The sequence below is a fragment of the Dromaius novaehollandiae genome, chromosome 12, assembly GCF_036370855.1.
Source record: "Dromaius novaehollandiae isolate bDroNov1 chromosome 12, bDroNov1.hap1, whole genome shotgun sequence".
Classification (NCBI taxonomy): domain Eukaryota; kingdom Metazoa; phylum Chordata; class Aves; order Casuariiformes; family Dromaiidae; genus Dromaius; species Dromaius novaehollandiae.
Window position 1 is genome coordinate 13,680,185 of NC_088109.1, and position 282,022 is coordinate 13,962,206.

The window sequence follows — 282,022 nt, forward strand, 5'->3', positions numbered from 1 at the left end:
GGGGGGGAGCCCCCTCCTTCCCTCCTCCCGCTCCCCCTCCGCGGCGCAGTGGCGCGGCCGAGCCGCGGCGCCCTCTGGAGGCGCGCGCGGGCGCCGCCACCGCCCCCTCCCTCCGCCCCCCCCCTCCCGCGGCGGGGCGGCGTGCGCGTGCGCGGGGCGCGGGGGCGCGCGCGGCGGGCGGGCGTTCCGTCGGGGCCCCGCGCCGCCGTCCCATTCATGCGGGGCAGCGGCGGCGGCGGCGCGAGCGAGGCGGGCGCGGAGCCCCGGGCGGCGGCGGCGAGGGGGGGAGGGCGGGGAGGAAGAGGAGGAGGAGGAGGAAGACGAAGAGGAGAAGCAGGAGGAGGCGAGGAGGAGGAGGAGGAGGGGGGCCGGGCGGCTCGGTGTGGAATGCAATTATGGCTGGCACGGCTGCGGCGAGCGGCGATCCAAGGCGTGAGTAACCCGATTGCAACTTTGCTCCGCGGGCGCGGTGCGCGCGGCTGCTTTTTGTGCGTGCTCGGGGCGGGGGCGGCACTGCGCTTTCCCCTCACCCTCTTTTTTTAAAGAAAAAAAAAAATACCAGGCGGAGCGGGGCTTGCCCGGGCAGGGCACCGCCGGGCTGGGCTGGGCTGGGCCGGGCCGGGCCGGGCCGGGCTGGCGGAGCCGCGGCGCTGCGGGAGCGCGGGGCGGGCCGCGGCTGCGGGGCCGGGGCGAGCCCGCATTGCGCTCCGAGCGGCCGGGGCGGGGGGCTCCGCGGCTCCCCGCGCTTGGGGAGGAGGAGGAGAAGCCCCCGGGCTCGGCCCTCTGTCCTCCCCGCCTTCGCCCTGTGCGTTTCGCGGGGCGCCGTCGAGGGGCTCCTGCCGCTGGGGCAGCGCCGGCCCGGAGCGCCGCGGGCTGCGGCCGCCGGTGGGTTTTGGGCAGGCGAAGGGGAGCGGGCGGAGCGGCCCCCGCGGGCTGGCGGGTGCCTCCCCGTGGGGCGCAGCCGTAGGGCCGCCCGCCGCGGGTCTCCGCGGGGTTTGCATCCCCCGGCCGCCGCCGCATCGCCCGGAGCCCGCCGGTACGTGTCCCCGCTGCCCGGCGGAGACGTGAGCGGGCGCCGCCGGTCGCGGGGCTCGCATCCTCGCCGCTTTGCATCCTCGCATCCTCGCCGCTTTGCATCCTCGCATCCTCGCCGCTTTGCATCCTCGCATCCTCGCCGCTTTGCATCCTCGCATCCTCGCCGCTTTGCATCCTCGCATCCTCGCCGCTTTGCAGCCGCTTGGCACCCTCGCGTCCTCGCCGGGGCGCGGTGCAGGACGCCCCGGTTCGGGCTCGCTCCGAACCCGCAGAGGCTCCGCGCCCGCCGCAGCCGCCCGGGGAGCGGCGGTGCGGGATGCCGCGGACGGAGTCACGTTCAGCCGGGCGCCGTGTCTCCGGGGCTGTCGTTCCCGCGGTAAAGCCTTCATGCTGCGATCGCATTGTAGTTTGGCGGAGAGAAGAGGTGCTGGGCTGCGCGGCGGCACCTCGCGTACCGAGGCGCCGGAGGATGCGGAACCTGTGCCCAGGGCTGCATGCCGCTGTGCGTCCGGTTCTCCAAATATTAACGTTAAAGGTAGCGAGGAAAGCCATCTGTCCGCACGTTTTGTGTCCCTCACCCCTCTCCCTTTCATACATCCGCCCTGCTGGTGCCTGCAAACACACACGGGCGGCTGCGATGTGCAAGCGAGGAGGGATTTGCAAGATCTCTGTGGCATGCTGAAATAAATCCCGAAATCCCTTCTTTTACCTTGTCCTCCTTGCGGGGAAATTCTTCCTTCTGCCCCTGGTGAAGTGCTTGCGTGTGTGGGAGCCCGGGAAGGGGGCTGGTGTGTAAACAGGACTTAACATGAAGGTCACTGGTTAAAGAGGAGATGGATGGGAAAGAAAAGACAGGCATTAACCTCACTTGTTAGCTCCCCCCTTCCCCGTGCTTTGGGGAGGACAAAACAAAAGCAGAACCTGCTAACGCGCAGATGAATATTCATGATCCTTCTCCTATGCTCTGGGACGCAGAGGGGAGAAAAGTTGCGGAGACGAGCTGCATTTTCGAAGCTGCTTTTTCCTCAGGCTTGAGATAAAATCCCTTCTGGCAGAGCGAGGTCTGTATCGGAGTGAATTATTAGCCTTTTTTCATGATTTTTTTTTTCTTTTGCGAGAGGCTGCAAAAAAAAAAAAAAAGAGGAAAGGGGAGACAAGGCTATTGACTACATCAAAGGTTATCCATTTGAAAACACCATTTTCCTCTGAACAGTGGCTAATTGCTTCCTGAACAATCTCAGGGTCTTTTGTATATACTCAGTGGGTAAAATGAGTGACTTGATGTATCTCTCTCAGGACACCGGAGACGAATGTGTAGAAACATAGAGAAGCCGGGGAAATTCAGTGGGGCAGAAGACTCCGGGATGATGTGCAGATAATGTCTTAAGTGGTTACGGAGAGGGAAGGCTTTTGCTTCTGCCTGTTTGCCTAGTCCCAGTCTTCTGATATTAGTAAATTATAGTGCTGGCAGCAGCGAGACAATGCCGGGCTGTGTGGGTGGCGAGGAAGTTTAAATTCGGAATATGCAATCGTATGGCAGGGCGAAATACCGGTGAGAAGGGATGGGGGTCCAGCGCTTCCCGGGCCCGATCCGTGAGCGCCGTGGAAAGTCCCGGTGCCAACCCTCTGGGAGAAGCTGTCCGCTCGGATTAAGCGCGGGCGGATGTGCGTGGGGATGGATGTTTTTCCCTGATAGAGCTGTGGAGAAGCGGCAGCTGGGGGCTGGTCAGGTTTTGCGCTGTTTGGTGGCCGGGCTTTCTGTGCTGCACTTGGTCCTCTGAAGATGAGTTTTGATGGCTTTTTTCTTTCGTTAGCGCAGCGATATCGGCACTGGAGAGAGATCCCTCGTAGCTGGAGCTCTTTGGGGGTGAGGATGGAGGAAGGCCTGAAGTTTACCCTTTTGGCCTTTTTTCACAGATCCGAAAGATTCGGAGTCGGGCGTGGGAGGCAACCTGCGTGCACGCTTGGGCTGCGCCCGTAGCCGCGGGAAGCAGCCCCGTGCTGCTGTCCGTGAAACAAAGCACTTCTCCTGTTGGAGGCAGAGGGCCCTGAAGGAGGTCAACAAGCTCCCCCTAACCGTAGCAGAGACGGGACGGAGGGACGCGCGGGTGGTTCAGCGAGAGCACCGTGCTGCTGGAGTGGAAGAGGGCAATGAAAGGCGCGCTGCTGCGTGCTGGCGGGGCTGCCTCCCTCCTCCATCCCGAGACGCGCCCGCCGCAGCCCCGGCAGCCGCGGGGCCGGCCCCTGCTCTGCTCCCGGGGGTGAGCGCCAGGCCAGGCGATGCCTTTCCGTGGCGTTACTGTGCGTTGCACGTCCGTTGAACAAAGGAGAGAATCTGGCCCCGGGATGGGTCTCGACGAAGGAAACCTGTAGGTGTTTGTTCTCCAGGCTCGGAGCAGGTCAGGGCCGTTGTTGCTGTCGGATGTGCTCCCGGCTCTAGTGCTGACCGCCGGCGGGAGCCTGGCTCAGCCCTGAGCTGCGAGTTTCCGAGCCGAGGAGCCTGGTGCTGCAGTGCTCGTGCTGTCAGGCTCCCTGCAAAGCCGGGGGAGTCTTGCCTACGGGAGCAGACCTCTGCTGCAGCCCACGGTGCTTTCGTTTTGACCACCTTCGCGTCTCCAGCTGGGGTGTTTGGTGCTGCAGTCGCTTGCGTTGGCATGTGAGCGGGTCAGTCGTGCCTTTTGGCAGGCTGAAGGAAGATGGACCTAGAGAAGGCAAGGCAGCAAGGGTGCTGCCATCGCTCTGTGCGGCAGCGGGAAGGTGGCCATGGGTCACCCCGATGCCCACGCTGCCCTCACTGCCTGCCAGGGCTCCTTGCAAGCTCAGGTTTTGCACTGCCTTGGGGCCTGGGCTGGTAGGATATACGTGTGCAGAGCTCTGTGATCCATTAGCGTTTGCTCCAAATTGGGTTGTTAGGCATTTCTGTGCTTTATAGAAGAAACTAGTGTTCAAAGTGCTCCTGACTTTCTTTTTTGAGTGGTGAGCTGCCTTGTGGTGTGTCATGTGTTCATGGAGGAAGGCCCTGGGGCCAAGGGCTGGGCTGGGAAACCCAAGCGGTTGGGAGTTCAGTCCAGTGTGGCCCCGGGCTCCTGCCTTGTCCTAGTTTTGGGCAGGGGCCCTCTTTCCCTGCCAGATGCTGCGTGCCTGTGCCTCCGTGGGAAATCAGGAGGAGCAGGCGTTTGCCTCCTTCCGGTGCTGGGGAGCCTGGTTGCTGCTTCTAGGGCTGTAGCTGTAAAAAGTTCTGGGCAGTACTATAAAAAAAATTCCCACTACCGATATGATCCCTAGGGAAAATGTTGGTGTGTTTTGATGCCGTCTGTGGCACGCAGCCTCAGCCCATGCCTTGTCTTAGTTCTGGCACAGCGGGACAGCGCGTGTAAACACCACAACGTGTTTCTCCAGCTCTGTTTGGAAGTTGTGTTTGAGCAAATGTCATGTGTATCATGGAGGAGAAAGCCCGAGCCAATAAATAAATGGAGATGGCTTCTGTGCCAGGTACAGGCAGACATGGCTCATCCTCCCTGCTCTCGGCGTGTTGTGTAGCCAAAATGCGTCTTCGACCTGCCGGTCTGAGCACGTCCAGGAACCCCGGTGGTGTCTTTGTGTTGCTCTTCGGAACATCCCTCTCCTACGGCTGCCTCCAGCCTTTGTTCCGGGTGGAAGTCACCATTTAAAACCTGAATTAAAAACACACAGAAGTTTTTTCCCTTTGGCCAAGGCTTGGTGCACCTCCTTGTTGCCTGCATGCTGAGATGTTTGAGTCTGTAGAACCAACTCCACGTCCAGACTGCCAGGCTCGCCATCGAATGCAAATGCTTCTGTTCCTTTCTCCTCTTAAATCTCCTCGAGTGACAGGTGTGACATGAGGCAGACGAATTCAGATGACCCCCCGCTCCTGAGGGCGAGTGCGCTCCGGAGCGGCCAGGCCTTTGCAGCGAAGGGGGCCGAGTGTCCCCTGCCCCGTGGGTTGGTGCATGGTGGTCTCCGGGGTAGGTTTTGGTCCTGGTGCTGAGACGCGACACGCTGTGAGTGGGTGTAAGTCCTTGCAGCGTCCTGCTCTTCTCCGCTTGTTGGGCTGAGCACTGCGAGGGCTTTAGCTGGAGAAGGTGCCCGGGTGAGAGCGCTGCAGCAGTGCGGGTGGCGGGCAGCGTCTCCGGGGAGCCTGCTGCGCGGGGACGCGCTCATCCGCCTCCGTGGGGCCGAGCAGCCACCCCGTCTCCTCCCTGGCCTCTCCCTCGCCGAGGCTGCCCGGCTGCCGGCCGCTCGTGGACAAGCCACGGGGCGCTGGGAGCCTGCGCTTCCCACCCCTCTCCGCGCCGTCTTGTGTATCCTGCGATCTGCTGGCCAACTTGGCACGGAGACCGAGCCGCAGGAGTAATCCAATTTGGGCAGTTTAACTGCACTTTGCTATCCATGCTGCTGGCCAGGGCTCGGGAGCTTTAATCTGGCTAATGACCCCGGCGCTGGGGGCCCGATGCGCGGCGACGTTTGCTCGATCGGGTTTCCCTTTCCTCGGGCTGCTGAGGACGGGGCAGGCGCTGGGGCTGCTTCCAGGTCCTGCCCGTGGTGCCGGGGTGCTGCCATGTGCAGCCGCGCGTGGCGACCGGCGCGAGGGCGGCGGGGATGGACTCTGCAATTCTGCTTTCCTGTCGGGAATGCTCTCCTTCCCCCTTCCGTTTTCTGTGTCCTCCCCCCGACTTTCTCTCGTAGAGATAAACCTTTCTACCGAAGCTGTTTTGCAGTATACTATTATTTTCAGAAATGCTCAGCCAAGAAAAATAAAATCTCTCTTCCTTTGGTTGCCTACTGTTTAATGTACAAAATACAGGGGTGGTAATTGCATTAAAATGTATATAATTATACTGGAGGGAAAAAAAAAACCCTTGTTAATTGCACGGGTGTTTTGAACTGATAAATGTTGAGTGATTCATGTTTTCTTAAGAGTTCGCTGAAGCAGAGCCGCAGTCCAGCGTGCGAGGGGTTAGGGGAGAGGCTGGTTTTCATACCGTTCGCAGGAAGTCAGCTCGGATCCTCGCTGCCTGAGCCGACTCCGGGCTCTCTCTATCCCTTGCGCTTTTTCCCCCGCTTGTATCCGGGGCCTGATCCTCCGCGATGTGGGGCCTCTGGCCCGAATCCAGGCAAATCTTGAAGCGTTTGTGTAATCGTAGAAGCTCTGAGAGTCCCTCTGCCTTATGTGCTTAGTTAAGCAACTGCTTGTGTGTCAAAATATTCAGGCTCTTGCAGAACCGAATCCCTCGCGAGCGGAGAGGCGGATAGCGGCCGGTGCCTGCGTTTCGGGAGGAAGCTTCCCGTGCGGCGCAGCCCCGTGCCCGGGTGCCTGCCGGCCGCTTTCGTCCCGTGTGCGGGTGCTGCTGGTGGCCGGCCCTGCTGGCCGGGGTGGGAGGAGGGATTATCTCCTGTTTCAAGTGACTCCCTGAAATGCGAAAGCCACACTTCCTTCTGCAAATACCGACCCCGCTAGAGCTGCAGATAACATCTGAGGTAATTATAATGGCAATAAGTTGTTTGCTTTGTGCATTCAGCAGTGCTTTATATACAGGCCGTTGTTCCAGTCTTCCTGTGCAGACTGTTAGGTTTCGACAGGGGAAAAGGAAAACCCAAAAATATTTTAGAAGGAGTTTAAAAATAGTCTTGGAGCTTGGCTGATGCGCAGGGGACAGTTTGCAGAATGATTTTTGCCATTAGTCAGAATCCGGTTTGCAGCCCTCTGAAGGCTTTGGGTGGCGTTTGGAGCTGCCTCCGCACTTTGGCCTTGCTGCAGACTTGCTGCCTGACCCGGGGAAGCAGCAGGGCCCAGGAGCTGGCCCGGGTTTTTGGCTTTTGTCTCTGGGTGGATTGGGCTGCCTGTACCCGAGCGCTGATGGAGCCAGGGCAGGAGCTTCAGAGATTTTGGATTTTGCACAGATTCACTCTGGCTAATCGACCCTCCCTTTTGTAAAACCAGGGCAGCAGTGCTTAACTAGACCCCAGACAGGCTGCGAGGCTGAACTGCTTGGATGGCCTTGCAAGAGCGGTGGCAAGGGCAGGAGGGAAGGCCAGAGATTACTGCCGCTGCAGGAAGGCGAGCGTAATTCCCTCGGCACGTGCGGCGCTCCGGCGAGGAGAGGTCTGGAGTTTGTAGCTGGGAAGCTTGGAGCCGCCAAGGCTTCCATAAAACGTTTAAAATTCATTCTCCCTTGCAGCAGTGTCACACTCCCTCCACCCTCATCTCCTCCTCAGTCATTTTTATTCCTAGAAGTGCTGGCACGCAAGCAGGATCGCGGCTGCTACGCGTCAGCCCGCGGCCGCTTATCTCGGGGTGCTGCTCCTCGGTGACTGCGCGGTTTCCATCGCGGTGCCGCGGCGGAGGGTGCGCGGGGGGGCTTTACCCTCTTCAGCGGGACAATAAACTGTCTGATGAGCTCTTCAGAAGTCAAGAACCTGTTTTTCAGGCTGATGTCATCGGGAAGAAATGGGGGAGGAGAGACGCAGGAAGGCAGGCGGGCGAGAGATCAGCGCCGCTTCAGAGGCAGAGCCTGCGCCGAGCCGCCGGTGTATGTCGGCGAGCCCGGGAAGCCTCCGGCGGGCCTGGCTTAAATCGGCACGAGCTATTATTTCTTATTATTTCTGTGGCGGCGGTGCCCCTGGGCTGGCTGGCGCACGCGGGACAAGTCCTGCCCTGTGCGGTGGGAGGCGGCAGGGACGGCGGGGTGCACGCGGGACTCGGTGAGCTTGCACGGGGCCGTGCAGATGCTGCCAGGCTGGCGTTCGGGCTCGGTGGCACGGGGCGCCCCTCGCCCCTCGCTTGTGCTGCGGTGCAGAGCCGAGCTGCTCCCTGGCCGTCTGCAGGGTGACGTCACTTGCTGAAGCCACCTTCCAGCCACTTTCATTAGCAGAAAGTGAGTTTTTGGCAGGGGATGGGCAGGCAGCAGAAAGTGCACGCGTCCCCTCTGGCCGGGACGGCTCTCTAAGCGCAGGGAGGCAGCCGGGTCCTGGACGTGTTGCATCCGTGCTTCAGAGTTTGCTTCGCCCGGGCGTGCTGGGGCGAAACCCCCGGTCCCGGGCAGCCACGCTGTCGGGGTGAGGGCCTCCTGGAGCGCGGTGTCCGGCGGGGGCCGTGCCGGCGCTGCCCCCGGGCTCGCACCTCCCTGCAGCGCTGCCAGCAGGAGTGCGGAGTGCAGACGCAGCCTTTGGCTCTCCGTGCGTGCGTGCGCCTCGCTGTTTTTATTGCATGCTCGCGGCCCGTCCTGTGTTCGAATGAAGCCTCTGTTAGTCTCTCGGAGCAGAGTTTCCCCTCTTTGTTTTGTTGCTGTTGGATCGCTTTCAGGCGCTTCTCCCTCCCCGTTTCTTTTGCTCGCTGCCGAGCGAGACGCCGCTAGTGCTCGGGCTGTCTCGCTGCTCCCGGCTCAGCCCCACCTTGGGCAAACAAAGCTCGGGGCTGTGCGGAGCCAGGACCTTTGAAATGGAAGTGGATCCCAGGTCTGACCTGGCTCACCAGGGCCCTTCCCCGTCGGTTTGCCCGGCTGTGGGAGTGTCGGCGTTCCGGGAGCAGTGAGCTGGGCTGGGACAGAGCCTGCCGCAAAGAGATCGCCTTAAAGGGGGGGAACACGGGGTCTCGGGGACAGGGAAATCGGATTCAGCGTGGGGATTAGCCAGGGGCTGGGGAGACTGCTTTTGGAGGAGAGGAGAGGTTTGCGGATCCCTAGTTATTGCAATCGGGCTGAGGTCGGCTCCCGGCCGCCCGGCCTGTGCCCTCCCGGCCCTGCGCACCAGCGGCAGCGCTCGGCTCGCCACGTGACCGCCCGAGCGCTGGTGTCAGCGCGGGGCTGGGCGAAGGAATGGGAATTTCAGCAGCAGTCGGGATTCATGCTGGATTAAGACAGCCCCGGAGCTGCGTCCCTCTGCTGGGAGCAGAGCAGATCCGGCAAGCAGAAAACCTCCTGCTCGAGCCCTTTGTCGGGAAGCTGCTCAGATCCGCTCTGGGGCTTGGGGAAGGCGGCCCTCTCCTGCCGGCTCTGCGGAGGCTGGGAGTGCTGCGTGCCGGGTAGGGTACAAGGTGGGGAGCTGCGCGCACGTGTCTGAGAGAGAGAAAAGTCCTCCCCGGAGGACCAAGCTGCAAGAGGCGTATCGATCTGAGGAGGGGAGAGCTGCTGGCTTGCGCTTGTGGCCGCCCTGGCCTGGTAGCGGCCGCAAAGCAGCGGGTTAGGGAGCGAGGAGCGCGTCAGCGTGTGCCTGGCAGCATGATCCCCCGGGAGCTGAGCCCGTCCGGCGGGGCCACGGCTGGGCCGACGGCGCCCGTGGTAGCAGCCTTAGGGACTGCGCTGCTCCCGCAGCTGGAAGCAGAGCAGAGGGACGAGGTCAGGTCTGGTGGGTGAAGCTATGTGCAGGGCAAAGCCTCCCCCCAGCTAGGCATAAGGGGCAGAGCAATACAAAATAATAATAACAAAAAATCCTGCCTGGGGGGAAATGGCATGCAATATTGGAGCCATGAGGCAGGAGCTGCAGAAGCAAAAGGCTGGGTGCGATTGCGGCTTTGTGCCCGTTCCTCGGGCGCTGCTTTTGCCTCCCGACCTTTCCAAGAGCAGGCTGTCGAGGGAGCCAAACGGTTAATGAGCCAAGCTCAAAATAGCTGGGTCCTCTGGGAAGCAGGCTCTGCTCCTCGGAGAGGTTTGCTGTGGCAGGGAGCAGGCCTGCAGCGTGGTGGTGGGACAGGGAGCCGGGGAAGGGGTGTGGGGCGCAGGGGGCTGCATCCGACTCCAGCTGTAGGTGCAGTTTTGGGGGGGGCAGTGTGCATCCAGCATGTCCGCAAAGCGTTTGGGAGCGAGGTCAGCCAAGGGAAGGAAGCTAGTGGCAAGAGGACCTCTCTCATTGAGCTTCTCTGCTGGCTGTTGGGAGATCTGGCTTGCAGGTCCCCTTCTGGCTCTCTGCAGGTCAAGCTGGACTGAGGTGACTTGCCGGCAGGGCTGGCTTTCAGGATGTTTGCATGGGGCAACAGCCTGGTAGGATGCGAGAAGCAGGGCCTGGAGTGCAGCAGCCAGAGTGAAAGACGACCTTCATTGCTCTGGATTTCATTGCTCTGAAGCTGAGGACAAAGTATTGTTAAGTGATCCAGGCCTCTTCAGGGTGGCAAGACTCATGCCAGTGTAGTGTGTGAAGCCTTCAGCTGGCCTGGGTGTTAATACTGGGAAGCCCCAATTCCACCTTGAGTTATGTTCCCGGCACGGTGAGTTGTGTGGCTGCAGTGTTGCAGGTGGGTCTGGAGGGGCTTTTGTGCATCCTGGGCTGAAACTGCCCCTGGGGACCTGGGAGATGCTATGAGCTGGGTATCAGTGCTGGCCTGGGGGAAACAGGGGCTTGGGTGAGGTGCTTTGCTCCACATGTGTTGATTCTTTCCATAAAATCCTGCACCCTCTCGTATTATTCTTTGCTTTGCTCAGTTCGGGGCTGTGCTTTACCTCCCCAAATCCTTCTGATCCTGAAGCAGGAGCCAACATTGTTCTGCTGCATATCTTAATTTAGGTCATTTTCAGCCTTTCTGTTCTGCTGGCTCCTTTCCCCTCGAGCCGAGCGCTTAGCCTGCACGTGGCCCGGCTGCCTTGCTCGCTCCCCGCAGCCGGCTGGCTGATCTGCATGCCGTGCCGCGGCGAGCGTTGTGCCGGGGTTTGGCTGGTTTGGGCTTTGCAAGCAGCAGGCTGCGGAAACGGTACCTCCCTGTGTGGATTGTGCTGGCAGGCTCGGATCGGCCCTCTGTCGAGATGAGATGATGTGTGCACAGCCCTGGCTACTGGGCGAACGTCATGGCCTCGCGAAGCGGGAGGGGAAGCAGCCGGCTGTGCCATGCATGGCTGATCGGCCGTGGGCTGTGTGTTGACCGCCATCCCGAGCATCAGGCGGTCCAGGTCTTTGTACTGGTCCCTTGGCTACAGGTACTCAAGGGAAGAACGGGGTGCAGTTTCCTAATGGGAAATACATATCCAGCTCGTGGGCTATATAAAGCAAGCCTCTTGCTTATGGGGCCCAGATCTGCCTGTTCTTTGATAGCTAGATGTGATCTGAAAATAACAGAAGGGGCAGCTGTTGAGATGTGAACATAGTTGGGGAATATGTGCACGTTCCCCGTTTATGCCCAGTTTCCATGGCAGGGATCAGCACTGCTGGCAGGACCTGCTGAGACTGTCCTTGCTCTTTCCTCTGCCTTGTGAAGTTGTGGGGAAGGCTGTGTTTCCATCTCAGAAATGCTTGCGGCCCTGCTCAGGACTAGTTTTCTGCAGGGCGGTGTACAGTCTTAGTTGTGAGAGCAGGTGGTAGCCTCTAGATCTGTTCTTCTTGGTGTGATGTAACTTCTTCTGGAGGTCTGGAGAAGGGGAACCGTGTGCTTGAGAAATGCCATTTTTTTTCCTTGCTGCTGGTTCTGTTATGCCCCTCTTGGCTGAAGTCTCAAACCTCTTCACAGGGTCCTCTTGAGCAGCAGAGGACTGCTTCTCCCTGTTGTGTTTCTTGGACAGGAGAGGTTGAATTACTTGCCCAAGCCTGCATAGGAAATCCTTGCAGAGCTGGAGCAGAAGCCGCTGTGCCCATGTGCGACGGCTTGGCAGGACTGCTACCTTGGCCCATGCCCCTGGGATAGCAGGAGGCCCAGGAGGAAATGAAAGCACTGAAGACCCCAGAGATATTCCTGATGTATGTGATTGTAATTGAGATTGGAGTGGGGCTGCTTCAGAGCTTGCCATTGATTTCATCAGGGTTTGGTTTGAGCCAGGGATGAGATTTGTAATGATTTCACTCTCTTGCTAGCTGGAGAGCAGGGGGGAGATCCTTGAGAAATTGTTTTAAATTAATGTGTGGTGAAGGAAGGAGTTAAAGTTTAGCCCTGTTGCAGATGATGGCATATGTAGTACAGCTCCTAGCTCCGTAACACCACTAGCCTTTTCTTATTGTTGCAAGGCTTTTCCCAGGCATGCAAACCTAAAAATACACCACATGTATTGTGAGACTGACTCTCCTGTGGCCTGTGGGCTTTTCTCTTCTCCATATACTCACCCCCCCCCCCCCCCCGCCTTTTGCTAATTATTGGCAGGGAGGCAGCTCATGTGTTTGAAGATGAAGCTGGTTCCTTCTCAGTCCGTTTCCTATCGCTGAAAGCAGCAAGTGACTCAGAGCGATTATAGATAAAGACCCATTAGATCCCATTTCTCCTGTCCTTCAGGGGGTCACTTATGAGGGTTTTCATTCCCATCAGTCCTGTCTTCCAGGCTCTCTTTCAAAGTGCTCCTCTTCAGCGAGACTGTAAAACTGTTGGAGCCGTTTATGGCCATATCTTGGCTCCTCGAGAGCGCTTTCTCTCTGAGCAGAAGGATACTTTTCCCAGTGCCAGCACTGTAGGTCTGTGTGGGGCTCTGGTAGTCATCCAGGGCTCGCAGAAGTGCCTGTCGTCACTGGTGGTGTGGATGCTGTGGTGTGAGCCCACGTAGTGAGGGGGTCTCTTAATGACGTTCATCCCACCCTCCTACGGTGGCGACAGCAGGAGGGCGAGCGCGGAGGGCGCTGAGCACACGCAGGAGGTGGATCTGTTGGGTGCCAGATGTATACTGTTGCGATCATCAGTGTGCTTCAAACCGTGGCTTTGGTTGTTTCGGTGGAGGCTGCTGCTTTGTAGCATCCCTGCTGTTGCTGGCTCTGGACTCGCTCCCTGAATGAGTGGAGAGCTGGTCCTTAATGCTCTGTGCGGTCTTTGCCTTTTAAGGTTAGCTTTTTCCATCCCAGTTCTCCTGCTTTGTGCTATCAAAAGTGATGACTGTTTCCCCAAAGCTTGATCTCCCGTCCCAAACCCAGGTTTCTGGCTGCACGACGGGACTGGGAAGCCCACAACCTCAGGGGAAGAATGGTGCAACCCGTTTCCATCTCTCTATTAGCAAGCAAGTGGGATGCAGGCATTTGCAGGGCAAGGCGATGGCTTTTTGATGAAAGGCTCTTTTGAAGTTGGTGTGTGTGAGCGTTGGCTGTGGCGAGGCGGGCAGAAGTTCCAGCCCAGTCCAGGTCCCGGAGCAGCTGCGACCAGCGTCTAAAACAGCGCGGGCCTCTTGGCCACTTTTTAGGTGAAAGTGCTAGCAAATTTCCTTTCCAGCATGGGATGAAAGGGACTGGGGTGGATTTGGCGGTTGTGCAATTGCTTTGTCAGCTTTGCTTCTGACAGCAGGTTTCCTGATATAGATGGTATAATATATGCATATGTATTATACATATGTATATATGTGTGTGTGTATATATGTATGTGTAGTGTGTGTGTGTATCTATGTATACATGTGTGAGAGAGAAAAACCTTGTGTGTACATGCAAAATAAGCAGAAGCCTGCGGTGCCGTGCTGCTGGCAGCGCTGCCCGCGAGCACCGGCTGCTCCGGGTTGCACGGCCGCGGTCTGAGCTGGCCCTGCACAGGGCTGCTCCCCGCCGCAGGATGTTCTGCGCTGTTTAGTTTGCCCAGGCAGCATAATGGGATGTATTTTTAGGTCTGTTTGCATTACTCTTCGAGTTGGCATCCGTGCACAGCCCAGGCTGGGATGTATTATTTTAATGCAGCCCGTTTCAGGCCTGGGCTCGGCTCCAGCGTGTCTGCTTGGAGGTTTCCACGAGTTTTGGTGGCCGTGTTTCCAGCACAGGGTCTCGCTTCCTGCAGGCAAACTCACGCATTCGGGAGCTGGGAAATCAATCCCCGGATGAGGCAGCGAGACATTAGTCCCAACGGGCTGTGCCATGCCGGCGTGTGGCCTGTGGTGAGCCGATGCTGCCCTGGGACCAGGCTCCTGGGTTGTCCTGGTGTCTCTGCCTTGGGGTGAGATGCTGTTTGGGTGCAGCCCTCCTGTGATCAAAGCGCGGACCTCACCGTGTGCCGGCCCTGCTTTTGTCACGATGGGACCTTTCTGTGGGGCTGGGAGCAGCGTGGTGGAAGGGAAATGCCCTTTGGCTGGTGCGACTCTCCTCCCCGGGCAAATATCGTAGGGGGGAAACAGGGCCGTGCAGGCATCTGTGCTCTGATGCAGGGCTGCTTTCGATGGCTGTGGGGGCTGACCCCTGCTTTAATTTGACCCAAGTCTCAGGAACCCAAGTCATTTCATACGGAGCAATGCAAACAAACAAGCTTTTCCTACTATTTTTGTTTTCTTTTTGTTTTTTTTAACACTGATTGCTTTAAGCAGATCTTATTGGGCAAAGCTGCTGCTGGTGTCAGGGTACTGGCACAAGATGTTGCTAATACATATTTAGGACCAGAAGTCTCTGTGGAGCTCTGCAGACTATCATCTGCCTGCTCTCAGCTCGCCCCAGTTCTGCCTTGCTTTGCTCTTGTTCCAGCCCCTGCGTAACAGTTCCCTAAATTAATTTGGGAATCTCCTGTTGTGCTTTCTAGCCCTGTTCTGCCACAGGAGCCTGACCTCTGGCTCTCGTACCAGCTCCCAGAAATAGAAGTGAAGAATAATTAGAAATGCACTGAGAAAATGACTTCCCTGTCCTGCTCCGCTGTCCCAGCAGGGCGATGCTCCGGTTTGCTGTTCCCACGCTGTAACTGTGCTCCTGCTTCTGCATCCGCTGCCTTTCCCTGGTCCTTTTCCTCTCTCTGTGGCATGTTGCTGGTGTATAAGTCAAGTTTCATTTAGATGGTAATCTCCTTGCGACAGAGCTTGCCGTATTGTTCCTCTCCCCACGCCAGTGCTGATAGCGCCGTGGTCGTGCTGGGGTTTGCATTTGGTTTGGGTCACATGTGCCTCGTCTCGCTCTCGGCTGCCCTGTCTCTCTGCCGCTCCGGGATCGTGAGCTTTGCTGAGGGAGCAGGACCTCACCGTCCCGTTGTGCTTCACCTGCCTGAGCTCGGTGCAGAAAATCACTGGTTAGGGGAGGGGGTTGCAGCGGAGCTGGGAGCGGTGCTGGCGCCCTGCAGACCCCGGTGCGATCCCTGGGATGCCATCAGCTGCCTGGTTGAATCGAGGCAACCAGGGCAGTTTTCGGCATCGCACCCAGCACCTGGCAGACCTGGGACAGGCACCGGGGCAGGAGCACCGTCTGCACTGCGGGGAGGGCATTTCTGGCTCATGGCACCCATGGGAACTCGCTCCAGTTTGTAAAGGCTGGTGTCCACAGGGACTGGCACCTCGGCAAGGACAAGGATTGCCCCGTGCTCTGACCCAGCGCCTGGTGGGAGACGTGCCTGTTTCCAGGGGGTGAGAAACTTTCCTCTAATAACCTGCAGTCCCTGCGGAAACGGCGCTGCCTGCTCTTGCCGGGCACCTGGCTTTCTGATGTGATCGTCGGGCTTATGCCGACAGCTTGGCCCCATCCTGGGCCTCGGTGTGATGCAGGGCTCATAAATTCAGATCTGGGATGTGCATAACTATGGTCTTACAGATAAGCCCTTAGAAACTGCTGGATGACCAAGGCTGCCTGTCTCTGCGCCGTCCTGGTTGAGCTCCACCCCAGAAGCAGTCGCACCTCGGTGCTGGCGTGGGTGTGTGCTGTTTACTCAGAGGCTTATTTGCAGTTACAAAACGTTGCAGGAACATGGTATTCGGACAGTGTGGATGATTTCCAGGGCTGGTGGCTCCTTGCTTCAGTTGACTTCACACCCTGGGAGCTTTGCAGCCCCTGGCATAGTGTCTGTGGTGTTAATGTGCCATTCAGTATACGCTGCTGCCCAAACCTCCCCCGAGGATATTGCCTTGGAGGCTGATATGTCAGGGAGGGGAGGTGGAAGGGACCAGGAACGCTGCTGAACTGAGTATTTGGGCAATGGAGAGCTCCTGGGGCTGGGCAGGACTGCACAGAAGATTGGGATGTGGTGTACAGGCCTTGCCCAAACTGCCCTGGGGGCACAGAGGAGCAAGTGGGGCTCTTGCTGCAAGGATAGTGGTGGCCATGCTTGATCTGGAGTGAGTGAGTGGGATTTCATGGGTGTCAGGAGCAGGAGAGGGTGTGAAAAAACATCTCCCTCTCCTTTGAGCTCTCCTAGACTAGCTTCATGGTTGGGAAAGGTGAAGCAGAATAGAGGGATGCCATATGGGATGTCTTGGGGTACCTGACCCTGGTCGGGCCCTGCAGTGGAGAGCGTCTGCGTGGCCAGCAGCCAGCCTGGTGAATAAGAGCGGGGTGTTTGCGGGCTCGGAGGGGGCTGAAAGAGGGCTGGGCTGCTCCGAGGTTAGATGCACTTGGCATGTGGGCATGGCAGTCATCCCTCAGTTAGCCGGTCCTTGCTACCAGAGTATCCTTCCCGTGTGCAGAGAGAGGTGCTCTTGGGGCTGGGTGAAAGGGCTACGGAGAGACTGATTACATCTCCGGGTGGTTTCCTGCAGAGCTCTGGGCTGCGGCTGGCTTGGATACACAGCCTTTTCCCGGAAAGGGAAAGGCTGCTCTCACTCCATCTCCAAAGCTAGTGTGACCTATTCCCATTCCTTGAATTCTTTTCTGTGGGACCAGGCTGCCTCCCTGCTCCTTGAGCAGAGCTCTTCAAGGTTTGCTTGGTGGCCTCAGGGTCTGGCTGGCAAGTCCAATAGTGCTGCTAAAAGCTGGCTGCCCTGCTCTGCTCAGCTCTCTCCTACGCTGGCCATCAGTGGTGCCCTCAAGTGAAGTGCATCCCTGCCTTTTTCGCATGCAGAGCTGATGGCGTGATGCTGGCTGCTTTTTGGTGATAAATTGCCCAGTCACCAGGTCCCAGCAGAGCCAAGCAGTCACCAGGGGCCATGTTTCCTACCTGTGCCACTCCCTGATGGGAATCAGTCTCATTGCGTTGGGCTGGGAGCAGATTATCCCTGCATGGATTGAATCAGACTGGCGATAAGGAGAGGGAGGCTCTTCCCTGCTCGCTTTTGGAGTATCTTATCTGCTGAGCCTGGGGTAGGAATAGGAAACAAAAGGCTGAGCTCATTTCCTGGCTGCGGACCTTTGGAGTGATGCTCTCCACCCCTGGGCTGATGGGCCAAGACAGCGTTGGTAGGAAGGGCTGTTTGCAGGAAGGGAAGATTGCATGGTCGTGCTCCCCAAATCAAATGTCAGCCCAAGAAATGTTGTGTCTGAAGGTGCTGGTGCGTGAAGATGTCTGTGGTGCCGGTGGGCACCCTGTGGACCCGTTTCCTCCCTGATGCCTGCGGCACATGGATGTGTGCCAGGGCTCTCAGTGCTCCCAGCACCTTTCAGAGGTGCTTTGAGATCCTCTTCTGTGTAGCGCCTGGAGCTGTTTCCTATACCCTGTCTGGGTGATAGAGATGCAAAGGATGGAGCAACATGCTGGTGTCCGTAGTGGGCTGGAGGGCACAGCCTGCTTGGGCTCAATTCCCAGTTCCCCTCTGCAGACTCAGTCACACACTGTTTGAGTAGTAAGTTGGTGCCATTTATGTCTTCGTTCATGAGAAATCAAGCTTTTTCTTGCTTTTTCTCTGTTTCTTGCTCCCCTCCCCCTGCCCCCTAGCCTTTAATAAAAGCAATGTCATCTTAGTGGCCAGCCATTCAGTGCGCTGAACTCCAGTTAAGCTAACGGTGAAATGGGATGTGGGCTGTGTGCTGGGGGAGGCCTGGAAGCGCTCCGGCTTCAGGACATGGCTGCTGCTGCACTCAAGGGGCCAGGCACGGAGAGCCGAGGAGGTCCGCCGGCTTGGCGAGAGGGCTGGGGACCGCTCGGTCTGGGGAAATGCCTCTGCAGGTGGGAGAAGGCGTTTTGCAGTAACTGGGAACGAACCGGGTTTTTGCATCCGCTTCTGGTGGCGTGATGAAACGGGGCAGGGGCAGCCGGCTTGCGTCGCAGCTCACGGCTGGTTAGCAGCTGGTCCCTGGCTAACGCTTCAGTGCTGCCAGTGGTCCTAAAAGCAGGCCTGGCGTGCGGGGCTGGGGCCAGCTACGCTCTGCCGAGACATTTGTATGCGATCGGCGTGCCGGAGCGAGTCGCGAGGCCACTGCCTGCCGGAGACGTGTCAGCGCGGTCCAGCTAGCAGCTGCAGGGATGCTCGTGGCGGCTGCTGCTCCTCTCGAGGGGGCTTCATGGAGCGGAGGGCAGGGTATGGCCCCCTCTGGGGAGGGAGGTTGTGCTGGAGGCCAGGATGGCGAAACAAAGCAAATGGCAACTTGCCGTTTGATGGTCTCGGGGATATGCTGTGTGTAGGAGTGTGTGTGCATGCGCGTGTGACCAGGCGGAGTCGTCGTTAGCATCTCACAGGTTCTGCTGGTCCCTGTACCAGGGACATGTGTTTCTTTTCCTCTGGGGTGGGGGATGGTGGGGGCATTTTGTTATGTTGCCTAGAAGAAAAGCATGAAACAGTGCAGTCTCTGCTAGGTGGGGGGGAACAAGCTTAATACCATGGCAGGAGCTGCAGGAAAGCCTTCTAACCCCTCTGTTTTTGTCTTTCTTTCTGTAGGGCTGACCAGATCGGCGGTGCCCATGATGTCCTGAATGCAGAGCCAGCGGAAGCAGAGGAGACTGTGTCCTGTTAGCTCTACCTAATTCTCTCATCCCTTTAGTTTGGGTTTGTTTCTATTTATTTTGTGGCTGGGTTTGGGCACGGCCTTGGCCGGATGTGACACTGCTGCGATGTGGCTCCTTTGGCTCAAGCACCACTTGTCCGTCAACATTTGGACCCTGCTGCTCTTGGGGAGCACCTGGCTACCGCTGGCGGAAGGCAGCCCCAAGTCTCCCTTTAGGACTTTCCCAGTTACAGACTGGAGCTTGACACACTTGGTGGTCCATAACAAAACTGGGGAGGTTTATGTGGGGGCTGTCAATCGGATCTACAAGCTCTCCAATAACCTGACGCTCCTGCGGACCCATGTGACAGGGCCTGTGGAGGACAACGAGAAGTGTTACCCTCCGCCCAGTGTTCAGTCCTGCCCGCATGGTCTCGTCACCACCAACAATGTTAACAAACTGCTGCTGGTGGACTACTCTGGGAACCGGCTGATCGCCTGCGGCAGTGCCTCCCAGGGTATATGCCAGTTCCTGCGGCTGGACGACCTCTTCAAGTTGGGTGAGCCCCACCACCGCAAGGAGCACTACCTCTCCAGCGTCAACGAGTCGGGCACCATGTCAGGGGTCATCATCGAGGTACTGAATGGGCAGAACAAGCTCTTCATTGGGACGCCCATTGACGGGAAGTCTGAGTACTTCCCGACGCTCTCCAGCCGCAAGCTGATGGCTAATGAGGAGAATGCAGAGATGTTTGGCTTTGTCTATCAGGATGAGTTTGTCTCCTCCCAGCTCAAGATCCCCTCGGACACGCTCTCCAAGTTTCCCACCTTTGACATCTACTATATCTACAGCTTCAGCAGCGAGCAGTTTGTTTACTACCTGACCTTGCAGCTGGACACCCAGCTCACCTCGCCTGACTCCACCGGGGAGCAGTTTTTCACCTCCAAGATCGTCCGCCTCTGTGTGGATGACCCCAAGTTCTACTCATATGTGGAGTTCCCCATCGGCTGCGTGCAGGATGGCATCGAATACCGCCTGATCCAGGACGCTTACCTGACCAAGCCTGGCAAGACTTTGGCCAGGTACCTGGGCATCTCAGAGCGGGAGGATATCCTCTTCACCATCTTCTCCCAGGGCCAGAAAAACAGGGTTAAGCCTCCCAAGGAGTCTGTGCTCTGCCTTTTCACGTTGAAGAAGATCAAGGATAAGATCAAGGAGCGTATCCAGTCGTGCTACAGAGGGGAAGGGAAGCTCTCGCTGCCCTGGCTCTTGAATAAGGAATTGGGCTGTATCAATTCGGTGAGTTCATGCTTGTCTCTACCCCAGCCAGGCTGTCTTCAGCCCCTGACTATACTCTGTACCCAGACCCTTCCAAGTTACCTGGCCTGGCTTATGTTTTCGCAGTGGGAGGCCCCTTGCTTCCTCTGAGGACTGACAATGTTAGGGCTGAGTGCTCAGCTTGCTCAGTAGCATTCCTTGTGGAGATCGTGGTTTTGGTGTGGGAAAGCTGTCTGGGTTTGGGTTGATTCAGTGTCTGCTGATAGCTGCTGGCCCGAAGCGAGAAGCTGTGTACTGATACAGGTGCCTATTTCTGGTTCCTCAGCCCTGTAGATTAAAGCAGTGTAGGTGACCTGTTTTGAAGGGCAGGATGCTCAGTTCTCAGAGGGACAGAAGGTGTCCTCTGTGTCTGTGCTGGAGACTCCCTTGCAGACAGCATGTGTGGATTTGGGAGTGTCTTGTCTCATGGGGCTTGGTGGAGTCTTTTTAGAGCTGCTGCTGTGGCTGAGCAGAAGGTGTTGGGGATGGCATGATGTGGGGGACAGAACCGGGAGCTAGAGGCTGAGAGAGGGAGGCAGCAAAGGTGGCGGTCTCAGGAGAGGTTGGTCAGGTAGTCAGTTTGGAGGGACCATATTTTCTTCACGGTGTAGATAGGAATAGCTGAATGCTGGATAGGAAGAGACAGGGTACATGACTGTCTGGCACATTTTGTTTCCTGCTTCTGCTGTACCAGGATCTGGTTGTGCTTCTTGTTCTAGGCCATGGGGAGCAAACTGCCTCCCAGTTTTGCTGCCTTCTTCCCTTTTCTGTTCTTGCTAATAGTTGGTGACTGTTCTTGGCTGCCTCCTTTCCCTTCCACAATGGAGGCCTGTCCAGGAGGAAGGCCTGTTGACTCCCTGTCTCCTTCCCCTTGGATGGGCTGCTCTTGCTGCCTGAGGTCCGGAAGATCTCCCGCACACTGCCAGCTTTGCCCTGGCATGTGTTTGGGGGATCTGCTAGCAGAGAGAGGAAGCTGGGCACTGCTGGGTCCTGCAGGGCTCCCTTGCTCCTTGCCCAGGTGCTTCTTGAGCAGAATCAGCTGGATGCTTGTCCAAGGCTAGTGGGCCTCTGTGGCTCGTGGGCCTCCTTGGGGAGCATGTTCCCTTCTGCTGGGCCTGGCATTGCTGCCATGAAAGGGAATAGATTATGAATGGTCACAGGGAGGTATTCCAGCTGCTCAGGATGATGGGAAGGTGTTATATCCAGCTTCTCTGCACTGGGCTGGGTAGTCTCCAGCCAGGGTCAGATACCTGGCATGTGTAAAATAGCCCAGCTCCCATTAAGGTCTGGGAAGTTGCACCATCTCACACCCGCTGCAAGCTGGCCTGCTGGGCCTAATGCATCCCAACATAAGCAGGATGTGCTGCCATTGACCTCACTTGCTCACCTAGATTGAGCTGAGCCCCTCTCCTGTGGAGAGGCTGTGCGCGGATGCTCTGGGGCCAGTGCTCCCAGGAAGTTGGATGGCTAGTCCAAGGCAAGGAGGCTAGTTAACACTAATGGGGCAGAGCTGCTTTCTGATGGGATCCCAGAGCTGGAACAGGTAGGGCTAGCTGAATATTGGGATGAGGGGGCTTGCAGCCAGGTCTGAGTTGGGCAGGCCATGCTGGCTGGACAGGCGGGTCTGCATGGGGCTGGGAGAGCTTCCCTGCTGCATCCTCCCCAGCCTAGCATGGCCTGCTGCTGTTGTGGGCTTTCCTGGAGCAGGGCATGGTGCTAAAGCTGCTCTGGGACTTGGCTTTTCTGTTGTGGACTTTTGCATCACAGATCTGTGTGGAGAAGGGCTTTGCTGTGAGATGCGGTTGGTGTTTGCATGTTGGCAGTGTCTGATGGAGGTCCCAGTAACTCTTATCCGTGGTACCGTCCATGTCCTCCCAGCCTTGCTTTGTGGCACTTGACTACCATTAAGTACCCAGCCCTGCCTGAGTGCCCACACAGGTTGATCCGTGCAGCCCTGAGAAGTAAAAGAGGGTGCTGTGCTCCTTCCCATGTCCTCTTCTGGGTTTTGTGTGCCCGGTGTGGCTGCTACCTGCTGTGAGCGCGTGTCCTGCCTTCCCTGCCTTCCTCCTCCCTGCAGCTTCGAAGGAGACAGCTAACAGCTGCCTGACAAAGTAAAGGGTTTGCTGTCAAGAGCACTGGGCTCACAAATCTGATTTTGGCTTTGAACTAATTAGATTTTGGTGGAAAATGATGAAATCATTACACTGCTGCCTGTTGGGTTGCACAGCTGCTGACTCAGGGAGAGGAGCTGCCTCCTCCCGCACTCCGGATGCTCTCCTGGCTCGTCTGCCGCTGCTCCCCTTGGCAGTACTGTGTTTGGGGAGGGGGCTCTGCCCCTGCTGCAGCCGCCTGAGCGGGGAATGAGCTCGGGACCTGGCTGGTTTCCCATCTAATGTGGGGCAGGCTGCATCCCTGGTGGGCTGTATTCTCTGCTGCAGTGAGAGGCTGCTAGTAGGTACTGGCGGGTGCTCGGTGACGTCTTGGTGAATCTCAGGAAAGTTCTTGTTTTGCAGGCAAACGTCATGGGATGGGGGGAGAAAGAGCGGCTGCTTTGGCATCTGTGCTGGATGCTGTGTCACATGTACAGAGAGGTCTTCTCTCTGCTGCTGTGTGGTACAGGAGGTGAAATCCTGCGGGTTTGCACGTCCTATGCTTACGCTTCCATTCCAAATAACTATTTCCTTGGCAGCCCAAGCAGGGAGGCATCTCACTGAGCAGCCAAGCTGACTTTTTTCCCTTGGGTTCATCTCTCCCTGGCTGGCCCTTCCTCAGGATGCTTTGCTTGCACACGTTTCCCCTGTCATGCCTGGTGCAGAAAGGGGAGGAGGAGGAAGGACTATGCAAGTGAAGGTTCATCTGTGTGTGTGCCCAAAGCTGAGGAAGCCAGGCTGGCTGGAGACAGAGCTGCAGAATCGGTTCTGGTCAGTTAGCTTCTCCTCTCCTCTCCTCTGGCCCTTTTCTCTTCCTTACTAGCTTACTTCTCTGGCCCTCTTCTGCTGTTTCTAAGCGTGGTGGCTTAGCCATGGGTGAATTCCTGGCCTTGGGGCATTTGGGATCCAGCTGAAATGCTTCCCTTTCTGGGGGAATCCCCCTCCCTCATCACCTCTTGCCATGGGTCTTGAGTGCTAGAAATAATACCCATTCCTTGCCATGGTAGGAGAGTAGGACTGGACATTGAAAGTTGCTACCCTGGAGCTGTGATCACCTCATGCTTCGAAAAGATTGGAGCAGGGCTGTGTGTGGCCTGGACCCGAGGTGCAGGACTCGAGCTGTGCCCCACGGGTCGGTGACCCAGTAGGTAGAGCTTGTGTCCTTGACGCAGTGCTGGGAAGCTCCTGCCCCTTCCCCATTGCTTCGTTGCTGGAGGGGCTCTGGTAGCACACAGTTTGAGACCGACGGTCTGGCCCTATTGTGCTCTTTAAGCATGCTTTAATAAGAGAAAGGACAAACTCCTGTTTCCTGGCCAAAATCCAGCTCTGCAGCTCTCAGTCCCTGGTGCAGCTTCGCCCAACATTGTATTTCTTCCGCCTTTCCTGTCTAGAAGAGTTATGTCTTGCTGTGCACCACTACACAGCTCCCTTGTTCGTCCTAGAGGTGGCTGCCTTTTCGCAATGGCTGCGTTGCCCCGTGCACACAGCGTAGGAGCTACTCAGCAAGCACCTCCTGAGGATCTCACAGTGTCGAACATCTGTCATGATCATGCTCCGTACTGGAAGCACCGGTTCAGCCGAGTATCGCCTTTGTGGGGAGAGTCTAATTTCCACATACAAGTAACCCTGAGTGCCCTCTATTTCCTGCAGATCCTGGAGCTCGCACGGTCGCAACTGCTGCAGTCAAGGCTGCAGGTTGAATTAGAGACCTCCGGAGGTGGTGTCGTAAGTCTTTAGCTGGCTCGCTCTGGGAGCGCCTGGCTGGTGTCTAGGTCTTAGAGAAGTCCTGGCAGGGACAGCTTGTGTGAGAGAGAGGTTTAGGTAGAGCCCTCCCCCATCTGCCCTGGCAGAGGGGCATAGGGGAGGGAGCAGTCTAATTGTCATGGCCTTGGGGGTTTACCTGGGTAGTGTGGCTGTTCCTGTTGCGGGGTGTATGTGTGTGGGGGTGTCTTCTGTGAATGTCGGTGCCACTGCAGTCCCTGTCTGTGGGGTCCATGTGCTCCTGTTTTGGGGGTGGTTTCATGCTAGTAGAAGGTGACCAGGTGGCCAGTTCCTCACGAGTAATTGAATATTCAAAGGTGCTCTTTGAATCCCACAGAAGTGGATCTTGGAGGGTTAACGTGTTGCAGGGTGAGAGAAGGTGGCGAAGGGCGTATGTCTGTCTCGCCACGGCTCCTGTGGGCAGGGAGCTGCTGATGCTGGCTGGGGTTGCAGTGGATGGGTTCACACGGAGGTGGTGGCTGCTGCCGTTGAGTTGTGCCAGCTAGATTGGACTGGGGAGATGCCACTGTCTGCCAGGTACGAGGCCTGCCTTGGGAGCCAGGTGGCATTTGCTGTCCCAGTGCTGTCCTGTGTGCCAAGCACAGTAGGGAGAGGCACGGCTGGATCTTGAATCAAGCCCTCAGCCCCTTGCTGTGCTGAGAGCAAGCCAAATTGGATCCTGCAGAGTGTGCAACCTCTTCCTGTCAGGAATCTCTGCGCCCTCAGTAAAATGCAGCCACCTCTGGGATGGGTCACGGCAGCTGACAGATCTCAGTGATGAACGCTGGCCAGGAAGTGAAGGGCATGTTGTTTTCTAAGGAGGCAGAATGTAAGTTGCTGAAGTCAGTAGTTTGGGATTTACACCTGATCCATATGGAAAATGTCCCAGGAGCTCTCTTGCTCCTGATTAGGATTTATGGTTTAAAGTCTCTTTTGGAAAGTCCACACCTTATTGCTTTAGCTCATGAGTGATTGGGGAGGGATTTCCTGGTGCTGAAAAGTTGGCCTGAGTGGATGAAGGTGAGTTTTGAGAAGAGCAGTTCCTCCTTGGCTGTGGTCTGCGCTGACAGTATGCAGGGATTGCCTTCATCATGTGTTCTCTGGACAAAGGCTTCAAGGTGGCAAGGGTTGAAACATGTTGGAGAGTGAGGGAGGCCTTTTGGTTTTGCTGCTAGGACCCATCTTCCCCTGTTCTTATCCTCTGACCTCCTAAGCAGGGCACCGACCCGGCCGCAGCTGCTGTGGCAGCGAGGTGAACTTTGGGATGCTAATCCCCCAGTGCTGCAGGGCAGCTTGGATTTTCTGGAGCCCGTGTCGGAGCCAGGAGGAGAGGCCGCCAGACTTGGCAGAGCGCTCAAGAGATGTTAGCAGTTCCTCCCCGGCGCTGGTGAGCTGAACAAACTTGGCGGGGGGACCTCATTCCAATCTCTTGTTTCTCTCTCCTCTTCTGGGAACCAGCAATCCTTCAGCTGGAAAGAAGGCAAGCACGCTCTGGAAGGAGGCGCTTTCTGAGCAGGCTCCTGGCATCTCAGCCTGGGTACCCAAGAGCTTTCCCTGCTTCTTTCAGGCTAGGGAGAAAGTAGCAATACCTGCTCTAAAGGGCTGAGAGGGGATCAGCTTGCTGCCTGGGCTAGAAATCCCCTCAAAATAGGGGCAGAGCCCTCCCAGCCCTGTTCGATTGCTCAGTGGGACTGGCAGGGAGTGCCTGCTGAAATTGTCTGTTAACCCCTTTGGTGCTGAGACTCCTTATGCAGGTCTGTTCAGACCTATGCAGAGGTCTGGGTCTGCATGCAAGGTGGGTCCCGTGCACGCAAGGGCAGCGAAGGGGTCTTACAGGACCATCTAGGACGTTCCCTCTACCCCAGCTGCACTTTCTAAACTGTTCCTGATGCCACGTGGAGGTTTTGCTGTTCTTGGGATTTCACTGGGAAGGTGTTTGGTCTCGTATAGCCCAGGTCCTTGCTTTATCTGTGTAATGTAGGGACCGGTGGACTGTGTGGCCTTGGCAAGACATGCTCAGGTCTCCTCAGCATGCCCTTGTTTTGGAGATGGGGAAGCGAGGGTCTGATTTAGCAGTGCTAGGAAAGTGCAATGGTTTGGTGGGTTGGAGCCAGAGCAGCTTTTTCTGGGGTCAAGTGGAAACTTTGCAGCAGGGGTGGGATTGGGGATTCTCAGCATACTCGGTTTGCCAGAGCAACCATCCAGAGGCTGGCAAAGAGAGCTGGAGCGAGCGCAGGTTCAGCCCCTGGGGACGCCCCTTCGCCGTGGCAGCCCCTCTGGACACTGGGCTCTGGCTTTCGGCGTTGGTTTTGCAGCAAAGTGGCCCCAGCAGGGAAGTGAAAGTTTCCCCTGAGAGACAGCGGGAAGGCAGGTGGTGAATGGCAGGCGCGAGAGGAGGGGGAATATATAATAGTATTAACTGGCAAATTACTGACCAATTAATAACACTAAATGGCATGAATCTCGCCTCTCCTGTCTGCTCCCTCATTGCTTCTGTAAGTGGGCTTGAAGGGAGGCAATGAGACAAGGCATGTCAAGGAGACAGCCTGCGTCTGGCCGCACTGCTTCTGCTCTGTGCGTCGGAGGCCTGCTTTCCTTGCTCCTTCAGCCCGATTTCCAGATGAAATTTGAGTTTTCTGACCCTCCTCAGGGTATCTCATGGCCAGGGACAGCTGGGACTGGGATTGGCAGCTCCTTGCAGTGTCAAATTAATGCATTGAAAAAGCTCTTTGCAATGGCGTGAGACTGTCATCCCTGCAGACCTGCACCCAAACTGGAGGACACAGCTCTGAGGGTGGTTTCTGTAGTATGTCCCCATGTTGGGGTGAATTGGGAGGCTTAGCCTCTGGCTGCTTAGCTGAGGGACCAGTCAGTGCCTGGGCACTGCTAACCCCAGGGTGTCCCTCACCTGGCCTCCCCGAGGGCCTACAGCGTGAGGTGACAGCAGAGGTGACAACTTTGTCTGTCCCTCCACCTCGCCTTTTGCCACAGCCTCGTTTGTAAAGCAGTGACTGGGTCTGCCGGGGGCTCGGTACCGTAACCCTCGTGCTGCCTCGCTCGGCCCAGCCTTGCCGTGGTGCCTGCCTGCACTTCCCTAACGAGGCAGCTTTCTGTTAATGAGCTAATTGTCGGCGTAATTATTTATCGAGGTAGTGTCGGCATCTCGGTGGCGGGCGGGTGCTCCTCGCGTCCCTGGAGTGCAGCTGTATTTGTCGTTTCCCAGAGAGTTTGTTGAGACAAAGCAGAGAGGAGTAAACACCATAAACATTCATCCTCGTGCATATTCAGCAGCTGAGGAGGTTGGGGAAGCTGCAAATTGGAGCGCGGCGAGAACAGGAATTGCATTGCCTGTGATGGGCTGCCGGGGCTTAAATACCTTCACCGGCTACGCTCCGGCCCCCTCGGGGCTCCGGCTTGCCGTGAACCCCTTGGCCGCTGCTCTTCTCCTGGGGGCAGTGGTGCGGGGGGGCCCTGCCGAGGAGGGTGATGTGCAGAGCCATGTCGACCTCGCCTTCAGGTTTGTCATCGCCTGGGCATGTGAGCCTGGGCCAGCAGGACTCCTTGAGCTTCACCGGGGCTACTGAGTTGTTTTCTTGGAGCTGTGACTGGTGCATTTTCCTTCTCTTTTTTTCTTCTTTTTCTCTTTCTCTATTCGGATCTCATCTGAGGAAGTGGTTTTCAAGCGTCTGTGCTGGAAGGTGCGACCTCCTCTCCAACACAACATGGTAGCTCACCAGCTTTTTAGCACTCTCTGGTTTAGCTGATTTAGCCTGACTGTGGAAGCATGATGGGACATATGCCAGTAAGCAGGGACTTTTCTCTCTCACCTCACCTTAAGGGCTAAGCCTTTCCCAGGAAAATGCTTGAAGAAGCCCGGGAACGGGGAAGGGGCTGTGTTATCAGCTGGTACGTTTCTTCGCTCTTGCTTTACGTTGGGGATCATGAATTAGCCTTCGGTCACGTGCCGCTTCCTGAGCAGAGCCCTCTTAGTGATCGAGCTGGGAGCTCTTGTGCCAGGGAGCCGGGGCGTTTTTGGCCCTCTGGGGGGGGCGGGGGGTTAGTCTGTAAGTGTTCGGCTACCCTAAGAGTGGTGCATTCTGAGGAGGCAGAAGGGAGTAATTACAGGCTGCTAAAGTTAACTCAATTCGTTGCTGGAAAGATGAATTTTATTGGATCTGCTGTTCTGAAGCTTCCAACCTCGCAATGCAGAGGAAGATCCTTAGCAAACTTGCTGGTGGATGTGTTGGAGAGGACTTTTGCAACCAGTGTATATTGGTTTGAGAGATGCCAATTTCCCTTCCCCCCCTCTTTCTGCAAAACAGTATAGATCCTTCCAGTTGGAGATGTGCGTAGTGCCCCCTTCTCCCTGCTCTTAGTGACAGTATATCTTGCATGCCTGGCTTTACCCAAAGGCCGCCCAGTTTAGGCAAGGAGCTGAAAAAGGGCAGACAAGGAAAGTAGTTACTCTTTGGCCATATTCTAAACTGGGCATGCCCCCCAAAAAAGGACATTAGAATAACTGATCAAGCAAAAGAGCAGTTCTCCGCTGCTGAGAGGACAGCATATGGCTAAGTCTTGATTGCAGCTGTGGGTGGGACCGCTGGCCGTTGGGTTGGTCTGATGGCACAACGAGGAGGCAGCGGCAGCAGAGGCCCAGCCTGTAGCTGCAGCAAGTGGTGTCAGACTGAAACAGTGGTGGTTGTGAATGTGTTGTGCTTGGACACAAAAAAGGCTTGTTTTCTTTTCTTTTTTCTATTTTCCTCCCCGTGTGTTGGGAAATGCAGCCGCACATGCCGGCCTCTCCGGCAGAGCCTGCCAGTGTCCCCTTCGCGTTGTGGGGTTCCCGTGCTCGCGCAGAGCGCTGCTGCTCGGTTTTGCAGCGCCGCAGAGGGAAGTCGGTGTGAGCAGATCCACCCTCCTGGAGGCTCTGCTCTTTCTGCATCGTCTCTCACGTCGTCTGCTTTCGTTTTGATACCTGTTGGGTTTAATTGATGATGTCCACAGCCCTTTAGGAGGGTAAACGTCTCCTTTTTTGCCCCCCTCCAAGCAAGTCTCTGCTGTGCTTCCGCCCTTCTTCCCTGTGGGCTCCTGACGGCACCAAAATAGAGCAAGTGGCTTCTTAGCCTTTTCCGAACTCACCACTCCCAGAATTTAGCACTTGGGTGTGTGATGGAGTCCCGCTGGCTCAGCAAGCGGTGTTGCTAGTTGCGCACGTGGGTAAAGCATGCTGCTCTAAACCTCTGTGGGGGAGGCTTGCCATTGCGCGATTTTCCGCTTTAACCGTGTGATAGCGACTGGTACGCACCTGGGGAGCCCTGCCAGCACCGCGCCCGTCGCGAGGTGTCTCAGCCTGCGTTGGTGTGGCAGCCGAGTGGCCAAGTCCTCCTTTAACAGCTAGCTGCAGCTGCAGAGCTGCCTCCTGGGGCTGAGGTGGTCCCGGCTGTGCTGACCTGCAGTTTCTGGCGAGTGGTTTCCCTTGCCTGGGCCTGGGCCTGGGGGTAAAGTCATGGGGTTGCTGCTTTCTGCAGTTGGAGCCATTTAGTGCATGTGTGTATGTTGAGCTTAGGAGTTCGACATTTTCCCATATGTTACATGCACATGCTGTATGGATTTAAAACCCCTTGGGGACTGGCACACATTTAGAGGCAGTTGCTTGCCAAAAACCTCTTCCCTTTAAATTCAGAATTACGTAAGGAATCTCTTGAAGCGGAAAATCCCATGGCCCGAGCAGACGGCCTCTCCCGGCGCCCGTGCCTCGCGGTGCCTCCATGCAGTGCTAACTTCACTCACTGAGGCCGTCGGGGATTTTGCTGGAGCCGCTCCCCACCTGGGGCAGGCTGTGGGCTGCTCGGGGTGGATTTTGCTGGCTCGAATGGTGTCCAGCAGTGTGTGGCTGTTGTCTGGCGTGGGACCTCCGGAGAGGCTGAGCTGTCCCATCTGAATTGGCCTGAACCTCAGGCTGGCTTGGAGTTCGTGTCCAAAGGTGCCAGTTCTGCTCAGCAGGTTGGAGTAGCGCAGCAAGGGCATTGGGCCTGGCCTCGGATGGAGAGACTTGGACGGGGAGAGAGCTGTGGAGCAAGGTCATGAGCCGCGATCTTGCGTTTGGTCCATCTGAGCTCTCAGCTGCCCTGGTCCCATCTCTCCTGCCTCCGTTCCTGCTTTCGTAGGTACCTGTGGGCCCTCTCCCTTGCTTTGCCTTGTCCTCTGGAAGTCCGAGCTACAAACCTCACACTGGTCACCCTCTGCCCGGCCCGGGAGTGACGCCTCTGAGTGCCCCAGCTCTCCAGCGGGGATGGTGCAGCCCTTCCTCGGCAGCGCTCGGGGGAAAGGAGCGCTTGGGAAAATTGCCCTACATTTGTCTCTGCCAATTCTGGGCACTGCCTGAACCGCAATGGCTTTTGGCTGCTGTTCCAGCGCTTTTGTAAAAAGCTTCTCCTGGATCCGCAAACGCGAGAGAGTGTTTAACCAACACGGCCGCGAGCTGAGGCCGGCAGGGGAGCCGCAGTCCGGCGGTGACTGCCAAGCCTGCCCGGGCGCTGGGACCGGGCGAGCCCAGGGGTCGGTGCCCTCCTTGGGGTGCAGTGGGAAAGGGGGAAGGCAGTGTGGGAAAAAAAAATGCAGGGACTCCCCCAAAACTTCCTGTGGGAGGAGGAAGAACTGGGTTGGTAGGCAGCGTGTTTGCGGAGGCTTTGCTGTGTGAAGTGAACCTCTCTGAGGAGCCCTGCCTCGGTCCTGGCCGTCTCGCTTTGAAGCTAGCGCCAGGGTGAGGAGGGAGAGAGGTGCGTACGCTCACGGGGAATTTGCACTAGCCTAGCATATTTCCGAGACTACAGCAACGCTGCTGTCAGATGTGGTCTGTACTGGGTGAGACCTGGGATGGAGAAGGATGCTGCGCTGGCTCCCTGCACCCAGGGCTGAGGACGGGGAACGGCCGCGGCTCCACTTTTGGGTGGAGAACAGATTATTTTGCTGGTGCTTCATGGCTGAGGGGATCCTGTCTGACTGGTGCCTGGGGGATTTGTGCCCAATCCTGCAAACACTACTTTGCAAATATTTGCAGCTGTATGTGCGTCGTTGAGGTGTGGGGAGTCGTTGCCCCTTTCCTTGTTCAGTAGTCTGCTCACCGTGAAGTGACCCAGATGAGTAAAACCTTGCGGAGGAACTTGCTGGGAGGGTAAGCGATGAAGACCCGGGAGTAGCTTCATGCACGGAGAGAGCTGAAGGGCTGGCTGTGCTCACCAGCTGCCCTATCTTGCCAACGGCACCAGGGGATTAATGTGCAGGGTGTTGACTTGGTGGCTGCTCTTCCCTTCTGCGGAAAGCTGACGTTTCCTCAGCTTCTGCTTGGCGCGAGGCCTGCCAGCTGTTTAAAACTGCTTTCTTCCCCTGTGTAGGGAATTGCCAAGGGTGAAGTTGGGGTGGGTTTGCCCTGCTCTTCTCCGCTGCTCTGTTAAAGCAGCGTGCTCCATGCAGCGCTGAATGCAACGGCAGAAAACGTGTCAGAGAGCAAGGCAGTGCGATACGGGGAATGCCTGATGCTGTCCACAGCTTCCCAAGAGCAATCCTCCCTCCTTCCTCTAGCACCTTCCCCGCTCAGTGCCCTCGCTGAGCTCTCTGCAGGGAGCAGTGTCCTCCCTGCCAAAACACGGCTGCCTCTGGGCTGGAGGCAAGGAGCTGTGCTGAATTTCCTGTGTGCACGTCCCTGTGAAGTGGTGCAGGGGGTGCCTGGGATGGGGGTAGAAGCTGGCAGGGAGAGTTCCAGCCTGGCGCGAAGCTGCACGCGAAGAGGCCTGGATGCGGTTAACACGGGGCAGCTGGTGCGCTGCGGTGGGCTGGCAGGGCATCTGGCCACATGTGATGCCTCTCGTCCCAGGGCTGAGAGGGGAAGGGGGCAGCTGAGCGCTGGCTGGGCTGAGGTTGTTTCTGAAGGTGTCTTGCTGCCAAAGTGAGATGTCAAATCTTCACCTGGGGCCATCTGGACAGCCTTGGTGGGGTGTATAATTAGATTCAGCAGTGATTTTGAGCCTAGGCTTTTTTTGCCTTGCAGGCTTGGTCTGTTTTATAAAACCCAACAACAATCCCATGGAGGGAGACCCGTGCTTGACTTACTGCAGCGGCCGCCTGGCAGGCGGTGGCTCTGAGCGCGGCTCTCCAGCTCTGCCTGGAGCACACTTCTGCTGGGATGTGCCTGCGGCCCAGATGCTTCCCCTGAATGCCCCTGCACCTTGCTGTGCTCAGCTCCCTGTGGATAGAGGCAAACGAACCTGGCAGGCTGCGAGGCGTTCAACCACGGCTCCCCGCAGCTCTGCTAGTGCTCAGATTGACCTGGGGGCCTGCTACCTTCATCCCTCTCTGTCCCCTTGCCTCCCCTGTATTGCTGCTGCTTCATAGACCTTCAGATCTTCTTCACAGACCTTTTCTGCTTTCCTTAGTATCCATATAATGCCTTGCATGTAGGGATGACCCCTCTGGATGCAGCTGGGATGCAAGTCTTGGCTGGCACACATGGCACTGGGCAGTGGGAGAGCTCTTGCAACCTCTCCTGAGGAGCACTGGGGGCAACGCTTTTGCCTTGTGGCATCTGCCCTCAGATTTAGAAAGATTAACCCTTAAGACCACACTTTCTGCTCTCCACTGCCAATGCTCCTTGGATGTGACCCAGGTGCTTTGCATCAGTGCATAGAGAATTTGGGGTAATGTGGGCTGGATGCAAGAGGCTGGGCAGAGCTGCTCCCACTGGGGGAGTGGGAGTGGGCAGGCTCACGGCTCCTCTGGAAAACTACTGGCAATCTCCTTTTTGGCCTCAGGCTGAGAGCTGCCAGGGTAATCGAATCCACAGGATGCAAAGAGTATTGAAGAACTGGAGATACGGCGTCCGGGCAGCGGCTGTTCTCTAAACCAGCCAGATCAGCAATTAGCTCCAACCCATCAGGAAGTCTGGAGAGCAGTTTGCTGAGCTGCTGGGACAGCAGGGGTGGGTGGGGGGGATGGGGGACATGTCAGGGCCTGGGAGGGGTCGGGGGGACAGTGGGAGCTGGGGATGCTTCTGGGGGCATAGAGCCTTGTTGGAGCTCTGCACGTGGAGAGCAGCTGAGGGGATGGTGGTGGGAGACAGCTGACAGCCATCGGGGAGGTCAGGCCACTGTTACCTTGCCTCCTCTGCCTTGCTTTTTGTAGCTTTTCCTGCAGCCATATCCAAAGGGAACAGGCCAAGCCTGGTGGATGAGGTGGTCTCTCTGCAGGCCCTTACTGCCTCCAACATCCCCATCTCTGCCTTCTGGGCACCTGGCTGGCCATAGCTGCAGTTAATAGGCAGCTGGCTTTTCCTCGTGCCAGGCTGCTGTTTGCAAAGCCTCTGTCACCCTGTGGGAAGGGAAGCCCGTGTAGGCTGCAGCTGGTTGTGTTGTTTTGGCTGACGCCTCACGCTGTGCGGCAAGGTGATGGAGACCTCCCCAGGGCTGTCCTGAACCGGAGGCTGCAGCGAGTCCGTGGGGGCTCCCGTCGCTTCCTTCCTTCATCATCGATCTAAATCAGCATCCTGGTCACCCCCTCGGTGCCTCCGTGCTTTATGTAGTGTGTCAGCGTATTGACAAAAAGCTCATCTCTCCTCTGTTCTCTTCCGACAGCCGCTGCAGATCGACGACAATTTCTGTGGCCAGGATTTTAACCAGCCGCTGGGTGGGACGGTCACCATCGAGGGGACTCCGCTCTTTGTGGATAAGGAGGATGGCATGACCTCGGTGGCTGCCTACGATTACAGAGGACAAACCGTCGTTTTTGCAGGCACACGGAGTGGGAGGATCAAAAAGGTAGGACTCCTGGCGATACTGATGGGTGAGATGCTGCCGTGGTGACAGAGGGATGTGCGGTTGGCTAGCTGGCCCCTCAGGGGCACAGATAGGACTGTGCCTGCTTCATGGTGTTACGTGGTGTGTTGTGGGTAGTGAGCAAAAGTGCTGGTGAGGGACAATTTCCCATTGCTCCTCCCTGCTACCCAGACTTACTAAACCTCTGTCTTGTGAAAGGGTTATACGGTAGGGAAATCAAGTCCTAACTAGTGCTGGATCAGCGTCCATCTCGTTGTCTCTCAGGGTGTTGGGTTCATGCCGCAGGTGTCATGGGACAGGCTCTGTCTGTCCAGGCCCAGAGTGTTTTGCCATTGACCTGGGAAGGGTCAGCAAAGGTGGGTGCTCATGACTTTGTGCTGTTGGTGTTTCTGGAAACATCTAGCCCAGTGGCAGTGCTGGCTTGTCTGAAATGGGCAAGATGGAACTTCTCTTGGTTCTTCTTGGGCTCAGTTTCCTCCTCTCTTGGCCTCAGGTCCTGAATATGGTTGAAATGGAGGAAGTAGGGTCTAAATTTAGATGTTTGGTTCTAGCTGCAGGAGAGTGGTGCTCTTGGCTCAAGTCAGGGTGAACTGTGCTCTGCTGCAGCTGGGATTTTTCTGACCTGGTTAGGTTTTGTCCTGGGCCTCCTTTCTCCATTTGAGCTGGCTGTGAAGTGCCCTGGCTTTGGAGGGATGGATGTGTTTCTTGAGAGGCAGCGGGATGGGGAAGGCTGTCTCTCCTCTGCTCTGCCCATACCGGTAGCATCCTTGTGTTCCCGTTGCTGTGTCAGGTTATGGCTGCCTAGGCAGCCCCTGGTTGAGGAGAGCCCAAGGGCAGACAACGCTCTGCCACCGATAGGAGCCAAACTAGTCTGAGCCATTCCCTTGGCAGGAGAGATCCCTGGGGGGGTGTGGGGTGATGCAGCCTAGCTGCCCTGAGCCATCTCACGGCGTGGGGGAGATTCCTCTTTCCTTGCCCCACTGCTGCACAAAAGGCTTCTTTGTTGGTGGCAATTAGCAAATAGCTCTGTGTGTGTTTCCCTCGCTGTATCTCCACAGGGCATGGATTTCCTGTTATCATAACATCATTCCTATAATTACAGCTGTACATGCCCTGTATAAACACAGCTTGCATTAACTGCATCCTCAACCAGGCAAAGGCATATCGAAGGTCCTGGCATAATCCCTGCAAGAGGCAGGAAGAACAGGGCTTGGCTGTAGAGCTGGGCCCAATGCTCCTTCTGCCAGAGGAAAAGGTGGCTTGCAGGGCTCTCCAGCACCCCATCCTGGGCAGAATGCCCTGAATTTTAAAACTCCTTTGCATCTTTCTGAAAACTTTTTTTTTCCTTCCTGGTCCTAGCTTTTTAAAATACCCATGCTCTTGGGCGTTCAGGTGTTAGGTTGGGAAAGCCCTAAGCTGTCCTGTAGGCCTTCACTCTCTGAGCAAGTGAGTACGGACGTAATCCATGGTTATTCCCTCAGCCCATTTGCTCCATGAGAGATGCCAGCATCACCCCCTCTTTTTACTTGGGATCCCCAAATGACAGCGGTGTCTGGCAACAATCAAGAGCAGGGTGCCAAGCTCTTGGCTCCTGAGCCCCTGCTGTGATGGGGAGCCCCTGCGTGTCCAGCTCGCCCTGCCCGTGCTTGTCCTGGGCCACTGGCCTGCGAGCAGCCCTTTCCATCCGACACTCCCCTTGGTCCCCAGCAGAAAAGGCGGAGGAAAGGAAGCGCCTCTCTGCCGAGGTGCTGGTTTCTGGTTCACTGGGTGAGGAATGCAGCGGCTGGCCCCGAGCCAGCCCAGCACCGGCCAAGGAGAGTTTTTAACTCATTACGTCGGTGTCAGGCTGTGAGGGGCCGATGTGGGGAGGAGGGGGCAGCCGGGCTGCGGGGAGGTCAGGCCAACATCCCCGAGGGTCCTGGTTCTTCCGGCAGCGTGGACACGTGCACTGAGCTCAGCAGCATGGCCCCGTCATCACCAGTCCCCCTCCCCGTGTGCTGACAGCCAGAAACCAGCATCCGACACGGCATCCGGCTTGGTGTCTCTGGCTGGGAAGGGGAGGTTGTTTCAAGTGTCTTTGGTGAGGTTTGCAGCATCGGCCCACGGCGTTCGAGGGGAAGGGAGCAGCCCCCCTTGCTGTGGGGCCAGGAGCAGGGACCAAGTGCATGTTCTCCAGCAGAGCAGCTCCTATTTCAGTCTGAACTGTACATGGCCGTATCGCCTCCCTGCCCTGAGGCAAGAGCTTGTGAAACACCTTCGAAGGTGAAAAAAGATCCTGTCTGAGCAGGGGTACTGTCGTTTTAGTTCGTAGATGGAAAACTGCAGCGATGGGGCCCAAAGTTGCTATATTTGGGTCTTAAGCACAGGAGTCCTGTCTGGCTGCCCCGTGCTTGATGCAAGGCAACGTTGCTCTTGGAAGATCATCTTTGCAACGGGGTTTCCGAACCCGAGGCTTGCTCTCCACCTGGAATTCTCTGCTTCCCTTTCTCTCCTTTACTTCCCGCAGTCTCCAGGGCTCCTGGTAGCCGGTGGGAGCGCTGCTGGGGGCTGGCTCCAGCGCGTGGAAGGCGGGGAGCTGACGGAGGCAACTTGTCCTCCCTTCCTGATCGATAAGGGATGTGAAGGAACCGGTGTTGCGTTTCTGGCGGCTCTCCTGCTATTGAGCTCCAAACTGGAGATTTTAAATAGCCTGTGCCAGCATAAGGGATGAGGATGGGAAGGAAGGAGCGTGTGTGGGAGGAGGGTTCACAAAGCCATGGGGACAGTGTTACACCTCCAGTTCCTTATTTATCTAGAGCTGCTGGCAGTTCCTTTTTGTGTGGCAGATTTGCTCTTTCTCTGCTTCCATTTTTGCCTCCTTTTTTCACTTTTTCCTCTGGTCTTTGCAGCTTTGGAGTCATTTCCAAGGGGGTTGTGTAGGGTGAGTGCCTGTCCTGGGGCTGCACACTTGCCCTGGGTAAAAGATACAAAGCCAGGTCGAGGGTGAGGCCTGGACATTGAGTCCACATGTGGCTTGAGTGGCTTCCTCTCCCACAGACCTCTTCCTAGCTCTCTTTTTGCCGATTTCTCCCCATCACCAGTGTGTCTTAGTGCTGTAGGGTCTCTCAGTGCCCCCAAAGAACTGGACCTGGCTCTTCAGGCCTGCAGGGCATGAGGAAACGGAGCAGGAGCTTGATGGGGACCAAAGAAATGGGTCTCAGTCCTGTCCCAGCCTAGGGACTCCAGGCAAGCTTTGTGGGCTTGCCCCTTGCGGATGCCAAGATCTTGCTCTGTGTGCCAGCTTGGTGCATGTATCACGCCTTGCATAGGTCTTGTTACTTCAGACAGAGAGAAACCTTGACTCTGATACTCGTGAGGATGGATTCTAGTTGAACTTTGAATCTGAGAGGAGGAAGGCCAAGGGAGAGATGGGCTTTCAGTCCTGCAAGGACCTGGGGCACTGTATATCTGTTTAGCAGAGGATGCCAAATCCGTTTTTAAGGAGACCCATTTCCCATGCCTCTGAGGATGCCCCACTGTAGCAGCCTGGATCCGCTGGGTTGTGTATCGGAGCGGGCCCTCAAGGGCATCATCTCTGGGTGCCATCTCTGGGCCCAATCTGAGGGGGAGGATCTAGAGCATTTCCATTTACTGTCCTGCAAGGATTTTTGCAGCCTGTGATGCTGAGTGAGGCAAGGAGTCTGTGCAGGATAGAGGTACCTGGAGCTGCTTCTTGCGGGGCATGGGATAAAGCAGTCCTGGAGCAGCATGGACACGCTCTGCCTGGTATCCCAGACCATCAGGGCACAGTCTTCCTGTGCCCACGCTTGTCATGGCTGTCTTAGCTGCGCCAGGAGCAGAGCCTGCGTCAAGATGCTGCTCCTGGCCAAAGCATTTGAGGTGACCAAGGGTCCTGTAGGGACCCAGCACAGAGATGGGAGTGCAGTGGCCCGGTGTGTAGTGACCAGCAGTGCTGCTGTGTCCATACCACCCTGACATGTACCTTTGCTGGCTTTGGCATCGAGGGACAGTGTCCTCTCCTCCTGCTTCCTGTGCTGCCATTACCTCTCCCCCCAGGCAGGGAAGGGGTGAGTCACCCACTTCTGGGGCCTTTCTGAGGGCTTTCGGTTTCCACCTGTGGGGTGTTTCGGGGAACAGTGATGTCAGGTGGCCTGGAGGCGGTGCGTGGGACGGAGGTGGCTGGAAACCTTTGTCACTGGCAGAAGTGAGCTGCCAGAGCAGCATGGGCTCTCTGCGCCCCTCGTTTCGGGGAAATGGGAGCTGGGGCAGTACCTGCCGACAGACAGCCGTGGCTGAGCGGTGCTGCTGGTGTCTGGAGCACTTGAACAGGGCACGGTGGCTTGGGAGGGCTTCAGCAAGCTTTGGGATGGGTTTGGGGCCAAAGTCTACTTCCACATGGCTTCAGCTGGCTCGGAAAGCCCCTGGGGAGAGCAGAGCTTCCCGATGATGGTGTGGAAACACTCTGCTGGCTCTGAGTGCTGGGCTGGTGGCTGCTGTGTCGCTCGGGCTGGGGGGGCTGGAGCCCGTCCGCTGTTGTAACCTTGGCCGGGGCTGCCCAGCTGGGCTCAGAGGGCAGATGAAGCGCTGCCTCAGCAGTTACCTGATCCTCCCAGGGAGCCCCTTGCAACCAGAGCCTGCCCTGGCTGTCTCCACCACGGGAAGGGAAGGTTCTCCCCCTGCACCCCCCCCCCCCCCGCCCCCCCAGCATAGGGACAGAGCAGGGTCTGCCCCGGGAGAGCCTTGGGGATGGGTGAGCTTCAGCTGGCAGAGCAGCACTAGAAGGGGCTGCTCATGTGCCTCCGGGATGGAGGGCACTAGCTTGTCCCCAGCTGGGGACGGGATGCCTGGCTTAGGTTCAGCAGGAAGGAGAGCACGACCCAGGACAAAGTTACAGAAGGGGTAGAGGCATGGGGAGAACGGATGCAAAACCAGCGTTTAGCCCTGACTGCTGCCTGTGCAAGTCCAGTTTGGCACCCCATGCTGGTAGGGAAATGCCCCTCTTAGCCTTTTATGGGGCTGGAGATATTTCAGAGATATCTAAATGGGTAGAAGCCCAACCCAAGGTCTTTATCTGAGATGTACAGCCACGAGTCAGCCCTTGGGCTGGCTTCAGGGAGGGTTTGTAGGAGGTAGTTGAAGAGTCCTCTTCCTGCAGCTTTACCCTGGTGGGTTTTGGGCCCTGGTGCTGGGGAACAGCACAGCACAACAGTGACAGCTTAGAGAGTGTTACTGTGTCTGGGCAGTGGTTGGGGCGAAGGTGAGCACCAAGGACACAGAGCTGTATGGTGCCCTGCTTCCTCACTGTGGAGCTCCCAGCTCTTCCCGTCATCATGGAAAGCTGGGTGGGCAGTGAGACTCCCACGGCAGGACTGGAGGGCGCTGGCAGGGCTGGCCATGAGGCTTCCCAGCTGCCTGCCCATCTCTTGGCAGTGATTATAATCCCTTCGCTTACGAGCCATCAGCACTTCCCACTGTCCCCTTGGCAAGTGCCTGCGTTTGGCTTGGCACCGCCGGGTGGTTTAGCTCCTCTCAAGTTTCTCTGCCCTCCTGCCGGGCACCAGTGCCTTTGCAGGCAGGTGGGAGAGGGGGCCGTGCTGGGGCCCGGCAGGCTGCCTGCCTCGTCCCTCTGTGCAGCCAGCAGGCAGCCTTGGGGGTGAGCCCCATGTTCCCACCCCCAGGGCCTCTCTTCCAGGATCGGGTTAGACCCCACAATAATGGAGCGTGCTGCGAGCAGTGGTGTCTCCGTGCAAGTCCAGGAGCTGCTGCAGGGGACAGATGGGTGCTCTGTCCTCCCTATCCCCGGGAGCCCTGTAATGGATCCTGGTGTGACAAGGGGGCACTGATTTCACCATCTGGGCTGGGGTAAGGTCAGGGCAGAGTCACTGCTCTGTCTGGATTTTCCTTGGATGGCAGCTCCCCTGCCCAGCATTTGTCCAGGCTGTTGCATACAGACAGAGCCTTCCTTTGTCCCCCGAAAAAGCCGCGCGAGCCTGGCTTCCTCGCCACGACTCCCCACCCATGCTGCAAACAGTTGCTGCTGTGAGGCTGGGGCGCGGGGCAGCACCTGCTGCTGTCGCAGCTGGAGCCTGTCGCCTGCCCTCGGCCTCCCCGACCTGCCCTCCCGTCCGTCTCCCTGCACCCCGGGGCCCCTCTTCCTGGCGCTGTGCATGCCAGAAGGTTGGCTGAGTTGCACTTGTTCCTGTCCCATCCTCCCGTGGAGGAGCCTGTCTCCTCTGCCGCAGGAGCTGGCTTCAAGGACAGCTTGCTGAACAGGTATTACGGTGTGAAGCATCAGTGATGGGAGAAGTCTTCTCCCATAGAGTGCTGAGGGTGGAGCTGAGTTTGGAGAGTCTAGGGAAGGGAGACTAATTTGGGAGAAAATGTCATTGCAAGCCCCAGCCAGCTGGGAAAACAGGGGACCCAGCGTAAGGGTAAAGGTGCATCTGCAGAATGGGAGTAGGCCGCAGCAGCATGGCAGCAGAAGGGAGCTGTGGGCTGGGACAGGGAGGAGGCATTGGGTGGGATGGAGATCTAGGACCACCGAGATGCTGAGTGGGTTATAGCACTGAAAGTCATGGCAGTCTGCTTTGTGCTTGTTCTCTGCCCGGTTACCAAGCATGCGGTTATCTTTGGATGGCCCGAAGTTATGCAGAGAGGCCAGGCTTGGAGGGCCCTCTGCCCCTCGTGCTGGCTGCCCTCTGCCAGCAGTCACGGGATTGTGTTGTCTAGGGAATTTCTGCTGCTGCCAGGGTGAGTAATGTGGGGATGACTTCTACCACGCTGCCAGTTTTGGATGTGAGCCACTTCCTATCGGTTCTCTAGCCCGTGCTATCTGGTGGTGTGTCCGGGACCTGTACTTGCACCCTGTGGTCTGAGGGTTGTTAGGAGTGGGGAAGTGACATGAGGATATGAGCTGTAAGCGCGTTGCTGTGGGGACTTCCAGAGCAAATCTGCAAGGGAAGCAAGGCTGGATTGCTAATGGCTGGCTCATACCTGGAAATCACCAGTCCTCACTTGACATGTCATCTTTTTATTGGGCAGTTATAGTTTCCCCTGGGTTGTCTTTCCCATTAAGGTCCGATGAACAAAAAGCTGCTTGTATAATTGCAAATCAGAGTGCTCAGTCACGTGCTTGAAAGGCACATTCAAAACTGCACCTGTAGTTGCATCTTAATGTGCATGTGCCAAGGACTTGGTTTCATGTATGCTCGAAGTGTTGCAGGGAGAAAGGGGAGAAGGAAGCCATGGGAAAGCGTGTGCTGATCAGTGTAACACCCCCATCCTGGTAATTGGCCCCTTGCTGTAGCATGCATCTCGGAGCCTTGGGGACCAGGCTTCCTGGGAGCTGTAGTCTGGAGTCCATGCCGGCCTCGTTAGCCTGCCATCTGCTCCTCGTTGTGCAAATTAGTCACTGCCTTAGGGCCTTTGCTAAGCTCTGGTGTGGCCCGTGTGGGTTGACCCAATTTTGGGTGCTGCCTGGTTATTTCTGAGGGGCAAGATGAGCTTCTTCCCTCAAAGCAGCCAGCTGGCCCTAATCTCTGTGCTTCTTGGGCTGCTGCGATCCCCTGCAATATGGATGAGGGAAAGGAGTCTGCTTTGTGGGGCTGATTTCAGCTGCCTTTGTGCCTCCGGCTAGGTGTCTGTTCCTGCTGAGAGAGGATTAAGCAAGAGGATTAGTCAGGGCTTTGGGGTGGTAATTTGGACCCTTCGTGGTGGGACTTCAAGTGACCTCTCTGAGGCCAGTGGTGCAGAGGTGCGTTGGAAAGGGTCTCTTTGCAGGCTTGTGCCTGCCCCTTTGCAAACAGCTACTTCACATGATGCCCTGCGTGGGGGAGAGGGGGATTAGCCTTGGCAATAAATGAAGGAAAGGGAGTGATTTTTAGGCAGGAGGGAGAGGCTTGTGTGGAGAAGGGAGGGTGCGAGCTCATGGACTGGGGGGCGTTGCATGGTTCAGCTCTTGGTGCATTGGGGTGACTGCATGCTGGGGAGACGGGATGAGGAGAGCCTGCCTTGACCCTCTCCATCCCTGTCTACTCCCCTGAGATCCGTCTGCGCCTTTGTGACTCGTGATCTTGCTGCTTGCTTTAATAATGACATTGAAAAATAGGAGGGCACCTCTGAGCCTTCCCCGTCCCACATGACATTAACTTTGCTCTTGCTGCTTCTGGGCTGCCCATGGGCTGGAAGAGCAACACTGGGGCCGCTGAAGCCTTGCAGCCGCAGCCGCCCTGAGCAGCGCCAGGGTCCTGCTCGGGGACTCATTCCTCGCTGGGGAGTGACTCAGAACCAGATGTGCTTTTTTATTGTTTTTGAAATGAGAGCCGGGATATAGTGGGAGAAATTGCGTGTGTCTGCTGCCGGCTTGTTCAATGGGGACAGTGTCGGTCTGTTTGCATGGTTGTGAAGAGATTTTTTTTAAGCCAGGCTGAGCTTCTGAGAGCGTGGCTTGGGAGAGGTATATCCTGTGGGTATGGCGGGCCTTTCCCAGCCCTTGCGGGGTGGGAAACTCTTGCAACCATTTCCTATGAGATTGTGGCACCACTTACAGTGAGCGCTGCTCTCACTTCTCTGGTGGTGGGCTGGCGTTTTGCTCCTACTGTCAGGTTGCCCCGGGTGCTCTGTTGTGCTATTGCAAAAAACAGAGCCATTTCATCTCTGTTAATGCGATCTTGCCTGGATACAAAGTCTGGTCCCACAGGGGGTTAAATCCAGGTGTTGGAGGATCGCTGAGGCAGGCCCAGTGGTGGGACTGCGTGGCCAGCGCATCCTGGCTGAGATGGTGTCAGATCGAAAGTCTCTTACAGCCAGCTGAGCTCTGATTTTTGGAGGATGTTTCTTTGTCTAGGTCTGGCTGTCCGGTCGCCACTGTAATCCCTTTAGCTCTCTTACTCGTCCTGAAACCAGATGGCCTTGGGTGCTAACGCATTAGGGAGCGTCTGTGTCGGGAATCTGTTCCCCCCTGGAGCTCCTGCTCTCTGCAGCTTGTTTATTCTCTCCCACGGAAGGCTCAGCTGAGCTGGCCCTGTGTCTGATTTCTTTGGCTTCTCCACTTTAATAATAATAAAAATAAAACAAATAAACTCTTCATGCTAAGTGGGTCATCCCTCTCCCTACACAAACATGACACGGTGCTCCTCTCCTGTCCTGGGGAGGATCGGAGCACTCCCTCGCAGCCCCTGGTCCTGTGGAGGGAAGACCTGGCAGGAGGGGAGCTGTGTGGGTGCCGTGCTTCGGGATCCAGAAGTGCAGCCTGGAGAAGTGCTCCCACTGCATGGGGTTATCTGCGCTTTAAGAATTTGGAGAAGGGCGCTCGGGTGCACTCGCAACCCTTGTCTCGTCTGGGCAGCATGACCCCAAAATAGATGCTGTGAAGTTTGGGAAGAGGCTGGGGTGAGCTGAGCTCCAGGGCAGGGTGGAGGGAGGGGGTGGTTAGGGATCAGTCTGGAGGGAGGAAACTGCTGGTCGGGGGCTTTGCAGGGACTTCTCCGTTGCCTGCTAGACTCCTGTGTCTCTTTTCCCTTGCTGCCTGGGGCAGGAGTGGTGCTTTCCCCACTGCCTAGTTTGCTTCCAAGAAATTATTATTTTTTTTCTCGCAGTGTTTTAAAAGCAAAATATTTTCCCATCATGAATGGCCCCCCTTTCTTCTTCTTCCCCCTTCCCCCAGCCGTGCAGTGAGTCAATAATTATCCCCTCCGGGTTGGTGGGGAGCACGGGGCATCTGCTAGTCATGCGCTGGGTATCTTGGCTGCTGGTTCCTTTGCTGGCTGCAGGATTAATGCCGAGGGCTTCTGGGCGGGAGATGGAGCTGTGCCCTTCTGCTCACCCTGTCCTCAGCGGGGCTGCATCCCCCCCAGGGAGGCTGCCTGCCTGCTTTGAGGAGCGTCTGGTGACCTTAATTTGTCTTGTCTGAGCTCAGTGGTCATATAGGTCCCTGTGAGATCGCGTAGCTGCCCAGGGAGGGCAAGGTTTTCCCCCAAAGACTATATTCTGGTGTGGGCATGTCCAGGCTGATGCCTGGGAGCGGAGTGGTGGCGAGCTGAAACTGGATTGCTGGTTTCAAACTGATGGATCCCTTGCTTGCTCCTGGGGCAGGCGAAGCAGAGGAGAGGCTCCTGGAGGTGAGGACAGATCTGCTGGTACCTGTGTGGGGATCATATTCCTGTCTTCAGGGAGGCTTTGCAGCTCTTTGACTGCAGGGGGCTGGTATCCACCACCCTGGTGGTCCCCAGGGCAGTGTGGTGGGGCTAGCGTCAGACATATGAATACAGACCTTGCCAAAACCAGCTCTCCTGGGCCACAAATCTGTGCGTCACCCTCATCGGTACAAGGCAGTGTTCGGTAGGCACGACCCAGTGGGGGTTGCGGTCCCCGTGGGCCGGGAAGTACAAGCCAGAAGGCTCCCTGCCCGCTCTGGGCACCGTTCCCCGTCCCCACCAGCCACGCGGGTCCTTCCCCATCACCCTCCGCTTAGCACTAAGGCAGCTTAAGGGACTCCCGGCTGAAAATGGGCTCATTGTCTCTCAGCGCGTGAAATCCGGCTCGCGGAGCGTGTGCGGAAAGGCTTAACTCCCCTTGTGACCCTGCTTTCCGCTGTCCTGTGGGGAGCCTGCCCCTTGCAAAGGAGGTTTTCAGCAGGGGCAGCTTTTGGGCCAGGGGTCCGTTAAGCCTGCAGGGCGAGCCCGTGACCGTTTAGGGCTCCCTGAGCGTCTCCTGTTTTTTCCACTGCATCCAACCTCCCAGGAAGCCTTGCCTGCCTGTACTGCTGCCTCTCCCCAGCCCAGGGCACGTTTGCGGGGTTCCTGCTGTGCTTTGTCCTGGTTGAAGGCACTGGTCCTGCTGAAAGCATAGCGCGAGGGTTAAACGCTTGATGCCGTGCCTGGGGCAGGTGCTGCTGGAGCATCCCTGCAGCAGCCCAGCTGGGTACTGCGCCGTGCATGGGTCATGGCTCGCCGTAGCCCTGGCCGCGTAGTCTGCTTGCGCCACAGGGATAGCCCTCCTGCAAGAGGGTGGCCTTAGCATCCCCCCTTTGCGTCCCTGTGCCCATCCTGGGGGCACAGGCGTGTTTGACCTGGGGATGCTGCTTGCCTTGCCCTGCTGGCCGTGTCCTATGGGGCTCACGTGGCAGGAGCCTCCCCGCGCGGCCCTTGCTCCTTCTGCGTCGCAGGCGGCCCCGAGGTGGAGCCCGGGAAGCCAGCTGTCCCCGTTGCACAAGGGCCTTTTGTTCCTTCTGCCTCGTCCCTCTGCCCTTTCCTGCTCCGTCCCCTCCCCGGGATCCCCCCTCTCCCCCTCCCCACAGCGCGAGCCGCTCCTCCGGGCTTCTGCAAAGTCCCTCCAGCCCCGGGAGGGAGAGCTGGGCCGCGGAGCGTGCGTCTGCCTTTCTCTCCAATCAATAGCAATAATTTTATTGGCATGACAAGGTAGCCGAAGGTTGCCAAAGTGAATCCATCAAATACCTCTCGGCGGCACCCCACCCCCTCGAGAGCTCTCGCTGGAGTCTTTAAGTGCTGGCTGTTTTAATCAAGGTGGAGGCTGGCGGGGCTGCTGTGTTAAGCTGGTGGGAGGAGGGGGGCAGCGAGCAGAGCCTCCCTGCCCTGGTCCGTGGCGAGGGGCGTGCGGGCCGCTCACTCGCGCGTTGCCCGGTTCTTGCTGAGGAGGAAGAGGCCCCGTTTGCCGCACATCAGCGTCTGGCTTTGTTGAGCCGCCCGGCTCCGAACAGGATGTTTCATTGTTGGAGGAAACAATTAGAAATTCATCTTGAACCGTTGGCCTCTGGGATCGCCGACGGGCAGCAGGGCCGGGGCTGGGAGCAGCTGCCGGCTCCCGTCCTCAAGTGACTCCGCGGGCGAGACCCCGCGAGGGTTTGGGCTCCTGCCCCGTCTGGAGTGGGGTCGTCCCCACTCGTGCCGTCCTTTATGCTTTCGGCTTCGCAAGGGACACGCTGGCCGCTCGCGCAGCCCCAGCCCTGCTCCCCCCTCCCCGATGCCCCAGGCTTTCGACTCGCAGGCCGTAGCTTTTCTTCCCATCTGCTCTGTGCTCCGCGCAAAGCCGGCAGGTGAGGGAACGGGAGGAAGAGGGCTCCGGGCCTGGCTCCCTGCCCGACGGGGACGCAGCAGCAAGCCCTGCTGAAACCTCCTCTGCAGAAAGTGCTGATGGTGCAGGTCTGCCCGGCTCCTGTGCCGGGGCGGCCGGAGGCAGCGCGCCGCGTCGCCTCCATCCATCAGCCCGCTCCGGCTGCCGCGGGAGCCCGGGACGTGTAAGGTAACATCACCACCGGGCTCTGCCCAGACGCCCTCCGTGGGTGTCAGGGGAAGGTGACTTTTGTCAGGAGCAGGGATGAGCCGAGCCCTTGAGAAGCTGCTGTGGGCTCCTCTGACCGGGGCTGCGTCTCTGTTCAGGGACCAGGGACGCGCAGAGGCAGCCAGAGGGGACCCGGGCTGGCGCTGGCAGCCGGCGAGCCGGGTGCCGTGCTGGGAGGCTTGGGTGGTGTTTGGCCCCGAGCTCTGCTGAGCCAATGCACCCTTGTCTCCTGAACGCACCCTTCCTCCACGTCATGGATATGGCGGAGGGAGCTGAGCAGCACGTCACGAAAATAGCACGAGGGGACTAACGGGAGCGAGGGATGTGGGAGGGTAGGACGGTGTGTGCCCTGCATGAGTGATGAGGTGACATGAGATGGCGCTAGGAAGTGCCTAACCTAGCTCCTGTCCTGCCAAGGGGTACGTGTGGCCTGTGGGGTAGTAGAAAATAAGTCTTTTTTGCTAGATGAGCAAGGTGCTGAGCGAATAGGTGGGCCTGTCCTTCCTGGGGCTGGAGGGAGATGGCAAAGACCCCTCGTCTTGAACCGAGCTGCTGCGTATGAACCTGGCTCTTGAAACCCTGCAGAAAGGGGGTCTGAGGGCAAACACCTCTCGGGCGCCCCGCGAGCAGAGCACCCTGCGGAGGCCGTGCGGCAGGAGCAGAGCACTGCATGGCGCCGCGCTCGGGAGCGTCAACGGCACTGGCAGGAGTGCAGCAGCGCTGCCTTCGCAGGCTGCCCCTGCAGGTCACCCCGCGGCCTGGAGCCCCTCCAGCCTGGCAGGGGCCGTCACCCTGTTTTCGTGGAAATAAGACTGGGAAAGAAAAGGAGCCTGCGGGTGCGTGCCCCCATACGCCGTCGCTGTGGTTGCTGCCGTTGTTGTGGGGCTGTTTGCAGCGGCCAGAGGCAGGGCTATAAATCAGAGGTAGCCGCGGTTCACCAGCGCCAGGGGAAGAAAGGAGCCAGGCAGAGGAGCTCTGTGTGCCCGCGGGTCCTAGCGTCCCACTCTGAGTCTGCTCTTTTGCAGGCCTCTTTTAGGCCCTGCTTTGGGGTCACCGGCGGGGATGCCAGGGGACCCCCCCCAAACCTCTTGCAGAGATTCACTGGGCTGAGCACTGGGATCTGTTTGGAAGAGGGAGCTGTGGTTTCGTGGGGTGCAGAGGACAGGCTGGTGGGAGGTGTGACCTACAGCAAGGCAGGAGCCAGGGGAAGGACAGTGGTGGCAGTTGATTGAGGGGAGAAAATGGCAGGAAGATCCAAATGTCTTAAAATGAGGGTTTAAAAAACGCTTGGGGGATCCCCCAAAGACTTTTGGGGGCACTACGAGGCAGAGAGGGCCTGGTGGACTGAGCTGAGGATGCTTTTCCCATCTCCTGGCAGGCTGGGACTGTACAGCTATGGGCAGGGATCTTTCTCTTAGACATGGGACTTACCGTCGCTGGGACAGAGGAGTTTGAGGCTCTGAAATGCTGTCCCTTCCACCTTGCCCTTAGCTGAAACCTGGCAAATGGAGGCCAGGGCAGGGTGGGGAAGAGGTACGACTTGGAGGCCAGGGTCCGGGGCAAGCTCTTGAGCTCTCTGCTAGGAGCGAGCGCGGCGGTTTCCCTTCCAGCCAGAGCGATTGGCTTGGCTGGCAAAGTGTGAAGCTGCTCAGCATTTATCTTCTGCATTGTTCTCCCCCTGTCCTGGCACCCCGATATTGTGGCTGTGGTCTCCTGCCTCTGACCCCCATTCTGCTGTGAGGAGCAGGAGCACATCTCCTGCCAGAGACCTCTGAGGTGGCCCCATGGGGATGGATGGGGCAGGAGGAAAAGCCACCCCATTGAGATGGAAATGAGTGGGGAGGCCCCAGTTCTGTCAAGTCCCTCCTGTTAGAGCCATTGTGTCTATTCACAGGCTTGAACACTGACTAATTTTGGCTTTTCAGGTGGGAGAATAGCCCCTGGCTCCCACCAAAGGGACAGGAGAAAAGGGAGGACGCAGGGGAGCCCCACGGCTCATCAGGAAGGCAGCTATTTCTGAGGCAGGGGTTACGGCTATGCCTGGGGTGGGAAGGGTCAGTGCTGGTATCCAGCCTTGCCTTTGTGCAGCCCCATTAGCCCAGATTAATGGTGCCTGAGGAATTTGCCCTGATCCCATGGCCTGCTGGAGGGAGGAAATCTGCGCTCCGCTGGAGCGGGGAAGCCGCCTGCTCTGCCCCGGCTCAGCCTCCAGAGGCAACGCTGCTGTCGGCCCTGTCTGGTTTTATTTAACTTGGGCTGCCCAAGTGGGATCTGGGGGCCTGAGGATGGAAAAAGCGATTTGAGAGCCAGGGGACCTGCAGGAGGTGGTGGGGTGCGAAGCGCTGTGGGTCTGCACTGCCGTATCTGCGTCTGCGGGTGAGCCGCTGCGCCGTCCCGCTGGGCTGCAGAGCGATCCGGGCCGGGAAGGTTGGGGAGCTCGCCGGAGGGTGGCCAGCCGGCCATGGCGGTGGGGAAGGAAGGAGGCCTGGCTTGGCACCGCGATGCCCTGGCCGCGGCGGGGAAAGCCTGGCTTCCTGCAATCTGCGGCCAACCCAGACCTTTGCCAGCAGGTCGGCCAGGGCTGAGCTGATTTTGACGTTAGCTGGGTCTGCGTGTGTCCCAGCGCTGCCTCAGGTAGAGATAGCGGTGGCTGGGTAAGTCAGCTGTCCCTAATCCCCCCTGGCCTGACCGCTATGATCCTTGTGGCAGCTGGCCTGGGCGGCCTCCGGGAAAATTCGTCATAAATCAAGAGTAAGACAGCAGGAACGAGGGATGCCGGTCTCAGCTGCCCCTTGGCCGTCTCGGTGGCTGCTGGAGCCCATCATCTGTCCCCACGGCTTGGATATGTGTGGAGGTCGTTTGTCTCCATTGCACGGATCCAGACGGGGGGCTGGTGCTAGGCTCGTGTGCTCGGCCCCAGAGAGCTCAGGATGAACCGATGTTTGGCCTCCTTTATCTCCTTCCCTCGTTTAATTACAAGCTGTGCTTTTCTGTAACAGAGCGGGGAAAGGATGGTAATGACTGGGACTGGTAGGGACAGGGAAGGCATCAGGATAGGTGCCCTGTGAGATCACCAGCGTGGGATGAGCTGTGAAATTGGAGGAGCTGGGGTGCGTGGCTGAACGCTTACAATGGCACAGGTCAGTGATGAGCCCCTGGGATTGCGGATCGAGACACGGCACCTCTGTTTTGCCTGGGGGCTGCAGGGTGGAGGGACAGGAGCTCGACCCTGGCCCGCTGGGTACCGGCAAAGCACGTGACGTGCTGTGTTTGCAGTCCAGCAGGACCACGTTGCTCAGCCTCGATCTTGCCTGGGTCAGATTTAACCTGCACAATGCAAGGCAAACAAACATGCAGATCAGGGCTGTGCTGGTAATCCTGGTGTGCCTCGCATGTGAGCAAATACCCGAGAGCTCTGCTCATCAAAGGGCAGCAGAGCCAGAGACGTGGCACCAGGGTTTAGACATGCCGCCCGGATAAGGAAAGAAGTCTTCCAACCTTAGGAGACATGGGTGTTAATCCTGGCTTAGGCCACAATAAGGATAATACTTAGCATTTTATATGATGGCGCTTCACGATGAAATGAGTTTGATGGGTTCTCGCTCTAATCCCTTGATTGGACGCAGTTGCATGGCTGAGTGTAAATTGGAGCAGGCTGATCAGGAGAGACCTGGCATTGTGCTGGCAGGGGAGAACATCTCGGATAGGAGCAGGTTGGATGTAAAAGCCCCGGAGGCCACAGGATGGACCACAGGTACCACGTCCACCTTCCAGTCCCTTTTTACCCAGAATGGAAACATTTCCCCTCTCTCATATGTTTCCCCACACCCCAAAGCTCAAAATACTTCGTGCTTCTGTGCACCAGCTCCACATCTTTCCTCTCCTGTCCTGCCCTTTCATGGGTGCTTGAGGTTCACATATCTCATCTCTGGCTGACTGGAGGAGCTGAGTTTAAGTGCCATGCACTGGATTTACCTTCCTGCCTCCTGCAGCGTCACTGTTCACCTCTTAGGTGGGGAGAAAGACAAAGATGCAGGCACAATCCCAAGTGCGTTCAAGCTGTGAAAATCCCCCGTAAAACCCCACTTAGCATTGTAATGGGGTCAAGACAGGAATGGAAGAAGGGAGAGGGCCTTTGGTTGCGTGTAGGAGAGCCAGGGTTGCAGTGAGGCATGCGGCAGCAGGTGTGAAGGGCAGTGGGAGTACCATCGTTTGGGGTTTGGCGTGGTCTTTGGGGCCCCCGGGCCCTTTTCTTGGGTGGCCCGTGTTGAAACAGAGCTACTCTTGGCACCTCTCCTGCTCTTTGTGCGCCCATGGACCAGCCACTGTCACAAAACATCCCCCTGGCAGCGAGCGCAATTGTCTGCAGGGGAAGCAATAGTGGGAAAGTTTTACTTAATGGATGCTTAGTTCTTTTAATGCAATTTAGCAGCTGGATATGAGGAAGAGAGCCAGCATCATGTGACAAGCTGGGTCTCTGCAGATTGAGAGTTTGAGAAGGAGAATAGATGATGGGGAGCAGTCCTGTGATCCCATGGAGCAGGGCTGGATAATCTGGTAGCGCTTTAATTTTGTCACACGTTGTGCTCTTGAGGGCAGTGTCTGTCAATTGCTCTGTGCAGGGCCAGGCCTGATGAGATGGAGCTGAAGCACCGCATAAGGTCCCAAAGAGCTAGCGGAGTAGAAATGTAATAGGGCGAGGTAGCGCCAAGAGAGCTGGTGCTGGCGGAAGTGTCTTCCTCCTGGAATAATCTGTGTAAAAATGAAGGAAACGATGCCAGGCTGAAAGAGCCCGTGTGTTTTTTATTAGCTCCAACCACAATGATGTATTTTGGATTACTCTCCTAACATTGATAAAATTACCAGACCTTGAACAAAAAGAAAAGTCTCCCTGACCTTGAAGCTGTTCGTTCACTCTTCTTCATTTCATTCCCCTCGGCTGAGGATATGGGTCACTTTTGGGTGCTATTTATAGTCCACTTCAGTCAGCGGCTTTCTTTACGGAGCGAAAGGTTGTCACCTTTGTTTCTGATACTGCAGAGAGGAGCTGCTCAAGGGAAAAAGAATAAATGAGAATTTTTTTTGAGAGAGTTCCTGTTCACAGCAAAGCTTTGTAATCTGGAAAGATCAAAAAGCCCTGGACTGCCAAGCAGAATTCCTCATGTGAACGTAATTATGGGTTTCGGCTGCCCGGAAGGATTATTGCCTGGTGCTCCGCGGTGCTGGTCCGGTGGACGAGTAGGGCAGTTTATCTGATCCAAACCGGCAATCCTTGTACTTTCTGGGCAGCTTGGCTTGCTTCCTCCCATTCTGGCATGATTGGCTCCTGTGAAAATAGCACACGGTTGCTAATTCCTCCCTCCCCCCTAAAGGAAGACGTGGCCGCGCTGCCCAGCTTTGCTGGGGCCACCGGCACAGAGAAGTGGCTGCTGAAGTGGCGTCACCTGGCTCCCGGTGCATCGCCCTCCTCCAGCCTCATCTGTAATTGACAGACTCGTTGAAATAACAAATGTTGCTGTAATTTAATTTTCAGACAAACAATAGTCCGGGGACAATGCTAAATTCATGAAACTGGCTTAATGTGATGAAATTTAATGAGGCAATTTGTGTGCGATCGTGGGCGCTGGCGATGCGCAGGCTTGTGGCTGTACGAGGCTCCCCCAGCCCTGCCGGCTTCCCTGCGGCGCCGCGTGCATCTCTGGACTTTCCCCTTTGCCGACGGCGAGCGTGCCAGCTTTGCGCGGCATGGCTCAGTTTGGGGGCACCGGGACGGTCGCTCCATCCCATGTTGCCTGTCTGAACTCCTCGGTTTGGCCAGGAGGGGAAGGGTTAATGAGACTTTGCTGGGGACCGTCTGGGGCTGACCGGGAGGGGGTTTGCTCTGGGCAGGTTCTGCCTTTCCTGGTCATTGCTTCCCCTTATACTCTTTGCGGCATGACGTTTCCTCCCCCCTCCCCTGCCAGCAGATGTGCTGCCTGCTGCGGAGCTTGTAGTCCAGGGCAGGGCCAGGGCATTGCCCTCCCCGGCCCTGGAGCACTGGGCTGGCCACGAAAGGAGGGTTTTGCAATTAATGGCAACCAGCAAATGGCTTGTGGAGACTTTGCTGCTTGTCTCCAGCTCCTTCATCCCTTCTGCTCCTTTGCTTTGGGGAAGACCCCTTGTCCCAGCTGGGGAGGTGTTTGGTACTGCTCAGCATGGAGGGCGGCAGGCAGAGTGTGGGGGCAAGGGGGAAGCTGTTTCGCTGTGCTGGGCTGGAGGCAGGTGTCCCAGAGACCCACTGCAGCGGGGCTGAGAGCTGCCTCCTCCTCGGGGAAGAGGAGATCCGCACTGAGCCACTCTCCCTTCTGTCCCAGCCCCTGCTTGGGGGTGCCAGACCAAAGCCCCAGACCCTCCCCGTGTCCAGCTCTGCTACGGCTCCCATGCACGTGGCACTGGCTCTTTCCAGCAGCAGTTGCTTCTGGGGACATCCTGGGTTGTGCTGTTATCTATGGGGCTATTAACTTTCCACATTTCCTTTGTACCAAGGAGTAATTCTTGCCCCAGGTCAAGGAGGAGAGCTGAGAGGGCATCGAGGCAGGCTGGAGGGCTCAGTGGTCTGCGGGCAGTTCAGGGTAGGACAGATCCAGCGTGGTGGGGTTGCTGGTCATGCATTGCCACATTGGTGCTTTGTGCTGAGTTCCGGCTCCCAGGACTGCGGCGGAGCAGGGGACACAGCGCCGTGATGGGGTACAGTGTGGCTGGCTGATGGGAAGGTGCCCTGGGCTCTGGCGAGAGATGTTCTGCAGGATTGATGGTCAAGGAGCTGTGCGTGCTGTTGGAGGGGAGGAGATGATCTTTAATGCTGTCTCCTCCTTGGGGTGGGTGATAGCGCAAGTTCTGAGGCTTGAGGATGAAGATGGGGGCTCACAGCAGCACGAGGAGAGCAGAGTTTTGTCTTTGGGAGGGTTATGGTTCACGAAGCAATTGAGAAGAGGCGGTTTGAAGGGCAGAGCGCCCCACTTCTTCTTCTAGAGGTGGCTTGGATTTGTGCTACCTAGCTGAAGTCCTTCGGGCACCTTGGGACCAGTAATGAGTAGACTTCTGCCAAGTCCCAAGAGAGATTTTCCTGCTGTTTCTTTCCCCTTGGTGATTGACAGAGCCCCGTAGATCTTAATTACATTCCTGCATCCACAGAGCAAACCTTGTGCTGCTGGTAGCTGGAGGCTTAATGCTTGCAGAGCTGCTCGCTCGGTTGGGTAGCTACTGAGGCAAGACGCTTTGGAGGCTTTGTCTGCGCTCACATTTTTGGGGACAACTCGGTGTCCTCTACGGCTGTGACGGCAGGGGTGCAGCAAGGCCGAGCAGAGCCCGGCAGCTGCAACGCCCAGAGCGCTGGGGCCGTGCGGGCAGGAGCTGGGGAAGGGGTGATATTAGACGTGTGCATGATTTCTTGGATGGAGCTCGGAGAGGAGGGAGAAGGAGACACGTGGACGCCGTCTCCTTCAGCGTGAGAAGCCGGCCTGGGGGAGCACTGGCCCTTTTCTCACCTGCAGAAATCCTCTCTGGCTCTCTCGCTTCCTCCCAGAAACGACCCCTGCCAGAAACCAGGCTCCGCCAAACTTGCATCTGTGGCGGCGCCTTTCCTGAGCAGGATTTAAACTTAAATTCCACAGAAAGGCACTGCAAAATCCTTCCGAGGGCGGTTCGGGGGGGTTTCAGCCAAGCTCGCAGCCTGTAAAGCGCTTTGCGGTGGAAAGTGTGATGCAGCAGTTGTCCTGGTGGGTGGCACAGGCACCTCGGCGGTGGGGCGAGCGCCCGGCTCTGCCTCAGCTCAGCTCGCTTTTGGTTCCACTGACGCCCATCAAAAAGCACCTGGCAGCTGTTACAGGAGTCACCACTGCAAAATTTCATGGAGGAAAAATGCGATGCAGTCCTGGTGGTTTTTATATATGAATATATATGTGTGTGCCTATATATATATATATATATATATATATATATATATATATATATATCTTTTTTTTTCTTTACAAGCTTCTAAAAATAGGTCCGTGTCTCAGTCAGGGTGACTGTATCTGTAATTAGCTATGGAAAATGGCTGTCTTAGCAAGGCTTGCGCACGCGTGTTGCCGCTCAGGAAAGCTCGGCAGGGCGAGGAGGTCCAGGTTTTTGCCTTGCTACCCATGGAAGCAGGGTCGGGATGGAGGGGCAGCGCTTGGCATGGGGAGCGTGTGGGTGCCGTGCGCCCCCAGGGCTGGCCTCCCTGTGGGTGGGCTGTGGGGCAGAGCGGTGTGATGGGGGACAGCAACGGGGGGGACAGGGGCGGTTCATGTGGGGAAGGGCAGAGGCGTAACGGAGCTGCCGAGGGGCAGGCTCGGAGCGGGGAGTCATTTGGCCGCGTGATGCTCTGTCCGGGTGCCTTGCTGCATCCCGGTCGTGGTGCTTGCCCGGAAGGGGTGCTTGGTGTCAGGGTGCTCTCAGTTGGATGTGCTGGGGTTTCACACGGCTGTGTGACCCCAGCTGGCCTTGTTTCAAAGTGGTTTCCAGGCAGCGGCAATGCAGGATGTAGAAGTTGCTTCTGTGGCTTCCAGATCTTTCAGAGATGAAGCAAACGACCTGGTGGGTCAGTGGTGCTCAGTCAAGCCCTGGAAATACCTGAACAAGCTTCAGTGCTGCCAGTGTGATGGGCCTGGTTGCAGCACCCAGCCGGGGGTGAGCTGAGAGACTCCCGGGAGGCCCAGCTGCGTGCACTTCCCCGTAGGCTGTAGATGCCCAAGCTGCTGGGGCTGGGGAGCACGCGGGCAGGGAAGGAGGTACGGCACCCTGTGTCGTTCCCGTGGCTGGCGGGGGCTGCTGGTGCTCACGCGCACGCTGGGATGCACCCCGTGTTTGCTGCACGTGGAAGAGCAGCCGGGCACGTCCAGCCCAGGGATGCTCCGTACCCGCGGGGTGCTCACCTCTCCCTGGGGTGAGTGCACGTGTGGCAGGTTGGCCTGAGCTGGATCGGCGCTTCAGCTGGGTGCATCCAGCAGGGTTACGCTCCGCTGCTGCATGAACGCTACCGCCAAAACGCTGCCTTCGTCCTCTCTGCGTGGGGAGAGAAAGCCAGGTCCGGTCAGCTCGGCTTGCAGAGCCGAGTCAGACGCGCCGCAGTTACCCGTGCCGAAGGGAGCGGGGGGTGCTAATCGCTGCCGGCAGGCAGGCGGCAGCGCTGCCAGCGTCCCGGCTGCGCCTGGAGCCGGCACATCGCCCGGCGAGCCAGCGGCAGTCTCTGGAAAAGCCTCCGCGACCCGCGCCAGCCGAGGCGCCGCGGGGGGCAATTTCCACCCAGCTCGAGGGATGGGAACTTCCCAAATTGAATTCTCTGCTTATTTCCCCAGGGTTTCTCTGTGTTACTCTCCCTCTCTTACTGGTATGTTTATGAGTCTCAAGGGATATGTTTTTACGCTCAACATTTAAAATTAAAGATGTGTTTCTCTTTTAGCAGGTGAGATAAACACTCTGTGTCTTAGCTCAGGGTTTCCTTCCTGCCGCTCCTTCCCCCTCTTAAATCTGTATATGAGAAACTCAAGGACTGTCAGCTCGTGGTTAACGCAAATAACCTGGGAAATGAGATGCCTGGGCTTTCTTCCCAGCTGAGAAGAGAGTTTGGTTCGATGCTAAGAGCAGACGCTTGGGAAGCAGGATGCCTGGGCTCTTTGTTGTGTGATTTTTGGCGTCTTTGTCCAGTGGTGGCTTATTTCAAAAGAGGTCAAAAATTACTACCTTTTGCATGGGGATAGAGGAGCAAGGAATGGAGAGGTTGTGGCAAATGCCAAGGAAAATCTGCTTGCCTAAACTTCAAAAGAAAAGTTTAGTTCATCTTGGTGACTCGGAGTGCACACGTGGTCCAGCAGCGTGGCTCGTCGGATGCAGGATTCATTAAATTGCAGTATCTCAATCGTGTATCTGAGCACCGATGCTCAGCATTACTGACTGGGCTTTAGCGGGGTCCTTTTCAGGGACAAAAATACGGCTGTGTGGCTGCTTGTTTGTTTAGCAGAGGTTCTTTCTGGGCTGGCACCTACCAGCCCATGGTCCCCAGGGAGGGCTGCAGCCATGCTCACCCTGCACGATGTGCTCCTCAAGCATGGCCTCCTGCGCCTTGTCCGCTCCCCAGCCCTGGATCCTGGATGTGGAGACCACCACGGTCCTGGCATCTCACGTGAGAGGTGTTAACTGTGGAGGGGACTTGCTCTAGGCTCCCTCGTGACCCGGAGTCCAGAGTCAACATCTGTTGCCTCCACGTCCAGTGGCCTCCCTCTCCTGTGTCCCTTCTCTTATCCAGCCTTGTCCTTTTGAACCTCAGTCTGGGGTACCTTTTTGCCTGACATCTGCTATCACAGGCTGTACGGGCTGAAACAAGGCCCATACTTCTTTTTTGGAGATGGAAGTCATTAAAAAGCATCCGAGCAGCTCCAGTCCTCCCCGGTATTGTATCCATCCAGGTGGCTTTTGGTGCCTCTCTCTAGCTCTCTCCAGGGGAACGGAGCAGCTCTACTTGCCTCTACTCATTTTCTTTTCCGGTTGTCCTGTGTGCTGACATGTGTGAGCAATGTCTTACTGCATTGCTGCAAAAGGCTTGAGTATAAATTGAGCCCAGATCACTGAGAACATTGTTTTTCAGATTAGAGTTGGTCCTGCATTTTTTTTTTGATTCAGCCCTACATTTGCAGCTGGAGATAGGTACCATGTACCTGCAGAGCCAGTAGTATTTTTGTGAGCTGAACAACTGGTACAAATCTAGTGAAGTCTAAATTGAGTTCTGTGCCCCTGCCAGCGCTGCTGCTCTATGCAGTAGTGCTGAGAATTGGTGACTCTCTTTGGACAAAGCGCCTGAGTCAAAAATGTTTCTGACCCCCAACCTCCCTAACTCTTGTTTGTGCCTGTGAACGGAGGAGAGAGAAATAGAGTAAGAGTATTTTTTAACAGTTTGTGAATTTTTGATGTCTTTCATCGAGAAAATGATACTTTTACAGAAAAAATGAATTGCAGGAGAAGTTTATGGTAATAAATGTCAAGAGTGTTTCATGGATGGTTTGGGTGAAACATTTTTAAAGGGTCCCAGCAAAAATCAAGACCTTTGCCTATTTTGAACCTGGCCAAACAGAAACAAATTCCTGTGTGTGTGTAATCTTTAAAGATTTTTCCTCTCGGTGTAAGCTAGTTAAACAAAAGCATGTGTTTTCTTGGCATGGTTCCACCGAGGCAGCTATGCCGGCCTGCATGGCAGGGGCTGCAGTGCTGGGGAGGTGACAGAGAGACAAGTCCAGGCAGGTCCTTGCTTTTGGCATGGGCTGAGCTTGATCCCACTATCTTTGGGAGGGTGACTGTGGTCACCTTGCTTCTCCTGCCTGGGCCTCAGGTGTCTCCTCCATGCAATCTGCAGATGGTGATGCCTGCAGCCAAAAGGAAGAGCAAGCCTTAAATGTTTGCAGAGTGCTTTGATATCCTCGGGCAGAAGGTGATAAAGAAAGGGAACAGAATTAAGGCTTAGAAGTTACGTTATCACCTTGGCTCTGTCTTCTGCAGCTCTTGTTTCATGGCCTGTTCGTAACCCTGCCGTGCCTCTTGCTTGCAAGAGGGTTGGAAGTAAGCAGGGGAGGTTGGTATGAAAAACACGAGATTTCATGGGGGAGAGGGACTGTGTTATGTTTTCCTGGGGAAGATTTCTATCCCCATGTGTGGCCTGAAACTTCCCGGGGAAGCTGTGGCCGTGTGGATGTCCCGGAGCTCTGTGCACTCAAGGAAGCCGATTCCTTTTGTTTTCCGCCTTCCCGGTGCAGCGGTGCCTTCAGCCCCCGCTGGAGTGCTTGGTGCTGGTGCTGGTGTGTTTTTCATAAAGGCTCTTAATCACATACAGGATGTTTCTGTTTATTCAAGAAATGAAATCACACAAACAACCCACCCCCAATTTGGCGTTCGCGGAGTATCAGCTGCTTGACCCTGGTTCTAGGCAGAGCTGGAGAAATCCTCCCCGCTCCTCCTCCTCCAGCTTTGGGCGCGGGAGCCGGGGGAGGCCTGGTCGACAAGAGCGTGCGTTTCATGTTTTGGACATGCCCTGGAAAGGAGCCCGGCCCTGGGGATGGTTCCTCGGTCAGGATTAGATTAGGGCTTGGAGCTGGGGTTGAATCATTGCTGGGGTTTGTGTTTGGCCGAGGCGGCGTCTCGCAAGAGCTCAGGGAAGAGCGGCCCTCGGCATCGCCGCGAGGCTTGGAAACCTCAGTAACGTTGTCGTAGCCTTGAGCCGTGGCCGGACGGGATCCAAACCCCATTTCTTTGGGGACTTGGCTCTAGGGAGCCTTGAGTGTGACGGGTGGTGCTGGCTCAGGCCCTCTCCTCACAACAGCGCGATTGTTTTTGAGCTGAGCTGGCTCCGCGCGGGGCTTGGAGGTGATTTGGAGACACCGTTTCATTCCTGGGCACTGAGGTTGTGTGTTTTTGTGTTCAGGATCACAAACGAGTTAACCCCAGGGCTCCCAGCCTAGATGGGCGGCTTGTAGTCCTGCTGCTGGAGCTGGTACCCTGTCACTGTCTTTTGCCTCGGGCTTCATCCTTTGGGGTGTTAAGTGGAACGGGAGCAGGAATGTGTCAGAATGGCTTGAAATAAAAACCTGACTTTCCTTGTGCCTGTTGGGTGCCGGTCCCATTGCCGCGGTTACCATGGCAAACCAGCGGGCCCGTAACCCAGCGAGAGCGAAGCCCGCATCGTGCTCCTGGGTTTGGAGGAGCAAAATCCTCGGAGACGATTAGCATAATTTAACAAGCCATTAACGAGAGCGGGGAAAACACTGGAGGAGCTGGCGAGGGGTCGGGGAGGGGGTGCAGGGAAGCAGGGCTGGGTTTTGGCAGGGAGCGGGTCGCACTGGCAATCTGCTTTCCTTGCCTTAGATGTGTTATGAAGTTTTTGAGGTTGCTTGAAAAGTGTCTGGGGATCGGTGGCGAGCCAAGCGGGCCCTGGGCCAGCTCTCAGCTAAACATGTTGTTGTGTAAAATTGTAGTCAATTAATTTAAGACCTGCCAATTTCAACTGCAAAGCGCTAGGAGGTTCTGTCAAGTTTTCAATGGGATAAAAAGTGGAAGGGGGGGGATTAGTTTTCAGTGCTTGGAAGGGCAAATAGTGATCCTCCACCCAATCCCACGAAATACCTCTGTCTCTCTGCTCCTTTTGGTTTTGGTGAACTTGCTTCCACCGACATTGGAAGTTTTTTTCAATGTCTGTAGAAGTGATGACGTTGTTGTAGCTCGGATGGCCTAAAGACAGCAGTGAGAGCAGTCGCGCGAGATGCTTATTTTCATTCCAGGACGGTGCCTGTAGACTGAGGAGGCCTTTGCCATTGCCGTGGTCCCCTTTGCCATTGCCGTGGTCCCCTTTGCCATTGCTGTGGTCCCCTTTGCCATTGCTGTGGTCCCCTTTGCCATTGCCGTGGTCCCCTTTGCCATTGCTGTGTCCCTCTCCCTAGCCTGGCGGGGTGTGTTCCCTCTCCGGCACCCCGAGGCCATCTGCCCCGTAAGGACCGGTCCTGCAAGGCTGGCCTGGCCCTGTGCTGCAGTCCCGGGGAGACACCCCAACTTCCCAGCTCCCTATCCTGAAGGTCAGAATAATCCTTCGTGCCGGGGCGCGTCACTGCAGCGCTCTCGTCCCCCCCGACGGGCGTGTTGCCCCCCGGGCGCAGGAGCCCTCCTCTCGGCATCTGCAGAGCTAAACCCGGGGTCTGCGTGCCGGCGGTTCCCGGTGCTGACGAGGATCTGGGCTCACGTTTTTTCTGGTCTCGCCCCCATCATGACACCCTGGCTGTGGCTCACCCTGGATTTCCCTCCACCGGGGCATTGCTGTAGGATGTGGAAGGGAGCAAGGAGTAGGCAAGAAAGTCTGTAAGTGCCAGGTTGTATTGAAGCTAGCAGAAACTCCAGCTGTTGTTTTAATGTGTTTGCAGAAGGCTTTATTATAAACTTGTTTCCAGTTTTTTTTGGTTTTTTTGTTTTTCCTTTTGCAAGTGTGTGTGTTTGTGTGTGCGTCTGTCAACTGGCTTTTCTTTATTGTTGTTTTTGTGTTTTCCAGCTTAGCGAGGCTTCTGAAAAGCTGCAGCTCTGTTTGTGAGTAACAGTCATGAGACTCGCAGAGCGAGCGGGGTTTGGCTGGCTCCCGCGGGCCGCCCGCCGCTCCGGCCGGGCCGAGCTCCCGGCCCCGCTGCGGAAGAAAGGCAGTTTGTCCTGCGCGGGACTGGCGCGTCTCTGGCCCTTGGCTCTGCTCTCCCCTTTGGCTTCTCCCGCGTTGTTTTTCCATCTCTGCAAACGCTTCAGTGAGATTTACATGGGCGGGTGTACGTGCGCCTGCTGTCCGCAGTCCCATCCTTGGGCTTTTGCTGTAGATTTTGCAATAGCGCTCAGCACGCCTAGGACCTCCTCTCTCTGCAGTGGCTTTGCCTTAAAACTGGCTATTGAAGGGTGCAAAATCTCCTCTCTGGTTGCAGCGAAAGGTGTAGCTTTGCCCTTTGGCACAGATGCATATTTCAGCCCAGAGGTGGCTGCAACTCCGTGTTTTGCGTGGTGCTTTCTGCACCAGGGCTTTGCTCTAGCCTCCCTGCTGCAGAGGTGTGAGACGGAGCTCCTTACTGTCCCCCCACGACTGGGAACTTGCTGCCGTCTCCTCTGCTGCGAGAAGAAGCGCGTTTGAAGATAAGTATCTCTAGAGCTGAGCTCTGCGGCTTGTCACTACGCGCCGGGCCTTGCATAGTCACCACCTTTTACGTACTTCCCCAGAATATATTAAGGGTAATTTCCTCCTCCTTCACTGGGAGCTTGTTAATATTTCACTGGGACACAGGAGCAGCTTGCAAAGCCCTCACTTCAAAGGAGGGCAGCTTTCAGCAGCTTTTCGTTTAGCTTTTGGTTTCACCAGCTTTTGCTATAACTTGTTCTGTGGTTTAAAACTATGTAAAAAAAATACCCAGCAGCTGAGAAAGCCGAGGCGAAGTCCGTCCCCCCGCCTGAGCTGGCGTGCCGCGTCAGCCGCGGGCTCGGGCAGGTGGGCAGCGCGGGCCGGCCGAGCCGGGCCTCGGCAGATGCTCGGGAAAGTGCCAAGCCGGCATCTTTGGCTCTGCGGGCCAGGAGATGAATCAGCTGTTTGCTCTGCAAGGGCGCAGCTTTCCCCAGCTGGACCCGGGGCTTTTTAACCCCGTGAGGTACTGCAAAAGCTGAGATGTCATGCACGTGCTAGTGGCTGCTGCAAGTGTGGAGGGGGCTGATAGGAAGGGCTGGAGCGTGACTCTGGGAAGGAAACGTCCACTCTCCCTGCACTGGCACTTAGAAAAAAGCAAGTATAGTAGAGGCAGTAGGACTACCTGGATTCCTTGCAAGCCAGCTTGGTTTGAAATGGCCGGGCCAGGTCAAGCGCAGCCCTGCTCTGAGCAGAGGCTCAATCCTATTGCTGCCACCGCTACACGTAGGAAGGGCTTGCAGCTAGTTTGAGATGGGTTTTTCCTTCTAAACGACAAGAGCGGCGCACTTTTCGGGAATGACTTTTGGAGGTTTTGGGGGAATTATATTTGTGTGATCATGGACTCCACAAATCAGAGCTTCTGAAAGGACCAGGATTGGCCCTCCAGGAGCAATAACAGAAGAATTACTGCATTGCATGGGCGTCTTTATGTGTTTTTTAAACCGTGCCTCCTAATTATAAATAATGGCTGTGATATGAGATATGATTATGATGAATGGTGATTCTGTATTCTGTGTGCATTAGTGGCTTTAACCTTGCTGAGGTAATTATGTCTCATTTCAAATTCTGAAACTATTTATTTGAGGTAGGGGACTGGGAATTTAATTTCTACCGCTTTGTCTTTTAGTATTATTATTATTTGAAAAGGATACCTTTGCAAAATTGTTTTTTAATAATTCCCTCCAGTGGCAGCACAAGTTCATTAATATTTTAGGGGACTGTGTGGAGTTATTTTAAAGATGTTTTTAAGGGTAGATGGGGCTTGGGGTATATAAAACAAGGGCTGAGATGTAGGAGAGGGAGTCCTTTGGAAGGAGGGTATGCGGCTCCGGCTCGCTCCTTTTTGAGGACGACACGCGGCAGCGTGACCATCCTGCTGCAATGTCCCTCGTGCTCCATCGCGGTGCCAAACAGCTTCTGCTCGAAGAGCCTGCAAGAGCTACGAGCTAACTCAGATGTTCGCTGCCTTCCTTTTGTGCACGGCTTTCCCTGCCCCAGGCTCACCCTCCTGCTGCTTGGCACCTGCCGACCTGCTGCCCCCCAAGCACTCGCGCGCCGTGTTTTCCTGTGGGTGCAAATCCCACTCACTCGCCCGTCTCTGCTGCCTGCCCTTGGCCCAGCGGTGAGCTCGGAGGGAGCTGTGGTTGCTCATCCCGGGAGCTGTGTCCACCCTGGCTGGCATGAAAGGCTGGGAATGTCTGGGAAAGGCTGGGAATGGTAGGGAGCTGGCGGCCGGGCAGCGGGTCCGGTGCACTGCCCTGGTGTGCGGGGATGAGACGGGGATGGCACAGCAGCAGCCGGTTGCAGAGGTTTTCAGGCACTGAGCCGGTCTGTTAAACTTATCAGCTCCTAGAGGAGCAGGGGCTGCTTTCTTCGGCCGCCTTTCCTCCCGTCGGACACCCGTTCGGGCTCGCCGCGGCCGGTGCCCCGGGCTCGAGCGAGGTCTCCGGGGAGCGAGGCAGGAGCGGGCAGAGCTGCGCCGCCATCCCGCCCGTCCCTCGCCATCTTTGACAGCATATTTAATTAAAAATCAAATCAACCCAAAGATTGTGCACGTGACACTTAATCAGTTTGAAGTCTCTGTGAGAATAAAGTAATTATGCTACTCGTTTGGTTACAGTAATTAAAACTTTAATTAACATCATTTCCCACCCCTTGGCCTCCCTCTCCAGTGCCGATACCGAGGCGCGCGGCGGGTGCACCCCTCGGCCTTGGGAGGGTTTCTGATCTTGGGATGAAGCACGCTGTTTCGCTGGGGGTCATGTTGGTCCCGTCTCCTTGTCTCTGCTCCGCGCGCGGGGACGAGTGATTGACAGGGGAGAAGCCATCAGAGAGCCTGCTCGGGACACCGGGGCGCGAGCGTTGAAAGTGCGCGAGCGAGAGGGGGAGAGAGGGAGAGTTCCCACCAGCGCTTCGGGCCAGCAAGGGCTGATCGTGCTTCGTGTTCACGCGTCTCTCGCCAGTGCCGAGCTGTCAGGTGCCAATCTGCGTTCCTGGTGCCTCGTTGGAAGCAGCTCCTTGGACATCGTGCCGGGAAGCAGCAGTGACTGGCAGCCTCCACTTGAGATCCCCTGGCAGCCTTTGCCGTTTTGGGGAGATGGAGATGGTGGCAGGTGTTTCTCAAAGCTGTTCTGAGAATTTGTTTTCGAACGTGGCACGTGCTCTGGTCGGTCTTAGCGAGAGCCACGCTTGCACAGAGCAGTCCTCGAGGCCACGTGCTGGGCGCCGGCTGCGCGCGCAGCCATGGCGCGTGCCGGAGAGCTGCAAGGAAGCTGGCTGAGCTCTTCATCTTCCATCTTCATCTTCCATCTCGCCATTGCCTTAACGCTAAATAGCAGGGGTTACTGCCTAAATAGCATAACTACTTGTGGGCAGTCCGTCTGCGCTGGGTGCTAACGATGGCCTCGCTGTCACGCTGGTGAGCCTGGGGTCAGCTCCAGCCCGCCGGCACTCGAGTCCACTCCCCCCAGAGTGGCGTGTGCCCCCCGTTAGCTGGTGCGTTCTGCGTTGTCCGATGTTGTCCCACTTCCCCGTTAGGCTGAATGCGGGAGAGCTGCCTGGAGAGGCGGAGTGGGGAGTTTTGCATTAGTGCCAAAGGAAATCTGTACGAGTGCTGCGCAGAGAATATCTGTGCTATGTAAAACCTGAGCTCTTAAATATCTCGAGCAATATCCTTAGGGAAAGCAATCTCTATATTTAAATCTTCTCAATCTCTCCTTCGAAATTGCTCCTATCCACAGACTGAAGAGGCTAATTTTCATCCTGTTTCTGAATGGAGAGCCCACTGCAGAGAAGTGTTTTTCATCACTTCCAAGTTGCGTGCGATGGGGAGCTGCAGCCTCGTGGCCCCACATCTTTTTCTTGGCTTTATGGGGCTGCGGAGGAGGGTATGATCTGGCGAGGGATGCTGCTCTCCAGAGCATGCTTTGGGCTAGAGATGCTGCCGGAGCGTCAGAGGTTTAGGGTGTGAGAACAAAGCCTTAAAACGCAAACGAAACATCAGAGCAGGGAATTTAACAAGCAGTTTAAGAGCTCAAGGTGGAGAGACGAGAGGGGCCTGAGTGCCTGTTGGTGGGGTTCATTTTGAAGCAAAATATTTGTGTGCACGCTTGCCTTTGCTCTCAGCCTGAAGCCAGATTTAGCTGGATCTTATCATCAGGAACACCTAGCATGGTGCAGCGAAAGATTGTTCCTCTGCTCTTGGAGGTGCTCATGTTGGAGGGCAGGGACCTTTCGGGAGGAAGGGCAGACCCTGGAATTGCGATCTTGGCATGTCAAGAGCTGAAATGTTGATTTAAAGGAGAAAAAAAAAAGTGTGGCTGTAACTTTCCAACTCTCTCCTCATATAATGGATTACTTTCCCATGGAAGTGAGGCGTACATTACGCAATCTATAATTTTGTCTTTGAAGTCGTAAGAGATTCTGTATGTCCAGTTCTGCTGCCCCTGCTACATATTAATATTTAATGTTGTCAACATGCCATGTGTTATTTAGACACTAATCATTTATTGCTTATCGGCTTCTCCTGTGCAGTTGGATGTGATTTGTCCGTTGAGATAAAACGCCGGGACAGCACAGATCTGCAGCAACAAGAGGCCTGATCTGTAGGACGGGATCAAAGCCTGTGTTAAATAGGTGAAGCTGAATCTGCCTTGCACAGTCAGGGTCATCCTTCTCCATGGGCAGACATGAATGGGCAGTGGATTTAGTTCACATTACATACATTTGCTGAAATATATTACTGCAGCAAATGGCTTTTGGATTGTACGCTGTGGAAATAATGGTTGTTGCACTTACGTGGCAGGAGCTGAATGAATTGGGAGCTGCTGAGCCAGGGTTGTGGAAGGTTTTAGAGTTCATGGGGTTATGCTGCCTGAGCGTAGGGCTCCGGAGAGAAATCTGACGGATGAATAAATCTAGACTGCAGCCCATGGTGCCTTGTGCAGCATTCCTCCTTGCAGCTTACATATCCGCTCCGTTCAACATGATGGGGAAGCAGCCTCAGGAATGGGGATCTTTGGGGTGATCTGTTAATATCACCAGACATGCTGGATATTTACCATATAGTTATGTCTTCTAGATGCAGAGTCATACTTATGCTGCATAAAATAAAAAGAAAAGCTCAGAGGAAGTGAAACTTGGAGCCAGCGCAATGGGGATATACCTTTTCCCCCGTGCAAATCCTTCACACGGGCTTTGTGCGGCCCCCTCTGCCGCAGCAAAGCCATGCTTTTCACCTGGGGTGGGGAGGCTCAGGCTGCAAGGAGTTAAGCAGGAGGCTCTTTTTTGGGGGGAGGGCAGCCCAGGAGGGGTGGCACATCTGGCACATCTGGCCAGTGCTGCCCAGCTGCTTGCAATCAGAGAAGCGCCTAGATTTGAGTGCCACGTCCTTGGTGTGGGCTGCTCTGGGATCCTGGTCATGGTCCTCTCCTCAGCAAGGTCGGGATGGGGTAAGCCAGGAGCTGGGGTTAGAGAGGGATCTCCGGTCCCTCTCCCAGCCCTGGCCGTCGCGAGCGCATCGGGAACCGCAGGCCTGGGCTGTTTCGGAGATGGCCCCTCTGAAAAGCAGGCTGAGCGTTCAGTCTCGACGTGGCACTCGGAGGGGCTCGGAGGCTGCAGGAGGGCTCAGCCCCGTCCTTGCCAGGCGAGCAGGGCCCCGACCCGCCGGCGATGCCCCGGCTGCTCAGAGCCGAGCCATGGAGCAAGCGCTGCCGGGGTCTGTCCCTCCCTCCGCAGCCCCTGAGGAAGCTGCGGGGGCTTTGCCAGCCGCTCGTGGAGGGTGGCCGGCCCCTTCCTTGTCCCCAGGCAGCTTCTCTCTCGCTGCGTTGTTGTTGTAGGGACCAGGAAGGAAATAGCTATTTTCCTGGAGTTGAAGGGGGAGGAAAGATCAGCTGATCGCCAGTGGCGGTCCAGCTCCGGGAGCCTGTCCTCCCCCGTCCCGCCGCTGCTGGGCACTGAATCCTTGACGTGAGAGCTTTCCTCCCAGAGAAAGCCTTCTCCCCGGGACCTTTAGGAATTAACTCTGAGCCGTCAGGAGCTGCGTGTTGGTCACGCGCAGTCCAGCTCCTGCGGGATCTGGGAGGGCGTCACGTCGTCATAGCCTCAGTAAGTGCCCTGGAGAACAGGACAGCTAAACTTTGAATTCCTACAACAATTGATAAACAGAAGGAAAAAATCTTTGTTTTTGTGATGTGCTCTGTCCTGCGCGCCGCTGTCACCCAGGGCACCTTCGTATGTAGAAAGGAACAAAAGAAAGTAGCAAAAAAGTGCCAAGCTGTTTTGCCCTGTACCTCACCTGCACTTACCCTCCTTTTTGCAAGGCCAGACTTCCTTCTCCGGGTATCGCCTGGGCTCTCGTACCCGTGCAGGTCCCTCCTGCCTCACTGCGGCTCGGGAACCGGTGCGACATGTTCACCCCGTGCGCGCTCCCCTCCCGGGAAAGCGCCGTGTGCAGTGGAGCGTCTAGCGCCGAGGGGGTTTCCGTGGGGCGTGCGTTGGGACGGTTACTTCTCTGACGATGCTGGAGCGGGCACGGCCGGGTGCGAGCGCGGCACCGCTGGAGCGGTGGGTTTGTGCTGACCCTTGTCCCCTCCGCGGGGATTTGGCGCCCCAGCCGCTGCTGCGCCCCGGGGACGTCCTTGCCCTTGCGCGGCTGAGCGTCACCCTTGCTGGAGAGACCCGTCACGCTGGAGCAAGGCTGTTGACTCGGTCTTTATCCGGGAGCTCCAGTCGGTTTTCTTTAGCTGTGAAGTGCCTTGGAGGTAAAGCCCTTGAATTGCATCCAAGGTGCCACGGGAAGCTGGCGAAGATGCGCAGGGCCGGGTGCTGCGCGGTGTGCAGGCTTCCTGCCCAGGTGCATCGCATTGCTGTCACTCGGCCGAGGGGTCACAGAGGCCAAAAAACATCCGAGGTGGAGGGTCGCGTGCCTGCTGCCCGCTGGGGCTGCGGTGTTGGTGCCGGGGAGGCATCCCCCTTCCTCTGCCCGCCCTTCCCTTTGCTGCACGGCGGCTCCCGTCGGGTCCCAGCAGCCTCGGGGCGAAGGCTGCGCATCGATTCGCTTGTCAGGGCCCCCCCTCCTCTGACCGAATCAGCCCTGAGCGATGCTGATTGGGAAATAATTACAATAATAATAGAGATATTTTGCTCCTGAGTAACTAGACGATGCAAACCGGGCGCTGAGCCAGGAGAGTTTTGAAGGGCAAAGTCGAGAAATCAATGGCTTGAGACCGCGGGAGCAGCTGTCAGGCTGGGGAGGGTGGGCGACAGAGGTGGGGTTGCTGATGGGGAGACGGCGCGTGGGTTGCTCTGCCACCGCCCCGACAGTTCCCCTGAGCGAGGGCCACGAGCTGGGCAAGGAGGTGTCCGGAGAGGGGCTCAGTCGACACCTCCATCCTGGGACCTTCCTCTTGGAGAGCCGGGGGCAGGACTGCTCTGACCGACGATGAGTCCCACCAGCCTTTTGTTTCTCCCAAGGGTAGTTAAGGTCTGTGTTGGGCTGTGCTTCTCTGTCCCGCTGCTCATGAAGCAGTTTTTGGCAGGCCTGGTTGGTCCCTGGCCCTTGCTCCCCTCGGAGGCTGCTGTGCCAGGGTCTGGTCAAGGTGACAGCTCTCTTGGTTGCCCTGATGTTTGAGGACTTCCCCCAAGTGGGTAAATGGTGTTATAATCCCTCTCTCCCCACTGAGGCACAGGCAAGTGAGGTGACCAGTTTGCCCCCTCGGACGTTAGGAGGAAGCCCAGCAGAAGCAGATACTCCTTTATCTCAGTAGCATCACCCCAGGAAAAAGGGATATTTTCAATCACCATCTCAAAGTGCCAAAACTTGGGGATGCCCTGGCAGCTGGCACCCGTCGTACACTGTAACAAGCGGAGATGAGCATCCCCTGGTGCGGGGGAGGGCTGCCCCGATCCCGCTGGGAGATTGTCGCTTGGGTCCTCTGGGTGCCTGCTCACAAGGAAAAGGCAGGAAAAAAGGGCACGTCAGCCCCAACCCGTGCCCTCCCTGGTGTTGCAGTGGGCTGAGGCACTGACCGAGGCTCGAGGGCCGGGCGGCCGTTGCGGGGCTGCAGGCGTCGGGGTGCTGCGCGCGTTGCAGCCATGGCACGCGGGGCCGTCGGTGCCGGGGCAGCTCCTCGCCCGCCGGGCGCATAAAGCACCGCAGGCCCCGTAACAACATATGCTTCAAAACCGGTTAGATTAACCAGCGTCATCGGTGTCAGTGTTGGCGAGTTGTTAGAGTTTGTTGCTGTTATGAGCATTGATTTAGATTGAGTATCTCCCTGTTTTTTGCTTTATTATACTGATATAATTAAAGTTCCAATATTCTCCGGCTCATGGCAGTGTAGGGCCTGGGACGAAAACCTTGCTTATATTAATCTTTATTAAATGAATGAATTTCCCTGAATGAAAGTAGACAGCTTATCTCACCCCCTTTTCCTCGCTATATTATTGATGAGGAAAGAGCATCTCGGCCCTGCGCGAGGGGTGGATGCCAAGGTCTGGTCCGGGCCATTGCCTGGGGATCTTGCTTCCTCTGCGAGCAGCCCGGAGGGGCAAATCAGCACCTCCCCGCTCCGCCGCACAGCCTTCTCGTCCAGGAGCGTGTGTTAAATACCCCAAAATACCCGCTTTCAGCCTCAGAGCTGTTGGCTTCCCCAGGAATAGGTGATTTTGCAGAGCAATCTTGCAGTCATTTTTTTCCCGGGCTGTGTCTGGTCGAGGTGTAGCAGTGCTTGTATTTAGGGCAGATGATGTTTGAGACCTTGACCGAAGTGCTGTTGTGAATAAGTGCGAGAGGGGAGGGAAAAAAAAGAAGAAAAAGAAACAACAAGCGCCGGCACACGTGTTGGCGCGAGCCCTGGCAGCCGGCCGGCCGCGGGGCCGGTGGCGGCGTCGGCTGTGCGTCGGGGCGGATGCATTCCTGCGCGGGGCAGCTGTCGGGAGCCGGCGCCGTGGGGGGGGGGAGCGAGGTAGCCTGGCTCCCGCGGCGCGGCCGGCTCCCTGCCCGCTCCGCATAGCTGGGATGTTTGCGCCGGGATGCAGGGGCTGGCGGCGAGCCTGGCTCGGGCTCATCCGGGGAGCGGGGCTGCGGGAAGAGCTTTCCTGCCCTGTCACCGCCCGGAGCGCGGTAGCACCCTTGGGTGATCCTGCCATCGCCACCCGGGAGGGAGCCCTTGGGAGACGTGTCCCTGAAAGCTTCTCCCCTGGCGATGGGGGGCTCCGCCGTCCCCGCAGCCCCCCGAGGACAGCTGACGCGGCCCCACAGCTGCTCGCCGGCCCCGCGCCGCTCGACAGCCGGACGGCACTGCTGGCTTTGGCCCCCGGCCGCGGCCCCACTCTGCTTCCCTCCTGCCTGGGCTGGCGCTTGGCAAGCGGAGTGGGGAAGGGGCATCTCCGTCTGCCTTCTGCAGCCGGCCCAGCATCGGCCCGGCAAGAGGAAGAGGAGGCTGGGCGAGGAGGGATGCTGCGGCTGGAGGAGGGGGAGAGGGGCTGGCTCCCGCTGCTGCCCCCCCAGGGAGCAGCTGGTGCGGGGACATGGTTTTAAAGCTCTCGGCCCCCTTTAGAAACCGGAGATGGCTGCAAGGATGGCAGCTGCTGCTCTTCTGGGGACGCCGGCCGGGCCCTGGGGCCCCTTCCCCGGCCGTGGAGGGGGGGGAGCCCAGGGCCGGCTGGCCCTGCCGGCTGGCTGCACGGTGGCTCCTTTCCTGCTGTCCGTGCTCCTCCATGGCGCTGCCAGGCCACCAGCACTTTGGCCCCAGGGTGCCCGGGTCTGTCCCTGGGTTGAGCAGGTCCCATAGTGGCTCCGGGAGGTGTTTCGCCTGGCACAGGGGACCTGCAGCGTGCAGGGCGCTGGATCCACTGGGTCCTATTCATGCCCCCCAGCTCCAGGCATGAGCGCTGGGAAAAGCTTCAGTCCTGGTGCTGGGCTCTGCCCTGTGCGTGCGTTCGTATGTGCTCTGGTGCGGAGGAGGTGCGCCGAAAGCAGGGACACGTGGGCCCCCACCTCCCATTTGAGAGTGATGGAGCTGGAACTGGTGATTGCAAAGGACGTTCGTGAGCCCTGTCTCATCGCTGTGACCAGCCTTCATCCCTGGTGGACATCTCCCGGGGCTTGATCAGAGCAGCAGCTCTGGGCTGTCCATTGGGGGCTTGCAAGGGGCTTGCGACTCGCTGTCTCCTCCAGCAAGTGTCGGTGCCGAGCGTGGCCAAATGGGAGCTTTGGGGAGGGAAGGGGGGAGGCTTTGAAATGCACTCCCATAAATAAGCCTTTATTTCGTGTTGCTTGTCAGCGCGATGTGAGCCCCGTGGAACTGGAAAGGGTCCCCGTGAAAAGGCTGCAAAGTGTGTTTCAGACAGATAAGTCCCTGCCTTTGAAGTGTGGCAGGCGAGCGAAAGCGCCCTCCTCTTGTAGCTACTGCCAGCCACTGAGAATTAATCACAGCCGTGTACAGATAAGAGTACAAAGCCTCGCTGAGCACTTCTCGTGCCAAGAGGAGGGGTCCGCGGGGTACTGCTGGGGACCAAGGATGAGGGCTGTAAAGCCTGGATGGCGGGGGAGATAGCCTGGGGTGGAAGAGCCCTGCAGAGGGATGGCTGGGTAAGGAGACACGTCCTCCCGTGGGGGGCTTGCAAGAGGTCCCTGTGTAGGAACGTGGGCGAGACCAGATCATCCCTTGATGATAGTCTCTGTGTGCCCCGAACATTGCTGGCAGCAAGTGCTTCCTTGCATGGAGCCCGGACCCCAGCGAGGCTCCTGCCAGTGCACGCTAAATCTGAAAACTGCTTTGGCATGTTTGCAGCCACTTTTCCTCTCTGGCTGTGGTTCCCCCCTCACCACCTGGCGTGCCCTTGCCTGGGCTGAGCTGTAAAGCCCTGTCCTCCGCCACACTCCTCCTCCAGACCCGCTGCCAGCGCTGGGTGGCCGCCAGCTGACGGCAACTAGGGCTTGGCTGGTTGCGGCTGCTGCTGTTCATTCATCTCAACGTGCGCCTTTCCAAAGCGCAGGCCTGGACAGGTTCTCGTCTCCGATTTGTGCCCATTGCTGATGCCTGTAAGTATGTCGATAGGTTTTTCCCCTTATCAGTTTGACAAATGACAGTCGGTTTAAAGCCAGCAAAGCTGATTATGAGCATCTCTTGAAATGGGGAGTGCCTTCTCACCTGGGCCAGCCTGGAAGGCATCTTGCCGAGGGGGGCAAATACACTGCAATGGAGGGAACTGTCTCTCTGTAATATGTTTCCTCTGCCCTCTGATGCTTTCACTTCCCCTTGGCTCTCAAGCTAATCTCAGGTCTCTTGGAGTCATGCAGGATGGGAGCAAGTCATGTGGGCTGGGAGGAAGAAAAGTGTCTAGAAATAGATGAGAAAGTTAAATCAGCTAAGTGAAGTAAATTTTGTCTTTGAAACACATCTGATGAGTCTTTCTCCCTCCCACAATTGAATTGTTGTCTGTGAGTACAAGCCTGTAACCTAATTCTCGTCCTGTCTCCTCCAACCTTGACTGGTTTGCTTCATTCGTGATTGGTGTCTTGTCTTGTGTCAAGTTGTGAGCTCTTCAGGGCAGAGGCTGTTCACTAGTGCTTACATGGGGATGCCCACGTCCTAGCACAACTTTTTGGATGCTCCGGCAACATGCCTTGTAAAGGCTGAGATTTGCAGGGGAGCATCTGACTCAAGGCAGAAGGTAGCTAAACTGGTCCGTTGTTGACCTGCTGTGGCCCTACACCACCGCCTGATTCTGAGCAGGGTGATGTGATTTTTGTTGTTCTCCAAAATAGCAGTAGCTGTGTGGGATGGAAAACTCTCTTTTCCGGCTAGGAAAGGAGCATCCCCAGGAACTGCAGTGACTGTTACTGTCAGGCAACTCTCAAAACACTTTTGTGCCTTGTCCTGAAGCCTTAAGAAACCTCTACAAAGCTCATAGACTCTTTTTGATAATCCTATGCCTAAATCTTTTTGCAGCAGTGCTTGGAGATGTGTCATTGGGCTGAGTGGGCTGCAGGGTAGAAACATCAGCAGTTACAACTGCATGTCTCAGGGGTGTCTCCAGTGTGGGGAATGGTCTTTTTTGCTGTAGGGTCACAACTGGGCTCCTCCTGCCATGGTTCTTCAGACCTTTGACTCCCTGGATGCCCCAGCTACTCTGTGCCTGTGTTGCACCTTTCAGTGCACCGTGACATGGCCCTCACGTTATTGCAGGGAAGCTTTGAACTGGGAAAGTGCTTGGCCTCAAATGGCTGGGGCCAAACCTCAAGCCTGTGTCTGGTTGAGAGCAGCTCATAGCTCCCCTCCCCATCTCCCCTAATTCACTGCTTTCCCTGGGACATGTGCCACCGGCTGTATGGGGTTGGTTGTGCTGTCACCTGGACGTGCAGCTAATGCAAGAGGCTGGGAAGCTGTGGCTTTGTGTTGAAGGACTGGCTGCTAGGAGGTCTTTCTTCCCCAGCTTTCTCAGCATTTGTATGCTGCTCTGTCCTGGAGCCTGAAAAGTATAAATGGGCTGTAATCAGAGAGCCAACATAGGATGCAGGAACTGCTGTAGTAGGACACCAGGGCATATCAGTCCCCTGGGCCCTCTCGTCCCATATCCCACCTCCTTTCCCTGCTTCTCCTGTGATTGCTATGAGTGTAATCCCATGCTGGAGTGGTCTGGGAGGAGGTGTTTCCTCCCATGTGTAGCGTGTGCACCATGCAAGGAGAGATCTTGTTACCCAGAGAAACTCCAGCTGCAAATGCTATCAGGATCGTAGGATATCCATTTCTCTCTCCCCTCCAGCACTGCTTACAGTCCTCATCTTTGCCAGGAGTAAAGTGGCTGGCTTAGCACTGCCCTTGTGGATTTGTCTCTCCCCCAAAGGTCATCTTACTTGCAGGAGCCACCTGCACGCTCACACTGGGCCGCAGTTGTTGCTTGGTTGTACTTTTCCCTGGCTGGATCCTGCTGCCTTTTCCTGCCTCAGCGGTAAAAGTTCCTGGTTCCTATGGGGCTCACGCAAGGGGAAGGGCCGCAAGCTGATGCGAGGAGGGGGTGTGTGTGAGGCGAGGGGAAGCAGGGCTGTGAGAATACACCGTGATCCGTGTATTAGGTTTCAGGGATGTCCCTGTCTCTTAAACTCTGGCCCCTCTGCCTGGAGGTAGCCTTGCCAGGCCCAGCTTCCCGCACAGAGCCAGCTCAGCTCACACCTGCCTCGCTCCCACCCAGGGGAGAGCAGGGGACACACTTGTGACGGGGTAGGGCATGGCGTGGAGAGCTGGGGGCATTTCTGTCGACTGTTGGCATGACCCCTTCCTGGGCTGGAAAAGCTGGGGGAAGGTGGAGGAATTTGTCTCTGCCCGGCCGTGGTGCGCTGTGTGCGGTGTATGCTGGGATGCCCAGAGGGAGCGTGCGCAGGGAGGGCAAAGCGTCTGTCGTCTCCAGGCCATGTCACCCATGGTCCTTTCCCTGATCATTTGCAGGGGTTTTCCACGGCTGACCTGGGAGGGGGGACCTCTTGCCAAGCTGAGATGCCTTTGCACCTCGTGGCATTGCGCTCCCTCCACCAGGCTGCTCAGCTTCTTGGGGATTGTTTTTTCAAACCCTCTCATTTCAAAGTGAAATTTTGCTCTGTGCTCCCCCAAATTAAGCTTGCACAGATGGTGGGATGGGTTCTCGTTGCTTCTGCCACTGTGGGGTCAGCAGACACCTGTAGTTCTTGCAGAACAGCCTTCAGCTTTGTTTTAAGATGATTCCCTCAAGCAGCTAATGTGCAGTTTCTTGCTCCTAGTCTCCTCCATTTGCATGATGAGACTGCAACCCAACTTCTGTGGCAAGAAGGGGTGCTCATCTCATTTCTTTAGGGTACCGCTGCACCACATTGGCAAGTGGACTGGAAAAATCCCAGCCTCCATTAAGTGCCTAGCCTGCCAGGGTTGTTGCAGAGAAAGGGGAGAGCTGGGATGGCAGAGGAGGAGGAGCTCTGCTCACGGCCTTGGTTGGAAGAAGGCAGGGGTTGCACTGATAAGGAGTTGACCCAGACCAAACCGCGTGGGAGCGATTTGTTCCCGTCCAGTTTTGTCTCCCGAGCATGTGAATCACTCCCGCCGATGACTGCGTGACCGTGACGGTTGTGATACCAGTTCCCCCTAGCACAGATCGTTGCTGAGCAAAGGTGACTGCTGGCTTCTTCCTAGGGATGGAGGGCATTTCCTCTGCACCTTTTCTCATCCAGGAGCAAACCAACCCATGCAATTTGGAAAGAGGTATTGCACTGGATGGGGAGCCTTTGTGCATGGCTAAAAGGGTCTTGCTGGGCTCTAGGTCAGCTCAGCTTGGTGCCTGGCTTTGTTGCCCCAAATGCCTTGTGCAAGAGGGCATGCAGCTCCTGGTGCAGCTCCTGTAACACATAGGTGAATATTTGTGTAATTAGAAAGGGGTGCGTGTCCTCTGGCCTCATTCCTCCTGCTCCCCAGCAGGATGACCCTTTCCTTCTCCTCTGCCCCTCATGTTTGCTGCAGCAGGTAGGAGAAGTTATCCCTTTCCTGGGAATTTATCACACTGCTGCAGCTGTTGCCCATAGTGAGGAGTGGGGCTGGAAGGGGATAGTGTACATTGCTCCTGCTTCCTCCATCTCGGCATAGCCTGGAGGAGCACGGAGGCCCGGCCTCTCCCTTGGGGCTGCTTCCAGCCCCCTCGCAGGAAGCAGCGTATTAAAGCTGCTGCCAGCAGCCTCCTTGCAGCTGGCTCGACCGAACTCGCACGAGGCAGGCAGAACGAGGGCAGGAATTCTGAGCGAGAAATTAGTGCGAGTAATTATTAGTATTGGGTAATTATATCAGCGTCAGGATGAGGAGAAAGGTTAATAGATTTTTTTCTTTCTTTTTTTTTTTTTTGGTAGATGTCTTTTCCCCTGGGTGGGAAGGGATTGGGGTGGGCAGGAAGAAACACGTTTCTGAGGGGGGCTGCTCTGATTAAACCACATCCTCTCCCCCTTCCCCTGCCCCCTTAATACCCCCATCCCCAGCAGGTGGGAAATGTATGTGTGGGGAGAGGGTGGAGGGAAGCGCATCCCTCCGAGCTGTCAGCGAGAGAGTGGTGGCATGTTCTGCATAGGATGTGCGGGCTTGGAGGAAACCACCATGTAATGGTCCCCAACAGCCCGTCCCATTCGTGCCACCTGGGACGGGCAGGCTCTCATCGGGCTAATCTTGTTGGGAAGCCCCTAATTGCAGGAGTTTGCACCTCTGCCCGTGGGGATGCAGGTCCCTGCAGTAGTCTGGCGTGAGGAGCTGGACCTGATGGTCTCGTGGGTCCAGGGAGGAATGGCATGGGCAGGTTTGCCTATCACGAATGAACTTCTTGGCCTCCCAAGCTCCCTCCTTGTCCTGCCCATTGGCCAACCAAGAAGCAACTTAATTTTCAGGTCTTCCAAATTTTGTTTCCCTGGACCCTGACTGCTGCTTATCTGCTGTCTCTAGAGCGTCTTTCTGGGGAGAAGAGGCACCAGGTGCTGGAGAGGAGGGTTCACGTGTGTGCACACCTGGGGGTAGCCCTTTGCCCCCTCTGAGCATACCTTGACGTTTTGCGGCTTGGCTGCAGCCCTGTTTGACTACAGTGATTATTTTTAGGTTCTTCCTGGAGCCTCAAATTAACTGGAAGTGCTTCATGTCTGTTGTTTTTTTAATACATCTCTTTCTCTTTCCCAGCACTGCGCAGTGCAATAATGTAATGGGGAAATTACCCCGCTAGTTAAAAATTACTGCCAAGTGCGACATCCACCCATAGATCTATTTTAAAACCAGGGTAAAACTATATTGATCCTTCTGTGCCGCAGCTATGGCCCATAAAAGGGTTGGAAAGGTGCGTTTGTCACGTTGCCATAGCGAAGGAGGGAGCCGGTACCCGCTTCGGCGGGAGGGAGGATGCTCCCGGGCTGGGATTCTGCACAGCCGAACCGGACTCCTGTCCCAGGTGGGGGAAGCGTGTGTGTGACCGCCGTGGAGGCTGGTGTGCTCCTGGGTGCAGGGAGCACATTGCAATAGCGTCCCCCGTCCCCAGGCTGTGCTGTGGACTCTAAAGAGTTATACCTGGCCCTGCAACCCCCGTCCCCGCGTCCCGCTGGGAGGGGGCGGCCCCTTTGCTTGCTGCTGCCAAGGGCTCGCCGCTCTCTGGTTGCTCAGGGGTCTCTTTCTTAATTAAATACATTTGTTTTGTAAAACGGCCTAAAAATAATCCGGGGCTGGTGCATGCAGGAGGCTGGCAGTGAATCAAAGGCGCCGCTCTAATTAAACGGGCCCCGGTTTGTTTGTGAGCCGCATACATTTCCATGCTAATCAGCTGCACACCGGGATCCTGCTTTCCCAGCCCCGTAGCCTCCTGATTGGGAACTATGCAAATGCTGGCGTCTGTTTATTGCAGGAGGGGAACCGGGGTGGTGGGAAGGTGGCTCGGGAGGGCAGAAAGGGTTTGGCAAGGCTGTGAGGTGCTGGGCCCTGGAAAGGGGTGGATGGATGACTTCTCCAGCCAAACCTGACCCACTTCTTGGGCACTGTCTTGAGGTCGCCCCGTGCCAGAGGCTGCCCAAGTCCAGGGGCTTCATGCGTGATTGCATTAGTGGGAAATGTCTCGCTAGCGATCAGGTTATGGCAAGTAGTGCTGCTGGGTTTGGCTCCTCCTTGGAGGGTGACTCCAGCCCTGTGGTGCCTCCTAATGTGGTTATTGCCGGTAGCGCGAAAACAGTGTACTTAGGAAGAGCTTGTACATAATTGTGAGCCATAAGGGGATTAGAGTGTTTGCCACGTTCCTGCTCAGGAAACAAAGGCGCTTTCTGAACCTCTGTTGACCCTCAGCTTCCTTGAAACGCTCTTGACTTCCCCGGTTACGAGCCCAAGTGTTTCCTTTGGATGGGGAGATGCGAACGCTGCCTGCGTGCGCCGCGGGGTCCTGCCCGGACAGGGCTCTGTACCGGTGTGCTGCATGAGCCGCTTTCATTACAGCTGTGGCCAGACTGGATTTGCTGTTTTACTGCAAGCTGTGGGCTCCTCCGTGCCGCATCACTGGTTCGAGGGACTTTGGCGATGAGCAGTGGAAAATGTGGCGTGGCTGTGGGGAAACCAGGGCAGCACAGAGAGGGGCCGGGGTCGGTGCAGTGCCCATGACCAAGTGTGAACGTGGGACCGGAGGGGACAAATGCATGCGGGGGAGCATGGGCAGTGGAGAAGAAAACATTGCAACTGAGATTTTATGCAAAGCATCGGGGTGTGTAGAAAGTCACTGCTGCTTTGGCGTGTTGCAGCAGCTGTGACATTGCCCTGCCAATGAGCGGCGGTGGGACCCCATCCCCGATGGGGCGTGGGGCGAGCTGCGAGTCCATGCTAACCCCCTCTCCTCTCCGCGCAGATCCTTGTGGACTTGCCGGCTGACAGGAAGCACCAGGCGCTGCAGTATGAAAACGTCGTGGCCCACGAGGGCAGCTCCATCCTGCGAGACCTGGTGCTCAGCCCCGACCGCCAGCACATCTACGCCATGACGGAGAAGCAGGTGAGGGATGGGGCCGGGTGCTGGACCTGAGCCACCCCAAGCGTGGGGACATGGTTGGGCTTCGAGCAGGGCTGCTGAATGAGTGAGGTGACGTGGGAGTGATGTTAGGCTCTCTTGACTTGGTTGCCCAGATTGTGGTCCCAGCTGTGCCTGTCCTGTCCTGTGCGCTGTAGAAATTTTTTAGGCAGCTCCCTGGAGGGCATCTGGCCTTTTCCTTCAGAGGTCAGCGGCTGCCTGGGAGCGAGGGGAGGCAGCCAGCCTGGCTGAGCAGCCCAGATAAGAGCGCTCATAGCCTGGGCACTTTGTACCATGGCTTGATGCGAGGACTTGGCACTGCACGAGCCTGTGTGTCTGTATGCATCACATCTGGGAGTGCACGTGAGCATTTATGTTCACATGCTTTCCCCATGTGTGCTTCCTGCCCCCAGGCTGTTCCTCACACTGCAGGGGCAGGCAGAGTGGCCGGCCTGCCTCTCCTCCTGCGAACTGGACTGGCAGGAGATGAATCTGTCAGTTCTCAGCCCCAGGCCTGCAGCTCAGCACAACTCTCCAGCCCCTCTTTTCTAAGCAGGGGGACAACAAAGCGACTATCGGGGCTGGGACTTGCTCGCTCACTTGGCAGGGCTTGGCTTGTCCACAGCAGGGTCTCTGACTCCAGGCTGAGAGCACCGTGCTCCTGAGCTTTGCTGCAGCACGTGCGAGGAAGGCACGAGGCAGGGGTGCACAGAGGTGGGTGCTGTCCCTGAAGCCACCCTTCACCCCATGTTCTGTCACTTGCCCCCTGCCAACTGCCTCTTTCCAGCTGAGCTGCCCGAGTTTGCTGCTACCCAGATGCACTGCCTGGGTCTCCCCAGCGCTGCCTTCGCCCTGTTGTCGGTCCCTGCAGGGGCTGCTCTTTCCCTCTGATCCGTCGGTGTCTCTCCCGGGGCCTCATCAGTCCTGCTAGAAGGTCACTTGCCTGCTCTTCCCGAACGGCTGTGAAGGGCAGGCGAGGTGCTGACGCGGCTCCCCAGGCTGCTGCTCCGTGCGGCTGTTCCAGCTGGCCATGGTGAGCCGCGTGGCACCGCAAAACCTCTGCCCTGGCCCCCCTCGCCCCTCTCTGCATTTCCCCAGGAGCCGCCTGCAGCTTTGGGGCAGGTTGTTCCAGTTCCCCAGGCAAAAATCATGCCTGGAGGCACCAACTCGGAGAAGTGGCCCTGCTGCTGCTCTCCTTGCCGTGGTCCTGTGCCCCAGGCGTTAATTGTTAGCAGCAGCTGCTCGAAATCCCCATTCCCCTGGGAGTACGGGCTGTCTGACCCTTCTTCCAGTTAGCTGCTGCGGAGAGCTGGTTTCCTGCTGCGAGGGAGCACTGGAGGAGCCGGGCTGGCTGTAAACCACCTCCCCGCTCCGGCTGTGCCCTCCCGTTGGCAGGCGAGCAGGCCTCTCGCAGATTAGCAGGATCCCCTCGCTCTGAACAGCTTTTTCTCTTCCGGGGCGGATGCTTCTCCGCCTCGGGAGAGGAGGGGACGTGGCACTTCTCCAGGCAGGCTGCAGTCGGCACGCCTGGCATTTTAAGTGGGGCTTGTGACGAGCGGATCGGAGAGCAGCCTGAGCAGCTTGGCACAGGACAAGGAATGAGATGGCTTAACCCACCGGGAGCAGCTCAGAGGCAAGTGGAGAGGCTAAGCGGCAGGGGTGCCCCCAAATCCCTGCGCGCACGCCTCGGCCCCTGCCTCCACCATCGCTAATGCTGCACCAACCAGAGGTACAAATCTCATCCAGATCAGGCCCAGGCATGCAATTGCCATCCTGGCAGCTCAGCCGGGGCTCACAGTAAGAAGTTTTAGTTGGTTTTATGAGACGATGCATGATCCCGGGCCTGCCAGAGAGCCTGCTGGTACGAGTTAATCCATCAAAGGGTTGTGAACACGTTGGAATGGGTGAAGCGGGTTCACGCTGTGTCTGTGCTTTGTGTCAGCAGGCAGTGGCATTTGTTGGATCTGGTATTAGGAGCCGTCAAGCTGGATTGACTGTGTGGTCAAACCCTGGCCTCAGTCTGGTCTCCTCCTCACATCCCTCCTGGTTGCAGAGGAGGAGGAAGCCAGAGACCGGCCGTGGCAGGTCCCCACTTGTTCTCCAGGGAGCAGTGGACCAGACAGCGTGTTGCCATGCTCCCATTACCAATCCTCTGGTTTGTTATAACACCAGTTCCCCCGTCTTTCTTTTTGGGCAGCTTTGCTGCAGGTGAATTCTTCTTGTCCAGCAAACTTTGGGAATGTCCCTGTAGCGCTCTCTCAATCACAGTCACATCAGATGCTTGGCCCTGCCCCTGACATTTGCAGCCCAGCATCACGCGCTTTGGCAGCGTACTTCACCTGCCCAGCCTGCCATGGGAACTGCACCCAGATGCAGTGGGGTGGCCAGGGCCTCACGGGCTCCAGAGCTGGCCATGTTTCGAGGCAGCTGTGCTTAAACCCTTCTTCTCTGCCTGGGGCAGTGTGGCTGGGCTGTGCGCAAGTGTGCCTCTGTCTCGCAGCATCGCCGTTTGTCTGTCTCCCTGGGTGAGGTGTGCGTGGGTGGGACTGTGGTTGAATTTGGAGTGCAAGAGATCTCTTGGCTCCTGGCCCAGGGGTTTGGAAGGGAGAAGGATGCTGGAAGAGGGCCTTCGATTTGTCTAGACCTCCCCGAGGGGAGAGCAGAACCTTTTCTCTCCTCCTCCCAGTTCCAGTTTCTGGTTTGCTGGAGGAAACCTTAGGCTTTCCAGGTGAGGCAGAAACTCGGTTTGGAACTGAGGCTCCGAAGTTCGTTAGCATGGCAATGCCATGCCACCCAGCTCGGAGAGAGGTCTCTCAGCGTTGCCTCCACTGCTGCCTCCAGCTGCTTTCGTCCTCTTTGGTAGCTAACAGCGTGGGCGCATTGCAACTGAACCCTCCCTGAAACGTCCCTTCCCAAGCCTGCTGCTCCGCCGAGACTGGCCAGGACCTCCTAGGCTTGAGCATCTTGCTGGCGATGGGTAGGCTGGGTTGGGCGCAGGTCTCTGGCTGTTAAGATGAGGGAGGTTCCCCAGGAAGAGGCTGAGAGGGACATATAGATGGGAAGGAGCTGGGTGAAGTCTGGGAGGCTGTGGCCGGCTAATCTGCCCTCTGTGAAGCTGTCCTGGGCTGTTTCCCCTGGCCAGGCTGGCTGAGCCTCCTCTCCGTGGGGGAGATGTTGAGCACAAAAATTTGTTCAGTGAATGCCAGAGAGGGGATTATGCCAAGCTGGATTGTTTTTTTCCACCAAAAGCTGCTTTGGGAGCTGACACCCAGCAGTTGCCTGCGCGGGGTCTGCCAGGGAGGATCTGCTCCAGTCCCCTGCCTCCTCCCCTTGCCACCGTTTGCTCGTGGGCCTGCGGCAATGTGAGGGCAATGTGAGGGACAAACGCATGGGAACACTACAGGCGTCCTCGTTAGTATGCAAGCTGGAGGGTACTGATAGGCCAGCCTTATCTGAGCCCTGTAGACATTGCGCTGAGCCCATCCCCTGCTGAGCTGGCAGGAGGGAGGGTGTGCGCCCCGGGCTGAGAGCAGGCCCCTTTTCTGTGGCTGCAGTGATCGTTTTAGCTTTCGGAAGAGAAGTTTGCAAACGTTAACGAGTGAATCCTGCCTTCTGCGTGCCCATCGTGTGGGGGCAACGGGGAAACTGAGGCAGGGAGCGAGGGCCTTGACTGCGTAGTCAACGTGCTGGGCAGGGCGAGCGTCGCGGCCGTGCTCGGGGCTGCACGCACTAGCGGGGGGGCAGCGTCTGGCGCTCCTGGTAGCCCCTCTCTCCCTTGCCCTCCCTCTCGGCCCGTGATGCAGAACGCTTCCCCAGATCCCCCTCCCTGTCCCCCTCTTCTCCTCCCCTCTCCTTAATAAAAGCAGCTCTCTCCTGTACTACGCCTTGGTGTTATCAGAGTGCCGGTGGAAAGTAATTAAACGAACAGTTGTAACGGAGCTTGAAGGGCTGGAGGAACGAGGGGATTTTAATCAAATCTGGAGGAGCAATTAATAAAGAACTTGTAACCCTTTCGGAGCTGGCCCCTGAGCTGCAGGGGCACGCGGCAGGCGGTGGGGGCCTCTGCGGGGGCTGCAGCGGTGCAGCCTCTTCACCAAGCTCCTCAAATCCTCAAAGACCAGTGGCCAAAAGAGCTCGGTTGGGGCAAAACGTGGCCTGGGGTTGAGGCACCGCGGGGCTGTCGCGTGCGGAGACCCACGAGGTCCCTGCCGGTGGCAGAGCTGGTGGCGCTGGTTCGGGGTCCTGCAGGGCTTGGGGGGGGGGAGGAGGTGCCTGTGCCTCGCGGAGGAGCCGGGGCGGGATGCAGGGGCAGGTGACGAGCTGGCGCGTCCCCCCACTCACTCCCTGCTTCCCGCAGGTAACGCGAGTGCCGGTGGAGAGCTGCGAGCAGTACGAGAGCTGCGAGCTGTGCCTGGGCTCCCGGGACCCCCACTGCGGCTGGTGCGTCCTCCACAACGTGTAAGTACCGCTGGGGACGGGCTCGCCGCCGCCGCTCTGCTCGGTGAGATCCGTCCTGGGGTTGGCCCCGTGGGCGAGCGCAGGGGGACGGAGCCGCTGAGGAGCTTCTGCCTGCTTCTTCTCCCCCTGCGCTGCCAAAATCGCGATTTCTGCGGGGCCGGAAACCGCGGCGGCGCTGGGGGTTGCGCGTGCGGCCTGCCGCCGGCACCTGCGGTTGAGCCAGTGCCACCGCCGGCGTCGAGGGGGAGGCTAAACTGCGGCAGCCCGGCCCCCCCACACCGAGCCGAGCCGGGCTGGGACCGAAGTCACCGCGTCGCTTCAGAGGGAAGCCGCGGGCAGTCTGTCCTCCCGCCCGTGCCTCCCGCGGCGCGCGGGCTCCGCTAATGGCCTCCGGCGCGCTGCGGAGCTGCGAGCAGAGGGCTCCTAATCCCGCGTGAGAGCTCCCGTGCTCGGCGTCCTTGTGCGAAGAAGGAAAGCTGAAGGCAGAAGACCTAGGAGCGCCCAGCGGCGGGGGGATCTCGGTGGGGGGCAGGAACAGCGAGCCCTTGCGGGAGCGCGTCCCCCCCAGGCTGCTTTAGTGTGCGGAGGCTTCAGCCGCGGCCTGGCCGCTGTCTCCTGCTCCCTTTGGGACCCGGGGACGGGCTGCCAGCCGTTTCTGCTCCTTCCTGGAAGGGAAACTGCTGCTGTTTCAGCCCGGACCGCGAGGTGCGTGTGTTGTTTGCTCTCCCTCTCTGTTTTGCCCACCATTCAATTGAAGCACTTGCTGTAATGAAACACTGTTAATCCAGAAAGCACGAGGAGCAGCGGAGAGGGAGCCGTTTGCTCCTTCAGGGCAAGAAGCGTGTGTAAGGTGCTGCTAGCCGGGCTGAGGAGATGGTGGAGCATCGCGGGCTGCTCTCCAGAGGCGTGTGCGTTTGGGAGGGACGGATGCTGCAAGGAAAGACAAGGAGAACTTCGGCGTAGCTGTGCGGGGGGCTTGGGGCGGTGATTTGGGGGCCCAGCATGGGTTAAGGGCAGTGGTGGAGAGGCTGGCCAGGTGCCCAGGGCTGGTCTCCTGGACGTGCTCCAACAAGGGACGATGATGCTTGGGGGCAAGTGGGCACAGGTGGAGATGGCCAGAGCTGTGCTGCTGCTATGCGGGGGTTCGGGGTCCTGCCGTGCGGCGACACCCTGCCCGGGGAGGCTGCCACGTGCTGCTGCCCTCTCTCGCCCTGTGAAACCCAGCCCAGGACGCGAGGGGGTCGTCCTCCTCACCGTAGGGCTTCTCCTTCCCTTCCAGATGCTCACGCAAGGACCGCTGCGAACGGGCGGACGAGCCCCAGCGCTTCGCCTCCGACCTGCGGCAGTGCGTCCAGCTCACCGTCCAGCCGAAGAACATATCGGTCACCATGTCCGAGGTCCCGGTAAGCCGCTGCTCCTGCCTGCTTGTCTGGCCCAGGTATCTCCTGACCCGGTGGAGGCAGGTGACTGGGAAGGTGGCAATTAAAAATAAGTGAGGAATATACAACGGAAGAGAGGGGAAGAGAGGTCTGATACAAAGAAAATGTATCGAAGTGCAGGGGACTGATGAGAGCTGGCCTGTTGCTGGAGGGAGATAATAGACTGCTTAATTACTATTCAGAAAAGATGTAACTGAGCAATAAATATTTCTGCATAATATAAATAATGACATAAGGATTGCCATACTTAGGCCAGAGATCCATCTAGCTCAATATCCTGTCTCTGGCAGTGGCCACCAGTAGATATTTTGGGATGAGTCTTAGATGCATAACTTTTTGCTTTGTCTGTGCAAACAGAAAGGTTGATGTACTTGCATGGAGTATTTTCCAGGCCATTAGCAATGTAAAGAGAATATGAAACTGCGTATACCAGCAATAAACTTTTGAAAACTGCCAGGTCTACATATCTGGCACTTAGTAGTCCTAAAAGACTTGGCCAAGGAGCCCTTTGGCCTGCCTGTAGATGTGACTTTGTAATAAATAAGAGAATATTGAGGAAAGTTCAGTAAGCAGAAAAGGTGCTCATTTTTTGCCGATATGCAGAAAGGGCAAATGAGACAACCCAGTGGTTAGAGATTGCTTAGTCTGACATTAATTCTTGGAAAACTAATGGAAAAAAACTGATACAGGATACAACTGATGGAGAATTAAGCGTATGAGTATAATTAATGCCATTCAATGTGGTTTTATGTCCAAAAACTCCAGATTTTGTTCTTTGATGAAATTATGACTTGAGTTACAAGAGGGACTGCAGGGATGTGATGTCTTTAGACTTTTACAAGGCATTTGACTTGGTACAACACAACATTCTGATTAAAAATTAGCATTATACAATATTGATAAAGCATGTGTTAAGTGGATTAAGACCTGGCTCTGTGACAGATCTCAAAAAGTAGTTGTCAGAGGGGAATTGTCACTGAATGGAAATGTTTTGAAAGTGCTTCTGTGGGGATTGGAGTGCGGTGCAACCACCCTTCACATTTTCATTGGTAATGTGGAAATAAATGTGATAAATCGCTGCTGCTGAGATCTGTGGAGGATGCTGAGACTGGCGGGATGGCACATAGCTGTGAGGATGAGATTACCATGTGGAGCATTTGGGTTTGAATGGGACTAGTTTACCAGAGAGTGGGTCTTAATATTGCCAAGTGTGGAGTTAAACATCTAGGAAAAAGACAGGCCTTCGACAGATGCCCTAGGAAGCAGTGGCTCTGGAAAAGCTCCCAGGCCGTAGCTGGAGCGCGAGCCCCCCATGTGAAGCTGTGTCCATCCGAAAGGGCTCTTAGTGCTCTTTGGGTGGAGCTGCGAGTTGGGAGGCGTTTTTATCTCCATCTGTGATTATTTGCATGACTGATAGCAGGATACGGCACAGAGGTCTGGTGTGATTGACACTGGGACACTGCACTCAGGCTTGGAGTCCACCTTTTAAAGGAGGGGGCTGCAAACCTCCTGTAAACATCATGTAAATGAGTTGAAGGCTGGAGAAAATGCCTTCCAGTGAGAGACTTCCAGAGCTCAATCTGCTTAGCTTATCAAAAAGAAGATTAAGAGGTGACTTGATTACAGAGTATAAGTGCCTTTACAAGGAGCAAATATCAGGGACTAAAGGGCTTTTTAATCTCTCAAGGAAAGGCATAACAAGTACTAATGGCTGGAAGCTGAGACAAATTCAAATTAGAAATAAGGCATGCATTTTGTAAAGTGAGAACTGTTGACCCCTGGAATGAATTTGCAAAGGAAGAGGTGGATTCCTTCCCTCTTGATGTCTGCAGAAGTGGATATCTTTCTCTAAAATATTTCCTCACCAAACACTGTGCTTGGTCTCTGTAGAGAGGTGAGACGTACTGGTTTGTGGTGCAGGAGAGGGCAGAGGATGTAAGGCAGTGATTCATTCAGTCTTTAACCCATTTAAATCTGTACTCTCCCCTTGAGCTGGGAGTTCATGGATGTGGATGGTGCTTGCTTTTAGCCTGCAGCAGGTCCCCCCTGCTAAGTGTGGGTGATGGAGGCAGGATCTTTTCCCTGTGCTGGGCTGGCTCCTGTCGGACGCTAAGGAGTCTCCGCTGTTTGCTGGTTCCCTCTGTGATGCTTTTTCCTCTCTCCCCAGCTGGTTCTGGAGGCCTGGAATGTCCCGGACCTCTCGGCCGGAGTTAACTGCTCCTTTGAGGACTTCACTGAGTCTGAGAGTCGCATCGAAGATGGGAAGATCTACTGCAGCTCTCCCTCTGCCAAGGACGTCATCCCTATCACCAGGGGCCGTGGTGAGCTTGCGTCGCTAGTGTCCCCGGAGCGAAACGAAGCCAAGACGAGCCTTGCCCCGGTTGTTGCCCTGGTTATTGCCCCAGTTGTTGCCCCAGTAGCCAGATGCAGAGGAGGGCTGGGAGAGGGATCTGGCAGTCTTCCCATGACAGCAGCAATCCCCAGCTTCAGAGCAGAAATGAAGACGGTTCTTGGGACATGGGAGAAGAAGGACATTGCTGCTTGTTGGGGACTGATGCTTGTCTTTGATCTGCCCTCACCCTCTCCCATGCCGTGGGCGCAGTTACTTGCTGATGGTCTGTATGCTGGTTCTGTAAAGCGTGAGGCACCTGGCCTTGTTCCCCACCTATGGACCATTCTCAGGCAGATGTATGTTTTTCCCAGGGGCTCTAGGACACACTGCTTTCCCCAAAACTGTTCAGCTCCCTTCAATACCACTAGCATAAGCTGAGGCACCTGCCTCCCTGACAGCACACTGCAGTAAGCAGAAGGGGCATAGTGCTGTGCCTGGGCTCTGCTGACCTGTTTGGTGGCTGGGTGGGTGTGGGTGGGCACCCTCGCTCTTTTTTCTTCCTGGATCTGGGGCGTTTTGTTGGTAACTGGGGTGAGTGGAGTTTGTTGCCCAGCTGCCTCCAGCCCATAACAGGCTGTGGGCTAAGTTCTGGGCTAAGCATTGTGCCCTTTCTGATGCCTTTTTCTGCCTTGCTGTCTCCCAGGGGACAAGCGGGTGGTGAAACTCTATCTGAAATCCAAGGAGACGGGGAAGAAGTTTGCCTCTGTGGACTTTGTTTTCTACAACTGCAGTGTCCATCAGTCGTAAGTGCCCTGGGCTTCATGGGCGTGCTCTGGGAAGATTAGTTGGGCTATGTGAGACTTGGAGAGAGAGATCTCAGTTTTGAAGCTGTCGATATTGCAAGAGGAAAGCAGAGTTCAGATAGCGGTGTTTGCAGTGAGAAACCTCCTCCTTTTACCCTTGTAAACTGAGACAGTGACCAGAGAGGCCACGGCTACATTTGGGCATGCGGGAACATGTAGCATCAAGGCAGAGCCTCACTTGAAACGGACTTTGTTTGGAAAAGCTTTGGAAGAAACAGAGAATTTACTGCATTGCAGACTGTAGCAGTCCGTGTAACTGAAAATGCCAAGCATCTTATTCCTGGAAACAGTTAAGAGGAGTGACTTGGCTATGCAAAAGTAAGGAGAGCCTGTGTTTTCCTATGAAGGTACTCGCTTCCCAAGCTTGCTGGAGAGCAAGCTGGAAAATTATAGCAACACTGAATGGAACATACTGCATGTTATGGGGCATTTACCCAAGAGTTTCCTAAGTTATGAGTTTGCTTTCTTGTCAGGCTGTCTTGAAATCTACCTTAAATTTGGGTTTCTAGGCAGCTTGAGATACGCATGTGGTAAAACAGAGGTGGTGTGGATTATTGATGTGCTGTCTTATGCACAGTGTCTAAAGCCACTAGTAGCCAGCTCCGGATTAGGGGCTGTGGGCAGTGGGCTTGAGCAGCAGAGAGACGGGTGCAATGTGGAAACATAAGAGGAGATGCTGGGGTGTGTTTGGGCAAAGATGCTGGAGCTCAGGAATGCGAGCGATTCTGTTACCCTGCCAGAAGCCTCCCACGGATGGTGACGCTCCGGCTGATCAGTAATTTTAGATAAGCAAATGTAGAGTGATCTCTTTTGGGCAGCTTCTTGCAAAGCATCTAGCCTGGCTCAGGGGCTTTGCCGGGGCTCTGCTACAGATGGCTTCTTCAAAGCGTATTCAGCAAACAAGCTGTGTTTTCTGCTTTGATCAGGGAAAAGCAGGTGAGATGCCGGCGCCCTGGAGTACTGGCTCGGGCACCTGCAGCAAACGCTCTGCCTGCAGCATCGAAGGGGATGTGTCCAAGGAGAGCCCGAAGGGCTGTCATTTGTGTGCCTGGCAAGGAGCAGTCTGCCTGCTAAAGGCTTGGGGATATGAAGGCTAGAGAGCAGGCAGGCCTCCAGTGGGGGGAGGAAGGAATGGCCCCTGCGGACTGTTTGCACTGGGAGGACATCCCTCCCAGCCCTGGTATTTCTGCTCTGCCTGCGCCTCGTGCAGGGGGCAGATCTTTGCTCCGGGGAGCTCTGTGAGGGCGAGGAGAGAGGAAAAGAGTTTGCAAGCTTGACTTTCTCACTCACCTTGACTCACGAGATGAGCTTTGTCGCCCTTCACGTTGTGTGGTTTCAATAACATTAGCTCAGCTTTGGCTCGGGAAGGCTGCATGTCATTATTTTGCAAATCAAAAAGCCAGCGTGACTTTTTTTTTCCTAAATGAAAGAAACGACTTTTAAGTACAAATAGTGTCAGGTATGGTCCAATCAGGGCCCCATCGTTTGGGTCCAGCAGGAAGAGCTGGTGAGGGAACTGGCATTTTATTTTATGTGCTTCACATATGAGAAACCCCCCCGCCAACAAACCTGCAACAAAGAGCCCTGACTGATTTATTACCGCGTTGATGTTTAATTTTGGATGCATTATTTAAAAAGGCTAATTATGGATGCATTAATATTTATGGGCTCCGGTTGGAGCTGATAGAAAAGTCCATGTTCTAGGCTGTTGAACATTATTATTATTTTCTTTACGTCAAGGATTTTAATGTTTGGAGGCGGTTTTAACTTTGTGACCTGCAGTCAAGTCATAGCCAAAGAACATGACAATATCTGGGATGATGCAATACTTCTAAATACCATTTGCAGACAGGCACCTTTAATGGATCTCTTTGGAGTTAATAGCCTTTCAGATCCAGGTTTCATATTTTGCGGAAGAAAATCTATAAGTCAGCCTGATAAATTCCGTATTAGGAACGATATGCTTTTCCATGAGGCTAATGTTTTTCCTGTGGAGTTCTCTGATCACCATGCATTATGCTTTCTTTTTATATTTGGGCAGCTTTGTTTAGGTTGGGAGCCAGGGGCCTGTGTGTTAAATCATTTCTCAGCTGAAGACGAAATGTTTAGGAGAGATTTTCAAATCATTATGGAAAGATATAAGAATCGTAAGCCAGCTCTTCCGCTGGTGCAAGCTGGAGTAACTCCAGGGAAGCCAAGACAGCTCTACCGTTTACATAGTGCAGAAGCTGACCCCTCTTATTTTCAGCAAAGATCTGGAAAGGCATCTGCAAAATGCACCACTAAAACCCTTTTGCAGATTGTGGGTCTGATCCTGCCATTATTTGAGTATCACTAGTCTCTTGTTTCTTACTACCTTGCAAAACTGTTCTTCCCATGCATTTTCAAGGACTTCTGGAAACAGCATGGCTCCATAGAGGGGGTTTGTAGAAAGGAAGATGTGTCTTATCCCTTTTTTTTAAAGAGCAGGAGGGGTATAAAGAAAGTTGCATTGCCCATATATTTGGCTTCTGAAGGTAGCATGGGGGAGCAGGCCAGGGGGATGTCTTACAGGTAAATCCCTTAAATCCCTTTTCCTTTCTCTTCTGTTATTGCAGTGCTCTGCATTGCCGCCCAGTGTGATGGGACACGGCCTCTCGCCCATCACAGAGCAGTGTGGCGGGTCCCGCGTGACCGTGGCTGATATGTCTCCATATGTGATCCCTAGGTGACACAGGAAGGGTGCAATTCCTCTGTAAATGACATAGCAACATGGAGAGGGTGTGCTGGGGTTCGGTGGCATGGAGAAGCATGTGTCTGAATACCAGTGCTGCAGAGCAGCCTCGAGGCTGCTGGGGAGCTGCTGGTCAGCAGAGCTGCCGCGGGTGCTGCTCGAGCAGCTCTGGGTGGCCAAGTGGAATGATGAAGCAGCACCTTGCTTTTAGCTTTACTGGATTAAAAGGGTGAGCAGAGAGGCAGAGCTTGCCGTGATTGAAAAATGAGCGAGGTTTGTTTATGATGAAAACAAATCGCTTTCTGTTAGCAGTAAAGAGGATGTGCCTTGCACCTGATTCCTGCAGCAGCCTGTAAGAAGGCAGAGATACAGACAAGGAGACAGGTGGGGAATTTGTGTAATAGCACCTTTTTTGGAAGCAATGTATCTCTTTGCTCTAGTTAGCAGACAGGAATTGCAGAAGACTTTTGAGGCCTGCTAGTAAACACAAGATGGTTTGAGGATGGTTTGAGGATTAAAACTCTGTTTTATAAATGCCCCAGTGAGTTAAGCTGTTTAGACCTTGTCAGTATTGGCCATGCTGCTTTCAGAAGGAGAAGCTGTAACAGAGTCTCAGAGTGACTGTCATCTTTGCTCTGCTTTTTGGAGAGGAGTCACTGTGACACTAAATACTGGAGTCCTTTTGCATGTCTCAGTACAGATTAGCTAGTTCTGGCCAAACTGGTGTTGACTGTTGACAAGGCTGTCCCACAGCTTATTTTTCAAGGTCAGGCCTGTGGTGTCTAGGAGACTGGCTGGGAAGAAGCTGCTCTGTTCTTTGAGAAAGCTGCAGCAAGATAAAGTGGGTGGCTGCTCGCTAAACCGAGGGTAGCACGAGGGGTCGAGGGAGACCATCGTAAATGCTTGGTCTCTATGCTGGTGATGTGTGCAGGTCAGTGGGTATTGACCAGGAAGGGATCAGGTGCTCCAGAATTTCTTAGCAGGGGACTTTTTGTTAAGGGCTGGCAGGTCATTGTGAAGTGGCGTGTGCCGGAGCTGCCCTGAGACCACTGTTAACAGCTCATTAACTAAGGAGCTTTTGGTGCAACACCATTGCCTCTCGGAGATGTTAGTGCTGTGTGTACCCACGTGGCGTGCAGAAGGAAGACCAGCCACTCGTGTGGCAGCAGTTTTCCTTTTGCTGCTCCGAAGCACTTGGAAAGCTTTCTGGGGGTTGCATCCATGTACTGTATCCTTGTCAGCCTCAGGGCTCTTGCGGGGCTCAAGTGGACATTTGTAGGCTGCAGTCTCTTTCTCATGTCTTTCTCCTGAAGGTTTGCGTATCAGGGAGAGGGTGTTTCTGGAGAGCCATCCGACGTTCATAGAACAGGGGAGTGGAAATCTGGAGTTCGATGCAGAAAAATGGGTCCCTTGCACAGAAGGACATGAGTGCTGAGTGGCCAAGGATAACTGAGCCCCTGGGGCTGGGAGTGGAGCTGGAAGTGTGGGCTGGTCATCAGATCCTGGGTGTAGGCTCTCGTTTCTGTGGCGGAGGATGGGATAGGAAATCTCATGGCGGAGACCTGTGTGGATTCCCTTGGGGATTTCCTATGGGGCATTGATCAAGCACACACTCTTAAAGACCGCTCTGAAGCTTTGATAACCTAATGAATCAATCTGTGTCCAGAAGCTGTGCATGCAGATGTTGAGGTCTTCTTTGTAAGCATTAAACTCCCTCTTCAAAGCATTCTCTGGGAAATAAGTACCCTTTAAAGATAAAGACATAATGCCAGGCTCCCTGAGTGACTCTGGTAGAGCCTGCGATTGCTGGCGAGATGGATGAGTGCGAAATCTGCCTTGCAAGCAAGTGAGGAACTCCTCAGAGAGATGGAGAGCCTGGGAGCGCAGGCTGGGGGAGTGCTTCGGGAAGGGGGATTCCTTGGGACTGGAACATTGCAGCTCTGCAGGGGGGGGATACCAGCTGCGAAAGCCGGAGGATCTTGGAGGGAGCACACGCTGAGGTGTGGGAGTAGATCAGAGCCTCCTTGTCCAGCTTGCTGTCTCCAGCAGGGACTGACACCAGCTGTTTCCAAGGACAACCAAGGCATATTTGTTCCTAGTATTTCCATGTTTGCTGTCTGGGTTTCCCCTCTGGAAACTCTGCTTCGTAACTCATTGTGGTCTGTCTTTTCGGTTTTGTGCCAAGATGGAGAGATTCCTGGCAGGGGGCTGGAGGGGGACGGGGAGGAGACCTTGTGCTTCTGCCTCACCACAGTGACAGCTGTGACACCCAGGTCCTGTCAGCGATGGGATGTTCAGTTTCTTGAGGCCAGAGCGATGGGGAAAAACGCCGAGTGGCTCTCACCCTGCTGACTGAAGAGATGTGAGCTCAGCTGTGTTTGAACAGAGCAGCCCCATCTCACAGGTCAGGCTTTTGGTATAAGTCTCCGTTAGGCAAATGGGATTTTAATGCATTGCCCAGGGGCTGGGGGAGCAGCGTGGCTGTGCGAGGAAAACAGGGGCCGGGCTCCTCGCTGGTGCGTGAATCACTGCAGAGCCTGCTGGCTGTGGTGCTCCCAGCGTCCGGAGAGCCTGTCCCGGGGCCTTCTTGGAGGTGGTGGGACGGTACCAGCCCTCGCTCCGCGCTGTTTCTCGCTGAAGACCTGCAGTGTTGCCGGCTATCTGTGTCCTGGCTTCCCCATGCCTCTGCTTGCTGCCTGCGGTGGGATCAGTAGCTGAGCGCACACAGCCCGGCTGCCTCTCTGCAGGACCAATGTTACTAATTTCCTGACTCTTACAGATGTGCTCGATTCTTTCTTTTTCAAGGCATGGACAGATGGCTGCAAGCAGTTGAGTAAGTGCATTTGAGTAGCCACCTCTGAGCTGTGAGGCAGTAACAGATCTGTGCATATTCCTAGGCTAGGGCAGGCAGAAAATCAAGTCAGACAGCCACAGAGATCACTCAGGATAAGCAGTTTTATGTCACATTTGTTATCTACTAGGAGGGCTGATACAGTCTGGTTTTGTGTTTCAGTCAGCGGAGGTAACTTCAGATGTGCCAGTGAATATTTGTTCCTGGACATCTTAAAAATCAGGGCCTGATTCTGCATCCTCTAATCAGAGCATGACGTTTGGGTACCCTGAACCACCCTGCGGTGGCTCTGGCGTGCCCCACACATGCTCCTGGGAGAAAGGCCCTTGGTGAAGCTCAGCACAGCAGGGACAGAAAAGCCCTGGGCTGGCAGGAGAGGAAGCGCAGAAACTTGGTGGCTTGAGGTGGCAGAGGGCGGGATGGAGGGAGGGGAGAGCTGGTCTCCCACTGTGGTGGCTCTCAGATTCGGGGTCCACCTCATGCCTCTCTCAGGAGGAGCAGGGTTGCCACCAGCATGTGGCCGTGATCTGCCTGTAGATGTGTGGGGGGGGGCACTGGCTGCCCATTCCTGCCACCCTTCAGGATTTTTGCCTCCTTTTACTCCCGCTTTTCTGGGGCAAATAGATGGATATGAATCCTAAATTGCTGCTGTTCAGCCCCTTGCCCCTTCCAGCTGCTCCAGATGCAGGCTATGACAGAGCAGAATATTCACTAAGGATGTATCTTCCTCGCCAAGAGAGGGTCTGAGGAGCAGTTTGGGAGCTCGTAGGCGGTCTGTGGTGTGTGCGCAGATGCTGTTTCCATCAGCATTGTGTTTATAAATTTCCTTCTCAATGAACCTCTCTTGTTCTGCACTTGGTGCCGTTGAACTTGCCCTATTCCCTCCTCCCTGTGGTTTGCTCTGTGTCCCTCTTCCAGAACGGCACTGCTCCAGGCTAAGAGTCCCAGCGTGTGTGTGTGTGTGTGTGTGTGTGTGTGTGTGTGTGTGTGTGTTTGTGCGTGCGCGCGCAATGCTCACACCCCCATGTCCCAGCCCCATAGTGCTCATGTTGAATACCTAGATTATTCTCCCGCCTTGTTTGTTCTTCGAAGGCAGCTTGCGGGGAGGATGGAGGTGGTGGGGGCTCACCTTTAGTCACCCGCTCCATCTTTTTCCCCTCTCTCCCTCCCTCTCTTGTTTGCTTGCTCAGGCTTATCTCGCCCTTGCGGATGCCTGTTTTGTTTTCTGCCTTCTCTTCTCTGTGCTCGCTCGGAGCGCTGAAGAGCTCTCAGCTCTTTCAAGCCGGAGATAAGAGAAGCGAGCGGACTTGTTTTCCAGACCGTGTGAATGCCGATATAATGGCGAGGCATGCATGGCATGCCTGAGGCTAAGAGCAAGGGAAGGTGAATGAGGAATGAGCTTGGATCTGGAGCCCTACCAGCTTCCCATGCTTTGGATCAGACCCGGAGATAGTAGCAATGTTGCTGGGGTTATGGGAGTTGCCTCTGCTCGCCTGCCTAAGGGTCCTTTGAGGAAATGGTCCTCTGAAGCCACCCTAGCGGGTCTGGGCTCATCCTGTAGTGACACTTCCAGCCTGGTAACAATACCAGAGATGTTCTTGATGTGCTGCTAAATACCTCTCTGTTGTCCTGTCTCCCTCTTCGTACTGCTGGTTTTGTGTATCTGTGTTAGGTGTTCATCTAGCAGGACCTCAACCATGAGCAAGTTTGGGATTGGTTTTGAAACTGGAGGGAAGCAGCATCAGGAGGTCTTGACCCAGCCTTGTAGTGACTTTGGGGGGCAACCGTAGAAGGTGTGGGGAGGCTCTGGCTTTTCCCCTGTGCTAGTCAGTGGTTGCCGTACCCCTTCCAGCTGGGTGGGGAGCTGCTGCCGTGGCCTTCTGCAGGGCTGCCTGCTCTTTCTGGGTGAGGTTCTGGCAAGCCTGGGCTTGATTCGGTATGGGCAACTCTGCGCAGAGCAATGAAATCCTTGTCTGAGGCTCTCATCACTCCTCTTGCGCACACATAGCTGGTGGACCTGACACTTCCCTTTGCCCAGCCTGAACTCCTTGCTGGCTTCATCTCTGGTTGCGTGGCACCTGGAAGGGCTTGTGATGGAGAAGGCAGTAGAGATGTCTGGGGAGCAAGTTGTGGGTCTGCACCGCACCTCCAGCATTGGTTTTTTGCCTGGCTGGGCTCCTTGCAGTCCCAGTATGTTTCAGGGAGGGGGACTTCAGCACATGAAGGAGAGACTCCCTCTAATCATCAGGAGTGATGAAAGCCGCTTAGGCAAGAAGTGATGAGGGAAAAGTGCCTGACCGTGGGAAGGAGAGAGACAGCACAGATGGCATCATGCTGCCGAGCAACCTGCTCCTGCGTTGGGAACAGACAGCAGTGACAAATGGACACGCTGGGGATGCAACCCCAACCACTCCATAGAGCCTGACCTTGAGCAGACGTGCCTGGCTCCGAAGCATGCTGGAGAGCTATGCCTCCTCTCTTTCAGCAGGGGTCCGATTAGACCTATTTGCAGGAACTTGTTCAACCCGATGCCTCTTGCTGGAAGATGTGTCTCCTGATCAAATCAGCTTTCAGTTCCCTTAAACAAGGCAGTTGGTTTGCCTGCTGCTTGAAGCTATAAAGCAAAACTTGCGGACCACAAAGTGAGGTGGCTGCAGAAAGAGCCCTAAGAGAGCTGCAAAGCTCCTGTGCTCCTGGGGGAGGGTGTCAGCTTAGAGCCTAATCAGCATCATTTACATTTCAGAGCCGTTTGCTCCTCCGCTGCTGAGGAGGGCACATGGGGAGGGGGCACAGATGCAATCGCATGTCTGCGTTTGGTGTGGTGCAGGATAGCGCTGCTTTGTTGCAGTCTGGTGCCTTTAGGGAAAGAGTTGCTGGCTGGGAGCAAGGGGAAGAGCTCCTGCCTTTTTCTCCAGGACTTTTGGGTTTTGAAAGTCCTGCAGGGAGCTTGTGGGGGGAGTGATGTCAAACCACCCGTGCCCAAGCCAGCAGAACCAAGGCACGTTAGACCTGGGGTTTAACCATGTTATTGGCACCTGGCTACTAACTTGTTGGGTACTTCACAGAGTCTTTAGCCAGCTGGGTTGTGCTCACCGAGACACACTTTAAATGCAGAAAAGATGCTGTGGCGTGAGACTTGTGTGGCAGTGAGTGTACTTACAATTATATTTGACAACCTTACGGCAGATGGAAGGCTTAGGCAGAAATGAGAGTGTGAAAACCATCTCTAAGGACTATGGCTTCAAAAATGACTCTGTTAAGTTAGAAGCAGCGTGAAGGGGAATTAGGATGTGGAGATCTGTAGACTTAGTATGGTGGATACTTGAAGGATAGCCTAAGAGGCATTAGGAATATGCCTGTCCCTGGGCAAGTGAAGAGGAGGCCAAGAGACCAGTGAGCAAGTACAGAAGCTAATTGGCAATGGAGACCCTCAGGACTGCTGGAGGTTCACCCGGTGTGAGTGGAGCACTTCTTTTATGGAGCTGAGCGTTGGCTTGCAATCAAACCCTTATCTGGGGCCCTTCATCTCCGTTTAGGACAGCCCTAAAAGCCAACGAACTGCAGTGCCAAGGTGCGTGGGCTGGTGAGTGGCCTGGGGAAAGGCAAGGCTGAAGTCAGGTTCTTTATCTGGACTGCTTTGAAATGCTTCAAGTGATGCCAGAGGAGAGACTTAAGAGTCTTTTTTCTTAAACCTGAAAGACCTTGTGGCTAGAAAATAACTCCTGAGGTGCAGCCCTTGCTGAGGGTTGATCTCGTGTGAGGATTTCTGGTTATGCCGTGATGAGTGACTTGCATCGCAGCGACAGTGCTCCTCTGGGGGTTCACCCTGCTGAGGCTTGTACATGTTCCTCTTTCGAATGACCTTTCTGTGGTTATTGTACTTCCGCTAGGATTAACCCATGCTTTCACTGCCCCATTGCCTCAATATCCTGCATTTGTCTGCCTCCCCGTTGCTGCTTGAGCCCTTGTCATGAGGATAGAGGGTAGGAGCAATGCTGCTGCTTTGTTTGTGTCCCTGCTTCCCCCCACTCTCCACACCTCCCTCCATCAAAGCAACCAGAGATAGGAGGCTACGGCTGTGCTTTTAAGTTGAATCTCTGCAGCTGAAATAAAATTGCATATATTTGCATAAGGAGCATCTCAATTAACATATTTGTGGGTAAAGCTAAAAGGGCTGTTCATTTGGAAGTGAAAATGTGAGCGAAACATGGAAATGACTTCCAGCCCCCTTTGCAAGCAGCTTAATTAAATATTTCCTTAGTGTGTGCACATGGATTTAAGAAGCTATTGCTGTATATGTAATGGTGTGTGAAACTCCAGGGCAGGGAGCTGTGGCCCTGCAAAGCCCCAGGTGCGTGTTTGCACGCAGGCTGTCTGCACCTTGAGCTGCCTGCCACGGCGGCTTGCTCCTGCGCCTTCCCCACACCTCTGAAGTGACAAGTCTGCTGCTCGGAGAGGGATTCAGCGTGCTAGGTCCCTCCATCCGATAAAATTGCTTTCCAGGAAGGTTGTCTTTCTGCCGCCTTGTATTGTGAAACTGTTTTCCCTGTCATTTCCCACGAAGGTAAAGGCAAAAGGGTAGCGTGGTGATTTAGGAGAGGGTTCTGGCTGAGCAGGGCTTCCTGCTTCCCACAGGTGCTGTGTTTAGGGGAAGATCCTGTCTTTAAATATAATTGCTCTGGGCCCAATTCTGTTCCTGGTTAGATCAGTGAGAGCAGGAAGGAGCCTTTTATGGAGATGAGCAGTGCTGGTGCTTTTTTTTGCTCTTGTTTTTAAGCTAAGGTAATTATTTCTCTTGCCTTGCAGCTCCTGCCTCAGTAGCTCTTCCTATCTCTTAAGCAGGAGGACAGGTTTGGTTGCATGAGACATACTGTGTTTTGCGGACTTGCCCCTTGAAGCCTGGCTGCATTAATTCTGGCTATTGCTGCCTTGGGATAGTGTCAGAGGAGGACTCGGCCCTGCTTGGTAGCAGCTCTGCTTGGTGTCACGGTTCAGTCACTCCCTTCCACAAAGGATAAGGGCCTCCGAAGCTGCGTGCCCGGCTCGAGAGAGCCCTGGCCGGGCGCTTGGGCTCTGCGGTGATGGGGCTGGATGATCTACCCTTGCTGACAGGGATACCTCCTGGGGCTTGGGCTAAGGTGGGCTTTGAGAGCATTTGATGCGTTCATGTGGCCCTGCCTAGGGGAGGGAGGATGTTCCTTGGCAGGTTCAACCACATGCTGCTATATTATGGTACCACCTGGTAGAGGCAGGGCTTAATGCCTGGCAAACTACGTTAGCCGGTGATGGTCGGTCCTAGGTTGTGTGACCGTGTAATGGGACTGATGTGCGCAGAGTTATCCCACTTCCATGAGCCATTCGTCGTGGAGCAGAGGAAATACCGTGGGGACAACTTTTGCCCAGGCCGCCTGCTATGCACCATGAGTAACAGTTAATATTACCATATAACTTGTCTTCTGCAATCTGAACTTCGGTCTGCCTCATCTTTCCCCTCTGTCCGGCTTAGGCCGCTGTTGTGGCCAGGAAGGAGGGCTGCGAGCCCTGGGCTGCTGGGGAAAGGCTCCCGGACGCTGGGGTGCTGCTCACTGGGATAGCTCGCTGGGATGACTGCACGAGGGGGGAGCACTGGGCTGAGCTGGTGCCATGCCTCCTCTCCCCGCACGGGTCCCTTTGGAGGGGCTGCTGCCCCACTCGTTCCCTTCCCGAGCTGCCCCACTGCCTGGCGCTTCTGGCAGAGGGATTGCAAAGCAGAGGAGTGCGACTCGCTGGATCAAAGCGCGCCTGAGCTCAGGCCCCGAGGAGCTGCAGAGCGGAGAGAGGGATATGTACACATGAGCGTGTAACACAAAGAGCCCAGAGAGGAGGCTTAAGAGAGAGACAGAAATGTTTCAGGCTGGAGAGAAAGGGGGTGGGAAGCAAACACACACACAGCCGGCGAAGGGCTGCAGACGAGGGGGGCAGAGGGAGAGGGTCACACACAATGTATTGTGAGCGACTGAAAGGCACTACAGTCCTGAAATGTTAATCTGACCCAACCTTTAGCCAATTATAATTTCCCTCTCAATGAGCGTGCATTAATCTGGCTCTTTCCCCCCCTTTTCTCTGCAGTGGAGAGCCCTTGTTCTGCCTTCTCTTGCTAAAATTGCCTTTCATGAAACCAAAATAAAGCTCCCAAAGTCTGGAGCTGAGCCTCCTCACGGGCGGGAAGGGAAGGGGTCAGCTTGCCAAACAGAGAGTGGGGTCACGCGGCCCGTGCACGAGCTCCGTGCTGGCCAGGGGAGGAAGAGCGTGGCCAGCTGGGCTGGCACAGAGGGAAGGAGGAGGTGGAAACACTGTGGGCTCCATAACGGCTGTGGGCAACCTGGGGAGTAAAGGCTGGTGGTCCAGGATGGCCAGAGGTGGGGGCAGAGCAGGTGGCTTCCGTCCAGACAGCTGTCACTTGGTCACTTGCGTGGCCTTCGCCCTGCTGCTGTGTGTGACTGACCCATAAAGCAGTCTGTGAGAGACTTTGGGGGGTCATTCCTGCCTTGTTGGTACCCTAACACTGCCCGCTTTGCCCTCTCTGCAGCTGCTTGTCCTGCGTGAATGGCTCCTTCCCCTGCCACTGGTGCAAGTACCGTCACATCTGCACCCACAACGCTGCCGACTGCTCCTTCCTGGAAGGGCGCGTCAACATGTCCGAGGTAAGGCGGCTTGAGCCGGGTCTGCTCTCCAAGCTTGCCTGGGAAGCGATGAAGGAGTTGTGGGGAGAGCTGCTGGGACGGCATGCTGGTGGGGAGAGGCTGTATTCATTGACAAGCCCCATTGCAGGGAGACAGCTTGGGAATTTGGGCTGAAGTCAGAAAGCACTTTAGGCTGAATGAAGTGAAAAACAAAGGCAAAGACATTTAATCATTTTTCTTTGATGTTTTTGAAGGGAGCAAGCTTGAACTGTCATTGCAGAACAACTAGTTTTCAGAGAGGGAAAAGTTTAAAACTGTAGAACAGCTCATTTGGCTGCACCTCACACATTCTGTATTTCTACCACTCTGCTAAGAAACCTAAAGAACTTTTGTTGGGGTTTACCTTATGCAGGGTCCATGCCACGGACCTGGGAAATCTCTCTCTCAGTGGGCCCTGGCAGGAGGTCTTTCCTCCCAGCTTGCCTCGGCATTGCTGGCTGCGCATCCAAGCAAATGCTGTGCAGGCTCTTAAGAGTGAGAGCTGCAGGGCAGTAGATCCATCACAAACCAGGTCACCAGTGCTTCCCTTGCCAGCCTGCATCCCTCCCCACCTTCCTCTTGCATCATCCCATTGAGGAGGCTTCAAAGCCCCTGCTAAAGCAGAGGGGACCTTAACCCTTACTGTGCTCTCCAAGGGCTTCTTTATGTTGCTGCGTGCAGTGGGAGATGGCTAGGAGTTAGCCCAGCTCTTGATCTCTGTGGTTTGCTGGGGATAGGGTTGAATGCAATGTAGGGAGGCAGTACTGCTCCGTACAGTATACTATTTGGGCTAGTTCTGGAGGGGAATGGCAAATAGCCTGTGCTGATTTGGGTCCTGAAAGGAGAGTTTTGGGGAGGAGATTTTCACTCCCTTTCCCACCAAACTCCTGGAAGGTGTCCAGCAGCACAAGCCCCTCCTGAGCATGGTGGTTGGTGCTCACACTCTTTTCTGGAGGGAGATAGTCCTGTTGAAGTGTTGAGGGGTACAGACCTGTGGCGTGAACTTTGGGGAACCCTAATAACACTGCTGCTCAGATAAAACCCTGTTAATTTCAGTGGAACCAGGATTTTGATCTGCTAGATGCTTTCTTGAAGGAATAGGCAAAAGCTGAAACACCTACTGTAAAGCTGATTTGAGTCCAGCAAATTAGGCCCTCACTGTAGCCTAATAACATACCCTCAACCCTACCTCACCTGGGCTGCTGAGGCAAAAGGGAAGGTCTTTCCTGATCCCTCTGGATCAGCTGATGAGCTGGAGTTGGTGTTAGATGAGGTGCTTTCCTCTGATGGACACACCGACTTTAGAGCAAGGCAAGTTCCCCTGTTTGGGGACTGAGATGACAAGACATCCTGAGGCATCTTTGGGGCAGTGCTGGCAATTTCCCTTTGCTTCCTTCTTCACTTGCTCCAGCAATTAGCAATATTTGGGAAACAACGAGGCTTCATGAACACAAGGCTGATCATTTATCACAGACCTGAGCTTAGCCTGATTTCCAGTCACCTGTAAAAGGACCAAGTGGAAAGGGTCCCACTGCTTGATGTTTTCCACCAGGAACAAAGCCATTGTACTGTCTTCATGGGAATGGTTCAAATGCATGTCCTGGACAAAACGTTTGTCCAAGTTATCTCAGAAAAACTTCTCCCAACTGGCTTGTTGGTCTCTGAGCTCTGACAGAGCTCATATCACATCAGCCTCCCAAGCCAGGACTGGGGCCCAGGAACAAAGGAGAACAAGAAGGGCTTGTCTCCACTTCACAGGTCATGTGTGAAGGCAAGCAGCCGAGAAGTCCCTCAAGATCTTTGCCGTCTTGGCTGGCTCTGAGAGAAAGCCTGCCTCTGCATCTCCTGGCTTAGGAGGAGCAGTAACTGCATCTCTGAGTAAATCTCCATCTCTTATAATTTGTGTCTTCTGAGGTCTCCCTTCATCCTAGGTGGGGACCTGTGGGCTTCTGTTTGCCTACGGGTTGTTGTCCTCCCTGTGTCCCCACGCTTCCTTGCTGGGCTTGGCACATGCATGGACTTAGATGGATCCCTCTGTGGCCGAGGTGCCCTCAGCTGTATTTTTCACTTCCCTCTTGCTGTGTCTTTTCCCCTCCTGACTCCTGTCTCTGTAGCTGCTCTGGGCTCCTTACTGAAACAGGTCAAACTCCCAGCAGGGAACAATTATTTTTTTTTCCCTTTCTCCCTCCTGCCTCTTTCATCATTCCAGGAGCTAGGGCCCTCCAGGAGGGGACTGGAGAGAGGGGCTATTACTCAGCCAGAGCCCAGCCACTAGCGGCACACTCACTCTCGTGCCAGGGAAGGGATGGATGGAGGAGCATCTTTACACACGGTGAGGCTGAGCCCTGCAGATTTTCCGTGTTTCCTGTGGAAAGCCAGAGCATCTGTTCCTGCTGCTTGTCTGAGGGGAGCTGGCCATGTCTATAGGGAACGTTTGGGCATTACAGTCTCAGCCCATCTGAAGCTTGGGTCTTCCCCAGTTCTGTGTCTCCATGGACTTCAGGAACGAAGGATGTGGATGGTGCCTGCACAGGGCTGGGCTGGCATCTTGTTGCGATTGTTGCTCTGGCCATGGAGCTGAGCAAAGCCTTCCCTCAGCCAAGTGCACCTGGAGAGCTGGAAAAGCCCAACTGTTGCTCTCATGTGTGGGTATGTGGGGTTGGCACTTGCCATTTCTGCACAGCGACAAGTGAGCGTTGAAAATGCAACTCTGCTTGTCAGGCAGCCCCTTCTCTCCCTGCGCAGCCAGCGTGCATGTAGCTGTGTGGGTTGTGGCGTGTCCCTGCTGCAGCTGAAGTCAGCGCTTTCTGCACTGATCCTCTTGGACTTGTGGATATGAGAGAGCAGTGATGGCTTTCCCCTGCCTCTTCCATCATAAACAGAGTTAAATTCCACATTTTGGCACCTTCTCTCACCTTCGTTGGGGTATTACCAAGCACAGGGGGTGGTGTCGTGTTCGTCGGCACTCGAGTGTGCCCCAGACAGCCTGTGTGACGTGCAGGCCAGGACGAACCCAGCTCGACTGCCCAGCACAAGGGGGGATTATGTAATGTGAGCACATTAGAAAAAGCTGTTTTCTCCCAGCTTGTGCCCTGAAGAAATCTGGCGAGGAGTCAGCCTGTCCCAGGCAACATGGAGCCCTATTCTTGAGGTGGCGTTTCCAGCCAGCTCTGACGTCGCTTCTGCAAACAGGACGCTCAGCGTTGGCGATTCCCAGACCACCAGCTGTCTGACAGCTCTTGTGCATGGCCGTTCCTGTAGTGCTCTCCTGCCGAGGGCACGGCGGGCAGACTTCTGGAGCTCTTCTTCCTTCCCCGCAGGGCGAACCCAAAAGCCTGTGCTTATACCCTCTGGTGTGTCGTCTTTGAGATGCGTGCACCTTTCCCAGAGGACAGAGCTTGTGAACTTGTGTCACTTCCGAGCAGGGGCAAGCTGTCCCCCGGCAGACCTTTTGGTCGCACTGGGACTTGGAGTGGTGCCTGGCCTGAGGTTTGGAAAGCCTGGCTCAGCTTGTTTTCACTTTGGTGTGGCCTCAGCAGTTCCTGGCAGGAGTGGCAAGACGCCCTCAGACCAGCCGCTTCTGTGGCCTGTGTCTTCAGGCTGGGATTATAAATCCTGTCCCTTTCCCCATCGAGCCTGGTCCCAAGGAGACTTCCAAACCAGAGCAATGCAGCCAAACCTCCCAAGGAGCCCAGTGAGTGGGTGGGAGTTACTCGGTGCCAGACCATGGCACCACTGGACAAATTAATGGTAGACGTTCGGCCTGATCCTCTCTGTGGGAGGATGTCTAACTCTGGGAGTTATTTTAAGCAGGATTTGGTCTGTCTGCATTTTGGTTGGTTTGAGTGTGGTAGGCATTGGTCAGAAAAGGCATGGAAATCTCTTAATACTAATGCTTAACTCTATATCTGCTGGTTCCCACTGGCACCTGCAGTACAGGCAGAGTCATTCAGTTCTCTCTGGAGGTAGAAAAGTAGGTGTTTTGCAGGAAAATGCAAACGGCAACCCAGAGCGCTCTGTCCTGGGCATGCCTGGGACATTACCATGGAAATGCATGGATAACTGGGCTCTGCAGAAGTGTCTTTCTGTGCCAGGTCTGTTCTAGGGAATGGAAGAGGCAGAACTGGGTGTGGAGTGCCTGGGAATGGCGGCGGCAGCAGGAAGGATGTCCCTGCCCTCCGGCTGCTGTGGCTTTAAACCCCTGCGCTCTGGAGTCTTTGGTTACTTCAGATTCCCAGAGATCTTTGTCCTCTGTGGCTTTCTCTTCGGGTGAAATGCAGGGAAGGGATGTTGAAGGGAGCACGGCTGTTATTCATGCCGCTGTTCCCATGTTCCTGCTCACAGTTCCTAGGGGTGGCTGAGGATGTGCTCAGTAATTGAAACTGAGTTCTCCTTTACCAAAAAGCTGCTCTCCTGAGATAATCCCTGGTGTCTGCTGACACAGAGGGTGAAAGGCTGGCCTCCTGCAGGCACCAGGCATGTTTCCTCAATCTAAGAAAACTCAGCTTGTGTTTGTTGTTCATTCCCCCAACCGGTGGGAACGGGTGAGACCAGGGGGACTTCATGGAGGACCCCAAAGGCCTCCAAGAAGATTGCTATTTGACTTGGCTGGGAAGAGGCCTGATCCTCAGGGTGCTTAGGCAGCTGGAGCAGAAGGGATGTTGGTGAATGGCTCTTCATAGTGCCCAGCGAAGTCAGTCCACAGTGCCCAGGGCCGTGTACAGCGATACCGTGAGGTTGCTGACTTGGCCCGTGCTGCTGCGAGCACCCTTGGGGGCAACCTGGGCTGGAGCCAAGACCCCTTGTCCCCGTCCCTAGCTGTGTGGACCAACTGTACCCTGCTGGCCTCCTGGCCTGTCCTGGTGACCAGGGGCCCGCCCTATATGTGAGGGAGAAAAGCCTGTTCAGAGGGACTCATGGAGGGGGGGGAGTGGGAGAGGAGGCGAAGAGGGCGGATAGATGGGGCCGAGCAGAGAAGCGTGTTCAAGGATGTGGCCACGGGGATGGAGGCACTCGCACGTGGAGGGGAGGGGAGGGGATGCGGCAAACATGAGCAAAGAGAGCTGGTGAGAGACCAGTGGAGAGAGGAGCCAGCATGGGAGCTGAGACAGGGGGAAAGCAATGGTCAGAGAGAGAGTGGGAGAGATGGAGGGGAATCAGGCAGGGCAGCAGGGCATGTGGAGTGTGTCCTGCCCTGTGGCTCCTTGCTGCCCGTGACCCTGGCCCAGCCCAGCCCCAGCCTGCCTTCATCCCCATCTCTGCAGATGATGCAGCCTTGCAACGGGAGCTGGGAGCTGCTAGAGAAAAGAAAACCACTGCAATTACATCATGGCTCTAAATCTTCTACTCTCAAAGCAAATTTAGGCACCCTTGTGAACATCTTTATCCAGCTAAAAATCCAGTTTTAACAGGAGAAAATCTGAGATTTCCAAGGTTTGGAAGGGTGGGGGAGTTCTTGCTCATCCCATCGCTTCATAGCTCCGCACTCCTGGGAGCTGGGTCTGGGAAGAGGGTCAGCGTTTGCTGAGGGATTGGGGAGCTTTGTGGGCTGTGCAGAGCGTTTCCAAGGGAGGTTAGTGACAGGCGGTGCTTGGGTGAGTCTTGCCTGCTCTTTGAATTGATTTTAGGGGGATGAGTTGTCTAAATGCCCCCCCGGGCAGCCCTGCGTTTTGAGGGAGAGGGAGGCCGAGTGGCGGCTGCCCTGGCCTGCGGCGGGGAGCGTGGGGACCGAGGGAGCCCTGCGCCAGAGCCCGCGAGCACCAGGTGCTTCCTGTTTTGGAGCAGGCTGAAATTTTTGCTGGATGAGACACTTCTGCCAGCAGATGCAGAACATGTGACGTAGCAGGAGGACTCGGCTCCGGCTCAAACAGCTACTCAGCAAAACGGGCCCGCGTGTGGGAGAGGCAAGCACCTGCGCGCCGCGCGTGGGACCGGCTCTCCCCCGCGTCCCGGCCGGCACGGGGAGCTGGGCACCGCGGCGGCGCCTGCAATTGGTGGTGACGGTGCCGGACATCCTGGCTGCGGAGCGGTCCTTGTGAGCAGCCGGGGCAGGATGGGGTGACCCATGTCCCCGGCCGGGCCGAAAGTGACAATTACGGAAGGATGAGGAAATGGAGGTGTTTGATGTCCTGTTGGAGAGCGAGCAGAGCGCTGATCCTTGCCGAGCCTGTGCGTGCCCTGCGGGGCCGGCGCGTGCCACCCGCGGCGCGTCCCTGCAACGCAGAGAGGGATCAAGCAGGCAAGGACGCCTCCGCCAGCAGTTCTGCTGCGGTCCTGAGCCGGGGGCCGAGGGCGACCCGCTGCCTCGCTGCAGCAGGGACGGCTAATTATAAACCGCAGCTTGCGTGCAGGGCCTTCCCGCCGCGAGCGCCGGGCGGTTTCTAAAAGCGGGTTGGCGTCCTCGGCCCCGTTCTGCAGAGGGGAAGGGCGATGCAGCGCGGGAGGTGGCTCCTCCGCGGGGACGGGGGCAGGCGGTGGCAGAGGCGGTGCTGCGAGCCCTCGGTCTGGCCCCTTGCTGTCACTGCCTGCGAGTGGCTGAGCCGCCACCGCTCCTTTCTGCTTTTGTTTTGTTTGGTATGTTTTGGGGACAGATAGTTTTTTTTTTTCCCTTAAAAAATGCCCTTTTGGGGAATGCAGGCTGAGAAGAGCAGGAAATATAAAAAGTAAAACCAGTTGGGGTTTTATGTCAGTATTTGCTAAATGAAACTTAATTTTTTTTTCATTTCTCTTTGTTGTTTTATAGTTAGATTAATCCCACAGGCTGGGGTAACGACCCTCTCAGTTAAATGCTACCCAGGTAAACCAAGTGTTTTGTAAGTGCAGTGAAGCACTTTGGCCAGCCTGGGATGAGGTCTGGGGAGCAGGGAGGACTAGGGCTGTTTTTTTCAGAAAAAAACTGCAAACCGAATGATTGAAGCTAATCTTTAGAAAAGGTATGTGGGAAGGTAAAGGAGGTACCTGGGCAAGGCTGGGCTGTGCATGGCTGGGGGAAGCGCTGCCCGTGGCTCCCGCTGCCCTGGCCCTAGGGAGCAGCGCGAGAGCAGCGGAGTGGCTGCGGAGAGGGGATGGCCCTTCGCTGGCACTGCTGCTGGTCCCTGAGTGGTGGCAGTTTCTGTTCTCAGCCCAGCTCGTTTCAAAAACATGTTATTCCCCCGTGCCGTTATTTACAGCCGACACTTCTAAGAGTAGCTGCCTTAGGTGCGAGCCCTCAGCCGGGCCCTGCAAGGCTGGTGTGGGATTGCATCAGGCTGTTCCTGCCAAGGTGGCATCCTTGGGGGCCCCGGAGCTGTTTTTCTGCCTGAGCTTATTTATTTTTGCTCCCTCCTGCTCCCCTGTGTGCTCGTGTGCGCCCCTTGTGTGCTTTGCCCGTGAGGCTCAGGGGCTCCCCGAGGAGCAGCGCAGAACCAGTGGCTATTAAAAGCTCCGAGCTTTGCTCTCCTGACGACTCCTTCCCTGAGGGGCGTGGGGGCCTGGCGAGGGGCATCTGAGCTCTGCTGTGGGCCCCCGGGGGCCTTGCCTCCCTCCTGGGGCCAGGCTCGTCAGCATCGCCTTGCAGGCGCGGCCGTGCCCTCGCTGCCCTGGGGCTCTCTGTGGGGTCTGCTGGTGGCTCCTCGGCAGGCAGATCCGGCTGGCGCGTGGCTGGGCTCCCCTTGGCGAGAAGCAGCTTCCTGCGGATCCCAAAGCAGGAGGCACCACTGCTGCTTTTGCAGGGGCTGAGCTGGCTTTTCTAGGTCAGCTGTGCTGGGAGAGCCAGAGCCAGCTCTGTCGCTTGTTCAGCAGGACGGCGCGGGCCATCTTCGGGAGTCGCAGGGCTGCCTTCAGCCATCGCTGCAGGCAGGCAGGCTGGTGTGGGCGCACGCTGCTTCTAGCTCGCCACGTGGCCACAGCGTCTTTCACGTTTCGGATGTGATTGTCACTGAGGGCTCCATGGATGGAGGATTACGGAGAGCTCCTGGACTGGAGCGGCTCAGCAGAGCTTTGAGTGCCTGCAGCAAGAAGGCTGTCTTTGACCCAGCAGCAGGCTGGTGGGGAAAGCAGGTAGGAGCAGAGGGCACTTCAGGAGGCTGTCGTTCTGCAAAGTTTGCTGCAGAACAGCATCTGGCCACAGAAGGGCGTTCCAGAATGTCACCTTTTAAAAAGGGGGGAAAAGGCTTTTCTATCTGTTTGTGAATTAGGGGAAATGGAGGCTGAGAAGGAAACAGGAGGTCTGAGACGGTACTGATAGTGCATATCCCAGTAGATGTTAACTCTGAAACCTACTGACAGCAGTGACAGCATTAAAACTCCTCTCATTACCAGTCATTTCACACAAACCTGCTGCTGTTGCAGTTCCAACTTGCAGGTCCATAGCTGAAGCCCATCCCCACCTCCTACAGCCTGGAGCTCTCTGGATTGACCTGAGCTGAGCAGAACACCAAATGGCACTGTAGGCAAATTCTGCTTTAGTCTCTTCTTCTGTGCTCAGGACTTTGATCAGAGCAGCCATGAGACTCTGGGTTGGTTGCGCACAAGGATTTGCTCAAGTGTATGCTCAGGATTGCCTGTTATGGTCTTTTTCCAGGGGTCCTGGTGCTGGGGGGAGGTTTCAGTGTCTTCCTGTGTCATCGGTTGCCCGTTGTTCTCCTTGCAGGACTGCCCCCAGATCCTGCCCTCCACCCAGATCTACATCCCCGTGGGAGTGGTGAAACCCATCACCCTGACGGCCAAGAACCTGCCCCAGCCGCAGTCTGGCCAGCGCAACTACGAGTGCATCTTCCACATCCCCGGCAGCACCACCCGCGTCACAGCCCTGCGCTTCAACAGCACCAGCATCCAGTGCCAGAACACCTCGGTGAGTGTGTGGCTCTCATGCGGCGGGGAGCGGGGCCGTGGGACGGCGCACGGGCCTCCCGTCTCCCAGCTGGGGTCTCCGGCACGAGCTCGCACGGCATTCCCCTGCTTGGCGCGTGCTTCGTTTCCAGGCTGCTCGTTCCTGCCGTGCCCTGGGAGTGCTGAGCTCCCTGGCTTGCTGCAGGGCTGGGTTTCATTTCTCTCTGGCACGACTGGCAGGCAGGTACCGGAGGTTTTGGGTGCTTGCGGGGCCTGGGGAGAGCTCCCAGCCCCTTTTTGCCCCCGTCAGCCTGTACTCGGTGCTTGCTCATCCGCTCCCAGGTGCAGGGGGTTGCTGTGCGGGGTTGTTCCGGATAGGATCAACACCCCCGCCGCTGAGCCAGCACCACCCCTGGGGACCCCTCCAGGTTTTAGGAACACTTCCAAAGAAATTCGCTTTTGAAAGCCGAGGAAAGTTGCCTGGGCCGGAGCCAGCTGGCCCGGACGTTGCAGAGTCTTGCCTCCCCCGCCCCTCTGCCTCCCTGCCTGCTCTTGGTTTCCCCTAACACCAAATGATCCCGCTTTACAAGCCAGCACCTTCTCAGTCGTTCCTCTTTGTGCATACCCCACCCCGTGCTCGCGCACGTCCCCTCGTGCCTCCCGGCACAGCCAGTGCTTTCCCTCCGGTTGTGCAGCGCCGCGTCCGTCCCGGGCTCCAGCCGATGGCTACATCATCCCCCCCGCCCGAGCCTGCCCTGCATCCCAGCCCTGGCGGCGCGGTGCTCCCTTCCTGTCTGTCCTGGCTCCCTGCGGCTCTGCCGCTAGGCCCTCTCCCGCAGGCCGCTCTGCCCTCTGCGGTCGCCTTGTCCCTAAGCGAGGAGGCATTTGGTGGCCCCCTCTGCGAGCTGCGCGCGCGCGCCCCGTGCTGCGCAGTGAATCCCGTGCAGGGAGCACCGAGCTCGCGAGCAAACGGATCTAAGGTATTAATAGCCGTCCCCTCTAGGGAAACGGCGTTGCTCAGCTCCTCGGTTGCCCCGCTGGGCTCTGCACCGACCTTTCCTCATCTGTGTGGAGACAGCCCCTCCCTTCTCCCTCTGATTTAATCCTTTTAAAATTTGTTTTCCATCACTCACACTGTGAAAGCTCATTTGCAGCCTCACACCAGCGCCAGTGCCTGCACCCCTGTCCTTCAGTGGCACGAGTGACATTTAGAAGCCATTGAAGATTGGCCCTGGCTCCCTCCCTCCTGCTGTGTGCTCAGGCCCCCCTGGGGTCCAGAGGGTTTGGGCATGAAGAGCATCCCGAGTCCTCTGCCTCGTGCCCTCTGCGCTAATGCCGGGAGGGATGCTCTGCTACCAGGGCTCTTCCTCTGCAACACACGCAGTTTATTAGGAGCAAAAATGCTTCCTGTCCAGAACGTCCAGGCTCCGGAGTGGAAATTTTGTAGGTGGATCAGCACTTGGCCTGGACGTTAATGCACCCAGCAGCACAAAGAGCAAGCTCCGGCTCAGAGGGTTGTAGTAGAAAGATGCTGCACTGGAGAGGTGTCCGCAAGGATCTGCTGGAAGAAGCTGTCCTTGGGGGTGGTGTGAGCAAAGGTTTGTCATCTTGATGCCGATTTCGGGACAGGGAGTCCGGGGAAAAAGTGCGTTTGAGTGCTGCAGCGAGGTCTGTCCGCCAAGTTAACTTGGCTGATTGTCCCCAGTTTTAATTTCCAGTTTTAACTGCTTCCCTCACCAGCGCTTTGCCATGTGGACCTGCCTCCGGATCCCATTTTGCCTGTCTTGGGTTTCGTAGCCTGACTTGTAGGAGCTGGCATAGCCCAGTGCTCGTGATTCAGGAGCGGCGTGATGGATTTCTGCTTGTGTTTGCAACAGACAAATCACCTGTCTCATCACCTAGGCATCCCCAGGACAGGGGTCCCGTCGCTGGGGTCTCGTCGTTGCTTGTAGCCGAGCTCGGCTCCTCCGTCTCTATTGCAGCCATGCAGGAAGTTTCTTGGAGGTCAGCCGAGTGACCGCTTTCCCAGCAGGAGGGCAATTCTGCCAAATACCTGCTCAGCCATCCGCGGGCTGTTACTGCAATGCACCCACGTGCCTGCATGGTCTCCTCGCAGCCCCACGGGCTCGGGGAGGAGGCCAGGGGATTGTGCTACCTGGCAGCACGGGGGCTTTGGAGGAAGCATTTTCCATTGCAAAAGGTTTAAGAAATGGGGCCATGTCCCAGTGAGCGGGTGAGCGTGTCTGGGCTCAGTCCGGGGGCAGAGGTGCATTAGCAGCCTGCAAACCAAAACCGTGCCTGGGCAGGAGCTGTGATAAGTCTGAGGGGGGAGCGGATGTAGGTTCTGGCAGCCTGTAGGAAAAAAACGCCTTTTTCCTGTGCTTGCCAATTTGCAGGCCTGACTTGCATCCTATGAGTCGCTCCGTTAAGGTCAATGGGATTAGTCAGCCAAGCCCAGCTCGGCACCGGCAGGAGTGCCGGGAGATGAGGCCTCCTGGCTCCCGCAAAGCAGCGATGCCTTTCTGCTCCGAGCGTTACCCATGGGGCAGGCTCCTGGCGGGTGTTTTGGACGAGCTGAGGAGCAGAACTGGGTTGTGTCCTCACGAGGACGTGTGGTCCCCCCAGTGTCCCCAGGAGGCCATTTCGGGCTGATGCTGGGGGGTGTCGCTGAGGCAGGAGGAAGCCAGCTGTGGTTTTCCTCCTAATAAAAAGCCTGAAGGGAGAAGCAGGCTGCTGCTGAGCGACAAAAGTTCATCCCTTGCAGTGATTTATCAGTCCCTGGCTCTTCTGCTTTGGGGAGACGTTTTGTCTCTGCCTTTGCTTGCCCTGAGCCGTGGGGCCACCCCACGTCCTTGCCCCTTGGCTGGCTCAGCCCACCCCTCCTGCCAGGTCTCCCCTCTGCCCTGCAATGCTGAGTTGAGCAGGCAGCTCTGTCTTCTCCGTGTCTGCCTCTTCCCCTTGGAGATGCAGTCAGTTAGGCCTGGAGCTGGGAAAGGATCAGAGGCTTTAAGTAACTGAGGAGAGGGGGTAGGTGGTTGGGTTGGGGATCCTGGATAATTTGGGGCTCATTTTGCCCCAATAAGTTTCAATTTGCAAGCCAGAAGGAGAAAAGCAGAAAGCGCCTTTTTTGTTTTCCACACCAATACTGTGGCTTCCAGCACTGCTGTCATGAGCTGCACGGCCTCTGTAGCTCTCACCCAAAAGGACTGGTCGGCTCGTGAGGCACTGGGCAATGTTGCTCTCCGCTGTATGGTCCCCATGCAGGATTCAGGCAGCAGCACTGTCCGTTTGACCTGAAAATTGCCAGACGCATCCTGAAAGCAAAGCAGGATGGCTGGAAAACCAGTCAGTGACATTGCAGGTCGTGTGGATTTGGGAATGGGAGGCAGCAGCTCTGCAGTGCTGAGGTTTCAGCCAGAAGTCTTTGTTTTCAGGCACAGGGTAGCTTCACAGAAGGAAGAAAAAAGTTTTGGCTTGAAAGAAACTGTCTTTACTTTCAGGGTCTGCTTGCCTGCTTTAATGTTTGAGGGCATTTAGCCAGGCTGCTTTATAGTGTGGGTGATTCAAATTCACACTTCTGCGAAACTTGTCTCCTCCCTGTCTTTTTTGCAGTCCATCTGGCTTGTTGATAGCACTTCATGCTTTGCGCGCCGTCAGCCCGGAGTGACCCGCAGGGAGTGGGGTGTCAGGGAGCAGGCACGGAGCGGGTGGCCCCGGCTGCTTCCTCGCGACGGGTGGATTGGGCTGCAAAGCTCTATGGGTGTCTTCAGTTTTGATTCGTTTTGCATGTTAGGAATTCATGTCTCCTCTGGTGTGGAAGACGCTGTCGTGAGTGGAGAAATAGTGAAATGATGATATCCTCGGAGCCTGGAAGTGAGAAATTGATGTCCTTGATTCAGGAAGGCATTTAAGCATTTTGTTTCCATGAGTTCAGTGGGATCTAAACAAGAGGTTAATTACTCTGCTGAATTAGGGAGGCTTTCCAGAGTTAAGGGTGAATGGAAGGGATAATAAGTCAAGTCCCCTTAAAACTCTTTGTCTTTTGTTTAGTTTTAGTGCTTGTCAAACTCCAATGACTTTTTAGCACTTTGAAGAAGGGATGTCTTTGTTAAATATTCGACAGTCCATTCATTAAGGTTTGAGTGTTGACTATAAACATCATATGAGACACCCGATAGATCTTCAGTAAACTCAAGGGAGACCAGGCTTGGTGTTCCCCATACATCCCAGGTGAAAAAGCAAGCAGTGAAAACCCTTTTCTGCCTCCCCACTTAAATCTCTTTCTGCTCCTCAAGAGGAAAGCAAACAAAACCTTAAAGACTTTCTGTGTAAGTTGTAAAGAAGCAAGACCAAAAAAAAAAAAAAAAAAAAAGAGAATACATTCTTTACAAGTAAATTTTAATTTTTGCTAATTACTTTGAATCTTTTGGAGGCAGACATTTTCAGGTTTACTTCCTTGCAATGGAGGACAGATAAATGGTCACATATCTCTAGATCTATGCAGGTAACACCACTGAATTTCACTTCCCAAGCAACCCTTGACTTTGCCTGCTCTTTCCATCTGCCATCCCTATAAGGGACTTCTCCTTCTACCTGCTGCAAAAAATGAACAGTTTCCCTGGTGGAAAGTACCATAATTTGGAATCTGCAGCACTGCTTATAACAGAGAAAGAGGCATTCAAACGATTGACTTGATCAAATTTAATCCTAGTACCGGCAGAATGGCTACAAGTGATTTCACCGTCAAGGATTTTGTTTTTTCTCTTGAGGATGTTCCTCTTAAGGCTGCAATAGCCCAAGAACTGTTCTTTCTCTTTAAATATAAAAATAGGAAGAATCCGGATCTCCTTTCCATGAGTACTTGAGTTTGTTGTCTCAGCACTTTAATTTAAGCCTCACGCCTCAATTATTTCCCTTTCTTTTTAACAAAAGCCACATGTGGTGGTGAGCAGCTGTGTCAATGCCGTGTCTCCCTCTCAGGTCCTTCCTCGCCAGCCCCCAGCACGCGCCGCCCGAGGCTTGCCCATCCCTCCAGATGTCACCCCCTCCGTCCCCTGTCCTTGCCCCCATGATGAAATGACATGGGCCTGGGACACTTTCTTCCCTGTGCCCCGGGTCACCCAACGGAGGAACGCATAACCAGCTGCAGAGCCATCTGGTTTGTGTGGGGCTGGTGTGGTGGGCATTTCTGCAGGTGTTTAGGAAGAAAGCCAGAGTTTAAGGGTGGTTTTTTTTGTGTGTGTGAGTTGATTGGGTTGCGTTGTTCCTGTGCTCGTCTATCAAACCCGTCATCGCAGGTCTTCAGGGGACTTGTTCAAGTGTTACCCACACGAGGTGGGGTGCGCCAGTCCTGGAGGTGACAGTGGAGCTGGGTGCGGAGAGGATGAAGGAGCTGCCCGAGGGTGGCAGAGCTGTGGGCAGCCACCAGGAGTCCCGATGCCACCCTCTGCTTTTGCAGGAGACCCTTGCGGTACCCAGGTGCAGTGAAGGCTGGGATGCCCAGTTCCAGGCGTGGTATTGGATTTTAGGAAGGGAGGCAAATCCTGGCAGATTTTTGCATTTTTTTAAATCACAGTGGAGCCTAGGCATTAGTTACCCAGTCCTAGGGTCTTGGGTTCTTTCTTACACCCTGTCGAATTGTGGGCAGGATGAATCCAGGTGAAGAAACTTGAATATGATGATGGAGGAAAGGAGAAGACCTACATAAAAAGAGCAAAAGGAGATATAGAAGCAGAGCCCAGGCATGGCTGTCAAGTTGTGCTGTTGTGTATACGACAGGATTTTACTAGGCTTAGGGTATATTTATAGAGGAACATAAATCATACACACATGCCCTGTTCTGAGTGCTGCACACCTCCAGTATATGTATCTCTAATTAACCAGCCACGGAGAGGGAAACAGGATTGGAGTCTACAACCCCAGAACTGCTCGCCAACAAAGCCGTGCTCTCTGTCCTAGCAGTGCCTACATTTATCTTTCCTGCAGCAGTGTTTAAAGTGAAAAGGGAGTATCAGGAGAGTTTGATAGGATCCAATTAAATTCCAGCAGATAAAATAATGATGAATTGCAGTTGAGCCCTGGCGAGACGCGATGTACATTACTGCCGTCCCCATAGTGCGGGAAAGGAGTTGAGGTCATCAACTACAGAAAAATAGGACACAGCTGCAGCCGAACTGTTCCTCCAGAAATGCAGTCCAGGAGGATGGTGCATGTGAGACGGAGGGGAGGACCTTGAGGGGGAGTTTGTAAGGAAAATTTGGACCTATGGGTTTGTTCACACAGCTTGCAGTGGGCAGGGGAACAACCCCTCTGTTGCCTTTCTCCTGGTGCTGCGTCCCTCCATTCCTTCAAGTCTGCTTCGCACAGGTTGTGCCTCCAGCACGGCAGCTGGCCCACGGCAAGGGATCTGGTGTCCTTGGGCTGATGGTGCCTTGCAGCTGGGCTGAGGAGGTCCTGCGCCTTTGGCTAGGCAGCATGGGGCCAGCAGTGCCTGCTGGAGCACCCCAAAGTGCATCTCAGCAAGATGTGCCCCCAGATTTCAAGTGCGTGCTTGCTTGGTGCTGGGCCGGTGGGCGTCTCTGGTGTGGGACACACTGCAGGGACGGGGTGGGCGTGAGAAGCAGAGCTGGGAGAAGCGTGTGAGGTTGTCAGCCGTTATTTAGGAAGATCTCCAAGATAACTTTTGGGCGAAGAGTCTTGAGAAAGGCTTGGCGAGGAGGCCTCTTGGCTGACTCATTTCCCTGGAGAAAGGAGCTGTGCCGGGAATAGCCGTGTCCAGGTTGGTGGGGCTGGCGTGTCCCCCACTGGCCCTTCCAGGCTCTGCCGTGTGGGCAGGCTTGTCCAGAGAGGTACCAAAAGGCTGCTCGTGGTTAGATAAGGAGCCAAGGAGCTTGTGCCTCTGCTGCTGCCTCACTCGATAGCATGTATTCTCCTGTTCCCTTTTGCTGGCAGTGCCATGGTGGGTGATGAGCATGTTTTTCCATTGCAGCAACTGTTCATTCGCTCTCTAGGCCATGCCTATCACTGTTTGCTCCCAGAGCAAGCTTCTCATTCCTGTACCGCATCCTTGAGATGGCTGCTGTGGTGCCTCCTGCTTCGGTACAACTGGGGGTTCCCGGGTCCGTTCGCAGAGCAGAGCGCAGTGTCGCAGCAAGGCTGCTGGGGTGGGTATGTTCCCGCCGTGTTTCGCACCAGCCCTGGCCTCCCCTCCCACAGCTCGTCACAAATTGCTGGCAGCCACAGCGATTGATTAACTGGGATGTTAATAACAGTTAAGTGTTTAATGGATGTTTAGCAATATGTCAGTGAGGAAGAGGGAGGAGCCAGCGCGAGGGGACCTGCTGGCTGCCCCTGGGCTCTTGTTTGGATCTCTTGGGCTGCAGAGACCTGTGAATAACCCTCTTTGTGATCTGCATCAGCCAGCCCAGGTGGGTCAGGCTGTGGGGAGCCAGTGGCAAAAGGGTTTAGCAGTCTAGGCTGGGGGCCAGGAGATGGGAACTAAGCCCTCATGAGGGCACTGACTAAGTGGGTAGCTGCCCCTCACTTCCCTCATCTGGAAAAGGTTGGTAAAAGGCACTTACCTGCTAATCAGGGTGCCGAAAGGGGAAGCAAAAGCTTGAGGCTGAGTTTCTTGAAATGCAAAGGTTTCCTGGGTAGACATGCGAGTGCTGGAGCTGTCAGGTAACCAGTTATTACATTTAAATGCAAACCTTATTTTGGATTCCTGAACCTGCCCAGAACCCATCTATGCCAGCTCCCCCACAATGCCCATGACCCATAGTCCCTTGGGTGGAGAGGGGCATCGTCCTTCCCACGCTTGGCGCTGAGTTACGGCGGCAGCAGCAGCTACAGTTAGATGGCGGCGGTGGCGAGGGTGCCTCGTCCATGGCCCAGGCTTGGCTGGCAGTGCGTCTCCTCTTTCAGCCTGCCCTGATTTCGAAACTGGAAACCACCCGGAGATCTGCTGTCTCATCAGGTGGTGACCCAGTTCTCCACCGCTTTTCTTGGCGTGGTGAGTTACACCGCACCAAGCCACATCTGGTCGTAACCACGTCTCTTAGGCATCCGGTCTGTGCAGGGGTAAATAACAGGTACGGTGCCAGGGGGAATCAGCCGCCGTTCTCCCTAAAGTCCAGCCTGTCCCTCTCGTTTATGGCTGGTCCTTCGCTACTGTGGCGTGAGTTCACACTGCTCAGACGGTCACCAAATGGCCTCGTCTCTCCCAGCTAGTCTGCTGCACTAATTAAACCTGAAACGTAGGCCAGCCACAAAGAGGACAAGCCCAAGAAGGGACAAGTAGGGGGATTTTCCAGTGCGTAAGAGGGTTAAAATATTTGAGGGTATGAAGAGACTCAGGGGAGTGAGAGCAGGGGGAGGTTTTGGCTGTGCCTGTGTGACGTTAGCACATGGCCGTGGTCCTGGCTGTGCGGCACTGGCTGCCTTCCCCGCTGCGGCTCCCACATGGCTGCCATCCCTTGCTCCCTGCTCCATCCCTGGGCTTTGGGAGGCTGGTTGCGCCTCTGCTTTTCTGCGTGTGAGCTTCCCGGAGAAGCTGGGGCTGGTCTGGAGAGGCGGAAAAGCCTGGCTTGGCTTCGCGGGGATGAGTCACGGAGGGATGAGGCCAGTGCCAAGCTGGCCAGGGGAAAGCCAAGAAACCCGTTCTTCTTGGAGGGGCAGCTCCCCGAGGTGGCCGAAGGAGAGGAGAGCTGGTGCTCAAACATCTCTGGACGTCAGGCTTTAATTGATCACAGTCTGGCGGAGCCCCCCTTCCCCTGCAGCGGTAGCCGCTGGGCTCGGCAGCCGAAGTGACTGGGGAAGAGAGCAGCTGGGGGGTTTCATCCCAGATTGCTGGGATAACCCGGGGGCCATGTGGCCTGGGGTAGGCTGTGGTCCCCGTACACCCGTGACTGGTGAGATGTGATGCTGCATCTCAGCTGGACTCTGCTCTCCCCTCAGCCCGGTGGCAGGGAGCTCTGTGGCTCTGCAAACTAGGAGATGCTTTGGGAATTAGAGACTGATCCGGTGGATGTCGACTTCTAAGATGTCAGAAACCTGAGTCCCTGTGGCCACAGCTCTGCCCATGCAGAGCAGAGCGGCAGCTCCAGCTCCCAGCATCCTGCAGGGGCTTGTCACGGCCTCCAAGCTGTGGACCTGCTGCCCATCTCTGTAGGGCAGGTAGAATGTTGCTGGCGGACATGCACATGCTGAGGACACAGTTTGCGTTGTTGTCTGTGTTCCTGTGTGATCGCACACTGTGAATGTCTGCCGGGAGAACAGCACGTAGTCCTGCCTGCCGCTCACCTCCACGCAGCCTTGCACTTCAGGCTGCTTAAGCAGTGACCCTCCGTCTGCTCAGGCTGCTGCAAATTCAGCGTGCTTAGCGTGGGGGCCTGGAGTGGGAGGCCTGTCCTGTGAGCCAGAAACAGGCTCTGGCGCCTGTTCCCTCCTTTACGAACCTGTTGCTGCCTTAGGCCTGGCATATGACGAGTTAATACGCTCTCTGCCTCTCGTCCTACTCTTTTTTTCCCCACCCTCCAACCCACCTCCCAGAAGAACTAATTTCCAAAAGCAGCCGGGGCAGAGAGATGCAAATAAGTGTTTTGGACAGCTGCAGGCTGGATGCCTTCCCAAGATGCCAGGGCCCCAAATGAGACATGTCAGAGTACAAATTGAAAATGCCAATTTCACTTACGCTGCCACGTGGCTCGTCACAGCTAAATTCTGCTCCGGTGCCGACGCATCCCTCCACAGCACGTGCTCTCTTGTGCTGCCAAGGGTCTCCACTTGCTACTGCAGGTCTGGCTAGTCCCTAATTGCAGTCCTGTTGGGGATATCTTTAGCCTCCAGCTGCTTGAAAGGGTGGATGTAGGATAGAAGAAAGTGAACAGTCCAGTTCTGGTTGAGCCTTCACAGGACCAATGATGGGGCTGTTTGCTTTGGCCTTGGTGGTAGATCATGCACTATGGAGATGTGGCTGAAAGTCCTCCGAGCCCCACTGCACAGTGCCATGCCTGGAGAGCGCCAGGAGCCTGCACAGGTCTGTGTAGCCGAGCTGTTTCTGGAGAGGAGAGGTCTTGGCAAAGCTGTTCGGTTCTCGAGAAAGGGATGGGTTTGTAGTTGGATGTTTCATGCTTTTAGCAACAGCAGCCTTCCTCCGCAGCGAGGACTATGTTTTGGCGTCTTCCTCCCTGCGTTTCGGTGGAGTGGCCCCTGGGCATAGGACCGTTAGCCAAGAGCTGCAGGGGTGTAACTCAGGACCAGATGTGGTCGTTTGCACCTCGTGGGGTCAGAGGGATGGAGGTGCCGGTGCGCTGGTGCAGCCATGTCTCGTCTCAGATACATGCGCAGTTTTGGTACCCTTCCTGATGCTGGATTGCAGCTTGTGATGCCGCCCAGATGGGAGAGACTCAGCACTGGAGAGACCAGCTGTGCGGTGAGATGAGAAGGACGTAAGTGTGTCTCGCTTTCCACAGCTGCCTGGGCACGCTGGCTTCTCCTGTGGGCCGTGTCTCTGCTGCCTCTGGAGCTGGTGGAGCAGACTGGATGCACCAGTGTTTTCTCTGGTGCTGGCAGGGGCTGAAGCAGGGGACGAATTTGCTTTGTGGGACGGCAGCTGGGGGCAGTTCCTGAGGAGGCACTGAGGTCACCTCCTCTGGGTTGGTCACCAGCGTTGCGAGTTTCACAGCCTGCTAGATGGTTCGGAGGTGGGATATTTCTGCAGACGGTGGGACCCATGTTGGAGCGAGGCAGGGAAAACCCTCTTCTTTTAGTAGCGAGGGACAGGTAGGACTTTTGCTGGGCAGCACACGGACACCAAATACCTTCAGTCTTACGCTGAGTGGGATTGAAAGGCCACTGCTGTGGGCCTGCCCCAGCAGAGTGGCCGAGGGCCAGTTGCCCCCATCTTCCTCCTCTTCCTCTGCTGGATCACCCAGTGCCTGCTGCCCTTTGGTTAGCCCGGGCCCTGCCGCTCTCCCTGGCAGTGCTCCCAGGCTCTTGGCCCCTGCTGCTCCGACAGGCAAGTGAGGGAAGAAAAATATCCCTTGCCATCTTTCTTTTGGCAGGTTGTTCTGTGTGTCTTAATCCCTTTGACTGTTGCTGAGTGCTCCTGCACCAGGCTTGCTGTCTGACCTGGGGCGGCTCACCAACCACCATCCCCGGGCTCTCTGCCTCAGTTTCCCCATTTCCTGGCAGCGCTGAGATCCTTCATAACTGGAAGCCCGGGGATGCCACTTCCACTCTTGGGGTGCTGGGAGCCGTTTGCCGGCATCAGAGTAAGCGATTTTGCTCTAATTGCTGCTGGCCCAGGGTCAGCCTCGCTCCGGGGGCAAATGAGGCTGTTGACAAACGAGGGTGAGGCCTGGAGGGCCGAGGCCGGGGGTGGGCGAGGGGAGGTGGCGAGGTGCGGGCACGGCTGTGGGTTTGCCGAACGCGCCGTTGCCTCCCGCGGCTGGAGCTGGGAGAGCGGAGAGGCAGGATCTCAGCCTGGGCGAGCCGCTGCCCGAGCGTCCGCGGCTCCCTAACAAACTCCAGCAACCCATGAATCATTCATTTAATCTCTCCTGACACGCCTGTCATTTTCTCCAGAGAGGAGCGGAGAATCTCTTGCCGAAGGAGGTCATTAGCTGTCAGGGACGGTTCCGACTGCCTTCCTGTCTCCATATCGATTAAACCTCTCCGCCTGCGTGTGGAGGCTGTGTGGGGAATATTGATGGGGCTGCCAGGACTTTGGCTCAGGTTTCAAGCCGGGGAGAGAGGATTTGGGTGGGGAGGAGGTGTTAGAACAGGAGCAGCTGTTTGCTGGAGCTTGCCGCCGTGGCTCTTGGACCTGGCGCCCGCTGAGGACCGGCACAAGGTGGGTTAGGTCATTGATGCGTTTAAACAGGCGAGCAGATGAGACGGGGTCTTCCCCTGGCCCTTGGCTGGGCCTCTGCTGTTTTGTGCAGCTGAAGGGTAATTTATCTCGGTGCTTTTCCCCCCATCTCGCCCTCGTATGCCGCTGCCTCCCGGCTGCAGAGAGCTGGTCTGCAAGCCTTTGCTTGTGCAGGGAGGCTGTGCAAGCCGTGGTCCGTGCAGGCTGGGAGAGGGATGCCCTGGCACTGCTGGGACTACCTGGGCTTGATCTTGGCCTAGAAGGGGATTTGCCCGCAACATCAGCAAGACAGTCTGGGATTGCTGCTGGGAAGCCATGCTTACCAGAGCTCGAGGGAGGAAGGAGCAAAGGGCCTGCTGGAGGTGGGTCCATCAGCGTAGCGGCGGGTGTTGGAGTCCAGCAGAGGAGCTCGTGCGGGGTTTGGGAATGTGCCAGATCCCCTGAATCCGAGAGACTTGGATCCCTCTCCGTCATGTCTCTGCTCACCAGTAGCTTAAGAGCAATAGGAACTGGGTCGGTGGTGCCCGGAGCGAGGAGGGAGCTGGTGCAGCCGAAGGCCCTTGAGGTGGCATGCAGCCCGTGGTGGGTAGTGTGAGGGCTGGGGGGCCCCGTAGAGGCAGCACGTTGTAGGGAGCGTTGCTCTCCTGAGACCTCCCCAGGGGCTGATGTCGTGCCACGCTCGCTCTAGCCTGGCTGTGGCCCATCCCCGGCCATGTGGCTGCGACTTGATGTAATTCGTGTAATTCGGGGCTGCTCTTGAAGCTGGGGACTTTCTTTGCACAGTCACAGTGGAGGTGGCAAAGGGTTCAGTCCCTTTATGGGGCTCCAGTTTCAGGCTGGGGGGAGGTAGATGTGTGCTTCAGAGGGGTTATCTGTTTCCTTCTCTGCAAGCGGCAGCACTTTCAGACCTTTGGGTTAATGGATTTTTGGTCTATTTGGAAATCCTCTTCTTTGTTCTTCTTTGTTTTGTTTTCTCATCAGTCCAGCGTGCTGGTTTGCATGTGCTGTATCCAGCACTTTGGCCAGTGGCTGTGTTAGGCCTGTCTGTTCCTGGTCAGGCAAGTCTGAACCAAGCCTCTGCCCATCTCCTCTTGGCTGAGGGGGGAGACATCCGTGTTATGGTCTCACACATCTCTCTGTGCCTCTTGTTGGGGTGTATCATTTTGCTGTTTAACGAGCTCTGCTTCCTTCTGTCCCCTTCTGCAGTATTTCTACGAAGGGAACGACATCAGCGACCTACCGGTCAACTTGTCCGTGGTCTGGAACGGGAATTTTGTCATTGACAACCCCCAGAACATCCAGGGTAAGTGTGGGATGCGGCGGTGGGTGGGAAAACAGCCCTGTGTCCACCACCCCAGCCTCAGGTTTTATCAGTGCCAATTTTTGGCCGATTTTCTAAAGAAGAGGCTTTTGCACAAGAAGCCCAAAGGCAACCTGCTCTGCAGCTGTATGGGATTCAGAGTGTTGGTGTCCCCTGGCCATTCGAGGGTGTCCCCGCTGTGGGCTGGTGGCTTTTGGCTAGGGGCCGTGAGAGCTGGTGCCGAAGCCGTGGGACCTGGGGGCCGTGCTGACCTGCCGCGCTCTTCCTGCCCTTGCAGCTCACCTGTACAAGTGCTCGGCCTTGCGGGAGAGCTGTGGCCTGTGCCTCAAGGCCGATCCGCGCTTTGAGTGCGGCTGGTGCGTGTCGGAGAAGCGCTGCTCACTGCGGCAGCACTGCCTGGCCTACGAGAGCAGCTGGATGCATGCCAGCAACGGCAACAGCCGCTGCACGGACCCCAAGATCACCAAGGTACGCGGGGATGGGGGAGGACGGGCCTTGCGAGGGGACTGGGCTGGGACTGGCGATGGGGCTCTCGGCTGGCACCTCAGAGTGGCTGAATCCTCTCAGTGTTTCTCTCTGAACATTTTGGCTCTCAGGGCCTGTCTGTTCCCCGTCACCTCTTTAGTTTCTAGGGCTAAATCCCCTCTCTGTGTCCATGGCTTGCATTGACTTTCTGACCTATCTCTGGGATTCCCACCATTCCTCATGCACGAGGATGGAGGATCCTGGGAAAGCAATGGATCCAGGTTGCTCCTCCTCTTGTCGCCATGCCTGCTGGGGCTGGTAGTTCATCATCTCTGCGTCTCTGACAGCTTTCATGACCTTCATTTAATAAGATTGTGTATATTAATGTTAACATGTCTGTTGGGCCTGGCTCCAAGTGCATTAGGAGGGATTGGTGGGTAATTCTATTTGATATGTTCTATTTACCCACGGCTTCCAGGCCAGGCAGGCCTTGGCCGTGTTAATTACCGGAGTCTTAGCACAGTATCTAATCTATTTGGGTTTCAGTGTCTTATCTGATGAAAGCTGGAAATGAGTCATGCCTTTCCCCAAAGCCGCGTGCCTCTTGCAGGTTACAAGCACTGCAGTGAATCAGGTGGCAGCCATGCGGGGAAAGGGAATGCCCCCATGGGCCCGTCCCTGCCTGCCAAGAGTCTTGCCTGCACGACTCACTGCCTGCAAAGAGTTTCCTTCCAGTTGTGTGCTGAGGCGACTTTAGTACTGCTTGCATGATGAAGTATATTCCCTGGGAGAGCGGGGTTGAGCCCCAGAGCTTGCATCTCCATGAGAAGGTCTTACATCTTGTGAACAGTGAGTCCAATGGCTGATTTGGTCCTCCCCTTACTACGTGCATGAGGGAAGCAGTTTTTACAGACAGAAGAATGGAGGCAGAGTATGTGGAAATGACGGGGGCAACCTCATGATGGCTCGCTGTTGTGTGCATGGAGCCACTGCAGGGCATTGCCATCCCAGATGGTTTCCTTCAATGTTTGGGTTGAATTTCTGTAGACCAGCCCCCTTGGGATAGTGGGAGCAGGGGCTGTGGTGGCTGGGTCACGTTTGGGATGGCCCAGCCCTGCTGTGGGGTTGTAGTGGAGCAGAAGAGGGGCTGCAAGAGGTGAGGAGCATTGGGGGAGTGTAGCAGAGGTTTCCTGGTGCTCGCCTCGCTGTAGGCACTGCCCCTGTGCTCTCAGGCCCTTGTTGCTAGGCTTTGCTTTTCCAAAATGACTGATCAGGTAGTCGTCTTGAATTCGGAGAGCCAAGGAGTTGACCCTCCCAGGCAGCAGAAGTGAAGGCAACAGCGAGGCGAATGTGTCCAAAAGCAGTCAGTGCTATGGGGGCCATTCACCCTATATGGGAGCAGCCTGTCCGAGGGAAGGTGTGCATGAATCCTCAGGACTCAGTGTGCAGAGAAGGTCCTCTCCCACCTAACGGTGAGGGGAAGAGGATTTGCATGTTTGCCCTTCCCTCCTGTGGGATCAAGGTTTCGTGAGCATCCTGAGGTCTTGCCAGGGTCGGGAGCCCAGTCTGTCAGTGAGGGCTGTGGCTCTTGGGACAGCCTGGTCTCAGGAAGGGCCATTCTTTGGGATGCTCCACAAGAAAAAGCTGTTAATAGTTTCAGTGGGGACCTGGAGGAGGTTGAGCCACCACTGGCACAGAGCTCAACTTGCACCACTGGTAGTGCTGGTCCTGGCTGGGACAAGAGCACTTGGAAATCACTTTGAGGGCTCCTTGGTGCTGCTGCGGTTCTGGGGATGGCAAGGGGGACACTGGGGTTGCTTGTGAGATGGCTCTAGCCCTGAGATTTACCTGGGTGCCCAGGAGGGGAGCTGGGGCTGTGAGCCGCAGGCATCAGATGCTGCACCCACTGCTCACAAGCCACTTCCAATTAGCCAGTGATGTCTGGCCTTGGTAGCAGGCTCTCCAGCCCCAAACGATTTAGAAATTGTTTCAGCAAGTGTAGGTGCAGCATAAATGGATTTGGTAGCAGGTGGGCTTCACCTCTGTGCCTCTCTGTTTAGTCCTGGGGGCAGATGTCACTTGGGCAGCTGGTTTGGATGTGATCAGCTGTTGGTGTGAAGATCCTCCATCAGGCTGCAGGCAGGAGTGCTGCTGCTGTTTTCTGCAACCCCTGTCCTGCACCCAGGAATATGAAGCAGGGTTACAGGCAGGCTTGGAAACAGTCAAGAGAGGAGCCTGGCTCAGATAGGGCAGCAATGTGTTGGAGGAAAACAGTAGTCTGCCCTACAGTGATTTCAGAAAAGCTTGGAGCCTCTTTACTGGTCCAGCGAGCCGGGGTGCAGATGTCTTCACGGATGGGAAGGTGGTTACGCTGGCTGGAGATGACGATGGTTTTTCACCCTTCCCTGGTCTCAGCCAGACCCTTGCTCATCGCTCAGTAGTGGTGAGAAGCAGCCCCCAAACCTGTGCCAGGTCATGCCTGGTGCTGGGCTGTGACCTGCAGAGTGATGTCCCTTCTTCCTGGCTGGGCTGGGCTCTCCTCCCCTCTGCCCCCCACACCTCCAGCCCAGCTCCAGCCGCTTGAACCAGGAGCGAGCGCACTGCTTTTGCAGAAGCTGTTTGCCTGTTGATTTGAAAGGACCCTGTGAAACCAATTAGAAGAAAAGCAGTGTTGTTTGTCAGGGCTGGAGCTGGGGGGTTCAGAGGTAGAGGAGGGGAAAGGGGAGATTCGGGAGAGACTGTGCGTTCCTCACCAGGTCCCTCCTCCTCCTGCACGGCTTGTTTAGCCATGACCTTCCTGTGCTGTACAGTGAGAGATGTCATTTCTTTCCCGGGCTTGTTTCTCCCTGAACGCGTGGCCCTTGTCAGGTTTGCCACGGAGGAGGAAGAATCTAACATGCTGGAGCAGCTTTTAACACTCATTTAAAAATACCAAACAAACAGCCGCTTCTTGCCAGCTGCCCCAGCGGAGCTCAATTTAGGGGAAAGAACAAACCTGCTCACTTGCTGCAGCTGCCTTAATGAGCCCCGAAACTGGACTTCAGCTGCGCTGGGTTTAGGCAAACAGCAATGCCCTGAAGCCCTGAACGGTTTTGCCACCATGTAAAGTGTGACTCGGGTGCTGTGATTGCCCTGGGCCTGCTACGAGTTAATGGGCCCTGTGGTCTGCAAGTGGAAGCCCGGCACTGGGGTGCTGTTACCAGCCCTGCCACTGACCTTGGGCATGTCCCAAACTCTCCCTGCTTCTGCAGTGGGTGATTAGCTGCTCCTGCCCTGCCCAGCACTGGGAGCTGTGCAGAGTGGTGTTGGGCAAGTGTGCTGAAGGGGGTAAGCTCAGTGCGAATGTGAGGAATGATGATTAACCCCAGAGTGGTGCTCACTGTGGCCTGGCCTTGTTTGCAGAGATTTGCTCCTGTCTCCATGCAGTCCTTCAGGACTGGGGGTGTGGGGACAACACCCATTGCTGCATGTCTGCCTCTCTCCCTCTACTCCTCTGTCTTTCCTTGTGGCTGGGGGTGACATCTAGGAGCAAAGGAGGACATCCAGGAGCTCCTCCTGAGCAAGGAGGAGGTACCCAGCAGGCTCAGGCCCCAGGGTTGCAGCAGCCCAGATGGGCCAGGAATGGAAAGAGCTTGTGCTTGCTTCTTTGTAGGGTGAGTCAGTCCAGGTGCTGGGCGTATGGAGGTGGAAAGGGTGGTTTCCAGTGGAGAGCGTGTGTTTACCCAAGAGCCTCCTGTCGGGGCCTGTTGAGGGTGAAGACAAACCTTCTAGCGTTAGAGGACATCTGTCCCAGAAGGAACAGAGGAAGGTCTCACCTGCATCAAAGTGGTCTCTTCTCTTGTGTCAGGATGCACCTCCCTTCCATCCGGCTGAGCTGATCTAACCTTGGTTACTCTCCTCCTAATCTGTGTCCGGCAGCTGCCTTTTCCCTCACCCTCCTCTCTGGCTTCATGTTGCTAGTGACCCGACCCCCATCTCCTGTCCCCAGCCTGGGTGCACACAGCTCTGCCATTAATTCTGGTTAGTGCTGCAGGTGTGTGCTGGACCCTGGGGCCGGTGAGATCTGATGTAAAATTGCCTGTAATTACCTTGTTAGAGGCAGCAGTGGGCTTGTGCCTCTCCGTTCATCCGTCATCCTGCTGCCTTTTGTCAGGCCGCACCTGTCTGCTTTATTGGGAATCATCCTGCTAAATGAAGCGTGTTGCCGGGGCAGAGGTTCACCTCCCTTCCCAGCTGGCCTTGGCACAAGTTTTGCTGGTGGAGAGAGACCCAGTTGGGGCTAGCAAGACCTGTTCGCCTCCTTCTTCCCTCTGCCTCCCATGCAATGGGTGGGAGGGGAGGGTTCTCTGCAGAGTCACTGCTGGTTTTGCAGTGGAGATGGTTTCTCCTTCAAGGACATCTTGGAGTTGGAGACCTCATCCCCAGGTGCATGGGATCTGCCTGAAGACTGGGCAGATCCAGACACTGGAGGACCTGACACCCTGGCATTTATTATAATTGAAGGCTGGGTAAAGAGCTATTCTCTTTCCTCACACTACAGCCTTTTCCCCCATCCTTGTGCTCTGGGATCCTAGGGATGCATGGGAGAGGTGGCTGGAGTCTGGTCTGGTTCACAGTGCAGGCAGTGATGCAGGTCTCTGCTCCTCGCTGCTTGGCAGGGGACTAATTCACATCCCGTGGCCACGCAGGCTGTGCCGTGCCCCAGTCAGGTGTTCCTCAGTGCTGCAGCCAGCAGACCGAATTGCTTTGGTCCTGTTGCTGACGTGCCGTGCTGTCTCCTAGCTGTCGCCTGAAACGGGCCCTAGGCAAGGAGGGACCCGTCTGACCATCACCGGAGAGAACCTGGGCCTGAAGTTTGAAGATGTTCGCTGGGGCGTTCGTGTTGGCAAAGTGATGTGTATCCCCATTGAGAGCGAATACATCAGCGCTGAGCAGTAAGTGCCCTGTGAGGGGTGGGCACGTGCTGCGCCTGAGAGCTGGGTACCGTGCTCCAGGTCACCTCGGTGTCTAGGGGACAGGTGCATTTGTGCTCGGCCGTCACCCATGGCCACAGAAAGCATGGAGCTGACCAGGCCGGACAGGGAGCAAAGCACTAGGCGGCTCTGCTGGCTCTGGGTGGCAGTGACGAGCCCAGGGGTTTTGGGGAAGATCTCCTCGGGGCTGGGAATAACAGCCACCTCCTTGGTTTCTCGTGTACCCTGTTGGCTGCTGGGACCTTAGCTTGGTGTTAGATCTGTCCGTTTTTAAAGCTGGCCTGTCCCTACCATGGTCCTGGGACTATCTTCGTGCGGGGACACTGAGGGCTGCTTTCCTGCACCCTTTAGGATTGTGTGTGAAATCGGAGATGCCAGCCCAAGCAAGGTCCACGACGCCCGTGTGGAAGTGTGCATCCGGGACTGCTCCCCCAGCTACAGGGCCACGTCGCCCAAGAGCTTCACCTTTGTGGTAAGGCTATGCAGGGTCTCCAGGCAGAGAGGGAGGTGATGGTTGGCTTTTTGGGGACAGTATCTTGGTCTCTGAGCTGCCGCTGGTTGGGTTGTTTTCCAGATGAGATGGAAAACTGGCCTCTTCATCATTATCCCTGGGGGAAGGCGCCGGTGCTTTGGGCAGGAACTGGGTCGTTCTGGTTGAATTTCTCAGAGGCTTTCCCTGCTCTGCCTCCTTGCAGTCCTCTTGGCACTGTCAGCCCTTAGCCTCGTGCCCCACTACTGTCAAACAGCACCCTCTCCTTTGCAGCGAGCAGCTTCCTGGCGTCCCCGTCACCTGCGCAGGTGCTCTGAGACTGGGCTTTTGGTCCTCAGCCCTTCAAACCCTGGGACTGTTGTTTTCCTTTGACAGACACCCACTTTCTCCCGAGTGATCCCAGCCCGGGGCCCTCTCTCTGGTGGCACCTGGATCGCCATCGAAGGAAGCCACCTCAATGCTGGCAGCAACGTCACCGTGACCATCGGGGGACGGCCCTGTGCCTTTTCATGGTAAGGGGCACTGGGTCATGGAGGCTGGAGGAGGCCAGGAGATGGGCATCCGCTAGAGGTGGTGGGACCCACAGGTACACCGGTGGCGGGGAGCCTGTGCCGGGGAGCCAGGCACCGACTGAGAAAGCCATTCCCCATTGGCAACTGGAGGAATTTCTCCCTCTAAAACCTCTTTGTGTCAGAGGCTCCTGGAAGAGCCCAAAGAACGTGGATTTTTCTCTAAAAGCACAAAGCCCTGAGGCATGAAGTGGATAATTTTTAGATTAGGGATGATAATGGAGCGGCTCTTTAAATATTTTCCTGCGGTAATTACTGGTTATCAGCCCTAATCGCTGCTGTTTGCAGCAGCCGCGCAATGGGAACGCTCAGGAGCTGCTCAGCCTTTCCCGGCTGCCTTTTGTTTCATTTCTTTATTTTTTTTTCCTTTCTCTCTTTTCCCCCAGCAGCCTCCCAGGGGAGAGGGAGTTGGGGTGAGGCAGGGAGCCCAGCCCAGCCGCTTGATGGGCTTGCCTGTGACCTGGGCCGCACCAGCAGGCTGATCCGTGCCCTCCTGCCGATCCAGGGATGGCGATCCAGGAGTGCCGATCACCTCCCCCAGTGTCTGATGGTTCTCGCGTTTCTGCCCCCAGGAGGAGTGCCCGTGAGATCCGCTGCAGGACTCCCCCTGGCCAGAGCCCCGGTGGGTCCCCCATCCTCATCAACATCAACCGGGCAGAGCTGAGCAATCCGGAGGTGAAGTACAACTACACGGAGGACCCCACCATCCAGAAGATTGATCCCGAGTGGAGCATCAACAGGTGAATTGAGGGGAATCTCAGCTAGCTTGTGGGGGAGTGGTGGGACACAAGGAGCACTCTTGTCTGCATGGCCCCCCCTGTCTTGTTCTGTACTCTTCAACGCTGCTGCAGTAGCCACTGGGCCATGCTCCGGGGACGCGACGAGAGGAGTGTGAGGAATGGCTTGGCACTAGGTCCCTGCTAACTCCTGGCCTGCAGTGCTCAGCCTGGCAGGGGGCAAGAGCAGAGAGTGCTTTGGATCTGCTTAATTTGAGCTTGACATTTGGCGGCGGTGAATAAAATTAAAATATTTCCCATCAGGGGATTTTTAAAATGTTTACATATTTTTCTAAAAGGTTTGAATTGGCTGGAGAGGAGGCAAAGGAATCCATTAAGCACTAGTGCCAAGGGAAACCTTCCCCAGGGTGTTGATGAGGAGCGAGCTCCCCAGGGGCACGGCCGAGCTCTCCAGGACTGTGGGGCTTTTAATGCTGAGCATTGGAGAAAACCCTGCAGGGACCAGCCTGCTTTGTTGCCTGCTCCCAACATGGTGGGGAGAGCAGGGAGGACCTGCCCCTAATGATGCTCTCCCATCACGGACACTTTGGTTCCTCTAGCTGAAAGGCTTGAGAGCTGCTTTCAGACACCAACCGCACAGTCTGCAGCCCAGGCAGATGCAGAGTGGGATGTTTGTGTTATTAGGCAGAGTTTCTATCTCTAGTTGGCCCCGGGTTAGCTGAGGTGATTCAGTGTTAGCAAATGCCAGATCCTGCCAGCTGTGGTGATGTCTGGGTGGAATAAGCAGGTCCTGGGGGTGGTGTGGTGCATGCAGGCTGGAACAGATCAGGGTCTGGGCGGCGATGGTGTGTGCTCCCTTCCCAGAGCTGGGCACCCAGTGCCACAGCCGCCTCTCCTAACCTGTTGTCTCCTTGCCTCTAGCGGTGGGACACTGCTGACTGTGACTGGCACCAACCTGGCCACCATCAAAGAGCCCAAGATCCGGGCCAAGTACTGCAGCTCTGAAAGGGAAAACGTAAGTGATGTTGGCTGATGGCAGGGCTGAGACCTGGGTCAGAGCATGAGGAGGAGGGATCCCATCCCTCTGCAACACAGTATGTGAAGTGCGTCCCATACCCATCAGGTGTGACGTCCTCATGGGGTTGTGTCCAGGGGCTGCCACTAGAAGAGAGAACACCGAGGCAGTATTCCCCCTGCAGGGCCTCAGCCTGTGTGCTGCCATGAGAGATGCTTGAGATCTGAGCGTGGAAAAATGATGGCAGCTTTGTAGAGATTCCTGAGATCTCTGCAGGACAGTGACAGAAAGATCCTGTCCCCAGCAAGCTCCCATCTACCATCCCTCACGCTTCCATTGCAAACAGGAGTCTCTCCCTGCCCCTGAAATGCAGCTACTTCTGGGGTGGAACGTGGCACCTGCTGATAAAATAGGGCACAGGAAAGGTGATCTTGAGTCTACGTCCAGTGTCCAGAGACATGGCAGAGCCACTGCTTGCAGGAGATCCTTGTGGGGTCGGATCCTGACCTCAGCTGCTAGGATCCGGATATGATCTCCGTCTGTGCCTCCTGCAGAACTGCACCGTCTACAATGACACCACCATGGTGTGCTATGCGCCCTCCATCGATAACCCCCTGCGGAGCCCTCCAGAGGTTGGTGACCGCCCGGACGAGATCGGGTTCGTCATGGACAACGTCCAGGCCCTGCTGATTGTCAACACCACCAACTTCGTCTACTACCCGGATCCTGTCTTCGAGCCACTCAGCCCCACGGGGATGCTGGAGCTGAAGCCCAGCTCTCCTCTCATCCTCAAGGTAAGGCACCCTGGTCCCTCAGCCCCAGCCCTCCTTGGCAGTGTGTACCCAGGGACAGAGGGCTAGGAACATTTTTGTCTCTCCCCAGGACAAAGTCATGCACTATGAGAGCATGAATTTGCTCCATAATGAGTCTTTCAAACATTGCCTCTTGTATGAGAACTAACAGACTTGTTCCTTCTTCCCTCAAAGGGCAGGAACCTGCTCCCACCGGCTGCTGGTAACTCCCGCTTGAACTACACCGTGCTGATCGGGGACACTCCCTGCACCCTGACAGTCTCTGAGACCCAGCTCCTCTGCGAGTCGCCCAACCTCACAGGCCAGCACAAAGTCACGGTAATGCTAACGGGTCAGGTCACCGGTGTTGGGCTGGGGGCGGGGAGATGGAAACGCAAGGTTTCTCATTGAAGTTGGGACTGTCCCTTCAGTAAAGCAGGGTGGCTGGGTGCCCTGTCTTTATCCTAACACAGGCCCTACTGCATCCCTCATCTGAGGCTCCCAGTGCCCCTGGGCCTTCTCAGATCAGGACTTGTTGGTCTATGCCTATGTAGGAGCATCCCTAGGAGTCATCTTCTTACTCCCCAGGCATCTCTCTCCCTAATTATGTGTTTGGTATGACCAAATACTTCCTCCCCTCCCTGGCATGCTTAGCCTGGCATTACTATGCCCTGGGCGGCCTTGGTTGTCCATGCCAACAGCCTCCCTTCCCTGCTGGGTGCCAAGACAGAGCTGGTGCCAAGGCATCTGGGGTTTCCCGCTCCTTCCCCCCAGTCCCGCCTTGTGCTGTAAGTAAGACTCTTTGTTTGTCAGGTTGTAGCACAGCAGTGCTAGCGCTCCAGGTCTGCCTGGCTTCACACAGTTGAAAGGGACCCGGAACAGTCCCCCCAGGCTCCCCATCCGTCAGGGAACTCGCTTTACATCCCATCTGTTATTGTAATGTTGCTTGAATGAGACATCAAGCTCTGCCTGCTCGGTGCACGCCTCGGCAGCGCGGCAGCCTGTGTTCTGCATCCCATTAAAGCATGCCGTGCTGCTCCGGACAGGCTCCCGGCGTGGCAGCCCCTGGCATCTCCCCTCACGGGCCTGCTTGCCGCCTTGCTGGGCCATATCTGGTGGACTGTGCTGTTTCTCTGGGCTCTGTTGCAGCTCAGTGAAGCTCTGGGGGACATCCTGCATTTTTCCCATCCCTCCCCTGGGCTTAAAGACCTCCCCTGGTTCTCAGCGTACTTGGGAGGGCTGCCCCGCACCCTGCATTTCGGCAGGGAGACACATGCCCTCTGCGTGGGTGCTGAGGCAAGACCCTTTTCCTTCCACATGGCTCAGATTAAGGCTGGAGGGTTCGAGTTCTCCCCGGGGACGCTGCAGATCTACTCGGACAGCCTGCTGACGCTGCCTGCCATCATCGGGATCGGTGGCGGTGGCGGTCTGCTCCTCCTCATCATCATCATAGTCCTCATTGCCTACAAACGCAAGTCCCGGGATGCTGACCGTACCCTGAAGCGCCTCCAGCTGCAGATGGACAACCTGGAGTCCCGGGTGGCCTTGGAGTGCAAAGAGGGTGAGTGAGCTTCAGCCCCTCTGCTGATGGCGCACTGAGGCCAGCTGGCCCTTGGCCCTTCCATGTGGCCCTGGGGTTGAGACGCCTCATTTTTGGCTTTGGAGGGCAGCTGGGGAGGCTGTGGGCACCCATGGTCCCATGAGATGACACTTGTGACTTTGAGGGCTCTCCAGCTGGTCCCTGTTCAGCCATCCCCTCCTTACCTCCCCCCCCCATGCCCATGAGGTTATCCCCCCTCGGTGCTGAGGAATGGGCTGTCACATGAGGAATGGCCCAGCATGCATGTCATGCAGCTCCTGCATTGGCTATGGTTGTCCCTTACCCACCTTGATTAGCATCTTTCTGTTTCCCATCTCCACCCTCATCCTCTTCAATCCCTCCCAGAGCTGTGTGCTTCAAGCTCTGTGGGTCAGGGCCACCTTGCTTTCAGGAGCTTCTTGCTTTCAGGAGCTTCTTGCTTTCAGGGCCTTTTTCCTCACACTTTAACTGATCCGCTAATGTGCAAATCTTGGAATCTCTTGTACCACCCCGAGCCTCTGTGTGCTCCCCCCCTTTTTCCAGCTGCCATTCGGAGGGGGAACGGGAACGGTCAAAGCTGCGTTATCAGAGGAAACTAACTCATTTTGGGTGGGATTTGAGGATTTTGCAGTTAAGGAATTCTCCTCCATTTCTCTAAATGTGAGAAAAAGGAACAAGGAGGGTAGAGAGGGCTGCGTACAAGCAGGCAATTGGTCTCTCGTTATGTGACAGACGGATGCTGTTAAATTGGACAGAATTCCTTGTATGATCCTGCTGATAAAACTAATTGCCCATTATCCCCTGGAGCTGGCTCCTGAGGCCCCAACCCTGCCAACCACAACCAGCCCAGAGGCTGCGCAAGGAACAGGCACCTAAAACAAGATAATAGGAAAAGAAATACAAACCCTTTGCTTTCCCAAATCCCCATCCCCAAACATGCATGTGGATGGCAATAGTGACAGGGAGAGGGGAGGGAGCTGGTGGAGGGGATGGTGTCTCATCTTCCACAGCTGGCAGATAAAAGGATCTGCTTTTAATTAAAAGGCACAATCTCTTCCCTGCCTTTTCTCTTTTCTAGTCCCACTAGTTACAGATAAGATAGCACGCCTTTCAAGCTGACGGTTTGTTTTTTCTCATCAGGCTGACGAGCCTGCAGTCCTCTGCCTTGCTTTCAGCTCCCTTTAAAGTGCCATTAATTTGATTTTTCTGAGGGTTTTCTCCCCCCACCCCTTTCCCTGGTGCATCTCTAGGACTTCTCTCCCATCACTTTCCCCTGTAGGTGCAATTAAAGGTTCAGGACCTCCCCCCCATTCCTTTCCCCTGGGACCCGCAGCTGTCTCTGCCCTGATCAGGAGGTGCTGGGCTGGGTGTGTTCAGAGCTACTCTCGAGTATTATTTAGGTCAAAATGAAATGAGGACATTCCTGTGGTTTAAGCTAACGTTTCCCCCAGAAGCTATGGCTGTGTGCAAACCTTGCCATTCCCAGCTGCCCGCAGGACCTTTGGGATCCTGCGAGTGCTGAGAGAGGGGGATTTGAGTCCCTGGGACCTGGTGGCAGGACTTGGAAGTGCTGTTCCCAGTTCTGCCACCTGATTTACTCTGGGAAAATCATCTCCCCTCTCTGCAGCTCAGTTTCTCCATCTGTAAAATGGGGAGAGTGATACGAGCCTGGCAGGGGGAGGGATGTGAAGCTGATTCACACCTGGAAATTGCCTTGAGGGCCATCTCGGGTGCCAGGAAGAGCAGCAGAGGCTGCGTGGTAGTGCTGGGTGTGGAGGAGCTCACTAGCAAAGATCAAGCCTGGCTGGGACTCCAAGCCCTGTTGCTTAATTCTGTTTTTTCCACAACAGCCTTTGCTGAGCTGCAGACTGACATTAACGAACTCACCAATGACCTGGATGGGGCTGGTATCCCTTTCCTGGATTATCGCACCTACGCCATGCGGGTTCTTTTCCCGGGAATAGAAGACCACCCTGTGCTGAAGGAGATGGAGGTGTGGTAACGTGTATCTGTCTGTCTCTCTGTCATGTTTCATTCTGGGGATGTGTCTCTGGGATGCCTGCCCCGGAAGGGAGAGGTTGTGTGGGGTGGTGCTGCTCATTTGCCTCCATGGCAGCTTGTTCTCGCCTTTGGGCGAGGGAGTCTTGGGGGCTTTGGAGCATGATGGAGTCCCTGTGCCCAGAGCTTTGGGTTGGAGGGGCATGCTTTGATTCCGAGATGGCCTTGGCCACCATGCCAGAAGTGCAGCAGGATGTCCTTCATGTGAATTGGTCCACACAGCATCCTTCAGCTCTGTGGAAGTTTGGGCCTTCCCTGTCCCATGTGCATAGAAGTGCCAGCTCCCTCCTGCCTTAAGCTGCCAGGAAGGGTCTGAGCTTCATGATCCCCCTCTCTGTAGTGAAAGCCCCTTGTGCTGAGGACTGCAGCACTGGAGGGTGATCATGTGGACCAGGAGGGACACAGGCTGGCAACGGTGGGCAGAAATATCCCATTCCCATAGCTGAGCTCTTCCAGATACAGGGAGTGAGTGCACCCTGAGGCACTGAAGGGGGCAAATAGCAAGGAACAGAGAGGTGGAGTGTTTTGGGGATGCTGGGTAAAAATAACAAAGAAAGACAATTCCTGGAGCATCTGTGCTTGCAAGGTCTTTTGGTTGGTTGTTGCCTTGCAGGAGGCATAAAGAAAACCTCAGAGACTGGAGTACTGGGGATATACAGCCAAAATTGTCGTGCGCAAGTGGAGGTGCTGGCGGAGCTGACCTGGCCTCTCCAGTCTGCGTTGTCAGGGCTGCTGGACTTCCCTCCCAGCATTGCTGGTCCTGGCTTGCTTTGCGGTGGGGAAGTCTTCCTGGAAGGACATTTCTCTGGGGGCTTTCCCCAAGTGCTGCTCAAAGATGCGTCTGTCTGGGTCGTTAGAGGAGAGCCCCTGGCCCCACTGACCCTGTCCTACCCTTCCTGTCTCCGTGTGGCCGTGGCTTTTGGTCTCCCAGGACAATGTGTGCCATCCCCTTCCCTTGCAGGGAGCGCTGGCCCTTCGCTCCCACCCTGAGCAGGGCATTGCTTTTCAGTCTTGAAGCACCATGACACCCACTGATGCCTTTTCCTGGGGCTGTGCAAATCCAGCGCCAGTTCGTACAGCCTGCCGGGCTGGTGCCTGCAGCCCGTCTGCAGGAGCTGGAGCAGGCAGCGCTTGCTCGGAGCTGCAGCCCGAAGGTGAAGCGTGTGGCTCCTGCCAGCATGAGCAGAGTGGTTTAGGGACATCTTGCTGCCCTTAGGCTGCCTCCTCGTCCAGCAAGTGGGCTCGGATGCTGGCCTGTTCTTCCACAGCGCAGAGCATCTTGCCGTGTGCCAGCCAATGCGAGTGCAGGCTGGCCACCGAATGGTTGCTGTGCTCTCTGACATTAATATCAATATTTATATTAATATCATTGCTGCTCTCATTTTCTATGGCACTTGCTTTATGCAATTGGGTTTGTTTGTTGCCTGACCAGCAGCTCATTTCCAACAGACTTGTCCAACATCATCTGCTTCCTTGGCTCCGTCTCCCCTGTGCAGAACCCACCCTTGCTGTTCTCCCCCTGCTCCCCAAACCGGTTCCCCCTCCTCGCCTGGCCTCCCCATGTCTGTTTAATTTAGTGCACGCAATTGCACAGCAATTGGCTTCTTGTTTGCTGGGCTGCTGAGGCCGCCCTTGATTGGAGAAGTGAGGAGGGGTGACCTTAGCTTCCCCTCGCTGCTGACCTGGCACAGTAATTAATGTCGACGTGGGCTTCACAATGTATTTAGGAGAAGTAATCAGCCCTGGTGCAAGACGCACAGTTACAAATTACAGTGCAACAAGCTCTTACCAACTGCAAGCGCACGTGCTGATGTTGTAAGCTAGCATGGCTACGGCGAGGGGATCTGGCCCTCTGCCTAGCCTGTTTCTCTAGTCCCAGCCGTGGAGGCTGTGGGATCCCTGTTTCCATGGATTTCCCTTTGCAGCCCGGGCTTGCAAGCTGCTCAGAGCCATTGCTTGGTGAGATGGCCAGGGACTAGTGCTCTGGGTGTGAAAATAGCCCTCCCTTAGGCACGGACCTTCCTGTCTGTGCTAGGTTCTAGCCTCAGCTCTGTTCTTTCCCTTAAAGTTTTTTCCCCAAAGGGCGAGGGAGAGGTGTCAGCCGCTATCCCTGCCGTGGCAGAGCCCAGCCGCTGGGACCGGAGCTGGTGTTGCCATGCTGGTGCTCCATGCTAACCTCTCCAGGGAGGACATCCTGGTGAATCTGCCTGTTTGGGCCAAGCTCAGCTCTGCCTCCCCTTTGGAGAGCTGCGTCCCCGTCACCTCTACGGGCGGCCGGGAGCTGGAGACAGGGAGAGCAGGGCTGGGGTCTCGGTTCTCCGTGACAGCTAACTTCCCTGTGGAGAAATGCAAGGGCTGCTGCTGCGGGATCCAGCTGCTGTCAGGAGTGTCTGATTTCTTTCAGTCTGGGGGCAGACACTTAGCTCCTGTGAAGCGTGGGCAGATTGAGGAACGAGGATTTGCTGCTGCCTCCTCCTCCTCCTCCTCTTCTTCCTCCTCCCCCTCCTCCTCCCTCCCTGCGGTCAAAATTCCTGGGGAGCATTTTGGGCCAGCTCTGCGGAGGCTTCTGGCTGGCCATGCTCACGCTCGGTCTGCTCTTGCTTCCGGCAGCTCCGCAGGGACTGGCTTTGCGGGAGCTCTAGCAGGAGGGAGCGAGAGCTCGTGCAGACATGTGGAAGGAGCATGGTGGAGGGAGGAAGAGCAGGAAACCTTTCCTGACATGGGATCTGGCCAGTGCTGCAGCCCCTTCCCAAGGGGAGAAGAGTGGAAACAACATCAAGCTAGATGTGGCAGAACCCTGGAGAGGAAATTGCAGTGGAGTGATTTTGCATTGGCCAAGGGAGCACAGGGTGCTGGGCAGGAATTTGTGGATTTATCCCACTTCCAGCTCTCCAAATTCAAAACATCCCACTAGAGAGGGTATACAGGCTCAGCCTTGCCTGGGAAACAAAAGGTTAAAGTTGCAAAGGAGCAAAAAAAAGCCCAAAAGAGATTAAATAAAGCAACTACAGTTGTGTAAGCTTCATATAATTTAATCAGGTTTGCTTTTATATGTCTCTTTACTCAGAGTGTAACATTAGCTATTGCAAGTGACGGGAGGGAAACAGCACTTGCTCAGACAGACGCTAATCCGCAGCCGTGTATTAGACCATCATTACCAGCTCCCTTTCTCTTTAGGTTTGTGGGGGGGAGGTTCACTGCTTTGTGAGGATTTAAGCCTGATTAAATATTTAATTCAGTATTGTTCATTTATTTCTGCTAATGATCAGCAAGTTAAACACGGAGCCACAGCCAGGCGGGGAGGCAGCATGTCTGCGTGTGGGGGTGAGCTCAGGCGTTGCCGGTGCTGAGCCTGCTCGTCCTGCCCATGATGGATATTTTGCCTCCTCTCGCGTTGCCTGTCAAGGCCCCGATAAGAACGGCTCTTTCGGACAGGACCAATTTCCCAGCTTATCGAGCCCCGGCTGCTCCGCTCTCTGGGAAGGCGGCTCTGATCAGATCATGCCATCTGATCCCTGCGTCTCTGGAGCACAGCGCTCCTTCCGTTCAGCAGGCGCGTCTGTGCTGCCGGCGCTGCCTGGCTCTGCGCGGGCGGCTGGCTTGCTCCCTTGTCCTCTGGTCACTGTTGGGTGCTGAAGGGAGGAAGCCCTTCCCAGCCCTCCTCTGTGTGGCCTTAGCCACCACTGGCACAAGCATGGGAGTGCCCCGGTGTTGGGATGCGGGGCTCTGAAGCACTCCGGTCCTTGCTCCGCCAGGCTTTTCTGGTGGATCTGAGTATGTCTCCAGCGCAGCAGCGGTGCTGGAGCCAGCTCTCGGGTATTGCTACCAGCACAGGTGCGCCAGGAGTGTCTTCAGAGCCGAAGAAGCCACCAGGGCCCTTGTGGATGGGGCAGCCCATGCTGCCGGGGCACCGCTGCTCCTGGTGCTGGGGCTTGTGCTCCTGCGCTGCGCTCACCCGGCTCTTGCTATGCAAAATGCCTTTGCAATGGGGACATGCTCAGCTAATACAGGGCCAGGCAGTCTGATAGTTTGCTCCTCCGAGGTTTGAGACAGGGCAAGGAACTACTGATGCTGCTTAACCTCAGGTGCCGGAGTTAGCAGCATCGATGCCTCAAGATCCCCAGATAGTGAGGAGCGAGGGACTCCTGGAGAAGGTAACTTAAAGCACTTATGTTCCTGTCGGGATGTTATACTCTGAGCTGTGTTAGAGTAAGTGAAGCCATGTGCTTGCTCATGTGGTGTCCACGGGAGGAACCCCGAGGGCAGAGGGTTGTCACTGACCCATCTCTTCCTTTGGGACACCTCAGGGCAGGAGGAGTCTGTCTGTCTGTCTTTGAGGGTGCCGGTGAAGGTATGCTCTTCACTGTGACCCTTGGGTCCATGTTGTGGAAATGCAGAAACAACAAGGACTGGGTGGGATTTTTTTTTTTTTTTTGGTCCTGTGGGAAACATCAGCTGTTTGGAAGGGGGAAGTCACAACAGTGAGGAATTTCTCTGAACTAAAGAAAGATGATCCAAAGTTTTGATTGAAGTGAAATGATTTGATGTGTCAAAACCCCGTTCTTCATTTTGAGTTGATGTTTTGAAATGAAAAGTGTTGTTTTGTCTCCAAATATCGACATGAAATGAAATTTTTCACTTATTCTCCCAATCAGGAAGACAAGGGGAAAAAAAATCATTAAAATTGACATTTTACCACAGCGAGTCTTTTATTCAGAGGAAACCATCTTTTCTAATGGGAAAATGTTGTGTGTAAAAAATGGTCATTTCTGATAAGAACTTTGGTCACTGATGACCAGAGCTGGGCTAATGAAGGCAGTGTAGAGATGAAAGGATCCCCGTCCAGTCCCTGCCAGGCAGTACAGAACCAAGTACATCCTGAAATATAACCTCAGCTGTCTCAGAAGTAAGGAGGATATTTGAGTCCGTGTCTAGAGTGGTGGAGACCCAGATTTCCATTACTGCTTTTTTCCCTGTCTGAAATCTATACCCCAAAACCAGGCAGTTATGCTGTCTGCAGAGCTTAGTATTTTGGCCTTACATGCTTTATGGGGCAGGTGCTTGGTCTGTGTAATATCCAAAGGGCACGTTGCAGCGTCTTGGAAGAGATTCGACCTTCTTGTTAGTTGTAATAGAGAATTGTAATTTTTGTGTGCGTCTCAAAAGTGGTACATGTGAGAGAAGTGCATGTGTGTGTGCACGCACACGGGTGAGGGAGAGTCTTTGTACGCAAGTGTATACGGCGGTGCCATGAGACTGTGCTGCTTGGCACTTAGCACAGGTTGTACATTAGATAATACTTCTGGAAGAAACTGAAGCTGTTTACCAAAGAGGGAGCCTAATAGTACAGAGAGAATAAATCCAGCTTCTTTTTTACACTTTTCCATACCCCTAGAGCAACAGGGCATTCAGAGACTTTGTGGGGCAGCAAATTTAAAGCTGCCTATAGAAAAGGCCTCTAAAGACAACATAGAGTGAACTGTGGTGCTCACTATGGCAAGGTGCCTGGGAGGTCGCCTGGGATAGGAAGGAAGGGCCGTGCATTGCCAGCCTTGGGTAGCACCTCCCTTTCCATGGAAAGGGCCTGAACCTTCATCTCTGTGACGTGCAGCCGCTAAGTGACTGGGATAGGAAGGCCGAGACTGTCTTGACAGAGCCGAGAGGCAGGGCATGCTGGCTGCCCCTGGTGATAATGTCCTGAAGCACCCACGGCAGCCGCTGCTGGAGGACGCTGTGGGAACATCTGGTGTGTTGGCTGGTGTTTCTGGATTCCCTGTGGTATATTTTGCGACATCTTGGCAGTGCATGTCCAAATGGGTGTTTCTAAGTTCACCACATTGTTGCGGGAAGAGAGCGAGTCCAGGTGATGTGAGGCTCAGGTACCATCACCTCATCGTCATCACCCTTGTGCTTATCGCCCGGCTCTGCCCTATCCTTGCAGGTACAGGCAAATGTGGAGAAGTCCTTGACCCTCTTCGGGCAGCTCTTGAACAAGAAGCACTTCCTGCTGACCTTCATCCGCACCCTGGAAGCGCAGCGGAGCTTCTCCATGCGGGACCGTGGCAACGTGGCCTCCCTCATCATGACGGCGCTGCAGGGGGAGATGGAGTATGCCACAGGGGTGCTGAAGCAGCTCCTCTCCGACCTCATCGAGAAGAACCTGGAGAGTAAGAACCACCCCAAGCTGCTCCTGCGGAGGTGAGTGTCCATCCAGGAGGCGTGGGGTGCCGCGGGGAGGTGGGCAGTGGGGGATGGAAGTGGCTGCCTTGCGGTGCATCCGGTCTGTCCGCTGGTGTCGTTAGGGGTCTCCTGTGGTTCCTCCGGACTGGCTCCCCCAGGCCTAATCTGCCAGCCGGTGTGGGTGCGGCTAACCCTCTTTGTGCGGGCACAGGGGTTGGAGTCCTTTAGGGATGCAGTCGGTGATGCTGGTGTTGGCTGTGGCAGTATCTGCTGCACTGGACCCATGGTAAAGCATTTTCTTGCCTGTATGCAACTGATGCTTAAGAGATGCTGCACAGTGAGGCAGGAGTGTGGGGACCGGGACCACCCTGTCCGGCCATGTGGATGCTCAGGCGTAGCATTGGGGAGGTTCTCGCTCCAGTTTGGCCAGTATGGGTCCACGTGGGCTGGGGAGGCGGCAGTGACGGCTCTGCGGCTGACGGCTGCGTGGGCTGGAGCGGGGAGGATGCTGGCTGGTGTCAGACACTGCAGCGAGGCAGCGCCTGTCGCTGCAGCAACGCTCCTGCCTGCGCTCCGCTCTCCAGGTGATCGCGTGGCTCCCCGCGCTTCCCAGCACGTGAGGCAGCTCTCGCTTTTCCTCTCGCCCGCGAACAGCCTTGCGGTGGCCTTGCTGTCGGGGACTCCTGGGGGGGTCCCCTCCGCAAGCTGGCCGTGGGCAGAGGTGCTCCTTTCCCCGCTGCCTTTTGGCGCCTGCCCACCTTGCAGGGCACGCGGGGGTTTTCCTGTGAAAGCCGAGCGGATCCTCGCAAGCAGGGAGTCTCGCAGGGGCTGGGGGAGAGCGCGAGCAGGAGGCAGTGTGCCAAGCTCCACCGTGTGTCTGCCCGGCCCATCAATATTTAACGAGAGCTCTGAGCTCTCCTTCATCATGGGCTGATGAATATTGAAAGATACACCGAGTGCTGAACAAAAACAATTAATAAGCTCTACCAGCCCTGCTCGAGGCCCTCCCTGCCGTCCTCCTCTCCCTTTGCACGCTGCGCCGTGCCTCCCGATCTCTGCTGCCGCTGTCCTGGTGCCGTGAGCCTCCGGGGCAGATGCAGCAACATCTGCAACCCCTCTCCCTGCGGCTGGGAAGGCCGAGGGCCGTGGAGTTAACACAACACCAGAAAGGCTTGAGGGAAGCAAGACGTCTTTCAAACGCCAGCCAATGTTCATGACAGGGCCAGACTGGACAGAACGTGTTGGGTAGATGTCTGGAGCAAATGCAGGTGCAAGCCGTTCCCAGTTATGTCCCAGCTACCTTTCCTCAGCCTGTCTCTTTAGGCACATCTCTCTCTCTGCTTGACTTGTCGCCTACGTCCAAAGGGTATTATAAGGAGCCCTTAATTTCTTACTTATTAGAAATGTGCCAGAGAGGGAGTGCGGAACAGACTGTGGCCGGCCGTGAGAGGAGTGGGACCCGGAGGTGCCGACCTGCATGTCCTTCGTCGCCGCTCTTGAGCGCATTCTGATGCTCTTCCCTTCTAACTATCCCTCCCATTTACTGATGACAACAGGCTTTGCTGAAATATTAAAACTACATTTTCAGCTCCTGAGTCTCTCAGAGCATCACGAAGCTGCTGCCATTGGAACAAGACTCTGGAATGAAGCAAATCAATAAAATATAAATAAGAGGGGGGGGTGCACCAAGGCCAGCACCTGCGGTGCCTGAGCTGTGGGAGCAGCGTGAGGGCAGATCCAGTGAGAACTGGGCAGCCTGAGGAGGGTTGGGCCCAAGCAGCGTTGCTCAGGGACCTATTGCAGGTGGAGCTGTGTAGGGCTTCAGACAGGCACGAGGTCCCCTGGCTGGGACCTCGCTCATACCTCCCCTCGTAACATTTAAGGAAGAGATTTTGCTCTTTCCGTGGCCGCATCACTGAGCCAGCAGAGTTCAGGGCTGTTCTTCCTGCATCCTTTTGATTAGCCCTGCTGTTGGGTGCGAGAATGTACTTACTGCCCGGAGCAACAGGATTAACATTGATCTAACTGGGGAGAGCTGTTATTTATTTATTTCGTTATTGGATAATCCCCCCGTTGCTGTGGCATCTGGCTCTATTGCAGATGGAGACAAACATCCGCTGGAGCCCGGGCTGTGGCACGGGCTCACTGGAGGAGCTGCGGAAGCTGATTTGAGATGAATATTATGGGTTCGTCTGTAAAGGACCTAGTTCAGGAGCAGGAGAGGATGTCTGTTGAAGAGCTTCAGTCCACCCCTTCCCTTGGCTTTCTCCCCACGTCCTTTTCCTTGTCTCTATTTTCTTCTCCTCGATGGATTAATCTTTCCTGACAGGGTGCAGGAAGGCTTCCCTCCTCTAGAGGCTCAGGTATTACCATCCCCTAATGGTTTAAGGAGGACTGCACTATTCCAGGGAGGGCAGAAAGGGCTAAGCCCATTAGCACAAGAGAAAGGCTTGGAAGGGTCCGTACGACCCCAAGTCAGATTGGCTGAACTCTGGGAAAGTGGATTTCCTACCCAAACCATCTGCTGCCAGGAATTGTTCTGTCCTGTCTTCCCTGCCTGGCGTTGCCTTTGTCTCACAGGGAGGTCTCTTGGAGGCTCCGAGGTTTGGTTTCTTTCTGGCTTTTGTTTCTTGAATCAACTCTTTTCTCTCTGTTCCCCTGGTCTAGCAGGAATGTGGCTGTGCTCCTGAGATCATTAGCATTGCTTGTGCTTTTGTGAGCATCTGCATTTGAAAGTGGCTGATCTGATGATTAATGGATGGATAAGCTGAACAAGCATAGCTGGAGAATTTCAGGGGGGGCTGGCTGGCATTTTTGTTTTAAAAGGAGTGAGAGTGACTTTAAAAATAATGGACTTATTAAGGTGAATTTTAATCCTGTGGCAGCGAGACCAGCCTGTGGTGCAGAGACAGGCACATTAAGCAGTCCTCACAGACCTGTGTGATACACTGGGGTCCTGTGCCATCTTCAGCTCCTGCCAGGCCTGGCCATTGCCCCTCCTCTGCTGCTGCAGCGAGTCCAAGCTGCAGCACCACCACCTTGCAGTCCCCACACCCTGCTCAGGCCTGCTACAGGTAACACTATTCCCGCCTGACCCTGCTCTTCCTCCTTTGGATACAGTGTCTTTGCTAGTGTGGTGGAGGCAGCAAGGTGAGTGGTGGTGGCGTGACACTCCAGAACAGGCACAGGCAACTCCCCTGAACCTTCCCTGCCAAAACACTTTGGAGGGCAATGCAATCTGGACTTGGAACGATACCTTTGGGAAACAAGAGGCCAACAAGAGGCTGCTTCCTTCAACTGCATCTCCAAGAGCAGCGAAGAAGCACTGCTCCATTTCTAACCTTCCTTTGGAGCAGATGGTTGCAACATCATTCACTGCAAACTCCTACATCACCATCTCACCCTTAGGAGACACACAAAAAACAGGGATTTCCACCATACAGGCAGGGAACAGGCTCTAAGAGTTAAATGCCAAGCCTGCTACAGAGTCTTTGCGCGGTGCTCTAAAGGTGTCTGGGAAACATCTCAAGCTTCCAACCATTGACTGCTACTCCCTCCTCCTTTTAATTCCCTTGTTTTCAGTTGAATTAGCACGGGGATAAGTTTGACCTAAAACATTGGGATCAAAATCACCAGATCTAAATCTAGTGTTCATTTTAAATAAGGCCATGTGGGCTGCAGCAGTCAAAAGACTCCCGGAGGTCCTCGATACCAAAATTTGAGCAATGGCTGCAGACACCAGTTCTCCATGAACTGCTGGCCTCTCTACCTTGTAGAGCCTCTCTACCTCTGCAGCCCTGCCTGAGAGCCACCAGATCCATGTCCAAGGACAGGGAAGCAGAGCGGAGTCAGGTTGCAAAGCCTCGCCTCCCAAAACTTCGTCACCACCACCACAGAGTGCTAGTAAACAGGTGTCCTCTTCTCCCCAGAGGTTACTTTGAACAGATCTTGCACAGAGAGCTGGACGGGTTTGGGATGGGGAAAGCTTTCTTTATCCTTCCGTTGTTCATGTTGATTGTCCTTCTTGTTCCACTGTTGGGTCCTGGGCTTAGAGGCTGTAGGGACCAGGGGCTACTTTAGATGTTGCTGGAAAGTCCCATGTATGACCCAGTAGTGGTGTAGTGGCAATGCTGGCCTATCTCAGGACAGCAGCGTCATTGAGTGAGGTAGTCAGAGCAGCAACTTCCAGGTGGGAGAGAGATGGGTTTCCAGCTAGATCAGGCACCTGGCAATTTAGGAGGAGCTGCTCCTGTCATGGGAACATAGGTTGGGATCTGACCTTTCATGGCAATCTCAGCTCTTCCTTTCAGGTCATGCTTTTCCTTTAATGGGGAGCTTGAAGTAGGTTTGGTGACTTTCACTTAGCTTAGATTTCTCATACAATCCTCCTTCCATGGAGGGAAGTGCCCATTACCAATGGGACATGATAAAAGAAACAAACTTCATGTAAGTAGAAGCTACCAGGGGTTAGGTAGAAAGCTGGGCATCAGATGGGCATCCAGTGGGCGTCCACAATATCGTTCTCCGCTCTCTCCAGTTCTCTGAATACGCTGTAGACCAATTTGCTTTTGCTTCCTGGAGGGTTGATGTGGCTCAGCGTTGCAGATGGGCAGGCTTTTCACTGCCCAGCTCTTTATGGGTTAGCAAGCACTATCTTTAGATCTTTTTCGTAGTAACTACTAGAGCTTTTGCTGTCTGCTTATGCCCCTTTGCTTTCAGCTTCCTGCCTTTCCAGGTCTGAGCTTTTAAAGCCAAAGAAAATTTAGCCAAGGTCCGAGGCTGAGGTTGCTGTGGGGAAACATCAGAGACCTTCAATATACTCTCCTGACAGCTTTGTTCTCTGCCTCCTCTACAGAACGGAGTCAGTGGCAGAGAAGATGTTGACGAATTGGTTTACGTTTCTCCTGTACAAGTTTTTGAAGGTGAGTTTGGAATGGGTTGCTAACCCAATGTGGGAGGGAAGGTGGGTTGCTGCCTTTCTGCAGTGGGGCAGTGTGTTACGCAGAGCCTGGGCTTGATCTGTGGGGACAGCGTTTTTCCTGAGCTCTGCTATTCCTTCGTGGAGTACAGATCACTTCCAGGCCTTGGTTTCCTTACTTTATTTCTGAAATGTGATTAGTGATTCTGGCTTACCCCCTGGGGATGTAGCTGAGATTGAGAAATGAAGTCTAGTCCTGTTTGCTTAACGCATAGTGTTTTTGAGATCTTCATGGAAACAGTGCATGTAGAAAGACTAGATTTGTAGCAACTCAGCTGAATCTTGAATACCTTATGAGTGGATCCCCATTCCCTCCTCCTTGCCTTTGCCTGTGTAATTCAGGGGGAAAAGCCTCAGGATTTGGTCCCTCTGTAGACATGACTGTGGCTGGAGAATTTTTGCCACTCATTTGAACTGTAGTTTGATGTGCTGCACTCCCTAATTAAAACTGCTGCTTTTCCTTCATCTGTTTTTTCAAATTGAGGCTCTTTGGTAGGGGAATATCTTCTCTCAGGTGTCTGTGCTACTCCTGTTTATTCACCTCCCAAGGCTGCCACCGGCGGCCCTGCAGGTTATATTGCCATAGCTGCAGCCAGCTCTGTCCTTGTAGTGCTTTGGGGTCAGATGGGCTGGAGGGACAGTGTTTGTGGACTTGCTGCTGGTTTGTCAATCAGCAGAGACGTTCCCTGGGATCTCGCCTGGTGTCAGCTCAGCAGAGCTGGGTGGCACACAGCCGTTTTTGTGGGATTTCATCCCTCATTAAGATAAAGAGGGTTTGAACCATTTCCAGCCAAGAGATGAGAGTGAGCAGGAGTCTGTGCAGAACTCAAGTGATCGTCAACGAGAGGTGATTTATAATATCACTTACACGCACTTGGCTTTTTGCCTCTGTTGAGGGATAGCCTGTATCTATAAAAATCTAGCTGTAGCATACAGCGGAGATTGCTTTCCAGGGGTGGAGAGGAGAAAAGCTGTGCCATTCATAGGGAGATTTCAAACTCCCTGTGTCTTCTTCATGTCACAGCTTTGCCCAGCAGGGAGTCCCTCTCCCCCTTGCTATGGCAGTGCCAGATACGATGAGTAAGGGCCATGCAGCCCACACCCAGGGGGCAAATGGGCTGAGCAGGGGCTTGGATCCCCTTTTGGGAGAGATGCTGGGCGGTCTTCAGGGAGCAGGCGGGAGCTGTCAGCTTGGGAGGTGTTGCTGGACTTGCTCCCGCCAGTGACCTGCTCCGGCAGTGCGGCAGTAGCAGAAGGCCTGGGTGACTCTGTGCAGTCTGGGGGACAGAGAAGAATAGCTCTCGTTGCGGCTAAACTCCCTCAGGCCCTCCTGAAGTGGGCAGGACTGTGCTTTGGCAGAGCAAAACACAACACATGTCCTTCTAATGCTCAGAGGGGCCTTTGAGGACCTTGCTGGTTTCATGTGCATGATGTGACTACCTTGTCTGTCCCTGCCTGGGCTGGGTCCTGTGGTCAGATCACTAGGGCATCTTAATCTTGTTTGGAAGTTGCTTTGGACCAATTAATTTACCACCACTGTCCTGCATTGGTTGTTGTACAGCCCTTTTCTCCTTTGGAGAGTGTACCGAGCACATTGCCCCTGGTGGGGCAGCTCTGAGAATAAGGAGTAGCAGGAAGAGAGGGACATGGGGATGAGACTAGGGCACCTTCTCTTCATAAAGTACTTGGCTCTGCCAAGGCATCGGCAGGGAAAATTGCCTCTGGCCTCTGCTGGTTAGTAGCAGGAGCAAGAGTCTGACTGAGGTGTGTAATTATGGAAGGAATATACATGGAGGGCTTGGACGAAGCTGCTGGCAGTGAGATCCATTATGCTGGGGATCACTGTCCTAGAGAAGTGATTGAAACTTCATTGCTTTGGTCACTCGAGTTGGACTGGAAGAGCCCTGAGGATGCATTCATGGGCCTCTCTTGGGTCTGCCCCACCAGAGGAGATCCACAGGGCCTTCTCCATCTGTCTCCTGGCAATGAGGATCACAGGTGGTAACAAAAGCAGGAGAAATCCGTGCACTGGATGGAGCAGGTATCACAGCAGACAGTTTGCCAGCAGGGAAACATATGCCTTGCACCAAACTGCGGTAATTGTGCATGTAAATGAGGCAGGCGGACGTGCCTGGGTCCATGTGTGCCCAGCTGCCAACTCGCCTCTCAGCAAACCTGCCTGTGCGGGTGCCTGGAGCCGGGCTTGGTGCGCCAATGGGTAGTGTCAGGGTCCAGGCACCTCCGGCTGTGTCCCAGTGAGAGCTCACCTCACGGCTAGCAGCAGGGGGGCTGGGAACCCTGCTCCACGAGTACCCGCCGAGTGGTGATGCAGAGGGGGACAGCCCTCGTGGGCAGCTCCAGCATCGTGGGAAGTGCAGAGTGGTGTGAGCTAGCCAGCGGCTAAAGCATGTGTCGTTCCCTCGATGTGTGGCTTGGCAGCATGGATCGTGTTCGTGGGCAGGGGTCCAGGCCCTGTTTCTCCCTTCCCGGGGCCTAAGATGAAGGCAAGGAAGCAGCTTGCAATCAGCAAGGCCTGGCGCTTTCATTGGGCCCTGTAGTAGCATTTATCAGACTCTTAATGAGACACCCCGGGGAAAGGGAGAGGGATAAATCGAGACAAGCACTGAAAAATGCACAATATTAGGTGCCTGATGAGCTAAATCTAGTCAATAAGACACTTGGAGTGTTAGCTGGCTCGCCTCAGCCTGCCTAAGGCCTGCTCCCCATGTACCAACACACACATGTGCATGCATCTGTGCTGTGCATGGGGACTGGTGCAGAGCCCCTCCTCCAGCCACTTGCATGGAGAGACTCCCCCGGGGCCTTGCTCCTTGGTTATTCCCCCCAGAGGTGAACAAATTCTGCACAGGGGCTTGCAAAGAGCATGGACACAGCCGTGTTTAGCTTTTGATCAGCCAGCAGGGTTGGCCTGTCCCAGGCGTAAGAGGTCCTCTCTCGTATCTCACCCTACGGAGATCATCTTGGGGCCACTACCTGGCTATGGTCAAAAACCAGCTGCGAGTTTCTCCCATTCTCTTTCATTTTGATGGTCTCTGGCTGTGTCAGGGACATGCTCTAAACCATTCTCATCTGATAGCGACTCAGTTTGCTGTGGCTCATGGCAGCATCTTGGTCTAGGTCCTCGAGGGCTGCCAAGAGGGAGCCCACTTCCCCTGTTAGCGCTCCTGATCCTTCTATGCTGCAGTGCTCTGCAGTGAGGCCAAGGCCGAAAGGGGTTATGGCCCTGTTGAAGAGACTTTATCCTTGGTTCACTATCCACCAAAATCAGATGAGAGATTACTAGGGAGAGTCTTGAAAGCCAAGGTCCAGTCAGCTGACAGTGAACAGGGAGGTCGGGAGTGAGGTCTGGGAGATGGGCAGGATGTTAAGAGCAGGGACTGGGACAAATGGGGAAGCCAAGTGGAGAGAGGCCGTAATGTGGAGGATGTGCAGCGTCAGGAGGACAGAGTGGCTATTCCCGTTGAGATGAGAGTGCTGGCAGATCGGAGGGAAACCGGGATCCGCAGAGAGATCCTGGGGACTGCAAGAGCAACGTAAAGCCCACATGGTGCTGGAGAAGTGACCACAACTGCTGATGCCTCTGTTCCCTCTGGGGAGGCCATGGAGTCTTGCAAGGGCACCATAAGGCCAGATCTCACCCCCAAATCCAAAATGAGGTTAATCCTGCATCAGCCAGACCAGCGTTCGAGCAGCAGAGGAGGTAACGCTGAGACGCCTGGAGAACAGCTGGATTCCCGGTGGTGAGACAGGGCCAGATCGATAGACGTCTCTTGTGGTTCACACCCTCCTTGTCAGCATTTGGTGTCCCAGCGAGAGGGAGGTGTGACGCCAACCAGACCACTGCTCAGGATGTTTTTTGAAGGCAGTCAGCCTTGGTAATGGGTCCTTTCAAACAACAGGCTGGATACCATGCTCCCATGCAAAGCCAGGCACCAGGGCTGGCCAGGAGAGGGGAAGTCTGTGAGCTGAGGAGCAGGGGATCGAGATGTGACTGGGAAGGCTGCTCCAGTTTCATGCTTCATCTGTGCCACTTTCCCCTACTGGAAGTTTTACAAGGAGCTTTTATAAGCAATCAAAGGAAGTGACTGCTTGTCTTTATGTTGGGGCTGGAGGAGCCAGCTCGGGCTGCTGTGGGAGCACCACGCGGGTGTTTTGCTTTGTGGTCAGTCTGGTGCTTTCACGTTGCGAGACAGCTATTAATAAGCAGCGTAGCACCCACCTTGGGTCTGTTTCTCCCTCTCTCGCTTTTCCAAGCTGACTTAATGAAGCCAAGTTTGCAAATGAAACATAATTTCAAAGACAGGCGTGTTGTCGGAAGGTCTGGGGATGATGTATGCCTGTTCCTGCTCGTTAGCAGCTGTCTCTTTAATTACCGCAGATGCTAACGAGATACTAACAGCATATGGTGACAGGGAGAGCAGCCGCACTTTGCACCAAAGTACAATTTATTTGTGAGGCGGCCGGGAGGGAGGGGCGAGAGCTGGTGGGGTAAAATCTGTTGGGATTTCTCCCAGTCCTCTCTGCTCCCATCTTATCTTTTCTTCCCCTCAGGACTAATGCCTATATCTGGAAGGGCACATTGGGATGTGACTCAGGGGAGAGGTTTGAACCCTGGGTGATACAGGGGTATCCCCTGCCAGCCCCCCTGTGTCATCCTCGCCTACCCTGCCCATGGTCACAGCCTGGTTGGTATCTCCAACCTTGGCATGTCCTTGGCTGTTCCAGAGATGCTGCAGGTTCAACATTGACTTCGTTCCTGGGGTAGCACCTGGTCTGATTTCTCTCTCCCTTATTCCCACCTAGGAGATCGATGCTGATGTGGCTACGGCTGATGGGCTAGAGCTGGCTCTGACTGTAAGGGTTTGGCAGTGGGAAACATGTAGGTAGCAAGTGGCTTAACTGCAGGAAAGCTCGTCACCCAGTCCGCTCCATTTTGTGGAAGCTAAGGATAGGGTTGTCAGTGAGTTGGTCTCTTGCTTTTCCTTCCCATTGGATCTGGCAGGCTGTGGCCAGCTGTTGTATGAAGAAATCTCTTTTGACCTTCCACTCACATAAGGCTGGGCCCTTGGCAGAAGCCAAAACTGCATCCCTGATTTCTGAGGGAGAGCCTCCAGGCTGTCCTGCTGAAGCATTAATTTTTCAGTCCTCAAGTGTTTTTCTTGGCTTTGCCAGGCCCCTAGCTCAGAGAGGATAGTTTGTATCCCAAGCACAGAAAGTCCCCAAACCCAACATGCCTGACACAGCTCTGCAAAGTCGTATCTGTCTGCTCTCTGATCTCAGAGCAGCTCTGCTGGTAACTGGCCCCGAGTTTAATCTTTTTGGTTTATTTTTTTCTTGTGGAATGAGCAGAATTCATCAGTGAGTGTCTGGAAACTGCTGGGAAGCTGGGTCTATGGGCTTATAAGGAAGGGAAAAACCTTCACCTGGTTTGGAAGGAGAGGATACTTGATCCAAGGGAGGAAATGCATCTATGTCCCCCCCCCTCTTCCTTGCAGTCTTGGTCAAGGATTGGAGATTGTTTGTAAAGTGACCTATAGGGTTTGGTCCTACAGGGACACGGCAGGCTTTTGTCACTGTGGTTCTTGAAAGGCAAGGCTGGTGCCTGGCACCTTCTCACCCCTCTCTCTTCCTCCCCTCCATCCCCTGTCCCACAGGAGTGTGCCGGGGAGCCGCTCTTCATGCTGTACTGCGCCATCAAACAGCAGATGGAGAAGGGACCCATCGATGCCATCACAGGAGAGGCTCGCTACTCCCTCAGTGAAGACAAGCTTATCCGGCAGCAGATTGACTACAAAATGTTGGTTAGTGGAAGCGGGAGCCTTGCCAGTACTGTTTTTTGCAGAGATCCCTCAGTTCAGCTATTTAACAAGGTCTTTGAGGCCTTGGATATCTTGTAGAGAGCAATTTGTCTCATTCCTCTCTCCAGCAGTCCTGGGCTGCCTCTTGCCCTGTCTGCGTGGTGCCTGACTCCGCTGGGGTCAGAAAAGGGGGCTGTTCCATGGCAAGGTTTGCTCTTGCCACGGAGCTGGGAAAGCTGAACACAAACTGTGTTCCCCTCCTCACCTCTCCTGGCAAACCGTGTGGCACTGAGAGACGTGGGGACAGAATGCTGTCGAGTACAGCCTATGCTTGAAGCAGCCAGCCAGCGGCTCCTGTTAGGTGGGGGTCAAGAGTTAGAGCCTTGAGATTACCGTGGGGGATGAAGGAATACTCCTCCTCCTCCTGTATCAGTCACCTCCTCTGTTAAGCTGCGTGTTAAGCAAAGCCCTTTCCCTGGCTAAACATGTAGCTGGTTCTTCTTCCTCCATTTTCACCCGAGTTGAGTTAGGAGTGAAGGTCATATTGTTAGGGAACTTGTTACCAATACTAAGTTTTTCCTATCAAAAGCTGAGATTATCTGACAGCCTTCCTGCATTATCTGGCGCTTTGTCCCTTTGAAGACACCCCTGTGGAGGGATTGAGACTGCTGATTGTCCCCACCTCTGCTGTTCAAGAGGTGGAAGCAGGACCTCCTCCCATGGCTCCTGTCCCTGCCTCTGCAGGCTAGAGCATCTGTCTGTGCATGGGCTTTGTTCAGACTAGACAGGTTTTGGTGACTTGGGCATGGTTTGCTGGCTCCCCTTGGATGCCTGCACTGGCACTGTGCTGTCTTTCTGGGACTGATTGGAGATTTGGGGATTGAAGAGAAGAAAGGGGAGCAGGAACATGCCACATGCCTGCACCTCCACAGTGGCCTGGGGATGAGAAGACATGGCCTAAAGATAGCTGTCCTTGGATCTGCCTTTGCAGCCAGTGCGTAACCTCTGCTCACACAAGTCTTTCTGCTCCCCTGTGCTGTGCAGACACTGAACTGTGTGAACCCCGAGAATGAAAACGCCCCTGAGATTCCTGTCAAGGTGCTGAACTGTGACACCATCACGCAGGTGAAGGAGAAGCTGCTAGATGCTGTGTATAAGGGGGTGCCCTACTCCCAGCGACCCAAAGCCGGAGACATGGACTTGGGTAAGAGAAAGAGATGAAGCACTCCCCCATGAGGAGTGCTAAAAAAGCACTCAAGTGCCAAAAAGCATTCAAGGCAAGGCAGGCAAATGCGAGTCTCCTACAGGACATGCCTGGTGGGACCATTGCATTTATGCTTGTCCAGTCTGCTTTGGCTAGGATTGCAGTGCTGGTGGCACTGATTGTGCATGGGGAAATCTCCAGTGTGAGGACCTCTGGGATAAGAATGAGTCCTGCAAGTAAAGAGGATGGGGAGAAAAGGCACCTCAACTCCAGCTGTGGTCTGGGTTGCAGGTGTGAGCTGGCTGAGGGCTGAGGAGGCCAGAAGTAGTTGAGAACAGTGTTAATGGTCCCATTCCTGAAGGAGGGGCAGGAGGATGGGGAAGAGGGGAGCAAAGAAAACTCAGTTGCCAGACTCAGATTGATGCCATCTTCCCTTGGGTACCTAGACATGGCTTTTGCCCAACACTGTGTTGATAGTCAGCAATGCTGGGGTGCAAAAGGTGACAGTAGGGCTCTTTTCGTTTATGGTGAGGCCTTGCTCCTCCCCTCGCCTTAGCTTTGTGCTCAAAGCCCTTCGCTAACCATGAGCCTTCTCCCTCATGGGGACAGAGTGGCGACAGGGCAGGATGGCCCGGATCATACTGCAGGACGAAGATGTCACCACAAAGATCGACAACGACTGGAAGAGGCTAAACACCCTAGCCCACTACCAGGTAAGGCTGTCCATGGCACAGAGCAGAGAGCAGTCACCTGCTCACTGAGAGCTTGAGCTTCTCCTCTCTCTTCTCAGCTTGGTCAGAGCTTGGACCTGGCCTTCCTGACCATGCTGCTTGTGCATGAATGTGGTCAGGAGGTCTGCAGTCACTTTTCCTGCATGATCCCCATGTTTATGGTCCTTCTGTTCAAGGAGACTCTAGATGGGGCATCTTCAGGACTCACTGGAGCTGTGTCTTGCTCTGCCATTTTCATGTCAAGGTTTCTGGTAGATTCCCATTTTGACCGCTATCCCTGAGCTGTTGCAGAGATAGATACATAGGTCACCTTTGCTGGAGGTGGATGTCCCTGGGATGGGGTGCAGTGTTGCTCCAGCCCTCTTGGGCCCCAAAAAGCTGCTGGTTTCTCCCTTCTGCGGGACTAGTCCTCTCCCAGCTGTGTGCATCTCCTGGGGTCAGTCCGCTTATGCCGTCTCTGTCTCCAGGTGACAGATGGCTCCTCAGTAGCCCTGGTGCCCAAGCAGAACTCAGCGTACAACATCTCCAACTCCTCCACCTTCACCAAGTCCCTCAGCAGATACGGTGAGTGTGCAGGGGGATCTAGACTGTGGTCTCTGGTGTGCTGGTGGGGAAGGCGGCACCAGGCTGGATTCGCAGGCCAAAGGCACAGGGGAGATGACTGTAATTGTAGCTCTCTGGAACAAGCTCCTCCAAACCCCTAAGCTCTCCTGCATCATGCTTTTTTTTGGCATCTCGGAGCAGATACTCTGGGAACCATCTTTCTTTGCAAGATGTTGGACCTGGGGGATACAGTCATGTTTCAGATGGCTGCTACTAAAGGGATCCCCTCCCTTTTATTCCCCTGAAATCTAATTAAAATAGGCATAGAAGTGCTTTGCACTTAAATGAGCACAGTTGAGGGCTCTAGAGAGCATTCTGCCCATGTGCTTCCATCCTGGTCTGGAAGGGAATACTATGGTCATTGCAGATGATCGCAGGAGGCCAGACTGTGATCCTGACATCTCTGTGCTGGGAACAGAGCAGACCTCTGCAGAATCCCTTTCACACAGTATCAGATGGTCCTGGCATCTGTATTTCAGCCAGGATTGAGTTTAGTCTGGCAGGTTGTAAGGACAGTCCTCAGCAGAGCTACCAATCCATGGTGATGCCCAGCACAGCTGAGTTTGGAGGCTGAATCCCATGGTTCACGTTTCATGGCTGTGACACGCACTGAAGTCAGTGGAAGGGAAGGGGGATGGAGAGGCTGGAGGTGAAATGGAGGTCAGTAGGGTAAGAGAGTTTCCTGCTGTGCTCGATGCTTGCAGAGAGCATGCTGCGGACAGCCAGCAGCCCTGACAGCCTGCGCTCACGGACCCCCATGATCACACCTGACCTGGAGAGCGGCACCAAACTCTGGCACCTGGTGAAAAACCACGACCACATGGACCAGCGAGAGGGTGACCGGGGCAGCAAGATGGTCTCTGAAATCTACCTGACCCGCCTGTTAGCCACCAAGGTATAGCACAGAGACACAGAACTATCTCCTGGCTTTTGAAATCTTGGTGGGGAGGGGTAGCAATTCAGGTTGTCCAGGAGTGGTGAGCAATGTTTTTTTCTGCTTCAGCACAGAAGGAGCTACTCTTTTGGTCTCAGAGCCTTCCTGAGCTGGAGGTGATGTCTTTATGTATCAAAACCCTCAATGAATATTTCTTGAGTGGAATTTCCTATTTGCTTTTTACATCCTTTGGCACTTTCACTTTCCTCTATATTCTTGAGCAGCTGCTGGACTTCAAAGCAGAGCTGCTCAAGAGCAGGCACCTCGTCCTCTGTGTTTGGGATAAAGCTGCAAAAGCACTGATGTAGGAATGGTGATAACCTAGGGCATTTGGCATCACAGCGGGTTCCACTTCTCTCAGCACAGATAAAATCTTCTCTAATGCAGAGCGGGTGCTATTTGTCTGAGATCACCCTAGAGAGGACCAGAGGGCTGTGTTGAATAGTAGGGGTTGGTGTCAGTCAGCCCCTCTGTGACTTGGCTCCCTTGCTGATGGGACTTCAGGGTTTGTTCAGTTATGCTTGTGTTCAGGCTTTGGGTACCTTGATGGGACCCAAATAAACACCTTGATGCAATGTACAACCACTTGTTTTTTGCTCTGTATGGGGTTTTTATTTGTATGCTTTTAGGATGCCAGATCATGCAGTGAAAGATAAATCTCATCACCAAGGTGTCTATATTCCAGTATAAACCACTGAGAACCAGTATGGTTACACTGGCTGTACTGTGTTCATGTTCAGGTGGTGGAAATAGCAGTGAGATTACTTTAAAGACCAGTCACAGTACTCGTCTCTCTGCTGGTGCTGGGCACTGCTGAGTGGCCCTTCTCTCTTTCTCCTCTTCAGGGCACCCTGCAGAAGTTTGTGGATGACCTGTTTGAGACCATCTTCAGCACAGCGCACCGTGGGAGCGCACTGCCCCTCGCCATCAAATACATGTTTGACTTCCTGGATGAACAAGCTGATAAGCATCAGATCAATGATTACGATGTCAGGCACACCTGGAAGAGTAACTGGTAATGGAGAGGGGCAGCAGGATGGGTAGCTAAAGATATCACAGCTGATGATGCTTCCTACCCTTCCCAAGGGAGCATAAATGTGCCTTTGATTGTCCCTGGCAGTGACTTGGGCCAAGAGACGCCCATGTCTCTGTATTTCGGGCGTGGATAAATCCCTTGCATGCCTTCCTGTAGTAGGAAAAATCCTAGGAATGTCATGCTCCCTCGGCCGTTACAGCCCACCATCCAAGGCACCACGCTCCCCCTTATGGCTGGAGTCTGCTGAGGACTACAGCAGTTCTTTTCCCTCACCTTGAGATAGTGAGGCTGGGCTTCTTGGTCCTTCAGGCTCCTTTAGAGATGCCAGCCTGTATTCTCATCTTGACTGTCCTAAAGGTGTTCGCCGTGACCTCTCCAGTCACTCAGCCAAGCACACCATAACAAAGTTAGTGCAAAGCCATGTGTGCATCCTCCAAAAACCTAGCCTGCAGACCTAAACCATCAGCTCTGCTAATCACTCTCTGAAAAGTGGGGAGGAGCTGTTTATGAGACCTCAATAAATACTGTGATGGGGCCAGGGCTCGAGTACATGTTGGCTCCTCCTGCACAACCCCCCCTTCGGCATTCTTCTTTTCTGCTGCCTCACTGATTTCATCTCTCTGATCTTGCCGTTACTGGAGACGAGTATGTACATTCCTGTGTCTGGCATTTGTTAAATGGCAGCCAAATTGCTTTTGTATAGTTCAGTAACTGTTGGCAATTAGCAGGGCAGGAAAAGAAACATTTTTAAATGGAGATGTGAGAGTGCAGAAGTGCTTGGAACTGATTTATAACTCTGCTTTCTATATTAAAAGAAAGAGCGAAAGGCAAGGGAGGAAAAAAAAGCCCCATTCCGCAGGGGCTGGGCATGCAGGCTCCTGCATACTAATGCCTGTGCTTATCTCTGGGCGCTAATTCGATGTGCGGAGCTAATTTCTTGAGGCCATTCCCTTCACAAATGAAATATGTACATGCACCCGGTACCCTCATTAGGAAAGTCCTGGGGAAACGAAGTGTGTTTTGTCTAAGATAAAAGCATTCACTGGGTGTTGCGGCTGAGGGATGACAGATCTGAGAGCACTTTAATGGGAGGAGGCCCAGGAACGCTCCTGGGAGAAGAGAGGGGCATGAGAACGGGGCATGGAGCAATGAAGAGTGGCATGCATAGAAGTAAGATGCAAACATCCAGTGTGTGGCTGGCCAGGAGACCCAGTGCCTCTACAACTCATAGATTCGTTGTCCAATATCTGACTCTGCCTAAATACTCCTCTTCTAGTAAATGTGCTAATGAATCCCTCGAGGAGCCCAGTTAATCCCTTCCTCCAGCATGGGAGATGTGTGAAATGCCACAAGGCGTTTTAGACAGGATTACTGATGTGAGAAAAGGAGACCATGCCAGGTTTGACTGAGGGGCTCAGCAAGGGTTATTTAATATGAGTGGATCCTCGGAGAAGCCGCAGGTCTTCACTGTCCTCACTGGCCATTGGAAGCATTGGCAATGCTGAGGAATTTCTCCCTGCTGCCTGTTGAGTGCCGCTCTCCGTGAGTAGCAGTAGCCATGTCAAGATGGGTAGAGGATGTTGTATCACAACAGGGCACAGGCGAACCCAGGTTGTTCGCACCCCTGGGGAGCTGGGAAAAAGAACCTGCCAAATTCTGAGTTCTCAGGAGCTCCTCTTCTGCAATTTGAGGTCTGTGTATGCCAACTGTAGCACTTGGTTCAGCTACTGATGCCTGTTTCTTTCTTCCCTCAGTCTACCTCTACGTTTTTGGGTGAATGTGATTAAGAATCCCCAGTTTGTGTTCGACATTCACAAGAACAGTATTACTGATGCCTGCCTATCCGTGGTGGCTCAGACATTCATGGACTCCTGCTCAACTTCTGAGCACAAACTAGGAAAAGACTCTCCCTCCAACAAACTACTGTATGCCAAGGACATCCCCAACTACAAGAGCTGGGTAGAAAGGTGAGTAGACTTGACAGTAGCTCCTTGCTTTACTTGCAGGACTTGCGGTGTACATACCTAGTTCTCTGGGGACTTGGTCATTGGGAAGACTCTTAGCAGCTATCTGATGAGGGACCATGCTAACACTGGTGGAAGGTGATCCTCTTGTTTGGGAGATGATGCCTCCTTGTAATTGACTTCTGGAAGGAGTTTGCCATGACTGTTTGACAGAGCCATTTATGACTTGCTTAAGGGATACTAAAAGCAACTTCCATGCTTAGGTTGTCTGATGTTTTCTGTTATAAAAGCTTATCATGGTCTGTGCTAGGGAATTGCTAACGCCTTCCTTGATTGCTTTTGAAGAGCAGTAAGAAGTAAGCATTGGACTAGATGCTTTTTTTTATACCATGACAATACTTGCAGGTTTTGCTGAAATGATTGAAAATTACCATTTCCTGTCTCTCATCCATCTGTACATCTCGCCTGGGATCCTGATGAGAGCACATGTTCTGAGACAGTGCCTGGGCTGCTGTCACTGTGCAGAGGAGAAGAGAAAGAAGCAGGTCCCCCAACTCCTTCCAACACCCTTCATTCACTATTAGCTGATGAGACACATCCTTTTGTCCCACTGAATTAATGAGGAGCTAAAGGTTCAGGATTTGAATGCTACTGATTGCAAATTGATACTCTCAGGCATAATGCTGTGTTTAGCTTTATCCTTTTGGGAAAGAAACCTAGGAAATGTCCTACAAAGTCCTCCAAACAGACCTACTATTAGAATGTTACTGAGTTGCAAAGTGGGACTCGATGAAGCTTAAGAAACGTTATATTTGAGGTTGCTGATACAACTTTCCCTTGTGCTGATGAGTTATGCCCTAGGTCACACACACTGTTTTACTAAGGATCCTTCTTTCAGTGCCTAGACTGAATGCACATTGGATCAAATTAAAGATACCTAAGCAGCAAAAGCTTCATATTCTCTGGTTTGCAAGCATGAGGACTTTGTAGCCTAAATCATGTTCTTTGGATGTTTGCTTGTACACAGTTATTTTTGTCGTACCATTGGCATGCCTGGTGCTTTGCAGGCAGGTACAAAGACAAGATTTGTCCCTAGAGGATGATATGACTTGGATCAGAAGAAAAATGTCCCTGAAATATGATGGGTAAGATGAGAGATGAGCTGCATTGTAATGTGAGAAAGTTCTTTGCAGGGGGCTAGGGGGGCTTTAGAGTGGGGTCCCTTGGGAGCATCACAGGCTGCACTGCCTTTAAGCATAAGGTGTATTTCTCTGACCTTGCCATCTCTATGACAAAAATACTCAGCTCTGTGTGTGCCCAGAGAGAAAAGTATAAAACTATTCCAGAGCAATGCATTGGTCTAGACGTGCTATATCCCTGGGGAGAAGATGGGAGATCTAACTGGTGACAGATGTTACTGCCATCGCTTACTGCAGAGCGAGAAGGTGCTTGGATATGCTGCTGCTGAGTGTGGAGTAAGATCCCAGAGGTAGCAGAGCAGGAGGGTAGAGCTGTGTTGGGCAGGATGTGACTTCCCATTCTGGCTAAGTGACTGCATTTCCCACTTCTCATCTGCTTGAGGGTTTTACTGAATAATTGGTATTTCTGTCTTTGGCATGTTTATCATTGCAAAGCTTTGCAGAGGCAGGACTGTAGTGATGCGAGAGTGGCTGAGTGGGACTGATAGTTGCAATAAAAGGTCTGTCTACTGCCTTGGATCAGGCACCAGCTGAAGAAAGGGCACCGAGCCAGTCAGTCTGAGGCATAAATAACATTTTTAAGGGCTTAGAAGGTGGGAGAACCTGGGGAAACCCCAGGGGACTGCTGCCAGGGTCACTGCTACGTATGGACTGGTAGGTGTATACTGGAACAGCTAGTCCTGACTCTCGTCTTGGTTCATGCAAGCCATACATATGTCTATTGAAAAATGATCATTTCCCGTCATCCTTTGTGTCGTGATAAAACCTGGAAAATACAAATGCTTCATTTTACCTGGAGATCTTGTTACGGCAGCCAAGAAATCTCTATTCCTCAGCAAGAATATGGTGTCATCATACGATGAGTCCATATCTACCATGAGTCCATCCCCTCGGAAGCCTTCACCTGCAGAGTGACCTGTGTAAAAGTTAAAGGGTGGCCAGGAGAATCTCTATGAGATTTCTTTGCTAATCAAAGCTGACTGGAACTAAGAAGTCTTGGGCTTTTTGTCCCTAATATTCCTCTGGATAGATGGAAGTAGTGCCAACTTTATGAGGAAACTCCATGTGTAATATCTTGAGCAGCGTAGTGGATTGCTTGATGCCTGATTTAGTTAGAGATCCTCAGCTTGGGCCGTGGCTCTCCTTTCTTTTGAAACCCTCTGTCAGCATCCAGGATATCTTTTTCATCATCTTCTTGGTACAGCTGAGCTTCCTTGTAAAAAAAACTGCCTGAGTATTTTATCACTGGTTGAATTCAGCACCATGGAATGGAGTGGATCTCATATTCATCTTCTCAAGTGGTCTTGCTGCCATCTGCTCTTATTCAAGTGCTTCAGCCATGCTCCACCTCACCGTTTGGCTGATGATGCTAATGATGCTAATCGCTGTACCAGAAGGTTTATGAAGTTGTTTGAGGAGTCATGAGGAGTAAAGCAAACCTGGGAGAGACTTGCACTCTGTGTTTCCAGCTGGTGGGAGTGGGGAAGGCTGGTTTGCTGTGAATAGGGTTTCTTTTTCAGTAGAGGCCTGTGGACCCAAGCCTGTTGCCTAAAGGACCTCAGTCTGTCCCGAGTTTGCACATGTGAACACAGAGATCTCAATCATAAAATGTCTTGTGTCTTTGAGAAACAACTCTGTCATGTGCTAATGAAAAAATACTTAAAGCAAACACTGTAGGCACAGTCTTCATGGGTTTCTGTGCAGAGAACAGCTAAGTAGTCCTCAGAAAAACTCAGCTTAATCTGGAGATATCCTGCTTTTCCTTTGGAGATAGAGGTGCTTCAGGGCTCCAGAAGCATATAGCCACAACAGAGGAATTTGTGTGGCTTGCACATGACTGTGTTTGTCAAGGCCATGGCAATGCTTGTACACTGTCTACGTGCAGTGTGTGCTGCCCATGCAGGTGAGAGGGGCTCATTACCATTGTGCTGTTGCATCTGCTTGGTGCATTGTTCCTGCTGCAATGGGATGCTGAGGCTTTGATCTCCCCAGATTTGATTAAACAGTATATTCTGTTTTTCCATTATGATTCTGGATCCAATATAAGCTGTGTTTCGATTTCCGTGTATTTGCTGAGCATATAAGTGAAGCGGCTAAGAGATGGGAACACTAATTTTAAGGCGTCCTAGGAAATTTGAACTAGTATCTTGCTTGTGTAGCAACCATCAGAGAAGCAGAAGGAAAGCAAGAGAGCACCTGGCCAAAATAATTTGGCCCAGGCATGCCCTAAGACATCAGACCTGATGGAGTCCTCTGTTGCCTAGGATTTTCTGATGTCACAGAAGTTTCTGCTAAACTATGGTTTTCACTAAAAACTAAAGCTATTAGTAGCTTTTTGGTGTGTTGTGTTAACTCTTCTGAGTCCAGCAGGCGCCAATAATACGCTCTGTTGAATGCCTGTTACTGAGGAAGATGTAACTATACATGCGTTCTGAGCTCTGTATAGATGCAAGCATTTGATGTGAAGTTGTCTTGTGTTCATGCACTGAATATTTCATTGAATATGAAATGTCATCGCTGGCTTTAGTGACAAACTAAACTCAGGAGAACAATAACAAATCCTTATTTATTGCTGCAGGCATGAAGGATTCTGGGGAGTGGGGTTTGGTGGCAAAATGCAGGAGCAATGGGACACGAAGGAGGAAAACGTGTGGTTTGGAAGAGGGTGGGAAATCCTTTGGAGCAGCTGCAGCTGGCCCTGCGGCGTGGTCAGCTGGCCACGCTCGGGGCTGGGGCTCGGCGGCTGGGCTCAGCCGCGGCTCTGCCGCTTGATGCTCCTTCTGCAGCGTGTTGCTAATGATACTGACCCTTCCGTGAAGCACTCGGAGACCAATCGATGAACGGCAGCATTATAACGAGCGATCACTGTATGTGACTGCTCTGAGGCAAGATGCTCCTCGCGTTGCGTCTCCGGAGGGCGTTCTCAGCGAGCGTCACGGTGGGGCTCGTCCCCATCTGCCTCTCCCTCTTTCAGACACACTGTTCTGTTTCTCCCGCCTCTCCCTTGCAGATATTATGCAGATATTGCTAAAATGCCAGCAATCAGTGACCAGGACATGAGCGCGTACCTGGCGGAGCAGTCGCGGTTACACCTCAGCCAATTCAACAGTATGAGCGCGCTGCACGAGATCTACTCCTACATCACCAAGTACAAGGATGAGGTAAGCTATGGAGGTGGAGGTTGTCAAACCTGGTCTGTGAGCCCCATCCATTTTCCTTCATTTCCACATTACTCATCTTTTTCCTACAGAAAAATACCCTGTGCAATATGGGTGGGGAACTTGTTCCGTGTCTGTGTTTGGACAGTCGTGCCTGGCGCAGGAGGAGGGCCTGTGCTGCACGTTTAAGTGCCCCTTGTGTGTGTTGCTTTTGTGTGGGGGGATGGAGGAACACACTTGAGTCATGCTGTCATACCCAGCTTAACCTGTTGGTACGTGGTTTCACGCCTGACTTGGAGCCGTCTCTGGAGACGGGTGGAGATGGTGCGCAGGAGGATGAAGTCAGTGGGAGTGGAGACTGGGGCTGTGTGAGGGATGATGTGGTCGACAGCTCCGACCCTGCTGTTGCCGTCTCCTGACCCTCAGCTCTCCGTCCTCCCGCTAGCGTGGGCTGCCCGGCCAGCTCCTCTGCTAGCTCTGCTGCCTGACGTGCAGCTCCCCCTGCCCGGGCCCTTCCTGAGCGCGTGTTGTCAGAGAGGTAGTGGTTTGTTCCCATATTTTCTGCAGTAAGTAATGTGGGAAACACCTATTCTTCTTTCCCTGTCTAAGCAGTTGGCACGTGAGCTCTGCGGGGCTCCAAAGTTAGCAGTATTAGCTCAGCGCGCCTCCTCTCCCTGCCTTTCCTCTCTGCTGAGAATGACCTCGCGCTGTGCGGGTACCGACAGCACGGCGATACAGGCGGCATCTGGCTCTGCTCCTTGGGGATGCTAGCGGATGTGGTGGCCGCTTCAGTGCTTTCTTTGCGAACAGTATTAGGAATAGTTAAAAACCCCTCCGTTGTGATTTATACAAATTAACTTCATAAAGCACCACTCCAATCCACACCTTGCATCTTTTTATTAAAGCAATAAAATCTATAACTGCACTAAAATATGGGTCTATACATATAACACAATAATATAGATTTTATTTCCCCAATAAAGCTGACTGACGGCTGTGTTTGAACGGTGGCTTATTTAGATGACAGTGCCAGAGCATCTCCTCGCTTGGAGAGAGAGGGCCTTGTCTCCGTCGCAGGAGAGCTGGGCCTGAAGGAGTGGGCGAGGGCTGTGGCTGTGCAGGGGGAGGCAGATGGCATGCTGGGTCTGCCTCGGACCCTGCAGCAATCCCACGAGGTGTCCCGGAGGTCCTCTTTGAAGCTGGAATTTAGGAAGTCAATTGGCAGGTGATAGCGGAAAAGCGCCTGCGGTCTAAGGACAGAGGCTGGAGTGTGGCTGCCAAAATCCCCACGGAGCTCGTTGCTTTGCAGGTATGAAATGCAGAGCCTCAGTGCCACTCGGTCCCTCCGGCTCGCCAGCGGGAATGGGGGACATCCTGGTGCCCAGGGAGGGGGCTGTGCGGCTGGCTGATAACCATGCCGGTGGGATCTGCAGGCCATTCCCCAAGCACCATGGGACGGTGTGTCTGGGATACTGGGTCGGAATTTGTGTGACAGCTCTGTGGCTGCCGTGAGGGTGCAAGAGGAGAGGTTTGGAGGATCTGGCCAAACACCTACTGACCTGACCCTCGGCATTAGGCAGCCTTAGCCGGGAGAGGGGTTGCTTGGGTGGCAGGACAAGGTCGTTCCTCGGTGGTGGGGCCAGCCGCCCCAGTGACTGTGGTTACGGTAGGGGACAAGGACTTGTGGTGGGGACGGAGGCACCAGAAGCCAAACAATAGTCATGTTTGGGCAGAGCAGGGAGCAGGTCTGGTCAGGACGTGGAGCACTACGGAGAGCAATGCAGAGCCGTGGGGGCAAAGGAGCAGTGGTTTGTACCTGCTCTGCTCATCCCTCAGGTACTTGCTTCTTCCATGCAGGAAGTCCACGGGGCATTAAACAAACCATTGCCCCAGGGTGAGAGCAGGGAGGGGACAGTGTGGCATTAACAAGCTGCTCTTCAGGGATGCAGGTCCTATTCTTCCCTCTCACTGCAGCCTGACATCGGTTGAGCGTCTCACTGTTGCCCGCTTTCAGAGCATCACAAGTGTGTTCACAGCTCTCAGGAACTTCTTTTATTATTTGTAATGGGATTAATAAATCGCAGCTGTTCCCTTTGTTTGTTTTCATTCATTAAGCACAATTATATGCAGCCCAATTGCACCCTCTTTGATGCAAAATGGGAGAGAATAATTTTTCCTGTTGTTCAGTGCAATAATATGCTGTCATTGGCTGTGAATGAAAATCATAATTAATTTTCATTTGGGTACTTGCATCTTGGTAATCAGTGGTCCTGGCTCCTTACAGCAGGTGACAAACCTGGGTCCCTCTTTATACTCAGCACAGATTTCCTTTTACTGTATTGTTTCCATAAGGACAAGATAAGAGAGGACCAAATAAATGCAAGGGCAGGTTGTGAATCTTTCAACACCTAAGCTTCCCATAATATGTAGCTGTCTTATCTGGAAAAGCAGAGGAGGCGGACAGTGGGAATAGACTCCTATTCAAGTTCTCGGACCAATCTCATTTGATTCCAGCTCAGCCACCTTTAAGACACGTGGCGTTTTGATTTCTGCTGAGTATTATTATAGTTATTTTATTCTCTGTATATCATGATGGCAGACGCCGGCTACGTAGATTCATGGCAGGGGAGTGTCTGTGAAGGCAGGTTATACTGGCAGCATCTATGAGCTCTTGCAAGTCCAGCTGCAGCCCAGGGTTCTTGCTGCAAAGGGAAGTAAATCAGATGTGCCTGGCTCTCTCTGGCATGCTGCAGTCAGAGGAGTTTTCCCTACCATAGGAGCTGACACCCAGTGCCAAGACTTTTGGCTTCCCCCCTTGCTGGACCAGGCAGCAAGCATTGCCCTCTGTAGCTGTACATCTGACCAGCCCTTTCCAGGCGTTTCCATTTCCCTGAAGTGTGGGGCAGCTGTCACTGCCCTGACGGACAGGGAGTAGCGTGGTCCTGTCCCGGAGAGTCACACGGAGAGCTGGAGCCTGTCCATGGCCAGCGGCTGCTGCATCTCCACATGGAGGATGCTCCACAGCACGCCCGCGCATGGCTCTGCAAACCTGCAGGCACTGCAGCAGCTCTTAATCAAAGGGAGTGGATTCCCCATTAAGAAGTTACCTGTAGGGCTCCTGATGGACTTTGCCTGCCTCCCAGTAAGTCTATTAATTATACAACAGTTTGTTTCCAATTATGCAGCCAATGAAATGGTTAATCAAGTCGCCTTTGACGGATGCCTTGATATTTAATTGCAAAAAATTTGGTCTCTTGGCTAGCTCACCCGAGGAGATGAGATTTCTGTCAGATTTGTTTTTTTTAAATCAGCTTTTCTGCTCTGCCGGCATGATGTTAGTGAGACAAGACTCCTGACTGCTGGGAGGGCAGCTACCCCTTAGTTTTCCGCTTCGTTACTCCCTTCTGCCCAGTCTGACTCTTGTCCTCCACCTTCCTGCCTCGAGTCCTTCCCCTGGACCTCTGGGAATGGCAGTGTCAATCCTGGGGCAGGGGGAACCGTCCCTCCCACCCTGCGAGCTGCTATCGCAGCCAGGAGCTCCTTTTGAGAGAGGTGATTTCAGTGGAGGAACATCATCCTCTGACATTTCTGGTATCACGAGCGTGCTCCTTGCATGGGACCAAGGTTTTGCTGCTGGCAGCGACTGAAGCCTTGTGGGTTCGTCACATCTTTCTGTGCTCCGGTCCCTCTGCAGAGCAGCCAGATCCTCTGGTTATAAGGTGTTATATTCTCGTTTGGGGGGTTTGACCCACGTTTGAACCTAGATGATTGGTTTTTTAAGTTTCCACTCACACAAGTTGGTTTCTTGCTGGCTGCAGCCAGCAGCTCCCTGGTGTTGCTGCAGCCCGTTGGGGATCCCAGGAGGCTCCAGCTATCGAAAAGCAGCGCGTGGGGCAGCGTCCTCTGCCTTGCACAACGTTCACCCTTCTCTTCTTCCCCGGTGTTTCGCTTGGCCCTGGTAGGCACAGAAATGAACCTGAGCTGCTTCTCATGGGACCCGCATCCCAATGACCCCACGTGTAAAAGATGGGCAATTAGGAGCGGTTTTGGGTACAAGGGGTTCTTTCTCACCCTTTCCTTCCCTTCTCTCCCCGCCAGATATTAGCTGCTTTAGAGAAGGACGAGCAGGCCAGGAGGCAGCGGCTGAGGAGTAAGCTGGAGCAGGCGATCGACACAATGGCCTTAAGCAGCTGAAAAGGCCGCGGCGGCCGTGCCAGCTTCCCGAGCAGCGGATAGGCAGGAGAGAGGGCCAGCGAGCGGCGGCAGCAGGACACTTTGGGGCTGGGGCCAGACGGACCCGCGGGAGCCGCCGCGCCTCGACACACTTCCCACGAACGAACAAGGAAACCTTGCGCTTTAGCGGAGAAATCCCGACGAAAGCAGCAACGACAGTTAACAAACAAATGAACAAACGAACAAAAAAAACCCGATCCAACCGGGACACACCAGAGACCTTGCAAGGAGGCGATGCAGGGAGGAGGAGACGAGAGCCGCGTGCCGCATGGACCCGCCGGGCACCCCGCGCAGCCTCTCCTTGCCCGGGCAGTGCCCCTGCGCCCGCGAGGCGGGAGGGCTGGGACCGCGGGGCTTTCTAGGACGGCATTTGGATGTTGTTGTTACTTTGGTGGAGGGAGGGTGGGTGGGCTCCTATTTTTACTGTACTTGACTTGCTCTCCCTTCCTTCCTTCCCCCCGAGCTCCACCCCGTCTTTTCCCTCCCTGTCTCTCTTTTTCTGTCTTTTCCCCTTTCTCTCTCTCTCTCTCTCTCTCTCTGGCCTTCTGCCACTAGTGTTAACTGCTATATTTGCACAATTTACACAAGACAAACAAAATTTTTAATTTAAAGAGAAAAAAAAAGTATAACAAAAATGGGAGGGGATAAAGATTCTAAATTTTGCAACAAACTAACGAAAATGATTTTAAAAAATAAGCTAAAGGACTGATGCTGGGGAGATTTGGGGGTGGGGGCAGTAGGGGTGGGCAGGAAAGGGAGAAATCCCTGAGCTTTGATATTTCTTAAAATATGTCCTGTGCCATGTTTTATTTGAATGTTGTTTAGTGCAAAAAAAAAAAAAAATCCAAAAAAAGAGAAGTGGGAGTTTCGTTAGCTGAACAGATGCTTTTATTTAAATGCTGCTCGAGTGGTTCTGAAGGTTACGATCTGGGCTGAGTAAGATCAGAGAGGAAGGAAGGTCCCAAGGTTTTTGTCCCAGGGGATCGCTGAGGGGTGATGGGTGTTTTGTGGAGCTCGTCCTTGTTTTCTCGTTGAAGTTGCTGCAGGGTGGTCCGGGCACAGAGTGGTGGCTCAGCCCGGGGCGCTGCCGCTGGAGCAGAGCCTGGGCACGTCCCGCGCCAGCTTGGCACTGGGGTATCCCGGGCCTCCGAGGCACCTCTGGGGCTGGAAACGCTCCCGTTTCCTGCCATGCTCGGAGGTGGCTGCTGGTGGCTTGGGATGGCATGGGACAGCTCGGGGCGTGGAGCCAACCTGGGGAGGGCTCTGATGGAGAGCCGGCCTGGTTTTTTGGTTTTACCCCTCTCCTTCCCTTGGCTCCCGACGTCCCTGTGAGCTGCCCAGAGCTGGGCACCTCCTCAAGGTTTGCAGATGCCCTTGCCGCTAAAGCAGCCTTAACAAAGCCCCTGCGGGCAGCGCGGCTGGGCCAGCAGCTCCGACCGGGACCTGGACCCGGGTCCTCGCAGCACTGCCAGGTGGGCTCTGCCGTTCAAAGCCCTGGGAGATGTTAGTCAAATACTGCTTCCTTTAACAAGGAGTAAGATCTGAGGCTCGGGGAGCTGTCAGCCCTGCGCTCTTCCTGTAACTAAGCCTTAACCCACAGCAGCCTAATAGTCCAATTAGAAGCAGTTTTGACAGGAGCAACATCAACAGATTTGTTTCAGGTTAGGCCAGGCAGATCCCTGGAAGAGGGAAGGGAGGGACTGTGCTGAAATTTTTGACTGCATGGTTAAAAACTTTTCCTTTTTTTCTTTTTCCTGTCATCTTTTTGTGCTGACATAAGGGGAAGGGACCAGATCCTGGGGGAGATGGGTGAGATCATTACCGTTTCTGCAGCAATCTTTAAGAGATCTGCAGTGCCGTGCCTCTTGCCTCTCCAGCCGTGGAGGCGCTGGAGCAGCAACCTGGGGAGGGGGAATGCAACGTAGAGCATGGACAGAGAGCAGGAGAAGCAGCCAAAGCTCACGTCTGCTCGGAGTGAGGATGAGGAGGCTGCTGCTGAGAGAGGCTGGGGGCCACCGGTGCAGCCATCTCGGCTGCGACCGCTGTCCACCCCCACGGGCATCTTCCCGTGTGCTTGCAAACCTTTGCGCCTGGAGTCGGTTACAGCCCGCCAAGAGACCGAGGTCCTGAGCCACAGCACGGGGATGTAGACGGCTCCAGCATCCCCGGGAGCCCAAATTTGTGCAGGAATTTCCACCCAGGATTTTACCTTTCTTTTCTCTGTCTTTTCATTCTTTCTCCCCCTGTGTGTCTCGCTGTCGCCCTGTCCCCCCTCCGCCCCTTCACCCCTCCGGGGATTGCTGCCTTCTGTCATTTCACCGGACACCCGGGGATGTCCCTCCCGCGGCCGCCCCCTCGGAAATGGCAGATCCTCGTGGCTTTATTCTTCCCAGAAATGAAACGGTGCCGAACGCTGCCCCGACTTGGAGCAGGTGACCAAAACCTTCCAAAAAATGAGCAAACCATTTCCTTTTCTGTACTGAGAGCTAAAGTTGCTGCCTGGGCCAAGGCAAAGAGGGGGGCCAAACTCTGCCAGAAATGGGTGACTGTGTCAATCAAGTGGAAAGAAGCCCAGCTGATTTCTGTCCGTTCCCTTAAATTGCAAGTTAAGGGGGGGGAGAGGGAGAAATAATGAAGTTTTTAATTAAAAAAATAAAAGTGTGTATATATATATATGTGGTTACAATCTAATTCTCGTGCCCCAGTGGGGTGCTGTATAGTTAACTGACGGAGAATCAACCCAATATAAATATGAAATGAATTTACACAGCCAGTAAAAAGAAAAAAGGAATACCAAATGGTCTGGAAGAAATTTCCAAGCATTTCTCACCATGCAGAACAATCATTTGAAGCCTGCACATCTCTCATTATGTTGTAATTTTGTTTGGGTTTGTTTTGTTTTAATAAGGAGGGAAGGGAGAAGATGCTGATTAAAAAAAAAAACACAACAGCAAAAGTATGTTTAAAAAAAAAGTAATAATTGTTTCCCAAACCTATGAACCACGAGCTGTTGCTGGATTTCTGAGAGCTGTGGGCTGTTGCATGACTGTGCTAGATTTTAGTCTGAGTTAATCTTTTTAAGAAACAAAAAAAAACATAAAACAAAAAAACTGCAAGTGTTAAATATTAGAGGTTTGTTTAGACCTGTTATCTATTTTTTTTTATTTCAAATTAAGTTGTCACTTTCTTGTCCAAAAGAAAAAAAAAAAGACTTCAGTGGTTTACATCTCAAGTACGGTACTCGGAGAGCCTTAAAGGACAGCTGTGTGTCAGCGGGCCGCGCGCCCAGGGTTTGTCTCTGCTGCTTTTCTCGCGTGAGGGCTTCTCCGCTGCTTCGGTGGGAGGACATCCTCCCGGGAGGTCCCTCTGGGCCGTGGTGGCTCACTCAGCGGATCCTTTACGAGAGTCACTGACCCAACGGCAGAGCTTCGGAGGACATCGTGATGCTGGTTTGGTGGGATGGAGATGCTGGGCGTTGGGTGAGGGGTGCTGCGGTTTGTGGTTTGGTTTGAGGGAGATGCAAGGAGGTTGGCCTGGAGTTTATTCCTAGCGCTGTTGCCTTCTGCACAGCGTTGTTGGGTGTCAGGGAAACGTCCCCAAGGAGTGACACCCGCGTTGGTAGTCATTGCTTCGAAGTGTCTCTCTGAAAGTAGCTTGAGTCCTGCCTGCTGCAGTGGTAGCGGTGTCTCAGGGAGCTTGGGTGGTTGTTGATGGAGCTGAGCGTGTAGCTTTTTTGGCAGCAGTGGAGAGATGGTGGGGCCCTCCCAGGTGCTGGTCTGAGAAGATGGAGGCTCATTTCCAAAGACGGAGTGTTCCCCTGCAGATTTCCTGCTTGGAAAATAAGAGCTGGAAGCACCATTAAATGCATGGCAGGGTTTTTCCAACTGTTCCTTCTCTGGCAGTGAAGACGGTGGGTGCTCTCTTGGCTGTGTGGGAGGAATGGGTGAATTTCTTGGCTGCTGTGGGCCGGGTTTGGTTTGGTTTGGTTTCGTCAGCAGGGATGTCTCGGCTTCAGCTCCAAAGGTCCCATCTGGGGTGGGGAAGGGTTGGCTGGGCCAGTGGGAGCTGCAGCGCTGCTGGCCCTTGGTGCCTCGGTGTTGGGCAGTGTTGGGCCCCCCGGCGCCGTGGTCCTGGCTCTTCCCACCCCGTGGGGACAGCGAGTGCCCGGGGCTGCCCGTGGCGCGGTCCCAGCTGTGGGCTCCTTGTGGCCCCGCTCAGCTCCCGGGCTGGCAGAGCAGAAGCTTTGGAGCATTCGCCATTTCCTCCACCAAGAGACCCCCGTCCGCGCCTCCCCAGCGAGGGGCAGGGGGGCTGCTGGGGTCTCCTTGCTGGCGCGAGCAGACGGTTGCTCCGAAACGCGGTCCGCAGGGTGGGCGTTGCAGTGCCTCGGCCTCCAACGCTTCTTGGTGCTACCTTTGCCTTTCACCCGGTGCCCAAAGTCCTTAATCGCGCCGGGACCCCCCCGGCAGGTGGGCAGCCCGTCCTGCCTTCCTCGCCCTGGCCGGGCTGGGAGCGGCCGCCGTTTAACCCTGCCAGGACGAGGAAAGAGAAAAACGGGGTGGGGAGAGCACTTGCCGGAGCCCTGTCCCCAAACTGCCCTGGCCTCCTCTCTCTGGTGGTGTTGGGGAGGGGGGGGGGGGGGAGAGGAGCCCATAAAGCCGCTGTCGCTGCTGCCCCAGCCCCGAGCCCACGCTCGGCGGGGGGAAAGGCTGGGAGAAGGACAGGCTGCCAGGACCACGGATGCTCTGCCCGGGCCAGCAGCAGGGTCCCTCTCCGCCTCCCTCTGTGTGCTCGCGTTGCCTTTTCTCTTTGGTTTGAGGTTCAAAAAAACCAGTGCAGCCCAGCCTGGAAGTGCCTCCCTTGTCCAGCCCCCTTCTGTCCCCTTCCCCGGCCCTGGGGTCCCCTCCAGCGGGAGCCCCCTGTCCCCCCCCGGGGCTGGGAGCAGCGGGGCTGGCCAGAGGGGCCCTCACCGAGGTCTCCTGCTCTGGACCTAAGCGCACAATTAGCTGTCCTTTAAGAAATCGGGGGGGGGGGGGGGGGGGATCTAATCTCAAACCTGATGCAAGGCAGAGAATTTTAATAGTTTTAAAAAATCAAGATAAATGGAGAGGAAGAAAAAAAAATCCGGAGTCCTGATTAACTTTATGTGATTGTTTCAGACTTGAAGCAACAGGCCAGCGTGTCTGGTCGGCACCCTTTGATCGTGTAAATATCCTGCTATTTCCTATTTTAATGTTCTTCAGATTTAGTACTTGTAAATAAACACACGCATCAAGGAGAGATTAAACATTTTTGCTAAAGCCGATGTCTTGCCTGGGTCTTTGGGCACGGCGCGAGCGGGAGGAGCGGGCGTCCGTGGGGAAGGGCTGGCAGGCCGGTCCGTCTGTCCGTCCCCTGCGGCAGTGGCAGCATGGGGGTTTCTCGGCGGTGGCACCAGGCCCCTTCCTAAGGACTCGCGGGCTTGAGCCCCCAGAGCGGTCCCGGGGGCCCCTGCGGTGGCAACCGCATGCTGGCAGGCGGACCACAACCATGCCAGCTACGCTGCTCCTTTTTCCTTCGGGACTCCCACTTTCAGGGCCAGTCTCTGGAAGTGTCTTGGCTTAGCAGAGCAGTCTGGGTACTAGAGATCAGAAATGCATCTTTTCTCTGCCTTTACTATGTGTGTAAGCTGAATATTTTCTGTTTTTCCTGGATTTCTCCAACTCTCCCGTGAGGAAACCATCAGAGGCAAGTATTAAACTTCCACTATTTTAGATGTAACACCACTGAAATGAGGAATGATTTGATCTTTTTTTCTTCTTTGAAAAAGAATCGATTTCTCTTTCCAACTTCCCAAACATTTTTTAGAAAAATCACATTTGAATTCAATTTTGCTCAGGTTTCTGGATGGATTTAACTCAGGGCAACTGGAAAAAAATAAAATCCCTCAACTTTCTGAATTTTGCCTCGTTCTGTGCATGCCAAAGGGCTCCGTGAGGGAATCTGCCAGCACCGCTCCAGTGACCACATTGGAAGTTGCTGAAAATCAAGGATCAGGCAGGTGAGCAGCACGCTGTGTGCGTAAACCATGTTTAAATCATACTTCCCAAATGTTATTAGGCCAGCACCTAGTATAGACAATTTGAGTCCAAATAGGTAAAGTGTGGCAAACTTACGAGCAATTTATGATGTGCCTGGTAATACCAAGGCACTCTCCCAGTGTAGAAATATGCTATTTTTCTGGGTGCTGATCCCACCAGGTAGCAGAAGTCCTTTGGGGTCTTTCCCACGGTGTGAGAGGCTCTCCTCACAGTGTACAGCTGGATTTTCCAGGGACACGTCCCAGTCAGATGCGTCAGGGGGATGCTGCGGTCCGGCTCTCTGCAGCCCCCCCGTGCTGTCTCCCTAAGGACAGTGCTGCATGGCAGGCATGGGTCCCCTCCTACTCTGGTTTTAGTTTTCTTGCTGGAGGACTCATGGGTGACAACGGGACTGCTGTGCTTGGCCCATTGCTCTCTCTCCTGTCCACATTATAAATTGCCGTGGCTCAACCAGGTAGCGCATTACCAAGCCCAGGCTGCGCTCCCGGCTAAAGGACAGCTTATAATTGCAACTACCACTGCCAGCTAAGGCGGTGTAACAATTGCAGCAGCCCCTCTACAGATATATCTTAAAAATGATAGTCTCTGAGTGCACAGGTTGCCGTGCTCCTCACAAGCCCCACTTTGTGGAGGATGTGAATCCCTGGGGCAGTCTGTCCCGCCACCATCCCCCTCAGCATCTGGCTCTCCTGTGTGGCCGTACCCAGTGCCCTGCGCTAGCCTGGCCGCCTGCTCCCTGGAGACAGTGGGATGGACAATGGGTGGCCTTGGCTTGGGACAGGCATTGCCCCCCATTGCCCCCTTTCCTCTGCCTCACTGAGGAAAGCTCTTGTGGCCTTTCCTCTCCCACCGGTTCTTGGAGGAGCTCCATGCGCAGTGTGAAACTTGTCTGGGGCATGCTGTGATCCCAATAAACCCTTTTGCTGGAGCTTATTGCTTTGCTCTGAGCTCTTTGCAGGCAGGATTTTCCTTTTTATTTTTTTCCTCGCTCTTAATATTTGCTCCATTATTTTACTAGGGACCAGAAGCTTAAAAACCTGCTGGTTGGCAAAATAAATAAATATCTAATATTTCATGATCGCCAGGATGTTCTTCAATAGAAATTGCACCAGTTTTTCCAAGGAGTAAGAGCTCTTGGCATGAAGCCAGGGCCTCCAACGACAGCTATAAATGTCTTTGTTTGCCTCCTAAGTTCCAGTGCAGAGCTAAGCAGAAAAAGATTATCAGGGCCTGCAAAATGATTGTGTAATCCACAAATGCACTTTATTTGATTAAATGATAAAATGTGAACCTTCCAGCAATAACATACACCACTGCCGCCTGAGACACAAGTAATCCAGAAAATCTGCAGCAGCTGCCACTACAGCAGCACAATGAACGAGATGGGGCTGGCAAGCGAAGCTGCTGTGGTGAGGTCTCCACTGTGCCAGCACATTTCTCCTCAGTGGCCCATCTTCCTCAACGTACGTCTGGATGCTGAGCTTGAGTCAGGCCCACAGTGGCTAACTCTGAAAGTCTGGAGGACCACAGCCTGCGAGATGCCAGTTGCCCTGTAATTTGGGATCCAGGTGAGCGGCTTTGTTTGTGGGTGGCACATCCCAGAGTGTGGCTGTCTGAGACCTTAAAAACTCTGTGGATGCAACCCATTGTGCCTATGTTCCTTCAGAAGGAGCTACCTTGAGCATCTCCAGCTCCCAAGGGCTGCAGATCTGGAGATCCCTCTTAAGGAGAGGCTTGGTGGCAAACCTGGGAGCAGATCTCGGTCAGGGCTCTGTCTGTGAGGCTGTTATTCTTACATCATCTTTATGGCCTTGTACCTCCCCTTTGGATTGCTGTGTTCCCTTGGAGATGCTCTCCAGCCTTTGGGTCTCTCCCATGGTTGTAATTCTTCCTTTGTCTCCGTTACGCACACCATGAGGACCAGGTCACATGAACAGATACTGATGCCTGGCTTCTGTAGAAAGTGATGTTCGTTCAATGCCATTTGTTCCTTTGGGATAGAGTGGGTGAAGGACACTGGGATTATGGTCTGTGGCATATGGACACGTACATGTTTCCCTGGGGTTGTACCCACAGGCAGCTACGCACACAAGGGTTGGCAGCAAAAAGCAGGCGCTCACAAGTAATGCTTGTGAGCAGAAGTGAGGCCAGCAGCAGGGTCTTCTAAAAGCCCACCTTTCTGAAAGCATCACTTCCCAATGGCCTGAACATTGCAAACTCCTCCAGCCTTCAATGAGCTTTGCTCCATAAGACAAGCTTCACACTTGCTTTACCTGCCATCAAAATCTCCTGGTGCTTGTTTTCTCCTGGAGTTGACATGGATTTGCTCAAAGCCCAAGGAGCTGAGGGCCGAGAGGCTTAGCTGTTAAAGATGGCATTAGGCTCATCCTCTTCTTTGGGCTTAGCTGAAAGATCAGACAGGAAAAGCTTGCTGGCTAACGAGCCGCAGAGCTCGGGCACGCTGACTGCGTAGCCTGTCTGGGAGCAGGGTGCTATTCCAGCTTTTGACGAGCCTGTAATTTGCTAACGACCAAATCCTGGCTGCTCATGCACAGACAGCCCCAGGCCGCTTATTCTCTTCCCCCTCTTCACTACCTCGCCCTGAGGCAGCCCTGGTCCCTTCCTGATGAGGCTGCAGAGCTGCATCCTGGTGGCTGGCACACGAAGGGACCAGCTGGGCTAATTGGGCTGTCCCAGGTGTGTCACCGCCTCACCAGCTCCACGACCCACCGAAAAGGGCTCAGGGGTGCCTGGTGCAGCCACTTCCCACAGCAGAGAAGCTTTTGGCCTATCCACAATGTTCCTTGACCAGCGGCAGGTCAGTCTTAAGCATATATATAAATATATATATATAATATGTATATTCATGTGTCTATTACTATAACTATATACATAAATATATAGTATCAATTAAAACCAGGCTGGAATATTAACATGTGATATGAATGGCAGGCCATGTGCTGGGTTCAGACGTCACAAGAGAAAGGCCAGAGCAGCATCACATGGCTGCGCAAGGAGAATGATACGATGGGGGGGGTTTCTTGCCACTCAGAGGTGATGATTAAGTTTCCTCTGAGCTGCTGGGGAAAAAAAGAAAAAAAAATCCATAAATCGTGAAGGCAGTAAGGGCCGAGCAGAGTAACACCCCCTTCCTCACCCTGCCTCGACTAATGAAAATCGCAGCCATGCTGGGAAGCAACTAGTTTATGTTTGTTCTTCGCTTTAAATGTAGCGGTAAAATGTCCACAGTTTGGGGCTCGATCGGAGGTGGGATCATTAGGAGATGGCAGGCAACGGCTGATACACATTAATGTGTGATGAGCAGTCAGAGCTTTGCACTCTTTTTTTTTTTCTTTTAAACTGAGGCAAATTATTGCTTCAGGAAAATGACCATCTCCCTTGGTGGAATTAAAGCTGGGGGAAGGGGGAAAACTGATTTATTTTGGATTTTTATAGCATCAGATAGACAGCTCTGGAGATGCAGGCTATCCCCTCATGCTGAACCAATGGACACTGGCACAGTGACATGTTTCTGGACACTGCTGACCTCCTCCCATCTCACTGGGGAAACTGAGGCATGGAGCAGAAATGAGAGCTGCCCTGGCAGGCTCCGGCCCCTGGTTGGGCAGGAGGGTGATGCTGGCCTCCTGCTCTCCGTGGCAGATGCTGTGTCCTTGTAGAAGTCCTCTCTCCAGCACATTGGGTAATTGCTTCTGGTTTCTGCCATGGTGCCAGTGGGAACACTGCCTGAAGCACTGAAAGGTGCCTACTTTCCTGAGGCTCCTGGCTGCTCTTTGGAGAGGCCTGGAGTGAATCCGTGGCTCCATCAGCTTGCGGTTACCTGAGCAGGTGGCTGGCGTTGAGATTGCAGTGGCCATAGCTAGAGACTGTGACGAAGAATCTATGTGATGACTGTCAAAAGCAATTTCTCCTTGTGGTGAAGTGGGTTGAGAAACAACACTGTAGGCATCTCCGCTGCTTTAGCCCCCAGTGACTTGCTCACCCCGTGATTCACAACCACGGGGCTGGTGCGGGTGGCCAATAAGGTCATCCCGGGCCGGGAGTCCCCCCGGGGTGCTGCTGTGACCTGGGAGAGTGTTGCTCCTCCAAGGGCTTGGGTGCATAGGAGGTGGGGACTGGTCTCTTTCCATGTCTTATGCCCAGGTGTGTTCCCAGGAGCTGCATTATCAGCACCAGCGTGGCGGGTTTGAGCTGGCCTTCCCCTCCCTCTGCTGGAAACAAGCAGAAGTGTCCGAGTCCGTCCTTCGGACGGTTTGGCACATCCGCAGCGACTTCTCGCCAGTGGCTCCTGCAAGCTGCCAGGCGCCGGGTGCGGAGGATGTCCCCGACTCTGCTCAGGTGCCCTGGTGCCTGCAGCAAGGTGGCTCCCGGTAAGTGACAGGGGCCGTGAGGTTGTTCCAGTAGTCGCCACTCCTGGACCACAACACACGTTGTAAAATCAATCATTAGTTCACAGTTGCCGCCCCCTCCCTTAGTCCCAGTGGGGGAAACGGAGGTGTGAGAGCAGAGCTGCTTCGCCCAAGGTCATGAAGAAGGTTGCAGCTGGGAAAAAAAAACAAAAACAAAAAAAAAACCCTGCTAGTGACCTATGCTGAAATCACTAGGAAACACACTTTGTTATGGTCCCAGATGCCTGGGCCACTTTGGCTGTCACACTATCCTGAGCCGGAGTTTTATTTCTTCCCCAACCAGCCTTTTTTCTTTTTTATGAACGAAATTCTCCCTTCGCAGCTCCTATTCTCTCAGGGGCTCTTCCACTCAGTGGTAGCCCAATTTCCTTTTATAGCTTGTACAATGACTGTCCTAATTACAATTAAAACCGGGAACGCTCTAATCAAATCTTTTACTATTCTAGACAAACTCAGAAAATGAGTAAAATTAGTGACACACGGAAAAAAAAAAAAGAAAAAAGAAAAAAAAAAGAAAAAGCCTGTGAGCTGGTGCTAATGCAGAGAGAGAGTTAAACAGGGCAGCGCAATTTTGGTGCTCATCTGCAGTAATTGGCAGCAGGGAGGAAGCGTGGGCATAGCTATGTGGAGCAGGGCTCACTGCCTTCCCTGGAGGCTTCTCCATCCTTCTGACCCTGCTGCTATCTGGCCACATTCGTTTGAATAATCCCCCCCATGAGTTACCATAGTAACAAAGCCCTTTGATGGCGAAAAAAATCCAACATCAAGAGTTAATCAGACCCTAAACCAAAACGGGGTTAAAGGAAGAGCAGGGACTTCTGAACACTGGGGTCACTGGGGCAGAAGAAAGGCAGCAGACGGAGAGTAAATAACAAGTGAGGGAGAGGGGTCTAACGTCTGCTTTAGCTTGAGTGTAAGGTCACAGGGATGCTTACTGTGGTGGGAAATCACTGGCGTAAATTTTTAGGCTCAGTAAGTATATATATATTTTTCCAAAGGGCTGGATGATTTTACCACCACACTCCATCACACCTTGCGGTTCTACATACTGACTCTCGTGAGGGACCCAAAGGTGCTGTGAAGAGGAAGGCTGGGCATACACCAGGGCTGGATGAAAATGTGGCCCTCAACCAACACGTTGTGATGGGATGTGGCATTAGGCTGAAGCGGGACTTGCTAGAGCTGCAGCTCTACTTCTGTCGATGGGCTGACTTGACACATGTTGTCAGTTTGGGTGAGTGTCTGACTGCGCTACTCCAACCTTCCTGAATCAGACATATATCCGTAATGTGGGGAGCTGGGCTCCCATGTTTTTGTGTTTGGGAAAAGAGAGAGAAGCAGGAATTATGGCTACATTTTTTTCTTTGTCCCTTCTTCAAAAAAAATTTGTCTACCCAAATATACTCTATCTGTGGGTGAGAAGGCCATCCATTCTGGGTGTAGCCCATGCTGAGTGCTTGGGCATGGCAATGTCTATGGGACTAGATGAACCAGCTGCTGCTTAGGGAAAACTGTGGCCTCTGGGGTCCCTCCTCTTGCCACGGTGAAGGTGAAAGCAATGCCTGGCTGCTCCTCTCCATGTGCAAAGTATTTATTGGTGCAAGCTTGGGACCTGGACATCCAAGAAGAAAAGCCATCAAAACAAAGCGTTTGGTTTATGGTTTAGGGTGAAAGATAGGGTTTGTGAGACTGGGATAACCTAGAGTAAGCTTATTCCTGGACCACATAAGGATTGCAGAGGTACAATGGAGGCAGAGCCAAGTAGTTATGCCCTTTCTATAGTTTGCTGCTCAGCTAGAGGTATGGTTCCTGTTTGCAGTATCACAGATGATGATTGCTCCTGATGTTGCCTCCTGCATAGCTGGGCAGTACAGAAGAAGGTTTGACTTCAGTGCCAGCATGGTTCCCAAGAGCCTGATTGGGGGGGGGGGGGGGGGTTGGAGGAGGGGAGTGAACTGGGGTTCAGGAAAGCAAGACCTGGAGAGTTATTCCTATCATTGGCTACCAAATGGTGAAAACTGGTACCTGCAGGGTGAAGACATCTTTTTACACTAGAGAGAGCAGTTGCTTCTGGCTGCAATGGCAATAGGGGTTAAAGTTACAATGGCCAGGATTTGGAAGGCTCCTCTGATTGTAGGGTCTTGCTGAGGTAGTGTGAAGGACAGTGCACTTCTGGGGAGGAGGAACCTGGGTTCATTTTTAACATCTGGATGTACACGAAAAGTCTGCTTATGGTGAGTATTAGCGCTACAGTCTGGGCTAGAATTAAAAAAAAATGAGCCTTCGGCTAGTCTACAGAACTGCGTGGAAGAGAAGAGCTCCCAGAAGAGCTGGGTACATTGCAGTGTTCATGGCCTGGTACCCTGTTTGTCAGATGACTTAGTATCATGAAAAACCTAATTTCAGACCTGCTCAATGGATCAAAATGTCCTTCCTGTTCCCAATCAGCCTCTAACTGATTCTTTGAAACAACTTCAGTAGAGATTTGCCCTCTACCTCATCAGCATAAAATAGGGCTTCCCCAACCTCACAGTCTGCACATTTTTCCTGCTGATCAAACCAAATCTTCTTTGTTGCAATTAAATCCATTTCTTACTGGTCCTGCTCAGCAGAGACATGAAGACCAGACTGCTCACCACCTGCTGACAGATACTGGTTTTGGATGGTCCTCTCCATTTTCTCTTCTTAGGTCTAAAGAACCTGTTATCCTCAACTTTCCTCTCTGGTCTTGCTTTTGGAGAGATCTGAAGATTCAGCAGCAAGGGCAGCAGTCTTGGGCAAAATTAGTGGCCATACAGCCTTATATCTTAAGGTTTATCTGTCCGCAATCCAGATAGTGCAGTTGCACAGTTGGATATATCCCAGGTATCCCTGTGAGGGTGTAAGGAAACAGCTCCCACAACGGCGAGGTACCTCGAAGGTGGGCACTGATTCAGTTCTGTTGTAACACATTAAGGAGGAGCTGGTGGTTCTTCCTCCTCCTTTTCCCCACTCTCCATCTTTATTACTTTGTTAAAGTACTTTCAAGTATAATACTTACATTTTATAGGTCTGAAGCATGAGATTATTCAATTTGCTTTATAGGTCCAGTTTGATAAATCTGCTTGGAAGCCTGCTATGTGGTAATTGAAATACACTACCTGGTGAGGAGGGAATTTCTTCAGTGGCTTCAGCCTTCATTTCTGACTCCTGATGTCCTGTCACATGTGCAGGAGTAAATGAAACCTGATGGGCTTTATGGTGCAGGAGCTGCTTGAGATAGGTGGATCTGAGTGGGCCAGGAGATGGGAAAGTTTCTGGGACAGAGCATTCTGAAAATGTTAACTCCTTGTTCCTCTTCTTGTTCTAGTTTTTCTGACCTGACCTGACCCCAAGAGCCATCGTACTGTTAGGGCCCAAACTGAAGTTACAAATTACACTGAAAGCAAGATGGGAAAACAACTATGACTTTCACAGCCTCTGCGCTCCATTACAACAATGTAATGTAGCTAGAGTTTCAATTGGGATACAGGGCAATTAACAGTATAAAGAGCCTCTTCCCTGCTAGTTTTGGTGTGAGGTGGTTCCTCTCCTCCTGTAGCATGATGCCCGTGGCAAGGGAGAGATGCACCATTGCACAGCTACCTGGGCAGCCTTCTGCGGCAGGGTTAGTGGTGCTACAGTCCCTGTGTGCTGGGCTCTGAACTCAGGGAGCAAATAGGCATTTCTTAGAGAGTCTCACCTCAGTCTTCCTCTTGCCTTAATGCTTATATTGTCACACTCTTTTTCCTTGTTTCCCGCCCCACTTTCAGTCCTTCCAAGACTCTTTCATGCAGTGCTTCCTTGCAACATGTCCAGTCAGGTTCGGAGCTGTCTTTGAGCAATTACAGGAGTCCATTGGGCTTGTAGCTTGTATGCATACTTGACCTTTATTTCCTTGAAAATGCATTTCCCAGTCAATCTACTTATGTCAGACCAAGGTTCTTCCAGTCCAGAAATGGCAAGAGCTCTCAGGGGAGCAGCAGAGCCCCAAATGCACATGGTTCAAATGCTGAAGAGCCAGTCAGTTTTCCCTGTTAGAAGGGCTTGTCTGCTGGTAAACCCTTCATCAGATAATATTTGTATGATGGAGCAATACTCAAGGAGATGTGGTCGAAAGTACCACTGCACAAGCTTGCAGAGGCCTTGCCAACGGCTGGGTCATATCTCTTAGGGCACCTTGGCTAGAGGTTGTTGTGCTATGTATTGAATTGGAGTCTTTACTCCAAATGCTGTTGGAAATTTCCTCTTACTGTCCAACAAAACATGTCAATGATGTTACACTGAAAGCGACATTGATTCAATGTGACACCAAATACTTTCCAAAGCTCTGGAAAATATTGGGAACATTGGTCATCTTCTATTGAACAAAGATTTGTTTTGGGGTAAAAAGATGCTAATTTTTTAAATGAAAAGTTTGAAAAACATTGCAAACAGCTCTAGGAAGGACCTTACTAAATGGACCTGATCAGGTATGAAGGGGCACCAGTCTCCAGGTTTCTGCCTGCTCTTAGATTCTGGGGGCAAAAAGCAGAGTTTAGAAAGTGTGTTTTGAAGGCATTTTTTTAAGATGCAGCTTGGTGTGATCGGTCCTTCCAAAGGTCACCAAAGATAACCCTTTCTGTTTGTTCCCTGCTGTCTCTGATATTAGATGTAACTGGGAGATTCATCCCGTAGAAGTGCATCCTGACTTTCCCACCATTAGCTGGGCTTTGTATGGCAGCCGGAGGAGTGATTATACTCTCAGCTCTTTGTTTCTATTGAAGATGTTGCCCTTCATTTCCTGTGTTAGACTTCATCCCCCAGGGCTGTTAATACAGCATTTCCCAGAAGGGCTAAATTTAAAGTAAATGGAAGCATATTATATTTTTGGCTCCAGTAGGTAGAACTGCATAACACTTTATGTTCATTTTTGCTTGCTCTCTCTCTCTCTCTCTCTGTCTGCACAGAGCGTGTATCATAGGCTGTCATTGTATTTAAATAATAAAGCAGAACCAGGATTATTTTGTACACTTTTTTCTCCTCTCTGATCTCCCCATTGAAAAATGCATGGAAAGCAACAGATGTTTTGACTTTGTAGCTTGAACCTTCTCAGCTGTTTGAAGATTTGATGTAAAGTTCTTTGAACATCAGTTTCAGAGGAGATTCTCTTAGTAACAGTTGCCATGCAAAATTCATAATTAATGAAGATTTCAGGGTTATGGTGGTTTTATAAAATGTTATTTCATTATTATTATTATTATTTTGTACTTTTTTAATAAGCTGGAGAAGCAACATTATCCAACTGGAAGAAACAGAGTCAGAATTGTACCCCAGCACAGTGGTATTGAATCAGGATACCTTCTCGAGCTTTTTTCGCTCGGTTGTGTCAGAAGCTCTCTCTGAGTACCCAAGGGGTACTTGGATGCTGATTAAGACCAGGACTTCTGAAAGGCACCTCGTAATTATTTGCTGGTGTTAAAGCACCTACCTGCTGCCCACTGTTTCAAAGCAAGAAGCTGATCTAACTTGGAGGACTGGATTACCCTCTAGTGGCTGCAGCTTAAATAAGAGGGAAGTGTAATTTTTGCAGATGTGGCTGTTGCCAGCTAAATGCTCATTCCTGGGGTGCTGGCTGCAATTTAGCTGTCAAGCCAGGAGGCTGTAGAGGGGTCGACACCAGCACCATGGGACCTACCTGGGCCCCCACTTGCTGGCTGTATAGTGATGCAGATGCCTGGGTTAGCCATGGTGCAATACCAAGCAACTGCTTGCCTGTACCACGGCCATTTTTGGGACATCTCACTGCTGGGGTTGGTGTGCACACCAGAGCAACTCTTCCAAGTCACCCTTGGGGTGTCTAAAGCAGATGGCAGCATCAGTGTGGGCAGGCCAGCAAAAGCCAGGGCTTGGGCTGTGCTGTGGGCTTCCTCCTGGGTTTCCCACATGTGGCTCTGTAGCCACCCAACAGCCACTCTAGATGTTTCTGGTGGTGGGTGGGTTCTCGCTGTCACAGCAAGAATGGAGCAGGACCTTTGCTGTGCTGGCCCTGGCTGTAGGACCCTGCTTAGCAATAGCAGGTGTGTGTCTGCCTGTGCTTTCCTGGATTTCATGAGCCTAAATGAGATGTTTTTCATTGGGTCTCCTGCTGTTCTTGCTCTAGGCTGGTTTGGGCTTATGGCAAAGTGACTATCCCTTGGTTTTAAGGTCGGACATCAGCTGTGACACTGTGGTGCACTGCATGTTAAGCTAGCTGGTAGGTAGGTGTGTGTATGCAGCTCTCATTGCATTAGTGAGAGTCTGACCATCCTCGGCATCCTGGGTATGCAGAGAAGGATGGGGAGAAGCAGAGACTCAGCAGTGTCAGCCATGACCAGCAATACTCAGCTGTCACCAGCAAACCACCACTAGCTGCCATGGCAGAGGCGGTCAAGTCATGCATTTAATTGGTGTCTATTGGATTCTTTTCCTGCAGCTACAGTTTGTGCTACTTATTGTGACATATATGAGAAACAGCGATTTTGGTTTGTTTATATGTCTGACGTGGAGGATTTCTCCCTGTTGGCATCTGACCCTTTCCCCCCTTCCTGATGGCTGTTTTTCTGTATCACTGGAGTGAAGCAAGAGGAGGCTTTTGGGTGATGGGCTTGTGGTTGGACTGTGTTGGAAGAGGGAAGGAGTGAGAGCACAGCCAGGCCAGCCATCAGGAGAGCTTTGAGGACATGCCACTCTCCTTGCTGCTGATGACCCAGGACATTGTGGCAAGGCTGTCCTCCAGCACAGGACCTGCAGCCAGGCCTCTGTCATGTCACCACCATGCTGCCACGCATCAGCTGCTGGCTGAGCTTCAGTGGCCATGGGAACAGCGTGTGCAGGGTAGCAGCAGAGCCATGCAGTCTCTGGGTGGCACATGCCCATCTGCAGATGTGCTGGGTTTTCTGTCTAAAGAGCAACAACTCCAGAGCAGGTGGTGGTTTCTTCCCTTGGAGGTGAGCAGAGCGTGGATGGAGAGTGTGGATTTGCCTAACCCTCTCAGACCTGTTATGCCTCCAGCCTGGCTGGGTTTACCCGTTAGTTATCCACCTAGAGACTATTACCAAAGTGTCTGAGAGGCTGTGACTCCAAACTGGGCAAGTCACAGAATGAGAGAAAATGATGCAGAAACACTGAAACATACCTCCAGTGAGAAATGTGCATCTTAGTTACACCTCACACACATTTATAATACATCCTTGTTGTTGGATGAGGCAAAGTCTTGGAGGTTCTGGGCACAGATAGACCATCTGGGACTCAGCAGAGCTTCTCCCTACCCCTGGCACCAATATTTCACCCTCCCATCAGGGAGGGCTGGGCCAGAAACCTCTGAGTTGAGCACTTGAGAATTTGAGGCATCTCAGAAGCTATATCTACACTTTTCAGCTGGTCTTGAGAACAGACTGGTCTCCAGGAAAAGTGGAATCAGCCCCCACACCCTTAACCCCATAGCCATAAGCTGTGGGCTTGATGAAAGGTTGAGTATTGCTGTTCCGACCCAGTGCTAGGCTCTCTGGAGCTGTGTTAACAAACCTGTGTGTCGGGACATGCTCATGTAGGGAATAGCTATGGGATGTGAACTTCAGCCCACCTTGAAAGTTCATTTCACCAGGATGTTGATCAGCATGATGCTGGACCTGAATTGCGCTCTCCTGAAGTGCCAATGTCAATGCAGTCCATCACCTTGATGGTTTGGGTGCTGCTGGCAGATCTGTCTTCTTGCTGTTTATGAGGGGGAAATATCTCTGCTGGTGCTTCCAGAAGGGAGCAAGGAGGGAGCGCTTGAATGCGAGAGGCGTGTGCAGCTGAGAGACTGTTCTTGGTGGTGGAAGAGTGTGTCTGGTGGCCTGCTTGTGGGGGCTCTGGCCTTTGTGTTTGCCCTGTTATCCTTCAGGGAATGCAATGCAGTAGGTGCTGATGTATGTGGAGCTGTCAGACTTAGCCTGTCAACCAACACAGTGGAGGCCCCCAGGGCTTGCTGCCCTCCCCACCTGACCAGTCTACTGGGCTGCCTGCATGTGAGGGGCATCACAGTACCTGTCGTCCTTTTGCTTTTTTCCAGGCTAGCCGTTCAGCTCCTCATGCAAACATCTCTGCCCTCTTTGTCCACCTGGGAATTGATTGGCACCTTCTTCCCTCTCCCTAATCCTTCCTTTGGATTCATTTCTGTTGTGGTGCTGGGCTCCAGCCTGAGCAAGGAGGAGGCGCACATGGCCTGGGCCAAGGAACTGTGAAGGCTGAGGAGCTCATCTCCTGTCCAGGTGCAGGGTTTCCCCACGGTGGGCAGATCTGCTGGGGACACTAGCACTGCAGAAGGTCCCTCAGGCAGGCTGGGCTCTCTTGACAGCAGAATGATCCTGGGTGACTTGGAGGGGAGGTGGCACTGCCCTGTCCCTCCGGTGCTACCTGAGCTAAAGGGCAGGTGACCTCCCGGTGAGAGCAGCTGCTTCCAGAGCAGCTAGCTGGCCCCAGGGTTGGGAGGATGCCAACACAGCCAGGATCTGATTTTTGGTGGTGAGAGGGGAACAAAGCTCCCAGAAACTGGGCCCATCCAGAAAATCAAGCAGGTCTGATCTGTCTCTCCAGATGTTTGGAGCAATATTTGCTCCAGAGCTAAATGACTTTGGAGGTACGAGGGCTGTGAGCATACTAGTAAAGTAAACAGAGTCAGAGCCTGGCTCCAGACCTGTCTCAAGGTTGTCTTTGGTCTTTGTTAGCATACTCCTGAGCACAGCTTTGAGGCTGATGCTGGCAGAACCAACATTTTCCCAGTCCAGACATTCTTTGGGGGTGTCACAGACCAGGAACTGTTCCCAGAAAGCAGTTTGGGTGAGGCACTCTGATTTTGGGAAAGGGGACGAGAGTTCAGCCGTGTGAGCCATGCTGTGCCTCTTGCCTTGGACCAAAGAATGGTCCTGCTGCATTTTATTTACTTACTTTTTAATTTACTTTTATTTATAGGTGTCGCTGGAGTAGTACCAAGAAACATATCCGAAAACCCAAAGGACCTGGATTCCTGAAGCTGGAGCTCCACGCACACAGCTACCTCCACTTGTTTCCTGTGAGAAGTCCCCACTCTTCCTTCACTCCTTAACCCTCTCTGTTTGGCCTCCACCTCCTGAGCAAGCAGAGCTTTGCGGGAAGGCAACCCTCCATCGTTGCAGTGGGTTGCCTGTTCCCTCTGGTGCAGTGCAACAAGCTCTACCTCTTCTCACTGCTGTACCCCTCCTTGGCCCCTGCTACCCTGTGACTGCAGCAGCTCTTGCTGAATCCTGTCTCGAATAACCCAGTGTGGCAGATGTGGCCTCACAGCCCTGATGGGGCTCTGTGCTCGGCAGAGAGGAACAGCTCTGGACTCTAATTCAAGCAGACAGATTGAGGTCAAATGCACCCTTCATGCAACAAGCAGAGAAGGGAAGGGAAAGGGAGAGGCTGAGCATGTGTGTGACGTGGGGAAGAAGGAGAGCAAGAGCTGCATGGAGACCTGGGAGATGAATGCTGGGCACCCAGGGAGGGCTGGGATGGAACCACCTGGGCCCTTCCCAACCCCTCTCCCATGCCGCGTGTGTCTGCAGGAGGTGCTAGGGATGACGAGGGGTGTTGCACTGTGTGTTTAGCATACAGAGCAATGACAATCTAATTTGTGTGACTCAGTGTGCTGGCACTGCCGAAGGGCTGGCTGTGGGTGAGAGGTAGCAGCGCTGGGCACATTCCTACCCGCATCCCATGCAGTTGTCTCAGGTTTGGTTGGCCCTGCCCTGCTGTGGCCTAGGCTGAAGAAAGTGTAAAGGTGTCTCCTTTGGACTAGGAGCAAGGGCGGGGGTGTGTGTGTGTGTGTGAGCGCTGACTGTGCCTGACCTTGTCGGGCGCCTTGGAAATTGGAGCAGGTCAGGAGCAGCCCAAGCATTAGGGACCGAACTGTCTGCTCTCATGCTGAGCGCTGGATGCTGTCTCAGAGCTGAAGAGGGCAGGCAGCAAACAGGGGAATGGAAGCTTTTGTTGCTAAACTTCCCACTGTGGCCAAACCTGGTACGTCCTACCAGCACTGACTTCATTTACGGGCTCATGAGGGATACTGGCATTTGGCCTGTTCTGGCCTCTTATGTGATGGATGATCAAGGGCTGAACTTGCCCCCAGGCTGAAAAGCAGGTGTCTCTCCTGCAGCAGATGCTGGGCCAAACACTGCATGGAGGTGATAGGAGGATTAGTGTGTGTCACAGGAGGCGGATACGTGATGCAGCAATGCAACACACATTCGTTGGTTTGGCAAATGACTTTGAGCAACTCCCTTGAGGGGCAGAATGGACATGGGCAAACCAGAAAAGCAATGAACTCCCTGGAGCAGCTGAGAAAGCTCTCTTCTCCGCTTCATGTCTGTATATCAGCTGCTCCGGCTGCTCACATCCCCCTTGCTGCCCAGCAGCATGTAAATCCTCACTGGCAGGAGAGCCAACGCAGCCTGCTGCAGCCCGCCATTCCGCCTCCCTCCCAGCACCTGGGCTTTCCTCTTTGTTAAGCCTTGCTGCCAGGCCTAATGAGTACAGAAGAACAACTAAGAGACAAGCAGCTGGAGGAGCTTTGGAATTTGCATGCCATGTCATGGATGCTGATCACTGCCAGCAGAGCAGGGCTTACAGCACTCCTTGGTTCAGGTCTGGGCTGTGGACTTTGGTGTGGAGGTTTTCACCGGTGCTGTAGAGCAGATGGGAGAAATTATATGGAGTAGAGCAAGTGGCAAGGGAATAAGAAAAAAAAAAAAAATCCCCCAACAAATGAAAGCCCTGGATGAGCAGTCTCCTCTTGCAGGGTTTGTGCTTGTTGCAAAAAAAAAAAAAAAAAAAAAAAAAAAAAAAAGTAGTACAGGAACTCATCAAAAAGACACTGGCACCAGGATACCTGGGTCTCCCAAACAATGGCTCTTCCCCATAGCATGTGTGTAAGGAGATGACATATGTTAAGATGAACTCTTTGTTCCCTAGAAATAACTGAGCACGCTGGTACTTTCTTATATTGTTTGGGATGGAGGTGGCTTGATGTTCTTTAGTTCCAGATAGGGTGACATTAAGATAGTCTTGAGTGACTCTGAAAGCATCTGCTCCCAGTTTCTTTTTCTTAGATATGTCTAAACTGTGCTATACTCTGCTGCACCTGAACTCTTTCCCTGTTTGCTGTGAGAGGCATGGAGGTGTTTGTTGTGCATTTGAGCCCCCTCTCCCCCAGCTCCTGAGACCATGCTCTACACATTTACATGTCTGAAGGTGATATCTCCAAGGGGCGACAAGCTCAGGATGATGGGAGAGGAGCCAGGAGCTGCACGGCTCTGAGGGCTGGGCTGTTCTGATGCAAATCCTGTTAGTGGTGGAGAAGGATGAGAGGGAGAGAAGTGTGGAAAGCGAATCAGCTCCAGACAGAATATATATCTTTTTTTGCCTGCTTCCCAGGAGACTTTTGAGAGTCTCAGAGCAGCATTTCACATAGTTGCTCGAGTAGAACCGTTCTGAATAAATAGTTGCATTTCAGCAGCGGAGATTTAAAACCCAGGTCTTGGCAATTTCTGGCTGCTGAAAATCCCTTGGTACTTTTCAGAGTAGTGGGTGTGTTAACCCCAGTACCTTGGCTAAATTCCCAGCTGGGAATCACCTCATAAAATCCCTTCCATACTCTCTGCAGGCTCCATCTTAAAAATCCTCCCCCCCCCCCCCCCCCAGCTGCCTTACTGCTCTGGTGATCAGAAACCATAATTTTGAGCTTAGGCATGTTTCTGGCTATTTTATATCTTTCTAGTTCCACATCCATTGCTTTTTTCTTTGCTTGATAACTACAGCTAGGATGTAGAGAGCAATCACATCTCCTTCAGCAGAATAAACTAACCTCTCCTTACTGGTTATTCCAGCAGCCTTTCTTTGCGTCTGTTCTTGTTCTTGAGAGTGGGTGACCAGACGTTTATCTTGCCAACTGGGTGATGCCCTCCTCTGCTGGAAACCCTCCCCTGTGTACATCCTGTGATCAAATTTGCCTGCTTTGTAGCTATATTCCATTAGTCAGCTTGCACTTGCCTATATTAAGCAGGACTTTTCCCCTTCAGTCATTTTCAATTGATGATCTCCCCATTTGCAGTAGAAATTCTTGGTATGACCTTGAAAATGACACTATTTGTTTCTAGTTCTCGAGCCATCCTCGAGCTGTGCTTCCAGTGTGATATCCACATTGTCTTGCCTGTTTTTCTCCTGCTTGTCATGAGCCAGCTTCTTTAGGACAAGTTCAGTAGTGAAAATGCTGATAATGGCAAATCCCAAGGCTGCTCTTCAGGGAACTCCCTTGAAAACCTCCCTGCAGCTGTACTGTTACCTTCCCACTCAGTCTGCCACTGCCCCTCCACCAAATCCCATACTTGCTTTATGTTGCCTGTGCTAACCCTCATCCTCTTTACCATAACAAATTGCTTCCCATCATGGCACTGCATCAAATGTTTCACTAAAATACAGACTTTCCATTATCTAGATGATCAGTTATTAATAAAAAAGTGAAACAAAAAAGAGAATATTCCTCAAACAGGATAGTCTGGCATGATATGTGTTTCACTCCCCCTCCTCAGTCTGATTCCTTCCTTGCACACTGTGGGTTGGTAGCTGCTCAGATTGCTTTTTCATCCCTAGCTATAGGTGATGCATTTTCTGTTCTCTACTTCCTTAGCGATAGATTTATCAAGGTCCTTGCTCCCAGTCCTCTGATTTCATGGGCTAATTCCCAGGACTTCTGGCTGGGAGCTACCTGGCTCCATTACTTGATCACACAAAGATCCTGGAGCTTCGCTTCCATCTCAGCTGTGGTAAGTGCTTTTGCCATATTAGTCACCCAGCTTCGTTCATATGTTTACAATCATTTTCCCTCTTCAGTATTGCTGAGAAAAATTCATTTAGTGTTAGGGCCTTACCTAGATTATCTGTGATCTCTCTCCCCCAGTCCTGCATCACAGTACTGCTTGTTCTGTCTTTATTATCTTCACGTTGCTTTGGCTGGAGAACCTTTCACTATTTGTTTTAATATCCTTTGCAAGATCCAACTTAGTTTGACTTCTGGCATTTCTCACTTTATCCCTATACTTCCTGTCCTCTAAAACACTGCTTTTTTTGCTGCTCAGTCATCCCTCCTCCTTCTGTACTTTCTACTTACTCTTTTTATCCCTATTACAATATTCATTCCAGTAAGTTAGGAACTGCTCCTTCAATATTTTTTCCTTCTTTGGGATGCAGTCTCCAGGGAGTTTCTGAGCCTTTGGTTCAAAGACATGTGATCCTCCTCTTTATATCCAAGACCTGGGTTTGCCCTTTTGAAACCAAGAACCTTTAGGCAGCACTTTGCTGTTGTTTATCCATCTGTTTTGTTTAAACTACCTCAAAAAAAGCAGAAGTTTAAAATAAGTCACTCTGCCCAAGGTTTTTTTCCACTTCCAGCTCTTCCATAGTGTTCTTGCCACTCACCGATACTGAGCGGTAACACTATGGCTTCTTGGTGATGCAGCTACTGTTGATGTTACAGTCTTCAACCACTGCAGTTGGGACATGTAGGCTGTGTTGTAGCTTTTGTTTTCTTGGTTTTGTTTTGGAAGTTAGTCTCCCAGAATGAGTATTTCCTGGAAATTTCTCTCTCTTTCTCACTGTGTTAACAGAAATCCCTGCGCCCATCCAAGCCTGCTATACCATGGAAGACTTCCAGCACTATCCTAATAGAGTTGACTTTATTTTCTCTTTCCAGGTGGCCCTAGCTGATCTTCTGTCCTCTCATATGTCTTTCATCTGTTGCATTGCTGAAGATGTTGCTGCCTCTCAGCCTCACCTTTTCTGAGTGAAACAGAGACTTTGGCACCTGTGCTTAGCCAGGTTTGTTGCTCCACCTGGTTTCTGTCACCTTTCTAGCATCCAGGGTCACACTGTGCACCATTGCTCTCTCCTGCCTCTTCAAGGGAGTACATGAATATTTCAGTGCTTTCCATTTTGCCATCTCCCTTTTCCTACCTGAATTTGATGTGGATGGGAATTGGTTAGATTCATTAACTGTATCATCTAACTGATCCCTGCTTTCTGTCACTGTACCTCTCTTTTTTTCTCTACATTTCTGTTTTGTGTTGTCTTACCCATTGACATTCCTGTATGTGCTGCCTTATTCAGTTCACTTGCAGTTGTACGTTATCTGGGTACATCAGTCCCTTTGTACCACCTCCCTCATTTGCCTCAGAAAGTCTGTGACAAAGCAAAGGATGTGATCCATAACTGTCGAGCAAGTGCCCTAAATAATGGCCCACCCTGCCCAGATCTTTCCCTCTGTATGGACTGTCCAGGCCAGATCTCTTTTCCTGTATAGTTTAAAACACAGTCTTTTTCTTTTCCTTGGCCTTTTTTTTGATCCAGCTCCTCAGGACAAATCAGTGAAACCTGCCCATTGCACTAACAACCCCTGCCCCGGCTCAGCCTCTCTGGTGTGGTCCTCTGATGACCAGGCACTTGGTAGCCAGCAGCTCCTGCTGTGTGTATGGCTCTCGCTTGCTCTCTCTGCAGCTGTGCAGAAACATGTTTTCCTCTGAACCTTTTCCATAATTACCTTCTTTTTATTTTCTGTAGCATACTGTCAGTGTCTTCTGGTCTCTGAGCCTCTTGGGACCCTCAGGAGAAAACACGAGCTGATTTCTTCTGGAGAGGGAATGAGCAGCCTCCAACTTGCCAGCCTGGGTGGATTATCTTGTCCTTTTGGTTTTAATAAGCTGCATAAGATTAAAGAGCAACTGTGGGTTAGATTTTTTTTTTCTTTCCCTGAGTTTTAACTTGGCACATAATTGAGGAGAGAATAAAGGATTCTGGGTCCTTGTTCACCATCGCCTTTCACACTGGCATTGCTAGTAAACCTATTAGTGAATCCAGCCTGCGGATAGGGACTAAGAGGTTTGTGGCTTTGAAGGACTTACATGTTGTTAAACATTTTGCAGTATTTGAACTATTTGTATGTGTCAGATTTGTTTTCTCCCCCCTCCCCTCCACTTCATCTTCAACGTCTCCCTCACCACAAACCCGATTCAAAAAATACATGCACTTATTAATCTATGAGCTGTGGTCAATGCTGTGGGAAGAGAGACCTGAAGGAAGAGGGGCTTTGTGCATGCACTGGGGTCGTAATGAGATCAGGGGATGGGGGAGGCTCTGAATTTGGACTCTGCTCCTACTTTCGCTGAGACACTTGATCCTCAGGCGAATGAATGTAACAGATGACAGTGTCAGCTCTCTAGCAGCATAATATTTCCGTGGATGATTGATAGCATGGTGTACAGGACCTTCAGACGTAAGGATGGACAGGTTTAGACCACAAATATCCTGTGTTTGACAGTGGCCAACAGCAGTGCCTAGAGGATGATATGGGAAGAAAGCAAGTCCAGTGATGCTTGCCCCGCTTCCCTGAGCTGCCCATCTTTTGGGGCAGACAGTGCCGCTGTTTGTCTCCATGGAGTGCAAGGAACGGTCTCCTCCTGGTTTTTTTTCAAACTTTATCACAAAAAATCTGAAGATGCTCTTACCTGGCTTGTAATAAGGTCCAACTCCCTCTGTTAATGATGGAAAAAATGGAGTCAAAGACGACTCCTTTTCCAGCTCCTTTTTATGGAGCAATATGCAAAGGCAGGGTTTTTCAGCATGGTGGGTGGCTGTGGTATGTTGGCTTCTGTCCTGTGGAAGTTGCCAATACCTGGTGGCTTAGGGTAGTATGAGCAAGCTAAAACACAGAGGCACTGACAACACAGGGGCAGCTCTTGGCAGGCATCCCACAGGGACACAGGTGAGAAGTGACATCTTCAGATGGGGCAGTGGCACAAGGTGGTAACTCCCTCCTCCTCCTGCTTTTCCAGTTGACCTCTTATGGAGAGAGGGAGCCTGATGCAACATGTCCCTTGAAAGATTGCTGCCCAGGAGCTAGGGGAATGTCCCAAACACTGGTGCACCTTGCACAGGAGCCTCGTGCCTCTCAGGAGTGTGATGGAAATCCAGCTGTGCTGGGGGAGGTGAGGAGCGTTGCTGTACAGGGAGTGCTTGGCCCTCGAGCATGGGGCAGTGTTTCCTATTCTCAGAAATCACAGGGAGCTGGGAGAGGTGGGAAGAGGGACCTCCTGAATCTGTGATCATCATTGCCCCCAAGCCTTCAGGGACTTACCCATGATAACGTAAAGTTAATACATTGCAGCACCAGGGCTTTCCAATCCTCCTCTGCCTGCACTTCTCCCTCTCTGCCTCCCCCTTTCCTGCCCTCCTCCTCCCTAGCAAACTGTGCTAAGTATTCAAACACAGTTAAGAGCATATAGATCCATCTCGAGGAATGATGGGGTCAGCAGGAAGTGGTGTCCGTGAGCCGAGTCTTAATGCTGGCCCCCATGTAGGACAGAATGAAATTGGCCCGTATTGCTATTCCCACTTAGCTGATGTAACTTTTGTCTGTGTCAGGGGGTGACTTGGCAGGGCAGATGCATCCCCTCTGATCCTGGTTGGAGACTGCAATGCTAGAATGTACAGGTGCCGAGTCCTGCGTTGCTAATTGCATTTGCCTCAGCTAAAAAGCAATAGATGCTAAAACCGATGTAATGTGGAAGTGTTTTGCTGATTTTAAGTGCCATTTGGTGGTATTTTTACTGTAGCCCGCCTGGAAGTTTGCAAATGAGATTGATTTTCTTGCTTAACCCTCCCCTCCCCCCCCCCCCCCCCCCCCAGCCCCCATCGCAGAAAGTGGTTTTGCTTCTCGCCCTGGTTTCCGGCAGTCTCTGAATATGCAGTTTGTGACTAAAGAGGTGTTCATGCTCGGTTGTTGCTGGTGTCCAAGAGCTGAGCTTGCCAGCCTGTTACTGCAAAGCTGTTCAGGAACGTAGCAGCACTGGACAAAAAGGGGTTGTGGTTGAAGGGCTTCTCAGGGGAGCTTAGTTGCTTCTACTAGAAAAAGCACAATTAGTGCTGAGGCATCTGGGATGTATTATGACTCTTTTGACACATGGAGAGTCATATGGATTTTTCCAAAGAGATGTAAAAACAAAAAGGCAGGTCATCATTTGGCCTTTCTGATCTCAACATGCATCCCATTAACTAAAGGAAAAAATGTTGCAGGAAATTTGTGAGTTGGCTCAGTTGTGTGTGGGAAAAGATAGAAGGGAGGGGAAAAAAAGTACTACTTAAAATGTAACCTCCATATGCCCATTTAGGATTTAATAAGAGAGTTACCACAGCTCTGGTAAGTGACAGCTGGTTATTAGAAGCGTACGCTGAAGCTCTGGATGATCTAAATGCAAAGCTAATGCTTAGCTATTCATACACCAGTACATCTGCTTTTAATAATGAATTTTAATTTTGTTAACATGCATTAACTACCTTATTAAATCAAAATAAAATGGGGATCTTACTCTTAATACAACTGCACAAAAAGGACCCAACTCCAGACCCTGTCTCCCTGGCTGTATCCCATGTTTCTTGGATAAAAATGTGTCCAAGTGTAGCTTTAACTCAGCGTATTATTCTGGCATACTCACGGCAATGTAATGTTTTCGCTTTCTAAACATTCTCCCTTTTTTTGACTTCTACATTTCCTTGCTTGGGATCCTTTAGAGTTCCCATTGTGTACAGTGCGCACCATGGACAGGAAGTTCAGCCCGCATTTGGAGCTATTTGCTCTAGAAATAGGCAGGAGGTGTAATTTCTGCTGACTGCTTCAGTAGAGGCAGCACTTATTGCCTCTCTAGATGAGTGAGGTGTCTGAATCAGATCTTCAGACTGAAACAACCTGGGGTTGTGCGAGAGAGAAGTCTGGACTAAGAGGTGTAGGCTCAGTCTGTTGTGTTTTCTGCTTTCCATAATGACAAACCGTGATGCTTTTAGCATGGTGGGAGTGTTCGTGAGCCCATCATGCTGGATGAACACTGCCAGAGCATTTCTGCTGCTCTCTGGATTTGGAAACAGATTTGCTTGGGTTGGTCTCACCCTCTGTTTTTCTATGCCAGCCTCGGTGTTTGAGCCAATGTGTTTGCACAGAGCGTCAGAGGCAGTGCTCTGAGATGGCTGCTGGTGGCTACCATGTGGGCAAGAGGCGTGCGATTACCTCCCAGCAATCTGTGCTGGTGACTGCCAGGGAGAGAAAGACAGCAGGACGGCCCTCAGTGCTTCCGTGTTACTCACTTTCCTTTCCCACCACACTGTCTGCTCCCCTGCGTTAATTCCTGTGGCCTCTCTCAGGTCCCGCATGGGGCAATGCACCCGTGTGACTTGTGCTGAGGCACAAGGGCAGCAGTGTGGTGTCATCATTGCCCCAGGTCCCATCCAGGCGTGCTCTGGGTTTGGCTTAAAAGATGAGATGAATTCTCTGGCATCAGGTTTTTGGGATTGTTTGGACACCCTGCTGCCCACTCTTGTACAACCAATTTTCCTGTTGTTTTATTTATTTAAATGCCTCCCATTAAACAACAAAATCATTATGGGAACAAAGAATGGGATGCCACCCTCAACTCTTCTTTGTCCCCATCCTGAGACCATGCCCTGTAAAGGATGGTTTGCTTGTGTCTTGCTCCATCCCCTTTCTAGTGAGAACTGCTAATGTGACAGTGTGTGCCAGCAGACTCTGGGCCTTGCTGAGGTGAGCGCATTCAGAAATGCTGGCCTTATTGGTCCCTACTTCCGTCTAACCAGCAGAGCGGAGAAATTGCCTGTTACCTCAGGTCGATTTTTCATGCACTCCTAAATTGCTTTGTATTGACATGCTGTCAGAAATGGATTGTCACATTAACCCAGCCAGAGCCGGGCTGGGGTTTGCAAGCATGTGCTGTCGGACTGATATCTTTTCATGTCGAGGGCAGGCTAGGGGAGAGTGGTGGCATGCCTGGGTCCTTTCCCTCTCCTTGGTCTCCTCTTGGGTTTGCAAAGATGTTTTGTGGTAGTTTTTGAAACACAGTCATTTATGGTGGAGATAAGCCAGTGAGGTGCAGGGCTCACCATAGCGTCCTTTCTATGGCTGTTTCTTCTTCCTCTGCCTTGCCTAAAGGTTAGAGCAGAAGAGTGACCTGCAAGATGGGTGGCTCCTCACCCTAGCTATGGTGTCTACTGGTCTGACCCCTAGCTCTGTTCCCCAGTGAAGGTAAACGATTTCGTAAGGGACCCAAGGTTTAAAGGATTGATGTCCTACTCTACTCTGGGACATCTCTTTGCTTTCTCACCTAGCTTTCCCTGCATACTCTTCATTTTATTGCTATGTATGTCTTTCACCTACCACTTGACAGATGCATGAAGGGATCAGCTGCAGCACTCAGCTGATAAGCTGAGGTCGGGGTGCAGCCAAAGAATACCACCAAAGATCTTGAAGATGGTGAATAAAAGGGACTGGGAGGAGTGTACTCACCTTTCCCTGTGAGCCAGGCTGCAGAGAGACTCACATTTCTTCTAGCCAATTTTCTAGGTGATGTGTAATTTCTATAGCTTCCCAGCCCTACCCCTCATGACCGCTTCCATTTCTGTAATAAGAGTCCTCCTCAGAGATTAGCAAAAGCCTCTTGAAGTTGAAGTATACACTACCCACTTCATTTCCCTTGTCTGTCATTCAGCTAAAGAAAAATCCAATCCAGCCCTATGGGAATGGACTGAACACAGCCTCTGACATCAAAGCTGCAGACAGCCCTCAAGCAAGTGGCATTTGTCCCTCACTGATGAAGAATTTAAAATTGTTCCTGCGTTATGCCTTCATAACACCCAGCTGAGCTAGGGAGAGGATGGTGCCTCTTTATAGGCAAGAGACTGATGCAACTTGCTGAGGTTCTCTTGCAAATGGTGTGTCTGGGCAGTAGGTTTCTTGTGCAGTTCCCTCCCTTCTGCCTTCCTGCATCTTCTTGATGATGTAGATGATGAGAACAAGTCTTTTGTCCCAGCCCCATGAGGTTTGTGGAATAACAGGCCCTTTTGACAGAGGTATGCTGTACCTGCAAAGTAAAGTAATTTTAGTGGGCTGATTTGGATCCATAGAACCCCTGCTCGGCTGCTTCTCAATATAGCTGCCAACATTTCCATGTTCTCGATCCTCTCTGTGCATCTACCTCTATGTGTTGCTATACCCACCTCCGTCTTCAGTGAGGTGAGCGTGTCAGTGCTTATCTTGTGCCCATGCCGCATCAGGGTCTATATGTGCACTCTGTGCATGTCTTCTTGCTGGCAAGGCCCAATCCATGAGGCATCCTCAGACTACAGCTCAGAGATCAGGTCCTGCATGGGCAGAGAAACATCTTCCACTCTTACCGAATGAACAGCTTCGTGGCCCCCCATCCAGACTCTTTCTCTGCAAGGGACTTGAACCCACGTCTCCCATCTCAGAAAGAGTCCCTCATTTATTAGGACATTCTTGGTTTGAAGTGGCAGGAGAATCCGCTATGTCTCTGCTATGTGAGTGTTTCCACTTTGTGGGGAATGATTAAATATTATTTAATCCATGAACTGCAGAGAGGGAGTAAAAATAAGTAGGACTTAAAGCATACTTGCTCGGCCACTCACCTGGGAGTGGGGGAGTTGTGGGTTCCTGTTCAAGCTCCAGTGAATACTTATATAAATTAAGCTATGTAATCACCTCTCCTCCTCTCTCTCTCTTTCTTCAGCCCAATGAATATTTACTCATTTCATGCATGGTGGAAGAGACTGAAATTTCTAATATGAGAATACTTGACTAATCTGAAACTTTTACTCAGTATTTGAGGTCTGTTCTCCAGTTCCTTCATCTCCCAGACCTGGAAGAGACTTCCTCACTCACCAGTCCAGTGCCCTATCCTCTGTCTTAATTTATTCACCCTTGTCTTCAAATGAGCTAGGTTTGGGGTGCTTCCCAAATTGTTCCCATTCTGCCCAGTTTTGCCTTTCTTGCCAATAATGGTTGCAGGTATCTTCTTATGCATGAAAACATCTGGGCAGTGGCAGGAAGAACTGCCCAGAGTCATTCCTGCAATGACCCTTCATTGTGCCCTGTGAATATGTGCCATGTCATCCATGGCATGAGAAAGGTAGCAACTTTGCCGAGGCCATTTGGTCGTTCTTGGCTGAGGTTGAAGATATCAGAGCCAACACAAGAAGTGGCATTTAGCCAGGCACATGCTTTGTCTGGTAGTTTTGTCCCTACAGCCCACTTTACATTAATTACCATGCTGCTGATATGTCAGTGAGTTCCAGTCTCTACTGCCCTAAGCTGCTTGGAGAACAGCAAAGATGACAGACTGTGTTTCAGACTAGGAGTCCTTCCTTCCAAAGCGCTTCCTTTGCTGTCCTCCCTGTCCAATTTCTGTATCTGAATGTCTTTGTGCTTCTCGGTGCCTGGCACGACTGCTTTATCACAGATGAAAACCATCCTTGCTGTATGGAATATTCCTTGCCATTTTCCCACTTGATTCACCTTTCTCCTCTCATTTTTTTTCTGTTCAGCCTTTTCTTTGTTCCGGTGCTCCTCTTCCTCCCCCCACCCCGCTTCAGACTTCTCCTAAGCCCTGATGTGTTGTGACTGGGGCTGACTGACAGCACTTCATGCCTGACGCACATCTCCGGGATGCAGCCCAGGATCTGTATTTGAGAGGAAAGTTGGATTGTAAAGTGCCGTGTGGGAGTCTCTGAGAAGGGAGTCAAAACACCATCAAGCCTATTCTTCCTGAGAAGAGTGGAAATGTCACTTGGAGCCTGCTGATGCCAGGAAAGGCTCCTGTGGCTCACAGGCTGGCTAGGTGTCATCCCGTCCCGTGAATACTGGAACTTGTCCCCAGCCTCTTTGCACAGCTAGGCCAAGGATTGAAGGGAGCCATGGAGAATAAAACTCTCTTTCCTGCATTTGCAGTGCTGCTTTCAAGCTCAAGTCAAGCCTACATGGCATGGAGCTAGCAGAGGAGTCATCTTCTAGTGCATGATCTTGGGGGGGAGTCGTCGATGCTTCACAACCACCATTAAAATAATGACAGCAGTGCTTTGCACACGGATACTTCAGAAATGCTGCAGCTTGGATTGAAAGCTTCCTGACTTACACCACAGAACCTGATTTTTCAGGGTCTTCTAGAGAAATGAGAGGTGGAAGAGACCCATGAAGGACAGAGCAAAGTGTCTTCGGCTGAGAAAATCCTTAGCACAGATGTTCTTAGGGAGGTTGATAGCAAATCTGTGCTGTTAGATTGCAGCACACCCAGCATCGTTGTGTCATCATCCACTGTTTGATGCCTTCCTGGTTTTCTGAGTGCAGAGTCATCCCTGCTATCTGAGCACCCTCTGTGTTTATGCTCCCCCCCTTACACAAAGTCACCTAAAAATCCTCTTTTCTGGCTCCCCTTGAGACCCCAGGTGCTGCTTGGAAATCTCTTAGAGAAGTAATCATCCCGTTTGGATTGCACTATCATTCACCTTCAGTCCCTCTGACAGTCCCAATTTGCTTGTGTGTTCAGCTACAGAGCGCCAAAAGCAAAACACTGTAGACTTCTTTTTTTAAAAAAAGTTTTTTTCCCCACAGGAAAAAAGCAGCAGGGTCACTGCTTGTCCCTTGATTTCATCACCTGCTGTCCTATTCCCAGCTCTCCTGGTGGCTTTTTGCCACTGAGGAGGGTTAATAACTTGATGTAGCTAGCTCTGCTCTGAACAGCTGGTGGGAGGAGTTCTCACTTTGTAGGTGGGGGAGAAGCACATGATGACAATACTGAAAAATGGGGGCTCGTTCTGGCATCCATCTCTCTTCTCATTTTGTGTTAGTGTTCCTCTGCCCTGTCAAGGGATCACAGAAAGTTTCAGGTTGGAAGGGATATCAGGACCTGATCAATACAGGCCAGCTTAGATCAAATCACTAAGGGCCTTACTGAGTTGAGTTTTGTATGTCCTATAGTGTTAGTTTTCCCAATCTTTGTTAAAACGCCTTCTCTTTTCACCTGAATCCTGCTCATCTCATCCATCTTTCTGCTGTGCTTTTTCATTCCTGTTTTCCCTTTGTCCCATGTCATCACGGAGGTCACTTTCAGGTTTGCTGTTCAGCTCTGTAGTCACCTTTCTTCCTCCATTGCTCTTGCATTCGTCCTCTTTTCTCCTCCCCCACCATGACCTCCATGGACCCTTTGTATCTTCCAAGCTCTCACTCTTTTTAGGAGGAAGTGGCCACACATGGGTGTCCCCATGTCATGAGTTTGTCTCCAAGTCACAACAACAGTAGTTGAACAGCTTTGATTTTGCAAGGATCATCATATCAGAGGGGCCATGGACACTGGGCAAAACAGCCTGGAAACTGTTTCCCAAGGAATTTTCACTCTGCCAGTGTTTCCTACACTGACATTCATCAGTATCAACCTTGATGAGCCTGATTCACTCATCACTGCCTTTGGGCTGCTCTATCCTAATTCCTGTTCATTTTTTTCTCCACCACCTGCAAATTTTTGGCCTTATTAGACACACTTCAGGTGAGATATTCTCCCACTTTTCTGCTTCCTTCCATGCAACCTCATTTCCTTAGTCTCCCTTCTAAGAGGCTGTGGCATGCCGTAGGTCACAGTCAAGACCCAGCTCTTCTCCAAGACTTTGCCGTTATTCCTAGCAGAGGCCTGGGGCAGACCTGCACTCTGAAGCAAGCCATTCCTCTGTGCAGGACTTTCTGTGTCTTGTTTTCATCTTGGAGGTTTTATGCTCCCAAGGCAAAGCTAAGGAGTATGTCCATGCTGCAGCATGATGTGTTGTGAGGTGGCCCTCAAAACCTAGCTCTCTCCCAGTCTGTAGGACAAACATGCAGGCATGGCTGAGGCACAGACAGAGGCTGCCTCCTGAGCAGTGGGGTGTTTGAAAGTATATGGTCACTAAATATCTTGCCAGTGTGTATGGAGAAAATGTCCATTGGAAGAAGTAGGGACCATTGCTTATGAAAGAGTTGAATGTGAAAACACGCCTATTACTACCACTCAGAGACAGATACAGAGAGGCCTGAAAGATGTCTGGGTATATTTTAACTCTATATCTCCTCTCCATTTCCAAAAGCGTGTTCCCTCATGTGTCTTAAAAGCTTCATCTTTCTCGCCTGGACTGTAAAGATAGGAAGTACGTCTTCCTCAGGGTTTTGTACAGCACCAGGCACATCGCTGAAGGTGTATGTCAAAACCAGTCCTACATTGCTCCTTACAGACACAGCCTTCACAAATTCACGCCTTCACAGACACTTCCAGGACATGTGGGTGTCAGAAGTTCACTGGCAAGGCTGACTTTTTCCAGGAGAGACCTGGAAGGAGCTGCAAAAAGGTTCCTGACTGATGCTGTATCTTGGTTAAATACCACTTCATGAGCTTGTCTTGGACTGGCTATCGAGGGCCATGCTTTCTGAGAAAGAAAGAGTAATTCATGTGCAGGGATTAGCAGTCAGTGCACCTGTTACTACAAGAGACTCCAGCTGAAAAGAGAAGAACCAAAAAAAAAGAAAAAGAAAAAAAGAAGAGACACTTCAATTTAGTGCAATTATCTCAATTTTCCCAGGATAAGGATCCTTGAGATATTTATCTGATTTACAAGGGTGTACTGTGAGGCGGAAGGCACAAAGCCTTAAAGAGACATTCATCAATTCCCTAGGTGTGATTGGGGAGGAGAAAGAGACCAGTGAGTGAAAAAGAGACACTGAAAGGAGAACCATTGGGAGCCTGGAACAGGGGAAGGATGCCTGCCCACTCTGATGTTCTCACTGGTGACAAACAATTGGTGGAAACCTCTGCCGGCCATAAGAAACACTGAAGGCTGAATGCTTCAGAGCGGCATCTGGGCAGAAAGAGGAGGAAACTTGCAGGGCTGTGGCAGTGGCAGAAATCCTGCTGCGGACTGGAATGCCTTTAAACTTCCAAAAGTTTACGTTCCAGAGCACCTGTGTTAAGTACTTCCTGCAGAATTTCTTTTGCTTACTTTTCCTTTGGGAAAACAGTAGGAGTTAGATTCATATCAGGCCTTCGGAACTTGTTGGAGAACAGAGTATGACTCTGATGTTGTGTCAATTTGGCTGCAGTGAAACAAGGTTTTGGTAGGATTCATTTTGTCTAACTGTAGATGTTCAAGGCTCAGGAAGTGCGTAATTGTCTAATTCCCTTTTAGAAAAGGAACAGAAATAGGCAGAGAGCATGATTCACCAGACATGGTTAGATGCCTGCCTTAGGATAGGATATGCTTCTCTCCACTGTTAGGACAGTCTGGACCAGTAGTTCTCATCGTTAGTCATGTAGTGCCGTTGGACATTTGGCTTTGCCCCTTTTGCCAGTGCCGCTGCTCTGCCTCTCACTCCAGCCATCCAGTCTTCCTTCTCTTTTGCCAAATCCTGTTGCCTCATCCTTCATTTATGCTCTTCAGCTCCCACCATTTTCTCATCACTGTAGCTAAAATGATTCTGGAGGCCCTCTGCATCATGGGGGCTGCAGCTTTGCTCTCACCCTCATCCCCATTTTCACATTATCTGTATAGGGAAGCAGCTATGAAAATCTCCCCTCTTTCCTTAGAGTGTGGTCACCTTATTGCCACCCCTGCAGGTCTTCATATCTCCCTTTCCCCTACATCATGTTCAGGCTTCTTGGCTTTCCTTTTCAGCCCTTTTGCCTCTCTGTTGTTCTTTCGCGTCTACATTCCTTATTGTTCCTCCAGTCCTGCCTTGTCACAACATACCTTGCTCCCGTGATTTGACAACAGAGAGAAAAAAAAGGAGTTCATTGGAGAGGCAAGTGAAAAGGGAAAGTGGAAGAGGAGGAGGAGAGAAAGAGAAGATCAGAGAGAATGAGAGCAAATGTTCATAACTTAACTCAGCTCAGGAAGTCACCTAGGGGAGTCATTGACTGAAAGGTCACTGACCCTTGTGAGTAAATTTCTGTAATAAACTGAAGAAAGTACTGGCGGCCCAAGTGATTTAGCTTAGAAATTGCTGTAGTTCAGCTCCCCTCAAATGCAGTTCAGTGAGACTGTTAGCAGGCACAAAGGCCTTGCCAGCCTTAATATGGATTACTTTTCCTTGTCCCTTAAGTTCATCTCTTTACAGCATTGTTATGTTCTCATAAATTTGTTGCAGCATGTTTGCCGGCAGCTGGCCCATCGGAAAGGATTTGTGTCCACCGGAAAAGCCTCTTGGATAAAGCTCTCTTTGGCAACATGCCTTTATAAGTCCCTTCAGTAGCCGCATTGCTCTGTGAAATAATGGCTTCGTTAAGGACCAACAAACTTCACTGTCAAAGATCTGATTGAAGCAGCAACCTTCACTGCTGCACATGGACACCTGTGTGTCATTGCTTGCTGTGGTTCTCCCGTCTCCTGCCCTCCTTTGTAATAGCTGACTTTTTGATAAGTGAGGAGCAGCCTTAATATGAGGGGAGAGGTTTTCAAATCACTGATGTCAATGAAGTTCCTCATGCCATTATAAAGCCAGGGCAGCTTACCTGCCTATGGCACATTAAAAAATTCTCATCTGGGATACACATGCTTATAGACTTACTCATTCAGTTCTGTGGATGGACCTTGCTGGGGTTGTAAGGGAGTTCATAAGTTGCCCTTGGGCTGAGGAGGTCCAGTTGCTTGGCATCATATTGCATTGTATTGGTATGGTGTCATATTTTGCTTTTGTATATTGGTATTACTGGTGTGAGCTGTTGGCTGTTAAAAGTCCTATAAGGGTGAATCTGTGTCATGTATTTATGCTTTTTATGGGTCTGGGTGGAATGTTACATTGCAAGCTTGTTTTGAGTTGGTATTTGTGTAGTGGAATCCTGCTCTATGAATAGGAGGCAGAATACTGCAAGCAGTAACAGAATGAAATATAGGGAGTTTACATGTATATCCCTATTTATCTTCATTTTGGCCCATCTTCCCACCATGTTCTCCAGTATAGATCAGATAATCCACCCCTATATCCATCTCCATACATACTCACATTTAAATTATACTGTCCCTGTTGCCTATGTATGGGACTTTCCTTCCTACCTGCATGCCCATACCTCTCTCCAAGCAACTCATGATCTACAACGTTTGATCTATGAAAGAGTCATATTTTCCAAAGGTAGGTAACTCAAATACTGGAGGCATCCTGCTCGCCTTAGAAATGATAGCATCTGAGGTGTCCTTGTGAGTTGTGTTGTGTGGCAGCTGTTGAGTCGTGATTTCAAATTATTCTGGATCCTGCAGAGGGTAAGAGGGCTAACCTTAGTGTCTTTGGGTGTGATTCTCCATAGCCTGGCACACATTGTTAACATTACACCGTTTTGATCAGAGTTGAGTGTGGCCACTGGGATGGCTGAATGGAGTGACTGATGAAACAGCATTTAATACCCTCTTTAGCCAAATTTGGGCAGTGACCCAAGGGGTGCGGCATTGGGGAAATTACCCCACCAGACCTAAGTAAGTGTTGTTCAGCTTCTATGCAAAGGTTGCAGAGTAAGATGGAGGAGAAAAGGCCCTTTGCATCAGAAGGAACCTTGTGGGGCAGCCCCGGTGTCTTCTGATAGGGGCAGTCAATGTAAGGAGCATTTCTAGCCCTAGGTATCAGGAGCCTGTTGTCTTCCCACACCATTTCTAGCTCCCTTCCCTCTTCTCCCATCCCCTTCTGAACAGCCTTTTATTCATGAGCTGCACAGTTTGCTTTGAAAAAAAAAAAAGGAAAGAAAAAAGAAAAAAGAGGAAAAAGAGAAAGGAGGAAAAAAAATCACAGAACACTGCATTTCTTGTTGTTTGATCTTTGAGGAATGTTGAAGAAATCTCTTAGGCCTCTGTCTCCCCCAGTATTGCTCGTAAGGAGATTATGGGCCTAGTGTTTTCACAGGAAAACACCCGGCCGCTGGGCCTAGCACACTAATCCAGACAAAGGATAACAGCGGCCTAATTAATTCTCATGTCTCGGAATCTGATAACAGCGCTGTACACAGACGAGTCCATGAGGACTTAATGAGTTTAATCGACTGCACTTGATGATTTTATTTGGAACCTTGTGCCACAAATTAAACTATTAAAAATGCACTTGAACTTGATTGGCAGCTGTAATCCAGACAAAGTCTACTTAATCTGCGGAGGCAGGGAGCAGGGCTGCCGTGCACCTTCCCTGGCGCTCCGGAGTGAGGCGGGAGGGAAGGCAGGAGCCGAGGTTTTAGAAAGGGCATTCAGCTAGCAGGGGGGAAGGAGCTGAGCTGGAGAGAGACGAGGGCAGGGGATGACATTTAAAAAGGATGCAAAGGACTGGAAACAAGGAGAGTGGAGGGGATAGCAGCTGATAGGCGCACACGGGAATACTCAGTCACCCTCCTTTCCAGTAAAACTGTCCAGGCAAAAGGCACTCTGCAAAAAGGTGCCTTTGCCCACACGGACTGTCTGGTGCATCTGTGCTTAGATGGATTCCTGTTCATATACAATCTCAGTAAGCTGCTGTCGCTCACATGCATCTGGTCATGCTCATCCCATATTATTATCATACGTAAATACCCATACACATACGTAGACATGTACAAGCATTTATTTTGCTCAGAAAGGGGCATTAGCTGAGGAAGGAAATAGTGTGGAAATCTGCTTTGAAAGTCCCTTGCCCCCCACCCTCTTCCATTTGGAGTAATTTGCAAAAGATTTTCAAAATTATAAACCAATTTGCAAATAAATGATCATGATTAATGGCGTATTCTTTAAGAGGTGACAGATCTGTAATAGATCTGTAATCTCCCTCATTATGCAGGAACCATTAGCAGCAGTAGGCGTTAAGAGACTACATTAAAACTAGAATAGGCTCCAGCTATGTCTCTGGAGTGGAGCAGGTCAAGTTTTTGTTGCTATGGCTTCTTTACCTATGGCTCTGCTTGTAATTTGTAGAAGGCAGTGTATCTCACTGCCACTTGGGTTTCACAGCTTACACATCTCCCTTATCCCACGCTAAAACACATGCTCTTTGGCAGCAAAGTCTTCATCAGCTGATTAGCAAAGGCAGCAGAGCGGCCACCATCACCAGAGAGGCTGGTGGCTCGTCTGTTCGGGTGCCTCATTTCCCGTTCCTCTGATATTGGTGGTCTCCCTGAAAGATGAACCCCTGATCTCTGGTGCAACGGGACTCCTGGGGGTGGTGTGAGTGATGGGATTTCTTTGGAAATCAGCTCTTTGGGCTGTGTGAGGCAGAGGAGGAATTAGTGCAAGGAGTGGAAGGGACTGTGCAGGGCAGATGAGCACAAGGTGCTTGACAGGGAGCACCTATTCCACATGCCACAAACTGCACCCAATGCAAAAAAAACCCCATGCAAACTAAGGTACTCCTAAGAGACACCAAGAGTCGTGCCAGTGTCTTTGATCTCTGAAATAGCGGGGATTTGTTAGGTGGAAGTAAGCAGATGATCCTACAGTCCCAAGCGCGCACCTCACTGTGAAGGAATGTAAAAGCTCATTCCAGTGATTCCCTTCACTAAGAGAAAATCCTTTCCTGACCTTAAACCTTGTGAGTGGTTTAATGCATTGTACATGAACAGGACATGCCAAGCAGGTGCCTGAGAAATTTTGTATACCCTGCTGAGTACCAACACATCCTGCCCAGAGCAGAGGGCAGCCTACTCGTGCTCTCTGCTTCACACACTTTGAATAACATGCTGTGAATTTTTTCTATTCAAAAATAGCTTAACTCTTTTTATTTGGTTACTCTGGGCTTTCTTTATTTCATTTTTGCATTTAATGCCAAACCTCCTGCAGCTGCTGGTAGAAATGAGTATTTGAAGCTGCTGCGTCACAGCATGCTGTGATCTTGTGAGATCCATTTGCACCTAAGCAGGTTTGGGTCTGCTCAAAGGCTGGGATGGGAACGTGAGCAGAGGAAATGGGTGCTGCAAGCAAGGTTATTGATTAGTTAGTTGGTGATGCTCTTCCTCAGGAAGAAGTGTGTTGGGGTGTTTTTTTCAGCTGAATAAACACTGAGATCCGCCTGCTTCTGTTTCCAATGCCTGGCCCTTCTGGAAAGTATAAAACTGATAATTTAAGCTGTTGTACATCCTGACTAATTCCATCAGTCCTGGCCATAGTTGTTTTTTGCGTTTCTCACCTTAGAATACACTGTAATGTTGCTATTCACTGTTAAACAGATGCCGTATGTATTCCCAGTAGTGGCTTCATTTTAATTTTTTACTGAAAGGAAAATAATTGGCATATCTTTGACAGAAGAATGCTTGAGGAACTTAATGGGGGAGAGCAGCTAGGGAATGGCAAAATATTTTCGTCTATTCAGTGTTCTTAGTGCTTTGATTAAACAGACTAATATTTCTGAGTCTGTCACTTAGCATGAACAGCAGGGTACTTTGTTATCAGGTAATTCCCTGCCTACAGTGGCTACACAAATGGTTGCATGTAAATCATGCAGTTGATAATACTCTAGTATAGAAGACAGATGCAACTGCTAATTACGGAGCATCAGATGCTCTGAGAGGCCGTGGGACCACGACATGTTATTGGCCCCTGTCAAATCACCGGGGCTCTCCTCCGACCTCGCAACTTTTGCCATGCGGGACATTGCTGCTGAGGGCGGGAGGACCATCCTCGCCCTGCCTCTTGCTGTCGCGGCCGAGTCCCTGGGTGAGGGGGCGGCGCAGGAGAGAGCCTCCCGCTTCTGCGGTGGGTATGCACGGACACAGCCAGCAAACAGCCGTGCAGCCGCCACGCGCTCTCGGCAAATATTTACCCTTTGTTTCAATCCTGACCTCTTTGCCTCTCCAAGATAAATAATTTAGTGTGGAGGCCTTGAAGGTTAATCTCGCATTTATTTAATGTTACAGGACACTTGACTCACTCACAGCTAAAAGCCCCGTATGCCAGTTGTTAGTTTATTTAATCCAAGTGCCGTTTTCTTCACACTCTTCCCTCTGAATTGCTGAAAGGAAGGAAGGGAGGACGGAAGAGGGGGAAGGAAGAGCTATCTGTATGCAGCTTTGAGCTCTGGCTGCTAATCCCATCAGGAGCAGCACCCTGGGGAAGCCGTCGATCCAGACTGCCTCAGCCCAGCCAGGCATGTCATCCACCAGTCAATCTGAGAGGCTGGCTCCGAGTGCGGGCGAAGGTGGGAAGGGGGAAGAGCGGGGGCTCTGTCAGTCCCGGCACACCGGCTGTGAAAGAGCTGCCGCCTTTGCCCAGGTCTGGCAGAAATGGCTAGTCTGCCCAAAAATGAGAAAGCGAGGTGGGGGCAGGAGCGGGAGGAGGTGAGGCGGAGGGAGGAAGAGTGGCGTTATCCTCACTGCTGAGATGTTTTTTTCTCTCCTTTGTGTGAAAGCACCAGGTTGTTTTTTCTAGGAAATCTCTGCAGCATCCTTGGAAAGCTAATGCAAAGGGGAGAGTGGCTGAGAGAGGTGCTGGGTCTGATTTACCTGCCTTGAATGCTGTTCTTAGTTATTAATTTCTAACACCAGGCAAGAAAGTTTGGGAGAGTCACAGGTGGTTCAGCACTTTGGGACTCACCTGGAGCATGGCTTGTGCTGCTTGGCACCTTTTCCTGCTGCCGAAGCCAGCTAGGAGTGGATGGCCAGACTCACGGACTTCAGCAGAGGCAGGAAATAGCTCGTTGCCAAGAATTTCACACTCATGGATTTAAAGAGAGCAGGTAAAATTATTGCTTGACAGTGACTGGCACGGAAACAGTAGTGGCTGGAGCGGACATTTCAACAGAATAATTTTTTTTGCGTCTTCTCATTTCTTGAGACACAAGAAAACAAATGCACAGTCCTTCCTGAGACTCTGTCAGTATAGCTATGCTCTTTAGATGTAGCTGGGCAGCTGGAGTAAAAGCCAAGCACATGGAGCAGCTTGACCACTGAAGTCAGTCTGCCTTTTATAGTCTGGTCCACCATTTTGATTCAGAAACTTGACATTAGCTGCTCGCTCCCTACCGGTGGATGTAGTCAGTAACTTGGGATGGGAGAAAACACACGATTTCTGAACAGGGTACCTTTATGTATTCAAGAGTAGACTGACTCGGTCAATGGGAAATGAGGGAGTGAGTTTTCTCTGATTCTCATTACATAGTCTACTGGCAATGTCACAAATGTATCGTGGCCCAAGGCTGCCCTCTCAAGGTCTGGCAAGAGAAGTCTCCCTCCTTGCCTCAGTTGTGCCTTGCTAGCTTTTGACAGTCTCTTTGGAAAGCTCTGCATTTATTTGGATACACTCCTTACCTCTTGCAATGATAGCTATGCTAATCTTCACTTCAGAGCCTCTTGTTAGCTTCTTTCCCACCTCTGTTTCTAAAGGCCTCCTAAGGACAAATTGCTCCAATCTCTCTAAAGCAAATAACTCCTACATCTGGTAGCATTAGGGCTAGCTAGGGAAAAGGAGGAGTGTCAGAGGATGCTGGCAGTGCGATCACACCCTAGCACAGTCACATTTTCACCTGCTCATGTGGTCCAGCACAGCTGCAACTTTCTGGTAATTACTTGCTTGTAGCTGGTGCGAGACTCCCAGTTTTAAAAGCCATCTGCTTATCTCCAGGTCTCTGTTGTGTGATCTTTCATTTGGAGTTCACCTCTGCAGTTTATGGCAGTTTCCAGGATAACAGTCCAGCTGGAGTTCCTCTCAGCTCCCATCCTGAGCTGGCTTTGTCTCCTTTTAAAGGACATTTTGTGTCCTTCAGTAACTGCCAACAGGAGTCTTAATGGAGCCTGGCAGGATTTGACCCAAAGGGAACAGCCACGTGTGGTGGGTGTGAGATTTGAGTGTCTGGGTGTTCATTTGTGCAATCCAAATCTCTTCAGGTAGAGATGTGATCAGAATGACCTTTCTCATGAGATTCAAGTGGTTCAATATTAGATTGGAAATAGCACAAGATCAATGTGTCTTGTGGCTTTTAATGCCTTAGTCTGAACCAGGAGAGGCAAAAAAGTAAAAGTATGTTTGAGTCTTTTTTTCCTCCTAGAAAGGATGCTAAGATGTGTTTGGATTTGTAAATAGTCTTGGTTTTGTCTGAGGCACTAATTTGGTTAAATTCTTCTCTCATTTTGATTCCTGTGGCCTGTGCTCATTAGCACATGAACATGGGATCTTTCTGGGGATAGATTCAGAGTACCTAAGTTTGGCTCCTGCCTGAATTACCTTTTGGAAGAATGTCTTTCTGTGCACTGTTGAGGAAGATCAGTCTCAAACTCAGGTGCCTAATGCTGGGGCAGGACAACAACTCTGCTTTTCATGTTCCCTCTCTACCTATCTGGTCCTTGGAAAGGTCTTGCCTGGCCGTTCAGTCTCTTGAGGCAGAGCCATCGGAGAAAACACATATCGTAACCTCTGCCTGCTTAATAAATCCCGTTAGGTCGGAAGGTGTTTGAACTGAAGGTTTTCCAGGACAGCTGGGGAATACACAGCCTTGATCTGTGTTTGGATCCCCAGACCTTTGAAAACACACACACACACACACACACACACGGATGTGTTGCTCAGACTCTTTCATGTCAGCCTTTATACATCACTTCCAAGATTTAACACTTTAAATCATGACAAACACACGTCAACACCCTTATAATCTAAACAGCTCCCATCAAACTGGCACTCACTCTCATAACATCCTGCCACCTACATTGGTGTGTGTAATGCTGCCAACCTTTTGGCAAGCTCTTAGCTTTTGTACTAGGACAAGGTGATTGACACTGCTTTGTATGTCTTGATAATGGAGAAATGCACCATTTAGAGAGATCAAATTCACATCAGTGTCTCCACAACAAGCCTGTTCTGCCACCTGCCTTTTTCTTTTTTTCCCATATTTAAAAATATATCAAGCCAGCCAGAGGCAGCAACTGAAGGAACTGGCTAATTCCCCTTACAAGCTTCTTGTGGAGGGAAGTACCAGGCAGCCCAGCTCTGAACGGGAGACTGGAAGTGTTCATAGGATTAGGGACATATCTAGTGGCCCAGATCCCAAAAGCCAATTAATGGTTGTTACAAAAGGAGGATTTTCTTTCTGAGGATAGAAATGCATCCTTGAGTCAGGAGGAAAAAAAAAAAAAAAAAGCTAGAAGAGCTCAGGACTGAGCTCAGGACTCAAAGGGAAAGTTCAAAGTTTTTATTTTTTGTAGCTGGAGTTCAGAAGAGAGGGTTATGTGTATGGCTCTGTGTTTTTATACAGCTCTGCTCCCTGTCCCAACTCTGCTTTTCCTTATTGATCCCAGTTGTCATATGATTTCCTTCTTATATAACTGAGGAAGAAATAACTGATAGTAAAGTCTTGTAGGAATGGTCTCAAGTTAGTGCTAGCCTTACCCCAGACAGGGGCTCTAAACCAGCCCAGATGCCAAGTGCTGCCCAGTGCTTATCCCATAGAGCCACTGCAGAGGCATCAAAGTGGCTGTATGTACAGGGCTGTCGACACTGTCGATGGTCAGGGCTGCTGAACTGACAAGTAAAGCATGCCCAACTTTTTTTCTCTCTTTTTCTTCTTTTCTCTTAAAACCTAAAAGCAGACTACCCAGAAAGTAATAGGAAAAAGCAAGGTTCATGCTTAGCTTTACAAACTGTCTCTTCTTCGGCTTCTTCTTGAAAAACTTTCTCTTATTTTGTAGACCCAGCTTGGTGTGACTGAACCTGCTTTCGCCACTGCTTCTATTGCTGGCCTGGCCTCCAGGGCAAAGTCCTTTCTCTCCGTGCCTGTTTCCCAGTCAGCAAAATGAACCCCACCATAAATAACGTATGCATCTTATTGTGGCGGGATCAGTCATGGGCCTTGGAGGGTGTCGGGGACCTTAGTATTGCTGTGCAGAGAATTACCAGTGCTCCTGTAATGACCCTAGAGGGACAGTTTTCCAGCGAGGGTCCATGCTAGGTCGTGACTGTTGTGGGACAGGCGAGGTATGACTGTGTCCGACCTGGCAGGCTGTGTGACGCCCGCGGAGGCAGCCTGTACTGTGGAGCAGCCACTGCAGCCAGCCATCCCGGCGGCAGCTGCCGTGTGAGTTGCTCCTGCTGCATGCAGCATCCCTGTTGCTGTTTACTATGAGCTTTGGGATCCTCCGAGATGGAGGCATGCAAACAATTATCACCAGAGCTGAGGCAGAAGGGCATAAAGCAGAGGGTTTGTTTGTTTTTGTGGATCTAGGGCTGTTTGTTCAGCTGCATCTGTATCACTACTAATTATTAAGGCATTTATTACCATGCTTTATTTGTGTGCGTGGATGCTTGTTTACCTTTCTCTGAAGCCTCCAGCTTTAGCTGCTCTTGAAGGAGTGTTTTTGGATCATCGCTCTCCTCAGCAGGATGTTTGGTGATTCCTAATGCTCCAGTTAAGGGGTAGGGAAGCGGGATATCTTTAGCAGTTCAGGACTCACCCATCCCACTTCTATTCCTTTCTTCCCAAAGCTGAGATTTTCAAGTTACATAGATGAGTCTGTGTCTACAAAATGAGACCTGCCGAGCCTATGGGACATGTGCTATTCTCTTCATTTTTGATGTGTCCCTCACCCTATCTATTTTAATCAGGAAGTCCTGTGTTTGAGGGGCTTCACTCATCTCTAAATCCTCCTTTAAGTGCTGGAGCAGAGGGGAGCCGGCTGGTGTCAAGATGTTCACAGAAGGCTGGGGGAAGGCGTGGGATTAATGAAACAGGTTTGTTCATACATACCTTTATGAAACACGGAATTGAGGCTTCGCAGCTGCTGTGTGGACTGGGGAAATTAGCCCAGGAATGTCTCTGCAAGGCTCACGGCTCGCACCAGTGCAGGAGTGGCTGTCAGTGGGTAAAAAGAAAAGATGTAAGTTTGATATTGAAAAGGGGGTCTTTGTGTGGAAAAAGGTTTGAAATATATTCACCTCTGCCCTGACACTGCCAGGAACTGTCTCTCTACTGCCGCTGCTCACAAGGGAAGTGGGTGCAGGGGAAGGATAATTTTTCTCAGGGACTTTCTCCCTGGTCATGGCTTGTGTCCTGCTTCCACTGGACTGTTTTAGTGATGTTCTGGTGAGAAATGGGTGACATTAAAATAATCTCCGTGGCAACAACCAACAAGGATAATGAGAGAGTAGTTAAAACAAGGGTGCGAGAGTCAGGACTCCTGGTTTCTATTTCTGATTCTGCCCCTGAATCACAGCGTGTCCTTGGGCAAATGGCTCTAATGTCTGTAGCCTGGCATTTATCATCCTGTCCCCTCACAAAGTATTTAGAGATTGAAGATTAAAGGTGTATGCAAGCAGAGTGGGGAAGCAGCTCTCAAAACTCTCTCAGATGTCTGAGGGCTTGGGATTGAACATGTTCAAAATGGGCTCCTCGGGCACTGCTAAAGCTGGAGGTACCTGAGTGAGGAAGGGCAGCCACGAGCCTCAGGCTACGGTCTGGAAGGCTTTGCCCCAGGAACATGGCCGGAGCCTGTGCAGGCAGCAAGTTGCGATGTGGCCAGGAAGAAGTGGCAAAGACCCTGTTAGGTGGTCCAGCGAGCACAGGGTGGTTGGGGCACTGAATAGGTAGGCAGACAGGCTACAGCTCCCACTGCCATCCTTGCAAACCTGCCTCCGGCTTCTGCACAGAGTGGCTGGCTCAGAAAGGCACTTGCGTGTGGGAAGGCAGGCGGTGTTCCCTGTGAGGTCTGCTCAGCATGCACCGCTACCTGTTGTTCTGCTTCCTCCTGCCGCTCTTTTCTTCCTTTACCCTGTAGTACCTTCTGCCTCTAAGAGACATCTGCTCCTGCAAAAAAGGAAACAGCAGCAGTGCATCGCTGTGCCTCTCTTCCAGGTTTGGAGGTTTCTCTTATGACCTCTGGATTATCCTCTGAAGCCACATGTTCAACTCAGCATGTGGGCTCCTGGATACTAACAACTCCAACCCTAGAGATGGGACATCCTGCTACCGAGTGTGATGGCATTCAGCTTGATGACTAGGTGCCTCCTTCCCTCCTTCTTCGCTCTCTCTTTTTCCTGGTGTCTTCCAGCTCCACTTCCCTGATTTGAGTGGCTCCAACAGGCCCAACCTCACCGGAGTGCTCAGAGGCTTTGAGGCTGCAAGGCAACATTATGCAGGAGGGATGAGATAATTCTGTGCGTGTTTACATACATCTGCATTCCAAATCGGCTCCAATTTGTGCATTTGTCAAAACCAGCATGCTGGTATTTTTCAGAAATTTCACTAGCTCTTCCTTTCCCTTAACCTCTTCTGCTCAGAGCAGAAAAAGGCTTCTGTCCCCAGGGAGAAGCAGAGCTCACACGCTCAAGCCTCCTGCCTATCCTAGTGGCTGGAGGGATGCCCTTTGAATAACTTTCAGCTGGCTGTGGAAAGATGGCCTTGGGGCTCCCCCAGAGGGGTTTCCCAGCTTCTGAAGCAAGGAAAGAGCTGTGGCAGTCCTTGCTCTGCTGCGAGCATGAACATATGGGACAAATTACAACTGCAGCGGAGCCCAAGCAGTCCATGCAGTGAGGTAGGTGATCCTGGCTGCTCCATCCGTTTCTGAATCCTGCACCATCTTGGTCATTTAACAGCACAGCAATCAGGGGACTAAGCAGGCAGAAATCTGTTGAGGATCTGCAAATAATTTTCCCTGATCTTTTTGCGTAAGTGTTTGAGCAAGTGTTTAGTGACTGCCTTTCTTTTTGCTTTATCGATTTGAAAGTACTAGAAATTTATTGAGGTAAAAAGGGAACAAAAAAAGGCAACATGGACAAACTTGGCGGATATTGGAGCTGGTGCACGTGGTGCACCCAGTTCCCTAGCAGGTAGCCTGGAGAAGTTGCGCTTGGGCTGGGACTCGGTGCTCTGTTATAGTACTTCACCAAGAACTAAGGTGTCCCTGTGGGATCTTATGGCATGAAGGCTATCTCAGGAAGGCCGGCACCTCAAAATCATGGTCCTCCTGATAGCAGGAGTGGAGTTTTGTAAGGGGGCATGTGAGCCTACTCTTGAATCCTGACTCCTTTGGAGTTTAGCTCTGCTTAGGTTGCACTGTGCGTTGGCAGGGGAGCTCTGGGATGGGAGGATGTGGGGGATTGTTAGGTATGGAGATTGGAAAAGGCCCAGCCAAGATATGGTGCTGGAGCTCTGCTCTCAGGAAAAATGATCTTGACTGGTAAAACCAAGCTGCCCTTATAGGATGGCTCCTTCCCACTCTCAGTGCTAGGTACTGGAGAGGGTACAAGACACAATATGCAGACACTACTCCTTAGCTTTGATTTACGGGGATGTAACTCTGAGAATCAAACAATAGAATAACAGTAGTCCAGTTCCCAGGAAACAGTGGGTTGAAAGGGATAAGAACAGCCTATCCCATCAGGACAGGAAACAGAAAAATAGATCTTCTGGTATCTTATCCTCTAGGGAGCAGAGCTGAAACTACACCCCTTCTCTTCTCCCTTACTGCAGGGTTGCTCTGATTGTTGTGATGATTGTCTCGATCCACAAGGATTGTAAGAAAATTTCCTTTTGATTAGCTCCCCCCCAGCCTAGTTCAAGAAAAACAGGAGTCCTTTGGCCAGCTAAGTAGGTATCAGCAAGTTCACCCCAGGCTTTTTCTAGTCTGCTGAGGGAGAAAGGTGTTCTGTGGAACCAGCCCTGGCCCCTGTAGGAGGGGGCAGATGATAGGGTAGAGATGGCTTTGCTTGGGAGCTATTGGTGTGCCAGTTGTGCTGTAAGATACCTGGGAATGTGCAAGCATTAGGAAGAGCAAAAGGTGAGTGCTAAGAGGAACACAAGCTGAAGAGGTGATACCAAAAGCCATGTTCAGATCCCTTTCTGGGAAGAAAATTGCATTAGCAAGTAAGTGCTGGCATTTACCAAAGACTTTCCTTAGCATTAGCTGCCTTCTAGTTGCTTGTGTCATTTCTTCTTCACTGTCGTGGGGTGTGCTGGAGCCATCCTTTTGTGTGTCTGACCAGTAATTAATTAAGAGGGGATCAAGACTGATAATGCCCTGTAATCCCTTCTCTCCCAACATTTTGTTCAGTAATCCTTTTAATACTAGCAACTCTGGTGGTGGAGAGTGGAGGGGAGCTGGAAAGAAAGGCAAGCCTGAGCTGTGGTGCCGTGGTAGACATGACAGAGCTCTGCTTGCAATGCCAGAGCATCTATCTGCTTCTCTCCAACATGAGGCATCCCAAAATGCAGGGCAGCTCAGAGACCAGAGTGGGATAGGAGAATTTACTTGTGGGGAGGAAAGGCAATGAACCAGGTCACAGTGAGACCTGGAAAAGGCAACTACCATCTGAGGGGATCTGTGGTGGTCATTGGTGTTGGCAACATGTAGGATCTGGGGAAAGGAGCACTGGGATGTAGGGGGCTGTGTGGGGCTCTGGCAGTTGGGAGGACTCGGCAAGGTGGGGAGCGCAGAGTTGCTGGTGGGTTTGGGTGTGCAGGAGGTGCGAGGTCAGATACAGTGTGTTGAGGGGGAAGAGGTTTAAGAAATGAGAAAGCCAGTGTTTGAAGAGTTGTGACACTCAGTGACAGCTCTAATAGTCCTACACTTTCATATGAATTAGCCAACACAAGTACCGCTACCACTGACCCTCCTCTCCTGTCAGGTCAGGAGGAAAATGGAGGGTGTTGCCAGAGCCCACGACAAAACATTTGGGCATTCAGAAAGCCCATGGCTGCCAGCACTGCATCAACATCCAATTTACGCAAAGTCTTTCACGTTCCACAGCCCAACATCCCCATCTCCCTCTGACTCAACCTCTTTAAGTGCGCTCTTGCCCGACAGCTGGAAGAGGAGATGTGAACCTGCCGATTACAGGGACTAAGTGGGTCTGAAGGGCCTTTTGTTTGATCAGAGCCATGGTTATTACCCCTGACAGTCACAGGAGAGGAAGTCTCCAATGTGTGTTTGACTGAGTTAAGGTGCCTTTGATGCAAACTTCTCTTCATCCCATTTAAACTGCAGATAATTTCCATTCATGGTGAGGGGAAGCTAAATAATTCACTGTCAGACAGCAGTGTCAATGCAGCTGAGATGCCTTTACCTAGCAGGCAGTGCGGCTGTGTCTCCTTCAGAGGAGGGAGTTTTGGGAGTCACAGCAACTCTCTGGACTGAGCGGAGACTTGACCCGCTGTAGCACTTCCTGCTGGAGTAGCTAGAAAAATCCACGTGATGCTTTATAGACTGATCGAGGACCATTTGCTATCACAATCCCTAAATCCCCTCTCTCTGTGTGTTTAATAACACAGATGTCTATAAACTAATGCCAGCTGATTATCAGAAAACATATTTGCTGAGCATGAGCAACTTTGTAATAATCAAACACCACAGATAAACACTGACTATATGGTTTCATAACTTCCAAGACTGCGTTTATAGTCTGCTGTGTACCAAAATAATAAATTCTCATAGAGAAAACCCTTCTGCCTCCAGACGACAATTCAAATCCAAGTTGACGCTCTGGAGTTGTTGATATCTGGTGCCTCTTACCTTGCCTCTGTTGAGGATGGAGGTGCAAATCCATTTTCTAGGTGCCAGGCACTGTAGTCAGGCTACCTGCTCAGGTGTTTCTAATTCTTGCCCCCGTGACTGTGCAGAGTGTTAAGAGTTTGGCCCTGTTACTGATAATGTCTGCAGGAGCTTTGGTGTCCCCTCCGCTGTCTCTTTCAGGGTAATCGTTATCTCCTGACAGGGCAAGCAGAAAGTGTAAGAACTGAGTCCTCTTCCTCCCTGTCCCCGAGATGTGGAACACTGTGGCTTCTGAGGACCCCAGCTTCACAGCCTGTGCTCTACAGAGAGCCCCACATAGGGATGATTTGAACCACTGGATATTTGGAGATGAATCTGAAGTTGCACCTGGGGGGACTCAGAGTCCTATCCTGTGTTTCCTGTGATCTGTGGCAGGACCAAGTTAGCTCAGCTCTTAGGGTAATTCTCATCTAGGCCTTTTCCTCAGTGATGGCTGCAGGTACTATGCTCGACAGCCTTAGTGGGGTTTTGCCAAAAGATTTATCAAGCCATGAGGTAAGAGATGGATATTCAGATTCATGCAACTACAAAGATCGTGCAAATTCAAGTGCTTTTATTGCAGCTGCATTGAGGGATTTTCATCTCTGTGTTGTGAGCCCCATTTCAGTCTAACTCTCTGTTCATATTATAGCCTCAGTCCAATTCACTAGCAGCCTACTTTCATTGCAGGTGGTTTTGAGACAAGACTACTGGCCAGCCCATAATCTTTCCAGACTAACCCCTATTCACCCAAGAATATCTCACAAGATATGTTCACATTCCCAGTGAAATAAGTGCCAAGCCCTGTATACCCTCTACTTTGTCACTCCTGTGGCAAGCGGCCATCTCAGCTTGAGCCCCCTGGAAAGGGACAGAGTCTTAACCCTGGTTCATACTGCTGGGACAGACAGGATCCTGTTGCTGCCTTTCTGCCAGCAGTTATCTAGCGCTTGGCGTTTTCTGAAACTTTTGTCTAAGTTACAGCCTAGCTGCCAGCCCGCACTATGGACAGAAATACACACTGTGTGTAGAGCCCAACAGCTGGGACCCTTCCCTATGTCCTGCTCTTCACCTTGCAGTGGTGTAGTTCACAGTGTTTGGAGATGAGCGTGGGCATTTGATGACCAGCAAAACCTAACTGAACAAGCCTCTTGCAGGTTTGCAATTGCTGCATGGGCATTTTCTGGCCTAAATGGAGCCATTTGCTTCAAAGCAGTCACCTGTGGGTCCCTTTCACCAAGACCCCTCTGTACACAAGCAGGAGCTCAGCTTGCCCAGTCTTTGTGCAAAACTGTGGCTCTGCTGTGGGCTTCTCTAAATGCATCGTTTAAAATAGCACAGAGAGTTAAGCATCTGTTTTAAAATAGCTTTGTTAAAAAAAGAAAAGCTTACTCCCCATCGCAATCAAAGAAAGAGAGAACAACCTCCCTCCAGCACCTGCGAAGTTATAGACGAAGGGGACTGTGTGCAGAATAAATGCGGTGCCTCGGCTTGACACTTCTGACAGGGTCAAGCTTTCCCTGCACCGTAATGAGGTCTTGTTAGGAAAGTGGGAGCACTGAGTGATGCTCTTTTCTCTTGGATCTCTGCATTTCAAGCTACCTGTGGAAGGAGTGTTGTTGGGGATAGGAAGGAAAAAAATTGACATGTTAGATATTTCTACCTTGGGCTTCAGTGTTCTGAAAATAAAGTGGTGGAGGAAAAAAGAAGGGGGCAGAGGTAGCAGGAAGCCAGACAATCTCTGAAAACAATACATGTCTCTTCCCTTTCTTTCTCGCACCAATCTTCATCAGTGCCTCTGTTAGATGTTAGCTTCAGTTTCCGTGATGAGGAACCCGGCATGCACACTGGCAAAAGCCTTGCTTTCCTGGCAATAAGAATACTATAAAGATTTGGGGGCTCTTCTGGCATCTAAGTGGATGAGGAGGGGGAAAGACTCCAAACTTTCAATCAAGGCTTGCCAGCTCTTTTCCGTTCGAGAGGAATAAGGCTTGCCTTGTTAAAGGCAAAATGCAAGTGAGAACGGGCAGCATGCCAAGAGCCATTTGAGAGGCAGGTGAGACTTTCTGAAGTAAGAAATATCCATTCCACTTTAAATTGAAGTGTGTTAAATAAGGATGCTGTTTAGCGCTAATAAGGCAGGCAGTGAACTGGAGAGCACAGCTGGGGTTACGGCTCTCGGCTAGCACAGAAGCCCTGGATTCAGATTCGGCCATGGGTCTCGCTGTGTGCATAGAAATGAGCTTCAGGCAGGTGTTGCCCTAGTTCCTGAGGATGCACATCAGTAAGTGAAGGCATGATTTGCTTGACTTAGCTTTTTATGAGCAGTTTAGCCCTAGGATGGGAGTCATGGGGGTTGTGGAGGTCAGGGCTGAGAGCTGTGTAGGGAGAGCTCAGAAGAATGGGGCTGGGTTTGGGTCTGGCATGACAAGGAAAGCTGCAGGACCGCACAGCAACATTTAGGCTTCCCACATTGGGAAGGGGAAAGCTGGCAGAGCACCTGCTTTTAATATGGTTTTTGCAACCTGAAGGCCCTAACCCTCAACATGAGAACTGCTTTCCTTCTTTTGTAATTTCCCTGCTTTTCCAAAGTGCTGGAACATAAAAGAATAGATGTAAATTAATACACAAATCCAGGTTGGAGGTTGTCACAAAGGGACAGGTATTGCATAGTAATTAAAGAGCATGAAACTCTCCATGAGGTGTTTGCTAGTGTGCTCTAAATAGCCAATTGGTGTTTCTTAAATATGCAGTAATTACTGTAACTGGACACAGCTTGGCTTAGAATTTAATAAGGCCTTACTGGAGAGTCCATTAGATCACTAGGAGATCGGTGGGATAATTTAGTGTTTTAACAGTAGTGCCTGCCTGTCTGTTTATTGATTTCATTTAAGAAGTCAGCTCAGTGGTGTCCAGTCAATAGGGCATTAGAACAGGGCATGAGGCATGACTCCTGGCTCCTCTGCCAACAGGAGCAGGTGGCTCAGTTGGTGCATGCAGTGATATCCTCGACTGTGCAATGGGCTTGGTCCGGGACAGGACCTGTTCCCCTGAGTGCTCCCTAAATTTCACAGGCAGCGAAGCGAGGTGCCAGGGTGAATGTGACTTGCTGGGGTCATGTAGCTCTGCCTGAGCTGAGAGCAGAAGCCAAGGATCCCATGTCTCAAGTGAGTGTGCTTGCTCTTTGCATCCTTGGCACATCATCAAGGATAGCTTGCAGTGACCCTGTGGCTGGCTTACATGCTTTATCCTGATATAATAGATACTTGAGATCTCTTCTTCGTTGAACCCTCCTCCCTCCATTGTATGCAGCAGCCTTTCATATTAAGTGGGAGGAAACATCCCCTGGCTATTTAAGTGCCTTTTCTATATCTCATGATATAGTAGAGAAAGACTCTTTGGAAAAAATGCTATTTCCATCCTTACTGGCTTGCCGGAAAACATTAGCTGCAAAATACGTGTTTCCTTTGAACAATACAGGGCCTAGGAAATTACACATGAGAATGGGATGTTGGCTGGGCATTATTTTGCTCTGAGTCAGGTTCCTGGGGTGAGGGAAGGCGAATGCAACGTGGGGCAGCTCCTCTGGGCATGCCTATACAGCTGTAGGAAAGGGCTAGGGAGGACCCTGGAGAACAGGCCATGATTGTCCATGTTGCTTTGTTAAGTTGCTTCCAGGCTTTGTCCTGGACAGTCTCCAGGATGTCCCTGGGCACTGTTCAAAGGATAGTTCAGTCTAGGAGCTGTGCCCAAAAGGCAGCATAGGTCGGACTGCACAGTCCTCTGCAGTCTTCCAACACTGTCCTGATTGGCTCTGCAGTCTCAAGAATCCCCACAAGTTTTCTTGCTGTGCTTCAGGGCATACAATTCACACCCCATGTTTCATGCTATAGAAGATACGCCTCTGGCAAGGTGATGTACAGGCCTCACATTATCTCAGACATTCTGAACTGAAAAAGTATGCACAAAAAATAATATTTGTCTTAGTGTGTCATGGGGGGACAGGTCCCAGATGAGACCGAATGCCAAGTGCTACATAGGGAACATGTTGCCAGCCTGAGGTAGAAGGACATGGACACTCATCCACACAGGTTGGCCCTACCTGGCCCTATGTTATTTAGCAGCATAGATGTACCCTCATTATCCGCACTGACATACCTTGCCACCAGATGCACGGGCAGACAGACTTGGCATTGCTTGGGCAATCGCCACCTGGCTTCTCCTTGACTCTGTGGCCAGCTTCACTTCAGCTAGAGGTGGCTGTTTCCATACAGTAATTTATTAGGCATATTTGGTTGGTGCGTCTCGTGCAGTGCTTTGAGGCCACAGGAGAAAAAGCACTACAGAAGGACTGGTAGGCCTTCCTCTGCTGAAAACTGAGCTCGCTACTCATGTAGTCCTTGTTGCCTTAAAATGTAAGCTAGGGAGAACTGCTACTGGAAGGAAAGAAATGCCTTTATTGCAGCTTGGACCTGTCCTGCAGTTTTGCAGCACCAACTAGGATAAGGCCCTTATGTCTAAGTGATGGTTGCATCATCTCTTCATGCTTGGTTTAAGCCCTGATTTAAGACCATGAAATGCTATTGGATTGGAGATCTGTACTTCCAAGCATTACTTCTACAATTAGGTATTTTTGTATTGCCTGCCTCTCCCGTGGGAACAGAAAAATATCTTTTTTTTTTTTCTTTTTTCAGATGTCCCTGCCCTCCAAAATGGAAAATTGGACTTGGGGGCTAAAACAATTTCAGTTGTTCTGTTTATTCCACTGTGTGTGTATGTGTGTGTTTGTGTGTGTCCGCGTGTATGTGAGAAACAGGCACTTTAGAAGACTGCTTCTTTTAGTTGCGAACCCATTTTCCATGAGAATTTATTTCTTTTTCCTCCTGAACAAGATTTCATTCTGCCCTCAAAACCACAGCCTTTCGGATCACGCAGGCAGGATGTCACAGGATTATTTTTGCTCCGGGAGGGAGGCCTGCTTCTCCAAGAATACTTCTATCTTCCCACCCCTCTTGCTGCACTCCTCTGATCTTTCAGACACACAATCTAAGCGGCCCTGCATCACTGGAGCCCAATTTAATGCCAAGCCATAAATTGAAGAATCAGAAGTGCCTAGCACAATGAAATCCTGTTCACAGATTAGGAAGTCCTGGCCGAGCAGCCCTAGAAATGCAACTAGGGGACTGGACTAAATCAATTTGATTCACCCAAAGGGCAGAGCCACTACTCAAATGCGTAAAACAGAGAAGGGCAAGATCTCCCATTACCACGCACCTAGGCAGGGGCCTGAGCTGTTCAAAAGTGCAGCCTGACCTTTTGTATCAGCAATGTCCCATGCTTTTTCTTGACTCCCTGTCTGCTTCTTTTATTCCCTCTTCTTTTCCTCCCCTTCCCTTTCCTCAGCTTGGGTGGTATTTTTTAGGCTCCAGACTGTGGAAGAAGTAATGATGCTCCTGAAAAAGGAATCCCTGTTTCTACACAAACCGTAGAGCAGAGCTGGTCCAAATGCACATCAGGTCCTTGGCATGAAACCCTGAAATGTTAATGCTCTTGGGAAAGGAGGGGGTCATCCAGATTGGTGCTCTCCTGGAGAAATATTGTATGTGTGGGATTTCACTGGAGCCTCATGGAGGAGAGAGAAAGGTATCAGAATTAAAAGCTATAGAAAGAGACTGTATTGTGCCACCCTTCTGCCTAGCGACTTTGTGGATTATCTCCCTCTTGCAGGAGAAATCGGTGATGTGGAGCTCGGGCATGTGTTCATTTCACGCTCCGTGTAGCAGCTCCAGAGCAGAGGGGGATGAGGAGGAAGGCAGACCAAGCCACAAGCCTTGCACTCCTGTGCTTCAGCCATAAGTCTGGCATTTGCTCCTGTGGTAAGACTCTACTTAGAGTAAGGGGCAAAGTAAGCTTCCCCGGCGGCCCTCAATGTCTCTGAACAAAAGTACTTTGGAAACACAGGCAACAATGAGGCTTCTCTTTGGGCAGAATAGTTCATGCAAGAGGACAAAGAACGCAAGAAGCTATGAGGAAATGCCTCCCACCCCAGCGTGGGATGCTGTTCTACCACTTGACTCAGAATTGCCTGCATACAAACTGGGAAGAATACTTCTTTTTTTTCTAAGGCCAAGCAGAGTAATAAAAGGCACCCACATAAGATGTACAGAGGCAGTTTTGCATATATTTAGCTCAAATATTCTAATATTTTTGTCATTGTTAGCCTCCAGTATACAGAGGACTAATCTGTCCAGCTGAGAGGTGCAGATATATCTGTTTTTGTTCCATCTGTAAGCTTTTTCTTTTTGAATGGGTTTGAATTATTTTGTTCTCAAGTGTAGGCCAGAGCTGGTGTAAGGAGTAGCGCTGGGAAGTCCAGTGGCCTGTTTTACACAAAGTCAGACTAGCCGCTCCCTTTGGCTATCTCATCTACAAGCCAGGCAGATGGATCTCTAACCTAGTCAACAGCTTGAACCTCTTTCCTGAATCTGCAACCTTTTCTGTTTGAAGCCTGCATTCACACTGATGTTTTCTTAACTTGTTTTTGTAGGTATCCTAAGAAGAAAATAAGCCTGACATACTCTTGCCCAAGGCACCTCTTAGAGATCATCTCTCCAGTACAGCGCTAAGTTTTTGTACGGATAGAAACAGCCTCCAAACTCACTCCTCCTTCTGTTCCCTGTGAGACCAAACAGCTGTCTTGCCAGGAAGGTGAATTCTTCATTAAATCAGGCAAGCTGAAGAGTTGCTCTGGGTGCCCCAATGCACTGGTAGAGATGAGGGATGTGCGGGCTCGTGCAGTGTATGTGTGTGTGTGTGCATGTGGGGCGGGGGTTAGAAATCTACAGCCCATGGAAAACCCTGGAGCAACCCACAATGCCTGTGCTCACCCAGGATGGAGTAACAGGGAAAGCAGTGCTACGCATGCTCATAAACAGGCCCCTACAGCTGGATCTTTGATGGAGGAAGTGCAGAGAGTTTAGCAAACAAGCTGTGTGTACATGCACATGTTTACCCCACACTTTGGAAAATGCTCTTCAAAGGCATCCTCTGTTGAATATCTCAGCCCACAGTATCCTTGGAAATTGCCCCTCTGCCTGAAGACTGTGCAAACAATAAATAATGGTCCTCGTTCAAAACATTAACCATAGCTGGTAGGAGATGGTTCACCACAAGGCAGTCAGCAAAGCAGACTATCACCATTCAGATGTGGCTAGATCAAATTCAAGGCAGTATGAGATGTGGAATAAATTACAGGCTAGATCATATACGCCTCAAACCACATCAAAAGTGTAAGGACTACAATAGATATTCTGCTCTCACACTTGAACATGATCCTGAATGAAAGGATTTCCCCTGCCTCCAGCCTTTCTTCCCCTAAAAAAGGATTTCTGTCTCCAGAAAATGCAGTCCAGTTGCACAAAGCATCTTGGGTACTGCAAGCAACTTTGCATAACAATGTCATGTCAAACAAATTCCTGCTTGCTCCTTGTCTACTGCTTGATGTATTGTGCCCCAAAACAGTTTTGACTACCTGCCACCTCGGCAACACCTGATGGCTATGAAATTAGCAATTGCAGAGGCAGCTGTGAAAATGAAAAGTAAAATGGGGTGGGAGAAGGAGGGGAAAAGCCAACTGATCAGGCGGGGATGTGGTGGGAGGGTGGAGGGGAGAGGAAGGCCAGCTGGGAATAAGTTTTGTCTTCCACTCCCTTGCTGAGGGACAATGTCTCTCAGATAACACAGATGAGCAATGGTGTGGAAGGGCTTTCTGATTATTAACAACTGTTAATCAGTTCATTAATGATGCTGGTCAGCACTCTATAAGGAGGAGGATCGCTCTCTCTTAGAGAGCAAAGCTCTCCCTTCACTTCAGCTCTACTGGTAGTTGTGGATGTGTATGCAGAGAGGAAAGGAGGAAACTAAAGGTATTTTGGTACTGAAAACCTGGTGTTCTGGCAATGCAAAAATTCTGGTAGCGCCCTCTTCCTTGTGGGTGCTGTGTCAGGCCCTAGGGAGATGGGGAATCAGGGCTCCTCAGCATGTCTAGTGCAGATGTAATTAAAGCCTTCCCTGCCACAGAGCATATGGGATATGTTAGCAGAGTAATTAAATTTTGTGGAGTGCGTCTTTACTGGAAAGCCGGAGGGTGGGTCGGTGGGAGGCAGGGGAGCAGTGGTACTGCCATATGCCTGCCTTCGGGAGGGAATGTGCTGTGACTCGCCACCTTGGGTCCTCACTCCAAATTGCTCCTTGTGCGACAAACTGGGAAAATAATTAAGTGGTAGTTCATTTGCATTATTTATTTTATCTGTACATATGAAAAATAACAAGGAAGCTGGTCAGAATGTAGAGATATTACTGATGAAAAAGGATTGTGTTTGTATGGGAGGGGAGACAGCAAGAATGACTTCTGAGGGGAAGGAGGCAGAATAGATAGAGCTGAACAGAAGGGAATGAAGAGAATAGAAAAGTTCTACTCTTGCAGACATGGGTAAAACAGATGTGGTGAACATTTAAATTCCCTAGTTAGTAGGGTTGCAGGAGGATGGACAGTGCTTATGAATTTGAGTCAGTGAGTATCACTGGAGGGAGAAACAGGGAAGGGGTTCAGAACGGCTGGAAGAGTTGGTTAGTCCTCATTTAAAAAAAAAAAAAAAAGAAAGAAAATGACAGGGTTAATAACTCAGATGAAACAGCACTTTTTTCAGGATTGAATGAGTTATTTCTTGCAGCCCCACTTAAAATGATGTTTTACTTTGCTTCCTCTCCCCCCCACCCCAAACTTGAGATTTGCCTCAAACCTCATCTTGTGAGTCATATTACTTTTTTTTTTTTTTTTTTTTTCAAAATATCAATAGCTTCACCTATTGAATCCTGTAGTCACCTAGTATTGTGTTTGTGCAACTCTGGCAAAAGAGCCAATTGTCAGAAACATCCAGTTTCATGCAGTGATGACTGCAGAGGTTATTCATATAGGTAGTGGTTTTAGATCTTCCTGAGGATGCACCTATAAGGACCCACCCCTTTTCTTCTGCTTAAGATACTCACAGAGCAAACTGTGGGTTGGGAAGGGTGGAAAGTGGTCACTGTCTAATGATCTTTCTACAGTGACTGCTGGCTCTGAAGCCTTCGTCTAGGACAGTGGTGAGGGAAGGGGGTGGTTTTGCTGCTATACTGATGGGCCACGGCGCTCCCCATTCAGAGAAAGCACGTGGCAACTTTCGAATAGCACAGGCAGCTGTGTTTGAAGAAGTGATCCCTAATTAGCATCCTGCTTGATGAGTGACAGCCCATTGTGTTCACCCCAGCTGTATGGCTGTCAGTCTCCCGACATCCTTTGCAAACTGAACTGGGTGCTAGGATGCAGGTTCCTCCGACAGCTGCATCTCCCTCCTTGGGGTGCTGCCCTAGTTGCATGTTACAGTGCTGTCAGCTGGCTGTGTGGGCAGGAATGTGTCCCTCTAAAAAGGACTCATGGGCTTGAATCTTAGTGCTGGGGTCATCACTGATAATTTTGCTTTGTTTGAAGATTTAGCTTTCTAGATCAAGAGGGGTGAATGTAAGTGGATGTACTGAGGCTGGATGAGGAGAGTTAGAGCTCCTGTTCATTGTTTGTGCAAAGCAGAAGCTCATCCTTTCCTGAAGAGTCATCTTTGGGTCTTGCCTCTTCTGCAAAGCCTGAGTATTGGCATCTCTGAAAGTTATGAATGACACTCTATCTCTAAATATTCTGGTCTGCAAAACTGCTTAGAAATGCAAGAAAAAGGAGAAGGGATTAGACTCAGGCTTTGCATTTTGAAAGTCCTCCTGTAGTGTAGACACATCAGAACTGCTGAGGCATGGGGAAAATACCTCTGCAACAGCAATACTAACCTGGTGCATTGGAGAAACAACTCTACCAATTTGTCCATGTGGCCCAGGATCATCTTGGCCAGTTTGGTTGGGGGGGGGGGGGATAGCCTGAATATTGTGGGTTATCTCCTCCTTTTACCCCCTTCTGAAAATGCTGATGAGGGAGATCAGTACTCTAAGTGAGACAGTGATGCTGAAAAATGGGCTCATAGCAACTGTCTGCAAGATGAATTCTGCCTGGCTTCATAGTTGCTTAGCATCAGCCTCAACATCTGAGCTGCTCCTCTTCTGGGGATCCCTCACTTCAGCTGGAGGGGGTAGCTGTGACTGACAGAGTCAATCTCCATGCGATCACCCTAAATTCTCCCCCTGTAAAAATATTTTTTCACTGAGGACAAGACATGCATATCTTGAGCTGAAAAAGCATCAGTAGCTTTGCATGGCAGAAAGTTCAGAAACTTCTGGTGTTCTTTTCCCTTCACTTCTAATTAGAAGTTATAGACTGGAGACTCCCCATAAGTCATTAAAGCACCTACATTTAACATTGATTCTTCCAAAATGTGGTCTTCCCCAAAGGGTTTGCTCATCTTTTGAAAATGTTTCCCTTGATAGTTTTTCTTGCTTCTTCTGGCAGCTGCTCCTTTATCTAATTGCTCATTGAGAGGAAAACTTCCCTTGCACCTCATCTCAGCTTGCTGGGATATGGTTTAAGGTTGTCAGTCTCTGTAAGCAGGCAGTAGTACAAATGCCTTGGAGATTCGGAGTGGGAAGGAATCCAGATCTCGGATGCTTCTTCAAACCTCCTGGCCTCCAGAGATTGACCAGGTCAGTGTGCATGGGTTTCCTTGGCTGTCTGGGGTACAAAAGGGACTGAAAAGCACAAGGACCGTGTTGCCTGGAGGCTCTGGCAGTCTGCTGCAGCTCCAGTGTGCACTTTGGGAGCACAGTGGGATTTGTGCCAGCTTAGCCTGATGGGTGACTTGTGTGCCATAAGCTCTGCCGTGTGTTGGGAAATCCAGGTGTGTTTTTTGGGGTGGGATTTTAAAGGACACTGTGTTGAAATTTAAGAGAGGCTTTCAGAGGACTCACACCTGAGGCAATGGCTTTTGGCAGTACTTCTCACATGAGGTACCTATATCCCATGGCATTGTTTAGCCCACACTCCCCACATGCTTGCTGGCTTAATAATGGTAAAGGGCAGTTCTTTGTACAGCATCTCTCCTGAAGCAGGATCTAAAAGGCCCTGGCAGCCAAAGGAAAAATTCCCTTGCTTGAGCTGCAAACCAGAAAGATGGTGATACTCTGTTTAACTAATGTGTGCCTCCCTCTCTGCTATGTGCTCAGGAGGACTGAGCTGCAAATGTTGCTGGGCTGTAGGCTGCTTCCCTGCTGTGTTAGAAATGACATGCAGCTGCTGACACATGATGGAAGGCTAGATGGGAAGGAGATGATGAGATGAGCCAGCATGGGTGGGATGATGCGGCAGAGGTAAACCCCTTTCCTCCAAAGGCATCGGAGATGGTGTTGCTGGAGATGCCTACATCTGCAGTGCTCCTCATTTCTCCTTTGCACAGCTTGGATAGTGGAAGTTTCACTTGTAATTTGCTTTGCAACATCCCAGCCTGGCAACTGCAGCAGAGAGAGAAAGGGAAATATGTAACTAGGTCAGTCTGCTCCACATTACGGCTTCATACTTTACCCAGGGAGGAGTTGTGGTCTTTGCCCGCCTCTTGCTGTTCCCATTCAGTCACTTGATGGGGTTTCTAGCTACTTTGAGCCTGCAACCTTCAGATCGAGACTTTTTCTTTCTTTCTTTCTTTCTTTTTTTTTAAACTTGGCTTCCACGTTCAACTCTGCCTCTTTCAACCTGTGTTCAGAGACTCAAAGTGGAGCAAATCTTTTGCTGTATTTAATTGTAAAAGTTCCTTCCCTATAAAAGTCTTGGCAAATGGGGCTGGCTCAGTGGTTAGTGCTTTGCTCCCCTCCTTGTAGGGGCAAAGTTCAGTTACTTAGCATCTGTCTGCTTGTTCTGTTGTCCAAGAAGGAGTTTTTAATCACAGTAGGACTGCATGGTCTGGCTTATTCACAGCAGGGCTATAATGCCAATTGCCATTAGGTCTCTTGTTCAAAGATGGCCTGGATTGTTAGAGTCTTAACCATTTTGTGGCTGGTGTAAAAGGAGTTGTTGGGCTCAGCTTGGTTGCTAGCAGGTGCATGTGTCTGTTCTGTAAAATGCACCCATTCAATGAGCACCAATTGATTCCCCATTCCTCCTTTTGTGTCTCCCCCCCCCCATGCTAATCAACAGGCACCGAGGCGCGTGTGAGGTCAAGCCCTTGCGGGTGTTGTTGGAGGCAGTGGGGATGCAGATGGGAAATGGTGTTGTCCTGTGCATCCAGAGGTAGAGACAGTCCTGGGTGGGTATGTTCCACCCAGGATTTTCCCTTCTATGAGGAGCAAGCAGAGCCTCCCTCTTGCACACCCAGCTCCCTGTGACAAGCCCTCCAGCATTTTGGGTACCCCTCCTCAGCTACCCATCCTCCCTTCCTCATTGTGATCTTCACTGATGCCTTACTGCTGTTGTCGTCTTTCCCTTCTTCTGCCCCCTTGCACCAAAGCTGGTGAGATGAGCTTACCCAACTAGACTTCCTTAACTGGCTCTGAAAATGCTGCCTGTTCAGTGTCGTTAATACTATCGGTATAAAAGTAAATAGAGATGGCACATATGGGCTGTTAGGAAGCAGCGTGCTAATTATGGTGAGGTGTTGCATTACTCATTCTGGGCTGGATCCTGCCCTCTGGCAAGGAGCACTATCCTCCCTGCCAACAGCAGGGCGGGAGATGGGTGCCACGTGCAGGAGCACTGGGGGGAGAGTAGTCCTTAAGTCACTTCATAGGTGTACCTGCACTTGTGCGGGGAAACTTCTCCTTAGAGTGGGATTAGATCTAAGGGCAAAAGGCAGCCAAGGTTAGGGTCAGGCACCAGGGATCATCTGGAAGAGGGCCTCTGCTTATCAAATATTAGTATGCGTTTTAGAAACACTTTTTTTTGTTCTTAATAGATTTCTTACAATTCAGGCTCAGACAGTATTTGCAAACCGTGGGGAGAAAAAGATTTAAAAACAACAACAACAGAAGAGCATTAGCAGGAAATAATCTCATCAGCCCCAACTCTCCAGCAGCGCTGGAGACAGGAAAATGATGCCTTTTTATTAGCCTTATTGTCTTTAATTAAAGCATTCAGCAGAACCCTCTGATAATGGACTGCAAGTGAGGTCGGCAGCTTTTGTAATAACACAATACAGGGTTCAATTAAGTTGTACTTTTGTAGCTTTTCATCTCCAGTTTAAACAAGCTAGTGATATATACAGAATGCTTACCTTTCTGAGCTGGGTAAAAAGGGGTGGTGGGGGGGAGAGGGGCCACAGGACTTAGGAAAATAAATTGCTCATTGCTGTATACCTGATGCTATAAAAACACTCAGTTTCCCCACATTGTTTTCACATGCTCAGCTGGCTTGTAAGGTACCTTGTCACTGCAGCCTGGATGGGCTGGCTGTAATTTGGCTGCTAGACTGCAGCCATTAAATATGGTGCTCCATGCCACATTTCTGTATGACTGTGGGTATCCACAGCAGGCTTCCTAAAGCTGAACCTTTAAAAAGAAATGCTTTTGATGGTTGCACTGCCTAAAGAACTCCAAACAAACATGGGGATCAGAGATGGGGTGGAGGTGGGGGAAGATTAAAGGTCTAGGTATAACCATTTAAGCTGAAAAACTGTCAATGATTGACAAGCAGTTGGTATTTGCCGCTCCTTCTTTTCCCTGCTCTTTTGAATTATTGGTCATAAAATGCCCTGCAGTTGCACTCTTGCTGTGTCAGAGAGAGAGAGAAGCCAAGAAAAGACCCACGTGGCTAACACTTAACTTTATCTTCACCATTAAGTAATGCTAAATTAGAATGAAATCACTCTGGTAATACAGGTGACAGCTATATGAAGACCAAATGAATTCCCTATGATCAGTGCCGTTAAAAAGAGCACACTGGCAGAATTCATGATGACGGGACACTTAGTGTGTGTGTGTATAACTCATGCACACACAGAGGAAGCTCATGGTAAATCTGGCCAGTGCTTTATGTGAGGCTTTAAAAAAAAAAAAAAAAAAGAAGTGGCTTTTAAAGCTTCTGTTCAGATTCTCATCTCTCCAGCCCTGATGTAAATTTGCAGTAACTTAATTGCACTTGTAATCCGCCTTGGGGGAGAAGATGAGACATGAATGTAAAGCAGGTGCTTTACTGTGGCTTCTGGATGGAGGTGCTGGGCTCTGTCGGAGCCACCAGATCTCTGACAGGTTTTGCCTGGGCTGTGCAGCCCAGCGTTACCACCCTGAGATGCTCATTCACAGCTCGGAGCAGGGGCTGCTGCCAGAGCGCTGACTGCTGAGCTTGGGCCAGTGTGACTGCTCCCCTGGTGCTGACTCAGTGTCAGATAGGTCTCTCCGCAAGCCCAAATAGTTATAATATACCCTGAGATGCCTACAGACTGCTTGCCAAGAAGTCGATATGGGACTTCTGTGAGATGTACTACCACTATTGATTATGAAAACCATATATAAGAAAGCGGATTGAACTGCATTTGATCTTGGGCATGGCTGCCCCTATATTGATACTAGGGCTGGGTCACTTTTTGCTGTGATTGTCGGATGTGGTTAGCTAAACAGTTTTCAGATAGTCTATTCCTATGTGGCTGTAGCACATGGGTTTTCCTTGCCAGGATGCTGGGGCTTGCAGGGTTTGTGTTAATCTCTCTAAGTTTATGGCAGAAGAAGGTGCTGTGGGGAAGGTAAAACCAAGGTCCTTCTCCCCTCTGGCTACTGTCATGTTGTGGTACTCCGTGCTGGTACTCTCATTGCAGAGAGATGGTACCCTCTATGCACACACAAAATTACAGTTGGAGATAATTACCTTCTATCTCATTACAGCCCAGTTTTACCTGAATACAGTTCATTTTCTCTATTTTTACTGTGTCTTGTGTAGTGCAGCTATGCTCTGTTAAACCAGCTGTTCTGCTCCACTCTAGAAGAATAGCTTCAATAAAGTGCATTTCCCATACAGGTCATATACTGTTTAATTCATCCTTTTGGGAGAACTTCCAGACAGGAAATGTGGAGGCAGTGGAAGCTGTCCCAGCAGAGCGCAACAACTTTTAAAATTAAATCCAATTCTGACTCCCACTACCTGCCATGATAACTTAAATAAAAAGAGAAAGCAAAGAACTGTTTCACTGAGGACATTGTTTTGGCTGACGTGTTGCTGCTGCTGTGGCATGCTCCATCTGCCCCACTGAGGCGAGTAGCTGTCTCATCTTGCAGCAGATGAGTTCTGCACGGATAACTTCTGTGGTTGAACAGCCAGTCTCTTCTGCTTTGTTTGGCTAAAATAGCAGGGCTGTGCTATCCGTAAGTTGTCTGCCTGATGCATGAAAAGCAGGTAGAGGGATAAACTGATGTGTTGGGTTCCTGTCATTCCTGATGTTAAAGGTTGTTGGAAAGGAAGAATGCATTGAAACTACCTACAGACTGAAATGACCTCTAGTAGATTTTATAGTTAGGGGAGGCACAAAAGGGACTACTGCTGGCCATTCCCCTTGAATCACATACTCCACTGAACTTGTCTGGGCTTGTAGAGTTGGTTCTGTGCAGTCACGGCAGAAGTCACTTCTGTGGAGACCCAGTTTGCCATGTGCTCCACATGGCTTTGCTATTATTGCACCCTGACTGCTGCTGAGACAATTTCTTGCCTATTAAAATGCAGTTATGGCCTGGGAAGTGATAGTGTAAGAATGGCTTATCAGTGCTCCATAGCTATTTGCTCTAATCATCCGTACCAAAGGCCTGAGAATGTTCCCAGTGAAGCCAATAAGACTTTTACCATTGACTTCAAAGGCAACAGAGAGCAATTTAGCTGCTGCCACCAGACAAAGCAGGTTAGGATACAGCTGGTACTTCCACAGCTAACTTGGCTCTGAAATTCTGACAATCTAAATGTATTTTTGCCACGTGGGATGTTTAAAAATAGACAAGACAAAGTAGTAGGGAAAACAGATTGCTGGGAATATTCTTTCCTTGGTAGGAGAAATGGACTAGCTGAACCTAGTAGGGCTTTTCCATCTCAAATGTGTGTGAGTGTATGATTTGATCTCTCTCTCTCTCTCTCTCTCTCTCTCTCTCTCTTTTTTTTTTTCTCTCTCTGTGTGTGTGTGTGTGTGTGTGTGTGTGTGTGTGTGTGTGTGTGTGTGTGTGTCAGCAAACCAAGCACTTCCAAGCCAGCGGCAGCACAGAAAGCTGGTAAAAGCAATTTAGAGGTGCTGGTATCATAATTTTTCAATCCAAGAGGAACTTCTATTTTTGCATATATTGTAGGGCTCTGAAAGATTCCCCTAAATCCAGTGAGATACAGTGTCTGAATGGAGACAATCCCATTGACATGAATCATAAGCCATAATAATGCAAATGATAGGGCTGTCCTCCCAGCTGCCTCATGGGAGGAGGATATTGAGTGCACAACACTGGAGAAGATCAAAGAGGCACCTAGGGTTGATAAATCACCAATAATGGGTGACTTTACTTGCCCACATGTAAGCAAGCCAATGCTGTTTAGTGAATCAATGTCTCAATCCTTTAAATTATCCTTGGAATAGTTGCTTCTGAAGCAGGCAAGGTGAGGCTTTTTAGGTTTTTCTCTTCAGCAACGTGGAAGATGTGGTTCAGGACAAATGGCTTCCTATGCAGTGATCATAGTATAGCTGTGTTTGACACTCTCACGGACCGCATTAAAACTTGATCAGGAACTCTGGTCTTTGGAAAGCAGAAATTAAAAGCAATTGAAAGGTAATAAATGTGACCGAAAGTCAAATCCCTTGGACTCCATATAAAGACAGTTTATTCATCCCACCTGTATTCCCAGAAGAAAGCAAGAGGGCTGCATGGATGGTAGAAGGGATGTGTAAGCTGAATAGATAACCTTTGATAAATGTGGAGCTAGCCTAGGGGAAGACATGAGGAAGGAGCACAGACCTGGGTAGCGATAATGTAGTGGCAGGGGCTTTTTGCACTACTTGCAGCATGGATTAGGCACAGAGGATGCCCTGCCTTATAAATTGAAAGTATCCCATACTTTCCCCGGGAAACTGTGGAAGACGCTTGCTTGCTAATATCAGCTGCTGTGCCTGCTCAGTCCTGCTTTCGCACTCCAAGTGACCCAGGCTGGAGCATTACCCTCAGGGACAAAAGACTGTGGCACTCACCTCCGTCCCTTGAAACACTCAACTGATGCATTGAAGTGGACTCAATACCAACATGAGTGTTTCATTAGCCAGGTTTTCTACTTGGGAGGAGAAGCTACCAGTACACTGACCTTAATGAGAAATTAAAGTTGTTTAAGCAGGTAACAGCTAGACAGCTGGGTACACCCATGCAATGGAGATGTTTGTCTCTATTTGCAGACAAGCTGTGTATGTGTTTCTATTTTGCTCAACTTTTGCTGCTTGCTTATTTGGTTAATAAGAGACAGCAATCTGCCTCTTACAGCCATGCAAACAGCAGAGCAGAGAGAGCTCGAAGAAGGGCTTTTGTTAAACACTCACAAGCCGTATGGTGCTAGTCCTGTTTTGTCTGCTGCCATTAAGCTGGGAAAGAGCTGTAAGGAAGACTTTTGCCTCTAACCCAAGCTTTTACTTTAGTGGGGCATATCCTATCCTTTTCATCAGTCTGTATATAGGACTAAGTTTTTCTCATCCCTGACTCTCTCAGATGTGTTATGGGACTCTTCCCAAAAGACTGGGCAAAGCATTGCCAGCTCCTCTGCAAATGCATCCATGTCTCTCCAACTGGATGCTCAGAGCAGCTGGATGGGGACTGCCATGATGCCATCGTGGCTGTCCCTCAAATCAAACAGGAGAGGGGTGGAGATGACCAGACCTTTCTGTCCAGGCTAGTACTTCAGGGAAAAAAAAGAGACCAGACTTAATCACAGAAGGGTACAGCGTGGACAGATGCTGCAAAACTTCTCCCTCTCCTGTTTTTACAGGGGGACTAATGTTGTGTTCAGGAAAACACTTTGCCACTGTCTTGTCTCCTGCTTCTGTGCCCAGTGGTACTTTCTAAATTTAGAATGTAAAATTTGAATTTAGTCTTAATGCCTCTTGCTCTTACCAGTCACTTTAGGTGCTCCAGATGCTACCTGGGAGTAAAGCACAGCTGCTGCCTTTGAGCTGATCAGTCTTTTTCCTTTTGTGGCAAAATTGCTGACCATGAGCAACATAGGGCCAGTCCTGCAATGGCCTTGTGCTGCACGCATTTACCAAACAAAAAATGGACTGAGATGTGTGAACTCATTTCGGGGGCCATCAGGCAGGAGATGCTGACCTCTAACGGATTCTGGATCTATATCACAAGCATATGCTGAAGGTCTCCAACTGTGCTTCCTCATTATGGTGTAAACTGTTGTCTCCTCACAACATCTCAAATGACAGTGTCTTACAGCATGCAGTGCGGATGTGTGAATTGTTGCCCTGGGTGTATAATTCCTAGCACTCTCCACAGTAATCCCCTTTTCTCAAAACAGGTCTTAGTGTCTAGTTCTTGAAGACATCTGTGTTTTCTTTCCCAGCCCCTTCGTGTCTGGATCATTTCCTCCCACGGTGCTCTGAGCACCTTTCCATGGTGCAGGAGGCTTGGATGGTAAATGAAAGAACAACGAGAAGGAAACTCCTTGGGAGCTTTGTGAAATTGAACGGGGAAGACAAGAGTGAACATCTCGCAGCAGGCCCTGACCCATAGCATTTTGGGGATAACAGAAATCTACTGAAAAAGAGTATCTATAGTGGTTTTTTTAATATAGTTTCCCGTTTTTTTTAAAGAATCTGTTAGGAACCACAGCCCCTCTGTGCTAGGTGCTGTACAAACACAGAACAAGAAATAATGTGCACCTGCATGAGCATGGCTTCTTGCATACATACACAGTAAAATGCATGCTTTGGGATCTGAAGTTTAACAGTCGGTTATGGAGTCATAGGTCATTTTGGAGCATGAAGGAGCTACCTAGTTCATGCTGTACTTAGCTGCTAATTGGGAGCTTTTAGGACATAGTTTGAGGTGTTACCAATTAGCTCAATTGTGGAATGAGACCAAAGCTGTTATTTGCTTTGTCATAGCAATTGAAAGCCAAAGAAACAAATACTCATGTCTTTTCACTCTTTCCCCTGTGCTTTAGCACAGCTGTGCAACAAAATAATAATAATTTCATTGACTACTTTCCAAAACTCCATATCTACAGCAGCTTGTTAAAAAAAGAAAAAAAAAAAAAGAAAATAAAAGCCTAATTATTACAAAATCAGGTTGTAAACCCCAGAAGAAAGACTATCTTAGATACCTCAAAAACTGCAGAAAAAGAAAGCAGATGAATAAATGAAATATGCTAGGGTTTGCCTGTCTGTTGTTTGTGATCAGGAGATCTGAAAAGATAAGTCCTTGATGCCCACAGGATTTCATAGGCGCTTAGTATCTGTTTCTCTGTGGCTTCTTGGAAAATTGACTGTCAAAAAAATTTTAGTTGTAGAGAAATGGCAGAAATCTGAAGAGCACTTTTTTTTTTTTTTTTAAATAGTTTTTCAACTACGGATGGTTCATTCCAAATTTTCCAGAATGCCACTGGCACATTGGATTGAGGCAGTCCCTGCTTTTATTCATAATTCAGTGAGGTAGTGGGAAGCCCACTAAAGCATGTGAGCTCTCGCCCTTCAATGGTTCCCTTCAAAGGTCACATCTAATTAGGAGAATCCTGGATTTTGTCCTTGTTGATGTTTTTAGCAAGATGGTCTCTTTTGAGACAGCATAGAAGTCCAGCTGGGAATCCATATGGGGAAAATATATATATATTCTATAAACTTGTTATCTCTAGAAAACTTCTTACACATACTACGTGTGAGCTCACTCTATACACCTACTCTTCACCATAACCTTATTTTAGACATTGCATGACAGATAGTCTCACTCATACCTGTCACTATTTCTATACATCTACTTGAATTCCTTTGCAATGTATTTTGTGCTGTCTTTTAAGGAGAAAAGTTTTTTCCTGGTCTTCTGGTAAATCTTTGGTCACCCATTGTGGCCTCAGTAATCACCAATTTCTGCATGATACTGCAGGTGGAGGATCAAACTTGCCCTTCTCTGATTATTTGTTGGAAAATACAACCTAGTTACTTGTAGACCATCTCCAGTGGCTGCCTTTAAAGCTCTGGCAATGGTAAAACCCAGAGATATTCTGAGATTCAGTGTCATGTTAGACTTAGCTGCAACATTAACATGATTTAAGTGCCAGCAGATATGTCGTCAGTTATTGCAGCATAGCTGAAAGGGGTAACTTATAAGTGTGTTGCAAGTTGGTCTTGGGTAGGTACCCACAAGGTCTAAAATGATGGATTGAGGGAAGCTAATAGGTCTTTTTCTACTCTCACTTTTGCTCTAAGTGGACTAATGCTAGGCAAAGTGGTGCATGCGGACATTGGGAGATGCCTGACCTCTATCTGAGGTGAAGCTACAGCTACAGGCATAGGTGCTTTAGTTAATCTGGGGGGGGGGGGGGGGGGGGGGCACAAGAGGATGACAACATTGCATTTTAATCTGAACTCAAGGTTGGTCATGAGGAGAGGCAGGTATGTGCTGATAGAGCTGCACGAATGTGTGCCTAGATCTCAGGCCTTGCTAATTCTAGGGATGTGCCGATGTGCTCCAAGCTGAGATTGCCAAAACCTGAAGGTGGGTGCTCCCAGCCCACAAGAGACGCTATGACATTGCCAGCTGGGTGCTTTCCTTGATACAACTGTATCCTCTCACTTCCTACATCTATTCACTTGTCAAGAGCAAAAACTCATTTCAACTCTGTGGATTCTAAATTTTCTCTGATATAATTATTGTTTGACACTGCAGCCCTTCCAAGCACCTTACATAAGGAGAAAGAGAGAATTAAGTATGAGAAGTCTAAAAATAAAACTATTAAAAGGAGAGAGAAGCTGTTTTGTGAGCAGCAGGAATGATGTGGTGCCTCTGGGAGAGGATGTGGTGAGCTAGAGATGATGTTCTGCTTTTAGGCAGTCTTTTATTATATGTTAGTGAAGTTCTGCACTTTTCTGAAGTTCTTAGGTGCAGCTCTTTTAGAAATGAGTCTGTTCTTTCTCTTTGTTCTTGCAAAACAGTGACTTTCATAGCATTCCCCAAGCCAATCTTCTCTTACAGACTGTGCAGCCAAAATTTCCCTTCCCTCATTAACCCAGAATGATTTTTGAAGAAGTTTTAGCCACAGAGAACATCAAATTTAGCTCTTAGCCTGGAGCCAAGCTCTGGGCTAAAGAACACATGTCATTTTAGGAATTCATGCAGAGGTACCTTGACATCTGGGACGTGATACATTGCTTGCACACTACCCCATTGAGATAACAAGCAGTAGTGGGCACTACTGATGCTGCAGGTGAAACACAAAAGGTTTTGCCATTCATTTTTGTCCAAGCTATGTAAATAGTTACAGGAGACTACTTTGGCGCATGCAAGACTTTTGAATCTCTATTGATATTTGTCCATGTGATAACTCAGCTGCCACATTTCTCTTCTGGATTGCTTCTGAGAGTCATGTACTGCAATGTTTCTTAAGTTATGACCCATAAAGGATGGAGTTCTCTGGTGAACCCTTCTTTCCTATTGCTAGCTCCTGTCACGTGAGAAGGCAGCCAAAAATATACAATATGTAGGTTTTCCTGTGTGATTTTGAAATGCCCTTATTAGAGCCTGATTTACAGAAAATTGGTCACCAATATACGCTGAAGTTTAGTTATGGAAACTGGGGCTGGAAGGGACCTTTGGAGATCACCTGTGTTAAGTCAGGATCAGTCAGGTTTCTGTCTGAATTCTTAGAAGTCTCCCATGCTGGTTGTTCCACCTCCAGAAACAACCTGTTCAGTGTCCAGCTCTGTTTACTGTAAGAACATTTCCTGCAGGCAGATTCAATCTCCCTCAGTGTTAGTTATCTGAAAAGCAGGTGTCTAATCTAAGCTAAACAGAAGGACTCTGCTCCTGTTTATTTCCAAAAAGCAATGTGTTCAGCCCTTCTGTAGATGCCCCAGATAGGATGAAGCCCTCTCCGGATATTTCTCTACTGCAATGACTGTAGAAAACTCTGGCTGACTGCGTTAGGCAAGGATAGATGAACATGTACTGAATGTCTAATTTATTTCTTCATGGTTTGGGTGCTCGGGATCTGAGGCATCGGTATCACAGAGCCGCAAACCTAGGCATGTTCTTGAGCTTTCTTTTCTGCATAAGCCTTGACTCGTTTTCTCTGCGTGTGCGATGGTGCTTGGAAGGGGAGTGGAAGAGTAACTGAGAGATGTGCCCATGATGGTATCTTTCACAAAATCCAGGCTAAAGATAGGTAAAGCCTTCATAACTTACATGTGCATCCTGTCCAGAACATCTCTGGGAATAAGTCAACATGAGTGAGTGATGACTTTGAAACGCCAAACCATTACCATTCACTCCAGGCATCTCATTCTGAGCTGGATCAGTGCCAAAGCAGAAACAATGATGTGTAGCCTAGGTAGTTTGAATCCTCAAGTTTAATTGTTTGAGGAACTCTCTGTTGACCAAGAATCATTTGTGGAAAATACTGGGTGAATAATTTAGAATACTAATAGCTTGTGGAAAATTGTAAACAGCTGAGAGATCATTTCTGAGCAGGAGAATCTAGACAAATACATTATTTGCTAATACATAGTGCCTTAGCTCTGGTAGATGCATTGCTTTCAGTTTTTGGAGTCTTTTTGTTGTTGTTTCTGAAAGAACTTACTCAACAAAGAAAATATATTTTCCCTCTGGGATAAATAACCTCCTGTAAGTGTGCAGCTCCACAGGTTTTTAATCCAGTCTGTGTGCCCACAATAAGAGGTCTTTGGTTTTCTGGCCAAATACCAGGATTTGCAAGCTTCATGGAAAACCTTTCCTCTTGAGCTATAGAGCACCATAAGGTTTTTGGTTCTGCAGGGGATGACTTGAGCCAACAAGCAGTGGGACAACATGTCAGATTCTGCAGTGTGTAAGCTTTCATGTACAGGATTACAATATATATTTTCTAGCCATTCTGTAAAGAACGCCCTCTGAATTCAAAGTGAGGCTGGCTTGGTTTCCTGAACTGCCTTTAAAGAGGTAGGAAAAATAGGAAAGAAGGGAGAATGAACTTCTGTGTTTGCAAACTGCCTGTTTATTCTGAAACCAATGGAAGACAACTTAAATAGCAGTACTGTCCTGTTCAGCTCTTCTTCATATCGGTGAACTCCAGCTACTATGAATACGTGGTAAAAATTTAAAGTTAGGGGTGGGACATCAATAGTGTATTTAAAAACTGACCAAGTCCAAAGAACTTCCTCGTTAAGTGCTGTATGAACTCAACACAGGAGCCCTGTTTCTATAACCAGAAATAATTTTTCACCCAAAAGCTTGCTGGGCAAGGTGAAGCCAAGCTCTCATCTGTCACTTAATCTAAGATGACCCTGGTAGGGCTGTTATCTGCCAAACTTCTGAGTTGTTTTGCGCTCCTGATGTTTGTCACCTGCATGCTGAATTGCTTTCATACTAAGGGAGAAACAGAACAGGGTTCTCCTCTTATACTCGTCCCCGTCAACCAGTTTCTAACTTCATGTGGCAGAGAAGATTATTTTAGCCCCTGTACCAATAAAGCAGAGAAGTTCTGGCCTGAACTCTTTCAAAATGTCCATTTTTACTCTGCCTTGCTCATGATTATAAGGCTTTGGATTTTTTTTCCCTTAACTACCAATCAGACCCTCTCCAGCTGCAATAATAACATGTGGGATGATGGTTGCCTCCAGCGGCTGTTTAAATTAAACACAGATCTACTGAATAGACCCAGAGTGCCAGGAGATCTATTTCTGGGGGAGAGAAGGTGAGAGGAGGAACTGCTTTCCAGTTAACATTACCAATGTGTTTCTGAAGCTAAGGACAATTCTCTTTTGACTTCTGGACATTAATAATGTTTTTCACTTACAGAACATGTATTCTGAAAGCCTGCAGCCATGTCACCTTCAAGCCATCATTTCATAGGGATACTGCAAGTGAAGCACAGCCAGCCTGGTTTGGGATTTGCATGGAAGATATCCAGGACACTACAGGTAATTCAGCTGGTGTTGCATTCCCCACCAGAGGCAAGATGGGGTAGATTGGTCTTGCCTCTGCTGGGGAATGCAACGCCAACTGAACTGGTCAGCCTTGGAGACTCAGGTTAGGTTGTGATCTGTGTTAGAGGTGTGTCTCCCCTCATTGCCACCACCTCTTCCTGCTAAACAAAACTTGTGTAGTTAAGGTGCTCCTGGATACACTTCTGGCTTAACATCTTTTGAGAGTATTCAGGCGTGACCTGCTCCTGTCACTGCTCAGGCTGGTACCGGTCCTTGTGTCCCTTCCTGTGTCCCAGTAGGTTTTCTGGTGTGCCAGTGAATTTGATCCAGGCAAGGGAAGCTGTCACCACACCACTGAAGGCTGCGTATGGAGATTGTCCCAAAGGTTTTGCAATAGCAGCACAGCAACAAGCCAACATCTCATTCCCCTGTCCCTTGTCCAAGCCACCCTTGGCAGGGTGAATGCTGGTCGGGGTGTCAGAGGGGAGGGGACTCCAGGGAGGCCAAGGAGGCTGAGCAGCTTTGGGAGGAAGGGCCAATGAGGCAAGCAGTGCCCAACTGCATGCTTGTGCTTGGGCTGGCCACCGTTCCCAGAGCACGGCCTATTTGCACAACCTCCTCCTAGGTCAGAGGCATGACATAGCTTGTAAATCGGGTGAGCAGCTGGGCAGTTGGCTGGGCACTGGAGGCTGTTTCAACACAGAGGTTTATGGGGAGCTGGAGAGGTTTGGAGAGGGGAAGAGGCTGGGAGGCAATGGTCTGTGACAGGAAGAGCAGATGCGTCACACAGCTCTTGCTGTTCTGGGCTGGCATCGCCTCCCTTGCAGGGGCTAGGGAGATCCCAGAACAGACACAGGGCAGCAAGCATCAGCTGAATCTGCGCTCTCATACATCCATCCCAGTCCCTCCTAGCATGCCTTGAACTTGCCCTGGAGGGATGACCCCACCAATTTATTCGGCCCTTGGGCTGCCTGCTCAGGTTCCTGATTTGAGTAACACTTCCCAGCCTGGACCTGAAGGGTTAAGGTAAGATGTTGTGCTGGGTGCAGTGGGCACTATGGGGATCTGAGTCCTGTGGGTCATAGTTGTCCTTGAGAGCAGCACCCTTCTCTCCACACTGTGAGAAGCAGATGTGGTGTAAAAGCTCTGTTTCGGAGAGGGCATGATTAATTTTGCTTCTTAGAGGATGACAAATATATTATATTCACTGACATGCATGTGCATTCTCTTCACCTGATGGGTGACCCCTGTCTTAATGCCAGCCATGCAAGGTCCAGCTTTGTAAATGAAGAGGAGAGCTTTGCAAGCTCATTAATGCTTTGAAGTCTTTCATTATGAACAGATTTCTCTGGAGCTGGCTAGTGTGACACCTGTTGCTAGCATGGTTATTGATACTTGATATTAATGTGGATGCTGCATCTGGAGGCATCTGGGGATGCTCAGCTGTGATTCTGCACATAGGGACCAACATGGGGGTTGCTGTGCCTGTAATGGGAAGGGCAAAAGGAAACAGGGGAAGTAGCTGTTCCCTCTTGGTGCCTAAAGAGGTGAAATTTCCTGCTGGCAGGATTTATTGCTTGTGAATAGATGAACCCAGTGCTCTGCTAAGCTGAGGAACTGCAGCGTCTCCCAGTATGATATCTTGGGATCCCTCTTTCTTGCTTTCCATGGCTCTTGTGTTGTCTCTGGAGGCCAGGGTGTCCCCTCCTGGCTGAGGAGCTTTGCTTCACCCTCTTCTGAGGCCCAGAAACACCCTTTTTTTCTGGTCAGTGGTTCTCACCTTCGCACCAGCGAGCTACAAGCCCTCTAACCAGTTCAGATACCCCAGGGCACAGCTGTGAGCAGTCCCCAGGCAGTGACGAGGGAATTCCTCTGAGCTTCAAGTAGGACAGGCCCAGGACAGCTTGGCCAAGCACCACTCCCTCCTCCTCCTCCTCCCCAGAGAGACATCCCTATCTTGGCCTGGGATGTATTGCTGCCTGTCTTGGCCTTCTGAGGTCAGAAAAAGTTTTCCATGAGCTGTCAGACCTGCTCAGGTCCCCCCCACTGTATTTCTAGGTCTTCTCGGCCATTCCCACAGCTGAGGAGGCTCCAGTGGATGGGACCCTCTGGATGTATTGCTGCCTGTCTTGGCTTTCTGAGGTCAGAAAAAGTTTTCCATGAGCTGTCAGACCTGCTCAGGTCCCCCCCACTGTATTTCTAGGTCTTCTCGGCCATTCCCACAGCTGAGGAGGCTCCAGTGGATGGGACCCTCTGGTAAAAAGGCCCAGCTGGGTTGCTGTAAGTTGGCATTGCTTGGGGATCCCTTGGCAGGGACAAAACTGGAATAGGTTGCAATCTCCCCCCAAAGCAAGAGCAGCCCTACATGAAGGTGCTGGTCTGGGAAGAGTCAGACTGGCTGAAAGTGGAGATAAAAAGCATCAGGTTTCTGTGGCTTAAGGGCTAAAGGCCTAGAACATTAAGGTGTTTTGACGCTGTGGGTTTGAATCCCATGTGATTCCAAAGAGGGAGGTGTTTCTGGTTTTATTTTTTTCCAGAGGGCAAAAAAGCTGTGCCTAACCCCAAACAAAAAAGAAGGACCCCCTCACCCCACTATTTTTCCCCACTAAACATCCCAGTTGAGTTCAAATGCAGTCCAGAGGGGTGAGGAGCAGGACCTAAAGCACAGTTTAACTACTTGGCTTGTTTGGGTGAGCACTGAAGGGCTCTCAGAGCAGCTCCCTTCCCTGCTGGGCACCCAGCAGAGCCAGGACAAGACGCTACCATGGTTCCCCTCTAGCACCGGGGTCCCTGGTGGTATCAAGATGTCTGCAATCCTTGCACAAGGGTCTGGCATGGTGTGTGGTGGCTGCAGGGTCTGTGCTTGAGAAGTGTCCCAGGCTGGGTCCCCTGAGGGCTGGGCAAGGTGTGCAGCCCTTGGGGTGGGAGCCGGCACACCTGGAAAGAGCAGGCAGTCCACCAGGATGGCCGAGTGGTAAAGGCGTTGGACTTAAGATCCAATGGGCACATGCCCGCGTGGGTTCGAACCCCACTTCTGGTAGGAGCCTTGTTTTTCCCTTGGTCCTGACTGACACCACTGCAATGGCCAGGGCGCTTGGGGTGATCTCCACTGGGGCACCTGTCTGCCCCACCTGCGCTGCCAAGGAGGTTCAGAGGGCCCTGGTTGGATTTGAGACACCTTATCATCCAGGCTGAATGTGGAGTGAGAAATGAGCAGGTCCTTCCGGCATACAGGCTGAAGCTCTCATCCCTGAACACAGGGAGTGTCGAAATCATTGTGGGCTTGAATCCCACATGCTCCCAAAATAGAGGCCTGTTTTTTTTCAAGGCAGAAATAAAAATAAATGAATAAATAAATAAGACAGCCTTGAAGGGGTTTCAGGGAGATGGAACTGGACTAGTCCATGCTAACTCTGCCCCTGCTCTGCTCTGTGACCCCAGATCCATTGCTTGGCCTCATCCAAGGCACCCTTTAGCCTTCAGGAGCTAGGAACTGCAGTACCTGCCCTCATAGAGGGCTTTGGTAGTGTCAAAAACCCTGGGAGCTGACTTTGAGAGTTCACAGCATGGCAAAAGGGGGCTCCTGATGTTGCAGGTTAAATTGGGGAAGTTCTTGAGAAACTGAGAAGTGCTCCTCTGTTGTACAGAGAGGTGCTGTGCCATAGTGTATCTTGAGTCTGTGCCTATAAATGCTTGCAAGATTTTAGCTCTACTGTTCACACATGGCCTCACACACACACAAAAGGCCCATTGCAGCCACCAGATATTTCCCTCAGTAAAGGATTAGCCTGCCGGACCCATGGAGATGCAGTCAGGTTTTCATTTGGCTGCTTTGCTCCAGCCTGAGGCCAATCGGAAATGTCCTACTGCTGGGACATGATTTGAAGTGATGGTGTTAATTTAGTTAATTAGGATTCCTGGGTAGCATGCGCTCCTTGCAAATCAGCTTACCATTGTAGTATCACTGGAAAGAGTTATTTGCTGGTACATGGGGTTATGTATGAATTTATGATCATGATGTAGGACCATTAATTTCATGTTTGTGGCAGATGATACAGCTCAATTAAAAGTTACACGTTAAGATCTTTGGCGCTCTCTGATATATGGGAATCAGATTGTGGCCTGCAGGAAGGATTACAGGGCCTATAACAGTGAACATACAACAACTGGGGCAGGACCCAGAGGAGAGGGCTCAGGGGGAATTATTCTGCTCCTCTCCCATTTGATTAATAGCAGGAGTGAAATTCTGTGCATATCCACTAAAGCTGGCTTGTTGCAACTAACCTTAGTCATTAAATGATGCAAAGAATGACATACATCTTTGAGAGTATCCCAGGGGGTCTGAGCAGCTCTGCAGGTCAAGCCTTTTACCTCTGATGGCTTGGAGTCAGACTCCTGTCTAGTTTGTGTGTCAAAGGTATTTGGTGGCCTCTGCTGAGTTCAAAGCCAAAATCACCTCATTTGAGCCTCTTCGTTGATCCATATTCTCACAAAGCTTGTGTTTTTTCCACCCCAGGGGTATGGGTTCTGGTCTATTTCTGATCCTTTAAGGATGTTTATCCACTTTGCAAAACTGTTGGGTACACAGAGCATCATCTGAGGGCACCCCACACTGAATTAACAGCCTTTGTATCACAGGCTTCACAGCCTTGGCAGACTCATACGGACATCCGGGATCAAATGTTAATTTGCCTCAGGACTGAGATCAAATGGCAGAGAGCCATGTAAGAATGCAGGGCTGGAGAAATAGCAATAAGGCCACCGGCCAGGGTAGGTTAGAGCTGTAGTGCGCTGATAAGTAAACTGCTTTCCACCAGACCACAGCTTTCCTTCTCACCTTTACTCTCCCAAGTCGCATATCCTCCAAGCATTTGACAGAACTAAAAAGAGCAGCTTGTCCAGTAGCCATTTCAATGTATCGTATTTATTAAGATCATTATTGCAGGTTAAATATCAATAGTTTATTAAAAATATATTTATTATAGATTAACTATACCGCATACACATCTGTTATTTTGTGGTTAAAAGTAAACCTCAGTAAAAGGTTTTTTAATAATGAATTGGTATTGAAGTAGTGTACAATAAGTATCTTTAGCAATCTTACTCTCAATTTCACAGGACAGTTTTATGTTCAATAAATACCTAGAGATTATTAAAAACGTATTTATCAAAGATTAACAGTGATGAAATAGATACAAATCTAAGCTGCTAAAGCTCAATAAACACACTTACAATAATCAATGCTTATATTAAAACACAATAACTGCCTTATTCAATCTCAATGAAATGGGTTTTGGGGATCTTTATAAGTGTCATTTTTTGCTGTGTGTGCCTACATGTAGATCTCAGATTAGATCATGGGATATTTGTACTTAAAATAAATCAAGTACTTAGGTAAAAGCAAACCAGTCCTAGAATAACACAGGCTGTTTTGGGAACGCAGAACCAGAACTTCAGTGGATGTAGGTTAAAGCAAGCCCATTGGCATCTGAGGAGCTAGTCTAGCTTGCCCCAGCTCTGGATCCTAGAAAAATCCCCAAATCAAATCTATTCTGTAGCTCCTATCGCTATCTCCAGCCACATGACTTCCAGAATTGGGAGTCTGGAGCAGCAATTCGCAACTTCTTTAAAATCACAGATGCACCCACACTGTTTTGGATACAAAAACCTACAGCCTGTCTCGATTCCCATTATTATCTAGCACTTGGAGGCAGAGTGATAAAATGAGCTAAGTATTTAGGAGGTAAACAAAATGTTATTGTTTTACTATTGTAACACTACTGTTATAATTGCCTGCTGGCAGGCGGGAAGAGCTTGTGCCCGTGCCTGCCAGCAGCTGTGGGGTGCAGCCGGGAGCTTGCTTTTTGTGGGAGTGTCGTGGGCTGCCTGGGTGCCTTAGTGCATCCGTGGCCTTCAGACCACAGGCTGGACCTCTGGAGGACTTGGACTCCTGAACCCTCCTGACAGCAGGCCTGGGGTAATGGAAACCTCGTAAGTCAACCCCCAGCTCATCTGGATCTTTTGCCTTATCCCAATGTTTGGTGGTGTTTTTATCTCATGTTTGGTCTTGGGCTTCTACATCAGTGCAGCTCAGAGCCAAACCTAGGTGAGGATACAAAGAAGAGGCACGCGATTCTGATGAAGTTTGCATGCTGTGTGCCTTGAGCATGGGCTGTGCCTTAGCACGGGATGCTGTGTGGGTTGTTGTCTCCAATATCTGCAGTGCATTGAGGTGTATCTTCCTCTTTTGATGGCAGGATCTCGGAAAACTGTCTGAGAGGGGCAGGCACCCCCCTCACGGCTAGTCAGCACTAGTCCAAATATACTGCAATTTTTCTAATCTCCTGATCGTCTATTCAATCCCTTCCTTCTCTTTATGAGTTTGAAAACCAGACACAGGCACTGCCCTGAGGAAGACATCAACAGCGGTAAAACACAAGCTGCTGGAAACAGGCTAACTGGACTACATCAGCCCAGAGAGACCAGGCTGTTTGTCATTAATAAAACTATGACGGTTTTCTTTCCCTTGTCCGGCTTGAGCCCTGATTTTGATGAAGAGTCCCCTAGAGGACTCAAGACATGTCTCCATATAATCACACCATGGCAGTCAGAGGGGTGTAGGATTTTAGGCGCTACTGAGCAGCTCTGTAGGATGAAATGTGTGCTTGGGGCTGCTGAGGAAAACCCCTCGAAGGCAGAGCAGAGTCGGGACAAGACAAAGGGAGCTGAGCATTCCTGTTGAGATGGAGGGATCCCTTGGAGAGGTGGTGGTTCGGAGGAAGTGGTGAGTTTCTGGCCTGTATCAGTTGCTGGTTCTCCTATACCTCCTGTCCCGGGGCAACCTTGGACACACTCCTGGTGCAGTGAGATGGTATGAGTGCCTGGTTTTGTGGGTGTGAAGGATGTGTCTGACTCAGGAGAGGGCCCATGTCACAACACAGGAAGATTTTGCTGGCTTAGCTGGGTGAGGACAGCACTTTAGCGGTTTGCAGTGCTGGCTGCATTGGATGTCACGGGGATCTGTTGTTGTATTTTGGCAAGGTCTGGTCTGTGTGATGCCTCCAGCAACCGTCTGTTGCCAGGAGCTCCTGACTTCACTTTTTGTCCCACCTGGGGAAACACAACCAGAATAGCTTAGAGGCTTTCTGTGTCTCTAATGCAATCATGTGCTCCTCTGTTGACTTCAGAGAAGTTATATCTGTTTATACCCTGAGCAAGTTTTGCTGCTGTATGTGTTCCTCTGCCTACCCACCCTGAAAAGGATACCTAGCTTGTGTGGGGGAGTTTCCCAGCTTAGCAGAGGGCTGCAATTACAGAGGTGACCAGGGAAAAAAGACAAGCAGGCATGCACCAGTGCCTTTAATACAAGGCAATGATTCTTCCGGGCTCCAGAGTAATACAGGAGATCTGGTTTTAATAAATTAACAACCTACAAGTAACAATCTCAAGCAATTAAACTCTGGAATGAAGGCAAGCACCATGAAATATGTTCTGGAGCCAACGGGGGGTGGCAAAGACAATCCCTGAACAGTGGAGAAGGCAAAAATAAAAGAAAAATGCCCCAGAGGGAGTGGGAGAACTCTGCTCCCCTCTTGTTTCTGTCATGCATGCTTGTGGATACCCCGTCTTGCTCCCCATCACCCCTCCTTCCTCTACTAGCCCCTGATGACCTGATTTGGAGTCTCCCTGAGCTCATCTGAGTCTCCATCGTCAGCGCCATCCTCGTACCTGCTCTTGCCTGGTAAGTGAGGAAATCACCACTATGAGGAGGGGGGCTGTTTGGGAGATGTGAAGTGCCTAGGAGCTTAAGGATGGTTGGGAGCTGAGGAGGGGACAAACAAATAAAAAATAAAATTGCTAAGCCTCCCTGTCTAACATTAATAGCCTGTATGGAATCCTCTTTGCCATAGAAATCAATTTATTTCCATTTAAAGGCTGTTCGTCTCAATCAGTGCAGCTAATAAATAGCTGCTGATGGCCATGACCCCCGGGCTGAGGGAAGAATTTATCTTCTGAGCCAATTAAAGGAATTGAACAATTCCTTTTAATAAGACTGTGGGATTTTAATCCCCTCCCCCTCCCCCCAAAAAGAAAAGGAAAGAGAGAAAGCAATCCTCCTCCTGAGTCTTGCAGAGAAGGGTCAGGCAGGCTGTGGAAGGGTCAGGATTAGATGCTTTAACTTGCCTTGTGAAGCTGGTAGCGGAAATACAGCATTCCCCATGTAAGCACAGCAATACTTTGCTTTTCTGATATTAAAAAAAAAAAGTGGCAATTTTTGTTCCCTTATATCCAAAGCTGTAAAGGGTGTGGAGGGATTAGTGAGCCCCTGTGGTGTGATGGGAGAGATGGCCAGGCCAGCTTTCTTGCCTCTCACACTGCTGGGATGTGCAGGATTCCCCTCCAGGAGAGGGGATTTATCCATGTGCCCTGCGGGCATGAAGAGAGCAGGACGCAAGGGCAGGAGGACCTCAGGCATTGCTTCACACACGCAAGCAGGCAGGGTTTGCTTCTCTGGCTTGTTTCCCCCCATCTCTTGGTGGCAAAAACCCACGCTAACCCCAGCAGCTTGAGCAGCTGGTGGATGTAGCAGTGTTGGGAAGTACTTTGTGAGCCTTGTGGATTCGCATAGCTGTGTACTGAAGACAGGGCCTCAATCAAGAATGAGTATAGGCCTTGGCAGACAGACAGGTGGCAAGGAAAGCTTAACAGATACTTATTGAGTTTTTTACAAAGCTACATAACCCCAAATGGCAGTAGGTCTTCTCCACTCCATTGCTCTCCCGTCACTGAAGTCTCATGACTCCTGTTGGCATCGGATGAGAGCATCTGTCAAACATGCAAGTCTCCTTCAAACAGTCCTGTGCTGTAGGGAAGTCTCTTATCTCCATTTTACAGATGGCAAGCAGAGGTACAGAGAGGTTAATTGACTTGCCCAAAGTCAGTGCAGGAGGTCTAGAAGTGGTGCCAGATCTGTCGAATCCCTGTCTTCTGGCTTAATCATAAGACCATCCATCTTTATCCTCTTCCCTCTCAGGATCCCCCAGCAGCTGTGAAAACTCACGCGCTCATGTTGGCAAACTATAGGCTGAGAGAGTGTCGGAAGCTGGGCATTTCCTGCAATGTTTTTTCAACCAGTTCTCCCAAGAGGGCATCAATTTTGACCTTAAGAGGTCAGGGTTTTGGGTTTTTGTTTGTTTTTTTAACTCTTCTGCAACCTCCTTTAGGAGCAGCAAGATGAATGTGTTTGAGCATGCCACAAAGAACAAGAGCATTCACTCTTTGCAGAGGCATTTCAGAGATGCTGAGGCAAAAGAACCTTTCATCACTGCTTTGATAAAGAAAAGGCATTGTTTCTGGGTTTCAATGGGCCCCTCCCATCAAACTGATAAGCAGATTAAACCTACAGGTAGAAAAAGATGACCTTTATTTTCATTTGATCACACAGTAATACATCCACACAGGGCTCTGGAGTTTCCTCATTCATAGCCTATCTGTGCAAGCAAGCCTGTGCAGGCAGGGCCATTGAGAAATGTGGCAAGGTGCAAACATTTCCATCACAATGTCTCTTGTTTCTGAAGTGTGAATGGAAGAAGCGGGGAGTCCTGGGTGAGCTGTTGATGAACATGGAGCGTGCATTACATTCCCTCTGAGACTTGGAAGGAAATCACAACTGTAAGTCCGCCTCTTTCAATTTGCAGGCTTTCTGCAACATCTCTGTTCTTTCTTCTTGCTCTCTCGTTTTCATTTTTTATTAATTACCCAGTGACAATTTTCCCAGAGGACTCTATTTTCCATTAATTATTAGAAGTACTACAGGGGGAACGTCGAGCTGTTGGAAGGCTCCCTTTGAAAACATCAAGTGGGAGCATTTTCTAATGCCTACATGTGTATCTTTTTGACATTTCTTCTTGTACAGGAGGCTAAATGACCTGCCTGGGATGCAGAAGACTTTTTTTTTTTTTTTTTTTTTTTTTTTTTTTTTTTAACGGCAGAGCAGGTAGAGTATGGAAACTTTATTTAAGTGCTGGATTGTTGGCCCTGGAGACTAACATTCTGCTTGCCCAGAATTGATCAGCATGCTCTGAGCATGATTTATTATCATGTACCACATATAGGACAAGTCACAGACAGAAACTAGTACCAGAGTAGGACTGTGCTGCACTTGCATCACTGTTTCCTGTTGCTGAAGATGAGGATATGGCAAGAGAAGGAGTAATGCTGGCCTGGAATCTCGGGTCCAGATGGTGATTGTTCCCAGCACAGATGAATAATGAAGGTGGAAGAAGAGCATCTGCTCTTTCTCTCCTCCTGAAGCCATGGCTTTGATAGTTGTATCTTCTGCACTCCCCATAGGTCTACTGAGATTCATGGGAATTTCTTGAAAGAAACAGTCAGGGAGCTTAGTGTTAACACTGGAAGTCTCCTTGGTTTAGCATCCCTGTTTGAGTACTGTTGTCATTCAACATCAAGTTGAAAGCATGGAAGCTGATAGTTTGATCTTGATATGTGGATCTCCTTCTGCCGGTTGTTGTAGGTTACTTGCAGATGTATCTTAGTATCTAAGTACTTCAGTGTAATTAGAAGGGCATCCTCCATCCATGGTCTGGTCTTTGGAACAAGCCAAGAAGACCCAGGATTTCCTCCAGAAAATCCTGACCAGGCTTGCTGGGTCTTGCATATGCTGGCATATGTAGTATGAATTTGGTGGGTTTCTGGGCCTTAACTTAAGGATCTTGAGTTGCATTAGTGAGTGGTACCTGCCCTCGTGTGCTAAACCTCGTCCTCTAGACCCCACTTGACTTTCTGTACAGGACAGCAGTGCTTAAACCTGTTAGAAGTACATCCATAATTATTCCTCCTGAAAGGCTCTGTTCAGGTGTTGCACGGCAGTAGCACTTTATTACACGTCAACTCCCATGCTGGTTTGCAACATCGTTTCTATGGTTACACACCACCCTCTGTAACCCACAGAGTCCATAAAGAGACAGGATTGCATTTCACAGAGACAGGAGCTGTCACGTACAGAGACTGGCTTAATATCTGATGAAGAGTGAAGCACTAACCCATGGTTGGGCCCTGGTTGTGAGGCCTCTGCCCTGTGTGCTGCTTTTTATGTTGGGAAGTGCCAGAGGTCAGAGGTGGACAAAGGTGGGAGATCTTGTCACACCTGGGGTAATTGTCATGCTGCTTCCAACAGCCCAATTTCCCAGCTTCGTGTCAACAACAAACTTGTGTTTGCCAACTGTTGGAGTTCATTGCAAGGGTGAGACTGGGAGAAGTGACTATAGCAATATGAGATGATTTTTTTTTTTCCCTAAGAAACACCCAGAAATGGCTAACATGGGATTATTTGGCTCATAGAGGAAGCCAAAAGTTTTCTGGAAGGAGCCTACCAACACAGTGCATCATTGGTTTTGGCCCCAGTTTGTCTTTCCAGAATAATAGGTTGAATGCATTTCTATTTGATAATTTGAGGTGGCTTGTTTTAAGGTGTCTGGAGGGGGAGAAAGGAGATTCTGGCAGATTTTTTGAGGAAGGATCAAGGATTTGATTTGGAAAACATGACCAGTACAGAGAACGAAATTTTATGGGAATAATTAGCAGAACACTTTCTAGTCCTTAGCTGTAGTCTAGTTGGACCAGACTGTACCTACAAATCAGTTACTGTAATTTGATATTTGCTTGCTGTAAAACCTGCCAACTATTTGTATGTACAAGAACAGTATCCAAAATAGTTGAGACAGCCTACAAAAAGAAAAGATTTGGAAGGCATCAAGGTGAAGCAGATTAAAACTTTATTTCCCTGGGGAGAAATTTGATTTTTTTTGGTAAAAATAATAAAAAACCCAAGCTCTCTCCACCAGAAAATAATTCAACTGAAACTGTAAATGTTTCAGGGAACACCTGACCCCCACAACTATATCAGAAATTAAAAATTTTGACAAATTATTTTTGGCCAGTGCCATGTGGGGTACAGGAGCGGTCCTTGAGGTTGCCAGTAGATGATAAATTAGAGATCAGTTTGAAATAGTATATTGCTGTGAATAAAAAAATCTGCCTCCATGGAGGCAAATTATGCTGTGGGAAGGAAACAGTCCTTCCCTAAATTATTCTGATTTGTCCACAAAACAAATCATGTGCTTGGTCCAGCTGCAACATGACCAGATAATGAAAACTGGGAGGAAGCTAAAAGAAGAGCGACCAGACCGCCCCTTCTGCCTTCTGATCACTAAATGATCAGACGTTTGGAAAAACTGATTTATGTGGGAAGCCTCAAACTGCTAAATGAGGCTATGAGATGACAACATGTACTTCTGTGTGTGTGTGTGTGGAAAAAAAGCCTAAAAATATCTGAAGGGTGTAAACATGAAGGAGAGAGTTGCGGTATCAAAGGGACAGTGTGCGGTACAGGGTTCAGATCTGGCAGGTTTCCTTGCTGTTTGGAGCAGTGGATTGGAGATAACTGAGAGGCAGAGAAACATTATCGTGACTATATTTCACTTAAGTCTGTTCCTCTGTGACTTGATTTGTCATGCCCTACTCCCGCCTGAGACTGGCATCAGAAGCTGCCTCTCAAATAGTATCTGGAAAAAAAGTGAGGCAACAAAATATTTTCCCCTCCTCTTAATTATGGTGACCTCCTATGCCATAGGACTAACTCAAGCCCATTGAAATCAAAAGGACTTTTCCCACAGGGCTGTAAAACCAGCTCTCACCCGCCAAGTGTCATTTGTCCTTGTAGTTGTTCCCTTCTTTCTCAAGTAATAAGACACCATATGGATCATCATTATCAGACCCCCAAGACTATAAGGAAATTGTTATATATTTTCTATAGCTCTCTCCAGATATATGGCTGGATTCTCAGCTGATGGGGAGCAATGCTGATTCATGGCAGCTGACAAAACAGACTGGTGTTTTGTCTTGTCTTCTCATCTCATTGAACTTTCCCAGAATCTAAATAAATGTCGGGGAAATGTGACCTTGCTCAGCGAATTTTTTTGGGGACTAATGTGCTGAGCGATTTATGGACAAAGGTTTTTTTTCTTTCTTTCTTTAATAAAAAGTGCCTTCATTCAGCAGCTTTGATGGAAAGCCTGTGAGGATCCATGATAAGTATGTAACCGGAACAGACTCATATTAGATATCACTGTTACAAATCTATTAGTCCCTCGCATTAGAGCATGTGCTGGACCTGATGAGCTACACTAGTGGGAACAAGAGTCATTTTCTGAAATAGATGTAGCTTGCAAATCTTCTAGACTGTTATCCAATTCCTTTTCTTTCAGTTTAATTAGGATATAAAACATGGCCTTAAGAGCTCACAAGAGTGGAAGGAACTCCATGTAAAGAAGAGGGAGCCAGCTGTGAGTGTTTCCCAGCTGCTCAGCTGCTGATCTGCCTGGCTTTCGCCCACAATGCGGCTTTGCTGTTGCCCCAGGGAGTGATGGAGACAGTGTCTCTTTTAACGTTGCAGGAGGACAGAGAGGCCCTCGCTCAGGTGAGGCTGGTGGGCACAAGGCAGGCTGGCCCTGGGCTCCTCTGCACCCTTGCCTAGTGCCACAGCCGCATGGGGTGCGTGGCACCCGCCCGGGGCTTAGCCAGGGCCCAGGAATGCTCTTGAAATGCAGAGGGGTCTGCCAGAGGCTTCCTCGCAGGGTAATGCGATGACAGCAGAGAGCAGCAATGAGACAAATCAGATTGTGGTTCTTTTCCAACCACATATGCAAAGCATCTCTAATGAGCACAGATGAGCCCCTGAGATCCGTGATGCTGCTGATGAATTAATATAAAATCAAACCATACACTTTAAAGACAAGAGCATCCAGCCCTTCTCATAACCGATGCAGGACATGTTTCATCCAGAGCAGATCTGCTATCATTGGAGCTCATTCTGTTCTTGAATTCATCTGTTCCGTACATTTGAGGACTGGCGCAATTAGCATTTGGCTTTGGAGAATTCAGAACCTAATTCCTATGAGTTTTCATGTCTTCCTTTTTCTTGTTTTGATTCTTGTTTGTCCGTTTGTTAGTTTGTTTGGCAACATATTTCCTGTTTGAAATAAAAATAGCAGAGAGAGATGGGCACTTACTTTTTTTCTGGACAGATTCCTTTGGATAATGATTTATTTCTTTTTTAAAGAAGGACACCTGGTTTCCTTATAAGTGAGTGCTGGCAGACTGGGAAGGTTGGGGGGGAAGGGGAGAAGAAATGCATCTGTTTAGAACAAATGCAACACTGTAGGAAAGCTTTATAATACAATTCAAAATTGGCCTGGTTGCCTGATGCTTTAAACGTATGGTAAGATCCTATATATATTATGCATAAAAACTATCTGCATGCACATGGCAGTCATTCTGCAATGTTTTAGATACACTTGCCAAATCCTGAACTTCTCTGTTCTTATTCAAACACAGCTCCCAGTGAAGACAATGAGCATTTGTCTAAGGCTCAGAGTGTTTGGTGTGATCTATCCATCCTCCCTCATTCTAATCTCAGCTGGATAAAGATTTCTGCATTGTGTCCTTAGGCACCAAATGCTGACCTTTCTGCTCCCGAGTGTGCGTAAAGTTGCAGCAGGAAGCATGCAGTGCTGTGGCAGAGAGAAGTCCCTCAGGGCAGGAAAAATGCTTCATCTGCAGCATTGCTTGCAGGCTCTGATGTAATGCTCATCTATCTACATGCGTTAGCTCTGGCTCCTGCTAGTAAGTACACAGTAAGTGCTAATAAGTATCTATCCTTTTCTAGGATCAAAAAGACAGCTTTCCAGATCCACCTGGGTAGAGCAGGCACTGGCATCTACTAGGACACATGGTGAGATCCCAGCTAAATCTGTAGCAAGCCCTGGGTTTTCCTTCCTGCGCTGATACATGCCTTTCCTTTCTACTTAGCCTTTATCTGGCTGAGCTATATTTCACAGTGAGAGGAAAGCTGCTGTTCTGGGGGGAACTTCACATCATCTTTGCACTGCTGGGCCAGCAAGAAGTTGGATAATCTGGGCCAGGGAGTGCTATTGCAGCTATTGCATTTCTGGGCTACCACCAGCACTGTGCCTGGGTGTCATAAGTGGGTAATTTGGGGAGAAAACATATCCTTTTTTTCTAGAAGCTCTTGAAGGGTTAAGAACGGGAGAGAACCAGATGTTAGTCTTACCAAGCAGCCCAGTGTCTTCACTGTCTCGCTTGGGTTCCCTTGCCACACTGAAGTGTTTGTCCTTTACTGGAGGTCACAGACCAGAGGAACCAGCTGGCAGCAGGTCTTTTTACTACATGATACTTCTTATGCTACTTTAAGTGGTGACAATCCCAAAATGCACAGACTGGACTTTTCTGGATCAAGACAAGCAAAGGTGCTTCAGACTGTTCAGCTCCCAACACCACCTGTAGTTAAAACAGAGCCTTTTGTCACCCAGCAAGATATCGTTTGCCTGTCAAGATAATCTCTGAAGGCCCTAGGCATCCAGAAATGACATGGAGGGTTTTGCAAGAGTCCCTCCACCATTAGCTCTGCAACAGAAAATCTCCAGCAGTATATCATTCTTGACAGGTGTAATTATGCCTAATGCTGTGTCAACACTTGGTAGTTTTGAGGAACTTATTGTCAATCTGATCCATGTCCACCTACATCTCCATTGGAGAGTATCTGAAACCACTCAACACTTCTTTTAAGATGGCATTAGCAGGAAGCCTGCATGAATTCTAGACATTTGATTAGGGAGACTCTCCTTCCTTTTTTTTTTTTTTTTTTTTTTTTTTTTTTTTTTTTTAAATACTGACCAAAGAAAGCTGATTTTGCTGTCTTCAAACTTCCTTTCCTCCTCTGACCAAAATGTTACTGAAAACTCCTGGGCTTTATCAGCTATTTGGGGCATTCCTGTTCTCTTCTTTCTGACAATATACTCTGTGGCCCTGCAGAATTGCCACCAAAATCCTACACAATTAGACCCCAAAGGATGATTCAAATTTAATTTAATATTGGACAAAAAGAAGCCTTTAGCTCAAGCATCCCCACTACCATGCAAAGCAAAGTCTCTGAATGTACCATCATGCAAAGATCATTAGAGGAGCAGAGGATCTCGGGTTTAACACTCACCCAGATGAGTGATGGATAAACATTGTTTTCCTTTAAAAAGCACTTTCACATGCTCTTTAATCCATGCAGAATTTAACAACTTGGTGCTGACTGAAACACAGCTTGACTGGGGAGAGCGGAAGGGACAGAGAGGAAGCTTAACACAGCTAGCTCAAACTGCACGCATTTAATGCTGCCGATTTCAGAAGCTTTGAAGAAAAAGCCCTTGTGTCTTCAGTGGTTCTCTATGGCAACTTTTGGCATTAAAGTTCACATAAGAGAATTATGAGTTCCCACTATCAAGTATGGAGATGGGATCCATTGTGCTGATTTCCATGCTGTGGAGATTTAACATTTGCCGTGCTTAGTTCTGCAGATATACTGTGATGTGTCCTTTTCAAGCTGCAGCCGACTACACTGAAATCTTGACTGACACCTCTTATCTGATAAGGCCCATTTTTCTGCTGGTTGCTCTTTAGAGTGATAAATGTCAGGAGTTTCGGAGTTTGCTTGTATCTAGGTGCTCCATCTGAGACTTTGGGCAGGTAATTATCCTGAGACTGTGGGACTTTGTCGTGAAATCCACTGCTGTGCTCATATATGGAATTAGTTAGCACAAGGGTCCAGTATTTGTAGTACCCAAGAACTGAGAAGCATCCACTATGAGAAGGAGGGAAGGATAAAATTTGAACGAAGATCTTTTCCACAACCGAAAATGAAAGAAAACCTTTTCTGACATTCTGAAGTTGTCTGTGTTGATCACCTGGGAAGGCCATGAGTAGGGATTGACCCAGTAGCCTCCAGATTTAAGGTGTCAGTCAACCAAGCAAAGCAGCTAACCCTTGCAGAACAGTGTCACAGCTGGAGCAAAGCGATAAACCTCTTATGCGAGGGAAGCTATAAAGGGAACAGAGATCTATGGCTGTTAGCGGGTTCTAAACAGAAAGCTCTTTTCCTCTGTAAATCCTTAATGCATTTTGTCCCGGTGAAAGCTGCAGGGAGGGAAGACCTGGAGAAGTGCAGATTTCTTCTGGCCTTTTCTTCTTCTGTGTCTCACCTTTGCTCTTCCAGGTCCGCTCAGTTCTTCACCTCCAACCTTTATCACCTGAATGCTGAAAATAGGATTCACTGTAAGCCCCATGAAATTTTGACCACAATATTTCTCTTGTCTGTTGAGTGCTGCTCAGGTGGTAAAATTATTCAGTCACTACTGCTAGTCTGTGCCATCTCCTTCCTGGTGCTCTGAGGGTAGAAAGGTCCCTCACTCATCTTTAGTGGCTGCCTGAGCCCTCTGGGTCTCTTGGGGGGCTGTTTTGGACAGGCAGATTAGGCCCAGTCCAGTCAAGGATTAGGCCTAGTTCAAGGCAAGCCAGGCCCAGTCAAGGATTCATGACTCGGGTTAGAGGCGGTCAATCCGATTTTAGCCTTTCCCGCGTCGCACTCAGAGAGCATTAGCACTTTTCCAGCATTACCTTGAGTGGCAGGAGGATGTTGATGGCCGAACGAAAGATCTCTTCCTAGGGGTCCAGCCTCCTAGGTTGGTGGGCAGGTGGGAGACCTTTCCCTAGTGCTGACGAGCTCTGAGAAATTAGGGATGGCAATTTCCTAGGGGAGGGAGCAACAGGCAGGGCTTACCTTGTTCATTCTCTTGTTTGCCCAGTGTGGGGATGTTCCCATCTGTCTCCCAGCAGTGTGTCCAGTGTAGGTGAAATAACTACAGTCTCTGACTGGAGTTAATGTTATCTGCTTTTTCTTCAGCGAACCCTATGCCAACCTCAGCAAGAGCCTGGGCTGTCTGGGTACCACAGGAGGTAAGAGAAGTGCCTTGTGTCCCAGGTTTCAGGGAGCGCTGCCAGTCATGGTAGTGTTGAGGTGCAAGTGGGAAGAGGCAGAAGAGCTGGAGATGCTGCCTGGTTCCGACTGATGCCAGCAGCCAGATCCCAGGGCATGTGGGCTGGCTTGAGGTGCTGCTCACTGCATGGTGGGACCAGTCAGGGCAAGCATACGGAGTTGCTCCTGCAACATCCCTCCCCAGCCTGGATCCTGCTGAAATGTGCCTCTGTTTGGCCCATATGGCTCTGCTGTGAGTCACGCCTGTGATTAACAGACTCACTGCTGCAGCCAGACGTCCTGCTGTCCTCCCTTCTTTGCACAGACACACTGCAGCTGGTGAGTCCAATGCAGTGGGATGCCCTGCTTGCCCATTCCCAAGGCAACACGGAGCCTGGCTGGGTGGAAAGAGGAAGCTGCCTCCCTTTGGAAAGCCTGAAAGCTAGGGCAGTGCTTTTAAGGGTGCTCGGTGCCCTTGCATTCAGCTCCACACGCCTCTGGCAGCAGCACGGTGCCAGCAGCTCCTGCCGGAGCCCAGCTCTGCAAACCAAGCAGCTCTGCCCCTGTTGAGGCACAGGGCGAAGAATGGTTGATCCGTGTTCAAACTCCTGAGTCAGTTCATTAAGGAGCTTGAGGATAACAGTCGCTTCATCTGTTTTTTTCATCTGTGCCTTTGTTTGCTTCCCCCTCCTTTCCCCTTAACATACCCTTTGAGCTGTTCTTTAATTGAAGTAAACACAGCAGCTGCTATGGTGTGTGTTGTTTTTCCCATTTTCCCCTGTGAGTCACACATTTCCTTCCTTAATGTCTCTATCTTCCGTCGGTCTGTACTAATGAAGCCCCACATCTCAGCTGCTGAATGCTCAAGTTTGTCTGCCTGGAATTTTCTAACGCATTTAAATTCATTTCCCACTTTCCCCTCTACCCTGTTGCCTTTCTCCCATTCCCATCCCATGTACCTTTACCTTCTTACCCTGTCTTTGCCTCTTCCCTCTCTGGATGCTCTTTTTCCCTCCATGTGTCCAACTAGCTGGGGTGAGCGGAGGGGTCGTGGCTCCCAGTCCCATGTCGCCGCGCACTGGGATGGGGCTGTGCTGTGACTCCCTGCCTGCAGCCCCCTCCCTGCCTGCTGCCCCCTCCCTGCCTGCTGCCCTCCGCAAGGCCCCTTTCACTCATCCTCTTTTCCCCTGACATACGGGCTCATGGCAATCCACAGAACAGTTCCAAATCCACCTTGCACTTCAGAGCAAACTGGCTTCATCCTCTGTGCATTGGAGACACCAGCTCTACCCCCGTGTCGTGTGCAGGCTCACTCCAAGGCCAGTGGAGAAAGCTGCCCCTTGCCTGTATAGCCTGCATGGGTTTCATCCCAAAGCACATAGTCAAGAGCAGGCAAGGGCACTGGCAAATGCCAGTGCCTCCACTCCTGTCTGTTTTGCTTAAGCAGCTCATTCTTTCCGGATCCTTAACCAAGCCAAGATGGGGATAGCAGCACGGGGCCTGGGAACTGATTTGCTTGTGTGCCCTGCGTCTCAGGGAGGTCTGAGGCACAGGGAGGTGATGAGGTGAACCAGGAGGCTCTGCCTCTGACAAAGCCAGGGGTGTTGGTGGACACTTCCCACCCCACTTCTGACACTAAGCCCCTGCTGATTTCTGTTGCATATATAGCCTTACTCCTGCTGAAGACAGGCAGTGCTGGTCCTTATCTTTAAAAGCTGGGGGACTGAGGCACAAAGAAGCAATGATCCAATCTGAAAGTTAAGCTCAGAGCACATCACCTGTAATATGTCAGCAGCCCCTCCTCTAGAGGAGCCTGGGACAAATCAGCACTGCAATCTTGGTTGTGGTCCTCAGCAATGTCAAGCAAGCTGGAGACTCTCAGGAGCCTATTTCTGATAGCAGTCTTCATGGAAAAACCCATTATCACAAAAGAATTTGATCCCTGCTTGGCTTCTACTCATTTTGCTCTTCCACCCTGTACCACTAGCTCTTAGTTTTAGGAATAAACAGAACTGAATCCCTGAGATTCAGCTGCAGGAATCTGAACCTAGACCTTGCGTACTGCAGGTTAATTCCGTCCTTACCACTGAAGATCTGATTCCCCCAAAAGAAGAATAGGGTTAAGATCATTTTGGAACCATAATAGCACAAATAAATGCAAAGCCTTGCAAGCAGGAAAAATCACCTTGATGGAGATCAGATGCTGGCTTGCATGCCTCTGGAGAACCAGCGGAAGAGGACAGAGTTATGAGCACTGGATGGCTGGAGGAATTTTGCTCTTGATTTAAATGTTATTATGCGTCTTTCACTTGAAAATGAAGATTCAAAGGAAAAAAAATTAAACAAAACATGCCAGTGCTTTCCTCTTCGGCTTCAGGGCCTCCTGTTGAGGTTCCCTCATCACCATAGAGATAATATTGCTTGTTAGGCCTAAGACTAGCAGTTGGAATTCAAGTGGACAAAAAGACCTAAACAAACCCGTTATAAATCCCCAATTACTTTCAAACTGTCAGGCTTATTAAAAAATGTAAATACCCTCCTCATTCTGGCAGAGACTGTATAAAAATGCATGAGGATAAAAGTCAGCAGCTGAAAAGAGTTGGTTTCTGAAACAACTTTGCTGGAAAATGGCAGCAGTCGCTCCCAGATTGCAGAGGGAGGAGACAGTACACTACTGTGACTTACCCTCTGTTTTTGCTTACAGGACCTGTTTTTTTAACTGTTTCTAAACCAGCTCAGACCTCAGTGTTGGTACCTTTTTTCCTGTCCAGACTTTTACACCTCCTGTCATAAGAGGCCAAATCCTGATTGAGCTGTGGAGCCTCCGTTTCTGCAGGGCAGGTTTGACCACAGACACCAGCCACTGTTCCCTACCCTGTTCCTTTTCCTGTGAATGGAGGGAGGATGGCCATCTCCAGACCTGCCAGCTGAGTACGTCTCCTCTGTTTGACTTCATGAAAAATCACCTTCTCTGGAAATACCTCATTTAAAATCTGTCCCAAGCATCATCTTGAGTCTGGATTGAACTATTTAATGAGGGTTTGAAGGAATCTGAAATGATCAGCCGACAGCTCTTCAAATGAACATCAAAGGTAGGGCTCATTTTTCTCCCCTCCCTGGACCCTGTTTCCTCGTTGGCCTTTCTCCTGCTAAAACCAGCAGCTGAAATCATCTTCTAGGGCCCAGAACTGCATGCAAGTGGGCTGTGATTCCCAGCATCGTCAGGGATTTGCTGCCTGAGCCTCTGGTCTCTTGCATCCTTGTGTTGGCATGTTGCCAGTGCTGCTGTACCCTACTAGGCCACTGCTTTTAATACATCTTTTCAAGCTGATTCTCAGCTCTTTCTGAGAGGCAGGTATGCTGTTCCAATGCGGGGAACACTGGGATGAATTTCCATCAGCTGGCACCGCGATTCAGCTTCCAACTGCAGGTGGCTGAATGAGCACTGTGCTTTTCAGTATTTACTGATCATCTCATTGGAACTGTTTTTCTGTTCATATTTATCTTCTACTTTTCCCTCCCCTCCCTCTTCCTCAAATGGGGGGGAAATTCTCTTGTTTTCAGATTTGGTCTTGCTCCATTTGCACAGGCGTTTCTCTTGCGGAGCTCTGCTTAGCGCAATGCAATAACATCTCCTTTCCTTTCTCACCATGACCCACTCCTGGATTCAGTAAATACTTGCTCCAGAAGCTGGGATTTCCCAAACATGCAGCAGAGCTGGTACTAGCCCTATGAGCTGGTGAGGTTATTTTCAAGGGGAACCAGAGTTCCTCCAATTTTCTTCAACATGAATCATATTGAGGTTCTCCTTTCCCTCTGCTATCCCAACCACAGCTATGCATGTCAGTTCTTAGGAAGGGACTTCATCGAATAAGGGAAACTTGGCCTTTAGTATGTTAGTATCTAGCAGACTCAACTGTGGTCATTCTGGTGGTAGAAAGGGGGCAGTGCTGCCCAAAAACAGGAAGAAAGCAATATTCCGGGTTCCACTGGCCTTACAGCCAAACATCTGGGATTTAAGACAAGAGGAAAATGACTCTTGGAGAGCCCTGAAAGGCAAGGTGGTGTGCCATGGGTGTTGGAATTTTGTTACACTCTGTAGCAAAAAATATTTCACTCACTCATCTCTCAGGCTGAAGTTTTGAAAAGATCTGGGCAAGAAAGGACCTCCCTTGTCTGGCTTCTTGTATATCATATTTCATGCAGTTGCCTTGATTTGGAGCCCAAAAGCTTTCTTTTTTTTTTTTTGCTATTAACTTTGTGCATTTCAAGTCATGCACCCATGATGATAGATGGTGCTCAAGCCATAGGCACAAATTGCCCTTACCAAAGAGTTTACAGTCTAATAAAAGGTGAGAGAGAGCAGATGAGTGGATGCTAGACAACAACCAGACAATATTAGCTTAAGACGCAGTGGTCCAGCACATCAGCAACTTCTCTGTGGCCCAGATTTTGTAGGCAACATAGCAGAGGAGGCAGCAAGAAAGGGTGTGAAATCAGAATAATAAAGTACTCTGGCAAAGAGGTTCTCATGAGCACAGGGTCGCAGGCAGAAAGCATGAACATGCTTGCCTGGAACAGGACATATGGGCAGTGGAGTGGATGGGTTGTGGTATATACTATGGCACTGGCACAGCACTGGTGTTTGGGGCAGGAGAAGGAAGGGCAGGCCTTGAAAGTGAGGACCCCAGAGGTGTATACAATAAAAAAGGAAAAGTTTAGCTGTTTAATCAAGGAAAACGGAAGTGATGATTTCAAAGAAAAAAAAAGACAAAAAACCCACCAGCTCTAATCAGTCATTAGCAGGGATTGGTTTCACATGCTGCTGCCTTAAAATCTCGCTGGAAACTTAGCAGGAACACAGACTGCTGAACCTGAGACATCTGCTTTTTCACTCTGGAAGAGCTGACAGCTGAAGCCCCCTTTCTGATCCATTTACAGATGCTTTGGCAGCAGTTATATTTTTGTTTAGATGCTTAGGAGAATTCAGTATTTTAATTTACAAACATTTGAAGGCAGCCCCATAGCCCTGGCAGTAGCATTTTTCCCAGGGAAACTCCTGTTTGAAGCGAGAGCATAGTGGAAGATGCGAAAGTGAGATTCGGTCTTGTGGTACAGTTCTGCTCCACCCCACCTTGACTTCTGGCAATCAGTTCCTGGATGTGGAGTGGTTTACAATATCCTGGTGATTGCCTTCTTAACCCAGCAATCCTGCAGGGGCCTGCCATGAGGTCTGGCCTGGCTGAGTCGCTGAGATGTTTTCTGCCCTGAGATTTCAGATGATGAATTTCCAGAGTGAAAGGACAACAAGAGTTGACTCTGTATTAATGCCAAACTTTAAATGTTTTGACTATAAAACTGAAACACCATTACCTATTCCCTGCAGAGCTCCACTCTCTCTCCCTCTCCTCCCCTTCTCCTCTCCACACTGTAGCCTTTTGTATGTCTCAGGCATTAATCCCTCGCTGCCGGGGTGTGTAAATTAAAGAATAATAGAGCTGCAGAGGCATAAGCTCACAATGATGGGGAATGTGTTTGTCTGCTAAGAAGCAATTTCAGCGAAAATTAACTCAATTTCATCTGAAATAGTGAAGACCGGCATAAGCTGGCAGATCCCCGAGGACGGTAAAATTACTTCGTCAAAGCTCTGCTTGCTTAAATTAACCAAGCAAGCACTCCAGGTTATTGGTGAGATGCAGCTAGTAACTAGGTTTTAATAAACAAAAATAGCTTTCTGGATAAATAAGGAAAGTACAAAGCAGCTTATATATTCTGCTGATGTTTGCATCTGTGTGTCCTCAGCAGCAAGACCTTCACATTCTCCAGGAGATTCCTTTGAGTCTCTGTGTCCGGCTGGTCTCTGTTTAGAGCCTTAGCAAACAGCTATGAATCAGAAAGTGATTTTTGGAGATGGTGTTGGCTAAACCTTTTTCCACCAGCTAATAGACCGAGCAGTTCAGTTTGCAACACTGAGGTGCAATGACAGCATCAGCTTTTAGAGTTATCTTTGTTTTTTCAAAGTCAAAAGATGACTATTATTGGTTTAAATTGCTTCACCTCAAAATATGATGTGGTGTCAGAACATGAATTACTCTACACTGTCACTGATACAGCAGATTCTCCAGCTGAGTACGTTGCTGCTAATGGGCCAGTCAGGATGTGAGCTTTCTCTTCTGGCTCAGGTCCAAGGGAAGTGAAAATTTCTTCAGCGCAGGAAGACTGGCTCAAAGACCAGCTCAAAGGGCTTGTAAATCAGCTGAGAATGTGCTATTTAGTGTGGTTTATTTTTTATTTATTTTTTGCTATTAATAGCAGCATTTCTAAGGATTGTGTTTTATGAAAGGACTTTGTTGTTGGATGTTATGATCACCAGGAAGGGTCTCTGGGAAAATGCATGTGAGGCTTGTTCTTCTGCCTCTTAGTCCACCAGTGTCAGGAGGTAAGGTTGTTTCTTTCGGTTTCCACCTCCCTAAGTATTGTGATTTTGTTTCTGGGAATGGTGATCACCAGAAACATCATCCTTTTGGACAGAAGCGTAAAGAGCTTAAAAACCTATCAATTGGAAATGAATACGGAAAGGATTCTCAGCACTGCAAAAATACATCATCTCCATTGCTTCTCTCTCCTTTGGTCCTCTCCCTTCATAAAAAGTCATCAGTGTTCAAAGAGCACTCAATATTTAAAAGTTTTGAACACATGTGATCTGTACCCCCAATGGAACAATGGATTACTCCTTACCATCTTAGCCAAGTTTTGATTTCTGGCACTGGGGGCTACTTTCATTCCTGGCTCGAAATCCCCATTGAATGGGACCATTAACAGTTGATCCAAGGAGAAAAGAGTTGCAGAAGTGGCAGATTAACCAAACCAAAGTATGAGGTAGAACCCAACACACATGATTTATCCCCTCCACACTGCACTCCCCTGGCTGCTTATTTTCCCCCCCTCTCCGCTTCCTTCCTACCATAAATCTCAGTATCTGCAGAGGGGAAAGCAGCTGTGTAAAAGATTTGCTGAGCCATCCACTCATTAAAGTGTTTCACTGGCAAAGAAATACTTTCTCTTGCTGTTGCATATTTATAATTTGGAGATTGCTTGTTAGGACAGTCTGAGGTTATATTTTTTAGCTGTGCTGGTTTCAAATGTCAGGAGAAGACACTTGGTTAATAACCTACTGTTACTGCCATGAACTGTAATGCCCTAACTTGGGAGACAGCTGGCAGCCCCTCTCCTCGCAAACAAAAACACTGAGTAGAAAATACAGGACAGGCTCCACGTAAAATCACCTCCCTTTGATAGACATAATTGCAGAAATGCCACCAGCTTGTCATTAAATCCAGCAAATGCACTTGGAGCAAGGAATAAATTGCCCAGTGAGGCAGTGGCTCATCGGGGCGAATGTGCCCCACTGAGACCTTTCATCACCATGGTCCTCCATCAGATTGTCAGTCACTTTTACTTCTCTTTCCCATTAATGCAGTGTCTGTGGTCAGAAAAGTGCCAACTTTAAAACAACAGCAGCAAAAACAACCAGGAGGAAAAAAATCCCACCAGCACAATCACCAGCTGGGCTGGTTCCTTTTGCAGAGCTCCTATCTGCTCCCTGCATGCTGCTCCTGTGTTGTATCTACTCCGTTCGCTGATAAGACCCAGTTCATCTATTGTCAGCCCTGCTGAGCCAATCTAGCTGCATTCGAGCAAGCTGGATTTTGTTCTGCATCACGTATCAATGACAGAACTTCCAGCTATGGCCTTGCTTTAAAAACCTTGCTGGTGAGGGTGCATGGAGCTCGAAGAGCGAGGCGGATTTCTAAGCACAAAGGGAATTCAAAGTGGCTCAAAAATAGGCTTTGAAAATAGAGCAAATATGCTGTGGAGGCCATCAGGAGAGACTAGATGAACATGGGACACCAAGATAGCTGCAGGCTAGACTACTGTATAGTGCCATACCTGGAGCAGGAGTGTCAGTGGATAAAAAACACAATAGTACGCCTTCTATAAAACCAGAAAAAGGATGATTTGTGATTAAGGTACAGCAGTGACACTGAGTGGCTGGAGTCTAGTGTAAGTGATCTTAGCTTCGGGCTCCCTTTCTTTCAGTGTTTGCCAGTCATCCTGAGTGGAAAGGAGATTTTGCAAAGGAGTATTGAAAGCCGTTAGGAGAGCAGGGAAGTCAACAGGGCTCTACACCTAGACCTTTTCAGCCCTTTGAAAAATCTCCCCCTGTGATATGGCAGTCTCTGGGGTGAGGAACTGAAGGGATCTGCCTCTCATGTTGCGCATTAACAGTCTCAAACTAAGCCGGGCTGCATCACAGCCAAGACCTCAAAGAGCAACTGTAATTTGAATAATAAATAAAATGCAGACTTCAACTACAGTTTTATTACTGAGGCTACATATGTTAAAAGTAAATTACTTTGGTACTCCTGATCAGGAGAGTCAACAAGCAGGGGAAAAGCCAATTGCATAGGTGCTTTGCAGAGTATGAAACTGCTCAAACTGTAGTTTTCGCGTATTTCACCTTTAATGAACCTGCCATTTTATGAGTCAGCACTGATGGGAAATGCAATGGTTTTCTTTCAAGAACACCTTATGCTTCTTCTCTGCCTGCCACATGTCACCTCCTTGATATTTGCTCCTTCAGACTGCCATGCTTTTCTCCAGCTGTCTTAGACTTTCTCTGCCCAAAAGATTAACCCCACAGTCTCACGCTGGATGACTTACTTCAGCTGAAAAGAAACAGCAGTAGAAGATAGATAATAAAGTAATTGCACCCTGAGGAAGCATAAGGAGTGTCTGCATCATATACACTTGCTTTACAAAACAGCAGCTACTTATTTAAAGCAAGTGGCCTTTGAAATCCAAGGTAGGGTACATGGAAAAGCATCATGGCAGTTGCCTTTGTTAGACTGGTGTAATGGCTACTTGGGGCAGTTTCTATCCTTGCCTGAATTTAGTTTTCCACCATCAGAGGTGGTGGAAAAATCAGAATAGCCTCTCACTAGTTTTTCTGTATTATATATGTTGTAGTCAGATCTCAGGATAAGGGCAGGCCTAATCTAAGCCTGTTTCCCCAAAGATATCTCTTGAGGCTCCCTAGAAGAATCACACATATTCCAGGGCTTCTGTCATGTCTTAACATGAAAGCATCACAGGAAGTGACTCACTGGGCACCCCTAAAGAATAGAGGCACCAACTCACATTGATGTCCTTCACCCTTCTTCTGGAAGGACCATCCTAGTGCAGAAAAGGATTATGGATATTCAGAAAAAGGATTAGACAAAGTCGTGGAAGAAAATCCATCAAGACATTGATTACAGAGATCCTTCACTTCAGGTGGGAAATACCAGGCCTGAGGTGTTTGGGAACAGGCAGAGCACACAGCAAAGCAGCATCAATATCCTCACCCTCTTCTTGTGCTTCCTCCTCACTGCTATCAGAAATGGGACAGCAGACTGGCTGGATGTTTTGCTTTGCTCACAGCAACACTCCTTCTCTTCTTCAGACCTCAAAGGTAAAAATAGTCAGAGATCTCTGACTCAATTCACACAAATGTCTTTCAGATGGAAAAAGCTTTCAATTGCTTCCAGCCTGGGGCCAGAGCACTACCACTGACCATGAAGTGGAAAGCTCCACATCCCACTTTAACTAGTCACTCTGGTCATCCTGTTCTCTCTTTTTTTTCTTGCCTTGCCTTTTTTCTTTTTTTTTAAGCTGCTAATGAAGCGTAAGTATCCAGAATGCATGTCGGGGGTGACAGGAAAACGTCCTTCTGATCTCTCCTCTTGAAGGAAGGTTTGGAACATTTTAATAAAGTGGATTAAGAACTTGGACACAAAAAGTAACCTGTTTCCCTGTGACGGTTGCTTTAATCTTCTCCCTGGGCTGCTGACAAAGGCTTTCCTTAAAGAAACCTCCTGAACACAAAAGAGAAAATAAAAGAATAGCAGAATAGAAAGAAAGGTGCAAGATGTTTAAAGGCACCCATGAATTGAAGCTGCTTGGGTGTTAATTGTGTTCTCTTTTCCCAGAGCCTGTTTTCCGCTTTTGCTTCCGATTTTGGATCAATGCTAGAGACTGCAAAGCTAACCCAAGGAAGGAAAAAAGCCTTTGATTAGACAATCTGAGAGGTAAAGGAGATATTGAACAAAAAGTGCAGTCAATGAGATACTCAATACAACGATTAAAAGGTGTAACTTTTTCTTTCCTTTTCCACACAAGACACACCTCTGCTTTGCTGGAAGGAGGTGGGTGGGAGGAATTTTTCCCATTCCAGCACCCAATTGTCTCCTGCACCTATTCCATTTCAAAGAAGAATGTGGCCTGGCCCACTTTCGTGGGACATCACCAAATACACCCTACAAAACTATCTGACATTTAAAGCAACACTCCTGGTGTTTTCAGCTACAAGCTTTCTGTTACACTAAATTAATAAATGGATGTAGAAAAATGTTTTCTGTACAAATGTTCCTCAAATATTTTTAATTACAAAATCTTTCCATCACTGTTGGCAATGTAAATGGCTATACAGCTGAAAATTTGCCCAAATGGGGAACTCCAGTGTTGATGGAACATGATGTGAGAATAAAATCTGAGTGAGCCGAGTGGCTTGGTCCAACATGCCAATATGGTAAGTTCATTTATTTTTTTTCCTGTCTTAAAGATCAGAATTGCTAATGTAAAACTGTATATTTAAAAAAATTGGCTATATCTTTTCCCCCCTTTTGCTAGAGTATTTTCAAGGATGGGAGCATCTCAGGGTGTTGCAGTTTGTTCAGCTGAAGTCTTATACATGGACATCCTGAATTTCTCCAAGCAGCTCCGTGGAATTCAGCAGCACTTGCCAAGAAGGTCATGATAAGCACCACTGCGGGTCTTTGCAGACTCATGACTTTGGCTGAGTGAGTCCTGCAGCATTCAGAGCACTGCCAGTCTCTTGGGCTACATTTTGAGCTGAATTTGGTTCAAAAACACTGTCTGCTTCTGCCTGGACCATGCCTATCCCAACTCAAGGAAGGATAGTGCTGCCTTTGCTGCGATTCTGCAAGGGCTCTAAAGGGTGTCATCACAGACTGTCTCTGAACATGGGCAAGCAGAAGGTATGTGCGAGTCAACTCTTTTGTCCATCATGCAGTCACAGAAATCAAAGCAGCATGATCCCTAGGGGGCCTTATTTATTCTTAATGCTTTAATTTAAGCTTGTCTTTGGTGCCTAGATCTCACAGCAGGAAGGGAACTAAAAAGTTTCTGCATCTCTCTCTCAGTTTTAGCTGTTTCTACAGCCATTTATAACCAATCATCTTCCCACAGATCATGGTGGTCAAATGAAAGTTGGGTTCATATTTGAGCTGCACCTAGTTTTGCAAGATGAAGTCTCTCATTTTTGCCCATTCACCCAGAGAGGCTGAAGACCTTCCCCTCCAGTCCCTGTGAGGGTTTTGCTTTCTGTTTTTCCCTCCAGGCCTCCACTGCCTGCAGAAGACCTGGGGCAGGAAGGGTTAACCTCCATTTCCTGCAATCCCTGCCACACACAAAGGCACGAAGGCTTGTCTACACTGCTGCTTCCCTTGCTCCACTGTGTAAAGGGAGAATCCCCCCCCCCCCCAAAAAAAACCAAAACAGAGATTAAAAACCCTGCAGGTTTTATAGATCAGCTGCAAAAGAAAAAGCAGGAACATAGCTCAGAGGGCTGAGAGGGAATAGCCCTCAGTTGGCCAAGCACAAGGTTTTCTGTTCACATCTTTTGTTGTATCCACAACCCTCCAACAAACACCACTAAACCCTAGCATCAACATTTCTCTTGCTAGTTAGTGGGGGCTCTTATGTGCTTGTCTTTCTGTTTCTTGTATACATGCTGCATAGCCTGCTGTCTGCTTCCTGTAAGAATATGTCCTAGTTAGAGCTTTCAAGGTGGGCTGTTAGCCTGTGTTGTCTCAGGGTCCCTGGTTAGAGCAGGGAGCTGAAGCACACGCTGGGCTGGTACTTCTCCCCATCAAAGTGAGCCTGTAGGCCTGGATGTTGGTAGCTCCGCTTGCTCTGCAGGCCTGGCCCCCTCAAAGGTGCAGTGCCAGATCTGGGCTTGAAGAGGGGAGATCAGTGTCCTTTCCCCACCACTGTCCCCATCTACTCCAATTTGTCCTCCAGAAAGCTCAGGTCAACATTTACCTTCCACCTCTCAGAGCGCTGCACCTCACTCTTGAGAAGCACCTGATTTTCCTGTCACCCATTTATTCCCTTCCCTCCCACTTTATAGGGCAACCAGCAGCCCCACTGCCCACTGTAAACAACTCCCCCCAGTTGCACCCTGCTTTCATGCCCTATTTACAAGCGCTGATTCACAAACTGCCTCTGATATTTTCTTACGCTTTTTCGCCCTTTCTACCCACTCCTGTTCATGTGTTGCCCCTTCCTGGCTTGTTTTCTCCACACCACCTTGCCCAAGTTTGTCCTTTTGGGGGTCTTATTTTTTCTGATTTGCAAAAAAAGAACAAGTCCGGGAGCTTTGTGATTTTTGTTTTCAAGCACACATTTTGTTTTGATAAACTGCATTGTTTTGTCTATAGAAAAGTATTAACTGCTTACATCTATTTTCTCAAAGACTGCACATGAATATTAAAAGGGATTTATTCCTACAATGGCTTCGGGCAGTTGAGTAATCCATTATATGCTGTCATATCACACTGTGGTAATGCGAAAAGCTGGGAGTCCCTCCAATAATATTTATTAGCAAAACAAGCACATTTTCACTTTACAGGTTTTTTTCCCTCCTTCCTGTGATGAGTTCACATATAAAACTATGCATTGGTTTCTTTAAGCCATTGCTTGATTTTAATTATGAGGGTGATGCTGATGATTTAAAACAATAAGTGAATTTCACACAAGAGATAGTGCCTTGGTTTATTGCATTTATTTTAATGTATGATGGGATGCTCAATTTAAGGCCCACAGGCCACCTAGATAATTCATTTGGCTTGTATCTTCCTCCTTCCCTCCCTGGGGTCTCCTGTGGCCACAGCAATGCAGGAGCATGTGTGAATGGGTTGCAGGACACCTCTATTGCTGCACAGTCTGCGGTCCTGCTATGGACATGAGGCAAAGAGGTTAGGAGAGGGGGAACAGCTTGCCTCTTTCTCCCCCAGCATCACAGATATGCAATGGACATGTGGCAGCAAGAGGCCCTCACACATCAGCGCAAACAATTCCTTTCACCTTGGAATAGCCATAGATGGCACTGAGTGCGCTTTAATACCCATACAGCCCTCCCAAACCTTCCTTCTCCAGCCTGTGTCAATCCCAAAGCCAGGGACCTAGGACCTAGTTTCAGTGAGTGTGGTAGCACTTGGTTCTGCTTTTGCCCCATCTACTGCCATCACAAGTCTGTGCCCTCACCGTGTTCGTCTCTCCTTCCCTCCTCACAAGCCAGCTGCTCTACAGTCGTTCTGGTTGCTTTTCTCTGGACCTTTTCCACTGGACAGAGTGACCTTCACTCCCCCCACCCACTCTGCCTTTAGTTTGAGCTTTGGGTTTGTTTATGTCCTTGGTAATATAACTCATCGGTGGTGATGTCTAGTCTTCACCTGTCCACCCAAATCAGGGCCCAGCAGTTGTTTGTTTCCAGCTACACCAAGACACAGCAGAAACTACCCGTGTGTTACTCCAGGGTGATCTCCCAGAAACATTTTAAGTCATTAGGATGGACTCTCTGAATTGCTTCCTTATTCCCTTGTTGAGCTAGCCAAGTGTCCAGTTAGGACAGCAATTTCGGTGACACAGACACTTGTTCCACTGGGACTCAGGCCAAGACTGGCTCCTTATTTCACAGAAGTTGTTGAGTTGCTGCCAGAGGCTAACAAATGGTGGTCAACAGTGATCTGACCTTCCTTTGAACTCACGATCCCAAGGTGAAGAGCTTCATTTATCCAGAGCCCACTGATGCCAATCAGCTCTCCTATATCACCTTCAATTAGATGTGGACATGCTGTCCTTGCATGCATACAGACCCACAGGAAAAAAAAAAATCTTGCCTTCATCTCAGTCTTGCTCCTTGTGATTATACATAAGATACAAGCAGACCATAACTTGCTGCTGACAAAAACATGGAGCCTGTAAATAGTCCACATCATCCTATATGACAGGCTGCTGTTATGCTATGCTAGGTGTGGTGACCTTGGAAGTAGCCTATGGTGTAAAAGGTTTTCTCCAGAAAAGTAGATCTGAGATGCCTTTGCTTGAGCCCAGTTTACAAGCCTGAGATAGCAGGGTAACCTAGAACAGCTGTGATGAGTAAGCATCCACGATGCAGTTGTGTGAAGTGTTTGTTAGTCACTGTGGGTTGCCCAGGGTTTTACAACACCTTTAAAGCGCTGCAGCAGAAAGGGATCTTTACCACCACAGTGAGGGGGGGGAGAGGCTAAAGAATGGGAGGAAAAGGGGCTCAGGGCTATCGTTACTGTCCTCTAGCTTATATCAACTGACTCCAGCCTTTCCCTATGGATCACAACCATGTTTGGCTCTTGCTTCCTACAGGTCTAAAAACCTGTGTCTTCCTTCAGTTGTCCCTGCCCTGTTCAGTGCATTGAAAAGTCTGCTCTGAGATTATGCCAGAGCAAGTCAGTTTATGTTTGCACATGGCCACATGTGTGACCAACATCTGCAGGTCCAGTTGTGCATGTGTGTGGATGCAGATGTTCTGTGGTTGAAGTGGGAGGATGGGAGTGTGTGCTGAAACAGCAGGGTTCACCTCCATGGCCCTTTGCAACTCATTCTTCAGCCAAAACTCCCTGGCCTGTACTTGTGACATAACGATCATCTCCACAGCAACCTATTATGATGATATAAATAAACCCTTACGACATTATTACACTGCACAGAGGGGAGACGGAGAGTGATGAACTACAGGGGGTTGGGAGGCAGAAATAGTTGTGCAGCCAGCCACAGATAATTCTAACTCACCGTGAAGGGAGTAATGACCTTAAATTACATGCAAACAAACAGGATGTTGTTTAAGATTCCTTATTTCTTAATAATTATAATTAAGAAGAAGAGCTCCCAGACAGTCTCTGGATAGTTCTCTCAAGGAAGCATTTTTATGGCCCAGATGGTATAGTGTTCAAACCAGCAAACCAAACCAAGGCCAAACTTTTCTTGCTAGGCAGGTGGTTGCCTGATACCAAGAGCTACCCAGAGCTGGTGAGCAAGGCACTAGTTTTCCTGCCTTTTGTAAAGATTTTATTAGAATGCTCTGGCTGTGGATTAACTTATTTGGCTCAACATTGAAATGTGACCAGATTACACAGACTGGATGGTTTGGAGAGGAGTTGTCTGTGTTCCTCAGATATCTTTGAGTATCTGTGCACTGTGCTCTGGTCTGGGAGGGGGTTGCTGTGATGGGACCTAACTGTGGGCTTTTAAAGGGTGATGGCCCTAAAGTCCCCCAAAGAGTCTTTGGAGGAGGGCAGAAGAGATGTGGACAGCTTCCTTGTGTCCTCAGTCTTCCAAGTGTTGTGAAATGCTGTGTCCCCAAAGGTGCCTCTCGCCCGTCCCCTCTGATCCTGGTACTACAGTCATTTGTCCTTTGCCCATTGCATTGGTCTCCAGTCCCTGCCAGGGGAAGCCTCTGCATCTTGGTTTGCTGCATGCTAGCCAGCAACCACGACTGACCAAGGTCAGCTGGTCCTGCTTCCTCTCCCTGCATCCTTGCCTGCTGCCGAGCTGCTGCTGGAATCTAAGTGGAATCAATATACCACACTGCACAGCTTTATTAAACACATCTATTTTCTCCAGATGGCTGCAGAGGACTTAAGTTTCCTGTCCTACATGTAAAACCTGGCATGGATTATTTTCTTCTTCCCTCCCCCCACAATGTTGCCCCCACTGAACTTCCTTCAAAGTCCCAGAGCAGAGCAGGATATAGAGTTTTTTTTTTTTCTTTTTTTCTATGACAATATGATGTAATCCCAGTGTGACCTGGCCAGTGTTGGTTCATTTCTGTGCTGGCTTGATATCAGCAATGGACCTTGTTCTGAAGTCCACAAGAGCATTGAGAAAGTAGAGATTGGTTGCCTGAATCCTGCTGTGGACACAAGCGAGCTGTTCTCTGAGCCAGCCACAAAGGACTCATTAGCCAGCAGCTATTTAGGTAGCGGCACTGCAGCAACTCTCAGCTGGAAAAGGCTGATTTGTGGCGGTCCCCTCTCCCCACTGAGAGTGCACTGATCAGGAATATAAATACCATTAATCCCTTGCATTAATACCAGCAGCTTTGATCATCCTTCCCCATTATCACCCCCTTGCTGCTAATAAAAGTGATAACCGTGGGGAAAGGAGAAGGGGGACTGGACTAATCAGTTTGCAGTTGGCAATGCTGTAAGTAAACTGACAGGTCAGAAGATTAGGGAGCTGAGGAAACCCTGGAGAGATGGTGTTAAATAAACACTTTTGTTCACACAGGTTGGAAAAACAAGACACCTAAGGCAACTTGCCTGGCTGTTTAGTGACACTCCCATTGGACTATGAGGAGGGAGCCCAAGATCAAATTTCTGGCAGGAATTCTCTCATTTTCCAAAGTCTGTTTCAATCCCAGCTCCAGGAGCTGGCTGGGTGGCTTCCAGGCTTGCTTGAGTTGGTGAGGAAAGGGCAGGGAGGGTCCTGTATTCCCCCCCCCCCCCCCCCCCCACTGTTAAAGCAATTTATGGGATCCTGCTTCTTCCCTCTACTCCAGGTTCACACATGCCCCGAGCGCCACAGTTACACTGTGCTTAGCCTGGGGCCTCAGCTATGAAAATCACTCCCAAGCTTTGGAGAACCTGTACTTGGGTGGGGAGGGGAGAAAACTTCTATCCCTACAGGGGTCCTTACTGATTGCTCAGGAACGGTGGGCAAATAGATAGTGATTGATAGGATATGCTCATGCTGGTTCCTGGTGGCATTTTAAGGAGGAATGGGGGAGGGGGAGTCACTAATTTGCTTGCCAGGATCTTAGCTTACCTTCAAAAAAAGATAATTGAGTCTCTTGCCTTCATATTCCAAAGATAAATGTGCTTTGAAAATGGCCAGTTGTGGCTGTGTCTGTGGAGAGCCTGAGAATAACAAAAAGCAGGTGCATCACTAGCACGTTAATTCCCACATCTCCGGATAGGCATTTAAGTGATCCCATTATTAACAGTTCTAGCACCAACTGCCGGGGGCTGAAAGAATAGGGACATCCCTGCTGCAAGGGTGTAAAGGATCTATTGGAAATTGAATCTCATTCTGGCCTTAATCAGTAACTGACATGGTAGATACAGATATTGAGCAGAACCTGGGAGAGTACCAACAGGTTTTGTTTTCATGCTGATTGTTGTTGATAACAAGGCTGAGAGAGGAACCTAGCGGTACCCAAACCCTGTCATGGGACAACCAGCCATGGGGAGTCTGGGGGAGCCGTGACAAATGTCAGAGGCACTGGGAGGAGGTAAGAGAAGAATGGAGCAGGACATCCCTCCTAACAACTACACCTTCTACATCTTCCTCAAACATTGGCATCTTGTCTCCATCTTGGAGGGAAGGTAGTTTCATTTGGGGCCACCATTTTCCCCATTCTGGTACACCGTCTATCCATTTACCCCTGCAGAAATACTGTGCAAATGGCTGCCTTTGCAGAGATCTCTCTCTTCTCTTGCCTTCAACTCGCTTGCTAGGGAGCAAGAGCAGTGGGGGCAGAAGACAGTCCCTCTGGCCCATTCAATCCTCAACCTTCCCATTGAAACTGCCAAAGGGGTAGGGCAAAAAGGGGGAATGCACAGTCCTCTTTTTCTGTGTCTAGACTACTCAGGCAGAGGTCCACCAGTGGAAACACAACTGGCTTGCACTGAATTCAAACCAGACAGCAGCTCTGCTCTGCCATTGCAGACTGACACCCTTGGTGAACCATGTCCTGCAGCCTGAGGAAGTGGTGTCCGTGTCTGTACATCAGTGTGAATTGCCACAGCTGGATCAAGGCACCATCTGGAGTTTGCCCAGGATTCCCATTCCAGGCCGCAGCTTGCTCAGCCTGATCCACCCAGAGCCCTTTCCCACTCTATTATTTTCACTGTTTCCTTTTTCTGGTGGCATCAAGCCTAGAGCTTTCACAGGAAAGGGCAAATGGGCTGGGACTCATTTTAATAGCAAAAGGGAACTTGCAAGAGCTTCACAAACTTCTGGATGAGGCCAGAAGGTCTTTTCTCTGCAGCAGCTGGTCGGAGATAGCAAGAGTAGGATTCGCCTGAACCTTTGATAATTAAACTCTCAGCTGCCGAAGAGCTAGCTGCCTGGCTGCCAGATAAATGCTGTTTCCCTTGAATTAGTGTGGAGCCAAAGTGACATCCAATGGCTGGTTAGGCTCATCAAACTGGCTGTTCTCTGCAGCTATCCTGGGGGATAGAGCCCAGGTGGCCATTTGCCAATGGAAAAAGGCAAGTACAAATTCCAGGCACGTATCATCCTGCTGAATTTATCACATCTGCAGTTCAGGTACTTTTAGACTTCCTGATGTCATAATACTCCTTTATACAAGAGCTTTCAGGGAAAGCTCCCAAATATGCATTAGACGGAGATGTAATAAGACAGGTCCTGTATATTAAACAGCTAGTGCCAGCTCAAATTTAGTCGCAAATTTAGGGTTGAAATGAATGAACTATTACAAAGCCGGACACCATCAGAAACATTACTGTGGTTTTTATTTTTTGGATGGGAGTGGGAAGAAAAATTGTGTGCGGGGTGCCATTTCTCTCAGGGGAAGGGAAGTGCCACCTGCAGGGGCCTTCAGACAGGGCTGTAAAGTGACAGTCTAAGAGCTAAGCACTGATAAATGCGAGCTTAACACCGAGCCTCATCCCCCAAGCTGAGAGAAATGGAAAATGCAAACAAAGAGGTAAAAGAGTGGATAGCAAATTGCTTTTCAAAAACTCTTCCTGTTTCAGTCATCTCAGGTACTGCTGGATTCAGAGTCCCAGAAGTGCGGCAGTGATTTTTAACCTGACAAGGTCCCCTATGCTCTAGCTGAATGCATCAGGACAGTGAATTATTATTGCAAGGGCATTGACAGGAGGGATGTAGTTTGTTAGATGCCATGCAGAGTCCCTCCTTCCTAAGAAAGAGCAATCATAAGACAGACAGAGAAGGCTAAAGAGCCGTCCAGCAACAGATGACACTGAGAAACAGATATAGACACCAGCAGTGAGCACGTTGCTCTCCTGCGTAACTCACCCCACAGGGATGGTGGCAGAGCTTTGTCATCCCTGTAAAGGAGGTATCTCAAATGAATCCCCCCCCCCCCCCCCCCCGGGCAAATGCAGGGTCACCAACACCCTGATTTCTTAAAGTAAAATGTCTCCTTGTAGGGTCCCAGCATTGTAAATTGGGACTGGCAGCCCCTGCCCACCCAAAGGAAGAACAACATAGCTCGGATAGGGTGAGTTTCCCTGATGTGATTTGCAGGAAAGGTCAGTGCTTAGTGATGCTGCCCAGTGGTCCAAGGAGCATGTGGGAATGGAGCTTTCCTGGCAAGCTGGGGTGCTGTGGGGCTCCCCCAGGCACAGATGCAGTGCAGGTTTATGATAGGGCAAAAAGGCTGAAGGAGCTGAGCTGTGTGTGGCATGGCACCCCACCGAGCTCTCAAAGTGAGGGTGAGGGATCCACACTTGATGTCAAATGATGGAGGAGGCTGTGTAGGATGGCAGGAGATAGTTCCTTTCTGTTGTTATTGAACATCTGCTCACCGGGGCTGAATGATCACCTGGTATTTAAATATTAAATGTCAATAAATCAGCTGGAAGTGTGCCTGCCAGCACCTGATGAATGCATGGTGGTGAGGGCTATGCTCCAGGCTGCCTGCTTCTGCAGACTCCCACTGCTTACCTGAACATGCATGGGCACACACACACACACACACGCATGCCTGTGTGCACATACAGACACGCACATGTATCAAGTGCAGAGGCTGTGCATGAACAGATCTGGACAGCTACTTGCATTGTCTTTTTGCTTGAGAAAGGAGAGATAAAAGCTTCCAGCTCCAACAATTCAACTCTAAGATCTATTTGAGCACAAACCACAAACACTTCAGTGCTGGGAACATGTATTTTTCTGAACATCAAAACCTGTTCTTCCAAAACCATATGTCATTGACTGATCAGCCCAATTAGCTGGACTTCCTTTTGTGAAGGCTGAGCTGGAGGTAAGAGTTTTGATTTGCTTTTGCTGCTTTTAGAGCTGGGGAAGAATTTCTCTCCCAGCAGCAGTCTGCTTGGCCACTGATACAAAGCATTTCAGCTCATGGCAATACTATGAGAGTTGATTAGGCCTTGACTGACCTGCCTTGATGTTTAGATGTTTGGTAGAACCAGGTCTTTGCTAGCAGTAGGGACAGCTTGTTTGCCTGACCCTATCAGGGACTGGGAGGTCAACTGTTGTTGACGAATGTCAGGTGGCTCTGATATACAGAAGCAGGGTCTCCTGAGATCTTCCCTAGCAGGACTCATGATTTGGCCCAGCTAAGCTATAGTCTTGCATTAGAAAGAGCCTTTTTCCTAGTGAAGGACTTTGAAAGAGGGTAAGGTAGCTTGGTACTGTTCTCAGAGCAGGAAGACTGGCTGCAGCTAGCTTTAAACATACACCAAGGGCTTCAAATGGTCATTCCTTGGTTCCCATATCTCACTTAACTCAGGCAGCTGCTTGGGATAACAAAGGCACTACAAATCAAACATTTTACCAGCAGCAGAACAATAGCTGCCATGTGCTCAAGCTCCACCCAGTTAGATAGCCCATCTCCAAGAGCAGTCAACACCAAATGCTTGAAGAACAGTATAAGGAAGCTTGAAGGACTCTCCTTAAAGAGCAGAGGTCCACAGTCGTCTGTGGCCAGGAGGCGACAATGCTGAGCAATTACCACATGATTACCACATGAAGGGCAACAGCAAATTTTCACCCTCCTGTAACCACCTCAATTTTAACTCCACATCTGGGGCCTCCTCTGACAGCAGAAATTGCTTCACATTCCTGCCATTTCACGGCTGCATGATGCCCTGGTATGTGAGAGTTTGTGTTTAGTACTCAGCATTATCCTCCTTCCTGGAGAGCTGAGTTTTCTCCTGGTGAAAAGTGGCATAGCTCCATGGAAATGCAAGAGCTGTGCAGATTTACTTCAGGCAAGTTGCTGGCTCAGTTTCTATTTTGTGCTCTGGAGATATTTTTACTCTGTACCTCTACCATAGCTCCCAAGCAAATTCAGTTTTAAACTCATCACCATAGGGGTCTCCTAGTTATGTCCCTGGAGTGACATCAGAACAGCCAATGGTATGAGTGTCCTCCCATCAGCAGCAATTTTGGGGTAACTCCCCCAGATTGTGGTGTGCAGGTGTGGGAAATCTAACCTACTTTTTCTACCTCTTTTCAGTCCTCTTTGAAGCAGAAGACAGCTTTATTCCTCCTGGATGGAAAGACACCAGTCTGATTGGTCTGGAAAACTTCCAGCCAGGATAAAGCATGAAAAAATAACCAGAAGAGCCTGACCTTCTCCTGGCCTGTTCCCTTGGTAACCATCACCTTGCTGTTATAATATTCAAAGACAACTTCTAAACTTTTCAGATAAAATAACAAAGAGCCATTCAGGCTGGGTCAGAAGGAAACGGGAAATGAGTTTCTCTTGCTCCCTGGGCAGAGACATGGTGTCCAGCAGAAGGGCACTGGTATGGGTCTCCCAGGCAAGGGGCAGGCTGCTATTCACTCCTCTGGAGAACATGAGCTCCTTTTGGGGAGTTATGAGAATGGCTAAGGCTCTTTCTCCCTTCCCTCCCAATTCCCCTCTTGCAGCGTTTGGTTATAGGGTGAAATCTGGTTTGTGTTGGCTCTCTGGCAGCTCTCTCAGGGAAGCTAAAGTTTTGTCCCTTGAGCTCTTCAGTGGAAAGGTTCTCTTTGTAGGATATTGTCACTGCATAATGGTCCCCTTTTGCTCTGCTCTCCGTGCACGGCAGCAGACAGGCTCTCCTGCCTCAGGTGGCGTGGGCTCTCAGGTCAGGAGTTGCAGAAGAAGAGGTGCTAGTCATGTGAAGTCTTGGGCAAACAAAATGGACTTTGGAGTCTGACGTTACTCTTTGCGCCATTTTGGACCTGCTTCTTCCAAGCCCAACCACTGATGTGCGGCACCAAACCATACCAACCCTGACATCTATCAGTGACAATCCCACAGTTAGCACCTTCATGGAGATCTCCCAAGAGGACATTTTCATGTACAGCTTCTTTTTTGTGTCTGTCTGGGAATACACGGAAAGCTCCATCTTCCTTAGCTTTCTGGTGTCATGAGAGACCAGAGGAAAAAAAGGCCAGTAAAACTGAGATTGCAAATTCATGTTCACAGAAAAGTCTTGTTGAATCCAAACAGTGTCCTACTCAGTCAGAGTGCAGAACGAGTATCTCCCAGCTGCTGCAAAGGAAGGGATGCAAGGGAAACATCTTGTCTAGGCGGCTCCTAGAGATCCTCTGTTTGTCACTGGAATATATATGCGCAGCAACCTACAGTTGTTGCCAGTTGCCACTGCCTTGTGTCCTCCAAGCGTATTAAAAGCACATGCCTGCACAAACCTCTGCTCTGTCACTGCAGATATACAATACATATAAAATGTACTCCTGTATTTATTCATAGGTACATGCCTGTTTATCAAAGAGGCAATCTCTGTTGGTGTCCATATAATAAAGGGTCTCTCAAAGCAGTTCTGCCAGGAACCTATATTCCCCAGGGTCTGTAATGCTGTCATGAATATGACAGCAAGTCATCATGGGATAATGCTGCATCAGAGGGCAATAATTGTGGGGACACTAAAGGCTCTGTAAGTGCAGATTAAGGGACATGGGAAGTAATACTAGTACAGTGACTTCCACTTGTACCTTTGGGAGAGCATACAGTTACATATTAGGCATCCGCTCAGTTTTGAATACCATGAAAGGGGGGGATGGAAGGGATGAGTGACATTTCCCTGCCTTGCAACGGTTATTGGTAAGCAAGGGAAATCAAACCCATATTTGCTTGAGCTAATTTGCTAGCCTGTGTGCTAGGCCACACTCATCATACCAGGTTAAGATGTTCAGGAATTGGTCTGTTAGGGGAACCAGCCAGATATGACTGAGCTCCAACCCAAAAGCCCAAATCTGTTTATAGATCTGAGCTTGATACTGTGTTAATGAGACTCAGCTGGCTCTGAGCATGCAGACAGAATGAGCTAGTGCCTATATGTATGGCGATTCCTGTCTTGACAGTTCCTGTCTGGCTGATGCCTGTATGTAAATAAGATGGATGAGGCTGGACTCATTTCTGATGTAATGCAGTTGTGGTCACTTGGGCCATACTGCGCTCTCTGTCTGGGAGAGCTTGGACTCCTTTTGTTTGAGCTGAGGAAGGTGGCAAACCAGTGCTCTGGTTTATATTCCTTGTGCATTAAGACTGTTCTCA

The 282,022-nt window shown here is 51.7% G+C and overlaps 1 protein-coding gene and 1 non-coding gene across 3 annotated transcripts; both read left to right on the forward strand.

The window, feature by feature from the left end:
• The first annotated feature begins 267 nt into the window (after positions 1–267).
• On the forward strand, positions 268–168,786 carry PLXNA1 (plexin A1). 2 transcript variants are annotated; one of them, XM_064518985.1, is made up of 32 exons: positions 268–432; positions 18,420–19,765; positions 33,321–33,503; positions 77,428–77,568; positions 81,941–82,041; positions 83,321–83,444; positions 85,648–85,801; positions 86,516–86,615; positions 98,808–98,922; positions 107,570–107,770; positions 120,827–120,923; positions 121,219–121,409; positions 126,189–126,340; positions 126,731–126,851; positions 127,245–127,381; positions 128,011–128,178; positions 129,097–129,190; positions 129,745–129,984; positions 130,177–130,320; positions 131,308–131,542; positions 133,411–133,553; positions 139,560–139,816; positions 144,654–144,720; positions 150,452–150,598; positions 151,640–151,799; positions 152,409–152,512; positions 152,998–153,094; positions 153,838–154,028; positions 154,913–155,082; positions 156,858–157,070; positions 161,277–161,427; positions 165,523–168,786. In XM_064518985.1, exons 2-32 carry the CDS (start codon positions 18,593–18,595, stop codon positions 165,616–165,618), a joined length of 5,667 nt encoding a protein of 1,888 aa, XP_064375055.1. In that variant the 5' UTR covers positions 268–432; positions 18,420–18,592; the 3' UTR covers positions 165,619–168,786. The 2 variants fall into 2 exon arrangements, with proteins under 2 accessions (XP_064375055.1, XP_064375056.1); XM_064518986.1 differs by lacking the exon at positions 268–432 and adding an exon at positions 1,018–1,036.
• Positions 168,787–243,616: 74,830 nt separating this feature from the next.
• Positions 243,617–243,699, forward strand: TRNAL-UAA (transfer RNA leucine (anticodon UAA)). Its single transcript has one exon. It is a non-coding gene; the product is annotated as a tRNA-Leu (tRNA).
• Positions 243,700–282,022: the final 38,323 nt, after the last annotated feature.

What these genes read in the sequence shown, in the direction of transcription:
- PLXNA1 (XM_064518985.1), top strand. Translation starts at nt 18,593, where the DNA reads ATGTGGCTCCTTTGGCTCAAGCACCACTTGTCCGTCAACATTTGGACC. An exon ending in TCCTGTACAAGTTTTTGAAG is followed by an intron (nt 144,721 to 150,451) that starts GTGAGTTTGGAA and finishes CCTGTCCCACAG; the next exon opens with GAGTGTGCCGGGGAGCCGCT. An exon ending in AGATTGACTACAAAATGTTG is followed by an intron (nt 150,599 to 151,639) that starts GTTAGTGGAAGC and finishes TGTGCTGTGCAG; the next exon opens with ACACTGAACTGTGTGAACCC.